At 38.1% G+C, this 288,358-nt stretch overlaps 15 protein-coding genes and 1 long non-coding RNA gene across 26 annotated transcripts in view; 7 read left to right on the forward strand and 9 right to left on the reverse strand.

The window, feature by feature from the left end:
- LOC125241546 overlaps positions 1 to 837 on the forward strand; it is a 6,526-nt gene extending 5,689 nt beyond the window's left edge. Inside the window, exon 3 of the mRNA XM_048150077.1 lies at positions 817 to 837. Coding sequence (XP_048006034.1) covers positions 817 to 837 — 21 coding nt within the window. The remainder of the gene's footprint in view (positions 1 to 816) is intronic.
- A 25,111-nt stretch (positions 838 to 25,948) lies between these two features.
- LOC125241948 lies at positions 25,949 to 27,634 on the reverse strand. Its single transcript, XM_048150665.1, has 2 exons — positions 27,612 to 27,634; positions 25,949 to 26,689 (listed from the first exon to the last, which is right to left on the reverse strand). Exon 2 carries the CDS (start codon positions 26,595 to 26,597, stop codon positions 25,992 to 25,994), a length of 606 nt encoding a protein of 201 aa, XP_048006622.1. The 5' UTR covers positions 26,598 to 26,689; positions 27,612 to 27,634; the 3' UTR covers positions 25,949 to 25,991.
- Positions 27,635 to 31,424: 3,790 nt separating this feature from the next.
- On the reverse strand, positions 31,425 to 33,784 carry LOC125240546. The gene is made up of 2 exons (XM_048148453.1): positions 33,739 to 33,784; positions 31,425 to 32,141 (listed from the first exon to the last, which is right to left on the reverse strand). Exons 1-2 carry the CDS (start codon positions 33,782 to 33,784, stop codon positions 31,477 to 31,479), a joined length of 711 nt encoding a protein of 236 aa, XP_048004410.1. The 3' UTR covers positions 31,425 to 31,476.
- A 3,946-nt stretch (positions 33,785 to 37,730) lies between these two features.
- On the reverse strand, positions 37,731 to 39,031 carry LOC125240543. Its single transcript, XM_048148446.1, has 2 exons — positions 38,953 to 39,031; positions 37,731 to 38,430 (listed from the first exon to the last, which is right to left on the reverse strand). Exons 1-2 carry the CDS (start codon positions 38,993 to 38,995, stop codon positions 37,757 to 37,759), a joined length of 717 nt encoding a protein of 238 aa, XP_048004403.1. The 5' UTR covers positions 38,996 to 39,031; the 3' UTR covers positions 37,731 to 37,756.
- Positions 39,032 to 42,866: 3,835 nt separating this feature from the next.
- LOC125241975 lies at positions 42,867 to 43,929 on the reverse strand. The gene is made up of 2 exons (XM_048150695.1): positions 43,836 to 43,929; positions 42,867 to 43,690 (listed from the first exon to the last, which is right to left on the reverse strand). Exons 1-2 carry the CDS (start codon positions 43,879 to 43,881, stop codon positions 43,014 to 43,016), a joined length of 723 nt encoding a protein of 240 aa, XP_048006652.1. The 5' UTR covers positions 43,882 to 43,929; the 3' UTR covers positions 42,867 to 43,013.
- Positions 43,930 to 48,347: 4,418 nt separating this feature from the next.
- Positions 48,348 to 63,453, forward strand: LOC125240966 (kynurenine aminotransferase). 2 transcript variants are annotated; one of them, XM_048149190.1, is made up of 10 exons: positions 48,348 to 48,597; positions 51,651 to 51,804; positions 57,175 to 57,301; positions 58,435 to 58,544; positions 60,364 to 60,604; positions 60,936 to 61,102; positions 61,666 to 61,852; positions 62,369 to 62,532; positions 63,034 to 63,113; positions 63,271 to 63,451. In XM_048149190.1, exons 1-9 carry the CDS (start codon positions 48,428 to 48,430, stop codon positions 63,094 to 63,096), a joined length of 1,383 nt encoding a protein of 460 aa, XP_048005147.1. In that variant the 5' UTR covers positions 48,348 to 48,427; the 3' UTR covers positions 63,097 to 63,113; positions 63,271 to 63,451. The 2 variants fall into 2 exon arrangements, with proteins under 2 accessions (XP_048005147.1, XP_048005145.1); XM_048149188.1 differs by having other exon boundaries at positions 63,034 to 63,453.
- Positions 63,454 to 64,690: 1,237 nt separating this feature from the next.
- LOC125241713 (UPF0605 protein GA14893-like) lies at positions 64,691 to 81,710 on the reverse strand. Its single transcript, XM_048150315.1, has 8 exons — positions 81,536 to 81,710; positions 75,083 to 75,221; positions 73,832 to 73,928; positions 72,880 to 73,055; positions 72,554 to 72,713; positions 71,999 to 72,137; positions 66,302 to 66,400; positions 64,691 to 64,845 (listed from the first exon to the last, which is right to left on the reverse strand). The coding sequence occupies exons 1-8, from the start codon at positions 81,583 to 81,585 to the stop codon at positions 64,776 to 64,778; spliced, it is 930 nt and encodes a 309-aa protein (XP_048006272.1). The 5' UTR covers positions 81,586 to 81,710; the 3' UTR covers positions 64,691 to 64,775.
- LOC125241712 (elongator complex protein 3) lies at positions 67,827 to 71,845 on the reverse strand. Its single transcript, XM_048150314.1, has 7 exons — positions 71,187 to 71,845; positions 70,647 to 70,811; positions 70,148 to 70,262; positions 69,122 to 69,372; positions 68,775 to 68,940; positions 68,351 to 68,563; positions 67,827 to 68,044 (listed from the first exon to the last, which is right to left on the reverse strand). Exons 1-7 carry the CDS (start codon positions 71,747 to 71,749, stop codon positions 67,853 to 67,855), a joined length of 1,665 nt encoding a protein of 554 aa, XP_048006271.1. The 5' UTR covers positions 71,750 to 71,845; the 3' UTR covers positions 67,827 to 67,852.
- Positions 81,711 to 82,400: 690 nt separating the features above from the next.
- On the forward strand, positions 82,401 to 151,240 carry LOC125241289 (putative uncharacterized protein DDB_G0277255). 3 transcript variants are annotated; one of them, XM_048149688.1, is made up of 3 exons: positions 82,401 to 82,764; positions 114,727 to 114,982; positions 148,014 to 151,240. In XM_048149688.1, the coding sequence occupies exons 2-3, from the start codon at positions 114,863 to 114,865 to the stop codon at positions 151,086 to 151,088; spliced, it is 3,195 nt and encodes a 1,064-aa protein (XP_048005645.1). In that variant the 5' UTR covers positions 82,401 to 82,764; positions 114,727 to 114,862; the 3' UTR covers positions 151,089 to 151,240. The 3 variants fall into 3 exon arrangements, with proteins under 3 accessions (XP_048005645.1, XP_048005647.1, XP_048005646.1); XM_048149690.1 differs by lacking the exons at positions 82,401 to 82,764; positions 114,727 to 114,982 and adding an exon at positions 143,642 to 143,659; XM_048149689.1 differs by lacking the exons at positions 82,401 to 82,764; positions 114,727 to 114,982 and adding an exon at positions 146,129 to 146,249.
- Positions 151,241 to 159,167: 7,927 nt separating this feature from the next.
- LOC125241570 (uncharacterized protein C1orf131) lies at positions 159,168 to 161,951 on the reverse strand. Its single transcript, XM_048150116.1, has 3 exons — positions 161,626 to 161,951; positions 160,725 to 160,909; positions 159,168 to 159,342 (listed from the first exon to the last, which is right to left on the reverse strand). The coding sequence occupies exons 1-3, from the start codon at positions 161,882 to 161,884 to the stop codon at positions 159,280 to 159,282; spliced, it is 507 nt and encodes a 168-aa protein (XP_048006073.1). The 5' UTR covers positions 161,885 to 161,951; the 3' UTR covers positions 159,168 to 159,279.
- Positions 161,952 to 162,402: 451 nt separating this feature from the next.
- LOC125241834 (histone-lysine N-methyltransferase SMYD3) lies at positions 162,403 to 181,831 on the forward strand. 5 transcript variants are annotated; one of them, XM_048150480.1, is made up of 11 exons: positions 162,734 to 162,857; positions 163,447 to 163,471; positions 165,627 to 165,711; positions 168,101 to 168,260; positions 171,006 to 171,133; positions 172,063 to 172,239; positions 173,166 to 173,265; positions 177,312 to 177,528; positions 177,834 to 177,943; positions 180,176 to 180,335; positions 181,454 to 181,831. In XM_048150480.1, exons 4-11 carry the CDS (start codon positions 168,158 to 168,160, stop codon positions 181,662 to 181,664), a joined length of 1,206 nt encoding a protein of 401 aa, XP_048006437.1. In that variant the 5' UTR covers positions 162,734 to 162,857; positions 163,447 to 163,471; positions 165,627 to 165,711; positions 168,101 to 168,157; the 3' UTR covers positions 181,665 to 181,831. The 5 variants fall into 5 exon arrangements, with proteins under 5 accessions (XP_048006436.1, XP_048006437.1, XP_048006440.1 ...); XM_048150479.1 differs by lacking the exon at positions 163,447 to 163,471 and having other exon boundaries at positions 162,403 to 162,857; XM_048150483.1 differs by lacking the exons at positions 162,734 to 162,857; positions 163,447 to 163,471; positions 165,627 to 165,711; positions 168,101 to 168,260 and adding an exon at positions 168,312 to 168,418.
- Positions 181,832 to 186,345: 4,514 nt separating this feature from the next.
- LOC125241776 (E3 ubiquitin-protein ligase BRE1-like) lies at positions 186,346 to 197,806 on the forward strand. 2 transcript variants are annotated; one of them, XM_048150393.1, is made up of 6 exons: positions 186,346 to 186,604; positions 188,032 to 188,193; positions 188,571 to 188,708; positions 190,304 to 190,372; positions 194,492 to 194,602; positions 194,840 to 197,806. In XM_048150393.1, the coding sequence occupies exons 1-6, from the start codon at positions 186,509 to 186,511 to the stop codon at positions 196,556 to 196,558; spliced, it is 2,295 nt and encodes a 764-aa protein (XP_048006350.1). In that variant the 5' UTR covers positions 186,346 to 186,508; the 3' UTR covers positions 196,559 to 197,806. The 2 variants fall into 2 exon arrangements, with proteins under 2 accessions (XP_048006350.1, XP_048006351.1); XM_048150394.1 differs by lacking the exon at positions 190,304 to 190,372.
- Positions 197,807 to 202,406: 4,600 nt separating this feature from the next.
- LOC125241221 lies at positions 202,407 to 205,168 on the reverse strand. Its single transcript, XM_048149587.1, has one exon. The coding sequence runs from the start codon at positions 204,985 to 204,987 to the stop codon at positions 204,391 to 204,393; it is 597 nt and encodes a 198-aa protein (XP_048005544.1). The 5' UTR covers positions 204,988 to 205,168; the 3' UTR covers positions 202,407 to 204,390.
- A 370-nt stretch (positions 205,169 to 205,538) lies between these two features.
- Positions 205,539 to 230,474, forward strand: LOC125241660. 3 transcript variants are annotated; one of them, XM_048150236.1, is made up of 16 exons: positions 205,539 to 205,842; positions 206,050 to 206,539; positions 207,075 to 207,234; positions 210,783 to 210,963; positions 211,295 to 211,348; positions 212,827 to 212,904; positions 213,939 to 214,311; positions 215,565 to 215,714; positions 216,273 to 216,313; positions 219,975 to 220,248; positions 221,625 to 221,796; positions 225,202 to 225,382; positions 228,020 to 228,094; positions 228,720 to 228,779; positions 229,252 to 229,311; positions 229,713 to 230,474. In XM_048150236.1, the coding sequence occupies exons 1-16, from the start codon at positions 205,791 to 205,793 to the stop codon at positions 229,898 to 229,900; spliced, it is 2,589 nt and encodes an 862-aa protein (XP_048006193.1). In that variant the 5' UTR covers positions 205,539 to 205,790; the 3' UTR covers positions 229,901 to 230,474. The 3 variants fall into 3 exon arrangements, with proteins under 3 accessions (XP_048006193.1, XP_048006194.1, XP_048006195.1); XM_048150237.1 differs by lacking the exon at positions 212,827 to 212,904; XM_048150238.1 differs by lacking the exons at positions 228,020 to 228,094; positions 228,720 to 228,779; positions 229,252 to 229,311; positions 229,713 to 230,474 and adding an exon at positions 225,461 to 226,056 and having other exon boundaries at positions 225,202 to 225,276.
- Positions 223,112 to 223,811, reverse strand: LOC125241661. Its single transcript, XR_007178755.1, has 2 exons — positions 223,747 to 223,811; positions 223,112 to 223,288 (listed from the first exon to the last, which is right to left on the reverse strand). It is a non-coding gene; the product is annotated as an uncharacterized LOC125241661 (long non-coding RNA).
- A 7,904-nt stretch (positions 230,475 to 238,378) lies between the features above and the next one.
- Positions 238,379 to 255,793, forward strand: LOC125241587 (protein obstructor-E-like). Its single transcript, XM_048150136.1, has 5 exons — positions 238,379 to 238,529; positions 250,237 to 250,431; positions 253,345 to 253,548; positions 254,940 to 255,153; positions 255,666 to 255,793. Exons 1-5 carry the CDS (start codon positions 238,487 to 238,489, stop codon positions 255,721 to 255,723), a joined length of 714 nt encoding a protein of 237 aa, XP_048006093.1. The 5' UTR covers positions 238,379 to 238,486; the 3' UTR covers positions 255,724 to 255,793.
- The last annotated feature ends 32,565 nt before the right edge of the window (positions 255,794 to 288,358 follow it).

A 288,358-nucleotide genomic window follows, 5' to 3' on the forward strand; every position in this document is an offset into this window, starting at 1 on the left:
TGGTACCAAATTTCAGCTTTCCAGTGACGGTTACTGAGATTATCCGCGGACGGACGGACGGACGGACGGACAGACAGACATGGCGAAACTATAAGGGTTCCTAGTTGACTACGGAACCCTAAAAATGGGGTTGAATCTGTTCTGAAGTTATTATGTGGTTATTAATTGTAGACAAATTATAATAAAAATATAACACAAAATATTTTGTTCGTTTTTATAGCCGATAGCTCATAGTTTACTAGCTCGCAGTAGTACCACGTGCCTTTTAGCCCCGTCCAAATGTTAAGGTCGATCTATAGAGACCAATTACTCTAATTTTCTCTATTTAACCTTGATATTTTTTAAATCCATTACCTTAATGAAGACACTGGTCTATAATTTGAAGATAATTAGGAGTGGAACATAATATTACCACATCTCGGACACTGGCGATCAAATATATGAAAGAGGCGCGTTCCTAGCACACATTCTAAGCTCGTGTAGGTGAACGCGTACCATGCTTGTGTGAGTGAGATATGACAGGTTGACTGTTCGCGTTTTTGACAGACGGTAACTGTGAGGTAACCGAGAGGAGGTGGGCGGCGCTTTCAGCGGGGAGCAGAAGTGGCCGTACTGTACGATAATACTCTTTATTATACTGTGATATTACTGACGAACCACTCAGCAAAAGTCCATAGATATTAAAGTTCTATGTTTTATAATATCTGTGGCATTCCATAGAGAAAGGACGATCATATGGGTTTTGACCAGTTGAATAGTTGTTTTGCAGATAGTGACTATGTCAATAGCAATTTTTGTATGTTTTTTATTTTTCAGAATTGCCTTTCTGCCCTTTAAGCCAAGTCACATACATATAAGAACAAAACATAGGGCCACAATGGCGCTATACTTATATTTACTTTTTCTTTTTTAACTGTTGCCTAATTCATTAAAAATACTAAGTATCTCAATTTCTGTAATAGTGAATCATATCTATTTTCAATTACCTACTTATACTTCACTGTTGATTTTCAATTTCCATTACATGTCCCCAATACAAATCAAGAACGGCTTACATCGAAATAAAAACATCAAATATGACATACTATTATTCATAAAAGGGGGAAGCAATCTTTAATAATAACGTAGGTACTTCGCCTAAGAAAATATTCATTTCTTCGCATAAAAATGATCTGTAGCATTTCATTTATTTCTGAGGAGGATTTGTTTGGTCGTTGGAAAACTTGTTATTATGAGCTTTTGTTTATACGTTCCGATAATAAACCTTTTCGAAATTACTTTTTTCTTCAGAAATAAGACTCGATATGACTTTAAATTGCACACCTAAATGGAATAAAGGTTAGGCTTAAGCTTACTCTTTAATAGTAAATTTCAAAAGAAAATAAATATTTACTAACTAGCATTTGCCCGCGGCTTCGCTCGCGTTAAATCCGAAAATTGCGAAATGCTTCATACAATCTACCACCCCCCATTTTAGTGAAGTGGGGAGTGGGATAGAGACAAAAAGTAGCTTATGTCACTCTCCATTCATTCAACTATCTCCACTTAAAAAATCAAGTCAATTCGTCACGAACACAAAGTGTGTGTTTATAACATTAATCCATACTAATATTATAAATGGGAAAGTGTGTGTGTCTGTTTGTTTGTCCGTCTTTCACGGCCAAACGGAGCGACGAATTGACGTGATTTTTCAAGTGGAGATAGTTGAAGAGATGGATAGTGACATAGACTAGGTACTTTTGGCCCTTTCTAACGCGTGCGAAGCCGCAGGCAAAAGCTAGTAATTCATAAAAATATTAATACAGTATGGAAGTATGGATTGCCACGCATAGGTGTTGATTAAGTAATTCCATTAATTATGAAATAAAACAGAACTCGTAAAAACTGATAATTAGTACGAAAGTTATCTACTGGATGACACGCTTGGTTGGATTTTGTTAGCAATGAATTATTCAATATTTTATATTTCGTACAAGCATTAAAGTTCTGTATACATATATTCGGATTTTGGCTGTATTCATAGCTTTATTGCTGACTGTACTTAGGTACACTATTTTGTGAAAACTCCGTTGTATAAGAGATGTTATTCTCTTGTTATTCTTGTAACGAGTACATACTAGATACACAGAGTATTCTCTCTAGTTCAATAATTAAGGAGTTATTTATTACTTTCATGTAGCTGCTGCACGTGCAGTCGCCTGGAAGAACAATAACCTCCCACTTTCACCCCCCATTGCGTACAAGTTACCAAGGAAGGGTATCGTTATAATTGCTTGCCTAACTTTTAGGTTAAAGTTTGTAGAACTAATAAATCGCTCTACCGTAACCGTAAGAGTCGTTGACGCTAGACGCCGATCGAAACGTAGTCTGGCTCTGTCGCGTCAATACGGAAGTTATACTACGATAACGATATTATCGTAAGTTACCCTGGAGTCTCTGGGTACCCGAATGCCGCAAACGCTCACGAAACGCTCACGAAACGAAACGCTCGTAGATATCTATCGCTCTTGCGTATTGGAGCGACAGAGCCAGACTACCTTTCGCGGCGTTTCGTTTTCGTTTCGCGTCGGAGAAATGCCATTCGGCTACGGGGCCAGGAGTGGCAAGCGTTCGAAGACTACGGAGACGAACTGTATACTTGTTTGCACAACCGTAGTACAAAAAAAACTGTTACACTGTACATCCGAGACCACGTCTCGCTTCGTGTATATATTGGCACGGGCAGGGAAGCAACCACCCACACTCCTTTCTATACTGCTATGTGAACAAACACCTATAGGTATAAAGAGATATTAATACGCGTTGTGTGATGTGAATAGATTTAAAAGAAGGGTCGTGAAAACGTGGAAAGACATAAAAGAACGTGTGGAATCTATATTTTGCGTAAGCTCGTACTCTGAGTCCACGGTAAGTTGGCAACGATTTTGAGCCCCGCCTGAGGTGCGTATAAACCTAACTTTCGAACCTAAATTGTATAAAATTCAAATATCATCATCATCATCGTCATGTCAGCCTTATCGCCCACTGCTGAGCATAGGCCTCTCTTCTAGTATGCCATGTATCCCGTACCTGAGCTAGTCTCATCCAGTTATGACCTGCAATTTTGCGGATGTCGTCCACCCAACGAGCTAACGGATGCCAAGCGCTTCTTACGTCTGTAAGCGGCCAAGTACAAATATACCCCTGTATAGAATAATCACATCACCCCATATAAACCTCACCGAGACATTAAATACCATTCATTAAGAGTATGTCGAAACGGAAACCTTTAAAAATATACGTCTTCCATTCCAAATAATAAATTTGATATTCCTCTCCTGATTGGTAAATATTGTTTTTTAAACCCGCTTGAAAGAAAAATCATTTCAATAAAAATACACGACCATTCAGGTACCAAACAAGCTACATTGGAAAACCTGCCAAGTGTGATGGGATTCGAGCAAATAGGGTTCGGCAAGGATGTTGTTGTTGTTGTTGTTGTTGTAGACCTAAGGCACCCCAGAGGTGCAAAGGACCTTCACAAGCTCGCGCCACGCCTTTCTATCTTCAGCGACCCTCGTGGCCTCGCTCCAGCTCAAACAAGCCGCTCGTAGCTTATTTTCGAGTTTTTCGACGGACCGCTTCCATGAGTGAAGAAGGCGCCCGGGGCCACGGCTTGCATTCTGCGGTTTCCAGTCGAAAGCAATGCTCGCATTATTTCTTCCCCCTCTCCGGAGACGGCAAGGATGACGTAATAAAAATACCAAAAATCGTTGTAGACGTCTACTAATCTTAAATAACATTGATTTTTATTTTAATGAAGAGATATAACACATTATAAGAACTGATTGTGCTGATTGAAGAGTGATTTTTTGCTGACAACCTTGATGACGTATTAAAGAAAGAGCAAAAACAAATGTTTCAGTTTCTAGACATTTACTCTCATAGTATAATTAATGTTTATTAAAATACTGACATCAAAACATTTTCAAATATCTACGTATTTATTAGCTATTTTCGTGGTCGCAATATAACAAACCTAATTATAACGTCATATCTACATAAATTAGAACAAATACATTTTAGTAACAGCAGATGTTGGTCACATAAACATTATTTTTTAAGTTCAATAAGGAACCCTAAAAGAATTCATATTTCGTTGGCTTCCACGACCACACGTGCAGTTTCTATCGTTTACTAAATGCGGGAAAGTTCATCCCACTGAAAATATGAGTGAAAATGCTAGAGAATATTCTGCAACCATGCGTTTTTGGGCCTATTCGGTAAAATATTCGATTCTATTTTTTTTTGTCATTTATTCGATATTTTTATTAACCGCCGCACCGAAATCTCAAGGAAGTTTTTTTTTATGTTTGTTCCTCGATATCTCCGTCGTTACTGGACCGATTTTGATTTTTTCTATCGAATGTATATGCATACAAATTGGTCCCGTTTTCATCAGAACTCAGTTCTGATGATGGGATCCTGGAGAAATCGAGGGAACTCCTCAAATCTGAAAGGCATATATATGGTGATTTTTGTGTTTTTATAAGAACAGCATGCATTTACGTACGGAACAGTGACATTTGGTGCAGTGAAACTGCTGATGATGGTCAGAACGGAACTCCTCAAATCTGAACGGCACGCTTATAGTGACTTTGGTATTTTTATAAGAACAGCATGCACTTACGCCCAGAACAGTGACATTTGGTGCAGTAGAACTGCTGATGAAGATCAGAACGGAACTCCTAAAATCTGAACGGCACGCTTATAATGACTTTGGTATTTTTATAAGAACAGCATGCACTTTCGTCCAGAACAGTGACATTTGGTGCAGTGGAACTGCTTATGAAGATCAGAACGGAACTCCTAAAATCTGAACGGCACGCTTATAGTGACTTTCGTATTTTTATAGTGACAGCATGCATTTAAGTTTAGAATGGTAACTCATGTACCAATAATTATTGTAATGTATTATTTTTATTATGACGTGTAAAATTATAGTTTTATCAATAAATATTGAATTGAATTGAATTGAATAGTGACATTTACTATTTGTTAGGATATTAGTTCTCTTTGTATTGCTTAAATATTGAGTTTTCAAGTCAAATTCTGTCAAGCTCGATTTCTTATATGTAATCGGATATCGGATTCATGAGGAATTGAGATATTACTTATATATACCTATTTCTTGTGCTTTGTCGCTAGGGAAATCCAACATGAGCAAATAAATGAAGAGTTTTCTTACTAGGCAACCTTGCTACCCGCAAATAGATTATGATCACACTCCCACAGTAAATGTGCAATGCACGCAGGCGGGGCGGGAGTTATAGAAAAATCGTTTTCATTCGCGTTGCTCAATGTACTATCAAGGATGATTTATACAATCTTCATACTAAGAATCATAACTCATTTTTTAGCGCCACCTATTAAATACTATCATTACACTGATGATGCCTACACATTTTTTTTACAAAATGTGTATTGACGTGATATCATGATGTTAAAATAAAGATATATGTTATTTGTTCTTATAAAAAACCAAAACAAGCGAAAATATTTGGAAAGAATATGATTATTGCAACATCCAGGCTGCGAAACAGCACCATCTAGTTTTATCCCTAAAATTCCCATACATTTCAGGGGTACACTTTTGTATGGGCTTTGTCAGTCCCGCTATAAATTTATCATCCTTGGTGACGCTACGACAGGTGATGTTTTATAGAATGAGGAAAGATACTGACATTTCTTACTTGTAATACATTTTTCAAAGATATATTTTCCGGCCTTGTAACATAAGAAATGTACAGGCAGAGCGGCTGCAATGGCGACATATATGCCATGTCATTTTTGTAGTGTTGAATTTTGAACTTTCTGTAATCCCAGTGTACGTCAAAATTCTAATTTATTTTGTTCTCTTTAAAGGAACTCAGGACTTACGATGTGCATTAGGATCTCAGTTTCACTTTCATTATTTTTGTATGTGGGGCTAAAAGATATGATATCAGTTGATTATGATGACTTAGGGCCAGTTGCCCCAACCACATTTGACAGACACATCATCGTCACGCAGCCGACGTCTATGGAACTTCCCATACAATAAAATTTAACGAACGTTTTAACGGTGACAGACGGTTTGATGCAACCGGCCCTTAAAGATATCACTGTCGCATTTGACAGATTTCTTAGTAAGTAATCGTTTGCACGTAGTCTTCATACAATATTTCGTAATGGGATAATCTAAATCGAGTATAAAGAAATGGTCAACTAGCCTCTTAAAGGACCCTCAGAGGACCATGAGATTACGATGCGTGGAATTGGACAACTTTCAAATTGCCCTCTCGGCGAGGTCTTCCTTTCTAAACTGGACCCGTAGACAAGTTGCCAGTCGCTAACGCTTCATAGCGATACGCAACTCTCTGTGTCACTATACGGGAGTGCGACGAGGGAGTTGCATAATTACTTATCGTTCGCCATGTATTTGAAGGATTATGAGCGTGGCAACTTGTCTACGTTAACCATTATTTGGTTTACAAAAACTTTAAGGTTGACGTACCTACATAATAGGTACTTTTGTCCATGTTAACTACGGCAAAAAAACAGGATAGGTATATTTTACAACGATGAACGGACCGCCGTTTTTATATTTCTCGCGCATTGCAGCGTTGCAATTTATCCTGAAAAAATGTGAAGTAGGGACTTACGTTGTTGAGTGGAAAATCCATGGATAAAGTTGTACGCAAAATACATGTTTTTTTCAGTGTGATTATACCTACCAAAAATATTGTCTGATACATGAAATACGAGTTTAAAACACTTATATTTTCAAACAATAAATATCGCTTGTTAAAAGTATCATGATATTCATGAAATATTTTTCACTGGGGATTAAATTTCGCTACTGATTTATGTTAATATTTGTACGTATTTTAATTTGGCATTGGTACATACATAGTTCCACAATAATGTTCTCTATATCATGCATGAGTTCCGAATGCGATACTCGATATCGAGAAACTCACGAAAAATGTACGTAATCTTCAGTTCTAAATACGAGTAGTAAGTAATCGATTGGGCTGTTAAATTCTCATACAATTTCCGTAAAGTTCTCGCCAAGAATTTATCCTAAAGTCACGGTAGATACATAAGATAGGTATACAGAGTGGGGCCTGTAACAAAGGCGAATAATTGAACTGTAGGCTATTCTCCTTATACTGATCAAGATTTGTTCAGTGACTTTTAAAAATTATGAAGTCTTTAAATTTTTAACTTTTCATACAAAATAAATATTAGCTTCAATGTACGCCATTATTGTTGTCATTGACGTTGTCTGTCACACTTTAGACTTAACAGAATTCGCAATACATTACCTCTTAGAAAAAACGTTCAAGGGTGATAAAAATCAAAATACAAGTTATTTTTAAAAGTCGCCGAACAAATGTTGATCAGTATAAGGAGAATAGCCTAGAGTTCAATTCTTCGCCTTTGTTACAGGCCCCACTCTGTATAAGCTGAAGTTTATATAAATGTGGGCTGTGTTTTCGGCTGCGCTGCAGCGACGGTTGCTTTGCAAGGTCGCAATATTGTGGATACTCTCCTGTGTGGTATATTTGTTGAACTGAAGCGAGCGACCTAAGATTATTAAGCTCACAGTCCGAGGCCTGGCAGGCACGGTTGCGTGAAATAAATAGTTATTTGTTATACAAGGGTGCAAAGTTGTATTTTAACGCCGAGTGTGGAATTGAAAAACGAGCAAGTGAAAGGATTCTATAGTTGAACCACGAGCGAAGCGAGTGGTTCGAGAATAGAATCCTGAACTTGCGAGTTTTTTAACACACGAGAAGTAAAATACATTTACACCCGAGTGTAACACAAAACTTTTCCCCTCACTATAGCGAGGAAACTACAACGCAAAAAATGCGTTTATCACTGCTTCCAGTAGTTCCACAGGTGGTAAATCATCTTTATTACTAGATTCACCTACTTTTATCAATTTTAAAACAGTTAATTTGACTTTATACAAGGTCGAATTACTTTACCCACTAGTGGATAAAATGCGTTTTTACGCGCTGGTATTGAAGGACAAAACACGTGTTTCCGAGCTAGTGAGGGGAAAACGATATTACATCAGGCTGTCCTTTTCGCACTATTTAGTGCGACAGGTACGCACCGATGCGATAAAATTTATCGAACAAACGACATGCTTCTTTACTTTAATATCATGATAATATATTATGTCAATACACATTTTGAAAAAAAAAATTTGTAGGCATCATCAGTGTAGTTATGATAGTATTTAATAGGTGGCGCTAAAAAATCGAGGTTCGATTCTTAGTATGAAGATTGTCAATCCTATATAAATAATCCTTGATATAAGTAAATAGTTCTACGGCTACTATGCATTTCAGATTTGGATCGGAAGTAGTGCGAAACCGCTCTAACGCTAAAAAGGTTAAATTACTCGTAGTTGTTATACTGAATAACCTTATCCCTTGTAAAATTTAAAATATCACGTTAATACACACGTTTGGCGACATGTCCGAGTCATAAATGGAGACTCGTCATCTAGTTCACACCAGCAAGTTATTGCTGCAAGTTTTGAGATTAAATTAAAAATAACCTAACCACAAAATTAAAATTTTGAAAAAACCCCCGACCGCGACATAGTGGACCGATTTTCATGAAACATGGCTAAGAACACTCCCGACTAACTCAGCTTTCAAACAAAAAAAACTAAATCGAAATCGGTTCACCCGTTCGGGAGCTACGGTGCCACAGACAGACACACACACAGACAAACAGACAGACAGGCAGACAGACAGACAGACAGACAGACAGACAGACAGACAGACACGTCAAACTTATAACACCCCGTCGTTTTTGCGTCGGGGGTTAAAAATATTTAAAAAAATATTAAATATTATAAGGACATTCTTACACAGATTGACCGAGTCCCACGGTAAGCTCAAGGCTTGTGTTGTGGGTATTCAGACAACGATATACATAATATAAAAATACTTATATACATAGAAAACATCCATGACTCAGGAACAAATATCTGTGCTCATCACACAAATAAATGCCCTTACCGGGATTCGAACCCGGGACCGCAGCGTAGCAGGCAGGGTCACTACGCGCTAAGCCAGACCGGTCGTCAAACGAGACGAGATGCAACAAGACAACAAGTTTTGAGAGTAAGTAAGAGTGAGTGGCAAATGCATCTCTTTCTTGCATATACCTCTGTTTCAAAACTTGCAGCAATAACTTGCAGGTGGAAACTCAGCTTATCCCTTGCGCCCATACCCACTTGAAAACAGCCAAACGTCTGTGAGTTTCCCACTATTGTGCTCAGGGCTATTGTGCATGGAAGGCTCCTTGGCCGACCGCTCAATGGGCGCCGAATGCATTGACTACGCGAAGGTTAAACCTGTTCACTAACAACTGGCCATCTAACACATTCTCTGGCCAATTCGTACAAACTGATGGCAAACCGATTAGAAGGAATTGTCAGAGTTAAGTTTTTGATGTTTTAAAGTAAAACTCGAGTGATAGCGTAAGGCACTGGTCCCACCAAGAGCGAGTAAGGCCCTGGTTCCATGGCGAGCTAGTAAGCTATGAGCTATCGGCTATAAAAACGAACAAAAGATAAGCACTCCTGTGCAAAAAGAGACACGGCGATTTTGATAGCGCACCGCTGGGCGAGTAACTAATAGTTACAATAGACACGTTTATAGTTACTAACTATAAACATCGCCGTGTCTCTTTAATTTACAAGGGAGTGATTATCTTTTGTTCGTTTTTATGGCCGGTAGCTCATAGTTTTCTATCTCGCGGTGGGACCAGTGCCTAAGCTATGAGCTATCTATCGGCTATAAAAACGAACAAAAGATAGTTGCTCCCGTTTTTTTTTTTTTTTTTTTTTTTTAATTTATTGAAAAAAGAAAAACCTTAAAGTCTAAAGTTACAACGCGCCAAACTGTATAACAGTTTGTTGGCGTAGCGCTCTTGTATATGTATCTATTATATTTCACTATAAGTATTATGCTATAGTATAAGTAAGAGTAAACACAATAGTTGCTCCCGTTTAAATAAAAGAGACGCGATGACAACGCGGACGAGTTATAGTTCGTAGCCGAGCTGTGAGCTACAAATCGCTATTACCTTAGTAAGTTCAACTAAGGATTGAATCAACCTATGTTACATAGTTATGCCTAACAAGTTAGTAATTGATTCAAGGTGTACAATGGTTAGGAATAACAAAACATCTAAGTAATTAGTTCAATCATACATTCCCTTGTTGTTTTTAGTAATCAGCTTTATTTGAATTATATAAGATCGTAATTGTAGTGATTAACTTAGGGGGCGTCCATTAATCGCGTCATACTGCATAGGGGGGGGAGGGGGTCATGAAAAAATCACCAAATATCACCATGGGGGGTGGGGGGGTTAGGAACATATCACGTGTATTTTTTTTGTTACACTAACGTAAAGAAAAAACATATTTCTGAGCTATTTTTATATCAACTTTTACAGTCAGAACTTGCGTTGTGCAGTGCAAAGAGAAAAGAATAGAATAGAATAGAATTTATTCGTGAACACAGTCAAGATTAATTACACATTACAACACAAACAGAAAGGAATGAAGTGCCACGAAATGGCCTCATCTCAGCGTGTTGCTGGTGACTTCCAGCGCTGATTTTCCGATGAGACCATCAAGTGAGAAAAAAAGAGCTGTGTGCAGTCGGTTATTTTTAATTCTCAAAGATTTTTTTAGTTTGCCCTCATCACGTGTACACGGACAGTCGGTTATAGACGGTCAACCTAATCATGGCACTGTAAAAAGGCGGCAAATTTGACAAATGTGAGCTCACCGGCCAACTGTCTTAAAAAAACGCATGCCTTCCTAAACCTTGACTTTGGCGGAATCATAGACGAGCCATAACACTTAAAAACCAGCTAAGTGTGAGTTGGACTCGTGTTGCAAGGGTTCCTTACATCACAAGAAGAGCTTAAGCGCCTTCTTATTTCCTTTACGAGCGATTATTTTCGAAAATATTATTATTATCAAAAAACGATTGTAGTAAACCCTTATTCATTTTTAAATACCTATCCAACAATATATCACATACAAAATGTATGAAAAAATGGTAACGGAATAGAGTAAAACCTTGGGACACTTTTTTACTCCTTAGGATTGAAAGAGCTCGCGATTCTGAGTGGAAAGCACATGAAAAAATCCAAATAAAAAAAAGTGGGGCCCAATTAACGCTCTTTCATTTGATATGTAACACGCTAAAAAACTATTTCAAAAAACTTTGATTTCTAATTTTCACTTTTACCCCCCAAAAGTGGCCCCTATAGTTGCTTTTTTATTTTATTTAAATTACATGCCCGTCTTTGGGTCACAATCACAAGTTTACATATGTGTGCCAAACAAGTTAATCGGTTCAGTTGTTTCGGTTCAGTGGTTTCCTTTTTGAGGTACGGAACCTTAAAAATGAGGGGGCAAAGGTTTAATTCTCATAGACAATTTGAATTTCGCGCCAAGATTTGGTTGATTCGTGGGTTGGAAAAAAGTCTACTTAAGGTGCCAAAAAATTACACGTCATATTGGCCAGGGGGGGAGGGGGTCCTGAAAATATCACCAAAGATCACCATGGGGGAGGGGGGGGGTCTAAAATAAGCCAAAAACGTATGACGCGATTAATGGACGCCCCCTTAACGTCAACTAAGAGAAAACTGCTCTTAGTTGGTCTTCATTTTTTAGAGTGTATCTTTTGTTCATTTTTATAGCCGATAGCTCATAGTTTACTCGCTTTTGGTGAGACCATGGTGGGACCAGTGACTAAACATCACGTCATGGCAAATGTTGATTTTTGTTTCTAGTACTAAGCCACCATTTTGGGGGCGCTGATAACGTTCTCCATACAATGAATGTTTTACACTGAGTAACGTATTTTAAAACGTTTAATAGAGCTGCTACTATGAGGTCTACCTCATAGTAGCAGCTCTATTTAAAATATTCCGTGATTTTTTTTTCTCACTTAATAATGCTGTCATAGGATGATCAGCGCTGGAAGTCACAACTCAGAAGCAACATGCTGATATGAGGCCCTTTCATGGCACATCATTAATTTCCTATTTGTTTTTAGTATAAAATGTAATTTGTCTTGTCTGTATTCAAAAATAAAAGATATATTCTATTCTAGACTCTTATACTTAATGTGTTAAATAAAAACACATCACGTGCACTTACCTAATAAATGTCTTTTTGCATACATATTTACATGAGAAGTTTATGTAAGGTACAGCGGAGCAAATCTCGACTAGGGGCCAATTGTAACTGATCCATTTTTTCCATTATTACACTATGATGTTGAGTTCTACATGTATCCACTGAACACGCCTACCAAATAACTCTATTTAATAATGCAAACATTGTAAAACATGGAAACAATGGACCAGTTACATTTGCCCCCCAGTCGAGATTTGCCCCGCTGTACCTTACCTGAGAGGTAAATACGAGAAGACGCCTAATTATACGGCAAGTCCAAGAAGCCTTAATTACTGATCATGTAGCGTATAAGCGTACAATCAAAGGGCCCTCACTAGCCACCCAATACTTTTCTCAAGTATTTGTAATCCAATATGTTTACCTAATTACAATCAGTAGCAACCCTTGCTTGCCGGCACTTTGTAACCAACTGTAACGCTTTTTCTGTTAGGTGCAGGTCTTTCCTTTGAACTATTTGGTAGGTCTTTGGGGAAAATTCCATTGTTTTGACGTGGCTTCGTGGCTGATATTACATTGCTATGAATAGTCTGCCGAAATATAGCCAGGTTATAGGCGAGCTGTTCCAAAATTAAAACGTTTACCTTAGCCACTATAGTTTCAGAGCTCAACGAGTCATGCTAGACGATGCCAGAGCCAGAGCGTTCCGTGCCAGAGCTCAACGAGGGTGCGGTGTGCTGATGATGGGGGGACCTACGGAACTTTTTTTTTATGGGATAGGAGGCAAACGAGCAGACAGGTCGCCTGATGGTAAGCGATCACCGCCGCCCATGGACACCCGAAACACCAGAGGTGTTGGAGGTGCGTGGCCGGCCTTTAAGATGGGTGTACGCTCTTTTCTTGAAGATTTGAAGGTCGTATCGGTCCGGAAATACCGCAGACGACAATTCATTCCACAGTTTAGATGTTTACTAAATTGTTCCGTCTATTGTCCTTTGAACCGTCGGCAACCCGAACCCTCCTTAGAACTTGTACACTCCTTTTTGCTGTGGATGGGGTGGACGACATCCGGAAAATTGCGGGTCACAACTGGATGAGACTAGCTCAGGACCGGGACAAGTGGCGTACCTACTAGAAGAGAGGCCTATGCTTAGCAGTGGGCCATAAAAAGCTGATACGATGATGATGATGATGATGATTTTGCTGTGTACTTAACACAGTAAAAGGGAGTGTGCAGGTTTATAATGGGTCGGCAACTCGCATGTGACACCAATTGAGTTGCAGGCGTCGAAAGGTTACGGTGGCCGCTTTCCATCAGGCGGACCGTATGCTTGTTTGCCACTGACGTAGAAGGTATAAAAAAAGTTATAAATTCTCTTGGTATGATACGTATGATATTTTTAATAAAAACTACAATATATAAGGGGGAGTTCAAAGGGTTGCAACGCTTGCGTTTACTTACCTATGTACGTAGTTTAGCGCCTGTGACTAATCTGATGGCAATTTTTCTTGTGCTTATGTAACTGCAGACAAACCTATAGATGGTCCGACACTGCAGGATCACGAACAGAGATTACAAACAAGATTAGAGTCCTGGGTACGTAGCCGAATAGCACAAACGCTCACGAAATTCTCACGAAACGAAACGCTCGTAGATATCTATCTCTACCGCTCTTGCGTATTGGCGCGACAGAGCAAGACTACCTTTCGCGGCGTTTCGTTTTCGTTTCGCGTCGCAGAAATGCCATTCGGCTACGGTACCAGGGGAGGATGTCTGGCAGCGCGGAGTGTCGACTGCAAGTTTAGGTGTACTCGATATGAAATGAAATACTATACAAAACTCTTAAAGCTGACTCAGTCGTCCCTTTCTTGCAGGAAGCTATCACCAGCTGGAAAACATCCTGCCCAAACGCAGACCTCCCATCATTCGCCATTCGCAGCACCAATGGGACGAGCCGCTCTGTCGGCTGGTACGGGATAATCTAATTGAAACGTCTACCAGCACCACAGAGCGCGCTCGTCTCCTTGCTGCTGCGAGCTGCGAGTTGGGAATCCGGCTCCTGGCTGCAAGCCCTGCCGTCTAAAAACCTAGGCACCCTGCTATCAACGAACACCTTTAGGATTTCATTATGTCTGCGTTTGGGTGTTGCTTGCGTGGTCCCTCACCAATGTCTCGCAGTTTGGTCTCCACGGGCTATCCTGTTCCAGGAGCGTCGGCCGTCTTTCACGTCACGCGAGTCTGAATGACATTCTCCGCCGAGCTCTCGTTACGGCGGGAGCGCCGGCGGTTCTAGAACCTCCTGGATTGGCTCGCGACGACGGAAAGAGGCCGGATGGCATGACCCTCGTACCTTGGAAGATGGGGCGCCCTTTAGTTTGGGATGCCACATGTGTGGATACCCTTGCGGCGTCCCATCTTCCAGGGACTTCAAACAGAGCTGGTGCTGCCGCCAACTCCGCTGAACACCTCAAACGGCGCAAATATGCAGCAATTGATTCCAGTTTCATGTTTGAGCCGTTTGGGGTGGAAACGCTTGGGCCGTGAGGTTCAGGTGCTCACAGCATTTTTAAAGAGCGATCAAAGCGCCTCGTAGATGCAACAGGAGACAAGAAGGCTGGCACTTACCTAGCGCAACGTATAGGTAGGCATTGCCATCCAACGCGGCAATGCCGCCAGCCTTCTTGGCACCTTGCCACAAGGTGCGGATTTAGAGCCTATTTTTTACTTATAGTTATTTAATTATTATTATTCGTTTATTGTAGTTTTTAAGGTAGTTTTATTATAACATGGTATTTTTTAGCATATATTGAAATTGTTAATTTATATTGTAGTAGTGCATTAGTTGTGGTCAAATAAACTTCAGAGGACCGGCGTGTTTATAAAAAAATTAAAAAATATATTTTTTCCTCACAAACTGGTAAAGCCTCTTCTTCTCTCTTGACACTTCAAAGACACCTCAAAAACCTGTTACTGCATTTTTATCTACAAGAGTGCAAAGTAATTTCATACAAATTTTAGCTTGATGACTAAAACTGGGTGGCAGAATTGACCTTTAAAACATGATTTTTCGCCATACCATCGGGTAAAGACTCTCTTTGTACCTACTTCAAAAATGGAAGAGAAAGTTACACTTTATCCACAAGAGTGCAAAGTAATTTCATACAAATGTTAACTTAATGTCCTACCCTGGCTGGTAGAATTGACCGGTAAATGTTGATTTTAAATTATAAATGTTTCTTTGTTGATGAATTTGATTTAATTAGTTTGTTATTTTCTTGTTCCTCGTGTTGGTGTGGTGAAAATATTCGTACTCGCTGACAATAGTTATTTATTTTACAAGGGGGCAAAGTTATTGTTTAACCGCACGTGCCAATATTGATACCCGAGTAAGCGAGAGATTCAAATATCGAAGCGAGCGTAGCGAGTGGTTCAAAAAGTGGAACCTTGAGCGTTGCGAGGGTTTCAAGGCACGAAGGTTAAACAAACTTTGCCAGCGATTGAAACACAACATTTTTCACCACACCAACACGAACAAAATACTGACTATAAAACATCAATCTAAATAAAATCCATCAATTTATTCAATATTTATGATTCAAAAAACCGGCCAAGAGCGTGTCGGGCCACGCTCAGTGTAGGGTTCCGTAGTTTTCCATATTTTTCTCAAAAACTACTGAACCTATCAAGTTCAAAACAATTTTCCTAGAAAGTCTTTATAAAGTTCTACTTTTGTAATTTTTTTCATAATTTTTAAACATATGGTTCAAAAGTTAGAGGGGGGGAACGCACTTTTTTTTTCCTTTAGGAGCGATTATTTCCGAAAATATTAACATTATTAGAAAACGATCTTAGTAAACCCTTATTCATTTTTAAATACCTATCCAACAATATATCACACGTTGAGGTTGGAATTAAAAAAAATATCAGCCCCTACTTTACATGTAGGGGGGGTACTCTAATAAAACATTTTTTTCCATTTTTTATTTATGCACTTTGTTGGCGTCATTGATATACATATTAGTACCAAATTTCAGCTTTCTAGTGCTTACGGTTACTGAGATTATCCGCGGACGGACGGACGGACGGACGGACGGACGGACGGACGGACAGACAGACATGGCGAAATTATAAAGGTTCCTAGTCGACTATGGAACCCTAAAAATGGTAACGGAATGGGAAAAAACTTGGGAGACTTTTTTTTCCTATTAGGAGTGAAAGAGCTCACGATTCTGAGTGGAAACCACATAAAAATTTCCAAATTCAAAAAAAGTCGGGTGGACGTACAACTTTGACAAAAATAAAAATGTCCCAGATAACAGTTCTAATCAACATTCTACAATTAAAATGATTTATTAATAATGAAGAACTAACACGATAAGGTAGGCAAGCACGAATTCAAATTTGTGATTTTTGTGTTTATTGCCATCGCGCAGTCGGGGGCGGTGCCGCTCGGTCGCATCAGAAGTCCGAAACTAGAGAAATATAGAGAGCGCTCGATCGCGAGTAGCTACTTGCGCCGGCGGCGGACGCGGTTGTGTGCGTGCGCCACGGCGCACGCAGGGCCTCTCTGTTGGTTCCACTTCCACCCCCGTCAGCGCGACGGCGATAAAGACCTAAAAATCTCAAATTTGAATTCGTGCTTCGGTAACGTATCCTCTTAAGGGTTAATTCGCCTTCTGAATTTGTTATGAAAGTGCGTGCATTAGTGACGAATCGCTTAGTGGACGCCAGGCTTCACATATTGTGAGCGTCAGAATGGCGGGTGTACATCAAGCAATCCTAGTGTGGTATACGTCAGGAGTTAGTGCTAGCAATGTGCCAAATGTGCGCCAAAATTCGAGCAATGTGCTTTTTGAACTCCAGAGATATTTAAGAAATTAATGACACCCGCCATTCTGACGTCAGGTTGGCGGGTGTACTTCCAGTTCTAGCTAATGGCTGCTTACTCGAGGCTGAAAATACTGCCTAAGGTTAGTGCTCGCAATGTGCGTCCACATGTATGAAACACACACTAATTCAGAGAGCCGTTGAAGAGTAATATGGGATTGAATAAATATATCTATAACGCCTGCTGAAATAAAATAGCAATGTTCATTGCCTGCAATGCAGCAATAACATGCAGGCGCTTTTCACAAAAAAGTGATACTTATAGATATATTTATTCAATCCTATATTACTCTTCAACGGCTCTCTGAATTAGTTTGTGTTTCATAGATGTGGAAGCACATTGCGAGCACTAACCTTAGGCAGTACTTTCACCCTTTAGTAGGCAGCCATTAGCTAGAACTGGAAGTACACCCGCGAACCTGACGTCAGAATGGCGGGTGTCATTATTTTCTTAAATATCTCTGGAGTTCAAAGAGCACATTGCTCGAATTTTGGCGCACATTTGGCACATTGCTAGCACTAACTCCTGACGTATACCACACCAGGATTGCTTGATGTACACCCGCCATTCTGACGATCACCACATATTGCTTTTCGTTTTACCAACAACGCCATTCATTCATAAGTTTCATTAACGATACCATGTGGTTACGGAGTGCACACGAGTTGAATACGGCTACGTAACCAGTCTAAAATGTGCCGTCCAGACGCGTAAGAAGATCATGGTTCCGGAGAGCGCCCTTACACTGGTTTTTTGAGCGTATGACTAGCCCGCACTCAAGTGGCTATTCTAATTATATCACGTACGTTATGCACAGTCACTCCATCTAGTGACGAGAGGTAATAATACTTAGACGACTCAATAACGTTCAATGCGAGTTTGCTGATGTTGTATTCAGTCGTGTAATAAATTTTAGATTCGAATTTTGAAAAATATTGCATTGAATTCGTGTTTGTGTGGATTTGTGTATTAAATTAATGATATTCTTAATGCATGAGACTAAAATAATACCTTTGAGACCTTTAAATTTATTGAATAAATAGGTCATAATGGCTAATCGTGGCACGTAGCGCCATCTATGATTTTGATTTGACATTAATTATACGATGTTCCGGATGAGACCCCATGACTGTATGACATTTTTTCATTTCATCATTAAGTAAATAGCATTCGTTATAAGTAAATAGTATACGTTAATTCGTCGCTCAGTTTTGCCGTGAAGGACGGACAAATAAATAGACACACACACACTTTCCCGTTTATAATATTAGTATGGATTAAAATAAACATTAAGTTAATAAAAACAAAATGCAGTATTATTGTGTGCTACTTAAAACTTTCCTTGTTAGTATAAAACCCGGAGTTCTTAAAAAAAAATAAGAAAGTAGAATCTTAGAAAGAAATAAGCAGGTAAATAAAATCAAATAATCCATACTGATTAAACTGGAAAGTGTGTGTGTGTCTGTTTGTTTGTCCGTCTTTCAAGAGAAGCCGCGGGCAAAAGCTAGTAGAACATATAAGAAAAAAAGTAAATAAAAATGCAAAAAGATTGCGTGAGCCGAGATTCGAACTCACGACACTCATGGCGCAAACGATTCCACCTAGAAGTCAAACCCGCTAGACCATTTGCACATTGTGAAAGACGGCGAATCTTCTGATTCTAATCACCAAATGTTAGTGCCGAAGTTTCGCGCGATGGATACGCGATGACCTTGAGCCATCGCCGTCGCATCGCGTCGCGTCGCCCGTCGCTCACGCAAGACAGAGCGTAAACTCATTGTTCCTGCCGGTGAGTAAGGCAGCCAGAGCTCAACGAGGAAGGACCTACGGAACTAATTAGGACAATATATTGTCCTTTGAGTCGTCGGCACCCAGGTCCCTTCTAAGTACCTACAGGTTTCAGTGTACAAGTTTCTAATGAGTCGGCAACGCACATGTGCCACGCCTTGAGTGGCAGGCGTCCATAGGTTACAGTGACCGCTTTCCATCAGGCAGACCGTATGCCTGTTTCCCATCTACGTGGTACAAAAAAAACTGTCGTCGAATTCACCTTAAACATTAAAAACTAAGTCAAAATCGATTGATTCGTTCGGGATCTATGATATCACAGACAGACATGTCAAGCGTCAAACCTTAAATTATTATAAAACACTCCGTCGTTTTTGCGTTGGTGGTTAAAAACAAGAAACTTCCTTCAAAACTATAACTATGAAAATTGGTCAAGTGCGAGTCGGATTTCGACATTTCCATACAAACAGGTCATGAGCGCCTGACGAAATGTAATGGCAACGTACATTAAATTTCGTACTTAGATTTCGCGTATATTTCGGAAACGATAAGAGATAGAGCAAAATGGACTTCTGATTTTGGTTGTCGATGGCACAATTTTTTTGTTTTCGTATATATACACCTTTTTTTGGACCTATGTGGGCAATATTATGGTCAGTGAAGTTCTAAACGGTCTTAAGCGCCTCTTTTTTAGTAGGAACTTAAGTCATTTTGGAAAAAGATTTTTTCTTTTTAACAATTTCTATAACAAACGAAACCGAAATTAATTTCTTTATACCTGTCCAACGCGATTACAACATTTTAAGACGTTTAGTAACTACTTGCAGCGGCAGTGAGTGAAATTCGTAATCTGAGTTTTTTTCTCTTAAGTCCGACTTACGCTTGACTGTAGATTTCTAATAGGTTTTCCTGTAATCTACAGGTAGAGGGCTATCCTGTGTATTTTTTTGAAAATTTTACGCTAAGTAATTTCGGAGATAAGGGGGGGGAATGGTCATTTTTTGCGTATTTTCTTAAATTACTTCTAAATTACCAAAATAAAAAAAATAAAAAAAATATACTTCAAATGCTTATAAAATGCTCTTTCATTTGATATGTAACACAATATAGTTTTAATAACTTTGATTTTTAATTTTCAATGTTACCCCCCAAAAGTGGCCCCTGTGATTAAAGGCCATGCCAGGATAAGCTAAGTGAATCTGCCCCCAGCGAGTTTTGGCTTGAATTTTTTTTTATTGATTCGTCTTTGTATTAGTATCGAGTATGCCAAATTTCAGCTCCCAAAACTTTATAGTTTAGTAATTAAAAAAAAAAAAAAACGAAATTTGAACTTTCTTCGATATTTTTTTTCTGGGCAGCCGATTTCGACGTGCGTCACGTATATTATGCATGTAAGTAGGACAATTATATGATATTAATTTTGTGTTATGTTTCCATACAAAAACTCAAAAAAAAAATTAAAAAAAAAAAAAAACATTTTTTTTTAAGTATTATCATGCAAGCGACACCTCCAGATTTTTCATCAAAGTAAGCCTCTTTAATAAGCTACCAAATGAATATAAATACTTAATTTTATCTGTGGTAGAACAAGGTGTTTTTTTTAATTGAATACATCACAATACATTTTACTCCCATACACGCTCGTTAAAATTGCTGACAAACTCCAGAGAAACGTGTACGTTGGTCATAAACACTGGCCACTAATAAAAATTAAAAAAAATATATATATATGAATGTTTTTTTATAAAAAAATTGCGAAAAAAAATTCTTATACAATTTCTATGAAAAAAAAAATTTTTTACATGGTGTTTTTCTGATGCTAATCGATTTCATTCCTATTCAGTATCAATAGTTTCTTAGGGCTCAACTTCCGGTAATGTACTAAAAGCCGAAAATTGTAGGAAACTTTCCACATTTACCCCATAGTGTGTATATGTAGATATCTACAAAAATGAAACTATTTTTTACAAACAGTTTTTTTGTTGCCAATCGATTCCATTCTTATCCAGTATCAATACTTGCTTTGCATTAAAAACCCACAAATCAATGGATACATTTTCCATACATTTTGTTATGGGGTAAATGTGGAAAAAGTTTTCTTCAATATGTGGCTCTTTAGTACATTACCGCAAGTTAAGCTCAAAGAAACTTTCGATACTGAATAGGAATGGAATCCATTGGCATCAGAAAAACACCATGTGAAAAAAAAAATGTTTTTCATAGAAATTGTATATGAAAAGTTTTTTGCAATTTGTGACTTTTTTTTTATAAAAAAAAACATATTCATATATATATTTTTTTAATTTTTATTAGTGGCCAGTGTTTATGACCAACGCGCACGTTTCTCTGGAGTTTGTCAGCGATTCGTTTTAACCTTTTAACGAGCGTGTATGGGAGTAAATGTATTGTGATGTATTCAATTAAAAAAAACACCTTGTTCTACCACAGATAAAATTAAGTATTTATATTCATTTGGTAGCTTATTAAAGAGGCTTACTTTGATGAAAAATCTGGAGGTGTCGCTTGCATGATAATACTTAAAAAAAAATGTTGTTTTTTTTTTAAATTTTTTTTTTGAGTTTTTGTATGGAAACATAACACAAAATTAATATCATATAATTGTCCTACTTACATGCATAATATACGTGACGCACGTCAAAATCGGCTGCCCAGAAAAAAAAATATCGAAGAAAGTTCAAATTTCGTTTTTTTTTTTAAATTACTAAACTATAAAGTTTTGGGAGCTGAAATTTGGCATACTCGATACTAATACAAAGACGAATCAATAAAAAAAAATTCAAGCCAAAACTCGCTGGGGGCAGATTCACTTAGCTTATCCTGGCATGGCCTTTCATTTAATTAAATTACATGTCCGTCTTTGGGCCACAGGTTTACATATGTGTGCCAAATTTCAAGTAAATCGGTCCAGTACTTTCGGAGAAATCGGCTGTGACAGAGGGACAGACAGACACGCGAGTGATCCTATAAGGGTTCCGTTTTTCCTCTTTGAGGTACGGAACCCTAAAAATCATCATTTATAGGTGAATTGTAGAATTTACCTGTAAATGATGCTGGTAGCGGCCAGTTTAAGACATCAAGTTAAAATTTGTATGGAATTACTTTGCACTCTTATGGATAAAATGCAATTTTGCTATCTGTTTTCGAATAGCAAAGAATACCAGTTGGTGTGATGAAAAATTTGTTTAACCTTCGTGCCATGAAGTCCTCGCAACACTCGCGATTAAATATTGGAATATCGTCACTACTTTTAAAAAAACTTGTATCTTCGTCTGTCAATGAAAAGAAAATTGTAGTAAATATGTATGGAATGCATATAGACTTACTGCGTTTTAACTTTGAGGAGCAGCGTGAGATAAGAGATTTTTTCAAAGTAGTGACGATATTTCGCTTGCTCGTGTATTACTGGCACGTGCGATTAAACAACGAGTGAATTTTTTCGTCACTTTTACCACTTGTCCATTTAACTAGAAATGTTTTTTTTTTATTATAGACTAGCTTTTGCCCGTGGCTTCGCTCGCGTTAAAAAGAGACAAAAAGTAGCCTATGTCACTCTCCATTCCTTCAACTATCTCCACTTAAAAAATCACCTCAATTCGTCGCTCCGTTTTGCCGTGAAAGACGGACAAACAAACAGACACACACACTCCCATTTATAATATTAGTACTTATGGATAGTCTATCTCCTCTGAACATCCTATGAAGTAATTTGGACCGTAATTGAGTTTCATGATTACAGCTGGATAGTTTACGTGATTTTTAACCCGTCCATGCCACCATGTAGGTACAAAGACGTGCACTGTTAACCCTCGTCCGCTGCCCCCCGCGTCGCTACACGGTTTCGCACTCACCAATATTGCTGGATATCTCGAACAACAGTTAGCACTCGCATTCTGTCCGAAAGCATAGAGGTTATTACATACATGCGGTTTTACACCAACACATTTATTTTCACCTCACTAGCTCGGAAAGGACTTTTTTATTCTTTAAAAACAGATAGCAAAATCGCATTTTATCCACAAGAGTGCAAAGAATATTTGAAATCCGAACGTGTCATTAGTTACTTTTTTTTAAATATGATTTCTTGTAAAGGCATGTCCCAGACAGGACAATTTTCTCCCTGTGCTTGAATTGTCTTAACAAATCATGTGATGCGAACGTAAAAATAATTTAATATCGAATTGTATCCGACTAAAAACATAAAATTCAAAGCAATTTTTCAAAGCAAAAAATAAGTTTTTATTAGAAATTGACCTTAATTGTATATACAACATATCCAAATTACAAAGAAATCGGATAAGTACTTTGGATAAAATAAAATATATTTTTTTCTCCTTTTTTTGCATTTTTTTTTTAAATCTAATACATTTGAGGCCTGATATTTGGTGAAAGCACTACATATACATAGGTATACAATCCAGTAAAAGGAAATCAGTTTTTTCGCTTAGGGCAATTTCACTATGGTTATCCGGCTATACCCTTTATATTTTGGTTTGTTACTCAATCACGAAAAAACGGCTGGGCAGATTTAGGTAAAATTGTATATACAGATAGACTATAAACTGGACCATTACATGAACTAAACGTTATTTCTATTTGGAACCTCGAATTCCACGCAAACAAAGTTGCAAGGCACTGTAAAAAGGCTAAAAACTTTAGGTGGTTGTTTCATGGACTCAGACGCGGTAAGCTGTAGCAGTGGAAGTTATTACTCTACCACCATCCATACTATATATTTTACCATACTATATATTTTATTTTTAACCGCCTCCCCAAAGCTCAAGGAAGAGGGTTCTCAGTTCGTCTGTATTTTTTTTTATGTTTGTTCCACGATATCTCCGTCGTTACTGGACCGATTTTTTTTTTAGGGTTCCGTAGTCAACTAGGAACCCTTATAGTTTCGCCATGTCTGTCTGTCCGTCCGTCCGTCCGTCCGTCCGTCCGTCCGTCCGCGGATAATCTCAGTAACCGTTAGCACTAGAAAGCTGAAATTTGGTACCTATATGTATATCAATCACGCCAACAAAGTGCAAAAATAAAAAATGGAAAAAAATGTTTTATTAGGGTACCCCCCCTACATGTAAAGTGGGGGCTGATATTTTTTTTCATTTCAACCCCAACGTGTGATATATTGTTGGATAGGTATTTAAAAATGAATAAGGGTTTACTAAGATCGTTTTTTGATAATATTAATATTTTCGGAAATAATCGCTCCTAAAGGAAAAAAAAGTGCGTCCCCCCCCTCTAACTTTTGAATCATAAGTTTAAAAAATATGAAAAAAATCACAAATGTAGAACTTTATAAAGACTTTCTAGGAAAATTGTTTTGAACTTGATAGGTTCAGTAGTTTTTGAGAAAAATACGGAAAACTACGTATATGTATACAGATTGGTCCCATTTTTATCAAAACCCAGTTCTGATGATGGGATCCTGAGAAAGGAGGTGACTTTTGTGTTTTTATAAGAACAGCATGCATTTACACACGAAACAGTGACATTTGGTACAGTGGAACTGCTGATGATGGTCGGAACGGAACTTCTTAAATCTGAACGGCATAGGTACTTATAGTGACTTTGGTATTTTTATAAGAAGAGCGTGCATTTAAGTTCAGAACATTGACATTTATTTGTTAGGAGATTTGTTCTCTTTGTTATGTAAAGTTAAGCATCTTGAGTTTTCAAGTCAAATTATGTCAAGCTCGATTTCTTATAATCGGATATCGGATTCATGAGGAATTGAGGAAACTCTTTAAACCTTAACGGTATTCATATATTCATTGTATTTCCATCAAGTAATCAAAGATTTACATTGAAATCAGTATTACAAAATACCTACACATTTCTACATAATCCAACATTCGCAAGTACTTTTCACCAAAACCCCAAAAGCGGGGTTTTTTTTTCTTTAAAATTATCCATACTAATATTATATTATAAATGGGAAAGTCTGTGTATCTGTTGGTTTGTCCGTCTTTCACGGCAAAACGGAGCGACGAATTGACATGATTTTTTAAGTGGAGATAGTTGAAGGGATGGAAAGTGACAACAGGCTACTTTTTGTCTCTTTCTAATGCGAGCGAAGCCGCGGGAAAAAGTATTAAGGTATTTTTTTAAACTGATTTTAATGTAAATCTTTGATTATTTGATGGAAACACAAATGAATATAATGTATACCGTTAAGGTTTAAAGAGTTTCCTCAATTCCTCATGAATCCGATATCCGATTATAAGAAATCGAGTTTAACATAATTTGAAAACTCAATATGTAAGCGTAACAAAGAGAACAAATCTAACAAATAAATGTGACTGTTCTGCACTTAAATGCATGCTGTTCCTATAAAAAAATATGAAAGTCATTACAAGTATGCCGTTCAGATTTGAGGAGTTCCCTCGATTTCTCCAGGATCCCATCATCAGAACTGGGTTCTGATAAAAATGGGACCAATCAGTATGCATTCGATCAAAATCAGTCCAGTAACGACGGAGATATCGCGGAACAAACATTTAAAAAAAACATAGGTACAGACGAATTGAGAACCACCTTGCTTGAGATTTGGGGCGGCGGTTAAAAAAGAAACAAGTGTGCCTCTTTTTACAATTTCATAATAAGTAGATGGCTGTTTTTTATTTAAATATTATTATTCTTTATTATTATTCTTATATTATATTGAGCATCATTCTGTAGGTCATTTATCGACGATCATTTAGTTCTTCAAGAGTAAACTCCTCAGACCTACTGTAAAAACTACATAAAACTAGAAAGAGAAAACTAGAAATAAAATGGGAGGGGGACATTGAAGCACATATATAAATGTTACATTCATGCCAAGTTTCATGCGTTCTTCCGGATGGGACTGTATTTTCAATTAAGGATCCCTACTAACAGGATAATAATGAGCATGTAACCTTAATTTTCAGAATTTTTGCAGGGATCATCCTCCTCATCCTCTCCTATACTGTATGTAGTTGTAATTTTAAGATCTATAGGTATCTAGTCAGCGCGATAGGTACTAAAATATGCGCTTCTCAAACAGAAGTAAAAGTGGACAACAAGTTAATTTTATTTTAAAATCCCCTTGTGCTGATCTAGTCTATAGTCCCAAGTTGCCAAACTTCTTGGGTGTAGTCCACGGTTTCGTATTTGCCAATTCTGCCTTTCCTGTGCAATTTCTTTAAAATCATATAATAATATTCGAAGTCCACATTCATCTTGGCCACCTTGTGGTGAAGAGATAGCGGTGCCGTCACTTTAGCCGGCCCGCTTCCCTTCCCCGATTGCCACTTAGACTTCCTCTGATAAATATTCAAGACTTCGAAAATCCTTACTGACTTCTTAAACAACATTCTGAGTTTCTTGCAAATGAAGCCCACCCTATATTCGATCGATGTCCTGTCTATATAATCGTACTTTTCAAACTGTTTGAAATAATGCCTCACCATGTACACCAGCTGCAACATAGTGTCTAAACATTTAGTCCTAAATTGCAAAGCACTTGCATTCTGAAAAAATTGGACGTTTCCTTTGTATTTCTTTACACGTCTACTTTCTGGGTTACGAACAGCATCTAGATCTCGTCTTACACGTTTATATTTACGTAATAACGCTTTGATGGACATATTGTTATCTATGTCTATTGCATTTTTATGGTTCCGTACCAAAAAGGTATTTAGTTGTTTAATTACTCTAAGCATGTGTGCGTTTTTTTCTTGTGCTTGGGAAATGGAGACATTGTCTTGAATGATTGAGTGTTTTTGTCGTGGTTCCGCTAAAGTCGCGTATATACCTAGAATTAAAAAGATGGTTTAATGAAGGATGAAAAACCTTATACGAAATACCTACTCCTATAAGACAACCACCTAGGATGAATGAGAAGCGATTAGTGCTGGAAACTAAAAACTAGTTTAACTAGTTAGCGAGGAGAGTGAAGCGACTATAGTTATTGTTAGAGTTTATATGTATAAACGGTTTTCATTAATTTAGAACTAATGGCGCCATACATCACTTGACATCGAGCAAAAATCCAACTAATGGCCTATAGCTGGTATGTTACTGAATGAATCCAATTCACAAATAAAAGAAAAAGAGAGGACACGTTTAACGTAAACAAATACTTCTCAAACATGGTACCTAAGTATGTTAAAGATTGCCTCGGGTAAAAATGGGTCACATTATGCCCTTGGACAAGAGGTCGATAATGGAAACCCATACATTTCTTGCAGGCGTAGGCCGGCAAAGTCCATTTTTTTCCAGTAACTGATATTTGTGACATAACATCTAGGTATTAAGCCATTTAAAAAAAACTATAGGGCGCTACAGACGTGCCGACTGCAACTGATACAAGGCCTCGGCAATATTAGACTTTTGGTGCGTTTTGTTAAAATTATTTTTTCCTATATTTTTTTTTATTTTCTGTTTTTTTACTGTTCTGTGCGGGTTTCCTAAAAGGGGAACGAAAATTTTATTGTTTTTGCGCTACGACGCACCGTTTAGAAGAATACAGCCATTCAACGTTTGAATTTTTTTCATACCATGTTTGAGAAAAGCACTCTACGTACCTCGGCGGGAAGTGAGGTTGGCCGCCTGAGATCTATCCGCACAGATTCCATAATGCTGGGATAACGCAAGGAAGTAGTAAGTAGTAAGTGTAGTAAATAATCGAAATACAATACTTAATACATTAAAATATGTGTTACACTGATACTCACATATTAAAAGTATGATGTTTGTAAAGCACCTCATAATAGTTTTCCTGTTAGTCGTAAAATACTTTATTACTGTATTAAAACAACTTTTTATCGGTTGCCTAAATTAGGCAGTTTAAATACCGGAACCAAATCTTAAATTGCGCTTAAATTTTTAATTTATCAGTCATATGTACTCAATAAAAACAATAAAATAAGTCCTTAAATAAACCTACAAATTAAAATTAAAATCTAAACTTATAAATACACTATAAATAGAAAAAAAGCCCTAAATCGCTGTCCGTTAGCAACGTCCCCAGAAGGCTGGCAGCATTGCCACGTTGCATGGAAATGCTGATCCGCTGTGCGAGATTTTTCAGCCCTCTTAAATAGGCTAGTTTCCTACTAGTCAAATCAGCTTCTTTTTATGAACTGTCAAAACGATTTGTTAATATGGAATTACTATGAAATACTGAGGAGTGACGTCACGATCAATTCATTTACTTTATATCTTTCTCTTTGATTTATTAAATATAAATTATGTTTAAAAATAACTACTATCCATATTTTTCTTCTAATTATGTGGTGCTTTATTTCGTGCACTGCATAAAATATTTTATTTTAAGTATAGGAAACTAGCCTATTGCCGCGCTTAAATTGTATACCTAAGCTTAATTAATATTTATTAAACAATAGTATATGTGACTCTAGCTTTCCTTTACAGAAGCATCCTTAATGTTTCAGGTGAAATGAGGTCCTCTCCGTTTTAAACGCCTACAAGGTGATCAATCACCACTTGAGTTTTATTTAATATAAAACAGTTCAAAAATGTCTCCTCCTACCACGTCATTAACTTCCGTTTAAGGTTTTCCCTACAGAAATTTCACCGAATTTTAACCATTAACAACATTTCGGTTTGCATACCTATACTTATCCGAACGATTCTTAACGAACGAACTGTAAAGTTATCAAGCCGATAATAGTTATTTGTTATACAAGGGGGCAAAGTTGTATTTTAACGCCGAGTGTGGAATTGAAAAGCGAGCAAGTGAAAGGATTCTATAGTTGAACCAAAAGCGAAGCGAGTGGTTCGAGAATAGAATCCTGAACTTGCGAGTTTTTCAACACACAAGAAGTAAAATACATTTGCACCCGAGTGTAACACAAAACTTTTCCCCTCACTATAGCGAGGAAACTACAACGCAAAAAAATGCGTTTATCACTGCTTCCAGTAGTTCCACAGGTGGTAAATCATCTTTATTACTAGATTCACCTACTTTTATCAATTTTAAAGCAGTTAATTTGACCTTATTCAAGGTCAAATTACTTTACCCACTAGTGGATAAAATGCGTTTTTACCCGCTGCTATTAAAGGACAAAACACGTGTTTCCGAGCTAGTGAGGGGAAAACGAACTTATAGGCTTGATATCTTTAAAGTACGTTAATCTGTAGGTAACCAACGATAAGTTTGCAACGATTGTCACAGCCTCGCCAGTGCAGATGTTATTTTAAACATAAAACTTTGATAAAATTATGACATACTTAACTCTTGCAGAGGCGGAGCTATTCAAATCTTTGCAGACTTATCGTGGAACGATTCTACTAACCTAACACACGCCCGACCTCCGCTATTACCTCGTTTTGTAGGATTTTTTATGTTACCCAAGGAAAAAAAAATTGCATCTGTATTTTATAAGAATTATCCCAGAAAAACCAACATAACTATACTGGTCGCGCAACTTACTTAAATACAAGAAATATGTCTTAGGTACTTATCAATTTTAGGCTCATGCGCCTTTAAAAATAAGAAAATATCAAAAAAAGCAAAACGGTCCGACACAGATAAAAATAATAATAAATGTGTTGAAAAAAATCACTGCTCTAGCTTCAAAAACCAGGGAGGATATAGTCGAGAGCGTTTGTATGAAGAACCCCTCCTGTTTTATTTTATTTTTATTTATTGTCACTTAGCAACTATCCTTACAGGTAACCCTAATACAACAGTGCCTATTCATAGTAATTCACTTAACCATCATCAAACCTTAAATAACAATTACATCGAATTATAAACACACTTTTACAAATTCGGACATTGGACAACTAAACTCGATTCATCGATTTTTTTGAGAAATGGAACCTGACTATTGTTTTCAGTGCCTGTATTTGATTTAGTAGTTTGCATTTTATGTGACCTCCTCGTATTGAGTAACGCGCGCCGCTTTCGTGGCTACGAGTATACCTAACTGACTTGGCTATTTTTTATACACAACCATTACCCTAAATAAACTTTACTTTTAGCAAAGAGGATCGTGTATTATGAGAGTTACTGTCGAAGTAAAATGTGTAATCAAATCACAGTGCATAGACTGCCATCTCTTGATGCGGGCTTAAAACTTTTGAACCTCAGTTTTGACAGATTGGCCCATATTCTTAGCTTGATATGTTTTAAAAAATATCAAATATGTACCCCAAAGGTGTAATGCCATCTAGGCCACCGTACCTTTTTCTGTATGGTATTGAGGTACGTTTTTTTTAATCGACTTCAAAAAAAGGAGGAGGTTCTCAATTCGACTGATTTTTTTTTTGTATGTATGTATGTTACTCGATATCTCCGAGAATCATAGACCGATTTTCAAATATTTTTTTTCAATCGATCAGGTATAACCCCGAGATGGTCCCATTGGCACCAAGTCGGGGTCTGATGATGGGATCTTGGAGAAATCGAGGGAACTCTTCATATGTTATAGGCACATGTAATGTTTTTTTTTAGTGTATTTTTCAAATGTACACCAGTATTTACGCCTGATGGTAATAATTTTATGCTTTGTCAGTCCAGGCGCCGTAGCCGAATGGCATTTCAGCGACGCGAAACGCGCGTGGGTACTCAGTATATATAATATATACATGGCATCCATGTCGCAAATATCTGTGCTCAATAAATGCCCTTAATTCGAACCCGGGACGATACTATCAACTGCGCCAGAGATCGAGATATTTATTAATTGCGTATAATAATTTATAAATTATTTAGCGACCTACTCTGAGCGTAGCAGTTACTGTTTGAGACGTCCTCGAGAGAACGTTTTTAACTACGTGCCATGAGTAAATCTACTGTCGAATATCTCCTACAGACTATTGGTGGAAATCTTAGACATACCACGCTCTTGATCCAAAACAACAGTTATTGAAATCGTTCCCAATATCACGTCTTGCTTGGTGTTTCAAAAATGTGTCTCGTTCTAACGATATTTTACTAGGCATCAGCAAATGGAAACTCACTTTCTGAAGATTTTATTGCAGCATCACATGTCAGGGTCGCAGGGATTATATTAAGTGTTTATTATTTATTTATACATACCGAATTGGTAATACAAAATTTCAGCGACGCGAAACGCGCGAAAGGTAGTCTGGCTCTGTCGCGCCAATACGCAAGAGCGATAGAGATAGATATTTACGAGCACGAGCGTTTCGTTTCGTGAGCGTTTGTGCCATTCGGCTACGTAATACCCAGTATTAAATCGTTCTTGCTTTTAGTAACGATATTTTGGCATCACTACAAGAAACGTCATTCAATATGTGACAAGACCCATGAATGGCCGGCTCTAATATAGGTAATTTGCCGAGAGATGACGCTGTATGCAAGTTTTTAGGACAAACTGCGATCTTTTTATCTTGTCAGATGAAGCAAAGCAAAGTAACAATAATTGAAACCATGAAACTATTGCAGAAATTTTCTTCTACGTTGTAGTTTTTGTCTTATCTTATTTTAGGATCCCATCAGTCAACACGACGTGCCACCTATAATTTAATATGCGGTAATTAAACAAGAACAGAAATGTGCCGTGGCAATGGTATTTATTTTAACACCAGTTCACTGTGTTTACTGGTCTAATCCACAGTCCCCAGTTGATAGATTTCTTGGTCGTACTCCACGAATTCGTACGGCCTACCCTTCTTGTGCAATTTCTTCAAGACTATATAGTAATACTCGAAGTCCACATTCATCTTCGCCACCTTGTGATGAAGAGTTAGCGGCGCCGTGATTTTCAACAGCGCTTTACCCTTTTCCCACTTCGATTTCCTCTGATAAATATTCAAGATTTCGAAAAGCTTCACTGATTTCTTAAACAACATTCTGAGCTTCTTGCAAATGAAACCAATCCTAAAATTTAACGATGTCCTGTCTATATAATCAAACTTTTCGAATTGTTTGAAATAATGCCGTACCATATACACCAGCTGCAACATAGTGTCTAAACATACTCCCCTGAATTGCAAAGCACTTGCATTCTGAAATACTTGGATTTGACCACCACCCTTAAATACCTGTACACGTCTTCCTGGGTTACGAACAGCTTCTAGATCTCGTTTTATACGTTTAAATTTACGTAATAACGCTTTGACAGGCATCTTTTTATCTATGTCTACTATTTTTTTTAGTTGTTTAATTAGTCTAGAGGTGTATGGGTTTATTTCTTGTTCTTGAAAAATAGAGACATTATCTTGAATGATTGAGTGTCTTTGCCTTGGTTCCACTAGAGACGTGTATATGCCTAAAAAATGGATATATTATCATGGTATACTGAAAAATAAAATACCTTATAGGAAACACCCCAAAGCAATGAAACCACCACCTATAATAGAAATGAGTTGGCGATGGGAGTGATTCAGACACTATAGTACCTGTTGTTGAGTGATTGGATATTAAATGAGTTTTGTAAATTTAATTTAATGGTGTCATACATTAAGTACCAGACATTACATGAAGCAAAACCACGTAATAATAATTTGATTACAATATTAAAAGTACGAGTATTTGCCTATACATACTTGTACGTAATTTAATTCAAATCGTAAAGAACGAATAGGACAGGAATATTAACGTTTTAAGTGAAATAATAAAAGGTACTCCAAATAAATTTTGTTTCAAGAACATAGTTGATAGTACCCGCCTGCTTAACTGATGAGTTGTTATTTCTCCAATTTGAATGTTGGTAAATATAAAAATATAAAAAAGCTAAAGTGAGAAGTAAGTGAGAAAATCAGACTAATTCCAGTAGAGCCAGCCAGTAGTTTACCCTCACGCCGTGGCTTGCGTGGGCGACGGTCGCGCGACGGTCGCGCGACGGCGATGCGACGCATACGAAATCAAACCTTATCGATATGGAAGTAGACGATGCGATGAGACGCGACGGCGACGGCGCAAGACACGGCGTCAGGACTAAATAAAAGATGGAAGTTCGGACACTGTGTCCCAACAAAAGCGAGTAAGCGATGAGATATTGATGAACATACAATATTTATAGGTACCTTTTATGACATCTTTCAATTCTTATCTTGTAATGTAATGTAATTTAATGATAAGAAATAATAATAATAATGTAATTTGATGATAATTTGATTTCTATGTAATGTAATGTATTTTTTTGTTTTTTATTTAAGTTGGTGTATATACAGGGTGGGGCCTGTAACAAAAGCAAAAAATTAAACCGTAGGCTATACTCCTTAAACTGACCAACATTTGTTCAGCGACTTTTAAAAATTAAGACGTCTTGAATTTTTTTAATTTTTCATACAAAATAAATATTAGCTTCAATGTACGCCATTATTGTTGTCATTGACGTTATCTGTCACGCTTTAGACTTAACAGAATTCGCAATACATTAACTCTTAGGAAAAACTTTCAAGAGTGATAAAAATCAAAATACACGTTGTTTTTAAAAGTTGCTGAACAAACGTTGGTCAGTATAAGGAGTATAGTCTACAGTTTAATTTTTTGCTTTTGTTACAGGGCCCACCCGGTATATAATTATGTTGCTATGCCCTCTCAGGGTTCATGTTGAGACTATATTATACTTAGCCTAAGATCATTATGTGTACACATGAATTGCAATAAAGCATTGAAATTGAAATTGAAATTGATATCGGTGGTAGAAACGAACAAAAGATAGTCGCTCCCGTGTAAATAAAAGAGAAAGCTAGTGATTTATTAATACATCGCGCTCGGTGACGAACTAAAACTCGCTCGTGCTATCATCGCTTATTGGCTTTGACCAGTGCCTAACGCAAGGAAAATGATGAAATTGATGAACTAGTAAATAATCAAAATACAGCATTACATTAACAAAATCATGTTACATTGGTACTCACATATCAAGAAAAATATATTTATAAAGCACCTCATAATAGTTTTCATGTTTCTCATAATATTACTTCATTGCTATGTTTAAAGCTATTTTAATGGGTTGCCTAAATGAAGTATTTTAAATACCGGAACCGAAATTAGATTGTATGAAACTAATATTATATTGTTATTCAAAAATAGTATACCTTCGTGGCTCTTGTGTTTTCAGTACAGAGGGAACCTTAGGGCCGGTTGCATCAAACACATTTGACAGACACACCATCGTCACGCAGCAGGCATCTATGGAACCTCCCATCTCCCATACTATAAAAATTTATCGAACACTTTAGCGGTGACAGACGATTTGATGCAACCGACCCTAAATGTTGCAAGTGAAAGAAAGGTCTTCTCCTCGTCCTCAATAGAAATGTTCATCATCATCACCATCATCATCCTCCTTGCGTTATCCCGGCATTTGCCACGGCTCATCAGGCTCATGGGAGCCTGGGGTCCGCCTTGACAACTAATTCCGTACCAAAAAGGTACAAAAGGAACCCTTATGGTGCGACTCTGTCCGTCTGTCACATTTCTAAATATCTCGAGTACTACTTATGCTATCGGCTTGAAATTTGGAATAGTTATGAACATTGTTTATTTATTTAATCGTATGGCATACACAAAAATCAGGCAGTTATATGAATGTCAGAGAATACACATTAAAATACAATTTAAACTAAATGTCAACATTCAGTGAGCTCAGCCACGCAACTGCGTCGGGTGTCGGGTGTTAGGCGCAGCAGGCGGTGGTCCCGAGTATAAGTTCAGAGGGCATCATGAACATTGTTAACCTCTACAAAATCTATTTTTTTATTTATTAATATTAACTATACATGTAAAATGGCCAATATGAAAGGGGGCAAATTATAATGTCAAGTAACTAGGTCAAGTGGGGTATCGTTAGAAAGAGCTCAAATTATACATATCAAAACAATTTTTTATATTTTTTTTGTTGTAGAAAAAAAAAGAATTATGAAGGGAAATGTAAAAAAATGCCGTCCCCCCCCCCTTATCTCCGAAGTTTACCAACATAAATTTACGAAATTTTCACCAAACATGGCTATTATAATGAATATTACAGGAAAAATAAAATCGTACACGTATGTTGAAAACTTTTTTTTTATTTATAAAAAAAACCTTTCAGATTTACATTTTCAATTTCAACACCCTTGCGGGTGTTTATTGTACTCGTACCTGTGTTTTTTAACAAAATAATTTTTAAGAAAAAATACCGCCGCCTTTGGGGTTCTGGTGAAAGCTACTTGCGAATGTTGGATTATGTTACCAAAGTCACTATAAGTGTGCCGTTTAGATTTGACAAGTTCGGTTCTGACCATCATCTGCAGTTCCACTGCACCAAATGTCACTATTTTGGACGTAAGTGCATGCTGTTCTTATAAAAATACCAAATTTCACTATAAGCGTGCCGTTCAGATTTGAGGAGTTCCGTTCTGACCATCATCAGGAGTTCCACTGCACCAAATGTCACTGTTCTGGACGTAAGTGCACGCTGTTCTTATAAAAATACCAAAGTCACTATAAGCGTGCCGTTTAGATTTGAGTTCCGTTCTGACCATCATCAGCAGTTCCACTGCACCAAATGTCACTGTTTCGTATGTAAATGCATGCTGTTCTTATAAAAACACAAGTGGCGGGGCGTGAAAATTTTCGATGGTAAAGCCGGAGGGGTTTTTGGCATCTGTTTTGTATGGACTTCTACAGATACTAGAGAATTTTAGGGAACCCGTTGGGAATCGAGTTGTATCGACGCTCCGCCACTGTCCGTAAGTAAATGCATGCTGTTCCTTTAAAAACACAAAAATCGCCATATGTATACCTTTCAGATTTGAGGAGTTCCCTCGATTTCTCCAGGATCCCATCATCAGAACTGGGTTCTGAGAAAAATGGGACCAATCTGTATGCATATACATTCAATCAAAAAAAAATTTTTCAAAATCGGTCCAGTAACGACGGAGATATCGAGGAACAAACATTAAAAAAAAAACAGACGAATAGAGAACCACCTTCTTTTGATAGATTTGAGGCGGCGGTTAATAACAATAAAATTATCTGCTTTCAAATAGAGGCAAAATGGTTAAAATCGGTTCACGCAATAATCAATTATTCCATAAAAATCATCTTCCATACTAGCTCGCGCACATTAGTTTACTCAATTTGCCGATAAATGTCGCTGTACGTTGAACGCTCATTTCATACATAGCGTTTTTCCTGATATAATGAGGTCGGTTTAGGAGCGTCCTTGCGACATGTCGTAAGTCGTAACTATTGAAGTCGAATAGTGTTGATTTTATTTGAATTTTGTCTAACAATAAAATTTTATATTAAAATATTACTTGTTATGTGGGAAATTGAGTCTTAGTTAAGTTCTATGAATAACATTTTGATGATTCAACTATTGAAAGTTTGTACGGAACCCTCGGTGAGCGAGTACGACTCGCACTTGACCGGTTTTTTTTTATAAGACTTGAGCGTGAGGTGAAAACGCAGAACACGTGTCTCTTATTTTTTTCATGTTCTCTAACATACAAAGATATGATTGAACAAATTTCCCTGTGAAATTAGAAGGTTTTGTCACTTTTCGGGACATTGAAGGATGAGTTTGGGCCGCTATAAAAAAGATACTTGGCTGTTATTTTATAACATATATAAAAATTAATCAAATCGGAGGGGGATTTTTTTTTTTAAAACTGACTTGGGCTCCTTGGCTGTCCGTAGGAGCTGTCGGGCTGTGTGTGGGGAAGGTAGCCGGGGGAAAATCCAGGACCCTTCTGCCGCGCACATGTTTTTGCTACGCTGGAATACTCCTAAAGAGTTATGCGCCCCAGCGCAGATCAGTTGAGCGGTCTCAACTTAATCTGAGTGTGTAGAGGGAATCGTACTAATGGGAGTTTTGTTACTGGTTCTTTATCTAGCCCAGCTGAGTAGACTCCAGTAAGAGACTCAGCTAGGCCCGGCCGTAGCCGGAGTGATGCTATCCGGTACACGGCGGTACCGGGTCGATAAGGGACTGAATGTGTCGATGTGGTCGCGTGGTGGGCGTCCCCGCCGGCGGGCAATCCTTTGTGTACGCGTTGTGTCCGCGGCGGACGCTGCACGCTCAGCGGCCCTTCTTTCGAAGTCCGCTGAGATTGCGTCGTCCGGATCCGTGATTGTGTGTCTGGGACGACGGACCGAGCGTCCCCTAACAAATGTGTTACGGGTTACTTCAGAGGGGGGGGGGAGGAGTGGGAACGTAGTCCGCAGCCTTCCTAACTAACGGATTGCTATGGTGGGGAGCGTTATCAAAATAACGCCGCGAAGTCTGCTTAAAGTAACCGCTAAGGGAGGGAAGCCCCGCACCTCGGTGCAAACTGAGATTCGTCTGGTACCACGGGGCACCAGTCGCCCTGCGGAGGAAACGATTTTGGATAACCTGAAGCGGCTTGAGACTTGGCATACCCACGTGTGAGAACACCACACTTGAATATGTCATGACGCACACAAGTCTTGTAAAGGGTCAGCTTATTTCTAAGTGACATTTTACTAAACTTGTTTAGCATCGGCCCGAGCCTTCCTAATATGAACAGCGCTCTGTTCCGTACCCTACGGATGTGGTTGCGGAAAGTCAGCTTACGATCGAGAGTGACGCCTAGGTATTTGACCTCGTTTACCCACGGAATGGGCTGGTCAAATAACCGTACCTCTTGCACCCTCCTAGATATCGGGCGATATTAGTCGGATGGAAGATGATCGCTGCGCTCTTATCCGGATTGACTTCGATACGCCAAAGACGAAACCATCGACCGAGGTTGAAGATTGCCTCTTGGAGGTATCTCGGAGGGGGACAGTAGGGTCCCTTTCCTTGTGAATCACAGAAAAAAAGAATTAGTTTACTAGAATACGCTTTTGGACGACCCTGGTTCCTTAATACAAAGGGGATATTAAAAATAAAATGCGTATATTTCACCACCAAAATTATATATTCCATCACCAAACCTGTGGACTATTCTTATGCGGCGGCTTCTCTCTAGGAAGTTTACTCAACTGCCTAATCTTATAGTGTAACCTCTTCAGTACTTCGTAGAAGTAAAGAAAGTCGACGTGAATCTTTGCCACCTTATGGTGCAATGTTAACGCAGGCGCAGTAGTTTCGTACTTAACCCACGTATCTTTCTTCTGCCTTATATTTAAGATTTCCAGAATCCTAATTGCTTTCTTGTACATCATCCGCAGTTTTCTAGCGATCACCCCGATGCGGTAAGCATTTGAAGTCTTATCGACATACTCTTTTCTTTCAAAAAGTTTCAAATAGTGCTTAGCCATGTATACGATCTGTAACATGCAGTCTAAGATTTTAGTTCGAACCTGCAGACCGGTCGCAGTGGCATAGGCACCGAATTTGTCTTTTTTAAAAACCATCACTCGTCTATTCAAAAGCGGTTCTCCTTCTAAAACTACTGGATCCTCCATGTTACCTCTGATCTGTTGCCTAAACAACATTACATTGCTTCTGAATTGTTCTATGTCTAAATAAGGTTTAATATTTTTGGCTATCCGGTTGATGAAATCTGTTTTTTCTTCTTCGGAAAAAGAAACTAAGTCTTGGATTTTTGGATACATCTTTTTCGTTTCCACCACACAAAATGAATGAATAAATAAACCTGAAATACGTACGTAATATTAAAAAAAAATTGAAGATTTTTTTAACTATTTTTCTTTTGACGAGACTGTGGAACCATGAATGAGAATGTAGAATTGAATTTATAAATATATAAATATTAGCATCATCAAAATAAGGTTTTAATGGTTTTAATAAAAATGGGACCAATCAACAAAATTTTAAACTCGTTCTTGAAATTAGGGAGATATCATATAAAATCGTATCGGATGTATCGAAAAAAAAACAAAAAAAATACAGACGATTGATAGTTGATAGGTAAAATTTGAAAGTCGGTTAAAAAATGTCTCGTACCAAAAACGCCGTTTGAATGTTTCTAAAAATTGTCATACCTACGAAGTTTGTTGCCTCAGCGGTATTCGATAAATTCTAGTGTACATACAGTAGGTATGCGAGAAAAATCTCTCGCATCGTTAAAAGCACCTTTGTGTGCGGTGCGTCCCTTAGCTCGGACAAGGGCAGTCCGCTAGGGTGTAAGGACTAAGATTATTATTATTATACTTACATATTGTAATAAATATTATTTTAAGTTTAACAAGTGCGCACATCGTGCGTGGTTTTTAGAACTCTCTAGAGCTCATAAATACTTTTTTTTATATTTTCTAATAAAAAAGACTGATAACATTAACTATTATTTTATGGTAATTACTACCTACCTGGCGAAAAAGAGTCGAAATGAAAATGTGGCAACGTTGTAATGTCGTCTCTTTCAAATCAATATGTGTGTGAAAACGGCACGACACTGCGATGTTGCCTTTTTTAAGCGCCGCCTCAAATCTCTCAAAAGGTGGTTCTCAATTCGTCTGTATTTTTTTAACCGCCTTTCAAATCTCAAAGGAAGGGGTTATCAAGTCGTCTGTATGTTTTTTTATTTTTTAACCCCCGACGCAAAAACGACGGGGTGTTATAAGTTTGACGTGTCTGTCTGTCTGTCTGTCTGTCTGTCTGTCTGTCTGTCTGTTTGTCTGTGTGTGTGTCTGTCTGTGGCACCGTAGCTCCCGAACGGGTGAACCGATTTCGATTTCGATTTAGTTTTTTTTGTTTGAAAGCTGAGTTAGTCGGGAGTGTTCTTAGCCATGTTTCATGAAAATCGGTCCACTATGTCGCGGTCGGGGGTTTTTTCAAAATTTTAATTTTGTGGTTAGTTATTATTTTTTTTTATGTTTGTTCCTCGATATCTGCGTCGTTACTAGACCGATTTTGAATTTTTTTTTTTGATTGAATTTATATACATACAGATTGGTCCCATTTTTCTCAGAACCCAGTTCTGATGATGGGATCCTGGAGAAATCGAGGGAACTCCTCAAATCTGAAAGGCATACATATGGTGATTTTTGTGTTTTTAAAGGAACAGCATGCATTTACGTACGGAACAGTGACATTTGGTGCAGTGGAACTCCTGATGATGGTCAGAATGGAACTCCTCAAATCTGAACGGCACACTTATAGTGACTTTGGTATTTTTATAAGAACAGCATGCACTTACGTCCAGAACAGTGATATTTGGTGCAGTGGAATTGCTGATGATGGTCAGAACGGAACTCCTCAAATCTGAACGGCACACTTATAGTGACTTTGGTATTTTTATAAGAACAGCATGCACTTACGTCCAGAACAGTGACATTTGGTGCAGTGGAACTGCTGATGAAGAGTGAGCCGCCCCTGGTTAGAGTTCCGTTCTGATAATCATTCTCATCTGTAAGTACTTCAGAATCATCCAGATTTCAAAATTGGTTCAGAAATGACGGAGATATCGAATAACAAACATTAAAAAATATACTTACAGACGAATTGATAACATAATCCAACATTTGAAAGTATTTATCACCAGAACCCCAAAGGAAGGCGGTTTTTTTTTTTCTTAAAAATTATTTTGTTTTTTTTTTCTTTTTTTTAATGTTTGTTCCTCGATATCTCCGTCGTTACTGGACAGATTTTGAAAAATTTTTTTTTGAATGTTTATGCATACAGATTGGTCACATTTTTCTCAGAACCCAGTTCTGGTAATGGGATCCTGGAGAAATCAAGGGAACTCCTCAAATCTGAAAGGCATACATATGGTGATTTTTGTATTTTTAAAGGAACAGCATAAATTTACGTACGGAACAGTGATATTTGGTGCAGTGGAAGTGCTGATGATGGTCAGAACGGAACTCTTCAAATCTGAACGGCACGTTTATAGTGACTTTGGTATTTTTTATAAGAACAGCATGCCCTTACGTCCAGAACAGTGACATTTGGTGCAATGGAACTCCTGATGATGGTCAGAACGGAACTTCTCAAATCTGAACGGCACGCTTATAGTGACTTTGGTATTTTTATAAGAACAGCATGCACTTACGTCCAGAACAGTGACATTTGGTGCAGTGGAAGTGCTGATGATGTTCAGAACCGAACTCCTCAAATCTGAACGGCACGTTTATAGTGACTTTGGTATTTTTATAAGAACAGCATGCACTTACGTCCAGAATAGTGACATTTGGTGCAGTGGAACTGTTGGTGATGGTCAGAACCGAAATACGTAATTCAACATTCGCAAGTAGCTTTCACCAGAACCCCAAAGGCGGCGGTTTTTTTTCTTAAAAATTATTACGTCTAGTCTTTTTCTCATTCACAAAATCGTGTTTAAGGGCATGGATCTATAGATCTAAACTACCAACTTACTTATTAATGATCTAAACGTAATTACAAAAACAAAACAAAGTGCGAAAAGGGTTTCCTTCGTATTTTTCCGGAAACGTTCGTTCCATCAATGTCAGTGCCTACATCTTGTACTGAGACTGACTGAAATAGCATGACACCTTCGTACATTTCCGTAACAATACGAAGGCAAATCTTTTCGCGCTACATTTGTACCAAGTTGATAGAGTCCGTGCGAAAAGACAAGAGCCGTTGTCGGTGAAGTCAGTCCAAGATAAGTTGTGAACGATTTTAACAGCCTCCGAAGCAATAGTACATAACATCAGAGGCCGGGAAAATGAGGATTTCCGGCCAAGTGGGTATATACGGTCGAGCGAGCGTGCGAGCGAAGCCGGATAGGGATACGAGGCCGGGAATCCGTTTTCACGCCGAGGCATGTATAGTGCTTTTCTCAAACATACAATGAAATAAAAAAAAATGCTCTAAAGGACAATATTTTATGAAAAAAGTTACTTTGCAGGCCTAGGCCTAAAAAATAATATGAAATCCCTTTACAGTCCTCTCGAGTTGTTGCGCCCAAAAAGCGATACTTCCCAGCCCATTTTAAGGAACGTAAAGACAATATTTCATTGCATGTTTGAGAAAATATTATTTTAAACGTTAAACCCTTGCAGACGCGGGGTTATCAAAATCGTATACTATTACTTCTATACTTACTTCTCTTTCTGCATAGATAGACCCGTATAGTGTTTGATTTTTTTTACATATTAATTTCTTAATCCAAATTTTAACTTTGTTAACGTAGATCCCCATTTGTACTGAAAAACGTCGTATGATACACGTGTGAAAAGGAAATTCGTAACTCGTGTCGGTTTAAAAAACTCCCTTCAGTCGTGTTTTAATTTATCGCCACTCGTTTCGAACTTCCTTTTTCCGCACTTGTATCGTAATGTACTATTGTGTTATTCAAGGTTTTAGTTTATATTCATTTACGTATGATTTTTATATAAAAAACATTCAATTCAAGGCCACGCCGGAAACATGCCGCTGCCGCCGATTTTTGGGAAACGCCGCAGCCGATCATTTTGAATTCGACGCACACGTCTACAGTATGAACGTGCGCACACGTGCACAGAACAAGCCAAAAATTAGGAATTATTTTCACGCCGATTTCATGCCGGTAAAATGATCGGCGGTGGCGGCGTGGCAAAAATTACCGGCGGCATACGCCACGCCGGTCGGCGCACACCTCTAGTAGGTATTGGCAAAGTTTGTAGGTATGGGTGTCTTTCTTCATTTAGAGAAAGGCTTTGTTGACACGGCTCACACGGCGTCGATTCCCATGCAGGGGATCGATTTTTGAATTTCGAACGCACAAATTCGCCGTTCTAAAGTCTGTGGAAAACGACGTAATGCTATTTTTGAAAAAGAACGCCTAGTAATTTTAAAACTAGTGGTAATGTCCACTCGTTTTCGATTCTGTTAGTAAAATTTAAATCGCTAGTAGTGGAGATATAATTGAACGAATTTCACGAAATCGAATGGCCGAGATTCAAAAATCGGCCAGCTGCTTAAAAAACTGAGAGCTGTTGGAATCCGTATGAAATAGTTGAATCGAATTAGTTTTCCAGCTACTTTACAGGTAGAAGCCTGAAGCCCGTGAAGCCGGCTTATAAGAATCAGTAATATCATTCTTCCGCCTGTCACAGAATTCAATTGATATAACATTTGGTTTACATCTGTACGTAATTTGATTAAAAAAAAAATAGAAAGGCCGGGTGAACCATGAAATTATATTTCATATGTTGTTCCCTCCAAATTTACAGGCTGTACGTAAATCAATGTTATTCGTGTTTGATGAATTGGACAGCTTAACTTCGTCTTCGAAGATTTAAAAACGATTACAAATTCAAATTGGATTATCGACTACTTGTCGGAGGTACTTGTCGGATAAGTTTCAGTGTAAGAGTGTATAGGTTTCCCTTCTATCACCGTAATTCTCTCATGTAATCTCATTTGTACGTAGAATAGGTGCATGAAATCTTGGTGCATCATAACAATCTTGTGATGTAAATTTAGAATCGATGTGCTCTCCGTATTCCATTTTCCTTCGTTTTGCTTCGATACCATGATCGTAAGATACCTACGAGCCTTATAGTGGTAAGTGTCCATTTTCCGTACGACCAAGCCCACACGGTACTCGGATGATTCCTTGTTGATAAATCCTTGCCTTTCAAAGCTTTGTATTTTCGATCGAGCCATGTAAACAAGTTGCAACATGACGTCTGCCATTTTCGTCCTGAATTGAATTTTGTAAGCCTGGACATATGTTTCAAGGTTAGTAAATTTCTGCACTCGTCTAGTGTCTATAGGCATCTCTTCGTCTTGTAGGAATAAATCACCTTGACCGCGCGTGAGTTGATTGCGAAACGCAGTATCATCTTGTTTTATTCGATGTATGTCCAATTTTTCGATGTCTATGGTAAGTTCGCTCCCTTCAGTTTCCTGTGTTGTCTGCTGGGGTGTTTTGAAAGAGACTACGTCTTGGATGGTTGGGTAGGACTCTCTGTCTCGAAAACAAGTTCCCGAAGAAAAAAAGAGGCCTGAAATTTGAACATGAAGTGACTATTCTACCATTTATTAATAATATGGATCCGCTTCATATCGCGGAGCCATTAGTTATCTACCCAACAGATTTCATAAGGATTTTAAAGTAAATGTTGATTTATGATTAAAAATGTAACTTACATGTCAAAAACAAATTGTTGTAAGCGAATAACAATAACGATTTCATCCTGTAACACTATTACTTACATAATTATAATTTCGTGCTTATACCGTGCATGTGCATTGTTAAATTATCGGGCCTGCTTATATCTTTGGCTATTAAAGTATAATTATTGCTTAGAGTAACGGCATGTAGGTATTTAGATAGTAAGTTAGGTATATCAAAGATTTTAAGAAGCGCTAATGGCCCAGCGGTAAGAGCTTGGGACTTTCTATCCGGAGATCGCGGGTTCGAACCCCGGCTTCGACCACTGAGTCGGAATTTATGTGCGAAATGTCATTTGATAATTTGCCAGTCGCTTTTCGGTGAAGGAAAACATCGTGAGGAAAACGGACTTATCCCAATTAGTAAGGCATATTAGTTACCCTTCGGGTTTGAAGTCTTTGAAGGCCAGATGGCAGTCGCTTTCGTAAAACTAGTGCCTACGCCAAATCTTGGAATTAGTTGTCAAAGCGAACCCCAGGCTCCCATGAGCCGTGGCAAATGGAGGGGTAACGCAAGGATGATGATTTGCATATGAAAAATTTTCTTCCACTCAAGGTTTAGTAGTTAGTAACTTATGTAAACATTATGTTGTGTTGGTAATTGGTAATCTAGGTATATTAGCAACGGTTAAATTTGAAATGGGGGACCATAATATTGTCTTCGGTTACCGCGATAGTTACTCATGAAATAAAACTATGGAACCATTTTTATGGGGGACCATTTCAAGGGAACTACCGCCTCAGGCAGGATTCTGCTAACCCGACGCTGATCGAATCAGGCGGATATCCTTCGACACCCACTGGGTGAAAAGTGTGAGGGGATGCGGTCCGCAGTGGTCATTTGGGTGAGTCTGTTCGCGTCCCATCGCCGTGGGATAGTCGTTAGTGTGAGGAAAACACATAAGGTTGAAAAGTGGTAAACCACTTTTTTGTTTGGCTGACTGTACTAAAAGTATTTGAAATAAATTTAATTAGGTTTTCACAGTGTTAGGTACATAAGTTTATTTTATACCAAAATAAATATAAACTGTTATATTCAATCGCAACGCCCTTATAACTAACGAATGAATCATGAGGACCATGTTTATTTATGCCCAAGAGCTGATAACTTACCGTAAAAAACTGCAACAAACTCCATGGGACTAGGTACTGTAGCCACATTGGCCGAACCGAAACACCTTATTTTGAATGCAGAGGATAAGCATATTAAGTATCTGTTTCTGTTACCTTAATACATATCCTCCTTTCACTCAGGACATTGCATTTTCATTTGTCATGAACATGAATAATAACTTCACACCACAACAACGGAAATATAAAATAAACTCGTATAAATAACCACGAGGATCTTAAATATCCTGATTATCTTTTTTACAACAACTTCCTTCTGTTCTCGTTCAGATTTAAAATTCGAATATTCCCACCATAGAGCAAACTTGCCATAAGCTTTACTGCGAATCACCTGCGAATAGCCAGAGACACAACTTTTTTAAAAACTAAGGTCAGACAGTCAGACAGTCTAATTTTCATAATCTTAAAAAATCATAATCTTATAAAATAAGATTGACTGCCTTGCCACACACATTCTTAGGCTTCCCACAGACAATCTTAAAAATTCATAATCTTAAAAAAAATGTGTATGCAATCTGACAGTTCAAACTGACACTGACAAGACACTGACAGATGTGTCAGTGTCAATTTGCATACAATTTTTTTTAAGATTATGAATTTTTAACACGTTCGCGGACGCGTATTCTATAGCATACGTTTTTGTACTCCTTCTGGTGACGCGTATGCTATAGAATACGTTATTTGGTTTGAATTTCTGCGTCTGTTTGCTTAGTAATCTTCTTGTTCACAGTATAATATTATTCACCAACATTTCCTCTACCATTCACTAGAATCATAGTATGCATACTGCAACATTACATAGTTTTATCGCAGTTAAAAAATATGCTGTGACGTTACAGATCGAGTTCACCTTTTTGTGACGCGTATGCTATAGAATACCTCTTTGTATGGAAATTTGCGCAGTAGCCCCGCGAGTGTCACCGGGAGTTGGCCCGTGAAATGTGGCCAAATTTCGAACGCAAACGCAATTTTACGGATTGTTTAAAAAATCATAAGTAATTATTTTTACAGTTTATATATATTTTTGTGTTGCGGTTTTGTTAACAAACATGTCCACTGCCGTTTTATAATAATACACCGTGATTTTGGTTACGATAAATTAAGAAAACCGAAGCATGTTTACACCTATTATTTGAGTAATTTCCTTCGTACTTAGTCATTGCTTTGCTCATATAATTGTGAATAAACCCTATTTCTGGTTGATACTGACTGTTTACGTTAAATTATATCTTTTTGAGTGAATTTTGTTGGTGTTTAACTACTTGAACTTGGTTTAGATGCTTGTAAAATAGCATATAAAGCTGGGCGAATCATCGCGTAGTGAGAGGTAGTGGATAAGTTCTACCCAGAAATCATCACACCAAATGAAGGCCTTTAGCACCTATACAATAGCAGGTTTGAACAAACATTATTCTAGTCTCAATGACGAAACGGGTGACTACAGTTCTGACGAAAGTTAGGTACTCCAAAAGAGTCTGTAGGAGATACACATTTAGACAATTCTTCTTGTACCAAAAAACTCTGTATTCGTGAACAAGCTTTATACTTTTATTTGTGGGCATCATCCCCGCAGCCAGAAACACTAAATGTTTTATTTGATATGATTCTACAGAATGAATCTGCTGTATCACCATCTATGGATCGTATGCTATAGCATACGGTGTCATATAAGATCACATTTTGACTCAGTATTGTGTCACGGTATGCTATAGCATCGTATGCTATAGCATACGGTGTCACATAAGATCACATTTTAACTCTGTATTTTGTCAGGTATGCTATAGCATCCGAATGCTATAGCGTTCCTCGTCACATAATAACCCTAATATAAGCTGTCTAAGGACAGGTATGCTATAGCAGTCGAAAAATTCCCATACAAAATATTGGTGTCCCAGAGGGGTGACTGAGCGTCCGCGAACGTGTTAAGACTGTCTGTGGGAATCCTAAAATTTCAAATTATTCGCAATCTGTCATATCAATCTGAAAAAAATCATAATCTTAAAAAATAAGACTGTGTGTGGACAGTTGCGAAATTGTATGGGAATCCGTGCACTCGATCTGATTTTATAAGATTATGATTTTTTAAGATTATGAAATTTAAGGCCGGCAACAGACAGTCTTAATTTTCATAATCTTAAAAAAAGATTTGTATGCAAACTGACAGTTCAAACTGACACTGACAGATCTGTCAATGTCAGTTTGCATACAAATCTTTTATGAAAATTAATCATCCGCTATGCTTGCTTTAACAAACTGTCATCCGCTTCCCGCTCTTTTTCACTAATGTTGGTACAGTGTCATATGTGTCATGTAATATGTTTTTCTCAAACATGCAATGAAATATTGTCTTTACGTTCCTTAAAATGGGCTGGGAAGTATCGCTTTTTGGGCGCAACAACTCGAGAGGACTGTAAAGGGATTTCATATTATTTTTTAGGCCTAGGCCTGCAAAGTAACTTTTTTTCATAAAATATTGTCCTTTAGAGCATTTTTTTTTATTTCATTGTATGTTTGAGAAAAGCACTATACATGCCTCGGCGTGAAAACGGATTCCCGGCCTCGTATCCCTATCCGGCCTCGCTCGCACGCTCGCTCGACCGTATATACCCACTTGGCCGGAAATCCTCATTTTCCCGGCCTCTGATGTAATGTACTATTGTTTTGTCTGTGTCGTCCATAACATTGTGTTTTATTTTTCGTTCTAGGTTTCCGACCTATCCTTCCAAAAATTAAATCAAAATCACCGAACACTCACGTATAAAATTAAAAAAAGTCAAAAGTCACCACGACATTGGCAGAATCCACCTGGCTCAAAATAGCAAGAAGTAAAAGCCATGATAGAAAGAAAAAAAAAGACTGTCTGTTGCCGGCCTAAGGCTCCCCACAGACAGTCTTAAAAATTCATAATCTTAAAAAAAACTTGTATGCAATCTGACAGTTCAGATCTGTCAGTGTCTTGTCAGTGTCAGTTTGAACTGTCAGATTGCATACAAGTTTTTTTTAAGATTATGAATTTTTAAGACTGTCTGTGGGGAGCCTTAGTATTTGAATTTGATTTGAATGCATCCACTAGTATGACTTTTGAACGTGCTTTAAGAACTGTCAAATATAATTCGGGTGTGTTCAGATACCTCGTGAAAGAGACAGGTTAACTCAGTGTAATACACTACAGCGGCAACAGTAACAACGTATATTTTTTTCATGCTTTATCATTCTTAAATAAATATAATGTTTATAATAACTCATGACCTGATTACACCATATCATAAAACGAAACGCCGTCTGTCCTACTAACTAATACATCTAGTAAACTCGTTACGGAACGGTCGCTCTATGACGTTTATTGATAATCGGTTCTTATACTTCTTATCTAGTAGGTAGGCAAATAGAAGGTAATTATAATGGTAAAACAAATAGCTATTACTGTGTACTAAATAATGTTACGCGGTTGTCACATCCTCACCGAAGGCATAAAGGTGCATTCTGCTCTCTGCCAAGCCAGTAACATTGCCAGTAAGACAAGTGCGGCCTCGTTAGTTACGTCCAGCAATATGAATAACAAGTTCAAATTACCAGCACGCTATGGCGCCGGGGAACAAAGCGTATGGTAAGTGCGAAATAATTAATACGTTACATAATATACTCTGTTCGGAAAGACATCGTATGAGGCATTTTGAGTTTTCATTCGGCGCAGATTCTACCGGTATAATTTTTGAAAACCTACTTACTTACATTTTTATCTTAATGTTTATACTATCATTATGAACATTAGAATAACATCATTAAAATTAAAAGCAATTAATAAGATTTAGTTGTTGAAATGTATTTATTTTCCATTGTAAACAGTAAGTTGTCAAAGTAAACACACAACTAACTTACACAAATGACACATCAACCTATCACTCCCAAACTAAGCAATTGGGCTTAAATATGAAAATGTGCTAAGAGAATATTTATTTTTCAAGATAATTATGAACGTACATACTTAATTTCATAGATACATGACTTGGTAAATTAACATGCATTAAATAATATCTCTGCTCATCACATTTTGAGTAAATAAATAGATAATATAGGACATTTACTTACACAACATAAAATATAAAATATTGACTGAGCCTGACACTAAGCTCAAGAATTGGCTTTTTGTTTTCTGGTTCGGTTTGTAAATGCAATAAGACAACAATATATATTAAGTAGTTCTTAACTACACAGATCAACCTAGTCCCAAACTAAGCAAAGCTTAAATATGGGTGCTAAGAGAAGATAATCATGTACATACTTAAATAGATACATGACTTGGTAACAAATATCTCTGCTCATCACATTTGAGTAAATAAATAGTATAGGACATTTTTACACAGATTGACTGAGCCTGACACTAAGCTCAAGAAGGCTTATGTTGTGGGTATGCAGACAACAATATATATAATACTTATATACACAGAAAATTCCTTCCTGTGTGGTGACGGGTTAAGAATTTCACCACCCCCTTTCTTCCCGAGGGTGTCGTAGAAGACGACTATGGGACATGGGTTAAATTATGGCGTAGGCGAGAGGCTGGCAACCTGTCACTGCAATGTCACAGTTTCGTTTTCTTTCAACCCCTTATTTGCCAAGAGTGGCACTGAAGCTTTAGTAGTTTCATGTGTTCTGCCTACCCCTTTATGGGATACAGGCGTGATTGTATGTTGTATATACACAGAAAATACCCAGATGTGTAGGGATGCCTGGCAAGAAACAGGCGCACTGGTGACATCATACCACCACAAAAACAGCACAAAATTATTAGTAAATAGCAGCCCTGTAGCATTAATAGTCCTGTAGTGTTCTATAGCATACAGCATATTACACATTAAAAGAATTCTTTGGTGACACAAACAGTGTAGATTCATATTCATATTTATTTATTGCATCCATGGTGTTACAAGATGTTACAAAGTAGGTATACATGCTCGTGGACCCTATTAGGGTGTGGCAACATATTTATATGCTATACTACATCAGCAATTCCCGAAAAGTTTGTACATTTGGATCACGTCTCCGATTTTGATGAAAATTGGTAGGCTGATAGAGTCCATGATGCTGAGCAAGATCCACTTGGTTTCCCAAAATGTCCTAGGCTGTTTGTATGAAACTTTCCTTTTTTGTTACCGAAAATGTATAGAAATCTGGTAACAAAAAAGGAAGGTTTTATACAAACTGCCTAGGACATTTTGGGAAACCTAGTGGATCTTGCTCAGCATCATGAACTCTATCAGCCTACCAATTTTTATCAAAATCGGAGAGGTGATCCAAATGTACAAACTTTTCGGGAATTGCTCTTATATACATTAAACACTAACACTATACACATTTTATTAGGTCACAGATAGTAGAAACTATTGTAGGTATACGATGCAAGAACAAAACTTAAGTATTAATGCTTCATATAAATAAATAAATAAAATAAGTTATTTAATTGTCCATGAACTCTTGGAGAGTATATGGGCATTCATTGACAAGATACGTTTTGAGCTTATTTACAAAGTTAACATATTTGTGTTAATTTTTGATATACTGGGGGATCTGGTTGTATATTCGGATGGACATGGAATGGGGGCCTCTATTGAACATGTGAAGGTTAGCTGGAACTGCTTGCGGATGCGTAAGTTATGATGTTGAGGTTCAGGATTATGAGGGCTGGCAAAAAAGTTTTCGTGTTTCCGTACAAATTAGATGAATAACTTACCGGCACAGATAGGCTTAAAAAACCCATACACCAATCCGTACAAATTGGCTTATGCCAGTGATGCATGTTATCTTATAAGTGTTAAGTAAGAAAATAATGCCCTTACAGGGTTCATGTGGAACTGTAATAATCAGAACTGTATATTAATTAATATGAGTGCAATAAACAAATTGAAACTTGATGGCTAAAGGGTTGTCAAAATATAATCAATTTGTCTTATTATAATCATTTATTTCAAGTAGTTTCCACACATATATTTATTAGAAAAATTTCAATGTTAAAATATTCAAATAAAATCTTGTGCACTTGAAGCATGATGAAGAGCCGCAATTGAAAAGTAACTAGTATAGTAACACTGATAGCTTATCTTATCAGGTAATCTAATCTTAAATTATAAATTTGTTCTAGCAAACTAATTAAAACTAGTAACTTTGCAACAATCTTAAGTGTTCCTTGTTGTGGTAATTAAATATCACGAGGCATTTTTTTGTTTTTGTTGACTTCAACTTACAAAAGTTGACGTCTGAAGCTGTGAGTAAAGACGGACAACTCAGTTGATTTGACTGAGTTCGTTTGACACGTTAAGTACGTTTGCTTGATCTACGAATGTGCTCGCGACGTGCCTCACTATGTGGACCCAGCTAATAACTTTTTTTTTTTTTTTCCTAGCCTATAATTGTGTCTCACTGCTGGGCAAAGGCCTCCCCTTTCTTCCGCCACTCATCCCGATTTGCCGCCTGCTCCGGCCAGTCGCCGCAAAATGCGTCGAGGTCATCCCGCCATCTTTTCTTTGGCCTACCTCTGCCCTGGCTAATCTGTGGTGTCCAGTCGGTAGCCAATTTGGCCCACCGATCTGGATGCATTCGGCAGACATGTCCTGCCCAATCCCACTTGAGCCTTGCTTAATAACTTAAATATTTTAATTGCAGGGTAGAGTACATTGAGCTGGTTGCCAAGTACAAGCCAGCGGTGAACTTAGGACAAGGCTTCCCGGACTATCACGCCCCCAAACATGTCACGCAGGCACTGGCTGAGATCACAACAGGCGACAATCCTCTGCTCAATCAGTATACTAGAGGATTCGTAAGTGTCAAGCTTTCTAGTGCTAAGTTGCTAACATAGAGGAATAAGTAAGGGAAGAGCTGTAACTCCATACATCAGTGTTGTTGTTGTTGTATGTCCTAAATCCTAAAGCACCCCATAGGTGCATAGGGCCTCCACAAGATCCTTCCACGCCTTTCTATCTTGAGCCACCACCTTGACCTCGTTCCAGCTCAGTCCATATTCCCTCAGCTCGTTCTCAACGCTCCGCCTCCAGGTGCCGGCTCCATACATCAGTAAATGCGGGTTATTCCTCTATGGTTGCTAACACATGATCGTACCGCACCGCACATGCTTTCCTTTACGCACGGGTCCCACCGCGAGCTAGTAAGCTATGAGCTATCGGCTATAAAAAAGAACAAAAGAGAATCACTCCCGTGTAAATAAAAAGAGACCATAACATCAGTTCTCGAAAAGTTTGTACAAAAATTAAGGAGCAAGTTAAATTTGTTTTTATTATTCCTATTTTGTTATTTCACAAACAAGATTTTTTTGATGAATTGAGTTTTTAGTAAGTTTTATTTCGTCATTAAGGTTCTCTAGTATCTACATTTTCTTAATTATAACAATTAACCTGTATATATCTTACGAAAGTCGACCTTATAATATTAGCTTATAAGGCTTATATTACTAAAGTCTAAATGTTGGTAACAAAATAGTATCAATTAACCCTTAAATGCATGAATTTTTCTTTTAACGAGATTTTAATATATGAGATAGACAATGGTTTTCTGACTCTGGGAAAAATAATAAAAAAAAAATTTAAGATCGATTTTTATACTAAATCAGTGTTAGAAGTTAAATAGGCCAAATCTTATTTATATTAAGTAAGGTAAGTATTATTTAAAAAAATACTACTATTAAAAAGGTACACTATTTGTGAAACCTTTATGATAAAATGTTTAAACATAAACTAATTACTAACTCCGAAAAAATCAGCCTAAATCACATACTAAAAATCGCCATCGTCCTGTTAACGGTCATCGTTAACGGTCATTTAAAGTCACTAACGACATTTATAAACTATAGCAGCAATGAGACATAGTTGTCATAGTTGATATATAAAACATAGTTTAATATGTATGAAATTTAAAATTTATTGCAATAACACGACAAAAAACTATAAGTTATCAATAAACATAAAAACTACAATTTTTCGTCTTCTGGTTCAACTTACATCGATGTATTGTTAAATTCTAAGGAATCAAAATACTCATAGCAGTCGCCAGAGATATCTGCAAAGTCGGATGATGCCTAAATTATTCAGCCAAAAAATCAGAAATAATATATTTTTCTTACAGTTAAGAGTATACATTGATAGTAGACATCATAATAAATGATTTTCTCTAAGGATATATAAACTGCATACCGTAGGAATCTGAGCGTAGCGAGGTCTGCAACGAAAAACAAAAAAACTAAGGGATGAATTTTTTATATCCTCAGAGAAAATCATTTATTGTGATGTCTACTATTAATGCATACTCTTAACTGTAAGAAAAATATATTATTTCTGACTTTTTGGCTGAATAATTTAAAAGCGACTATAGAGGTATAAACAAACTAAGCCAACTTTGGCAACTTGTATCTTAAAAACTACTGATCCGATTTTTATTCGGTTCTTACTCGTAGTTTATAATTATGAATTTATTTGTCTTTGATTTTAAAAATTCATACATCGACGTTGTACATCTTATCTATCGTCCTTTGCAGTTATTCAGCGTGATACGAAAACTAAAGTTTTTTTTTTAGATTTTTTTTTTATTACATAAAACAATACCTTATACGAATTTTTTTTTGGTTTTCGTAACAGTCCTCGCTACGCTCGTCCTCCTAAGGAATGAAATTATGATATCCTCGAGAAAAAAACTTTTATTTTGATGTGTGCTGTCACTGTGACTTTTATGACTAAGAAAAATATATTATTTCTGACTTTCTGGCAAAGGAATTTCAAAGTGACGATATAAACCAAACTTTTCCAACTTTGGCAACATGTACCTTAAAAACTACTGATCCGATTTCAATGCGGTTTTTAGTTTTCAATTATGAAAATTATCTGTCTTTGATTTAAAAAAAACTCATATATCGACATTGTACATTTTGTCTGTCATTCTTTGAAGTTGTTTAGTGCGATACGTAAATTTACTTTTTTTAATTATTTTGTTACTTTTTCTGAATAATATTTTTTTTTTCATTTGAGATACGATTTGTCAAAATCGGGCGATATGATAAAAAGATAGATTTTTTTTCATTTTCATAAAACACCTCGCTACGCTCGGCTTCTTAGGCGATGGAATTTCGATATCCTGCGAAAAAATCGTCAAATCCTCCATAACAAGTATGAGTCCTACATCTAGAGTATCTTTTAATGACTTGATATTTATTATATCTTTATATACATATAAGGTTAGGTGCGTGAGCAGCACAACCAAAGCAAGCTTATATTTGGGTGGACATTTTGAGAGATTTATAAATTACTAGTTTTTTCCCGCGGCTTCGCTCGCGTTAAAAAGAGACAAAAAGTAGCCTATGTCACTTTCCATGCCTTCAACTCAACTATCTCCACTTAAAAAATCATGTCAATTCGTTTCTCCGTTTTGCCGTGAAAGACGGACAAACAAACAGACACACACATTTTCCCATTTATAATATTAGTATGGATGTATATAATTATATTTCTTAAATTTACTTATCGAATAGCGGTCATAGGTTTCTTTGAAAAGTAACTTATACTATTAAAAAATAAATGTCCAATGTGACAATAAATGTCGAAAATGACCAGTCATCCATACTATTATACTATATACTATTATACTATAAACTATATATATACTATATACTATAAGTTATATTGCGAAAGTAACTCTGTCTGTCTGTCTGTTACGCTTTCCCGCTTAAACCACGCAGCCGATTGTGATGAAATTTGGAACAGACAATCTTTAGACCCTGAGACAAAACATAGGCTACTTTTTATTTCGAAAAAAGAAGGGATGAAGGGGTTGAAAGTTTGTATGGGATTTCTTAATTTTCAAAGATAAAACCATGAAACTTTATATTTTAGCACTTGATAAGAAATCATTAAACATATATTTAAAAAACAAATCACATAATTTCGAACGCGATTAATTAACATTATTTTTACCTTTGAAATAAACATGGTGGGAAATAAACATTAACTAAAAGCGGGTAGATTATATTTATTTGACATTATATAAATTAATATCGGGTAGTTTTGTGTTGTTTACATCTCCGGTGACATTTTGCTGGGACGTCAGTCTTCCGGACCACGGCCAGTGCAATGGCCGAAACGTTGGGAAAAAAGGTAAAAATAATGTTAATTAATCGCGTTCGACCTGTATGTGACTTTAAATATGTTACAAAGCGCGAGAACTTGGTTATGTCACAGAGAACCTCCTATAGAGTGGCAGTCTTTGGTTTGCGATACGAGTCACCAGTGTTTGGGGTGCGAGGAGGGGCGGGGAATGTGTTAAGCGATAGCTGTGATTGGCGATTTCAAGGACGGCGGGGTATCGTTATAATCGGTCGGCGGGTATAAGCACAATCAATGTGCTCTAAGACGATCGTCGCGCCTTTTTAGATGATGTTTAAGGTTTCCCCAGCGTATAGAATTACCTACGCTGTCCCGATGTGTAATATTTCTACAATCATTGCAAGCAAAAGTATTATGTGCAATCGAAATAATCGCAGATAAATATACCTACAGAGAAACCTAAGGATCCAAATGAAAATCTTAATGAATACTTTAATTACGCGGGCGAAGCCGCGGGTAAAAGCTAGTTTATCATAAACGACGGTCAGGTATTGAAAGTGACGGTCAGTTTACAACTCTATGTCTGACGTCACGCTCCGTTTAGGATGATCCCAAATAGTTTTATTGTAAATTATTAATCATTAGTCATCAATCATTTTAAGTTATGAATGTCTTTGCATGGTAATGAATGCAAAAGGATGGTGTGTTTTACGTTAGAGAGAAATTCTCTTTTCTACGTATTTTTAATGTGTGTTAACAATACTATTTAATTAAATTTATTTATAAAAACAAATCAAATAATTTTATTCGCTTTCACATTTCAAGTAGGTATTATTTATGCCACATGTAAATGGACTACTGATTTGAAGTAATTTGTATACGATTAAAATGATTGACGACTAATGATATAATTGCAATATACTATTTGTGATCATCCTATACGGCGTGACGTCAGACCGCGAGTCGTCTTGTACATCACCATCACCTTGCATTTAAGGGTTAAAATTTGCCGACGTGGCTATGTACAAAGTTGCCGGGAACTGCTCATAATAGGAAAAGGTACGGTGGCCTAGATGGCGTTACACCTTTGGGGGATAGGTGGCGCTAATATTAATATTTGACATTTTAACACATATCAAGCTGAGAATATGGGCCAAATTATCAAACCTGAGGTTTAAAAGCCTGTGTCGAGAGATGGCAGTCTATGCCTTGTGATTACATATTTTACTTTGACAGTAACTCTCTATACTTTATTCTCTTTGCTGAAACTACACATTAAGATAAAGTTTATTGACCCAAACATCCCATTCATTCTATGCTTGAATTGTACAATTATCGTAAAAAATGCGTCGACACAAGGAAACTTTACATCTTACCTCAAAGTGTCAAAGTCTAAAATGTATGTTGTTCGCTATCTGTACGTGCCCTCAGTGATATCTTAAATGAACCGGATAAGGTCAAAAGGTTAAGATTCATTTTCCTTTAAAGATATAAGTTGTTGCTTTGTAGTTGTGTTGATATGTCAATCTTATCATTTGTGACGTTATCGGGTAAAGGGACCTTATTGTCGATGGCGCTTACGGCATTATGAGCGTTGATCATATACAAATACGACGCCCAGATAACGGCACATTTAAGCTAATTACGATTTTTACTCATATTTTAAATTGAAACGAGGGTGCGATGCGAGTCAGGTCGCGAATATATACGACGACGTATGGGATATAGAATGACGAGCGAATTGTCAAATCTAGGTTTCAAAATTGTCGGCATCGCGCAAGAAGCTACTCTGGAGTTGCAAGCGTCCATAAGCTACAGTGACTGCTTACTATCAAGCGCGCCGTATGTTTTTTGCCACAATATGTTATAACCTTCAAATCAAGGGTGAACAGGCATCTTCTGTGCGAGCTCACTCCACGTCCACGTCTTTACCTTTGGCTAGTCTGTGGGCAAGAGTAAGCCCATTTATAATTATAAAAAAAAATCTAACAATGAAACATATAACTACTTAGCAATACGAACTTTACAGAGTCGAGTCGGCTTGGTAGACATGGTACTACATTTTTGTTTGTCTTCTTTTCCAGGGCCACCCCCGCCTCGTGCAAGCCATTTCAAAACTATACTCGCCTCTGATAGGCAGGGAAATCAACCCCCAAAATGAAGTTCTTGTTAGCAGCGGAGCCTATGAGGCACTGTATTCTGCCATTCTGGGTGAGCTTACTAAGCTGATTTTTGATCGCTTTACTTGCTAATGCGCCGTAAAAAACTTTCCGGAAATTTGAGAGGCTACATGGTAAAATTTCGAAAAAGTTCTCATATTTATCTACATATGGAGAAGCGCTGGTGGCCTAGCGGTAAGAGCGTGCGACTTTCAATCCGGAGGTCGCGGGTTCGAACCCCGGCTCTTACCGATGAGTTTTTCGGAACTTATGTGCGAAATGTCATTTGATATTTCGTCACTACTTTAAAAAAATCTCGTATCTCAAAGTTAAAACACAGTAAGTCTATATGCATTCCATACTTACTACCATTTTCTTTTCATTGACAGACGAAGATACAAGTTTTTTTAAAAGTAGTGACGATTTGCCAGTCGCTTTTCGGTGAAGGAAAACATCGTGAGGAAGTGGACTCCCACGTGGACTAATTCCAATAAGGCCTAGTTACCCTTCGGGTTGGAAGGTCAGATGGCAGTCGTTTTCGTAAAACTAGTGCCTACGCCAAATCTTGGGATTAGTTGTCAAAGCGGACCCCAGGCTCCCATGAGCCGTGGCAAATGCCGGGGTAACGCAAGGAGGATGATGATGATTTATCTACATATGAGCCAACCACGAGCGGACCCGAGCGTTGAAGTCTTGCCACCTCTATGGTTGCTCATGCAATGTTGGCGCAACTGCGCTCTGAAGCCATAACATTGACTAGCCGCTGACGTTCAAGAGAAGCTAAAATAACGACGAGTGGCAAATGGGAAAAAAAAAAAAAAAAAAATGTTTCCATTTCCAAAATGAAAGACTTTTGTTTCCTGCAAGAGTTTCCTTTGATTACCGCGATAGTTACTCATGAAATAAAACTATGGAAACGGATTAAATCGCGTATAATGAATTTACAATTCATCCCGACGTTTAGAACACTTTACAGCATTCGTGGTCAACGTGGTGACTGAGGAAAAATTACAATGTGCAAAAGCTACCCACACACAAGAACTATTAACGAACCATGACAATAAAATAAATAATATAGATTCATTATACGCGATTTAATCCGTTTCCATACTTTTATTTCATGAGTTTCCTTTGAGATAAATTTTCGAACTCTGGTCATTTTCTGTAACTATTTTTAATTTATAGGGCACGTTGATGCAGGCGATGAGGTGATTGTCATTGAGCCCTTCTTCGACTGCTACGATTTCATGATAAAGATGGCCGGCGGCATTCCTAAATTCATACCTTTGAAACCGGTAAGTTTCGTTTAATTTTCTCCGTTGCCTATGAGAGTTTTAATTTTATTCTTTTGTGTTCGGAATGGAGGAGCCCAAGCGACATGCTAATGCGAAGTTATTAAAATATGTTTGTGAGTGTGTTTAGTAAAACATCCCACTTTGGACTTTGTTTGTCTGAAATAAATGCATTTTATTTTATTTTATTATTTTTTTTTTTTGGGTACTTTGTCGCTTACCATAAAGAAGAGATGCTTGTATCTATGGACATATATCGACAAAGCGGCTTTATAGCAATCGACAGAGGGACGTTTTACTATGCAGGCTCACATTTTAAGTAGGTATGATTGCGTTGAATATATTCTATTCTATGTCAGTATTAGATGATCATTGCCAGCGAAATAACTTAATTCTAAATGCTGATAAATGCTACACTATATCCATTGGGGTATAAAGTACATATAGTAATTCAATGACTCCATCACGTTTTCCCGTAAACATAATAAGTTATGTATATAAATTGGCGTGCACTAGTGTCTCACGTGTTTTACTGATTCGTGAGCAATGTAGGTACATGTACGCTGTTTGTTTTTCTAAATAACCACAAAATTAAAATTTTGAAAAAACCCCCGACCGCGACATAGTTGTCCGATTTTCATGAAACATGGCTAAGAACACTCCCGACTAACTCAGCTTTCAGACAAACAGAAACTAAATCTAAATCGGTTCATCCGTTCGGGAGCTACGATGCCACAGTCAGACAGAAACGGCAAACATATAACACCCGTCATTTTTGCGTCAGGGAGTTTAAAAAAAAATCTGATTTATAAACTTTATATAAATAGAGATCAATATCTAAACAAAAGATTAGATACTCAACACGCTATAAAATTTCTGTTATTGTTGTGAAATGAATACAATAGGACATAAAATAACTTAAAAAGCAAAATAAAATAACCATTTTATTTCCTAACAGCCACTTGAATGAGATGAAGATTGTTATTAAAGATCATTAAGATTTAGATACCATAAATTGACTATCTTGGAAAAAGCCATTAAATCTTTAAAAAATAAGGAACAATAGATTATCCATATGGCCGCTGTACACATATGGCCAACGGTTCCACCAACCCCCTTGGCCAAGCGTGTAGAGGGCTACTTGGCCGTAAGTTGGCAGTTGGCGCTTGCGCTTGCCGGCCAACCGATTGGTGTCGGTTTTTTATCCACACATCAAAGGATCTTGGCGCCAATGGCCAACTGCGTTTACACGTTGGCGCTTCATTCAGTTGGTCGTCAGCCGTCAGAGAGGACAGTAGTGAAATATTTACGAAAATAATAAGTTTATCTATGCCAATAATAGTGTAGATTTTAGGAAATAAAATAACCTTGCAAATGTTTAAAGTATTTCCTAAAAAAGATAATGTTCTTATCAGAATATTCAAAAAATTGTTAATATTTCAAATAATTCAATTTTACTACGGGGTTATTATTTTTTAATCAAATTTTTCTGACAACGTCTATGACCTAGAATTTCCTAGACTTTTCCATTCCACGTCCATCTTTCATGAAGAGCCAATGCTAAGTGATTGGTTCGCCAATGTGTAAACAGCGGCTCTTATCTTGGCCAAGGGGTTTCACAAAGGGCTGGTGGAACCGTTGGCCATATGTGTACAGCGGCCAATACAATTGTATCCTCTTTTTCTTCTTTGGACGCCACTTAACTCATATCTTAACTTTACTATATACGTTTGTATGAAAAACCTATTTAGAAGCCGTCAATCCCTGTAGGTATATGCTTGGCCGTGACCGCGGTCAAAGATTAAAACCTGTAAAATTTCAGAAAAAATCCGGCGCCGCGACATCCTCAGACTGGGTCCTGGATGAGGCTGAGCTGACCGGCCTCTTCGGGCCCAAGACCAAGATGCTCATCCTCAACACCCCTCACAACCCGCTGGGCAAGGTGTTCTCACGCGCTGAGCTGGAACTTATAGCAAACTTGTGCAAGAAGCATAACGTTCTGTGTCTGTCGGATGAAGTGTATGAGTGGATTGTGTATAAGCCACATGAACATATGAGGATCGGTGAGTGTTACTGTTATTTATTGTCGAACTAGCCATCCTCAAAACCAAGATGCTCATCCTCAACACACCTCACAACCCGCTGGGCAAGGTGTTCTCACGCGCTGAGCTTGAACTTGTCCTTGTTCCGACGTATTAGTGTGATAGAAAGGGACAAACGAACTTTATCGGCTTGATAACTTTAGTGAACGTTTACGAAAAAGGGGGGTTAGAGTTTCAAGTTCAAAAAGTACAAAAGGGGTCAAAGGGTATTGATCCCCATGTGTTGCCGGAACGCGTCGCTAGTATTACATAATAAAAGCATTTAAAAAATAATCACTCTTTTACCCCTTAGCAACCCTCCCCGATATGTGGGAGCGCACGATCACCGTGGGCTCAGCGGGCAAGACGTTCTCAGTGACCGGCTGGAAGATCGGCTGGGCGTACGGGCCGGCGCCTCTCATGCGGAACCTACAAGTCGTCCACCAGAACTGCGTGTATACTTGCTGTACACCCGTACAGGTGATGTTTCCCATCATGGTTTTATTACAGCGAGACGTTCTCAGTGATCGGCTGGGCGTACGGTCCGGCTGTTCTCATGCGGAACCTTCAACTTGTTCACCAGAAAACAATTCTGTAATTTTCAAAAAGTGCTGACGCTACAGGACATATAATCCTGATCATCTTTTAAGACCTTGCTCTTATCAGTGGAGTAATTGCTTTCTTTCGGCACTGGTCCCACCGCTAGCTAGTAAACTATGAGCTATCCATCAGCTATAAAAACAAACAAAAGATAATCATTCCCGTGCAAACAAAAGGAGACACGATGTTTATAGTTACTCGCCCAGTGGTGAGCCATCAATATCGCCGTGTCTCTTTTATTTGCACGGGAGTGCTTATCTTTTGTTCGTTTTTATAGCCGATAGCTCATAGCTTACTAGCTCGCGGTGGGACCAGTGCCTTCCGGAGCCAGTCTTGTGACCTATTCGTACAATGCATTTTTGGCTCAAATGCAATTCTAGGCTTTCCTTGGCCTTTTTTTCCACAAAAATGCGTTATATATTATTTTCTGTATATTTTTCCAGGAAGCCGTGGCCCGCTCCCTCGAGTTCGAGATTGAGCGCTACAACTCCCCAGACTGTTACTTTTTCTCGCTGGCCCGAGAGTTGCTAGCCAAGAGGGAAGTGTTAGTAGACGCACTGAAGAGCAACGGGTTCAAACCCACCGTGCCTGATGGAGGTTACTTCGTGGTAGCTGACTGGACGGGGTTAGGTACGTCACTATAGACACTACTGCCTAAAGTTACTTCTCGCTGGCTCTATAGAGTAGCTTCTAGCCATAGTTACTGAAGTCTTCTAGCTGGATCGAGAGTTGCTAGCCAAGAGGGAAGTGTTAGTAGACACTTCTCGCTGGCTCTATAGAGTAGCACCATGAAGAGCAACGGGTTCAAACCCACCGTGCCTGATGGAGGTTACTTCGTGGTAGCAGACTGGACGGGGTTAGGTAGGTACAGACACTATTTGCCTGAAGTTACTGGGGTGTTACTTCTTGCCACTTCCTCGAGGGAGTCATCTACAGATTCTAAAGGGACGATGAAGGGTAACGGGTTAATGAAAAGTTCTACTAGACCATCGTTCTTAAGTACAATATTTCGGAGAAGTTCCTATTAGGTTTTTTGGCATGTACATGAAATCCTATTAAACACAGACTTGCGAGATCGCAAGTTGCACTCGAACGGCCTATCATTTTTTAACACTCATCATACATACTTTTTTTGCCTTTTCACAGCCGACAAGATAGACCTGTCATCTGAAACGGACAAGTACAAGGACTACCGTTTCACGAAGAAGTTCACGAAGGAGGCAGGAGTGCTCGCCATCCCTCCCAGCGCCTTCTACTCCGAGGCTAACAAGCATTTGGGAGAGAACTACGCGAGATTCTGCTTTATAAAGGTAAGATACTCTGTTGTGAAATGGCGCGACGTTGCCAGGTTGTGCTTGACATGGCTGGCAACAAGGAGTAGTTCACCAAGGGGGGCGTGCTGTCAATCCCGCCCAGCCCCTTCTACTCCAAGGCTATCAATCATTTGGGAAAGAAATACGCCAGGTTCTGTTTCATAAGGCAATTAACTAGGTAGAAAGAGCCCAGGGTGCGTAGCCGAATGGCACAAACGCTCATATTAGATATCTATCTCTATCGCTCGTGCGTATTGGCGCGACAGAGCCAGAGCCAGACTACCTTTCGCGGCGTTGCGTTTTCGTTTCGCGTCGCAGAAATACCATTCGGCTACGGCACCAGGGCCGCCAGATCTTCGAAAAATAATGTAGAGTTCGGAGAATATCGGAGATGGACCGCTATTATTAATAGCACTTCATTATGAATTAAGTATGATCTGTATTTTGTTTCCCCGTAAATTATTGCAGATCATTAAACAAATAAAATTTTGTTCACAGAAAGACGAAAATCTCATCTTGACAGAAAAACTGCTGAAGGAGTGGAACGCAAAGAAAAAGTGAAGTGTTATTGTGATAATCAGGGTGGCTAGCCGAATGGCACAAACGCTCACGAAACGCTCACGAAACGAAGCGCTAGTAGATATCTATCTCTATCGCGCTTGCGTATTGGCGCGACAGAGCCAGCGGCGTATCGCTTTCGTTTGGCGTCGGAGAAATGCCATTCGGCTACGGGGCCTGATACGATAATGTATATTACTTATATATATAATTATACTCATTTTGGTATATTTTTCTACGCTCGTAGCCAATAATTATTTTGTTATATTACTTATATATATAATTATACTCATTTTGGTATATTTTTCTACGCTCGTAGCCAATAATTATTTTGTTATATATGCACATAAAATGTTAAAAGTTGTTTTAATTCATCACATCACCTTGGCACCCGATTATTTCTTTAGGGTTTGAGCATTTCAGGGGTCCTAGCCAACGTCACAATTGCTTAAGCTGAAATCGTTACAGATGCAGTGCGAAAAGGGTTTTCTTCGTATTTTTCCGGAAACGTTTCGTGTTCATCATGCTAGTTCAATCAATGTCAGTACATCTTGTACTGAGACTGACTGAAATAGCAGGACACGTTCGTACGTTTCCGTGACAATACGAAGGCAAATCTTTTCGCACTACTTCTGTATCTTCCTGTCTCTATCGCTTTACTGGAGAGCTAGAGAGAGATACAGTCAGCATCGATGGTAGCGGATGAAAGAACGCACCAAAAATATCTGATATGATATCCTAAATAACTTTTCTAAATATATCTTAATCTGCGGAGATCATGGTCAGAAATGTCAGTTTCATTATTTTTTTCTATAATTATACAGACATACACCTCTTTGTTTAATGGTAATCTGGAGCGTTATTTGGTTCGCTACTTTTTTGATCTTGATCGTACCCTGGTACTTGAATGATCATTTGAGACAAACACATCTATACACCGTGTTTCACTTAACACTAAAAACCTGAAAACCGTTTGTTCAGAATCGAGAGTAGAATCGATTGAGCTATATCTTGATGGGGGTAATATTTTTTGTTTTAATTTGTATTATTAGTTATTGTTTACGTGCCCATTCTACAAATTCGTAATACAACATTGTGCATATCATATTGTTAGAGGTTGTATACCTTTTTCATACTGGCTGGTTACTTGGACGATTATTTTTTCCGCTATTATCATAAGTCATAACAAATTGAACTCGTACCTAATTACAACCTTGTCATTTTGAATGTTAGGTTTAAATTTGCTTACTGCGTCACCTGTCCAATTTGAAGTTTAACTGTGACACAGGTTAAAGTGCTTTACAGTGACATAGCTGTCTATTGGTACCTAAACCTTATGTCGTTGCAGTAACATACACAATTAAACAGTTTGAAGGTTTATGATGGTAGCTAGCAATTATTTTATTGAGTGTAGAGTTAAAAGCCGAGTAGAGCTGCACAGAAAATTAAAAATTCAATTTAAAAAAATAATAATCATCAGATTAAAAAATGAACATTGTAGATACGTTTAAAAAAATAAAAATCAGTTGGGGTGTCTGAGGTTTTGAGTGATACCGGAAACACGGTGTATAAAATAAGAAATGAAACACTCGCATTAAAAAAAAATCAGTATACTTATTAAAATTTCGTTCCAAAAACCAGCACATTCAATTTTCGACTTTGATTTCGCTTAAGCTTCATAATCAAGATTGGAAGTCGCCGCGGAGCCATCGTTTCGCATCGCGAGTGTCATTCCCGTACGTTTTGCCAAATCTAGAAAATAACATATAATTTTGATAAAATAGCTTTATAACACCACTTAAAATAGTACATATTAAATGAGGCCACTTTCTTCGGAACTGCCACGTTTTGAGGTAAAACTCTTTACCATTGCAACAATTTTGTATGGAAAGGTTATTTCCATTTTATTTCTACTATTTCATGTTAATAGACACATAAGTTAGTTAAGATTAGTCTGAAATTTATAGAATGTCAGCTCAACGAGAAAGCATAAATATAAGTCAATGCCTCATAAAAAGTTTGATAATCTTTTTTGAACTTTCAACAAAAAATATCGTACCATCACTATCGGTACGTCTGTCTCTCGTTTAGTGTGATATTTATTATACCTACAATCAAACAAATCTAAATTAAAAAGTGTAGTATATCCCTAATTAACAGTTTAACAGTAACTTAACGTTACTGTCTGCAACATACATGTGACACACGTATGTGAATAAAATTTTATGCACCTAAAGCAAAGTAATTTATTATATAAAGTATGTTTAGTTTTACTTGTTTCTCTCCTGTATTGATTATCGACAATACAACACACATCACCTATAATGACCAGTTTTACTTAACCTCCATTCAACCCTCCAACTTCATCATATCTCATGGCGACCTTGCCAGAATCTCAAAAGAGTAGGTATTTTTCAATACTATTATAAGGTTCAACGTAGGACGTGGCAAGTATAGGAACAAAATTTTATTCACCTAAAGATTGCGGCTGCAATATATTACAGACGTAGTGTTTCCGGAAACATTCGTATTTGTCATGCTAGTTCAGTCAATGTCAGTACATCTTGTACCGAGATTGACTGAAATATCATGACACGTTCGTACGTTTCCGAATCAATATGAAGGCAATTCTTTTCGCACTACATATGTAGTAGATTTGACCTATGACTAGCCAGTAACGAAAAAATATCTCAGATCACATGTAATTGACTGCCAAGACGTAGCTGACGTCAATAAACATGTGATGCCTTCTTATCTGTGAGTGTGCACGGGAAAACGTCCCACTTTGTCGATTGCTATAAAGCCGCTTTGTCAGTTTATTAATATAAAGATACAAGTAAATCTCGCCTTAATGGTAACCGACAAAGTGGGACGTTTTACTAAATACACTCACATGTATTGGCTAAGGTGTGTATGCCATTTTTTGTCCGAAGGAGCCTGGAAGCTAAAATCTTTCCGGCCGGGGGACAGAAAACTAATCTCTAGATATAAGGCAGGCAAAAACTACTTCATATCGTCACTACTTTTAAAAAATCTCGTATCTCACGCTGTTCCTCAAAGTTAAAACGCAGTAAGTCTATATGCATTCCATACATACTTGCTACAATTTTCTTTTCATTGACAGACGAAGATACAAGTTTTTTTTAAAGTAGTGACGATATGTAATTTTGCCTGCCTGGCTTAAACCTGCTAAAGTATTTGAGTTTACCTGAACAGGCACCCAGGCACGTGACCGGCGTAGTTGGGGATCATGCCGACGTGCTTGTGGTAGATCTCCGTGGGGTTGATGGAGAGGGGCGGGTCCGGTCTGGAGGGGTGGGATAGAAAGGTTAGGATAAGGTTTAGGATAGTTACCTTCTTCGTGATTAGGGCAGATTATACAACGATACGACTTGAGGCAGATAGCCGTTACTTATTCCAACATAAGATCAAGAATATTATAAAGAACATCAATCATCAATAAATTTAAGTTATTGCGTTAACGGCTCATTGATCTTGTTATAGTAAGTAATTATTTTTTCCCCTCACTAGCTCGGAAACACGTGTTTTGTCCTTTAATACCAGCGGGCAAAAACGCATTTTATCCACTAGTGGGTAAAGTAATTTGACCTTGAATAAAGCAAAATTAACTGCTTTAAAATTGATAAAAGTAGGTGAATCTAGTAATAAAGATGATTTACCACCTGCGGAACTACTGGAAGCAGTGATAAACGCATTTTTTGGGTTGTAGTTTCCTCGCTATAGTGAGGGGAAAAGTTTTGTGTTACACTCGGGTGCAAATGTATTTTACTTCTCGTGTGTTAAAAAACTCGCAAGTTCAGGATTCTATTCTCGAACAACTCGCTTCGCTCGTGGTTCAACTATAGAATCCTTTCATTTGCTCATTTTTCAATTCCACACTCGGCGTTAAAATACAACTTTGCCCCCTTGTATAACAAATAACTATTTCCCCTCACTAGCTCGGAAACACGTGTTTTGTCCTTTAATACCAGCGGGTAAAAACGCATTTTATCCACTAGTGGGTAAAGTAATTTGACCTTGAATAAAGTCAAATTAACTGCTTTAAAAATTGATAAAAGTAGGTGAATCTAGTAATAATGATAATTAACCACCAGGGAACTACTGGAAGCAGTGATAAACGCATTTTTTGCGTTGTAGTTTCCTCGCTATAGTGAGGGGAAAAGTTTTGTGTTACACTCGGGTGCAAATGTATTTTACTTCTCGTGTGTTAAAAAACTCGCAAGTTCAGGATTCTATTCTCGAACCACTCGCTTCGCTCGTGGTTCAACTATAGAATCCTTTCACTTGCTCGTTTTTCAATTCCACACTCGGCGTTAAAATACAACTTTGCCCCCTTGTATAACAAATAACTATTATTATAGCGCGCGCTGCAGTTATCACAATTCTCTTAATTACCTAAAAAATTCGCTATGCAAAGGAAAAACTGAAATAATTGCTTAAAAGGCCTAAAACACACAAATTCGTGCTACGCTACTACTACTAATTTACTAAGATACTAGGTACTGTCATTGTCAGATAAAATTGCACACATTTAGCTTACCATATGTTCGTTTTAGACGAGGAAAGTACCTCTCTACCCGTGCGCACGTCCAGTAGGACCGCCATCTTGTCTTACTACTTACGCATTCAAAATGGCGTCCAACAAATTAATTAATTCTTCTGAAATAATGATACCTTTCGCAAGGTGAACCTAAAAGAAAGAAAAATGAAACACGATTTATCAGTAGGTATATTTTATTCAAAGCATCTTGACCATGTAGGGTCCCTCGAGCCGGTACCCAATCTTGGCGTAATAGTTGCGCGTGCCGACGCCCGAAATGACCGCCATTTTGTCAGAGCCGTGCTCCTCGCGCGCGATGCGCTCTGCTTCCTCCATGAGGAGCATTCCAAAACCTTGGTGCTGGAATTTGGTTGGATCGCGGGCGTTTACCTGTAAAATAATAGTGTGTAATAAAATAAACAAGTGTTTACTAATATGTGTATTAATTATAAACCAAGGAATACTTAGACCAGTTAGACTAGATAGATTAAGAAGCTACTAGACTGTCTAAGCTATTAATTAAGTCAGGGAACACCACAATAAATGATATAATATTATCATAGAAATTACACATGAATAACAGCCTCATCATCAGCCTTACAAGAACGTCTCTGTTCCGCGTCCTCGTAAGGAACCGTTTCTCAGTCACTTTTTTTGTTCTTGTTTTTGTGAAAACCAATAAAATAAAGCACTTACCGGCACAACGCTACCATAGACATGCAACTCCCGAACCACACTGCACTGTTTAAAGTCCGCGCCGGGTCCAGGTTTGAGCTCGGGGCGGTAAGTGTCACTGGCGCATTTCCTGAGTCTCAGTAGCCCTACTAGGATGTCCTGGTCGGGGTCCTCGTATGCCAAGAACGTCTCCCAACCGCCGTTGGCTACGTAGTCGCGGCGAATAAGCTCCACCTAAAATATGGAGAATAATTTATTTCTCTAAACACCGGAGTAAGCGCAAGGCAATCCGTAATATTTAAGTAGCTATCACAATCGCAAAGTATAGCGAGACGCGTTGAACGATCCCAAAAAGTCATGAAACTCAACTCAAGCTGAGTGCCAAGCTCAAGAAAGAAACATTAACTTAAGCACCAGTTTTCATCCTAGGGCATTTTTTACACACCTCATAAGGTCGCACGCGGTTGTGAATCTCCTGTATGCCAACCTCCCTAGTGCGAACATCTCGGCAGTCCGTTCCCAAATCTGCCATGCGAGCGAGCGCCAGCTCTCTCAGATTACCATGTTCTACGCCGCTGGAGACCAGAGGCATTGGGATATCGCGCTGCACTCTGAAGACATGACAAACTGTTTTTTATACATATCAACTAGGTATAAGATGTGAACGCACAACATCAGCCGCGTTGAGCTACTTAAACGCAATACGAAAATATCAAGTACTTTTTCATACCAGATTTGTAAACAGAGAAAATAACTTAATATATCAAAAAGTACCTATTTTCAAGTTTTTACCTGTAAACTCTGGTCCACGGAGGCACCAACGCCAGAATCTTTGCAATCAGATCAACCAAAGTCGACGGCGGGTAACTCCTGTACCGGCCCGTCTTCCATAGCTCATACAAGCCTGTTCCTCTGATCACTAAGGTTGGATAGATCTTTAGACCATCGGCCCTGAAAGCGGGGTTCTCGAAGAATTCTATAAATTGTTCGACGTCTCGTTCGAAATCTACGTTAGGAAGGTCTGGCATCATATGGGCGACTATCTGTAAATGTAAGTTTGAAATACATGTCACAAATGCACGTCACGAGGCAATGTGCTCGTGCGGCAAACGTTTAACATATTTTATGTAGACCTTGCCTCGGCGTTTTGTTCGGCCGAGCCACAGAGCACGATTGCCGCGCGAGGAAATCTGCTTCGCGACGTGCTTCGCTTTGTGTGGACGGGGCTATTGACGCCAAAGCCCAAGACAAAAAAGGATTTCAAGAAAAATTTAGCTCACATTTTGTCGAGGTTTTCAAGAAAAAGTTAGCTTATATTTAGCCAATATAAAGTTTTTAAGGCTTGCTTGTGAACAGGAAACGAGACGCGGCGTGAAAGCTAGAGTAGCTAGACGTGCAAAAGTGCCTTACCAAAGGCATTGTGGCCACAGAACTAGATTTAGATAAGAAACAAGTTCATCTATTTGTATAGAGGCCGAGCATGTCAGATTTTGTAGTGAAGTTGATACTTGCCTGTGATTTTAAATATGTTTCAGGCCCGAAGTGTTCATAATTTTGTTGTTGTAATTAATTAAATATCACGTAAAGGGGCATTTTTAATGTTTTTGTTGACTTCAACTTACAAACATTGACGCCCGAAAGCTGCGATTAAAGACAGACAAGTCAGTGGATTTTACTGAGTTCATTTGACACACTAAGTAGATATGTTTGATGTATGGTATATGACATCTGTGATTGGGGCCTTGAGTTTGCCTTGTCTATCTTACACTCATAAACTCATGTTAATTCACTATATTGACTGATATTTAATAGACTTACCTTGTACCCAGCATCTTTAGCCAAGTTGAAATTCTCACAGACAGCCTTCACTGTGTGTCCCCTGTTGGTGTCTCTAGCTATGTCTTCATACACAGACTGCACACCTATTTCCAACCTGTTATACAATTCTTATAGTATACTGATTAAAGTGTGAATACTTGAAAAGGGCATTCTTGCAAACAATTTTCCTTATTCACCAAAAATAATATAAATAAGTAACATATACATCAACAATATTTTACCTATTGGCATGATTATATGAGTGAAAGCATTTTTATAGTGAGAAACTAGGATTCCCAGTTTAAATACTGTTTCTATCCAGAAAACCTTACACTGGTTGTATTCTAAAAGAAAAATATTGAACACAAAAATATTCTACAGCTGTAACTACCTTGCAGACTCTATAATAATCTGGATCATTTAGTCACTTGGGTTTTCTATTATTTAAGTTTAAATAAAAAGAATCTTAAAAAAATTTATATCAACAAGTTTATAGTACCTGGTGCACCCATAGTTAAGCATGTCACTCATATGCCTCTGCAAACAATAGTCCGGTCTAGTCTCAATAGTGATTCCGATGCACTTCGTCTTGGCCCTCTCTGAATATTTCACAGCCTCAGCAACACAACTTGATGTATGTCCGGAGAGGGCATCATGGAGATTCCTGAAATCAATTTTTTATTTGATAATAGCTTAAACATAACAGAATTCAAGCCATATGACAATAAAAAAATTAGCAACAGAAGATCAGCAAAAAGTTCTGCACCTATAAAACCTGACTTGACAACAGAGGAATACTTTAATACCTTCGCTGCGGCAATCAACCACACTTAGAGGTCTAAAGACGGTACTGCAGGGAACATGTTAAACTCAACTGGAGGATGACAATAAACTGCAAATCATTTATGTCAAACCAGGTTTACAATGGTGCAATTATCGGGAAAGATGGTCCTTTTTTACATTGCACTTTGCTTTTTTCACAAACCAAACTGTACTGTTTTCAGGCACAATGAACTGAATATTAAACAAGCAAACTTACCTAATAAAGTAGTCTCTGTAGTCCTCCGGCAAGCTCATAAATGTCCCACCCATAACAATGAACTCCACCTTATCCACACTGTGCCCCAGCTGCTTTAGCTGCTCCACCCGGTGGCGAGTCTGCAGGTACGGGTTGTAGCGCGCCCGGATCGCGCGCATCGACGTCGGCTCGTAGCCCGTGTAGCTCTGCGTAGAGTACTCGAAATCCGAGTCCGGACCGCCCGGGCAGTACACACAAATGTTCCCCGTGAAGTTTATGTGCGGACATCTGTGAGGCTTACACATCACCGCAACCACAGCGATTCCTGACGCCGTACGTATAGGCTTAGCCTTCAATTTGGGCACCAATATACTCTTTGAATCCGCCGGCACCGCCGCTATGATATCCACCAAACGAGGAGAAGTCCCTAGACCATATTTCGAAGAAATACGCGTCTTCATCTTGTTTAGGTTAACATCTTTCCCTTGGCGATGAGCGACCAACAACTCTTGTATGATCTCCGATATTACTATCACCATTTTCTCCTCTTTAGATAAATTTGGCAAAAGTTTCTTTTTAGCCATTTTGAATACTATTTAATATTGCACGGATAAAAGTTATTAAACTGCGCGTGTGAATTAAATAAAATTCGTCACTTTGACAATGACAGTCCAAAAATCTATACTCTATGGTCTACACGTAATCAACTTGCTACTGTAAAAAATTACAATATTGCTAGGGTACAAAACAAAGAACTTACAATCGGAATCGATTATTCTCCTATAATCGATACACGCTAATAAATAACTCTTGAAAATCTTATTGAAACTTACTTGACAACATTTACAGGCGCCCATTCAGTACTCTGTCTTCTCCTGTAGTTAGAAGAAAAGTCACACAGTGCAGAGTTGGTAAGTTTCTTCGAGCTTTCGCCAAATCGCTGGAATCCGTATGGGACATGACCCGCGAAACCTAAAAATATTGAGTCTCATTAATTTTATTTCGTAATGTAAACCGCAATCTGTTTACCCATATTACTTGTTGAGTAACTTGGCGCCTTGGCCGTGTCGTAACTTACGGGCTGACTGTGAAGGATTAAATCCCCATATTTGGGATCTTACAAAAGAAGAATGAATTTTAGAATAACTCATCGAAAAATACCAAAATATAGTTTTAACGGTTGCTAAAACTAAAATGACTTGCTAATAATAACAATGTCAAAATGACAAGACGAAAAAAATAAGTGGCCAGCCACTTTATTTTACTTTGAAGAGTTTTTATTACATTATACCGACTTGGAATAGATCCGTAATGTATTAAATCAATTTATACCCTCGTCGTTGAATGAGTGAACAAAAATGTTTTTTTTTTTGCAACCACAATTTTACCTTTCTTTACATATTTCTCCGGTCCATCTTCCATGAAATAAGGACTAGTAGAGTGTGATGGCGGTGATAATTTTGCTTCATCCATAGGTAAATTCCGTAGTATACCAGCACATTCTGGCCTCACTGCTACCAAAGGCAGTTTGAATTCAGCTGTCGCCGACTGAGAGAGAAAAAATAAACTTCATGTGTAAACTCTCGCGCACAAAAAATTGGTCATTAACTTTTCTTCATTCCATCCATTTCACGTCTTGCATGCTTCGTCTTCCATTCACTCTTTCTTCCGTCTTCACACATTTATCACCAGCATTCTGGTATTCTTGACTTACGAATCTGTCGACTAGGTTCCAGGGTGTTCCCTTGCCCGCCTGTAGGTCGAGGACTCTTTCGAGTTGGTTTGCTGCCGCGCGAGAGTTGAGCTGTTGGCGTTGAAACTCGGAGAGGGCCTCCGTTGCGAGCACGGTGTAACGTTGGCCGAAATGCGCATTTAACCGCGGTAGAAAGCCTGGTGGATTATATCATTTTATACCCCAATCCGACATAAAAGACAACGTAAAAGTTGTCGAATTATGTTGTTTTCTATTTAAAAACCAGTCGTATTTTGTTAATAATCACAGAAACTAAGCACTATTAGTCACTTTGCGTTGTTTGTATGATTCCCACATAGAGTCAGTTTATACAAATTTTATAAAAGATTGATTCCAAAAAAGTAAAGTATTTTTTTTGCACAATCAAACATAGTACATCATCGTATTCTTTTTCTTTATGCGTACTTGTACAGCTCGAATGCGCTATGACAGCGCATTAAATCCAACAATAGCGTAAACTTTAAGGAAACGTAATAGTGCATATTGGCCGTCCTATAGGTAAACGACCGTTCCGACCGGTCCAGATCCAGATGGTTGTGCTGACTCAGAACCAGCAATGAATCACTGCCCACTATTTATTTGCATGGTACAGTTTTACACAATGTCTCAGAAAGGCTTTACACATAGATCATTTACAAACTAGAAGGAACGTTTAATATGCTTTCTTATCTCAACTTTGCACCTACCTGTTAATATGAATCGCAATATTCGGGATTAAAGAAAAAATACACCAAGATTCTTGATTTTTAAAGTCGTCTTTGGCCATTTTTCATATTTTTGCGCTGCGAGGAACATACTAAGGCGACACAATTGGAATATTTCGCTCTCGAAGAAAATAAATGACAAGAAAGGCCTGTAATGTAATGTAATGGCGAAAATTGGTATGTGTAAATCATGCCAAAATGTCACTTACCTTCGTACCCTGGTATCATGGGATGTTTGTACACCGGATCACCATTTCGAAACCTCGCGTTTACGATATCCACGTCAGTCTGTGCTGGTCGGAATACCTGGTGACATTGTACGCTTTATTAGCAGACATGGTGACTATACTTATAAGTATACTAGGATCATAGGTACCTATACTTATGTGTACTTATAAATAGCCATTTTTAGGGTTCCGTAGTCAACTAGGAACCCTTATAGTTTCGCCATGTTTGTCTGTCCGTCCGTCCGTCCGTCCGCGGATAATCTCAGTAACCGTTAGCACTAGAAAGCTGAAATTTGGTACCAATATGTATATGAATCACGCCGACAAAGTGCAAAAATAAAAAATGGAAAAAAATGTTTTATTAGGGTACTCCCCCTACATGTAAAGTGGGGGCTGAAATTTTTTTTCATTCCAACCCTAACGTGTGATATATTGTTGGATAGGTATTTAAAAATGAATAAGGGTTTGCTAAGATCGTTTTTTGATATTATTTATAGTTTTCGAAATAATCGCTCCTAAAGGAAAAAAAAGTGCGTCCCCCCCCCTCTAACTTTTGAACCATATGTTTAAAAAATATGAAAAAAATCACAAAAGTAGAACTTTATAAAGACTTTCTAGGAAAATTGTTTTGAACTTGATAGGTTCAGTAGTTTTTGAGAAAAATACGGAAAACTACGGAACCCTACACTGAGCGTGGCCCGACACGCTCTTGGCCGGTTTTTTTCTACTAAAACTAAGGCCTGATTTAGACGGGGTGCGAACTCGCATGTGATTTTAGTTACATTGCGGGCTGTTGAGGTTACATACAATTTTGCACAGCCATTAATACCGCAATGTAATAAAACTCGTATGCGAGTTCTCGTACCGTCTAAATGGGCCCTAACTGTGTCGCTTAACTTCAAACCTGGGTAAATCCGTCTGCTTTAAGGTTGAATACATAAAAAAATATTAAATGATCTGAAAGATAATCAACCTAATAGCAGAATGGATTTACCCAGTTTTGAAGCTAAGCGTACACAATTTTCAATCTCAATTTATTCAGAAACCTAATCAAATTTGTGAATAACGGCACTGGCTGGGTCGCCATGTGATATTGGATGTACATAAAGACACACTATCTTAGGAGTATATGTTGGCTCTGTAATGCTGTTTATAACGACAAAGTGCTGCCACCTTGACCATTGTATTCCCTTTCCGGCGACTACGAGAAAAAGAGAGAGATATAATTCTCACTTGAAAGTCATCAGCGGTCCTGTCGGATAGCACGAGCCTCTCCGAGTGTTGTACACTCGGGTCCAGAAGGATCTTGTGTGTGGTGGAGCCATAGGTGTCACCGATGCGGTATTTGTATTCTGGACAGTGCCCTGTGTATCTGAGGAAAAGAGATTATTCGTAAGTAAGAAAGCAATGAAGAGGTAGGAATAGAATAGAATAACATTTATTCGTGAACACAGGCAAGACAAAATACACATAATAACAATAAGACAGAAAATAATGAAATGCCACGAAATGGCCTCATCTCAGCGTGTTGCTGGGGACTTCCAGCGCTGATCTTCCGCGCTTCTTCAGCGCTGGTAGGTAATATAGTTTCTACACAATTTGTAAACCTTATTGCAAAAACATCTAATGAAAAGCCCCTGCAAAAGTGGACATCTTAAAAGTCCTGACTGACTGTCTTTTTGGTATCAATAATTTACAGTTAAGAAATAAAAACCTATATTAAATATCAAATAATCTATATACTAGCCCCGATGCAGAAGAGTACGTCTAGTAAATACAGAAATATTTTGTTAAGCTTTTTCTACTTGGTCAAACAAAATATAAGAAAATGTCCAAAAGTGGTAATAATTGTACCGGTGAAGGCTCGTTTTCAAAAAATTGCCAAAAATAAATAATAGCAATTTATAATCACTAAGGCATATCAGCAATTTAAGTAAACGTTGAAGATTCATTAAATACAAACATTATTTCCATGTGATGAAGATTTTCAAAGAAATTGTCACTTAATTTTAGGTAATTTCTGAAAAAATTTGATTTCGACTTAGCCTCGTTTACTCTTTTTTAAAACCTTATAATAAAAATGTAGTCTGAGAAGATTGTAGTACAGGGTATACGAATTATAAATTTTACCAGTTTTAGTTATCAAAATTGTCCAAATTTTACAAATAAGATCGACTAATTCAGCTCTATGCGTGAATTTTTCTAAACGTGCTTTAGAGAAAAAATCATAATTAATTTAGTGACTTGGTTTTCAAAAATCCAGTCTTATAAAAATCAAGATAATAAGATGCTCTAACTGAAATTTGAATTAAATAAATCTATTGGATAACGGAAAGTGTAGTATTTCACCGACTAAAAATACCAATTTTACATTATTTTGACGTTTTTTTTTGAAAGCAGCCTTAAATCTAATAACGTTTACACATGTAGGTATATCACGACCCAGTAGTGAGAATTGTAAAAGTACTCTAATATAGTTTATTTTTATTGTACAATAAAGTTGCATGTGACTTATAAATTGTTATAAAAAATTACTTTAAAAAAAAACCGGCCAAGAGCGTGTCGGGCCGCGCTCAGTGTAGGGTTCCGTAGTTTTTCGTATTTTTCTCAAAAACTACTGAACCTATCAAATTCAAAACAATTTTCCTAGAAAGTCTTTATAAAGTTCTACTTTTGTGATTTTTTTCATATTTTTGAAACATATGGTTCAAAAGTTAGAGGGGGGGGGGGGACGCACTTTTTTTTCCTTTAGGAGCGATTATTTCCGAAAATATTAATATTATCAAAAAACGATCTTAGTAATCCAAAAATGGTGTCTTAATCACGTTCTCCTCTCCTATAGCAGTTCTGCATGCATAGGCTTTAAAATTTGTTTTTAGTTTATTAGCAGAACTTAAGTAGTTACTTTCCTTGATAAATCGATAACAGATAAAATAAAAATCGTCATTTTCTTCCTTTCAGTATCATTGATATTTCTTGTATTTAGATTTAGTTATTGTACAATACTGCCATGAAAAATAAACTAGATTAGTATTAGTATTCATCATTAATGATTTTTGAACAAAGACATTATTTTTATACAAAAAGGAGAACCTCAAAAAATGGTCTGACTAGACGAAAACATATGCATCGGGGCTAGTATGATAAAAGGGGACTGGGCAGGCCAAGTGCGATATGCATCTACAGAGGTGGGCTAAACCAGGCATGGAATAGACACCACCTGGGCGGGAAGTTGGTGGGACGACCTGGACGCATCGCATACCTACTGCCACAGTATAATAAAGAGTACTATCGTACAGTATGGCCACTTCCGCTCCCCGCTGAAAGTGGTGCCCATCCCGTTACCTCACGGTTACCGCCTGTCAAAAACGCGAACAGTCGACAAGTCATATTTCACTCATACAAGCATAGTTCACCTACACGAGCTTAGACTGTGTGCTAGGAACGCGCCTCTTTCATATATTTGATCGCCAGTATCCCAGGTGCGCTACTGCCCTGGAAGTGGAAGCACATCAACAGGAAGGTAGCCTTAGCACTAAAAAGGGAACGTTGAAATCCAACAAGAGAGGTCATTGCCCAGCAAGGGGACACTTAACAGACTAAAAAAATATTGTAGCTATTAGCCTTCAACTCATCAGGCCTCGGCACACTATGTTGTTACTACAGTAAAACCTTTCCTATCGTCTGCTCAAAAAACTGGCTTACGAAATACTTCAATTTTCAACGGGTCATATGTATTTGCTCTTTCCTACACAACAAAAACACGAGTTTATTTATGTTTTTATGCAAAATAGATCTACGTAATAACCGGAGCTGGAACTGGAGCATCCAAAAATTCATTTTGCTCGTGATATTGTAAAGAATAGACTGAATTGTGTTTGAGCGCCGTGAACGGTGCGACCAATCGTTAGGAACTGCGTTTGTTGTTGTAGACTTGTGAATAAGTAGGGTTGGCAATTTGCCAATCCGAACATAGCGCCAAAAATCGGTGTGTCATCGGAGTATTAATGTATCTCTACTTATCCCTTAAAAGCATGAATTTTTCTTTTAACGAGATATTAATATATGTGTATGTGATAGACAATGGTTTTCTGACTGTGGGAAAAATAATAAAAAAATGTTAAGATCGATTTTTATACTAAATCAGTGTTAGAAGTTAAATAGGCCAAATCTTATTTATATTAATATATCGTAATTGGTAAGTTTTATTTAAAAAAACCGGCCAAGAGCGTGTCGGGCCACGCTCAGTGTAGGGTTCCGTAGTTTTCCGTATTTTTCTCAAAAACTACTGAACCTATCAAGTTCAAAACAATTTTCCTAGAAAGTCATTATAAAGTTCTACTTTTGTGATTTTTTTCATATTTTTTAAACATATGGTTCAAAAGTTAGAGGGGGGGGGGGGGGGCGCACTTTTTTTCCTTTAGGAGCGATTATTTCCGAAAACATTAATATTATCAAAAAACGATCTTAGTAAACCCTTATTCATTTTTAAATACCTATCTAACAATATATCATACGTTGGGGTTGGAATGAAAAAAAATATCAGCTCCCACTTTACATGTAGGGGGGGGTACCCTAATAAAACATTTTTTTCCATTTTTTATTTTTGAACTTTGTTGGCGTGATTGATATACATACTGGTACCAAATTTCAACTTTCTAGTGCTAACGGTTACTGAGATTATCCGCGGACGGACGGACGGACGGACGGACGGACAGACAGATATGGCGAAACTATAAGGGTTCCTAGTTGACTACGGAACCCTAAAAAATGACTACTATTAAAAAGGTACAATTTGTGAAACCTCTATCAAGGGCGGCTCACTCCGCGATCCTATCGCCGCGCTACAGGTACATGCCGGCGGCCGCGAGTTCGCGGCCTACTCAGGGGTGGCGCGCATTCTCATGGAACGCACGTTCGCACATTCTAATTGTTACTTTACGTCGCGAGTTTTTTTTAAGTTTCATATGCGATGTCCGCGTGTGGAATGGCTAATAAAGCTTAGTTAAATAGACATCATGAATAAAATAGCACAATTTTACATAGATCTACTATTGATTGAGTCCCACGGAAAAGTTCAATAAGGCTTGTGATGTTGGGACAAACAAAAATATATAAATGCTGTATATATACCTAGAAAGTACCCAAGACATGAATATAATAGTATAACATTTTTTGCAAATATTAATTCGTTTTAATCTATAGGCAACCCTACCGTCCGACGCTGCGCACGTGCGGCTCGTTTCTTTGTTAGAATTTTGTAGGCATTTTAAAAAGCGGCATTTCGTGAACATCAAAGCAGTGGGCCTTCTGTACTTGTACTATTATATATTCTGTGCCTCTATGATAAAATGTTTAAACATAAACTAATTTCTAACTCCGAAAAATTCAGCCTAAATCACATACTAAAAATCGCCATGGTCCTGTTTTTTCACACTTTTCCGCCATTTCATCTTAATCCTTAAATAATAAATAGTAAATCATTATGTTATTTAATTTATTTAATTGTTTATTAAATAATAATGAATAATGAATATTAATTAAGCAATAAATGTGATTTTGGATAGCTACATATCGAGCCACTGGCCATCAAATATATGATGCATATATACATCACCATGCATTTAAGCATTTGCATTGCATTTAAACATTCAACTTCACCAGGTCAGCGGTTAAGCATGAGGTAACCTGTTTCTGCTTACAGACTGTAAGGAATAATAAAATTAAACCGAAACCTCGTTAAACCATTCATTACACATTACGGATTGTTAGCATTGCCGACGTAATAAATACAGATTAAATTGGCAGCCCTATTCTTAAACCTAAAAGCGATTACGGCTACAAATAAATAAAGTTACTCAATTCCGGGCCTCAGTTTGTGCACATAATACCATGCCACACCAAATTATTCTCCACAATCCCTTAACAACATATATAACTCTTCACACCGACAAAGTACTAACGCCTCTCGAACTTTGCAAGCTCTTGTTATAATTTATCGTTGTTGGATAAATGCTAATAGGTGCTTTGAAGTAAAGCAGAGTATAGATTGGCGGCTGGGTAAGAGGTTGCGAGAGATACGTTTAGTTTTAAATGGTACATCACCATAACGAGTACAAGTGAAGTATGGTAAGTAATCCGTTACGTCACTGGCGCCTCGCTTCTGTTTTGTTTACGAAAGCACAGTATAATAAAGAGTACTATCGTAGAGTATGGTCACTCCCGCTCCCCGCTAAAAGTAACCTCGTTACCTACGCCGCCTGTCAAAAACTCGAACAGTTGACCTGTCATATTTCACTCATACAAGCATAGTACGCGTTCACCTACACGAGTTTAGACTGTTCTTTCATATATTTGACCGCCAGTGTCCGAGGTGCGACGAAAGGTTGCAAACAAGCATCTGTCATTTCAAGCATGCGTCTGTTGCAAGACACCGTTGTAGTATAGGGACGCCTGGGTGGCTAGCCGAATGGCACAATCGCTCACGAAACGCTCACGAAACGAAGCGCTAGTAGATATCTATCTCTATCGCGCTTGCGTATTGGCGCGACAGAGCCAGCGGCGTATCGCTTTCGTTTGGCGTCGGAGAAATGCCATTCGGCTACGGGGCCTGGCCGGATACAGGCGGGCTGTCGATCGCTGATGCGTTCATTCAGCCATTTCAGCCCAAAGCAAGACACCGTTACTTACGCCGTGGCATTCAGCGCCATGCGAAGCAAACCTTATCGATATGGAAGTATGAGACACCGACGGTTCGCCCACGCAAGACACGGCGTTTTAGGCTGAAAGGTACACTATCACATGTTTATCAAAGAAATATGATCATAAGCAACTTGCCGACCTTTTTCTTCAGGTTGGAGTAAAAGGGAGGCATACAGACCTATAGTGGACTATCGGCCTTATGAATACTATTCTGTTGGTGAGTTGCAGCCAGACGGTAGAAGATCAAGAGAAATATACCTATCACTTAGAAACTGCGAATCTGAAGGCAGGGAACCTTTCTTCATACGAGGAGCTCTCTTCATGTCTTAAGACGGTACGAGAACTCGCATACGAGTTTTATTGCGGTATGTGATGGCTGTGCACAATTGTATGTGACCTCAACAGTCCGCAATCTTATACTATTAAACGAGCAATTCTTGTATATTTATTTATTTATTTATTTATTTATTTATATATTTATTTATATATACCGACGATCTCGGAAACCGCTCTAACGATTTCGCTGAAATTTGTTTTGTGGGGGTTTTCGGGGGTGAAAAATCGATCTAGCGTAGCCTTAGATCCCGGATGCGAGTTCGCGCAGATAGATCGTAGGTGTCAGGGTCCGCGAGTCTAAATCATGCGAGCGCACGCCGCGTCTAAATCAAGCCCTAATAGCATTATGATTATCCAAGCTTTTTTATGGGATAGAAGGCAAACGAGCAGACAGGTCGCCGGGTGGTAAGCGATCACTGCCGCCCTTGGACACCCGAAACACCAGAAGTGTTAGAGGTCTGTTGCCGGCCTTTAAGATGGGTATACGCTCTTTTCTTGAAGGTTTGAAGGTCGTATCGATCCAGAAATACCGCAGGCGACAATTCATTCCACAGTTTAACTGTGCGGGGCAGGAAGTTTCTGGAGAAACGCACAGTTGAGGACTGCCAGCCATCTGTTTTTATTGTAATCAATCAAGATAAAACTAACCCTGGGATGTAGTGGGGTTGCGCGATGCTCACTAAATCCAAGGCTGCCATTTCTACTTAGAATTTTACTGCAACCCCTGAAGACCTGAACTTAAACGAAAATCATGGGTAATTGAGACTTTAAAATATAAACTAGAATTTTGATGAAAATGCGATGATTAATTTTGAAGCCGTGATTTTTGACGCATATTGCTCATTTTTGACAGTTTTGACGGAAAATGTCCTTTATCCGAAACTACCAACTAAGGAGGTTTCATAAGTAGGTCGAATATTTTTCTGTAGTAAATCTCACTTAAAGTTTTATAAAATACTAGCATTTGCCCGCGGCTTCACTCGCGTTAAAAAGGGACAAAAAGTAGCCTATGTCACTTTCCATCCCTTCAACTAACTCCACTTAAGAAATCACGACAATTCGTCGCTTCGTTTTGCCGTCAAAGACGGACAGACAAACAGACACACACACTTTCCCATTTATAATATTAAGTATGGATGTACATTTTTCAATTGTATAGGTTTAATGTAGGGGTTAAATTGGGGCTGCAAAGAATTTTATGACGATCGATAGGTATTTACTTACTTAAAAAAACTACCCTTCTGTATAAGGAGGTTTTAAAACTAAAAAAAATGCAAAATCAACAGCTCTGTCGATAAATAAAACTATAGGTGACATTTTTCTTTGTACAGTATTAGTTTCCCTCTCTTGAACGATTTATTATAATTTTTTTTACTAACAATTTATTACTTGATTAAACGGTTGATCAACTCCAATCAAAACGTTGTTCAGAAGAATGAACGAAATCGTTCATTCGTTCGCTTTAAACGTTCCGTTCCATTCGGTCGCGCAACGGCCGCCATATTGCATTTGGTCGCCGGGCGGGCTGCGCGTCCAGGCGGTGTTGTGTCAAGTGACAGCCAGACCGATAAATACACATAAAACTGTAATAACTTTCGCGTACGGTGCGAATTTATTTAAAAAACTAAACAATCCAAGTGTTTCTATGCATAATCCCAGACAGTCTAGTTATCTTTGATCGTGCTTTGTAAAGTTGTATTGCATGCATTCCACGGAGACTGTTGAACTTTATTTTTTTTCATTCAGTGTTCTTTTTTCAAACTTCAATGTTTTTATTTATTTGAGTGCTACCAGTAGTTTATGAACGTTTTCGTTACATTTTTTTTGTGATTTGGACTTTTGTTTCAACTTCGAAGTATTTTGCCGAAACTATTACGGTAAGATTTTTGCATTGCGCATTGTGTTATGATTATTGTTTATTTTTTTATTATTTAAAATTGGAACAGTACTTTATTCCGATTTTAAATAACGATGCTGTGTTTATGTGTGGCGAGTAACTCGCTCCTGTACTCTACATCTACTAACCTCATTCAAGAAAATATGTTGTTTTGTTAGGTACTTATCCTATAACAAATAGCTACAGCGAATGTGAACTACGTAGATTTTATTTATGTTACGAGATTCTTTCAGTTGTTGATTGCTAGAATCATGTTAATAAAATACAAGTAACATATTTATGTAGTTCCTGTAACGAGTGACATGTCCCTATGTTACATTTTTGTAAGCTCATAGTGAATGCTGTTAGAAAGAGATTTGCTTATAAGTTATAAGCAAACCATGTTGCATTTTTCTAACCTTGAAACTGAGAGATCGGTCGTAGATTAGCGCGAGATGTTTATCTTGCGAAGATTCTGAGTTTACTTATATAAAGTTTTATTAACTCATGCTGAGCTCTGTGAAAAACTCCTCTTTTAATTCCCTCTAACTTCTAAAAGAGCAACTTATAACTTTCACTAATACCTTTATATTATTTATTTATCTAAAGGTTTCCTCCGAAAGAGGGACACCAAACAAAACACTGCTAGAAGTAAACTTGTTTCGTATGCCTACGAACTTACAATTTGAAGACAACGGCTTTCATACCAATGATATAAGATACCCATTCAAACATGCCTTGTTTCGAAGGAATCCTGTTCGGTTGCCGTTGAGAGAAAACAAAACCGAATCGCGGCTACGACTTTTAAGTCACATCAAGGAACACCTTTACGGCACCACCATTAGGGTTTGCAATGCTTTGAGATAGACTAACTTGATTAAGGATACTTCTATTAACTTCAATAGTTGACGGTCTTTAGTTTTGATTTACTATTCAGGATATGTATTAGATACCGAAATCTGTTAAAATACATAGGGTAATCGTAAATAGTTAACTTCGAAAGCGATACATTTCAACAAATTTAACGGAAGTTAAAGTTAATCGATAATCCGTTAATCGTGATAAAAAAATATTTTTACTGTAGTGTGCGTAAGTTTATATGTTACTGTAAAAGCCCGAAGTTCGCCAAAATCTCTTAAAAGATCCCAGCTGCCAATTGGTAAAAGCGAAATGTTAATAAAATAAATGTTCTCTATGGACTTACACCGACGTTGGTTCGGTACATCCTAGGTTTTAAATTGGTGACCTGTAGATATTGGGTCATTCATGCGGTCGTAGTCATGGTGCGTAGGTTCCTCGGATTGAGACACCTCTAATCAAAGTTGTGATCCACGGTAACTTGTTAGATAGCGCGGCCCGCCGAACCCTGGCTTGATGCGTCGGTTGCGCGATTTATGTACGCCTTGATGATTTACATTCTATTTCCCAGTTAGTGATGGGTGCAGTAGGACTAATAAACTTTAGCAGGTCTCCAACAAGTGATCCAAAAGGCACCAATTGGTCTGGACTCTGTAGACTGTGAATTTACGGGAAAATCCTAGGTTTCGCCGTACTCCGGCCTTTTACAGTAGCGGTCACAGCAAGTTTTACACGGCACGCGCGGAACTGGATTAACGATTAACGGACTCGAAAAAATTTAACGGAAGTTAACGAATCCGTTAACATTTTTTAAAGTTAACTTAAAAGTTAATCCGTTAACCAAAATGTTAACTTCGTTAATTAACGATTAACGGATTAACGAGTTAATGCCCAGCTATGCATAGGGATAGCTAATTAATACGATCATGATGTGATGTGATGTGTCTCAAATATTGACACACAAGCAGGTCTGTAAGTAGAAAATACTAATCATTTTACGCAATTTATGTAGATAATCCTAAACCTATTTATCATTTAACAAAAAGTAACTTCGTTTGCTACACCTTTCAAAAAAGCACGTGGATTTTCCCGAGAATTACTCATCGTAAGAAGTTGTGTACAAACCGCAATACTTACCATATTTGTCGCATCTTCCCAGAAACAAATTATCTCATTATAGGTAGTTGAATAGTCTTTATACTTTTCAATTTATTCAAGTGTGGCTACTAACCCAGCTAGTAGCTATAAATTAGACTTGAAATTGAGACCACAGATAAGGATAAATATCATATGTCACCGTATATAATTTTAAACCCATAAATCCTGTAATATCCAATCCATCTTCAACCTATTAGGTACAAAAAAGGTAGTTCCACTGTTCAATCGGATCGGATTATTTTAAGATTAGCATTATACACGTAAATGTCAAGTGATAAAAATGAACTGCAAGGTTCGTTGCAGATAATATTTTCCAATTTCAGTAACTTACTTAATAGTATATTATTCTAATAAATTAGTGTATTCCATAAGTTTTTGTCCTTTTATAATACGTTGCGTGATAACGTAAATTAAATATCACGGAAAATGATATTCATTGCATGGAGAAAGTGAACTTAGCCTCAAACGGTAAGCGGTTACCTACCTGAACCAAAAATGACGTAAATTATCCGTTAGCGTTACATGTACACCAAGAAACGTATTTTAAAATGTCAAAAACTAATCAAGCTCAGTAATAGTACTAATTGTCTACCTACTGTTGATGGAACCCTGGGTGAGCATAGCTCTGTAGTTAATCCTGGAAATTTTCGTTACCTTTGTTATGCTTGAATACGTCATGGACACACGATGTTGGCCTTGCCGAAGGTGTAAATAAAATATTATTAGCAATAGTTGTCGGTTTATAAAACCACATCCATATAATTTTAAGTAATGCTTATATAAGTTGGTTAATACGGCAACAGAACCTGAAGAGGTACCATATTAGCGTATCAAATCTAATTTCTCCTTGACTCGCATAATTTATTCCACAGCTGCATCCTGCCTTAATTATGGAACTTGAAATTTGAAACTGAAAGAACAACCTTTTAAATCTAATAATTTTTAAACACTTTCTTCGAAATAGAAATTCTCTCTACGTATAAAAAAAATATATTTTATACCTCTCCTATTTATTTAAATCTGCGCTGCCATATACGTTTAACTAAATCGCTTAGTTCTTTTGATCACGAGTATTCTTAGAGAACGTTTTCGTTGAAGGAAATGCGGACTTGGAACTTCGAAATTAAGCCTGTCAGGTAGACATATTTATCAGCCGAAATACCGGTTGCGTCGGTGTGAAAAAACTAAGGCATTGAACGTCATTATCAGGTTATGTTAACGACCGATTGTGGTTTTAAAGATTCGGTTTCTTGTGGTTTCTTTTCGCCGCTCATATGAGAACTATCAGACATAAATTCTATAGCAAATTAAAGGGTTTCAAAGAGTTTCGATAAACACAAAAACGAACGAAACTTACCTCTTTCTATCCCTCATCCGGTTGTCTTTTTCTTGCATCCTATTATAATAAATTCAGTCGTACGACCCAGTACCGTAAACTGATGAAATTTGACAGGCCGCTTACGAGGGGTCACCCCCTAAGATGTTCCATTACAAAATAAATAACAATGATGAATTAACGAAAAAAATAATCGTGTTATAACTGTTTAGCTGCATGATTCAAGTACTTGCGTGACCATTTGGTCATTCAAGTAATTGAACCGTTTGAACGAGGCTTAAAATAGGGGTAGTGCATCAATGCTACCATCAAGCGGAAGTCGCCATAGAGTCGGCGGGACCCTAAAACCGCGTTCAAGCCGTCCCAATTGTGGACCAGTCGTTTAAGTAGTACACTTTCTCCGATACGTGACGCGCCCAGACGCCATTTTCACTCGCGAATGTGTACAGGTGTACGATACTCGAACTCGTTTGTACGTTGGTGCGATTGCTATTCTTTTCGGCGTATGCAAGAGATGCACAAGGCGTTAGTGCGTTTTCACATTATCCGATCCGATATCGGATGTCGGACCGATATACATTACAGGCGCCATCTTGGATTTTTTCTATTGAAATCCTTCCGACTTCCGATATCGGATCGGATAGTGTGAAAACGGACAGGTTGTTACTCAGGTACCCGACCAGAGTTTTTCCTTTTTAACCCCCGACGCAAAAACGACGGGGTGTTATACCTAAGTTTGATGTGTCTGTCTGTTTGTCTATTTGTCTGTCTGTCTGTCTGTCTGTCCGTCCGTCTGTCTGTCTGTCTGTCTGTCTGTCTGTCTGTCTGTCTGTTTGTGGCATCGTAGCTTCCGAACAGATGAACCGATTTAGATTTAGTTGTTTTGTTTGAAAGCTGAGTTAGTCGGGAGTGTTCTTATAGCCATGTTTTATGAAAATCGGTCCACTAAATATGTCCCGGTCGGGGGTTTTTTCAAAATTTTAATTTTGTGGTTAGGTAATATTTCAAATCTTTTCAGACTTTGGAGGGCGTGGCTTGGATAAATTCAGGAAATTCTTAAAATCTGTGCAGACCAGACAGCTTTGTCTATCCATTCTATTTAAGAGGTTCTCGTCATCACTAGCAGAATAAATCGATTTGGTTTGTAAGACTCCTATCGTCTGATGAGACCTAAAACACGAACTTAAAAAATAGGCCAAGTTCTAGGAACGAATTTACGATCTCAAAGGTTGTCATAAATACAGTACGAAGTTGATAACTTGATATACATTGACTGAACTAAGAATAACTTATAATAAACCAGGTAGGCAAGTATAGTGCGCGATAAATGATAAAACATCTGACCGTCCCTATCGCACTATTTGTAAGTGCGAACTGCCAAACGACAAAAATTTCTCGCTTTGACATTTGTCCGCAAAAGAGCTCTATGTCGCGGCGTTTATCGCCTGTCGACTGTCGCGGCAATCATGTGCTAACCGTACAAAATTAATTTATCGCATTGTGAACCGTATGAACGTGATATTGAAAAAACATCCGCTATCAGGATTCATAATATATAAGCCGTGATATTACGTCGCTGATTAGATAGTGTTTAATTGAGGCATGCATAGGTTTAACCGAAAAACGTGGAACTAAATTTAATAAATAATAAAAGAACCCATCTTATTGGCCGGCAACGCACCTCCAACACTTCTGGTGTTTTAGGTGTCCATGGGCGGCAGTGATCGCTTACTATCAGGCGACCTGCCTACTCGATAGCCTCCTATCACATAAAAATAAGAAAAAACTACCGCAATTTCAAGAAAAGTAGAAAATGTAACGGAAACTAAAAACAATGAATAGCTATCTCTTGCTTACCAAAATAACAGGAGTTCCCATGCACGGCACGATATGCTCTGATCTAGCTCGTTATATTTTTTAAATACTTATACTTTTGTAAATATTTTCACGTAGCAAATTTAAATAGCAATACTACTAACTTATAATTCGAATTACAGACCTTATTTCTGTAGGTACATGATTATTTGCATTGTTTTCGTGACAGTTGTGTTTAGCTATCAGCAGACTCTAGTACATACACATCGTCAAGTTAAAATCATTGTCAATCCCTCTCCCATTGTACTACTTCCACCAGTGTGTCAGTTTTGCCTAGAAAGCGTAATATGTTGATTCTCAGAATATGTTTAAGTAGGTGTACCTACATTGGTCGGATGCATTCACATGCCGGCGTAGATTTCTCGAACGCATCATTTTGGAGGTCAATGTGTTGTGTGGCTTTCTTGCCCTGTGTGCGTAGCCGAATGCACAAACGCTCACGATAATATTATTATCTCTTTCGTAGCTATCTATCTCTATAGCTTTTGCGTATTGGCGCGACAGAGCCAGACTACATTTCTGCTGCGTTTCGGTGGCGTTTCGCGTTGTAGAAATGTCATTCGGTTACGGGGCCGGCGTGCTTGAGATGCTGTCTAGGGTTGCCGCAGGCATTGAATTTTGTTAAAACAAATTTGAATAGTAAAATCATTTTCCCCTCACTAGCTCGGAAACACGTGTTTTGTCCTTTAATACCAGCGGGTAAAAACGCATTTTATCCACTAGTGGGTAAAGTAATTTGACCTTGAATAAAGTTAAATTAACTGCTTTAAAATTTATAAAAGTAGGTGAATCTAGTAAAAAAGATGATTTACCACCTGTGGAACTACTGGAAGCAGTGATAAACGCATTTTTTGCGTTGTAGTTTCCTCGCTATAGTGATGGGAAAAGTTTTGTGTTACACTCGGGTGCAAATGTATTTTACTTCGTGTTTAAAAAACTCGCAAGTTCAGGATTCTATTCTCTGATCGCTTCGCTCGTGGTTCAACTATAGAATCCTTTCACTTGCTCGTTTCTCAATTCCACACTCGGCGTTAAAATACAACTTTGCCCCCTTGTATAACAAATAACTATTCTTCAATTCAATCTTTATTTGACGTTCATATGCGCATTGTAATATGCCTACTTGAAAAATAAATATTTCATTTTCAAATATTTCATTTTCATTTTCATTACAAAGTGTAGAACAACGTCGTTTCCCATGATGTTTCTATCCTTATTTGTGTGCTTCTTTAGTACTACTTAGATCTTTATTACTAGTATTACTACATAGTATAAAAGAAAGTCTCTCCCCGCAACCTGTCTGTCTCAATATAATATATGCTTAAGGTACATCGGGGCTAATCTCGACTGGGGGACAATTATAACTAATCCATTTTTTCCATTATTACACTATGATGTTGAGTTCTACATGTATCCACTGAATACGCCTACCATATGTATAACCGGTGGACTCTCTATTTAATAATGCAAACGTTGTAAAACATGGAAAAAATGGACCAGTTACATTGCCCCCCAGTCGAGATTTGCCCCGCTGTACCTTAGATCTTTAAAACTGGGCAACAGATTTTAATGAAGTATTTTTAATATATTAGTGATTCAAGAAAAAGATTCATGTATCCACGGCGGTTCGCTAGTATAGTACCTATTACATTATAATAATCAGCAGTTTATTGGTTGGTAGGTAATTATAATCGCTTGGAGAACTGTCGGATTTCATTACATTGGTTTTATGACTTTTATGTGTAATTTACGTTCGCCGATATTGAAAAGAAGTGCTTTTAACGAGTAAACGTAAACGGTCGGTAAACCTCCATTATTTTACAATTTGAACTCAAAGCCTGATGAAATAAAGCGCTAAAAATATTGAAAATTAATACTTATCTGTGGTGCTAATTAAACTTACTCATTGAGAATGCGGTTTTTAAAATGCTAATTGGTACACCCTATTAATTTAAATGGCAATCAAAACATTGTTATGACTTATGAGTCATAATTTACCGGTTTATTAATACAAGTAAGTGTATTAAAAAGTTTAAAAACTATACATGTAATAAAGTGCGCTTGCAGCTTAGCACCTTAAGGAAAGAAAATTATCTTTTCACCAACCTTAGAACGGCTTACTTTGCTATTCGAAAACAGATAGCAAAATTGCATTTTATCCACAAGAGTGCAAAGTAATTTCATTCAAATTTTAACTTGGTATCTTGAGCTGGCTGGTAGAAATTACCCATAAATGATGATTTTGAATTATAAATATTGAACAAATTGATAGATTTGATTTAGTTTGATGTTTTATAGTTAGTATTTTGTTCGTGTTGGTGTGGTGAAAAATGTTGTGTTTCACTCGGCGGCAAAGTTTGTTTAACCTTCGATTCGTGCCTTGAAACCCTCGCAACGCTCAAGATTCCACTTTTTGAACCACTCGCTATGCTCGCGGTTCAATATTGGAATCTTTCGCTTGCTCGGGCTTCAATATTTGCACGTGCGGTTAAACAACAACTTTGCCCCCTTGTAAAACAAATAACTATTTCAACACACCAAAGTGCTATAGACTAAGGTACAGTCGACAACACAGCTGTGAATGAATACAGACAAAGTGGACCTTTATGTGCAGTCAATAAAGTTCTGTATACATATTTTTGGCACTTTGTATATTCACAGCTATGTTGTTGACTGTACTTCAAAAACGAATGAAATGGGTATTTAAGAGTTTTACCAGTAATACGGGTATTAGGTTTTTCAAAAGCGACGTCTCATAGAGATCATCGAAATTATTCGACACGTCACGCTACATGTCATGTGTAGCAGTGTGCATGTCTTGTCGTATTTGCTCAAACTTGGCTGGACATACACCATGCCTCTATCTTCTTCTTCCTCCTACCCTTATCCCACGTTATGTGGGGTCGGTACAACACGTCTTCCTCTTCCATTCTCCTCTATCTTTCATCTCAACACACATCTTTCTTTCTCATATCCTCTTTCACACAATCCATCCAGCGTTGTTTGGGTTTACCCCTCCCTCACCATCCATCAACCTTCATCTCCAACATTCTTTTGCCTATATGACATTCATCCCTCCTCATTACATGACCGTACCACGCCAACCTGCCATCCTCCTCCTCCTCATCTTTTCCGTTACCACACCATGCCTCTATATTTAGCATTATTTTTACTTCTCACTGATTCATCCGTAGTTTATAAAATTCTCTATTAGTCCTTGGAACTGTGAATGTAACTTGGTTTTAACCACTTAGACAACAACAGTCTCACAAAAGTATTTTAATTTGCTCGTCATGCCTTCAGTCCACACAGCTGTAAATTTATATCACTTGACATCGCCGAATGTCGGAATTCTTTAAACACAATGCTACCTATCAATCATCTTTGAACATTCCAGTCTCGGAAAACTTTTAAACTATATAACTCTTATAATAATTATGATAAAGAGGAACTTGAAAAGTATTTGGTCTAAGATTATTATGTTGATTTTCTTTGAAGATGCTCTTTTGTCTTATTAGGAAAGTTCATTAACTTTGGACGCTTTAGTAAGTAGGTACTATTAGGTAGTGATTATGTTTCCTCATAAATTGTCAATTGCTAATTAATAAGTTTGTAAAGAGGTTACAAACTCATTAAAACCGATAAGTAGAGTGACAAGGATTTTAGGTTAAAATTTAAGACAAAATAAAAGTTATGATTAAAAAAACAAGTGTGTTTCTACTTACAACTTTAACGTAATCCCCATCGATTACTGAGATAGAAAAAAATGTTCATGTTCACCAGTCAACATGATGTATAAGCAGCTTATATGGGTGGGTGTTCAAATATTTTAATAATACCTTTATAGTTTTGACCAATATGGCCACTGCCATATTTTTATCTGATGATAACCTGACTAGGAGGGAGACATACAAGGTACAGGAAAGAACGGACCTAAATCACATTTAAATAAATAATTACAAATCTTTAACCCAAAATCAAATATCGATCGATACACCATTTGTTATACTGATTTAGTTCCTTGTTGCCTTACAGAAGGGCCCCCTCAAATGTCATTTTGCATCTTGGAATTGTGGACTCCATTCATAAGCAGTCCGGTCCAACCAAACCTGTATTACTGGCTTTCTTATTTGACGTTTAATGAAATGAAGAAAAACGAATACAGAAGTCCCAGAAACGAATACAAGTTGTAAATTATATTAACAAATTACTGTTACATTTTGTCTCATACTAGCAAACGGTCTTATTATATTGTGTAGTGTTGATTTATCTTTATGTACAAAATACGAGTATGTATAATTCCTCATATAAATATAGGAAACGATATGAAAATGTATGTCCCAGATATTTATAAATAGATTTTTGTCCCTCTAAAACGCTTGTGACATACAATAACGGTTTTTTTATGTCTCCTGTTTCATCCTGTATCTCGAAATCTACCACGTCTCTTCCTGTTCTTTATAAACTTGTATGACATTCAACGGTTACATGAATAACTTTAGATGCCCCATTGGAACCCTTTTTAAAATTAGAATCATTTCCTGTATTCGTGTTCTCTCTTAGGAAATTCGAACTACGTATTACCCGTTCGAAAACTACAAAGACAAGTTTAGTTTAATATCGAGGTTCCGTTGTAGAACTTGAAGATATAGAAACAGGTAAAAAGTACTATCGATCGCTGATTTATTGATATAAAAATCATTCCTCGATACGCTTAACTATCTAAAAAGTATTAAAATCGAGAAACGAGCATATCGTGATTACACCTTAGTTTTTGCGTATACGCAGCCATAATTGCCATAAATAATTCTTTCTACATTCAAATAGACTTCATGTCTATGGATATAAGATTCAAATTTCATATTTTCCTTACCATAAACTAAAGGGAAGTCAGACCATGAAACCCGAACGATTGTCAGCTTTTTCATTTGAATACCGATGTAATGGCCGGTCGTTTTTGCTTGGACAAAACAAAAAGTGATCAACTTTTGTAATTTACGTGTGCAACACGTGTCAGATGTTTGTTTCCTTCAAGTTATATGATACCTACTTGGAATGCAAGTACTGAATAAGGAATTATATTTCATAAGAGGGAGCGTAATGCCATGAAATTATATGAATGGGAATAAGAAATAGTAAAGTCGCACGGGTTCACAGAATTAGATTCACAGGTTTATTCGTTAAAATATATCTCTGGAAAATGTTCTTAACTATCTTACTTGTCTTTATATACCTACTTGTTTTTTTTTTAAATCATGTATGTTAACTGTGTCGTTACTATCGTTAGCGAAGTATTTTATACAAAAAATATTAGTGTTACCGTATTTATACCTACGGCTGAAATTAAGTCAAATCATGACAGTAGGTATGCGTCTGAAAAAATGTGTGAATGCAATATAAAATCTACAGTTTTGGTTCTCTAAATAGCTTTCCTTTATTTTATCCTCATCTTGGCCTTATCTCCAAAAGTGTGATTTACAAACGTGTGATATTTCTCCGCTCGCTATCAGTTGTCGATACCACGGACTACAATGCCTCTGATAACATTATTTTTGATGGTTGATAGCTGCGGCCGTTTGGCGTCTTTTGTGTATACGTTGTGCATAAAGTGACGCTTACAATATCGACTTTTTAAGCCCTCAACGGCCCCAACACCTACATTCCTACGGGTAACGGAATCGAAGGTGCAACTTACTTCCACATTTGTCTAGGAACAAAAGCAAGCATTTTTCTAGGAGGATGCTTAATTTTTGGCCAAAAACTTGGCATTAGATATTGCGTTACCGACAGAACTGAGATCCTATACCATAAGTCTTTAACGTTTTAGAATACCAGATAGCGTAAATATTTATTACAGAAAGGTTATGTAATTTTTGTTTAGGGACAGTCACCAGCATAAATAAGTAATGATTTCTGTACCTTGTCACTTTAACGTCGCGTCTGAAATGTCATACGAAATTGTCAAACTTTTTAAAGCAACAAGGTACAGCAATCGTCACTTATTTATGCATGCCGGTGATTGGACGCTGATCATTGTAACCATACAATGTCATATCAAATACTCATAGAGGCTGTGAATCAACCAATCCCAGTTCATCATTGATTCAATGCCATCGAGTTTTGTGAAGTTAAAAGTGAAATGCGAACTCCTGTCATAATGGTACCACTGTTGCCATCATGACAGGAGTAATCGAGGCAAAGTTTTATGAAAGTAACTGAATGAATACTGTATTATTTGAAAGAACAACGAATTTAGGCATCGATTGCCTCATAGCTTACATCATTAACAATACATTATACATCATAAATGATGTAAACTGTTACAAAACAAAAAAAAGTGAAGTAACGGCAAAACAATCGAGTTGGCTCGTTTATGTGGCTTCAGAGTGCGTTTTCCAAGGACCTTGGCCCAAGCAACTAGGCTAGGGTAAGCCAATTAGTATGGAAGCATGTCAAATGCTGCGCCGTCTGTAACTGTATTAGGACTAAGAACAATTGTACTGACGTGTCTACGCTGGCGTGAAATTATATGGAATCATCCTTTGCGTAGGGATGGATGGTATATTGCAAGCTAACATATGTTATGATTAAGTTTTCCTAAATTATACAACTTTTGAAGAGAGTAGCCAACAGCAGTAGAAATCAGTTTTAGGAATCGAACAAAAGATCCCACTAAATAATCTCAGTTGTTCCCAGTGATATTAAGTCATTATTAGTCGCTAACCAAGACTAAGTCCTAATTAATGGTAATTGTTGTGCTGTCAGACCAAAGCCCCTACCGAATGGATTTAACGAGGACCCGTAGAGTATAGTTTTATGTTACTATAAATGGGCTTACTTATGACCATTATTATTAATTATGAGCACTCGTATGTACAAGAAGCGCTTCGTCCGATTTGGTCAAGTACCAAGTGAGGGTGGAAACCCGCCGTGGGTCTAAAAGTCTGATGGTAGTATGGGCACGGCGGAATAAGCTCGTGTAGTTCTATCACTAGTCTATCAATTCCCGACTATTAAGGCACCCAAGTCTGGTAAATGATAGGGCCCGCTGCAGGCGAGTAACGGCGCGTCTTGTTCCCGTTCCGGATGTTAGCCATATTGGGCGAGTGGGTCATGCGTTGCGCACGCGCAACTTGAATAATATACACAAATTAAGGCTCTGACGTTGCGCCTTGGCTTTGGGTTAACGTTTAACTGTTATCAAATAAGTAAAGTTTCCACAATCAAAATCAAGATGTGAGATTCTAGAATGATGACTGTCGTTTTTGTCTACTTCGGGGGTAGAGTTGCAAAGAAACCATTCACGGCACGGAACAGGAAAAGAGAAAATTAATAATTCAAATATTTTAGGACTCTGTAAGACTAAGACTCCGTCGCTACTAATAATTAGTCAGAATAGAACGTTATTTGTAACTCTGCATGCCCGGCAGTGACCACTAGTTAAAATTGCTAAGAAAGCTAGATTCTTACTGAACCCTCCGCAGCACGTAAACGCTAATGAATTAACAGTTCCAATATTTTACGACTTTTTAACATCGCCGTAATCTAACGGTTGTCAGCTGAGAAACGAACGTTAGTTCCAATTTCGGCCACCGACACAATTAAGTTGGCGCTGCTCTGTTTACTTGCAAATCGCGTTTGCGCAGCTGTTGTGACGTCACTGCTCAATATGGCCGTTCTGTGTTCCCCCATGAGATTACTTCGAACTCCAATATCATAGGCGCATTCAAACTTAGAACTCGCTGAAGCATTTATAAAGCATATTTTAAAAGAGATGTGATACTGCCTTTTAGTACTGAAATGGTTTAAGGTTGGTTTCTATTGTGAAAGAGCACGCGACTCCGTTTGGGATCGCCTTCGCATTTATGTAAATATTTGTTTTTATGAAGGTGATGATAATGATAAGACATAATCGTTAACGTCATTTGACTGTACATGCGAATAAACATATTTTTGAAACTGAAATGGGGCGGATATTTTAACACTATACATATTTTAAGTACTATGTACATATATTATGTATTTGTATAGTAGTCAATGAATAATCATTATAATCAACAAGTAGGTTTTTTCAACTAATGAAGAGTGTTCTTCCCGACTATAGTCCTGTAACCTGTAACAAAAACTTCGATCAATGTAGGTATTAACTCAAGTACAGTACAAGTACAAAATATGTAGCTAGGTATATAATGGAGCACAGAATGCTGACCTTCTATGAACTTGTTTTATTATAATATACCTCTATACTGATTCTTAGACACATTATTTTAAGCCTCATATTCCCTTTACAAGTTAGCCGAGCGCCTTAACGGATTTAAGTTCATGTCATGATTCATTTCTGATAAGCACGTGGCTACAAGGATTTAAGTTTGAATTCTTGACCATAATACTTTTAATGGGGGTTCCTGTATTGGTTCCGTCAAATGCTGCCTAGCCTGCCGTAGTGCCGTAAATACTGATCGGCCGGCAAGCATGGTCTCGCGATAAATGATAAAACATCAGTAGGCCTAGCACATGATGGCCGCGGGAGTATGTCGCCGCGAGATAGACTACCCGTCCTATGTCATTAATACAGTTAGAAGAAGACGTGGCATCTATCTCGCGGCGACATACTCCCGCGGCCATCATGTGCTAGGCCTACTGGCCGTCCCTAATATTGAACTTACAAATAGTGCTTACAAGTATGGCAGGCTGCTGATCAGAGTACAGCATCTCAAAAGTCTTGTATCTACTATATATTGAGATACAAATGTTCATTGATTTTGGCGACCGGTCTCGCCTAGCGCGTAGTAAACCTGCCTGCTAAGCCGCGGTCCGGGGTTCGAATTCCGGTAAGGGCATTTATTTGTGATGAGCACAGATATTTGTTCCTGAGTCATGGATGTTTTCTATGTATATAAGTATGTTTATCTCTATAAGCATGTATATCGTCGCCTAGCACGCATAGCAAGCTTTGCTTAGTTTGGGCAGGGGTGGCTCACTCCGCGATTCTATCGCCTCGCTACAAGTACAAGCTGGCGGTCGCGAGTTCGCGGCCTAATCAGGGGTGACGCGCATTCTCACGGAACGCACGTTCGGACTTTCTATTGTTACTTTACGTCGCGAATATTTTTAAGGTTCATATGCGACGTCCGCGTGTGGAATGGCTAATAATGCTTAGTTTAATAAACATCATGAATAAAATAGGACAATCTTACACAGATTTACTATTGATTAAGTCCTACGGAAAAGCTCAATAAGGCTTGTGCTGTTGGGACTTAAACAAAAATATATAAATACTGTATATATACCTATAAAGTACCCAAGACTTGAATATAATAGTATGACATTTTATTTGAGTATTAATTCGTTTTAATCCATAGGCAACCCTATCGTCCGACGCTGCGCACATCAGCAATTCTCGAAAAGTTTGTACAAAAATTAAGGAAAAAGTTAAATTTGTTTTTATTAATTCCTATTTTGTTACCAAGATTTTGTTAATTAATTGAGATTTTATTAAGTTTTATTTCGTCATTAAGGTTCTCTAGAATCTATATTTTCTTAATTATAACAATTAACCTGTATATATCTTACGAAAGTAGACTTATCTTACTAAATGTTGGTAACAAAAAAGGATCAATTAAAATTTGCTGACGTGGCTATGTACAAAGTTGACGGGAACTGCTGACATGCGGCTCGTTTCTTTGTTAGACTTTTGTACATCAAAGCAGTGGGCCTTCTGTACTTGTACTATTATATATTCTATGGTTTGGGGCTAGGTTGATCTGTGTAAGGTGTCCCGCAATATTTATTTATTCAAAAAGCTCGAAGATTCACCCAAATTTGCAAGTTATTCGTTTTGGCTCGTAGTCCATTGTTTTTAAATTATCTAGGATTAAGAGTACCTGCTAATGCTAACCTCCTGGACTTATCACGTATCCTTAGCTTGTAAAGTCCCCGCGATGGTTGGCAAAGGTTACTTTCTATCCACATTTTAATAAGTACTTGTAAACCTTATTTCAAATACAATAAGGACAATCACCGGTTGGTTGAAAGTGTTTTATTTATATACCTGCTGAGGGAAAATGTCAGCGCCATTTTACCTGTACATTCTTTACGTAACTATTGAAAGGAGTTTTTGCGCGTAAAATTCTTTAGTACTTTTGATTACCGATATTATGACCGTCTCATGTCCTTTATTGGCCCCCGATTGTCTGCTTTGGAGCTCTGTTCCACTTGTATTCACGAGGGTTAGTGACATGACGCTTAGGTATAACCACGACTGACTGAATCTACATGGTTTGATTAATTGAACAGATAAAGTATGAAATAGAACACTATATTGATGAAAACTTACGGTTTGTTACTGTTCGTGGCTCCGCTCTCCAACGACAATTCACTGTACCACTTTCTTTGTTCTTTTTCATAATTCGGAGTAAACCAGCTTTAAACTACAGTCCGCTTATCATTTAACACCTCTGCAACACCTGAGCCCAGCGAAGATTTTTTATGTTTGAGAAAAATATATTAATTAGAGTAAATGCTGATGTGTAAGAAAATGATCCACTTTTTTTAGTCCTGTGTTTTCGTATGTTGTGTGTTGAAATCGACATCTGAGGATCTAAGAGTTTACACCATGTTTTAATACGAATATCGACATCAAAACCCTTGTGTGCATCTTGTCCACTTCCCGAACATTCATTAATAACATTCTACAGAAGATTGATAAGTCTATGCTATGCGAATCTCAATTTTATTATGATGCTGCCATGCTAATTAAAATATGCTTATAAATATTTACTTAAGAGCAATGGAAGAGCGGCAGAATGCCACTCGAAAGGGACTGCCTAAGATATGATATGACAGGACATAATAAATTGCATAGCCAAGATGAATGCACCACCGCATGATGCAACGTGGGTAACATTGAGTGCAGATTTAGAAACTTTAAGCATTTTAATAGTTAACTGGTGACATGAATTTTATTATATTTGATGAATTTTCAGTAGGGCTAGCACATGATTGTGGCAAGAGTACGCCATAACCTGGACGGGTAGTCTATCTCGCGGCGACATACTCTCGCCGTCTCGCGACAATCATGTGCTAACAACCGCTACAGCTAACAACGATAATTTAATGGTACGGATATATAAAATAATTAAGATAAGAACACGACGAAGTTAACAAAAACGTCCTTGCGTCCCTCAATCTTACTCATCACATCAAGTGACCATACCTCGTTACTTACAGGTACATCCATCAAAATCGAATGAATAGTCTAATTACACAACACACAACACGCAGGTACACGCGGGACCTTGGCTGGTGAAAGAAATCACATTCGAATCACTCGATCCGAGATCACGAACACACATTGTTACATTTAACAAATGCCTAGGTCGCGGCACGCACGATGGCTTAAGGTGAACTTTGAGATAAGGAACCGTTTGAAGGTGCTCGCTATTGACAGCAACCTTAATACGGAGAGATAAGCTAGACCAATGGTCAGTGATCAGGGTCCTGTCGATAAGGATATAGGTGGTTCACCGTGTGCACACGATTGGGTTTTTTGCGGTAAGACCTTGTCCAGTTGACGCTGGGCACCGAACAATGTCACGTTCTATTGTGGTTTTTGATGTCTTCCCATTAAATGCGTACGTAGATAACCGGACACAAAAATATAGGCGGTCGCGATTGTTTTTGGCACACCATCGCGCTATAATATCGCTACTGAATAGTGATAGTCTGTTCGGAAAAGTCATGAAATGTCCTCATCCTCCTTGCGTTATCCCGGCATTCGCCGCGGCTCGTGGGAGCAAATGCATGGGGTGCAAGGTGCAATACATTCCACGACCACGGCTCTTCTCTTTCCAAACAGACTCGGTGCTCGGTGCTACCTTCCTGAAGCGGCCCATAGATGACCAGTTCGCAAGGCGATATCAGACTATCAGTTATTCGCGCCGGTTAAGCTGACCATCTATCCGCCATCAGCCATCGTCCAGCAAACGAGTAATCTTTGAGTCGCTTAAAGCAAGTGGAGTTCAATTCGAGCTGAGTATTTACGAAATTTTCCTGATCGCTGCTGGTAAAAAGCCAAAAGGGTTAACTTTCAGTCTACCTATACAGTTGTTCATAGAACTGGTATACCTAGCAATCCTAGCACAAGCCATTGTCCTGCACACTCACGACTCTATCACCATATGGGGCCGGTCGTGACTGGACGTGTGCAGGTTCGTAAACATAACGTGACTACTAAGGGCACCATATCAGTTATAATTTTCTGGTGAATTTGTCAAAAGTTTCCAAGCAAAAATGCAGCTGGTCAAGACATGTTGTCAGGCAAAGTGATGGCCGGCAACCAAAATGATACAGCTAGTAAAAGCATGTCAGCAAGCAAAAAAAAAAAGCCTTTGTCCTGCCTCGGAGTGACTAAACTCACGACTTCATATGGAGCCGTCGGCTTTGTTATCGTGACTGGGTGACTGGACTGGACGTGTACAGGTTGGTAAACGTAATGTGACAGGTAAGGTTACCGGTTCAGCTTCTAGGGTGACAGTGACAAGTAGGTAATGTGCTGTTGTTCGATTATAAACAATCACATCTGTCAGGATTTTTTTGAATTTTTTTCAACCCCTTTTTGCCAAGAATGGCACTGAAACTTAGTAGTTCATGTGCTCTGCCTACCCCTTCATGAGATACAGGCGTGATTATATGTATGTATGTACATCTATAAGCATCGAGCGCATTTCATCTTGGGATCCTCTAAAAAGCTGTTGTTGATAAATACCTAAAAATTCTTGAGCGAATATTTTCCCCGTTCGATATCTCAAATATGCCTCAAACTCTATTAAGTATAAACATAATTCACATGTAACCATCGAAGGAATGCATCTAAGGAATGCACCAGTCATGTTCAACTCTACTAATCCAAAATGTCTTATCTGACTTCCTTACGTCTAAGCTCTTAAGACTTCTTGTGATTGGGCTATTAAATCTCGTTAGGAGACAATGTCGTATGTGGATAGGAAAGGTGTGTCGCTTAGGACTCTCTGGAGCGCGGTGCTTGAATACAGGTAGTCGGCCCTAAGACTTGCTCGTTTTTGAACTCGCTGTTAATTCCAAGCGATCCAATAGGTGTGTTGACGTTTTGCTATGCTCTAATTTGAAGTAAACCGCTTAAGGCCTGTACAGAGGGACTGCAATTTCCATATATGTATTAGGTACCTTTCAGTCGGGTGGTAATCCGTCTTCATCAACCCTAGGAGCCAGTTCCACTAAACTGACTCACTACAATTGGATTGTGTTGAAAAAGTCATCCCTCATACATTTTGCAATTGAATAAGATGACAATTGTTTGGGTTGAAAAAATAATGTGGGCTGACATTTTGTTAACACCATGCAATTGAGCAGTGAGCTTCATAACTTCCGAAAGTGTTCCATGAGGAAACCGAAGCTTGGACTGGCCATGCTGTTTTTCGGTTGAAATTTGCTGAAATTGGCTCTGAGACGGATGTTATCGGTTATGCATACATGACGTAGTCTCCTTCGATTATCAACATAGGATTACAGTATAGGTATAATAATAAGTTTTGCGCCAGTTTCATCCTGTTACTCTTTTTGTGTATCGCCTTAGTGCTACAGTAAAAATAGTGAATATACTTTAAGTATGACTACAGACTCTTAGATATTATTCATGCAATTGCTTCGAATGATTCTTTATTCGCTTCAGAACCCTAAAAATAAAGGTTGGCAGAGAGTTATTTTTATAGCAAAAAGCGATTGTTGTACATAAATATTGAGTTCGCAAAGATTTAGGAACATGTCTATCAAATTTCGCAAAAAAATTGACACAAGTCCCATTGTTCATGGCAAAAAATGTCGCAACAATACCACTGCCCGCTTATTTAAAATTTAATGTGCAACAGGGTGGACCACACACTATTATAGTAGAGAAAAACTGACCTTAAGATGCAAGTTTTATAAAATATAGATTAAGGAGAAGGTCCTACTCGCGTGATATCATTTTTAGGGTTCCGTACCTCAAAAGGAAAAAACGGAACCCTTATAGGATCACTTTGTTGTCCGTCTGTCCGTCCGTCCGTCCGTCTGTCAAGACCCTTTTTCTCAGGAACGCGTGGAGGTATGAAGCTGAAATTTATATCAATTACTCAGGTCTACTGTCCCTTGAAGCTGTGAAAAAATCAAACTTCTAAGCCAACGCAATCAAAAGATACAGCCGTTTATGCCGCAAATTTTCGACACTTGCAAGGGAATCAAAACCTACAGGGTGCTTCCCGTGAACTCAGAATCTTGAAATTTGGTACGAAGCAACGTCTTATAGCATAGATAAAGGAAAAATTACGAAAACCATAAATTTTTAGTTACATCACATAATATATTTTTTTTAATAATTTTAACCTTACTACCCATTTTTTTGCAATAAAAATACCATAGTTATGACTCGATTGTCGTAATGAACGAACTTTGTAAACCTTGCAGGTTTGTACGGAACCCTCGGTGCGCGAGTCCGACTCGCACTTGGCCGGTTTTTTTCATACTTCAAACCAAGCTTCAAACGTACATAGTCCGAATTTTCTTCTGCTGGCAGCATAAAATATATTTTGACACAATATGTTGTATACCATTTCCAGTTGTTTATGTTAAAGTAAGCAGCATTTAAAATTAAATATTGTATTGTCTAAGGCCTATAAAATGTTCTAGGTGTCTTTGGTCACATCTACCATTCACCTTTAGTCAAAATCTGATGCTAAAATAACGATTAACCTATAGACAATAAATCTAACCTATCTACCTTATCGTTCCACGATTAAAATAACAACCAACCGGCACGTTCGCGGGGCTTAACATGGAAACGCTTAAACAGTAAACTCTTATCAACGCGATAAGATGTCGCGATAATATGCTACTGAAAACGAGAACGACAAACACATGTGAGTAACAAGTGTGACATAAGTCGTTTTTTGTTTCGATAGACTCGGGGTTGCGTAGCGATAGTTTAGTTACCCGCTTCTGTTCGGCACTCGAGAACATTGAAAACTACATTTTGTGTTTACGTGTAAACGGAGTGGGGCGAGGACGCGTTTCGGTTGTTTTCACAAGCTTTTATTTAATGACTATTAACGGTTTTGTCTGATTTTAATTCTCTCTGACTGAATATTTTGATTAAATTTGGCTATTATAACTCTGTATCGTCTGTATTGATTTACTCCCTTTTGAGCCGTACACATGATCATTCTTGTAGTACTGTACTCAACCAAGAGGTTCAATGATCAGATGCAGAAAAAGTTTAAAAAGTATCATTTCCGCAACATCTAATTTGAATCATTAAATTAATTACCCACTGGAATGCTTTCAACGAACTGCTCGAAAATGTTTATTTCTCTCCGTTAATTATTTGATACGATATCGATTCGATGCTCCATAAAGTACGAATCCATTAAACATTTGCCTGAAACCTTGTCGCTTTTGGTAGCATTAACTTGCCTAATTACTACATAAGATATTTTGTTCGTACGGTATTGCAAAATGTGGGTACGTTACACTAAAGAAAATTATATTAAATCTCTAAAACATTTCTTACTTATTTGATTTATTTTCAGTTGAAATATCCTTAGATCGATCATTATACGATATAGGACCGATATCCTATACATTAAGGCGCCATCTTTGTTCTTTGACATCGTTCCTACATCCGATGTCGGATCGGATAGTGTGAAAACGGTTTTACCCTGAATATTTTCCCTCGCAAATACGTTTCCTTCCACTTTTGCCATTTAATTCACACCACAGACCAATACAACAAGACGGCCCTTACAGGGCGACTCGCGGTCACCAAGCATACGACAAATCGGGTGTATAAAAGTTTGAACGCGTGCGACACCGATCAGTAGCGCCCAAGTATACGACCCGCTAACAGTGTTCGTGTCCGCTCGGTAAAAAATCTTAAATAATTAAATTTGGCTGCAAACAATGGTCTCTTGCAGCATAAAGTGGTGTGGCAAGTCTTCTAACACTTCCACATAAAAAAGATGGAATAACATTCCACAGTTGAGTCAAATTAATTATTTTGTTGAATATTGTTTATTATCCGCGGAGTTCATTTATACTGGTCAATATGGTTGTATTGAGCGGCGCCGAGGCGCGTCCATCCCTTTTTGCCTAGTTAACAATGCGATTTGCTATCCCTTTCACGTACGACTAGGTAGATGGGGCCATGTTAGTTTATGTCTGTTGCGGGAACTTCGTACCATGTGCTACCATTTATTTATGAAATATAAAAAAAAAGCAGATTTGTAATTGTGAAATTTGTGAATAATTATCTAGAGTCTGTAGTGTTATTTAGTTGATTGATTTGTTTAGAATATTTAGTTGGTAATTTAACTTACATTAGGTTAGTATAGAGATGGGTAACTACCCAGGCAAATACCCGACGGTGGGTATTTACCGGGTAAATACCCGATATTTACCTACCCGCGGGTAAATACGCGGGTATTTTCATTTTTCATCCAAATTTGACGTTTTTAAATGGTGTTTGGGCTAAAATAGATTAATTTAAGTCAGTCTTTGTAATTGTACACATAATGTTTATTCAAATTGGGAACGAATAGGTAGCTATGAGATAAAATGTGATTTTAGTGTATCACTCCAACTATAAAAATCGTGTAATATCATTCTCTGACATACGGAAATAATTTCAAATGCTTTTAGTATAAATTATAAGTTCGACTGAACAGTAGAGATGGGCGGCGGGAAAATACCCGGGGTAGATATCGGGTATTTACCGGGTATTTACCCAATCTACCCGATATTTACCTTTTCTACCCTAATGGGTGGGTATAAATAAATATTGTAATAAAATGGGTCATAAATTGAATTTAATCGTGAAAAAATGTTTTCTTGGTATTGTATAATATATTTATATTTTATTAATATAGTTCTATAAACATATATCGAAGTATTTGTATTGAATAAGGAATTTGTTAAATATCATTGACATGCTTGTGTGTTTGTTACCTCCTCCTCCTAAACGGCTGAACCGATGGGGATGAAATTTTGTGTGCTTATTATAGTTCCTCTCAAGTAACAATTTCTGGTCCTATAGTGGTCGAGGACACCAAATTAAATCACACTAAATGGTCCTATAAATAGTCTATATTGGTACTGTAGAGCCGATTTGGCGCAATTATGCAGCCATTTAGTGATATAATAGGCCTATAGCAGTATCATCCGTGACGTTTAAGGTCTATAATGGTGATGTAATGATGACTATTGTGCTAATTTGTTGACATAGAGGACACAGTAACGCTATTATAGTATCAATGTATGCTATAGTAGCATTTGAGATTCCGTTATACAGGTTATTTTGTTCTATAATAGCAGTTGCCGTCCCTTTTAATGCGAAATTTCTAAAATAATTTAATGTGTGTAATATTTAACAAAAACTGTTCTAAACGAGGAACTTAACGAAAAGTGGCGTGTGAACTTGTGAAGTTTAGTGTCAATTAACATAATTTGGATTTCATATACTTCCATCATTACTGCAAAAAGGTATGCGATGGAAATTTTACCGTTAAAAGAATATTAGTTTAATGGAGTATTTTAAATGCGCCCTCGATTTATACATGTTTTGAATAAAATAAATAAATATAATTTAATACAATAAAATTATTGGCACCATAGTTTCTACTATGGATCCAAGAAGTAAAACATACGCTTTTATAGTTCGACTATATCACTTATCATACGCATTCACTGCCATAAGCCTGCCATTGTGGATTCAATTAGGGTTGCATGAGAATTTAACTATGATCCAGTTTAACTTATAAGTTCTTTATATAGAAAACAATACTTGTTTTCAATGTTTTACTATAGAAAGATCTTTTAAACAGTATTAATAAATGTTGTTTTCTTTTTAGTATGACAAATCTAAACTACAATTGGTCGCTATGTGTACCTATTTTTAAAGTTAATTTCTAGAAAAACACTGTACGGAACCAGATACCGCATCTTTGGCCTGATTTCATAATTACGATGTATAAACACCATAAAGCAGCCTTTTAAGGTCAAAATTGTCATTTAAAAGTAATCGTTTTCTACTCTTATATATCTGATTTGGTTTATAAAACATATAGTAAACTCAGCTATAACGCTATTGTGTTTTAAAAGAGATACCGAAATCATTATTCAACAGGTCTGTGATATTTAAAGAGTCATTGTGGCGTATACGGCGATGAGATATAAAAGGCATTAGAAAACGACTATAACCTTTTCAAAGCTATATAAACGTATCCTGAAAACTTCATTATAAAAATAGCTCTATAATGGTATTCATATCACTACTATACAGTGTTAAATACTATAGCAGTGTTTTCCAAAGCCACTATATCCCAAAATAGTGGTATAGTTAGGTTTTAAATCTGTTAAAACACAACTACTAAAAATACTATAAGCGGCTTGTTGGTAACCTTAATAGCGCAAATTGATTGCATAACAGTGATTTCTAACACCATTATACAGTAATATTGTTCTATAATAGTCATATTTGATCCTGTTATAGACCAGGCCTATAGCGGCTCTATAAAATGGTGATATAAACGTTTACATCACTTCCTAATAACACCTTTTAGCTGTATAACGCAACAACTATAGCGGCTTGTCGGGAACCTTAGTAGCGCAAATTGATTGCATAGCAGTGATTCCTAACACTATTATACAATAATATAGACCTATAGTAGTCATATTTGATCCTGTTATAGACCAGGCCTATAGCGGCTCTATAAAATGGTGATATAAACGTTTACATCACTTCCTAATAACACCTTTTAGCGGTACAAGCTTATATAGCTAAAAGGTGTTACTGGAGGCTTTTATACGACAGGCGGTCACGCGAAAACCTTTATACGACATCTATAGTAGCTTTTAGCGTCGAAAACCAGAATTATAGCACTAAAATGTTACTTGCTGTTTGTTTGGTAAAGCCTACTATCTAGCCGAAGTCACATAGAAGGCATTATTACAGTCCGAATTCAAAGCAAGTGTTAATTAAAATCACACATGGACGTGGCGCTTGTTTAACTAAGTACAAACTAAAGTATAAGTATCCCATAAATAAAAATAAAAAAAAGTAACTGACCGGTCAAGTGACTTATTGCACCCTTTAAATACGGATGCAACTACCTGGCGTTTTGCAAAGCTGTGACCTCATTGGCTAATGAATTTGAATTTGTCTGTCCACCGTGTTTAAGTTAAGTAAGTTATTTGAATACTTAGTGGGCCTAAAACATCTGGGGAATACAACTTTTTAATTGAATGTGGTAAATAACACATGATATATGGAATATTTGGAATCTCTGTTAACATTTTAATATTAGTTAGTCAAATATATATATTTATTTTAGTAGAAAAATATATTTCAGTCATGTAAATTAAGAATAATCTTTAATTTCATAGATTATTTTTTATACCCGCTCATTTGGGTAGATACGGGTAAATACCGGGTAGATTGGGTAGATATGGGTATTTTCCCGGTATTTACCCGTCAGCGCCCATCTCTAACCGCATAATATTGCATCGTCACGTGATTTACACAATTATGTGTGCAAAATTTCAGCTCAATCGGTTAAAAATATCTGCTTTAAAAGTCGCATGATTTCACCCGAATATAGGTACTAACATTGCAAGTTAAATAAAAGCTTGCAAAAACGCCTAACTTGCGCATTTCTTACCATTACTTGTAGAAATAATACTTTATAACTAAAGAAATATAAATAAGTTAGAAAAACTGCTATAATATTATAATTAGCTGCAAAACAAATTCACCACAGTACTGGTACCGGTACCATTGTCTATAATAGACATGTCCCATTCCCATCCCTACGGCAAAGCGTAAAGGCGCGCCATTATTTGAAACGACCAATGGCAGCACCGTGCGCTCCCGCCTCACCCCGCAAGGATTGGTGATTTGCGTCTCGAACAATATCGCTTGCAATAGGCTTCTAGTGGGGTGTTCTGTGATTCACACACACACACACACAGATACAGATACACATACATATATTTACAGATATTTGTTCCTGAGTCATGGATGTTTTCTATGTATTTGTATATTATTTATATCGTTGTCTGAGTACCTGCAACACAAGCCTTCTTGAGCTTACCGTGGGACTCAGTCAACCTGTGTAAGAATGTCCTATAAAATTTATTTAATTATTCTGATTCCAAAAAATCTCCGAGTTTTAAGAAGAATTAAAAGCAATCACCATTTTCAGTACAGTTACCTACTGCGAGGTTGTTTAGGGTCCCGTAGAAACAATGTTAAAAAACCCCGGTGACTGATATCCTTTCATAACCACAATTGTATTTTATTAATAAGGCACCATTAATTAATTAAAGAATAATAGTAACTAGTACCTACTGTAGCACAAGACCTTCAAATTAAAAGAAAAACAGGGAATAGTTATTTGTTTTACAAGGGGGCAAAGTTGTTGTTTAATCGCACGTGCCAATATTGATACCCGAGCAAGCGAAAGATTCCAATATTGAACCACGAGCATAGCGAGTGGTTCAAAAAGTGGAATCTTGAGCGTTGCGAGGGTTTCAAGGCACGTAGGTTAAACAAACTTTGCCACCGAGTGAAACACAAACATTTTCACCACACCAACACGAACAAAATACTGACTACAAAACATCAAAGTAAATCAAATCCAGCAATCTATTCAATATTTATGATTCAAAATAATGATTTGTAGGTAAATTCTAATAGCCACCTTAAGGCATCAAGTTAAAATTTGTATGAAATTACTTTGCACTCTTGTGGATAAAATACAATTTTGCTATCCGTTTTCGAATAGCAAAATTGATCTTTACTAGTTGGTGTGGTGAAAAAATACTTATTGCATGTTCTGCAACTTTTCATAAACAATTCATCCATAATAAACAGTTTTCGTGTCTTAACGTATTAATTTCTTGAGCCTTCTTAAACGAGAATAATTTATTGTCTATGATTAGTTGATTACATTGATTATCTACAACCGGTCTTAATTATTGATATCTTCCCATGCATCAAAAACAAAGAGAAGGGAATGATTTCCTCCTGTTCCATTATATTATAAGACGATCATGTCTTTTGACAATTAATCATTCAGTCTTATTATTTGTACGGGAACCTTCTACTAAAGATTCATGTATGCACTTGTCGATTTTAAAATTTCTTAGCGTGTCCAAAGACATTACAGAATTGCGTGCGTTACGGTCGATCGAGTCTACGCTTGGCCGGTCGCGGAAACACGTGGTAGTACAGTCACTGTCAGAAAGATCGGAGCGGCCAGTGTGCTCATAAATATCTAAACATGCCTGTATTGTTAGTGTGTGCTTAGACACTTTTGCGCACCTCAGTCGCTCAGATAGATTATGAAGGTGATTGTACATCAGAAGCTTCCACACACTGTGTCCTGTTGCGTCAAACACAACTCGTGGCTATTGTAATAAGATTCCACTTTCGTTAAACGCAAAATTAAGAAACGATCTTGCTGTACTAACTTTACCTTCTGCTTGATGCTGGTGAACAAAACGGCATATCTTATAACAGCGAATTAGTAATAGTCCACTGTATCAGGTAAATAATAAGGCCCGTAATGCATTGCAAATGGTGATAAAGTTAATGTTTTATAATTGCAAGCCTGTGATGTGTGACCATTGGTGACATATATCTGTGTAAATGGGGTCAAATCCGTCGTGTCTATGCAAATGCATACTCGATAATTAGCCGAGCGTTTCTGAGCGCAATTTATTTTACGAGTGAGAGATATCTTGTTGAGTAGTATAGCTTAACCGGAAACAAGCGGGCTGCATTTATTCAGCCCAGAAAAATCTTAGGTATTGCTGCATGCTAGTTCTAGAGGCATTCCTGAAGATTCGGACTACAGAGTTTATCTGTTCTCTCGAAGGAACTAATGTTTGTCTCTATGGTTCTCATACAAATATTTTGCCTAGCTGTGCATTTTCTATCACATCATGTACCCTATCGCTCGCTGCTTTCCTTTAGATCAAAATTCATGTTCACTACTTATTGTTGGCAGTCCTCTACTGTGCTTTTCTCCAGAAACTTCCTGCCTCGCACAACTAAAGTCTACTAAACCATTTATTTCTGGGGGCCTTATTCCGGATCGATACGACCTTCAAAACACACCCTTTCCTCGCCACTTTGGATATTGCGGAAAGACAGTTAGAGACCTAGTATTGGGTTGTAAGTGTCAATAAAATTAAATACAACTTTGTCGTTCTTTCTGCAAAGCTCATACCTCTTATTACATCTACACTGTTGCCAGTCACAGGAAACTCGGTCGGCCTCCCTACAAATGAGTCCGGCGACCGTGTAGATGTAACAACCGTTTGTGTTGGTGGTGAAAAGCGGAAACAAATTAATGACTTAATGAAGTTCTATTTTTTCTCCCTCAAAAGATAGTAGTGCGGTTTGTAAACGCATGTATAATTCGGCCACATAAACATCGCGTGCTGGCTGGTTTTCCTGAATGAAAAGTGGGACGTTAACATATATAATTACGTTTGAATATAGAACGCACAGTTTGGTTCAAGTTCGGGCGCGAATCGGACCATAGAGTACACGCATTTCTTTTTAATTTGGAGTCTTAGGCTTGAGAACTAGTGAATGTGATGTGATAATCATAATTTAATTAAGATGGCTGTTCTGATTTTAAGGGCTGCCGTGTTTGTGGTGTTTTTCATTTTCTGCTACGCTAGAAGTGTGTTTTGAGTTTTTTCGAGGCCATCTTTGCCGCTTCCGACATGATCAAGAATTCAAGAAATAACTACATTGGTATGTAGTGATATGTATATAAAATATATAAATCCATACGAATAAGTATTGCCTATTTTTAATTTAAGACACGCTCTTGCTGTTTTTTGTTATGCGTATACATATATTTACCAATTTAGGTACAATACGCACAGCAGTGGGATAGATTGGTGGCAAATAAATAATATTTTAAATCTCATTACATTTTTTTTTTGGAGACACGAAAACTTATCGCACACAGTTACAACATCAAAGCACTCAGTCGATCAGTAATTGTTTCGTTTCAAATATCGAACTTTTTAAAAGTAAAAACAGTCTATCACTAGTTGCTATTTACCCCTGACCTGAATTAAGACTATATCCGTACATAATTGTAGAAAACTTATTATTTGGATGTAGATAAAATTATGTATGCAACTGTAGATAATTAATTAGACATTATGCACCAATCACATAAATAACTATACCTACTCCACGTGTAAGTAAATAAACCCTATCGTCAAAATATCGCAACATGTGGTTTTTCCCACCAGCGAACGAATACCTTTGTACCTCGAATACCGTCTTTGTTAAAGCACACTTTCCTTTGTTACCCGAAGGCCGGCCGAGTAAAAAATACAATACAATTCTCGCGTTTATGAATGTGATATGAGCTTCTGCGCAGACAATTTATTCAGTGTTGCTAGATAGTAAAACATTTTTTTTTAATTTATTTATCGCCTGTGTGCGTGGTTTGGCCGCAAGTAACTTCAAATTCTGAAAATATTCAAAAGTATGGATATCATCATTATGCAGGTGTGTTTCAAATTGGTACCTTTATCTTATAGTGTAATTTGTATTTGTAGTATGGTCACACCATTTTTATTGTTTACATTGTTTACTCGCCAAAGTAGTTACATTAGTCTGCGAATTATCAATACACGTCCCTACATGAAAACATTATTCTCTAAGATAAGTAAATAAAGTCACATGATTCCTACGTTGTCTACGACGGCATCACACTAGCCTCCACTTTGTGTTCGAAAATCAAAATACTCTATCAATTTAGTTTCAAGCGAGCACAGAACAAAAGCACATCGAACTTCAATTTTGTTTTTCTTATAAATTATTTTCTTCTACTGTATTCGGCCAGTGCGATCTGCGAAGGGGTCATCGGCTGTTCACCATTACAAATCTCAGAAAAAAACACTGCCAATTGTATAACAGTTATCGCATGGCCACGTACATCAGATTACTACACAATAAAGCTTGGCACTCGAATAATATAGTTTTCCCCTCACTAGCTCGGAAACACGTGTTTTGTCCTTTAATACCGGCGGGTAAAAACGCATTTTATCCACTAGTGGGTAAAGTAATTTGACCTTGAATAAAGTCAAATTAACTGCTTTAAAATTGATAAAAGTGGGCGAATCTAGTAATAAAGATGATTTACCACCTGTGGAACTATTGGAAGCAGTGATAAACGCATTTTTTGCGTTGTAGTTTCCTCGCTATAGTGAGGGGAAAAGTTTTGTGTTACACTCGGGTGCAATGTATTTTACTAGTTTAAAAAACTTTCAGGATTCTATTCTCGAACCACTCGCTTCGCTCGTGGTTCAACTATAGAATCCTTTCACTTGCTCGTTTTTCAATTCCACACTCGGCGTTAAAATACAACTTTGCCCCCTTGTATAACAAATAACTATTAAAATTGCGTGCCGGTTGGTATCAGTAAGAATTTTCTCTCTCAAGGTAAACTTGGCTCTGACTCATTGCAAGCCTGCACGAGTTTTTTTAATTCGTTATTACGTCAGATATTTGTCTATTTATGGTACTTATTCAAGTTGAATACCTTTTTTAATTGTAGCCTTAATTTGTTCAAAACGGTAAGGTCAAGAATGAGTAACAAAAAGTATGTGGCCAATGATGTATATTACACGAGTTGAATTGGGTAGGTAAAGTTTTTTTGAAGATTGGCAAATAATATATTTTTCCCCTTACTAGCTCGGAAACGCGTGTTTTGTCCTTTAATACCAGCGGGTAAAACAGCATTTTATCCACTAGTGGGTAAAGTAATTTGACCTTGAATAAAGTCAAATTAACTGCTTTAAAATTGATAAAAGTAGGTGAATCTAGTAATAAAGATTTATTTACCACCTGTGGAACTACTGGAAGCAGTGATAAACGCATTTTTTGCGTTGTAGTTTCCTCGCTATAGTGAGGGGAAAAGTTTTGTGTTACACTCGAGTGCAAATGTATTTTACTTCTCGTGTGTTAAAAAACTCGCAAGTTCAGGATTCTATTCTCGAACCACTCGCTTCGCTCGTGGTTCAACTATGGAATCCTTTCACTTGCTCGTTTTTCAATTCCACACTCGGCGTTAAAATACAACTTTGCCCCCTTGTATAACAAATAACTATTTCTGATATAATGCATGATAACGATCACGGAAAGGTGGCTCTTTTATTTTTTATTTCGTATTATTTATTAATTATCTTTTATTAATTGCCCGAAATGACGTTTGTGAAATTTAATAATGGCAGATGAGGTGAAATGCCTTTCTTTGCGCGTAAAAGAGCCACATTTCCGTGATCGTTATAACGTACTCTATTAGAAAAAAATATTATTTGTCTATCTTCAATAGGAGATATTTCATTGGGAATACAAAACTTTATAGTCGGGCGTTGATTCGTTATTATTTCTTCACATTAGTACTCGTATGTCATGTTTAAAACATAATTTTCACCACACCAACTGGTAAAGGCTTTCTTTGCTATTCGAAAACAGATAGCAAAATTGCATTTTATCCACAAGGGGGCAAAGTAATTTCATACAAATTTTAACTCTATGTCTTAATCTGGCTGCTAGATTTTACCTATAAATGATGATTTTGAATCATAAATATTGAATAAATTGATGGATTTGATTTATTTTGATCTTTTATAGTCAGTATTTTGTTCGTGTTGGTGTGGTGAAAAATTTTGTGTTTCACTCGGTGGCAAAGTTTGTTTAACCTTCGTGCCTTGATACCCTCGCAACGCTCAAGATTCCACTTTTTGAACCACTCGCTACGCTCGCGGTTCAATATTGGAATCTTTCGCTTGCTCAGGTATCAATATTGGCACGTGCGGTTAAACAACTACTTTGCCCCCTTGTAAAACAAATAACTATAGTCGAACAATTTAGTAAGAATTCAGCCATTGATTATATGAATATATTAGAGTTTTCCTAGGCCCGGTTTCACAACGATATTTGCAACAACATTGATCCACTTTTTGTTTCGAAACCAAGGACTATACAATTATGATAGTGATATAGATTCTATGATAATGAGATCCATTAAGATATTGGCAATTGAATTTCCGTTGAAGAAAATTACGAGATGCTATTTCTTAACAATCGATCGAAAAAACGATAGAAGAAACAACTTGGTTGAGTCCATCTTAGCTTACTGATGGGCCAATTTGAAATAATAATTCTAGCTGTGTGGGAGACTGGGACTGCCCATAATGCAATTTTTGAGGTTCCGTACCTCAAAAAGGAAAACCGCAACCTTTATAGGATCGCTCGTGCGTTTGTCTGTCCGTCTGTCACAGCCAATTTTCTCCAAAACTACTGAACCGATTAACTTGAAATTTGGCACACATATGTTAACCTGTGACCCAAAGACGGACGTGTAATTCATATCAAATAAATGAAAGAGCTTTTTATTAGTATTTCAAAAATATTTTTTAAATTACTTGAAAAAAAATTGGACTAAACATTATTCAACGGCATTGGTAAAGTTTGGAAGCACACTTAAATAACAACAGCTATTTCAGTGTTCGAAAATATAGATACGAGTATACTTACTTCTTGCATAATCTGCGATATCACCTTTTACAAAGATCCTGATGTACACGATCTGACAGACACTCCGATAACCTAACTCTCCATTGTTCCAGGCTGACATATAGACTTCCGCGCTGACCACACACCGCCAACACCCTGACCGCACGCAGTCGGGCATTCTGTGCACCCAGGACCTGTGGGATGTGCCGGCCACACCGCAGCCGGGTGCAGGAGGTCACCTAATCCAAGATGAAGTTCTCAACGGGGTCGAGTTCGAGCAGCCTGGCCAGCGACTCGCTGTCCAGGAAGTCTACGCTATGCATATACACGGAGATAGACGCGCCGGCACCGCCGCCGCCGTGCGAGAGGGTGAGTTTTCTTTTTCCTATTCTTGTGTGTAAGAAACAAAAGAAGTTGCTAAACGGACGCGTCGTTGAAATTCCCTTTCGACAGTAAGGTCACAGCGGTGGAAATGAGAAGACGTGCGGGAATCAATCTTGCAATCCAGCGAAGCAGAGTCGATTCTATTGGTTGATGTTCATTCCCTGTCGGATCTGCACCTTTGTCAGACAGGCATCTCTCTTCTAGACGTTAGACTATTTATTCCTGATACTGTACCGTAGCCAGTCCAGTAGAAGTGCCCAAAAGATTGGCAAAAGTATTTTATGTTCATTACCACTTTTTTCACAATGTTCGTATTGATTATTATACCTCTTTTACCGATATCTACACTTGCATATTTACGATTTAACGATTGCCGATAAAAATTAACTGAACATGCAAATGCACAGGAAATCCGTTATACGAATTTTACTTAGTACTTTACGTTTAAGTACTAATTAAGACTACTAAATAAAAGAAGATACTTTTTGAGGTCAAGAAAGTATTTGTAAGAAAGGAAACAATAATTAGTAAAAAATTGCACTCGAGTTTTTATTGCTACTTTCAGAATGCGGTAGTTAATATTGTAGGTATTGTAAGTAGCTTATTATTTCGGGGTTCATTCTGGACATTTTGGTAATTTGAAATTATTAATGCAATTATTAAATAAAATTGCAAACAAATAACAATTTGGGAGACATGGCTTTCATTTTAAAAGGGGCTTAAACTTAGATTGCTACAAAAGGCAACTGTGTCAAAGGAACACTCTTACAAGGGTAGATTAAGCTTCTTTTCCTACAAAAGGATAGTAAAAGGAAGGTATTAATAGTTAACTTAGGTATTAGGATAACATTGATAGGGTAGAGTAATTTAGAAAACTACAAATATCGACTAAATACCTAAACTATGGTTTTCCATATCCAAATGAAACATGATGCTTTGGTATACCTTGCAGTAGCTTGAATTTTTCTGAGGTTTCATTCGGAATACTTACGCTGTTTTCATAGTTACGAGTAGGTACTCTATAATAAGTACTTGGGTACGTTGAGCACCTAATTATGCAGCTAAGGGATAAAACGTTCTTATTGCCAAGTCTGCAGGTTAACCTTAAACCTTAACCAAACTAGGAGCCATATTTTTTTATACGAAGAGTCCAGGAGATTAATATATTTTTCCTAAAGTCATCGTATATTTGTTACTTTTACTAAATGGTAAAGCCCAGTCCCTAATGAAGTGAGGGCGGCCCCACAAGCACATTTCATGCACGCAACATAACAGGCGGCCTAGCCGAATGACAATCGTTGACGCTAGACGCCGATCGAAACGCAGTCTGGCTCTGTCGCGCCACTACGCAAGTGCGATAGAGATAGATAGCTACGAACAGGTATTATCGTGAGTGTTTGTGCATTTGGCTACGTACCCAAGCGTGAAAGTGCATACGCCAAGTTCGTGCGCCGGTACAGCCTTGGCGCATGACGACAGGCTTGCGAAGCATCGCGCGAAATGTGGATCGACGGCAATACGTTTTTATGCGTTCAGTACTTTATCTGGTGTAATTATCGGTAATCTGCTTTATCTGAATGATTTAGGTTGGGTTTGCAAAATACCTGAAAGCTGAGGAACTATAAGGGTCTTCCCAAACCTAGAATCGGAGCCGATTCCGCGTCGATAGGTTTGGGGAAACCCTTAGGTTTTCAGTTGCTAGTGTATTGGAGCGTTGCTAAAATACATCTTTTTAAAACTGTAGGTATTTATGTATTAGATAAGGACGAATAGTTTTAACTCACAAGCGAGATAATGTCGGGGCACCTTCATGCTAGTAAGCTTAGAACTCTATAGATGCTCTTTCCTGTGATTGTGAGAAGCAAATTATAGACGAGGGTTAGACATTTTAATATCAGATCTTATCCTATTATTGGTCAAGCAGGCTGCACGCCTGTCAATAGTTTATAAAAAGTATTTTAGGATCTTTGTTTTCTCGGTTACTAATCTTAAACCATTAAACCAATCACTACAAAAACCTGTATTTTACTATGTCACATTTCGAATTAGACCACACTGAAACGATGTCATTGAAACAGCAAAGACAAAATTTGAGTTCAAAGGTCGATATTAAAATTTTAAATGACAGTTTACTCATCGGCTTCTAAATATTCAAGATACAAGCATCGGGCCGGCCACTTTCACCGACCCGACCCGGACTTTACATTGTTTCGGTGTGGTCTTCAATGGACCGCTGTGTAAGGCGTATGCAGTTGGTACGACCGTTCCGACTGTCCGTTTTATTTATTTGTTGTTATGGCATAATTGCTGTCTTTTATAAACACAGGGTGAAAAAAACGTGCAAATTTTCATAGTGACTTTTGAGGTCATAATGAACAACTTTTATAACGGGACCAATGCTGAAATCACGAAAAAATCATTAGCTGTTCCATAGAAATGAGCTGTATCATGAGTATCATGTATCAGTTGAAATGTATAAAACAGCCAATTTTGCGTTTTCATCATTAGTCTCTCAGAGCAAAAAATACTATTTTCTCAAACATGGTATGAAATATTGATGTTATGTGCCTTATAATTGGCAGCGAAGTTACGTTGCAGGTCCTAGGACGATTGATAGATAATGGAATTTCATAAACCTTGCAGGCCAAGGCCGGCAAAGTCCTCTTTTTTAATTTCTAATTGTGACATAACATCAAAGCCAATTAAAAAAAAACTATAAGGGGCTTTATAGACGTCCCGACTGCAACTGGTACGGGCCCTAGACAATATTTGATTTTGGGTGCGTTTTCATACAAAAAAAAATTTTTTCGTTTTTTTTTTCGTTTTTTTTTTAACTTTTTTTTTTTATAAGCAGGAGATAAGCCATCCAAAGTTACTATTTTCAGTAGACTTTATTTATTTCATACCATGAATTGTTCTTTTCTGTGATTAGTCCCATATTAGTAAATCTAGTTCATTATGCCCTCAAAAGTCACTATGCAAAGTTTGAATTGTTCTTTTTATTTCACCGTGTATGTTCTAAGGTTCTGGATCCATTGGATTACGGTTTATGGAGGGTGAACAAGTATGCAGGGTTTCCGTTGCATTTGCTAATAGGGCAGTCGACTATTCGTGAGCATAAAGAAGTGTTGTTTGATAACTATATTAAACTGCATTGGTATGTCTACCTATGTGATATCTACTGAATCGTCAGGCGTCCGGGATGTGTATTTGGAGGCAAATAACACACAATTGCAGTTTGAATATTGAATTTTTGCGTGTTATAATTTAGGATAAACGCTGTATGTGTTTTTAGGAAGAAACATTTCAAAACTATTATATTTGCTATTAATCCTCCATAGCACAAAGCTCTTTTACGAGCAATTTTAAGTAAAAAAATAGCTGAGATATATAACCAATTTTAAATACCTTATTAGATATTGACATACCTAATGTAAACCGGGTAAACCGCATGTGATAATGCTGCATGCTTATACATATTATAATGGTTGCATTAATTGTTGTTTATACTGTTCATTTATTATTATTACCTACATAAGTTACGTAGACGGTAAGTGAATATAGCATGAACATATTTTAAATATAAACATTTTTATAGCATGCTATGCGACTGGCCCAATGATGATCGTCTGGGTTAATTAATTAGAAAAATGTGTTTTTCTATAGCGAAAGGACCTTTTAGGTATAGGATACGACAAAGAATCAACTTATAGGCCGTGTTCGTGATTTAGTTATTTGATAATGCTTAATTTCCGACTTACATTTTCGTATGGTAGGTGCTAGGTAGCTATGGTTTTATTCCGATGTACAATCAGCCTTTATATCGATTTCGGACCGGATCGTAGGGTTAAACTTAACTTACATTAACCTCGATCTGATCCGACTCTAAAGCCGTTCAGTTTAAAATCAACTATAGCAGTTCATCTCAGTTCTCTCTTAATGAACGGCTTTAGAATCTTCAACTCCGGTCAACCGCATCTCAGTTCCTAATGTGAATCTTCAAGGTCGTGTAGTTGCGTCAGTTTTTGTGTACAAATTATGTCACGGCCAAAATCTTTGACTATATTGATGATCGGGCCGAATAGCCTGCGCCTTGGGCAATGCCCACGGTAACGCATAAACGCACACCGTGCTTTTCGGCCTTTGTGGGCGTAAGCTGACAGTAACTACTACACTATACTAATAGCCACACTACAACACATATTGCTATCCCTTTCATGGCTGGTCAGATCCGTCAGTATGGAAAGGGATGCATTACACAGTTACAACAACTGTATCTGTCCATCCAAATGGACTAAATCCCTTTCATGACAAGTTTTATACTAACGTTTATTCAGCTCGATTCCCGGTCGATATCTTGTAGAAAAATCTATAGATTCAATTTACTCGCAGAGCAGCTAAAATTGTCATGGCAACCGCAAGAAATACACATAAGCTTGAAACAATATTACTATTACAAATAATTAACCATTATATGCATAATTTTCCACAAGTCTAAACTAAGTTCCGAAATCTGAACTTAAACGTCAAAGATGGTCGTTGATCAAAGACTTAATTGTTACGACATGTTTGTTTTCAAAACATATTAGTGTTGTGAAGTTGTTATGTTTGTAAACACTGATTAATTCCGTATTGGTTTATATGCCATAGTCAAGAATAGCAAGGAGCGATTAAGAGAATCGCGGAGACTAGGCCAAACGTGGGTGTCAGCAATTATATGTTACAAAAACTCGATAGAACCTCGTCCATTATGTTCTTTAATAGATTTATTTAACAAAGAAAGCATTTTTTTTTAATAAATGGAAGGCTTGGTAGCAAAAGGCCTATTCTATCGAAGAACAACTTTATATGTCTTTATACGATTTTTGAATTTTTTTTAATGGTGTTTACAGTAAATTCCCGAATCGCTGCTCCACTACTGTATGCTACGTATAAGCAGCTACTGCACTTACAAAGAAGACTTACTTACAAAGATTTAATGTTCTCGTGAATTCGGTACAGCGGGCCGATTTTTGAGTCTCACGCGTTCGAATTCAGAAAATTGACACTGAAAATAATAAGCAAGTCACCGTTTTCAACCGGTATTTTAGTGACAAAATCCCGTATGCGAGATTCAAAAATCGCCCTCCAGGTCCGAGCGAGTGGGCCAGAGGCCTAGAGGTCTTGCCGCGTAAGCTGAAGACTCGGGTGCCGACCTTGGCCACTTAAAGGCTTCATCAGTTTTTCCTCAATGTAGGTAGTACAACTAACTCAGTTCATATAAGCCTCATTGCCACCAGCCCACCATTGGAGTAAGATAAACTACAATTACATACTCCTCCCACTCGTAGAAAAAGTAAGCCTTGCCTTGTTTTGATTGTTCGTCACGTCCGACAAATTCAATACCAACTGACTGACTTATCCACAAAACAAATAGTCGTCACGTTTACTTTCATCAAGTGCTCTCCTGCCTATTTATAATATCTATTATAGATTATCTAATGTAACTAAATCACTTTCGCCGATCGGCTCTCGGCCTATTGTTGAAGGCTAATGAACTTACCAAAATCGTGTTTCGCTCATTGACTTTTACAACTTTATTATTATTTAATAAGGTTCAATTTGAATGTGTTAGTATTTATTTGTTGTTACTCTTTGGTTGCGAAGGTGCGATATGAAAGTGCCTTATAATGATTCCATCTCGTTGTATACTGTCATTTTTTGTCATTGCGTGTTTTGTCAATCAATGATGAAAGCATGGAGAGTTTTGTCAGATCGCCGCGAGATGTCCTTATGTCATTAATACAGTTAGAAGAAGACGTGTCATCTGTCTCGCGGCGACATACTCTCGCGGCCATCATGTGCTAGGCTTCTGTAATATCGGCTTATGAAGTCGCTATAGACATACCGGAGCGACTGAAGTGCTCAAACTTATCTGACCACGCGCTGTGCCTTGATGATAGCTGATTCAGATATGTCTAAGCATCGTGTGGTATATTTGATGGCGACTATTGTCTGTATTTTCAACCCCCGACACAAAAACGACGACGGGGTGTTATAAGTTTGACGTGTCTGTCTGTCTGGCTGTTTGTGTGTGTCTGTCTGTGTCAATGGCCGTGGCGTAGCTCCCGATTTTGATTTAGGTTTTTTTTTGTTTGAAAGCGGAATTAATCGGGAGTTTTCTTAACCATGTTTCATGAAAATCGGTCCACTATGTCGCGGATGGATGTGGTTAGGTTAGTTAGATATTTAAATAAATACAGAATTGACCCTCTTTTGGCTCTTTAAGCCATTTTGTTTGTGTCATTGAGGGTAAATCCCTTCAATATAAATATAAATTTAAAATTAAGGTATTATGTTGCAATCAATCCTTGTGAATTGATTACACCTTTTTTAGTGTTTAACCTACAGTTTTCATTGATTTTGGCCCATAGAGCTTTTAATCAAAAATTAAAACCCATTGAAAATTCAACCCTCTCTTATCACGCACAAAATCATCTGAGGACATTAAAAATTAAAACGTATCTCAACTCAAGTATTGCTAGTTCAAACAATACGAGGACCAAAACACCTTTGTACTCCGGATAACGGGATACCCCCATTTGCCAGAATTTCATTTGCCATAATTTTATTTGCCATCCTATTCAACAATCATAATATTGTTTCTCATAACATCTTATGCCATAATCATTGTTTACTATATTAATCTAGTGCCAGAAACTTTGTTTCCCATAAAGTCAGTTTCCATAATGTCATTTGTCAGAATCATCGAAATCCGTAATTACCACATTCCATACCATCATTTGTCATACAAATTAGCATTCCAGAAAAGTCAATTTCCATAATGTGCTTTGGCAGAATCGAAAACTACTATAATAGGTACTAGAAGGACTAGAGAATGAAACTGCTATCAGAAAGTAGGTTAGGTTAGGTTAGAACTGTGACCCCTGGAAAATGAAACTGCTATCAGAAAGTAGGTTAGGTTAGGTTAGAACTGTGAACCTCTGGAAAAGGAAACTGCTTGAAAAGTAGGTTAGGCTAGGTTAGAACTGTGACCCCCCGGAAAATGAAAATACTATCAGACAGTAGGTTAGGTTAGGTTAGAACTGCGACCCCTGGAAAATGAAACTGCTATCAGAAAGTAGGTTAGGTTAGGTTAGAACTGTGACCCCCTGGAGAATGAAACTGCTGGAAAAGTAGGTTAGGTTAGAACTGTGACCCCTGGAAAATGAAACTGCTATCAGAAAGTAGGTTAGGTTAGGTAATAATATGGGCAACAATTAATATGGCAATAATTGCTTATGGCGTTTGAATGTTCTATGAAACCATATTATTGCACTTAATAATATGGCTAACAAATAGTATGGCATTGTATGATTATGGAAGGTAATATTCGGATAAACAACGAGTATGTCATATGATTTTTATGGTAAACAAATCATTCGGGCAAATGAAATTCAGGCAAGTTAGATTCGGGCAAATGAATATTATGTTAAATGACTGTCGGGCAAACAATAGACAACCTCAGAGGCGTCGGCGTTTAATCGATATGTCACGCCGCGAGATAATGCAATCGATTTATCGATATCGGTATCTTATCGCGCCTTTCATTAGATAATTCAACCAATATTGTCATTCGAGAAGATTCTTTTGCGTGTATGTAATGGTTCCAAATATTTTCAGTGCTGTCAAGTTGTTAACCTTTTTGAATGACTAGGAAACCTGATTTTACCTGTCCTCCGCTCCGTTATTACCAGAGATCGGACAGTAGGCGTCATTTGTTTTTTTTTCCTTTATTTTGGCACAAACAGTCAGTACAGAAGAGTTATGTATTTTTATGACGTTTTCGGAAAATTTAAAGTCTACATGTACATATATAAATTCAGGTTTCCTAATTGATTGATTCAACAACCAACACCGCTGAGCCGAAACTACGAAAGCTAGAAAGTCGAAATTTGTATAGATTGCATTAACAAAATTTCGAAGAGATAAGAATCGATTATGAAAATTTACACCCCTAGTAGAGGGAAAAAGGGGGTGAAAGTTTGTAGCGGGATCAATTTGTTTTTTTTTATTAGGAAAATTTTAGTTAGGAACTTGAAATTAGAGAATAGTTTAATAGTGATTTCTGTTTTTTAGGGTTCCGTAGTCAACTAGGAACTCTTATAGTTTCGCCATGTCTGTCTGTCCATCCATCCGTCCGTCCGTCCGTCCGTCCGTCCGTCCGTCCGTCCGTCCGTCCGCGGATAATCTCAGTAGCCGTAAGCACTAGAAAGCTGAAATTTAGTAACAATATGTATATCAATCACGTCAACAAAGTGCAAAAATAAAAAATGGAAAAAAATGTTTTATTAGGGTACCCCCTACATGTAAAGTGGGGGCTGTTGCAATTTTTTTTTTCATTCCAACCCCAACGTGTGATATATTTTTGGATAGGTATTTAAAAATGAATAAGGGTTTACTAAGAGTTTTGAATGATTCACGGTTATTTTCATTAGACTTATATTGACCGGGATATAGACCGTGATTACCTTTTTGATTTTTGTCGAGCTCCCGATATTTCGACGCAGTTGCATGCATCATGATCACGGAAAACTGACGAAGGCGGGTGGATGTTAAAGTTGTATAGACAGCGCGCGATCTACCCTCCTTCGCGCGCGTCGGCTGCGTTCACTTTCAGCGTTACCACTGGTCGCGTTCACACTCGATGGTCTGTCCAAACACACTACACTCACAGTGTCACTACGTTTGTTCAATTCTGACTTCACCGGTTTTTTACACAAACAAATCACTGGATTCCATACATTAGATAGTTTGAAGCCATCCTCACGATTGAAATTTTTATATTTGTGAATTTCAATGGCTTCTCTGAATGGCTTCTTTGGCCGGTGAAGTCAGAATTGAACAAACGTAGTGACACTGTGAGTGTAGTGTGTTTGGACAGACCATCGAGTGTGAACGCGACCAGTGGTAACGCTGAAAGTGAACGCAGCAAACGCGCGCGAAGGAGGGTAGATCGCGCGCTGTCTATACAACTTTAACATCCACCCGCCTTCGTCAGTTTTCCGTGATCATGATGCATGCAACTGCGTCGAAATATCGGGAGCTCGACAAAAATCAAAAAGGTAATCACGGTCTATATCCCGGTCAATATAAGTCTAAGGGTTTACTAAGATCGTTTTTTGATAATATTAATATTTTCGGAAATTATCACAGTTATAGTGACTTTCATATTTTTATAAGAACAGCATGCACTTACGTCCAGAACAGTGACATTTGGTGCATTGGAACTGCTCATGATGTGTCACTTTTTAACCGTCGCCTCAAATCTGAGAGATTTGAGGCGAGGTTCTCAATTCGTCTGTATGTTTATTTATTTTTTTAATTTTTTTATCTTTGTTCCTCGATATCTCCGTTGTTACTGGACCGATTAAAAAAAAATTATTGAATGTATATGAATACAGATAAAAAAAAGTAGTAGATAAAAAAAAAATATCTGTCCCCTCTTTACATGTAGGGGTACCCTAATAAAACATTTATTATTATTAACGACCTTCCACATATTTATAATGAGCCCAAACATGATGGGGTTATGATGAGGAGAATAGCAGTTCTGTTGACCACCTCCTGACTCCATCATGAGAACTTGGACCTCGTCTAGTTCGATGGTGCTCGTCAGCCCAAATCTAATGAGCCCGAACATGATGGGGTTATGATGAGGAGAATAGCAGTTCTGTTGGCCACCTCCTGACTCCATCATGAGACCCTGGACCTCATCTAGTTCGATGGTGCTCGTCAGCCCAAATCTAATGAGTCCAAACATGATGGGGTTATGATGAGGAGAATAGCAGTTCTGTTGACCACCTCCTGACTCCATCATGAGACCTTGGACCTCATCTAGTTCGATGGTGCTCGTCAGCCCAAATCTAATGAGCCCGAACATGATGGGGTTATGATGAGGAGAATAGCAGTTCTGTTGGCCACCTCCTGACCCCGTCATGAGACCTTGGACCTCATCTAGTTCGATGGTGCTCGTCAGCCCAAATCTAATGAGCCCAAACATGATGGGGTTATGATGAGGAGAATAGCAGTTCTGTTGACCACCTCCTGACTCCATCATGAGACCCTGGACCTCATCTAGTTCGATGGTGCTCGTCAGCCCAAATCTAATGAGCCCAAACATGATGGGGTTATGATGAGGAGAATAGCAGTTCTGTTGACCACCTCCTGACTCCATCATGAGACCTTGGACCTCATCTAGTTCGATGGTGCTCGTCAGCCCAAATCTAATGAGCCCGAACATGATGGGGTTATGATGAGGAGAATAGCAGTTCTGTTGGCCACCTCCTGACCCCGTCATGAGACCTTGGACCTCATCTAGTTCGATGGTGCTCGTCAGCCCAAATCTAATGAGCCCAAACATGATGGGGTTATGATGAGGAGAATAGCAGTTCTGTTGACCACCTCCTGACTCCATCATGAGACCTTGGACCTCATCTAGATCGATGGTGCTCATCAGCCCAAATCTAATGAGCCCAAACATGGTGGAGTTATGATAAGTAGAATAGCAGTTCTGTTGAACATCTCCTGCCTGACTCCATCATCATGAGAACCAGAACCTCATCCTGGTCCCAAAATATAATAATAATTCAAACTCTCAACAAACTTCACGTATAACTTAAAATCCAAAATCATATGAAAAGCATGTCGAATGCTAAAATTGCATAAGGTGTAAAAAGGATCAAGATTTGTTTAGTCGCAGTTTACGGCACTTCTCGGAACTATCGCGCTGCTTACGAAAGCTAGGTGCGCCGGACGATCAAACGCAGGTCCGTTGTCTTCGAGCGCTCGGCGCAGACTGAGCGGGCTCGCGTTAGCACAGTGTCTTTTATTCGAATTTTAGGTGTTTTACAAACATATCTATCGACAGAAAGGTATGTCTTATATGTATGATTTTTTTTTATAGGTCAATAAGAAGTTCTAGTTTAGGATAATATTATTTAAGAGTTACAAAAAATGCAGGAATCGCAGGAAAAATACATAATGTAAACCTCTTTTTATCGAAAAAATGGGGAGGATACGGAAGGTTATTTATCCACCATTTCAAGTAAATCTTAAAATGTCAAAGTATTAGCTAACTCGTACAGGATATAACAAATAGGATTGTGATCATTTATTACCCCAAATAACATTTTTAACAGCACAATCACGATTCTAAACGCGCTATTCCACTACGAAATTTGAAAACGTCTTCCGAAAAAACTGATTTTTCGGAAGTATAAAAAGACATATTTTAAAGTAGTACCAATTGACTTTCTAGCTTAAGATATGTACTTTTAGGAACATTATCATTTTTTTTATAATCATTTATAGTTTTAACCCAAAGTTGTTAGAATGACGCTCAGTTGTCCCATCTCTGGTTTTATAATATTAATTGTGAAAGGTCTTTGCTATCTTTGATTAGTTTATCATCCCCATAAAATACCAATTGTACCCCCAGAAACCGCTGATATAAATGGTCTTCTTAAATGTTTACGAGTCTGAGTTGCGAGTCCAAATTTAAACCAACATGTTTAGGGGCATTCTCAGAATTTGGGTCTCACCAATTAGCGTAAGTTGTTAACAAAAATTAACTCGCTGACAGTTTTGTGACGAAAATTCTGAAAATGCCCTTAGTCGCCATCAGATGTATCTCAGCGGCCGGGGGCGTGCAAAAATATCCGAACAAGCCTTATGGCCTTGCCAAAAGAGGCGTGCAGATATTTGTGAGTGCCTTGATCACTCTGATATGTCTGATAGCAACTGTTCATTGTTCTGTCAGTGTCAACACTCACACATTCTCATAACTTTCTTCGGCAGGATTGATGTGCCACTACGAACGAGATGCATAGGAAGTACCCAAGTTACGCACATTCCAGCAAATTATATGTTTTGTCAAACCCGTGGTTATGTTACTTGTCGGCAGCTGTTGCTATCTAATAATTACAAAAAATCAAACTCATACTTGAGTAGCATTTACACCTTACTAGTAATAGCTGATTCATGTTTTTTATTTAATCTTTATATCGATTGACTACCGAGTTAATTGAATATATGTAGCTCTTTATGCCTAGACTTTAGACGCTCGAAGATAATTAGATAATTCGCTCGAACGATATTACTTGCCTTTTTCGTTCACTACAGAGCAGATGTCAGTAGCCGATGTCGTTTAATTTTGAACTCTATTAAAGAGTGTTACTGTCTTTCTTGGACGTTTTACTCACAATTGGTCATACCGGGTTATTATTTTAATAAGTACAGAGCCGTTGCGTGAGTCCTTGGCTGCTCACGACTCGGATTTACCGCAATCGGGGTACCTAGCCAACGTCACAACCGCGTAAGACGATACAGGAGGGGTCAATTCTCCATACAAACGCTCTCGACTATTTCCTTCCTGGTTTTTGAAGAGAGCACTGATTTTTTCAACACAGATTATTATTATTTTTATCTGTGTTCGTTACGATTGATTAAGTTTTGAAGGAGGTAACGAGAGCGGAACCTCGATTTTAAAGAGTTTTTCGCAATATCTTTTGACTGAGTTGTTCTTCGTGTACAATTTTTTTTCGATAAATCTAGTTAATAACACTAGTATATTTAACTATATTGAAAGGAGCCCCCTTTTCCATTTTAGCATTCTCGCTCCTGTATCGTCTTAAGCTTTGTAAGCATGTCGTAGCTCTTTCTATCGCTCTTCTGTAGTGGCGCGACAGAGTCAGACTGCGTTTCGGTCGCCGCGTGGCGTCAACGATTGTCAATTTTTCACTTCGGCTAGGCAGGTTCGCATCTTGTGGTTGCTAGCCGCTGTTCCATACTACACCTTTTTGACAAAGGTTAGAGTAGTTTTAGCACTGAGAAGGTGTAGGTACACACAGACATGCCGCCTTTTCGTGGAAGAAGCCATTGTGCAGTTTTTCCAGGCACAATATCAGTTTTCCATCGGATTTCTTTTCTCAGGACAAGTGTTTAACAATGGTCCATGGAATTGGAACCTTAATAGGCCACTGTGTCATAGTGATGTTATTAATCAGATTGTAAGAAATCTCTTACTGCTTGTCATTTTGACATGGTTGTAGAGTGGCCTAGGGTTCCAATTGGTTGACTGTACTTGCTGTCTTGTTTGAATAAGCGTTAAAGGGCTGATGCGGGTGATGTGATAGGCAAATCCACCGTATGCGTCAGCATCAGTTGGTATTGTCATCCATTGCACAGTTCATACCTACTATCCGGTCCGTCAAGCTCGTACAACCGGGCCAGGATAGGGACACATCATTATATCAGATTAGTCTATGTAACTAAATGAAAAACATTATCATACCCGTTAAAAAATGCATATGTTAAAGACCAAAACAGTTGCAGTAGATTTATATTAAGTATACTTATAGGTATTAAGTTTAGGTACAGTCACCGGCATAAGTGATGATTTCTGTACCTTGTTGCTTTAAATTGTGTTCGCATGATATTTCAAACAAGACGTTAATGTGACAAGGTATAAAAATCATCACATATTTATGCCGGTGACTGTACCATAGATTTTACTTATCTCTCATATCTTTGTTTTGTATTCGCTGTGTTCTGGCAATAAACGAATCTTCTTTCTTTCTTCTTTATATCCACACTGAACAGCTGGAAACGACCATGAATTAGCGAAAATATTACTCGTATAATTTACTCTCTCAGACAATTTCATAGAAAAAAAAATTAAATTAAATTTTAAATATTATTATTTATTCAATAAAAGTATTATTTATTATTTATTCAATAAAAGTGAAACAGTTTTCACATAAAACTTTTCGCCAAACTGTAGAATAGGATTTGGAATTTGTCGACCAGGATCGTGACAATTCTTATAAGAGTCCTAAATCCCTAGTGAGTTATAACAGGATCACATCATCATCATAGATAATTTCAACTTTGCACATCAAAATGTATTCAAAAGCCAATTTTTTCCGTGACTTCCGGGTCCAACAGTAAAAAATGTTCAGTGTGACCTAAACGTTGACGGATTTTAGTGATGGCATTTTTTTTTTCAGCTACTCAGCTCAGAGTAGCTATATCAATGAATTTATCCCACTACAATTAACCACGCCCGTAAATCACCTGTCTCACCGACTACACTGTCATGATCCCGCAAATCACTAGATCCGCATCACTGAAGAGCAAACCTAACACATGCATACAGCATAGTCCTTAGCACTATTAAAGTATGGAACATATTCGCTGGATGGTTGCTTTCAGTGTGGTAGGAATCAGATGAAAGTATTGATAGCAGCGTTTGCTAACATTTTTCTACGTATGGGAGGATTCCTGCATGCGAATCTTTGCCGTTATAGTTTTTTATGCTTAGCGCCCAAAATACCTATCCTGCCATTATTAGTTCGAACTACAAATGTCCAAATCACCGTGATAGTTACACCATATAGTCATTTGATATTACTTCCTGGAATATCATACGAGTTGAAATACACCGCAGCAAATACGGGTGCGTATCGATCGATATAACTTTTTTTGATATATTTTTAGTCGTTATAACGATCATTTGATATAATTGTTGAATCATATAACAACAAATAATATACTAACAAATTGTATAATTCTCATTTGGTATAATGATCATTAAAAAGTTATACCAATCATTACACACCCGGCAAATACGATAGTACCTACTCTTTATTATACTGATGTGACCGCGGGGTGCACGGGTCACCTAAATCCTTTTTTCTACTCGTCGTCTGTAATCTGTCAATTAGGACACCACAGACTAAACTGTAAGTGCTAACTTTTCAGTGTTGGATACTCTATGGCAGTTCCAACTTAACTATAATATCTCATATAATTTCAAAAATAGAACTTCATACAATTTCTATACTAATTTGCGATACCTGGCCAATTTTTCTGCATCTGAAACACATTTTTCAAATCTCTCACAAATATCGGAACATGCCTCCATTGTGAAGACGTTCGTGTTCTTATATTTGTGAGAATTTCGGCAGAATCTGACAGCGACTGTATGTACTAGCGAATTGTACCAAATGCCCATATCACCGTGATAAACCGTGGTGAAACCATGGTCTTGTACCATGGGTTAATTATTCGACATAGATAGACCTGCTTGCGCCACGTTCACGGCGCGCGCACTTGAGATTCATGACGTTGCAACACCGTGTAACATGTGTCGACGTGCGGAATTGCCCAAGATCGCAAAACCACACTAATCAGGCCCTGTCCAATTAAATCTGGTTGGAGATTGATCAATGTGTCTTACTATGCTGGGCTAGGGCTCTTGGACTAATTTGGAAGAACTTAGGGTCCTTTTGGAAAAGAAAGAAATTGAAGGAAACTATATCATCTTTGTATCAAGATTTTTTTCTATAATTATCCTCTTATACTTACAGTTAATCAAAAATACTGTTACTGGGTCCTTTTGTCCTGGGCACGGGCATGAATCTATATGGTAGGTACTATTTTTAGAAGTATTTTTCATCAAATTCAGTTAATGCCCATGTGTTTCGTCCAGTCATCTCTATTCACTAGTATTCACCTCTTTCTACGTTACCATCACCTGAAAGTTTTGATACTCAAAAGTCCGTCTACATGTTAGGTACAAAAAAGACAACTACAACTTACAACTGCACAGTTACAAGAAATATTCTTCTACCCAATAGTATGATTGGTGAGGTAAAGTGCAAAACAATAAACGAGGACTCAAATGACTTTACAATTTTGAGTCTAGTAGAGTAACGGACTGGTACCTAATCATACCTTTAGTCATAGACATTAGACAATAATCGATTTCCCACATTACAGCACCCTCATACACGACGCAAAAACATGGCACGCGTTCACTACCACTTTAACGATAACATGTGCTCTGATGTAGTGCTTTTAGGTTTTACGCTGCTGCTGTGTACAGGGTGTTGTAAAATTTGCTATAATTCTTGGGTCGTCGTGGTGCAATTGATTTGAACCTGGAAAATTCTGTTTATGGTCAGGTGTTCAGTCAGCATAAAAAAGCGGCTCAATCAACTACAAGCTGATTGAAACAGCTTTATTACAGAAAGAAATGTCCAAAATAGACTATATAGACGATATGAATCAAAATAATTAATTGAATACTTAATTAAACTGCAACTGTTTCTACAAAGCCAAGTTAAGAGATAGCCCAAAAAAACAAACACACAGAGCACCGGGTACCTAGCCAACGTCACAATGTCTCTGTCGTTCTTCCAAATTGGGGCGATGGAAAGAGCTACGATGACGATATTAGCAAAAGCGACGGTGAGACTGTGACATTAGTACCAAGGTGCTTCCACTTCCAGTGCCTGTTTTAATTTCTATCTTTTCCCTATCAACCTGTACTAGCATTTAAAGGTTACCTCAGCCCTCATTGCAAACACTAATACAGGGCACGTGGCAATAACGAACAGCCCGCAGCGTTCCGTTCCATCACGGTCCGTCGCGTGCCCGCTGACCTTTTGTTTTTAGTTGGGGATCCAATTGGCATTCCAACGGCGTGGAGTGGAACGTTGTAGAACGTTGCTTTGCGGGCTAATAGGATTGGTTTGAAAAGGTCTGTCTTAAAATCGTGTGGCCCGATAGTGGTTGTACATGAAGAAAATATTGACGCTGATCACCCAGATAGTCATAAACTGATCACAAAAATGTCGCGCGACCAATTAACATGGTTTTCATCATCATTTCGAGTCATTATTTCGAGCCTAACTTGCGATTGTGTCCCACTGCTGGGCTAAAACCATCCGTCTTTACCATTCGTCCCTGATTGAGCTATTTACATCTGATGATCCGACGTGTCTCTCAAAAAGAGTCCCAACCCAAGGTTTAATCAAAGTATACTTACCAGGCTAGATTGCTCGGTTCATCCTTGTTAATGAAACAAAAGATGATGTTCCTTGTTTCAGAGTAAACACGCATCAAGACATTTCTCTCTGTACCTTATAAAACCAGCTTATCATCATCATCATTTTACACAACAGCTCAATTGTAATTATGTAACTAAGCATCATATCCAGTCATAATCCACGACAAAAACAGAGACGGAATTCCGTTTGGAATAAAGGTTGAAAGTCAGACAAATGCTCGGATTAAACTTATGTAAAGCGACTAATGTTTCTCATTCTTACACAATTGGGATTGGGTACGATACGAGTAGGTCCAGTTAAGTATAATGCAGATAATGCTCGATGCAAAAGGTTATCTGGAAACTCTCCGATTATTTTTAACGACCGACCACGCAAATTATAGAAGGTGCGTAAATGACGCAGCTAGCGTGCTGGGCCCATTGATTTTTGCAACAAATATGTGATTTCAATTCAACTTGCCTTGTTACTATGTTAGTTTCGGTCAAAACGTAGAAGCTAAATTTGACCCACTTCCCGGTTTCTGATTGATCTGAAATTTTGCACACATATGTAAATCACGTGACAATGAGATATTATGGTATCCTGGACCTGATCTGATGATGAAGCAGAAAGGTGGCCATTAGGAACCCTGTCATGCATGAAACGTCGTATCTCCATCGCGTAAGGGTTTTTTAGAAACGTCTCGGAGAGCAGTTAGATGACTGTTGAAGTAAAGGTACAGTCGGCTATAAAAGATTGTGCCAAAAATGAAATTTTTGCTAAAACTTATTACTTTTAATTGGTAAAGAAGCTTCGAAATGATTTCGCCATACGATTTTCCGCCAGAATTTCGCCCTGTGCGTTAAAGGTCATATTTAAGTTTCTTGTTTTTGTTATTTACTTGTTTACCCAGCAATTACCTTTCGCCATACAAAAACACCAAGAGACGCGACCCAAATACCGGTTTCCACTTAAATTTTCCCCGTGAAAGCTCGTGGGAGAACTAAGCTGATTGTACTTTATTGTGATGCAACTCGATGTCGCTGCACGAAATGTGGACATCAAAACTGTTTGTGATTAAGTCTGTTGAAAGTAAAATGGTGGTTCTTCCTAATCGCTTGTAATACTTAACTACAAACGGTGACTTTACCTGGACATAAGTTTACGTAGAGGTACATTTGCCTTGACGGTCTCGCTAGTTATCAAGTAACATATTCTCAAGTCATGATGTCTACCTAGACAGGTATTGGTACGTCCTTTTAGCGATCTAGGAGTTCTGTCTATCATCATTATCGTCAATTTATTTATCATAAAGTAGGAAGTACCTACCTAATAACTGCGTCGCCGCAATGAAATATACCTAAACTGTTTTGATGTCATCTCATAAATGCAGTTTATATTACCTACTCTCTTATTTATAAGTTTGAGGCATATTTATTTTGATAGGCACTAGCACTACTGCATGATGTGTTAAGTAAAAAAGCGACTAGAAAAAAATGGTGTGTTTGTAGGGAGAGCTTAGTACGGTAGACAAATAATTGAATGAAAACATAGGCTTATTGGATGCTAATCCAGTCTCTAAGTATCTGGTTAGATAAACTTAACGAATTCCAGATAAGCTATCTGAGTACGAGTGCCGTGATAGCAGCGTTACAAAATCGATCAGAAAAATGTGTGAAATGTGTCAATAGTACAAGATAGCTACATACGAAACTATGAAACTAACTAATCGTGTAGTAACGTTATTGTGCTGAAGCTGGGGCCCATTTCTCGAAGCTACAAGTTACAATTTGGTTGTCAATGTCTAATATGACAAGTTGGAAAAAGACATAGAGTGGTCAGAGTGGTCTAATTTACAAGCTTTAACATGATTGTATGTTCGAGTTATATCTTGCAAGTATTTTTTCATTATTTGATTATGTTTGAACTTCATATACAATCATACAGCTCTGATGAGATGGTAGACACAGGTAGGAATAGGAATTGTGTGATAAGTTGATAACACAATGCATCTAATTTTCTTTGAGTTACTTAAAAGTATGCCGATGAGTATTAGTATTGTTAGTTGCGTTTTGAACTATCAAAGTCGTCGTATAAATTGTTGTCCCGTCCTTATAATACTTAGAACCGCGCATTCGTAAACCCACATACAATATCTTGTGGATACTTGCTCGACTTCCATAGTACTGTCAATAAAATGCCTCATAAGTCATATGTTTTTGTACAGTCAACCAATTGGAACCCTAGACCAATCTTAACAACCATGTCAAACTGTCAGAGATTTCTTACAATCTGATTTATAACGTCACTATGACATGGTTCTACAGTGGCCTGGGGTTTCAATTGGTTGACTGTACTTATTAGTCAGAGGTGCTAAACGCTTCTAATAGTTTAGCTGAATGCACGTCGACATGTGTGGTCGCGCCAGTTCCCACAAACCTTGCTAGGCATGCAGCCCATGCAGGGATCGTCTGGAGATTTTTCCGAGTAGGCAGCATGCCCGATAGGCTCTCAATTGGCGCAAAAAACGTAAAAGCTCATTGAAGAAAGCTCAACCTTGAGCGCTTTCGCGTCGACCGGTTCCGCGCGTGCCTTTGCGCATTCCGCGACCAGGGTTGCCACAATAACAATATTACAATTTTGATTTCATTTCATTTCATATCTTGACTAATTGTATAAAATGTTGCTAACTCTGAAAAGTTGGAACTAGGAATTATACACGTACGCTGCAGCCATTAGTTAAACTAAGTATGTAAGTAGTTAATCATACTTTGTATCAATCCTTCAGCTTATCAGTGCCACAGTAAACGTGCTATATCTTTAAGCTTGGTTTGTTGTCTTTAAACTGGTTCATAAACCTAAATTATACTAATTTTAGCTCCATAGTGCCGTTTCATAATTATATACTGAAAAAAAATGATCCCAAAATGTTCCATTATTTTGCAACTTTCCACTTTGTAACCGCTGTACAAAGTGTTTGAAAGATGGTAACGAAGTGGTAAAATTAAATTTTTTACGCATTTTTTTACCTAGTAGGATCGAAAGGGCTCGTGATTCTGAGTAGGATAAACATTAAATTTACCTATTTTACAAAAAAAGTTTTTGAATCTTTTTTCGCGAAAATGGCCAATGATTATTTCGTCAAGGCGCTGGGATACTGTTGTCTTATACAGTGTGTCACCAACAAGTGGGCTTTTTTTAACCCTTAAATGCATAGTGATGTATATATGCATCATGTATTTTTGACATTGACAGCATGTCAAAATTCAAATTTGAATAAATCTTTGTCAATGTCATGCATTTGAGGGTTAAAGGGACGTAATCTTACATAGTTAATTTAACTTAACGATGCCCATAATTTAATTCATAATTTAAAAAAAATTAGTTATAAACTTTCTAACAGAATTTTATTGCCAGCGATGTAGGTACATCACAAACGCTTGTCAAGTGAGGGCAATGACAGCTCATAAGTATATGTGAGTAATGACAATTAAGAAGTGCACGCATTACATTGAATGTTGGGATTTCGGAAAATTATTTTTTCAGTAACGATACACGTGCGAAAAGGAAATTCGAAACTCGTGTCGATTTAAAACATCCTTTTTTACGCACTTGTATCGTAATGTACTATTTCAGCTAATTTAAATAAATATGATTTGCTGATATGCGCAAACGATTGCTAATTTACAGTATTATTCAATAATAAAACCAATAACCAACCAATGTTTAAAACCAATGTTTTAATAAATGCCCGGGTAGTGGTAACACACTGTACATATCTGAAATGTTAAGTGTAAGCCTTAAATAAGGCATAATTTTTCATGTCTTAAAAATGAAAGAGGCCACAGAGCAGCACTGTAGCACTTCTTTGCACTGTTTTTTTTTCCAAGTCACTACTAGAATCATTAGTGGCAAACGGACAACCCTACATTACATTGCATTCGCTCAAGATTGTAGAGCCAGCTAGAGTATGTCCAAGTGAGAAACAGTTTTTTATGCTTGTTCGCACTCAATGAAAATGCCTAGCACGTACTGTGGCACTCACAAGTAAGATTTATGTACATAGTTGAATTGGCAACTTTTTAAATTCTGCATAGTAACCGCATTTAAACCGCATAAGTATGATAATGGGTGGCCTGTGTGGTGACGGGTTAAGAATTTCACCACCCCCTTTCTTCCCGTGGGTGTCGTAGAATGTTTTATTATTGCTATACATTTGTAGTAAAAGATAAATCAGTTTTTCCATTCTTACCTTACAGACAGAGAATATTGTCTCTTCATTGGTTGAAAACTGAATGACTACTTAACCGAAAATTATTAACAGATTTGATTATCCTTTGTTGCTGTTTAGTTAAGGCAACCCATAGACCCACACTATCGTCTTTTGAATGTCGACTCAGCGTAAGGAAAAAGACGTCGCGTCGCTGTTCAGACGCGCCAACGTTGCATCGAGCAGCCTTCATATTATCATAGATTAAATATAACAAGATCATACCATCCCATACATTAAAATGCGACCGCCTAAGACCGCGCTTACACTCCACCACACATAGATGGCGCCACAAACAAAATGTCTTGTAGCTTTCATTATACTTGTAGATGGCGTTAAGTGTCACTTTTGACATAGATTTACGGCTCGGAATTGACACTTAATGCCAATCTACAAATAATCGGTGGCAACAAGGCATTTTTTTGTGGCGCCAACTATGTGTGGTGGAGTGTAAGCGCGTTCATAGGCGGTCGCATCTTAATGTATGGGATGGTATGATCTTGTTATATTTAATTTATGATATTATACATAGAGATGCTCTCTTCTCTCTTTAAATCTTGCTACCCTCTGCTCGGGTGTAGGACTCATATTCCTCCATTGATTCCGGTCTATAACCACCTCCCACCCCGCCCCTGACACCCTGAACTCTTGCTGTACAGACGCCAAGCCGATTCGAGGCCAAGCCGAGGTATATACACATACCAAAGACATATAAAACTCCGTATAGACAGATAGCGTCTAAGAAAAAAACGTACCTCAGTACCATATAGAAAAAGGTACAGTGGCCTAGATGGCGTTACACCTTTGGGGTAAGCTCAGCTAGATGGCGATAATATTAATATTTGACATTTTAACATATATCAAGAATATGGGCCAAATTGTCAAATGTGAGGTTCAAAAGTTTTAAGCCTGTGTCAAGAGATGGCAGTCTATGCACTGTGATTACACATTTTACTTCGACAGTAACTCTGTAATATTCGATCCTCTTTGCACATACTTGCATATATAAGTACTGCTAATACAGAAGCTAGACCGACGCTCAAAGACGCTAGAGTGTGGGGTGGACCACAGTACAATGTTATTACCAAATACTGTTTAACAACTATAACGGGGCCCGTTTCTCGAAAGGTACAAGCCTTGTATTACAAGTGCGCGAACTGTCAAATCGTATGGGTTGTCATGGAAACACACTTGTATTGTAATACAAGGCTTGTACCTTTCGAGAAACGGGCCACTGACTGTACGTGTAGTCGTGTACACCAACAATGTATAGGTATAAAGCATCGCACGCTCCGCCAGCCAGACGTTGAATATTCAGCGAATAGTGGTAGAGATAAGAAAGTATTGTTTATTGACTCTATGGTGTGGTGTACAGTCTCCATCAGATGTGCTGGAGCGGCCAGTCTTTAAAAATTGGACGACCGGTCTGGCTCAGTCGGTAGTGACCCTGCCTGCTAAGCCGCGGTCCTGGGTTCGCATTCATTTGTGTGATGAGCACAGATATTTGTTCCTGAGTCATGGATGTTTTCTATGTATATAAGTATGTATTTATCTATTTAAGTATGTATATCGTCGCTTAGCACCCGTAGTACAAGCCTTGCTTAGTTTGGGGCTAAGTTCTGTTGATCTGTGTAATGTGTCCCCAATATATTTATTTTTATTTTTTGAATGTCTAAGACTATATGTGAGGAAGTCGTTTATAGGATACTAGCGTTTGCCCGCGGCTTCGCTCGCGTTAGAAAGAGACAAAAAGTAGCCTGTGTCACTCTCCATCCCTTCAACTATCTCCACTTAAAAAATCACGTCAATTCGTTGCTCCGTTTTGCCGTGAAAGACAGACAAACAAACAGACACACACACTTTCCAATATTAGTATGGATTGGTTCAATTGTGTCGAGGGCGGTGGGCTAGAAACCTGTAATTGCAATATCACAATTTCGTTTACTTTTAATTTTAACCCCTTAAGTAATTGTTAAGTGGCACTAGAACTTGAGCATATTTTTAATAAGATATGACTTCATAGTCTGATCAATCTCAACAATATAATAGCGTGAGAGTGTTCAAATTTAAATATTGCATTAATCCTAGCGATTTGTCACCTTTTCAATCTTTACCTATGCACAAAAGTATTTTATTATATAACGGTAACGTTATGAAGGCTATAAAAGTTGAGTACCGCGGTTAGGTCACGAGGCTTGCCGAGTTCGTACGGTACCAAAATGACCTCGCTCCTGGTGTGTCCAAGAAGTATAATTCATATTATTCAATAACATTGGATGTTGCCATAAGGTTATCTTACATACCATGCAAAAACATTAAGGGCCACTTGCACCAACGAAAATGGTGGGTTAACCCATCATTTTATATGAGATTTGACATATGACAGCCCACTAACCCTGAGTTAAGTGGGCCTAAAGGAATAAAGTTTACTTACCCTTTGAGCCTACGTATACTACCCAAGTACTCATTAGGTAATTGCGAAACAATACCATAATTCAATTGTTAATATTATTACTCCTTTCTATAATTGCGAGACGTAAATCCGTTATTATATTAGTAAACATATCATCATCTAAACAATAAAACAATCATTCTATTGAACGTTTGGTCGAACGACTTACTCGTACGAATCTCCCAGTAGGTGAACCACGAACAATGACTTCAGAGGGCCTACCGCGAACCACATTCGACATATTGTCTCCCTGTCACACTTAATCACGAATTCACAAGTGCGACAGAGACGCAACAAGTCCAACGTGGTTCGCAATAGGCCCCAGATGTGGCGAATGATAAAAATACCTTAAGATTAGAAAATCACTTTCGATTTTATTACAATAAGCGTGGGTTTGTTTGTGTAACTTAGTTTTTGTACTCGCTTAAACGGTCGTGTTATGTAGGTGTCGACGAAAAAAGACTTAAACACGTCAAATAAAATACAAGTTAAGACGTTTCTAGCGGAACAGTAGTCAGTGACCTTTGGGTTCACTTTCTTTTACTCCAAAAATATGGCATCTGGTAACTAATGATGCTTAATAGATTTGAGATATAAGTAGTTCTAAAACAAGCAGTGAAAGTCAAGCGCGGATCCAGCTTCGTGTCCGGGGGGGGGTCACGTGGTAAATCCCCCCCCCCTCCCATGGGAGTCACGTGGTCTATTTGTATGGCCAACCTAGGCTCCAGGGTGATGCTCCATGACCCCCCCCCCCTGGATCCGCGCATGGTGAAAGTTTTTTTTTTCAGCTGTGCTTATATTATCGTCTTGACGCTGCTAAGCCATAATTTCTGAGCTTGGTGTTCAATCCCAACATAGGCCTTTTTTCACTAATTGAAGGAGCACGTTCAGTTTTCGTGCAAAATTCCCCTATTTACTAAGGCTTCACCGGATTCACAGAGACTGACCACATAAGGATAATATCTCATATATGTTTTAATTTTTTTAATCGTATGGCAATATATGTACAATACAGAGAATTAATAAATCTAGCTCCGATTATTAATCCACTTTATAGCTTCGTCTAAGTTCAATCAGGTCTTCCGGGGGGCCTCCAGTGTATCGAGTATATGGGCACTCTAGGAGAATATGTTTTAATTGAACGGTCTATTTCTTTACGCCAAATTATGGCTATGGCATAACTGGCCAAGTTTCAAGGCCCAACTTGGGCATCCGATTATTGAATGTAAATTAACGCATTGTAATTGAACTTCCCGCTTCTAAATTGAGCCTTGCTCGTAAGGATCGAATGTGGAAAGTCAAATACAAAGGACAGTCCTCATATATATAGATATCTTTATGTTCGTAAGTTCGTACTATCACTTTGTGCGCGTATCTCGGGTCGATGACCTTACTTCCGCAATGACATTCACACTTAAATGTACGGGGTTGTGCTTACTTGATAACAAGTATAACAACCTAATGTATTTACAGCCATATTTATGTTATCATCATCATCAATCATTTAAGACGATACAGGAGGGGTCAATTCTCCATACAAACGCTCTCGAGTCTCTCGACTATTTCCTCCCTGGTTTTTGAAGATAGAGCAATGATTTTTTCGACACAAATTATTATTATTTTTATCTGTGTCGGACCGTTTTGTTTTTTTTTATATTTTTATTTTTAAAGACGCCTAGAGCCAACGAAAAATTGCCAAAAACGGCCTTTTTCATTATGGCGCAAAAAAAGGTGTGATTCTCAAGATTTGTAACAATTAGCAAAAAAAACTAAACGGTCCGACACAGACTATTTGATTGTTATTCAGATTCTCAAATTTCGTTCCGATTAGGGATTGCAATCCGGTCCGGCGGATCCGGTAATCCGGCCGGATCCGGTGCTTTTTTCATGCTACCGGATCCGGTGAAATTCGCCGGATCCGGTACCGGATCCGGTAGTGTAACTTATTATGTTAAATTTGTGCAAGAAATTAAAATTTACGCCAACATGAACGTCGCTCAATAGGGGATTGCAATCCGGTCTGATTTCCAATCAAAAAAATAATTTAATACGTATGTTCTTTGAACTTATAGGCCGTTGGAAGTCAAATAATGTGCTCAAGTGACGCGTCAACATTTCCATCTTTGAATCCGTAGTGAAATCTGTGCAATTGTTTACTTGGATGCAAAATGTGGAGTACGTCTACGTAGTAGAGAGTGACAAAGCGCCATACGAAAAAACTTTTCGTTAACATGTCACTGAGGTCGATCCTTCGCGTTTTCTGGCCAAACACTATCCGAAATCAAGACCTAGATGTGGAGTATATGCCAGCAAACACCCATTCAAAGCACACAATTCAAAGAGTGGCACCCTGTAAACTCATGGAAGCGGTCCTTCGAGGATGAACTACGAGCGACCGGGTCGAGCTGGAGCGAGGCCACGAGGGTAGCTGAAGATCGTAAGGCGTGGTGTGAGCTCGTGAAGGCCCTTTGCACCTCTGTGGTGACATAGGACTCCAAGAACAACAACATGTTTTCAGCATAATATGAGAAGTATGAGGGCATATTGAGAATATAAGAAATATAACAAAAATTCAAAGCTTAAAGATGAACATTTTTAAATGGTATCCAGTAAGATTGTAAATTCAGCATTAGCAAATAATACTAAGGTCAATTACTGTTGCTGACTTCAATTAAGCTACTGTGGTTTTGTTAATCCGAGACTGGATATTTTTATACATACTGAGAAAAACTTAACGCACAAACACCGATCTCATGATGCATTTAGTTTAATATTATAATGTCCGTTCTTAATCGTATCTAAAAGCTCTATAGGTATTATTGTAAAACAATACAGTAAAAATAATTTTGTTATCCTATGAATTTTGATTCCCGGCTTCGCCACCAGTAGGCTTGATCGCTTTTTCTTTAGTGTATGGTATCTATTTCGGTTTATTATCAGTTTAAAAAGAACGAACGAATTTGAATTTCGACTGATTATTATAATAAAGTTTACTTGTTACCTGGTAAAAATGTTGATTTCTAAGCTTGCAACTGTTGGTTTATTAATCGTTAAGGAAAATACCATTATACTTCTCATATTATGCTGAAACATGTAAAAAAAATTACTATTTGGGCACTTTTAATCATCAAGGCCAATCCGGCCGGATCCGGCCGGATCCGCCGGATTGGGGGCAAAATCCGGCCGGATCCGGCCGGATTGGATATCAGACCGGATTGCAATCCCTAGTTCCGATTGATTTGTTTGTGAAGTTTTGAAGGAGGAAACAGTCGAGAGCGGAACCTCGATTTTAAAGATTTTTCGGAATATCTTTTAAATGAGTTGTTCTTAATGGACATTTTTTTCGATAAATCTAGTTAATAACTGGTATATTTAACTAAATTCCCAAATTGAAAGGAGGACTCCTCCTTTCCATTTTAGCATTTTGGCTCCTGTATCGTCTTAAGAGTTGGACTCTTGTCGGTGGAGCAACTTCCATGAGTGCCGGGCTTCTGCCTTCCTGACAAGACACGAGTGACACAACGTTGATTCTTTCCTTTTTTTGGGTCATATATACGCATACTTGTTTATGGAATTGTAAATTCACTCCCACTAGAAAGCTCGTAATATTGAGTTTAGTTCAACTTCCAAACAGTTCTGCCATCTTGTGGGCTACATTACGCTGATATCTGACGGTGCTGCCTCCTATAGTGCATGCACGTTTACATATGTAATTGACTGCCTACCTACATGCCCTACAATTACGAGTATGTAGTCTGGAGTTCCGATTACGGAATACCCTAGCCGCAAGCGTGTGCACCTTGAAGGCCGATACGTATCAAATCGCACCGTACTGCTGTTGCGGTGAAATCTAATTATTAATATACTACCTACTTATATCCCTTATAGGTAAAGTCTACACGTACGCTAAGATTCCCCCAATATTTATTTATTTATTTAAAGATGGCGCCTTTAAACATTTACATACAGAGTGGGGCCTGTAACAAAGGCGAATAATTGAACTCCAGGCTATTCTCCTTATACTGATCAACATTTGTTCGGCGACTTTTAAAAATAACTTGTATTTTGATTTTTATCACCCTTGAAAGTTTTTTCTAAGAGGTAATGTATTGCGAATTCTGTTAAGTCTAAAGTGTGACAGACAACGTCAATGACAACAATAATGGCGTACATTGAAGCTAATAATTATTTTGTATGAAAAATTAAAAATTTAAAGACTTCATAATTTTTAAAAGTCACTGAACAAATGTTGATCAGTATGGAGAATAGCCTACAGTTCAATTTTTCGCCTTTGTTACAGGCCCCACTCTGTATATTGATATCCTGTCCTGCGGACCGCTGGGGATCGATTTTTGAATTTCGAATGCACGAATTCGCCGTTCGAAAGTCTGTGGAAAACGACGTACTTAATGCTATTTTTGAAAAAGGACGGCTAGTAATTTTAAATTAGTGGTCATTACCACTCGTTTTCCATTTTGTTAGTAGAATTTAAATCGATGGATATTATTTAACGAATTTCACGAAATCGAATGGCCGAGATTCAAAATCGGCCTCGGATGCCCTGCGGACCACTAATCGGATGTAGGATCGATATCCTACAGCATTGTCGCTAATCATAAAGCCGCTCGAACAGGTAATTCGTATTATGCACGGGTGCATCTGTTCAATTCAAAGCTTAAGTAAGTTCTAATTTCCAGTAGGTAGGTACGAGTAATTAATGTGCAATAATTTCAAAATGACATTGTCATTATCTTATACAAGTCTGGACAAGTCTGAACTGTCTTGACTTGACTCATACACCACACTGCTTCGCATAATGATTTCGTCCATCGATCGTTTTCAGAAGTATTATGTGGGTTACATTAACTATTTACATACGCACGTGACGCGCCTACGTTTAAGTTTTATCCTTGACAAGGGTGGATGGTTGATTTCAAACTTTGTATTTTGGGGAACTCAAATCAAGTCAAATTCTAGTAACTAATTATTTTTCGCACAGGGAGTCCAGCGTCGTAAGATAGGCTCAGCTGAGGCTTCAAGAGCGCAAATAATAGAGCCATACCAAGGTAAGTTAGCAGTATAGCAGTAAATTTGCCAACCCCGCCGGTACACATGTTTAAAACGTCATACTTGTGACTTTAGCTTAATTCATGTTGGGGATATCAAAATCTTTGCCAACTAAACTTGATCTCACTCTATGTATATGGGACTTAAAAAGTTGATTACTTTAGTTACTCTTGTTTGTTTTTCATTAGTAGTAATGTATGACGTTAACCTTTTATATTTATGGAGCATAGTACCTAATGAACATCAACATGCAAAATTGATCGGTCACGCATTACGCAATCGTATTAAAGTAATGACCATGCGTATATATCTTGGTACAAATAGGTCGTTCGAAATAGTACATTTCGATACAAGTGCGAAAAAAAGGAAGTTCGAAACGAGTGGCGATAAATTAAAACACGACCCGAGTTACGAATTTTCTTCGTTAAACTTCGGAGTGCCATCTGTACTGAAAAACGTCGTACGATACACGTGCGAAAAGTTCGTAACTCGTGTCGATTTAAAACACTCCCTTCGGTCGTGTTTTAATTTATCGCCACTCGTTTCGAACTTCCTTTTTCACGCACTTGTATCGTAATGTACTATTTTCTACTCGTCGACTGTAATCTGTCAATTAGGACACCACAGACTAAACTATGTGCTAACTTTTCAGTGTTGGATACTCTATGGCAGTTCCGAATCAACTATAAAGTATATATATATATATATATATATATATATATATATATATATATATATATATATATATATCATTATAGTTGACTTTAGTTAACTGTAATAATTTCAAAAATATTGTAGAACTTCATAGAATTTCTATACTAATTTGCTATATGGCAAATTTTTCTGCATCTGAAACAGATTTTTTTTTATCTGCCGCGTTATCGGCCAATCAGAGACGTTTATTACAAAAAAATTGTTGCTAGGTAATTCGATGTTGATACAACGGTGAACGACGCTACTAACATTAATTTTAACTTGAATGATGATATTTCCGTCCATTGATGATGAAGATGATGACTCGTAGAAAAAGTATTGTATACAATAGTGATATAATTAAGCTTTTCACTCTCGTACCGTACTATTAGGCCACTCAGCAAGCTTCGTGGCCTAAACATGGTACTCGACTGAAAAGCTTTGTATTGTACCACGATTGCATAAAATACTAATCTAATCTAACCTCGGGAAAGGTACCAATAACATTAAATTACGCCGTGTCTTGCGTGGACGACTCATACTTCCGTATCGATAAGGTTTGATTTCGTATGCGTCGCATCGCTGTCGCGCGATCATCGCGCGACCGTCGCCCACGCAAGCCACGGCGTAACTTTACGTACAAGACTACCGTCATTTTGCACACCACTTTTTAGGGTTCCGTAGTCAACTAGGAACCCTTATAGTTTCGCCATGTCTGTCTGTCCGTCTGTCCGTCCGTCGGTCCGTCCGTCCGTCCGTCCGTCCGTCCGCGGATAATCTCAGTAACCGTTAGCACTAGAAAGCTGAAATTTGGTACCAATATGTATATCAATCACGCCAACAAAGTGCAACAATAAAAAATGGAAAAAAATGTTTTATTAGGGTACCCCCCCTACATGTAAAGTGGGGGCGGATTTTTTTTTTCATTCCAACCCCAACGTGTGATATATTGTTGGATAGGTATTTAAAAATGAATAAGGGTTTACTAAGATCGTTTTTTGATAATATTAATATTTTCGGAAATAATCGCTCCTAAAGGAAAAAAAGTGCGTCCCCCCCCTCTAACTTTTGAACCATAAGTTTAAAAAATATGAAAAAAATCACAAAAGTAGAACTTTATAAAGACTTTCTAGGAAAATTGTTTTGAACTTGATAGGTTTAGTAGTTTTTGAGAAAAATACGGAAAACTACGGAACCCTACACTGAGCGTGGCCCGACACGCTCTTGGCCGGTTTTTTTTAAATAGCTACGAATCAAGTGCCAGATAATTCAGATAAGAGAGGAACTTTTCAGATTATCGTGTCACACAACAAAACTGTCACTGCGACTAAGTTTTCTTAACAATTTCTAATTTTATCACTTTTTTGAGAAAACTCCCAGATATGTACCTAAGTATAATAGTTATAATGTCATATATTATTACTATTTCAAAAGGATATCATAACTTGGATTGTATGGAGGTGGCTTTTTGGCGGTTCTCGTGACACTTGAAGCAATCTTGCCATACCCGACTCACACTTGGCCTCCACATTTCAAGGTCGCTCGTTTGACACGGTCTGCAGTGATCTTGTGTTATCAGCAAATATTTCCGCTGACGATTTTTACGTTACTCTTTGACCGCCGGCATATATTGGTTGGACTTTGTTCTTTCATTATCTTGTAAACTCCGCAATACAGAAACAGTCGTACATGACTTGATTACAATATGAAAATAAGCCTTTTTGTACGTACAAAGCTATTATTCGTTACGAACGGGCCAAGACATGTGTTTATATTTGGAAGGCCTGAGGTTTAGTGTTAGACAGTATAGTAAACAGATAAGTGGTTGTTCGGGAACTATTAATAATGTTGATTGAAGGATTACGTCGACATCCCAAGAAGGGATCTATATCAATGGTGAGCATTTAGAAATTCATTCGTTAGACATCTGTTTATATTCAGGAGAATTCGTTTCACGGTATCTCGGGTTACGGCAGTTTATACTTTTCGGCACTAGCCCCACAAAAGCGAGTAAACTATGAGCTATCGGCTATAAAAATGAACAAAAGATAGTCGCTCCCGTGTAAATAAAAGAGAGAGCGAGCGATTTGTAGCTCACAGCTCGGCTACGAACTTTATCTAGCCAGCGTTGTCATCGCGTTTCTTCTTCAACAGGGGTCACCAGGGGTATTCGTTAAAAACCGATTTCCGTTTAAAGCATATTTTAGAATGACGTAATCATTCAATGTGTATACGCGTTTAAATAGTAGTCCTGATTTTTTCCCTCTTACTCTTAATTTGACTAGGTTGGCGACTTCCGAAGGACATCATTACATCAAAGAAGTGATAGTCACAACACAATCGTATTTCGTCTTCGACATGTAACTTGTATTCAAGTGCCAATAAAAAATCAATTTACCCTATTGCAGTAAGAATCATTATCAGATTTAAGCAAAGGATTTCCAATTATTTCCTCGTACAAAAGAAACGTTCGTACTTGACATTTTGTTCTCGCGGCCTGTTGAAATGCCTAGCTAAATGTCGATCTTGATCAGATGCTGTTTCTTTTGCGGTAATTTGCTTACGTCATTACGTGCATTTGACGTAGTGCGATTGACCGTGACGTAGTTGACTTAATAGTATTTTATGCAACAGGCGTTTAAAGGAGGTCAAAAAAGACGAGTGGCGTGGGTAACAATTTGAGGCGAAGCCGAAAATTGTTATTGAGACGACACGAGTATTTTTTGACCCAGTTAAACACCGTTGCATACAATACTTTTTCTACGACCATGCACTTAGTTTTTAATAGTTTTCTTGAATAACTTTCGTGAAATTCACACTGCTTCCTGTATTTTGACGCAAAGGTTTGCACTGTCAGCTCAGCTGCCCAAAGCCTTTCCGCGCACTCGCGCAGTGTCGTTATAAGGCGTTGCCATGGTTACAGAGCCAAACAATGCGTTTTCAGTTTTTTCGATACTGCGCGCATGCGCGGAAAGCCGGCGGACACTGGCTTTGGGGAATAGACCTTTATGTAGGGTTTTAAAGATCTATGCACGACCGTGTAAATGACGTATAACAGTTCGGGAGTAGAAAAATACTATTTAAATACGTTTGATGTGATTTTTTTTCATGTTTCCGTTTTTTGGGAGTGTGATTATTTTTCAGACAATATGTTTTTTAAACATTTTCATAGTACTTATTAGAAATAGGTATTATAAGTAAGTGGAAATGGTAAGATCCGAGACCGATAATAATAATTGCATCAATCATATAAACATAGTTAACGTAACCCATAATAATAATTTTGAAGTTCTGTTGCATATGACGTCAGTTCTTATATCATGACACGATACACGCATGTTCATGACGTAAGATTATTCGCGGTTTTATCAAATGTCGTAAAACTCATATAAGTCATAAAGTAAGAGGTTGTCAATTTCACTGTGGCTATATTTAGCTGTGGCTTGATTAAAGGAAGTTTGTAATGCTCACATTCTTCGATGTCTACACATAAATGCTACATCGAAATGACGGAATGTTACATAACAAAAAAGCAGCGCATAAGACTGACCACAGCACGGATCCGATGCGTTAGGTTCCAATACAATGAGACAGATCCTTATTCAACTGACATTTGAGTTGATTAAGTCAAAATAACATTAGCTTTTTCCTTGTTTCCAGATGGACAGCAGTTCCGAAGCGATGGAACTGCGTCGAGAGCTGGACGCGGTCCGCAACGCCCTCCAGCAGCAGTCTGAGTCCGTCCTCAAGCAGCGGCACCAGCTCGTCGAGGCCAGCCAGGCCCTCGCCGCCCGCAACAAGCGCGCCACCCAGGAGCGCCGCCTCCGCCAGGACCAGCTCGCTCTCGTCCTCCGCTCCCTAGTCCTCCTAGAGTCCCGCCTCACCAGAGAGCAGAAACAGGTCCAAATAGCTCTCCACCAGAAAGAGAAAATTATCAAATCCCAACAGGAGGAAATCGTCAAACTCAAAGCTCGAAAGGGATTCTGCAGTAACTGCCAACAGCTCCTCGGCTTCACGAGCGAGCAGACCAACATCGAGACCGATCCAGAATTCCAAAGTCTCGAAAGCACTGACTCCAGATTTCAAAACAACTTTGTCAGGAGTTCAAGTTACCGCGAACGGAATTCGCCACCTGTATTCCAGAAAAACACTAGGTTGAGTAAAAGCTTCCAGTTACCTAAAAACGATGTCACGTATGGCAACAGCAGTTCGAGCGAAGAAGGCAACAACGCCAGCACCGGCAGCAAAGGAACATTTATCAAAAACAAGCAAGCGTTCGTCAGGCGAGACGTTTTCAGGCGGTCAAGGAAATACTCTGGGAGAAAGAGTAACAAGTATTATGATAACTCGCAGAAGGGTTATAACCAAGCAAATAGCAGTAGCGCCGAGGAATGTGTCGGCATGAGCTACCAAGTCAACAACGAAAACGACTTAACAGCCAATCAAATTGCAAAAGACATAAGGAGGGCATCTATGAAAATAGATCAACTTATCGGCGAAGCTAAGAAAGATATCGATAATGCCAGTGAATCGGAGAAAACCTATTCCACAAAGATAGAAAGACTGCACGGAATAAAAAGACAAGCGTCCGATGAAATTAAGGCCAACAGACAAGTATTCTTAAATAACGTGCTCAATGAAGAGGCAAATGAGAAACCTTGGTACTGCAATGTCAGCGACCCTGAGCAAGATACCGACTGTATGGAGCAGCGGGGGGCGCTCAACAATAACAAGTCCAAATCCGCCGACGACTTGCTCGTAGCCGGCTTCAACAGTGGTATTCTCAACGCCGAAGTCATATCAGCTAAGAATGAAGTGTTGTGCAACAACATGATACAGGATAACGACCGATTCAATAACAGATTCGATGATAAGAATAATAACCTCCAATCGACTTTGACTAAAACTAACCCTAACGACCTCAACGACAACTGGTACGCCAGCACGAGCGACGCTGACGACAGCCCGACCAACGAAATATACAAGAACAACCCCGTGCTCGAGTGCGTCAATCAAATATTACTACAGAATTCTTTGGACGACAGCAGCAACGACAACTCCAAGTCCAGTGAAGCTCCGAGTCCTAAATCTTCGACTAAACGGGTCCAGTTTTCCACGCTCAATAGCATTTCGTATGAGGACAAAGTGCGAGCAAACAATCACACCCTGCCACGATCCGAGAAAAGAGCGAACAAAATCGTAAAGTTCAGCCTGGAGACGGCGTCTGAACATAGCTACGAGGTCCCCAACACCGCACAGGGATTTCAGTACGAGATACAGAGTATCTACAGCAACGAATACGAACCGATAGTCACTAAGGCTGCCGAACGAGTAGCGCCGCTGCCGCGTACCACTGCCGCGAAAGTTCCGGTGCCAAACATTAGAGGCTCTATAGTTAAGAATCTAGCTGCTAACATAGAACGTAACACTGAGAAGAAGGAGGCCGAATTGGGATCCATGAAGATTTTCAACAAGAGAAAAGTGCCGCGAACTCCCCCCGCCCTGCCGCCGAAACCAAAGAACCTGTCGGCCAAATTCAAAGCCGAAAAAATAGAACCGTCAGACTCTGAAGCCGTTGCGGCTAACCAACGGGTTGCAGAAGTTAAGAGGAGAGTGGGCCAAGTAGCAACAGTTAACGTAGAACCCGACTACTGCTCCATTTCAGAGATAAATGTTCCAGTAGTCAGCAATGGCAAAAGGGAGTTGCTACTCTCACAGCCAACGGTCGAGATTCACAACGAGCAGTACCCCGTGCACGTGAGTCAGCGGAACAACAGCGTGGCCAAGGTGGTGTCGCTTCCTCGCATCCAGAACAAGATAAGCGACAAGGACATACCCAAGCTGCCGCAGGTCACCGAGATCATCATCCCCGACGAGGATGAGAAACAAGAAGAAACTAGTTTCCCGCAAGACAGTTACTTACCCAACTTTAACATGCATCCTATGCAACCGAAAGTGGACCCCCGCGCTTCTATCCAAATGGGTAATACGGTGTCCTCTATCCTGTCTGAGATAAACAAGGGAGGGAAAAGCGGCGGTAAACACATCAATCTAACTGAATTGGATCACCAATTTAATCGTGGCCCCGAGAAAGCGGAACTACACAAGGCAGAGTACTTCGATGACATCGACAAGTTTGATTTGTCCCAAAATTTTGAAGAATTTAAAATAGATGACGAGCTAGGCAGCATCGTGGCAGAGGAGTACCGCATCAGCTCTGGCAGCAGCGACGGCTCCATGTCCGACGTCGTCACCGAACACATCTTACCCGTACCTGAAGACGACGCCAAGGACAAAATCGATACATTTCTCGAAGGAGACAATTTAAACAAGCAAAAAAACGCCAAGCTATCGAATAAACCCGATCTCCTGTCAAACATAGAGAACTTAGAGACTGAATCGGTGAGGAATTCTGATATCGAATCGAGCAATTCGTCTGGCAGCAACAGCGGGTCTTACAACACTGTGAAGTGTGAGCCGAGAATGATCGTGGCGAAGGCGGAGGTGGCCAAGACGAAAGGCACCTTCGACATATTCCTGGAGACGTCAGGGCTGAGCAGCAAGAGCATCGCCACCAACAGGCAGTTCCTGGCCGTGAGGCCCCCGAGCGCCAACCACAAAAACGTGCTCAAGCCCAAAGACATCAAAATGAGAGTCAAGAACCCCGCGACAACGAATAAAATCAACGAAAAACCTATGACTACTGCTATTAAATATTTTGAACCTTACGTGTAAATGTATTAACGTGTCTATATTTTTAGATTGAATATTATTTATTTTATAAATGAACTTGCCTTGCATAATATTACTATACTGTATTTATCGTGATGTACATACTATTAACTATAGTTAGCTATCTTTAATTATATGAATATTTTAACATTTTATATGTTGTTTTATTGGTACATAGTACCTACCATACCACATGCAAAGGAAAATCTATATGCGAGTCCTTATTTTTCGACTACCTCCTATATTTTCGCGAGGTCATTCTTTTTCGTAACAATATTTAGGGGTAGTTACTTTCTATGGGAAAACCTTAGGATAGGTTTTAATCAATCCAACTTAAAATTGCATCATTATCATTATATTTCACGTAGGAGTGACAAACGAATAAAACACTGCTGACGGTACTGGTACACTTCTTCAACATTATTAATGAAATTAGAAATGAAGTAGATAAACTGTTTCGGATGAGTTTGGGCTAGTCAATCATGATATCAAGTAACCTTGCACTTACAATATGCAGTCTTTCTAAAAGTGATAAGTTGATTTTAATTTTTTCCACGATGCTCTTTGAGCCACTTTGAGCTTTATACTGAAGTGACGATCAGTAGGCACAATTTTAGCTAGGTAGTACTTAAATGAATATTTTTCCTGTGATTCAGTCCGATATAAAACTGTAAATAAATACCCTTCAGGTCAATCCTACAGAATCATAACTTCCAACTACAAACCCTACAGAATCTTGTGGAGTTGTGTACGCTGCTTCAATTTATCAGATAGTTCAGAGTTCAGACATAAAGGTAAACAAATCGATACATTCTAGACTACAGCGCAGGCCTAGTGCATCTAACCAATAGCGATACCGCTCCAAACTCTCGAGACCTAAGTTGCTAATAACACTACTAAAATGCAACAGTTAATCAAATGCACAAGTGCGATATTGCAGCAAACCGCATTGATGTTTCGACCCTCTGGACTCATTAAGAGCTCTTGGCAGGTCATGTGCTCCTAGTGATAAAAAGCGGTAAAACCACTGCTGGAAGCCAAACGCTATTCGAGATTTATATATTACACGTCAGAAACTCAATCTAAAATGCATTTTCCATCGTTATAAATGGTAGCTTGAATATGATTCATAAAATGCATTGCGCAAGTCAAAATTAATTTACCAATGGGATTTAGCGTTGCAGCCTAGCTGAAAATCTATATAGGTCTCGCTCAAACATCCCTCTATCGAACTGCATCTAGTTTTACCCCTTAACACTTTCGCTACCAAGAACCCGACTGTCGGGCACACCGCTCGTAGAAGCGTAGCCGATTACATGGGTTTCCCCGTATGTAGCGAAAATGTCGTAGCGCCGCGTAGAGCCCGGTTTCGAAAGTGTTAATGCAGCATACCATCCTGGTACATGAAACTAAAATATCAGCGTTTCATGCTTGAACGTTTTATTCTGTTTAAAAACAACAGTGGTTCCCAATCACAAAGCAGCGCCACAGTATAATAAAGAGCAGCGCTTACTCAACAAGAGCTACCTTGCAACATATTATGGTCTACCGCGAACCATAAACATGCCGTTCGCGGTAGACCCTCATGCAACCCTCATGGTGTGAAAGTACCGCACTCTGGTAGCAGCAGAACATTGCCGCAATATTTTCTTTACTCTATCAACCAGTGGTTCCCAAAGTTGACTGCGCTTCAACCTGCTAATTTTGGGGCCACCTAGTTTTCAATTAATAATTTTTAAGAAAACGCCTTCCTTTGGGGTTCTGGTGATAAATACTTTCAAATGTTGGATTATGTTATCAATTCGTCTGTATATATTTTAATGTTTGTTATTCGACATCTCCGTCATTTCTGAACCAATTTTGAAATTTGGATGATTCTGAAGTACTTACAGATGAGAATGATTATCAGAACGGAACTCTAACCAGGGGCGGCTCACTCTTCATCAGCAGTTCCACTGCACCAAATGTCACTGTTCTGGACGTAAGTGCAAGCTGTTCTTATAAAAATACCAAAGTCACTATAAGTGTGCCGTTCAGATTTGAGGAGTTCCGTTCTGACCATCATTAGCAGTTCCACTGCACCAAATGTCACTGTTCTGGACGTAAGTGCATGCTGTTCTTATAAAAATACCAAAGTCACTATAAGTGTGCCGTTCAGATTTGAGGAGTTCCACTGCACCAAATGTCACTGTTCCGTACGTAAATGCATGCTGTTCCTTTAAAAACACAAAAATCACCATATGTATGCCTTTCAGATTTGAGGAGTTCCCTCGATTTCTCCAGGATCCCACCACCAGAACTGGGTTCTGAGAAAAATGGGACCAATATGTATGCATATACATTCAATCAAAAAAAAATTTCAAAATCGGTCCAGTAACGACGGAGATATTGAGGAACATTAAAAAAAAAGCGTGTTACAAAACACGGAGAAACTAAAAAGCCAAAAATAATAAACCTTTAAATTCAGATTTCTTATCGGATTGCAATAATCTAAACATCCAAATTATAAACAAATCAATTATTTTTGTAGTCGGTACCAGACCAGGGGGGTTACCATGACGTACTAAAGACGTTCAGTTTAGGTTGAGAGAAAGGGACACAGCTATAGCAGTTACATAGCTCCGTCCCTCTCTCTCAACCTAAACTGAACGGCTTTAGCACGTCATGGTAACCCCCCTGTTCGTCGCCTTGCTATTTCCTGTTTGCCCCACCCAACCATACGCAGGCTGGCCCCGACTCCAAAAATAATTGATTTGTTTATAATTTGGATGTTTAGATTATTGCAATCCGATAAGAAATCTGAATTTAAAGGTTTATTATTTTTGGCTTTTTAGCATCGATTTAAACTTCTCTAGATACACTATCACCTACAAATTCGGCACTCAAAAGTGTCCGATCGCTTAGTTGCAAATGTGTGCGTCCAGTTGACAAACGAAAACTTCGAAATGTAGTAAAAACTACTTTCATTTTTTTACAAAAACAACGTTATTTCTTAGTACTTAAAGTTCAATTTCAAATGCAAGCAATTGGCGGTTATGACATTAATGAATGTGATCATCGCGAAAGCCATAAAATTTTATTACTGCAGATCGCAGGTGTGCATATTTTTAAAAAAATCTACGTCTTATTGCAACCAACTTAAGTTTAATTTCGTTTGCGCTGCAACAATCTAAACGCCATTTTTACATTGGGAACGAGGATGGACAGAGGCATCATGGGAGTCGCGCTATGAGATGAAAGGCGAGAATGAGGAAATTTGCGGTATTTTTGCGAAAAACTGTTTTAAAAAATCCTATTAGATAGAAAATTTCTTAAGGAACAAAACGTTTGGTATAACATTTTTCGAGATGTTGCGTATTTTAAGCGAAAAAATGAGTTTTTACTGTACGATATTTTTATTGATATTATCTCAAACAAAAAAATATATAAGGTACGGCGGGACAATTTGGACTGGGGGACAATTGCAACTGAACTGATTAATATCTCCACGTTTTGCAATGTTTGCATTATTAAATAGAGTCAACTGAGGTATATATATATATATATATATATATATATATATATATATATATATATATATATATATATATATATATATATATATATATGTGTGTGTGTGTGTGTGTGTGCGTGTAGTGAGTGTATGTGTAGCGATTATGTGAAGGTAAACAGTTGAGGGATTGTATGTGGTGTGTGTGAGGGTGCACTTGGAGAATATGAATTAAGTAGCTATTAAAACAAAGAAGAATTGAACGATGACATTAATTTATTATTCTACGTATAATTTCTTTCAAAGCTTTGTTTGGGTAAATCTTCTCTCCGCTCCTCAGCTATAATCTTGCGCCATTTTTCCCTTTCAACGTCTTGTTTTGGGAATCTGGAATAAAAAGCTTTTTTATTACTTAAAAACGAATTTGCTATTCCCGGGTTGTTTCTTTTTATAATTAAAGTAATTTATAAGATATGTATTAATATTATTGAATTGAAATCATTTATTTCAGACTTATTGGTCCATAATAATAAATAAATACATACATTATTAATATGAAATAGGCTTCTTTTACAAAAAATATAAATTAGCGACTCCATCATTCCATTTTTAACTATGTTCCACTTCATCCATCTTTTGTCGCCGTCCGCTCATTACTAGTATAGCGCGAGAGAAAGAGACAAACTGCGTAAGACCAAATCAAGGAATTTACTTTAATTATTCTAGAAAATAAATGTTTTTTGTAAGTTAGGAAGCCATTTTGACCACAAATGCATAACATTATAAAATTATTAACAATTACTTACCGGAAATACGATACGTCATCCTTTTTCAACGTATATAAGGTGTTATTTTTGCACTTTTTTACGGAGCACTTAGGCATGTTGCCGACACGGCGGATGAAGCGCTACTGACCGCCCAATTGTGCTTAGAACATTTTCAAGCACAATTTGCTGCGGACACATTCTAAGCCGTGATGGTGCATCTAGGTAGTTTAGATCGATGCTTTTTAGTTTCTCCGTGTTTTGTAACACGCTTTTTTTTGAAGGCGGTTTTATTTTTAACCGCCTTCAAAAAAAGGAGGAGGTTCTCAATTCGACTGAATGTTTTTTTTTATTTATTTTTTGTTAAAAAGTTTATTTATTTGTTGATTTTTAGTGTTTCTTAGTGATATTATATATGTATCAATCCGAATATATGTACAGTAGTGAAAGAATTATCCTTTAACTCCTAACCATTGAGGAGTTGACCTTCCATCATCAGCTCAGCCACATAAAATTATTACCATCAGGCGTAAATACTGGTTTACCTTTGAAAAATACATTAAAAACATTACATGTGCCTATAACATTTGAAGAGTTCCCATGATTTCTCCAAGATCCCATCATCAGACCCCGACTTGGTGCCAATGGGACCATCTCGGGGTTATACCCGTTCGATCAAAAAAAAAATTTTGAAAATCGGTCTACGATTCTCGGAGATATCGAGTAACATACATACAAAAAAATAATAAAAAAAAAATCAGTCGAATTGAGAACCTCCTCCTTTTTTTGAAGTCGGTTAAAAATACAGACGAATTGAGAACCCCTTCCTTTGAGATTTAGAAGGCGGTTAAAAAGGGTACCAAATTGTCGCTTACCATAGTTGATATTTGTTCGTAAGTATCTTTAAACGAGCTTAAACGACAATGTGGTACTTGTTGCTAGATAACGGCACAAATATCGCTTAGCCTTCAAGTTCGTTTAAGGGCCTACTATACCTTCGCTCGCGACCTACCAATGTGTAGTGTACAGGAAATGCTGGTATGGTATAGAAAAAGGTAACTTGGACTTCATTTGCTAATCCTGGAACTTGGTGCCTAAAATTACAGAAATTGGTTTGAAATTTGAGACAGGAAACACATGGGATGGTTAATAGTATTTCAGTCATCATCATCATATCTACGTAGTAGACCAAAAGAAACTACAGTCAAACAATACTAGACATCCATACTAATATGGGAAAGTGTGTGCGTCTGTTTGTTTGTCCGTCTTTCACGGCAAAATGGAGCGACGAATTGACGTGATTTTATATGTGGAGATAATGAGGAGGCACACTGACATTTTATCCCGCCAGGCGGCGCCTGTGCACTTATCTAGGCATGTCACTGTCATTCATATGTGTGAGAGAAAAAACATATCATCTCGCTCTCACGAATGAACTAATAGGGTGGCGCCATCTGTCATAACCTTTGAGTGTGCCTCCTCATTGAAGGGATGGAGAGTGACATCAGGCTACTTTTTGTCTATTTCTAACGAGAGCGAAGCCGTATATGCTGAACTCATATATGCTCATATTGAGTTGTTCCTTCCTTAACCTTACTCATAGGTCGCAAGTGCTCTCTAGCAAACTACAGTAACTTATCTTTAGGTTGACTATATTATACTTGTTTGTCGCCAGCATACTATAGTAAAATTTGCATCTTACATGTCTAGAAAAACGCTTAAATTGCAAAGGGGGTTATCAGGAATATTAAAACTTGAATCATACTTCTTAAACATTTAATTTGCTTAGCATTTGGGATGGGTTAGTTAGGGCTGCAGTTGCAAACATCTGGCCTTGCACTTACAAGTACATCCTTAGAATTAGTTTAACATGTCTGTAATTCGTCCCTCCGCCGGCCCAGCACGGTCTCCTCATTCTTGCTAAAACTGATAAGTTGATTTTCATTCTTCCGCGTTGCTCAGAGCTTTACTGACGTGAGGTTGCACAATCATAACTTAATAAAATATCGTCTCGTACTTAGATTTCCGTTTCTTAATTTAACTGATTATGATCTTCTAGAGTAGACCCTTCAGGCATCTAAGTAATGATTGCTTCTGGAGTCGTATAGGTTCAAATCAATATCGTCTAGACTAAAGCGCAGGCCTAGTGCATCTAACCAATAGCGATACCGCTCTAAACTCTGAGACCTAACTTGCTAATAACACTACTAAAATGCAACAGTTTATCAGATGCGCAAGTTCGATATTGCAGCGAAACGCATTGAAGTTACAACCCTCTGGACTCGTTTAGAGCTCTTTGCGGGTTATGTTCTCCTAGTGATGAAAAGAGGTAAAACCACTGTTTGGGAGCCAAAAGCCATTCAAGACCTCTATATTAAACGTCAGAAAAACGTTTTCCATCGTCATTCATCGTGACTTGGATAATATTCATAACATGCATTGCGCAAGTCCAATTAATTTACCAATAGGCTCGGGCGGTGCAGTCTAGCTGAAAATCTACATAGGTCTCACTTAGATATTCTAGTCTCATCTCTATCTAGCTTTACCCCTTAATACAGTCATGCCATCCTGGTACATCAAACTAAAATATGAGCGTGTGAAACGCCAAGATTGAGCGTTTTATTCGCAACGTTTTTGCGAAAGGCCATGGGTCCTTAGACTAGCTAGACTGTTGATCTTCTGCGTAATATTTGCGTCTTCTGTATTATATCTTAACGAAACAGGAGGTAGTCCGTAGTGACTCTGTACTGTATAAACCAGAGGTTTCCAAAGTTGACTGTGCTCATCTGTGCTACCTTACAATATCTGCCAATTTTGGGCCAACGTTTTCAAGTAAAAGGTATCAAATCGTCGTTTGCCATAAGGACGAAAGCTCGCATTTTATATGAATTATTATGTTAGTGTCCTTATCTATCTACCTAGGAACTGGTCCACACAGATTAACACATTCACTGCAGTACCGGTCTTTAGACCTCTTACGAAGACAAGTGTGGTTAAGTTCGCTTACGCTCATTCCGTTATCGTAATCAGCTGACTCAGTCGCGCCAATACCGTAGAGCAACAGAGATATTACGATTTTATCGTAAACTGTTGTGACGTTGCCTAGCACTGGAGCCACTAAACATTCGCTTGCCTTCTACCAATGGGTAATTTAGGAAATGCTAGTGAACTAACGTAACAGATCCTTCACTTGCCCGCAAAGCGACAAATACCTACGCTTTATTTAACAAATACTAATAAGTTACTACGTAAAACTCAGAAGAATAGTAGGTACAGTCAACCAATTGGAACCCTAGGCCACTCTACAACCATGTCAAAATGACAAGTAGTAAGAGATTTCTTACAATCTGATTTATAACGTCACTATGACACAGTTCTAGTGGCCTAGGGTTCCAATTGGTTGACTGTACGTGCCACGCGACTACACAAACGGGCGTGTGGCGCCCCTCGACCACTTGTTCATTCGAATGAACGGCTAGCGTGTCCGTGTAGGTACTTAACGCGCGACTAGGGTACTATGGATATTCCCATACAAAAAATTTAGCAAACACTAACATTGGCAACAGATGGTTTGGTCCAACCAACCCTAGATTGCAGCACGCTTAGTTGCGGTACGTGGTGGAATGCTTATAGTGACCCTGCGACACTCCACCCAAGGCGGAGACGGAATTCGTTGATGGTTTTAGACGGTAGTCCTACACTGGTTAGTCCGTCATCGCCCCTGGTCCCCCGGACCGGATGGCATGTGTAAATGCATTTCCCCAACGTAAAAAAAAAAGCACTTAGTTGCAAAAGATGGTATTATTAGGAATATTAAAACTTAAATCATACTTCTTTAATATTTAATTTGCTTATGCAGCAAAAGCTTACAGGCAAAATTGTGTACACTACATAACTTAATACATCAGAAATAATTCCATACTTACTAAAAAGTAAATAATCACTTTTTTTTCTTCTTTTTGTTACTCGGTCCTTCTTTTTTCTTCAAATCCTTTTTCTGAACCTGTAATAATAAATTTGATTTAAACAATTATAATAATCATCACTAAATATCACTAGATTTATAAAAAACAAATCAATTATTTTTGTAGTCGGTACCAGACCTGTTCGTCGCCTTGCTATTGCCTGTTTGCCCCACCCAACCATACACAGGCTGGTACCGACTCCAAAAATAATTGATTTGTTTATAATTTGGATGTTTAGCTTATTGCAATACGATAAGAAATCTGAATTGAAAGGTTTATTATTTTTGGCTTTTTAGTTTCTCCGTGTTTTGTAACGCGCTTATTTTTGAAGGCGGTTTTATTTTTTGTTAAAAAGTTTATTTATTTGTTGATTTTTAGTGGTTCCTAGTGATATTATATGTATCAGTCCGAATACATGTACAGTAGTGAAAGAATTATCCTTTAACTCCTAACCATTGAGGAGTTGACCTTCCATCATCAGCTCAGTTGATTTTTAGTGGTTCCTAGTGATATTATATGTATCAGTCCGAATACATGTACAGTAGTGAAAGAATTATCCTTTAACTCCTAACCATTGAGGAGTTGACCTTCCATCATCAGCTCAGCCACTTAAAAAAATGTAAACAAAATCTACCCTCAAAAGGTTCTTTTTGCCAGTTGAGGGTAGATTAAAACATAACATGACCAATTAAGGTTAAAATCCATACTAATATTATAAATGGGAAAGTGTGTGTGTCTGTTTGTTTGTCCATCTTTCACGGCAAAATGGAGCAACAAATTGACATGATGTTTTAAGTGGAGATAGTTGAAGGGATGGAGGATGACATAGGCTACTTTTCGTCTCTTTCATACGCGAGCGAAGCCGCATGCAAAAGCTAGTTAATAATTATTATGCCTTGACTACCAGTAGCTTGGGCCCTGGCCCGCTGCTGGTGGCACCTTAGGTTAGGCTTTTGCATAATGTGCATACATGTTTTGAGTACAGATGGTGCTTTGTTTACACACTAGTGCGAGAAGTGGTTCATTCTTGTTAGGTCAAAACTTTGGAAGGCTATCAGTACTGAAAAACATCGTATGATACATGTGCTAAAGGAAATTTGTATTTGATATTCCTTTTTTTCACACTTGTAAATGTACTATTTTGTATTGTTTCGAAATTGTTTTAAATTTTATTCTTAACTGTTTGACCAAGTTCTTGTAAGTGTTTTGTATTTCTTCTGTCTTAATACCCTCCGTGAATCTTTCTAACTTGATGGTCTCATCGGAAGATCAGTGCTGGAAGTCACCAGCAACACGCTGAGATGAGGCCATTTCGTGGCAGTTCATTCCTTTCTGTCTTTGTTATTATGTGTATTTTGTCTTACATGTGTTCACAAATAAACGTTTATTCTATTCTATTCTAAATCCTAAGTAAACCTACCTTCCCATATGTATCTAACAAGTGCCCAACATCATTTCCAGTTTTTTTCTTTTTCTTTCCGCCACTCTGCAGTATACTCTTTGATCTCATCATCTGCTTCTCTTCTTGTTCCTTCTGTTTCTCTTGTTTTCTTTTCTGCATTAGTTCCTTGTAGTTGAGGTATTCCTTCTTGGGTGGTTTTGCTCCTGTAGGAGAGATGATGTTTGCTTATTGATCAGATTATTTTTATGTTAAGTAGTGGGGAGGGGGAGTTGAGAGGCGAGTGTTGAATCAAAGCCATGTTGAGCTCTTTAATTATTACTAAGACAATTGCAGTATAACCACAAAATTAGTAATATTAGGCACAACAGAAAGATTTATTTATTTATTTATTTAGACTTTATTGCACAACATAAAATTGTACAAATGGCGGACTTAATGCCTTAAGGCATTCTCTACCAGTCAACCATTGGATCAAACAGAAACCTTAGTTAGTGCAGGATTGTCAATATAGAGATGTGACAAGAAACAAAAATCAAATTACCCATGTATCCAATAAAAGAAAATATATATATGAGTGTATAACACATAAATATATGGCTTATAATATAAACTTACATACAAACTATAAATATATAACTAAATATATAATATATAATGTACCCAAGTATAAGCAATATGCAGATCATTTATCCTTGAGCTTGTTAGAGAGGTGTATACGTAACATGCGTTTAAAAGAAAATATGGTCTGTGCTTGCCTTAAGGGAAGAGGGAGATTATTCCAAAGACGAGCTGCCTGGAGGGTGAAAGATGCAAAAATGTTCGAATTTCTTATGTTGGGTGGTGTTGAAGACCAGTGTCTTAATCAGTAAAAAATATTAGAAAGAATGCTTGAAACATGGACATTGTATTTCCTGCTTACCTAAACTAACTGCAAGAGCAATCCTGGCTTCTTCTTTTTTAGACGGGTCGAACCCTGACATACCAAATTTCACTACTTCGTGTCTAATTTTCTTGAGATCTAGGTCTTTCTTTTGATTCAATTCTTTTTGAGAAAGGTTCACATCTTTGTCTACTTCTGCTTGCTTCTTTTTCGGTTTATGAGCTTCGAATTTGACAAATTGAAAATTATTCTCTGCGTTTTTGAGGGCTAAAGCAGCTTTCGTTAGTACTAGCGACATAATAGTAAAACTTTACGATATTCAATATATAAAACTTAACCAATATCGAACAAAAACGTGAACCAATTCAACGTGACAATATGGTGACAGTTGGACCAAAACAACCATAGACTAAACGAGTTTTTTTTTTATTAATTTGTTTGGCCTGTAGGTTTCAACGCTGCTTATAATAATACATTTTGAGGCACACTCAAAATAAGTTGCTTAAATAGTTTAGCTTTTTTTTATCTCACTGAGGCTTAAGATCATATTGTAATCTGCCGCGATATAATCGATTGATAAGAATATTACAAAATTTACTTATCAATTTAATAAAAATACAAACAAAACGTATTTATAATAGGAAATTAAAATAAATGAAGTGAATAATTGATATTTTGTGGATTTGTCTTGAATTATTCCATAACTTATCGATTACTAGTAACTCGATAGTTAGCTAAAGGAACAAATTACCAAAGTTTGACATTATGTCACTGCATGTCACTGTCACTGTCACTGAATGAAACCATGCCCGTGATGCTCGAACTGTTGCGTATAAATAAATATCGCTGAACATACAGGCGAGATAATTATGTGTATGTAAGCTATTAATAGGACGGTTTTTGTTTGTTTTTCGCTTTGATGTTTCTCGCGCCGGCAGCGGTCGTATCCACACTAAAAATAATGTAACCGATGTACGAATGAACTATATTTGAGGAGCAGGTAGTCGCCAGCTAATATTTTCGGCTTTAGTACGGTGCGCTGAAATATAACGTAACATTCCTTCAACATTCTCTTTCGACGGCTTACAGTCATTCACTGTCGTCTAGCTAGTTAAACTTGAGAGAAATATTTAATAAGTTAAAATGAAAAATAAATTTAGAAATACGGACTCGAATATTAAGGCGGGTGATCTTCTGTTAACCGAACAGCCGTTCGCGTTCGTGTTGATGTCCAAAGAAAAAGGCATACGCTGTGATAACTGCCTAGAAAAGTAAGTACCTACATTCAAATGGATTATTTATTCATCATTTGTCAGAGACTTCCAGAGATTGTCTTTTAAGTTTTTCAGTATAATATTGAAGTGTAGATTAGTTTATATAAAACTTACATAAATTGATATACATTGTCTGTGGTGTATTTGTTATTAATTACTTGTTTTTATTATCTATCTTTATGCCAAATAAATGATTTATATTCTATTATATCATGAAGTTGGCATAGGTGTCGAAATAATCAGCAAGAATGGATTTAAATATAATTTGAGGGTAGATACTCTCATTCTATAAGAATGTACCAGTTTTAATTGAACTTCAGCAAACTGGTTTTTGTTTTTTTTTAACTTGTAAGAAACTTTATTTATTTAGAAATAATTGCATACACAATTTCTAAACTATAAGTAAGTAAGTAAACTCTTTGTTATACCACTAGAACCAACATAAAATATACAAGATATCAAATAACTATAACTCTTATCCATTAGATATTTATTAAATTTATGGATATGGAGTAGAAATTTTCATGGCATAAACAAGTGAATAGGGTAATGCTTTTTGTTATGTTACATGTGATGATTCCGGAAGTTGATGACTGCAAAAATATTTATGGGTGCGTAATTAAAAAAAATTGCATTGCAATTGTGTTCTGAAATTTTTTATAACTTGTTTGTAACTTGAGTAACAATTAAATGGATAGTTACTTTCTCCTTTCAAAATATGATTGACATATTTTTTATTGGGGCATTTTCAGAATTTGGGACCCCCCAATTAGCGTAAGTTGTTAAGAAAAATTAACTCACTGTCAGTTTTGTGATGGTAGCTAAGCATGAAATTTCAATAAAAATATTGTTTTTGTATTTATTACGTAAACTTTAAGCGATAATCTACTTTCAGAATGTGAAAAAAGTAAATTTTTAGACAGATTTGATGCATAATTATCGTCACAAAACTGACAGCGAGTAAATTTTTGTTTACAACTTATGCTAATTGGGGGGATCCAAATTCTGAAAATGCCCATTGATTGAAATAAAATTTACCTAACCACTTGAACTATAAAGCTATTTTTTTCCATATTGAACATATTTAAATATCAGACTTATATTACTTCTTTTACTTAAGATTGTTGAGAATGGATAATTGGTTGGAGATACTCTTTCAAATCATTCGTGTATAATGTTTTTAAATCTATTGATAACCATGATTAATAAAATATCTATTTACTATTACTTTTTACTACTGCTCCTACAATTCAACAATCCCTAATTTTTCTCTTTTCTTCTTCATAATGTGAAATTTTATCATAGAACATTCTTCTAACAAGAGGTAAATTAAAGTTGGAGATTACACAACCTTTTTTTACTGTTCACATTTTTGCACACTTTTTATACTGTGTAGGATTATTACAAAACTTTTAGTACAATATCTGTATGGTAATAAAATACTTTTTCAGTACAGATGGTGTTTTTTTTACGCACTAGTGCGAGAAGTGGTTCATTATATGCCAGGTCGAAACTTCAGAGGCTCATCTGTTCTGAAAAATGTCGTACGATACACGCGCGAAAAGGAAATTCGTAACTCGTGTCGATTTAAAACACTCCCTTCGGTCGTGTTTTAATATATCGCCACTCGTTTCGAACTTCCTTTTTTACGCACTTGTATCGTAATGTACTATTTCAGTACAGATGGTCGTTTTTTTACGCACTAGTTCGAGAAGTGGTTCATTATATAACAGGTCGAAACTTCGGAGGCTCATCTGTACTGAAAAACGTCGTACGATACACGTGCAAAAAATTCGTAACTCGTGTCGATTTAAAACACTCCCATCGGTCGTGTTTTAATTTATCGCCACTCCTTTCGAACTTGTATCGTAATGTACTATATTGTTGCACACTTTAATATAAAATGTTAAGTCCCATATAAACAAAATTTGGCCCTACTGCTAAAAAGCTAAAAAGCCTGCCTACTATAAGAATACTAAGCAGCCTAACTTGATTGTTATGAATATCAATTTTATACATATTCCCAAAAGGGGTTCGCAGACCACATAAAACTGCTGTGTGCGTAGCCGAATGCACAAACGCTTCACAACACGCTCACGGATCGTGAAGCGTTTGGGCCGAATGGCTACGCACACAGGTTCCAGTATAAATTTTAGCAATGAAAGACAAATTGTGATTATTGTAATGGCAGGTTGTTAGCCTATTGCCCGCACCACAAATTGAACCCATATCCAACACTAGCATTCTACGCGACGAAAGAGGGTAGTTAAATTCTTAATCCATCACCACACAGGATAATGTTATGATATTTCATAACGGCATTTACTTTTTTTTTTTTTTTTTTTTTTAATAAATAAATCGTTTATTCTCAAAATAAACCCTTTTTTAATAACATTAAATCTTCTGCCAAACTGCAGGACAGTTTGTTGGCAGAGGGGACTCCCTTACATAATCTAAGTGGGTAGAACTATCTAAGTAAGTTTACGCTAGGTACAGTTTTGATGTATTGCTTACAGAAAGTTTTAACTTCAAATTATCTATGAAAATAACTATCTAAGTGGATAAATTCTAGGTACAGCTTTTATTTACATTTTACAGTAATTTCACTTTAGTTTTACAGTAATTTCACTTTGATCTATCTGTGAATCATGTACGCAAATGTAGACTAAAGGATCCTCAATTTAAGTGTACTTACGTGAATGCCCCTGGCATTGACAAACCACCGTATTGACACAGTACAGTACCCTTGTGTTCGTCTCGTTTCAGGGGCAAGGTGCTGAAATGTTCCGGATGCCAGTTCGTGCACTATTGCGGGCGTGCGTGCCAGAGGGATGCGTGGAACGACCACAAGGTATGGCGGGAATTCGGACGCTTGACATACGTCTTTTACACAACCCGAAGTATGCTTTAGTGGGCTTTAATAGGGATGACGATTACATAAAAAATGACATTCTGTTTAGTCCGTCAGTTAGATCGTCCAAAAATATTGAACACATTGTTCGCTTTTTCTAAAAATACAAAGATTTAGAGCATCAAAGTTCCGGAGTGGGGGCTTGTGACGTCACTTCTAAGTACAAATAGTACCTAGGCGTGACGTCACGCGAAACTTCAACACACTGCACCAGTTTACGAGAAAAAAGAAAAATACGTGTCTAAAATTCTTTGATAATCTAACTGACGGACTAATTAGTTTTTTTTAGTCGTCTCGCCTATTAAGTTGGATTAGGAGAGAATTTACTGTGGGAAAGATTGTACAGTCAATGGCAAAGATGTGGTATTATACACTTGGGTCGTCTACTCGTCTCGTTCCTACATTTGTCCGGTTCTGCTTTCGTCAGCCAATTCAACAGAAGTTTATAACTAATTCATATTATCCGAACGAAAACGTTTTTGTCCGGAACTGAAACCAAAACCCGAAGGTTTCTCCGAAACTGAACATTCCGTGTATGATTTTTATGTCGTGGCTCCGAAAAGCTCCGGCAGGTTTTTGACCATTATTAATTAAATTTTGATCAGACAATATTTAATAAAATAATAAGATGTAGCCCTGAAGCTTTAGTAGTTTCATGTGCTCTGCCTACCCCTTTATGGGATACAGGCGTGATTGTATGTATGTATGTATGTATGTATAATAAGATGTATGCAAGGATCATTGAATAACTTGTCAGCAATCAAAAGGGTAAAATGCAACAGTGTCGCTTTAAATCGTTTGACAAATTCGTATCATCACATATTTATGCCGGCGACTGTGACTTTTGGTAAGGTGAATTAGGGTAATTCCGAATCACAAATGCTCGGGTAATTTCGAAAGGGGAATCTTGATATGATGGAAATAATGGTGGTTTTTATACGACTATCGAAATTACCCTAATGCACCGTATTAGCCTTTTTCTTCAACACAAACTTAACAGTTGTGTTCTCATTCAACTTACAGTAAGCTGCAGAGGTTGATCCCCCTGGGGAAACTTAACTCTGCAGCGTACTATTTACTTCCTCAGTTGCTATTCCTGTTAGTGTTCGGTTATTGCAATTTGACTGCAGAACCCTAAAGAACCTTGGTGACCTAATATCAGTCGGAACTTATATCGAGTTCAACCGCAAAACTAGATCAGTGCATCATAAAAATAGCCGGGGGCGAGGAAATGGCACTGAGCCATGACTACCTGGTTGGGCAATCTATCTATTCACTTCACATTTTGTATGTAGCCCTAGTATATCTTGGCACCAGTTCTGATACAAACTATTGGAGACTAGAGCTCAATTTATAATGGATTTAATAGGGTGAATAAGTAGTCTTAGAATGACAAATGACGTGCGATACGACGTGGTAATATTAAAATGAATACAGCGTGTGTATTCCATACGGGCGAATATCTTAATAACGATTAGTATCGGACCTAAGGAGCCTAACTACATGTTTTTTAAATAATAGATGTGATATTTTTTTTCATACATAATAATTCAGCACGCAATGTATTATGTCCACATCAATTAGCGTATCTACCTAAACGTCATCATGACATGACGTTTATGTCTTGTAAAATTAAGTTGGACGGCGTACATTGCTGCTTGGTTAGATTAAAAAAAATAATTACTCTTAATTAATAACACGTTTTAACATAATGATTATCCTGTGCGTTTCGTATGATCAGATACTATAACTGGATAAATTATTCGCCTGTATGGAATCCACACGCTGTATAGTTTTTGAATGTTAACTTATGACTATGAGATTACGTCATTGGACTATTATGATGCCAAATAAATTTGTTTTTCTTTATTATCAATATTATCATTGAGTGAAGGTCAATGATAGAGATCTGAGCAACCAATTTGACCCCTCAATAAGTATGCACGCAGCGTATCGTTATAACAATGCGTTGCCATTGGTTACAGAGCCAAACAATGCGTTTTAAATTTTTTCGTTAGTACGCGCATGCGCGGAAAGCCGGCGGTCGCTGGCTTTGGGGAATAGACTTTTATGTTGGGTTTTAAAGATCTATGCACGACCCTGTGAATGACGAATAACAGTTCGGGAGTAGAAAAAAAGTTATGTCAGTTGGTCCCGTTTCACAAGAATCAGATTATGTAGCTTCCGATCCTCCAAAAGCCGGAACGAATTTATTTTTTATGTTAATCGATCACAGTGTTCATAACATTTCAGATATAGGTCAGGTCAGGAACGATATTTGGATAGCTATCAGATTTGTGTATTTTTATTTCGACTTGTCTATTTTCAGTGGGAATGCGCCAACCTGAAGCGTGTGGCGCCCAGAGTAGTTCCAGATGCCGCTCGAATGCTGGCCAAGATCATCAACCGTCTGACCAGGGGCGATGGGAACTCTCATAGGTCCTTCTACTCTGCCACTGGATTCAGGATGTGGAAAGATCTCATGTCGCGTAAGTTTAATCAACATACATAGTTTCGGCCAGAGTAGTCACGTGTGCCGCTCGAATGCTGGCCAAGATCATCAGCCTTCTGACCAGGGGCGATGGGAACTCTCATAGGTCCTTCTACTCTGCCACTGGATTCAGGATGTGGAAAGACCTCATGTCGCGTAAGTTTAATCAACATACATAGTTTCGGCCAGAGTAGTCGCGTGTGCCGCTCGAATGCTGGCCAAGATCATCAGCCTTCTGACCAGGGGCGATGGGAACTCTTATAGGTCCTTCTACTCTGCCACTGGATTCAGGATGTGGAAAGATCTCATGTCGCATAAGTTTAATCAACATACAAAGTTTCACCCAGAGTAGTCGCGTGTGCCGCTCAAATGCTGGCCAAGATCATCAGCCTTCTGACCAGGGGCGATGGGAACTCTTATAGGTCCTTCTACTCTGCCACTGGATTCAGGATGTGGAAAGACCTCATGTCGCGTAAGTTTAATCAACATACACAGTTTCGCCCAGAGTAGTCGCGTGTGCCGCTCAAATGCTGGCCAAGATCATCAGCCTTCTGACCAGGGGCGATGGGAACTCTCATAGGTCCTTCTACTCTGCCACTGGATTCAGGATGTGGAAAGACCTCATGTCGCGTAAGTTTAATCAACATACACAGTTTCGCCCAGAGTAGTCGCGTGTGCCGCTCGAATGCTGGCCAAGATCATCAGCCTTCTGACCAGGGGCGATGGGAACTCTTATAGGTCCTTCTACTCTGCCACTGGATTCAGGATGTGGAAAGATCTCATGTCGCGTAAGTTTAATCAACATACAAAGTTTCACCCAGAGTAGTCGCGTGTGCCGTGTGCCGCTCGAATGCTGGCCAAGATCATCAACCGTCTGACATGAGAGGTCCTTCTACTCTGCCCTTGGCTTCAGAATGTGGAAAGATCTCTTAAATATCGCGTAAGTTCCAAATCATACATACACCGTGTTTTTTTTGTTTTCCGTTAAATTCGACACGCAGTTAGGTTCATTATCAGGAACCACCCTGTATATCGCTTTTTATTAAATTCTAAAAAAATATTTTTTTTTTCGTTTCCATAAGAATAAGAAAGGACCATGGGCAGAAATGTCCCCACCCACCAACAGAAATGAAACATCTCATTTGATCTATTAAGCAACCTGATGTTTTTTTACTATGACGAGGATCGCCATATGTATGGGGTTTTCTTGGAAAACCGTGTTTTGTTTTTACATATTTTTTGCTCATTTCATTGAAAGTTTTTGTTTTTTTATTATACTAGTTGATTGATCAACAAGCATGCGGGGCTGCGTGATGGTAAACAGTTACCGGAGCCTATAGACGGATGTAACAACTCATTCTGTCCTAAATATATATTTGTGAAGTATTATTGTTAGTAACATAATATTTTTTCAACCTTCTCTTTGTAACTTTCAATGAGATGAGCAAAAAATATGTAAAAACAAAACACGGTTTTCCAAGAAAACCCCGTACATAGGGCGATTCTCGTCATACTAAAAAATCATCAGTTTGCCAAGATCTATTAAATGAGACATGTTTCATGTCTGTCGGTGGGTGTGGGTGGGGGACAGTGCCCATACAAATTTGCCCATGGTCCTTTATTTGCTAGAATACTTATAACTAAGGTACAGATGTTCGTGTAAGAAGACAAGTAAAAGTATTCAGTCATCGTCATGACGACATGCAAGTGTTTCTTAAAACTAAGTATTAAATTTATTAATTATACAAAATATATAACTAATATTAAAAAATTACAAAATTAAAATCTACACATTCAACAACAATAATAATTAACTTCATTCCATTGTTATATAAATAAAAAAAAAATGTATGTCAACGACTAAATATAATTAAAAGAGTTATTCTCACGTTAATCACAATTATTATTATTCAATGTTTCAATATGTTTTAAAATTACAATTAAAAAATTCAAATTGATTTATAAAATTCAATATATCATTACTAGGATGTAAAAATAAAAATTATAAAATAAAACAATATTCCATTCAGTCACTTCCGTTCAATCGTTCATGCTTCCTTCCCGTTCCACTACCATCCATCCCTCATTCATTCATTACAAATGGATTAATTAGTGTGAGAGGACCTTAATCATAACATTAAAGTGTTTGACAGCACATGTCAAATCAAATAACATTAGGAAGTGATAAGGGATGCCACACACGTGTTCAGTAATTAATTTTTTTTTAATAATTCGATAACAAGAGGCTAGTTTCTTAGATAAATCGATTGTATTTCAACTAAAGAATCTTCCCTTAAAGTTAACGGAATTCAATAAAAACAGGGTGTATTGTGCCTAGAGTGGCCTCAATGCTAGCCAAGATCATCAACCGCCTGATCAGGCTTTAGTAGATCCTTCTACTCTGCAACTGCCTTCAGAATGTGAAAAGATCTTATCTCGCACAGTCAACCAGTTTGAATCCTAGGCCACTGTAAAACCTTTTCACAGTCAACGTCAAAAGTGACTTCTATAGCCAATAATGCATGGTGTCAATAAGACAGAGTTCTAGAGAGGCCTATGATTCAAATTGGTTGACCGCAAGTCTCAAAATAAAACAGATTCGTTTTAAATACTTTCGATTGAACTCGAGAACTCTTGAGTTTCGGTATTTTGTGTTCATCTCTAATGAAGCTAAATTTCTTGGGTTCGATAAATTTCTCTATTCGCCGGTTAGTATAGTTAGTGATTTTCTATTGTATTTCAGATTACTCGGACCTGAAAGCGGATAAAAAGAGGATGGAGCACTTTTCCACACTTTGCGTAGTGTTGTTTGAGTTCCTGCGAGACATATCACTTCCGAACACCGTCGAGCTTATGGGAATATACGGAAGGGTGAGTTACACTGTACATACCTATTAGGTACTGATTTATAAATTCGAACCTTTCGAACAGAGTCTGTTCGGAAAGAGAAGAGCCGTGAAACTCGTGAAATGTAAACCTTTTAAAATCAGAATCAGAAATACTAAAGATAAAATTCTACCTATTTATTTAAGGGTTAACAGAACAAAAAAAGGTACAGAAACGGTCTGGAGTATGCGTCTTGGCAGTTTTGTTACTATGAGAACTATACTGCATTCGATAACTAGCATATTGCGATATAGTTTGTGAAGTTAAGGTCTGTAGACTTATAAACCTGGCTCTACGTTATATTCTAATACATTTTAACTCCCTTATTCATAAACAATCACTAAAGTTATCAACAAGTCAAGTTTAGTTAGTCAGTGCTCGGTATCAAGATACAAGATCGAGTAAGGAACACCAAAATCCGTCGTCGAACTAAGGTGCAAGACGTAGGTTTCGTTATTACCAAACTAAAATGGAGTTGGGCGTGACATGTTGCTAGGCAGAGTGATGGCAGGTGGACCAAAATGTTAACGGAATGGTGGCAGCTAACAAATGTAAGAAGTGCCTGGCACCCGTTGGCTCGTTGGGTCGACGACATCCGAAAAACTGTGGGTCACAACTGGATGAGATTAGCCCGGGACCGGGAGAAGTGGCGTACAAAAAGAGAGGCCTATGCTCAGCAGTGGGCGATAAAGGGCTGATATGATGATGATGAAAGTTATCAAGCCGATAAAGTTCGTTTGTCCTTTTCTATCACACCAATACGTCGGAACTTTATCGGCTTGATAACTTTAGAGTACGTCTATGAATAGAAACGGGTAAATATTTAACGCTAGTCTGGTTTGAGCAAAATTTATTTTAAACTTGTTTTTTACAGGATGTTTGTACTTGATATTAATTTATACTGTAATCCACAGATGGTGATAAACAGTTTCACGATCCTAGATACAGACATGAATTCAATCGGCACTGGCGTGTACCTGGCGTCTTCTATAGTAGACCACAGCTGCAATCCTAACGCCGTCGCCACTTTCGACGGCAAGACCATCAACTTAAGGGCACTCACTGACCTACCTTGCTTGGACTGGGACCAGGTAATACCATAGACTATTCTTACGTGGCAGAATTAGACATGGATATGAATTCTCGAAACTGGTGTGTGGCGTGTTCCTGGTGTCTTCTATAGTAGACCACAGCTGCAACCCCAACGCGGTCGCCACTTTCGACGGCAAGACCATCAACTTGAGGACACTCACTGATCTACCCTGCTTGGACTAGGACCAGGTAATACCATAGACTATTTATACATAGATGTTATAAGCTTTACCTTATGAGACCACTAGCTTTCCATCCCTTCAAGTATCTCCAATTAAAAAATCACGTTAATCTAGCGCTCCGTCCCGGCTTCGCAGGGAGAGTAAAGCATAAACATGGGGTATAGTGAGTGTTCCTTTAAAGATACGCCATTGCGGAGTTTTTTTGGACACACCGACGCACAGGTGTGATTTTTTTTTACAAAAATAAAATTAGTCTGTTATGCGATGCGGTCCTGTCGACGCTTACCTTTTCGAAACCCACCCGCTATTTTGTAGGTAATTACTAATTAGTATTTACATCATCATCCTCCTTGCGTTATCCCGGCATTTGCCACGGCTCATTGGAGCCTGGGGTCCGCTTTGACAACTAGTCCCATGATTTGGCGTAGCGACTGCCATCCGACCTTCCAACCTGAAGGGTAACTCTAGGCCTTATTATTGGAATTAGTCCGGTTTCCTCACGACATTTCGCACATAAGTTCCGCAAAACTCATTGGTACGAGCCGGCATTCGAACTTACCGCTAGGCCACCAGCGCTTTTTACTAATTAATAGTAATTATAATACACACCTGGAGGCGGAGCGTTGAGAACGAGCTGAGGCGTGGAAGGATCTTGTGGAGGACCTGTGCACCTATAGGGTGCCTTAGGACATTCAAGAACAACAGTAATTTTTATAATAATTAACTGAAACTTTTATTTCCAGATTCGCATTTCGTACATAGACCTAATGTACACGCCTTACGAGCGACAGACGGACCTACTGGAGAACTACTACTTCCTTTGCCAGTGTGAGAGGTGCTTGGGTAAATAGCTTTCTATGTGCTACTGTTACGCTGATAACTAGGATATACATATATAAATTATATAATATACCGTATTCCCTGCCGGCGGCTATATTTCCGAGCTCATATAACCCGGCAACCTTCAAATCAAGGGCTCAGTATAATAAAGAGTAGTATCGTACAGTATGGCCACTCCCACTCCCCGCTGAAAGTACCGCCCTCTCGGCTACCTCACAGTTACCGCTTGTCAAAAACGCGAACAGTCGACCTGTTATATCTCACTCAAACAAGCATGGTAGGCGTTCACCTATACGAGATTAGAATGTGTGCCAGGAACGCGCCTCTTTCATATATTTGATCGCCAGTGTCCGAGGTGTGTCAAGGGTGAACAGGCATCTTCTGGGTCACACACCATCGTCGGCCACGTCTTTTGCCTTTGGCTAGTCTGTGGCCAAGAGTAAGCCCATTTATAATTTAAAAAAAAATACAGGATGTTAAATTCGTCACCGACAATATTTCACTGGGAGAATATACAGGTCATGGTAAGCAACTTTAGTACGGGATGTACACTAAAATTGGTTAAAAAATTTAGGAAATCTTCTATAGATAGAAAATGTAAAGGTTAAAATTAAATGTCTAACACTTCAGACAGTTAAAACGTATGAAATTAGCATAGAGGAAATAAGTAAGGGAAGAGTTGTAACTCCATACATCAGTAAATGCGAGTTATTTGTAGTGACATCTATCGTCATTCACTCTTCAATCACGCGCCAGCTAGCGTAAATTATCAGTACTGCTACTTGTCAATAGACGTCACGACGAACAAAAAGTCTATTGCTCAACAATTTTTAGCTAATATTACAATAGTATTAATCAGTACTTTGCTTTCAATTACTTCAGCTTATAATATAAGGTGTAAACTGTTTTAATATTACATTTTTTCCAGACGCAATACTGTCGGCACCTAGTGTCGAGTAGCAGTACTGATAATTTACGCTAGTTGGCGCGTGATTGACGAGTGAATGATGATAGATGTCACTACAAATAACTCGCATTTACTGATGTATGGAGTTACAACTCTTCCCTTACTTATTCCTCTATGGAAATTAGCCAATATATTTTTTGCAATTTCAGTGTTGGTCCTATTCCTATGCCTAGTAAATGTTGCTAACTATGCCTGTATATTCACTCCGTGAATTATTGCTGGTGACTTTTTAACATTCTGTATTTGAGACATAAATTATTAGTTTTCTCTGAATAGTTTCTAAAATGCAGCATGTTGTTGTTTGCTTATATTATTATATCATAATTATTCAATTCAAAAAGTGTTTTGATTTATTTACCCAATGGCGGTAGTTTTATTGTGATTTTATGTAGGTAGTTAATTTTTCAACAATTTATAATATGTATAAAAAGAAAGCGGTTTCTATTCTAGCTAGTACAAGCTAACTAATTATTTTGTCAACGCATAAGGACCTTTCTATGAGAAAATGTTCGATAAGTGTAAACTAAATACATAGTCTAAAGTTTTATTTAAAGTTTAGCATGTAAACACCTGCTGTACTCGTAGCATAGCTTTCATCGCTATCTAGATCTTTATAAATCTTAGAGATAAACCATTTGAAACTGCGGTTCTTTTCCCAATTGGTGCTGCCCTCTTTTTGTTGTTTTCTGTCTTAAATCTTATTGGAAAATTGCTTGACAAAATGGCGCTGATTGTCATAAATACACGTCATCTTATTCCCATGAGGTGGCAGTTGGAAGAAAATTGACTCCATATAATTTAATATGAAAAAGCCGACAAAATGAGGTCAGTACCAGTCGTGCACTTAGCGACTAGAGTTAAATTAGTACCAAAGAGGATCAAGTATCATAGAGAGTTACTGTCAAAGAAAAATATGTAGTCACAGTGCATAGACTGCCATCTCAGCTTTGACAATTTGGCCCATATTCTTAGCTTGATATGTGTTAAAATGTCAGATATTAATATTAGCGCCATCTAGCCGAGCGTCCCCCAAAGGTGGCGTTACGCCATCTAGGTCACCGTACCTATTTCTATGTCGTTCTGAGGTACGTTTTTTTCTTACCCCCTTATTCATAAACGTACTCTAAAGTTATCAAGCCGATAAAGTTCGTTTGTCCTTTTCTATCACACCAATACGTCGGAAAGGGACAAACGAACTTTATCGGCTTGATAACTTTAGATTACGTTTATGAATGAGGGGCACAGACCAACCCCTATAGACATCCATTACAAGACGACTCGCGGTCGCCAGCCTTCCTAGTATTTGCACTGATATAAGCGCGGGCGCTCGCCGTGCCCGATCAGTATTAGAGATGTGCCAAACCGAAAATATCGCAAACCGGGCTGAACGGTTTGATTTTCTACGTAAACCGGTTTCAACCCGGTTTGACCAAACCGAGTTGCTACGACGGTCCTTAGCGTATTAATGTAGCGGTTAGGTTTGGCCCGTGTGAAGCGATTCGTCAAAATTGAACACGAATCAAGTCGGTCGGGTTGAGTCGAGTCAAGTTATGCCCGAAACACATGATATAAACGTGTGTTTTTTTATTTATTTAAAATTAAAGTTGTGTTTGAACGAGCTAAACTGAAACTAAATTAATGCAAATAAATATATTTCATTTCATTTCATCAAAATATTCGTAACGGAGACAGAATTCACAGAATATCGGCAAGGGCGGCAACGGCAGAATAGCGGGAGCATTTAATTACAGTTGTAAACTGTTATATTTCCCCATTTATTATTAGGAAAAAGAGCACCATCTGTTATAATTGATTTCAAACCAAAGCGAGCACGGTCGGGCGGACCGCGAGCGTGTTTCAGATTCTGGCCGTGGCGCCACTTCCGCGCGAAAGTACAGCTATCCTGCTTGCACTCGCTGGCTTGCAGTTCCGATACCGATATTGCCGGTTTCGTTATCAACATTTTCGAGTTGAGTCATGTGGGAGTGGGACCGATCGGTACGTTCGTTCGGCTGCGTTCCGTCTGCTCGTTGGAACCGGTTTGGTGAACTGTCAAACCGAGTCGGGCCGAGTTGAGCCTAACTCGGTTTGAACCGGGTTGGCAAACCGGGTTGACACATCTCTAATCAGTATCGACCAAGTAACAGACCCGAAAGCAGCGCGTGTTTTTCGCAATAAAAAATTGGAAAAGGGTATTTTGATGCCTTAAAGATGTCCACCTGTAGTGTGAAATGGTGTGGAAAGGTAACAAGAAGCTCAAATTTAAAAACAGACGGCATTACATTCCACAAATAAGTCATATTTATAATTTATTCAGAGCCGGCATAGGTCAACTTACATTGGCCACTTACGCGTCAGTAGAGGGACAGTCATACTTCTGTCCCTTTTCATCTGGCGCGACTGCCCGCCGTCCTTGAAACGGCCAATCACAGCGCGCTTAACACATTCCTCGCCCGCTCCTCGCACCCCAAACACTGGTGACTCGTATCGCGAACAAAATATACAAGATTTCTACTCTATAGGAGGTTCTCTGTGATGAGGGGGCTTAGACTGTAGCGGTCTATACGAAGTTACATATGTCTTTGATTAGTGCCAACCAACGGCTGCTACTAGCAATATTGTTCGCATAGTACGTGTATGTGTGACAAACAACACCAATCCTTTACGCACCAGGCAGGCAATCATGGTCGCGCGATAAATGATAAAACATCAGGCCGTCCTTATCGCACTTACAAACAGTGCAGATATTTTATCATTTATCGCGCGACCATACTTGCCTGCCAGGTCAATAAATACAAATCCAGCATCACACACAGAAATGTAAAATGTAAAAAAAATTAAAACCTATACAGTCATTTTCGTTTGTAAAAATATTAATGGTTTATCTCTAAATACTTCCCCCTTTATTCATAAACGTTCACTAAAGTTATCAAGCCGATAAAGTTCGTTTGTCCCTTTCCGACGTATTAGTATGTTAGAAAGGGACAAACGAACTTTATCGACTTGATAACTTTAGTTGACGTTTATGAATAAGGACTGAAAGATTAACTTCTAATCTAACTGTACTTTTTTTTTTTTTTAGATGAAACTCATATTCGTACGGTGCACGCGGCCAAGTGTCTCAACCTAGAATGCAAGAACACAGTAAACATTCCTTGGAAGGGCTACCCTTTAGTGAGAAAGGATAGTAAACATGAGAACGGGGGCAGTGTAAACGGGGATAGTGTAAACAGGGACGGTGTGAACGGGGATATAGTGAACGGTGAAAACGGGGTGGAAGACTTGGCTGATGACATAAGGTGAGTTTCACTTGTTTATTTTAGTTGCATAAATATGTAAACATGGAAATAGGTAAGCGTTTTTGTGAATGATAAAAATGTCTGCTTTATATGTGTTATCAAAGACATATATACCTAACTCCGTATAGACAGATAAAGTCTAAGAAAAACGTACCTCAGTACCATACAGATAAAGGTACGGTGGCCTAGATGGCATTACACTACACCCTTGGGGTACTCTCAGCTACATGGCGCTAATATAAATATTTGACCCCAGGATACAGCATTTGGCGTAGGCACTATAATAACATTGCGTTTTTTTCTAGGTGTGACGAATGTGGGACCAAATTCACAGAGAACCGCGTGAAAGACTTCCAACGTGCCATGGACATCACTGAGGTGCATCTGAAGGTCATGAAGGATGCTGCTGTGGCTTGTATCCTTTGCAAAATTTATTATATAATATCTAGGAGAAGAGTTCTGTTTTGAAAACAATATAAACTCAAAACTGCGCTAAATGACAAAGTCTCACACGTTATAATTGTTATAAGTATTTTTCCAAAATCTGTAAACGCGAATATTTATTAACCGATTCGTTGCGTGTTCCATTTTCGAAAACTTTACGCTGTGGTGGCTAACAACTTTTTCAAAACACGGTTACCGTGTCACACATGCGCCATACATACAATAAAGACACGGCTACCGTATCATCCGCACAGAAACGATTAATTTTAAGTCGAGGAAATGTCTCACTGAAGCATTATCAAAGTACATCTTGTTTTTTCATTTGAAATTCCATCTAATCCCTTTTCTACTGCTCTTTGGCGAAACTTTAATGATATGCTTGTGTACATTGTCTTATTTGTTAGGGTTAGGTTAGGAAGGTTGGACGAAATCCCTTAATGGGATAAGTTCTTTTGTACAACTGCACGGGTAGCATGGTCGCGCGATAGACGATAAAATATCAGGCCGTCCCTATCGCACTATTAGTAAGTGCGATAGGGACGGCCTGCTGTTTTATCATTTATCGCGCGACCATAATTGCCTGCCTGATGTGTGTGTTATTTTTATTTTTTCCTGTTAATCTGTTTTTATTTTTGTACCATAAAGTGTATTACTACTAACAGAGGTAACATTCTGTATCCATAAAAATAACAAAAAGAAGGTGTAAAAATGTTCTTAAAATTCCCAAAGTGTTACCCAGTGTATTGATTTAAACTAACACGATCTTCACTCATATTATTAAATTAAAACGGGACTTAATCGCGTAAAACTTACGTTTTATATTTAACCCGACGCAAGGGATTTCATCTTCGTGGAATCCAGTGATTAGCAAGTGTAAACGTGAGAAAACATCAACATAGCAAGAGAAACGTGAGACGGGAGTCTCATACCATCGGATGTCGTGAGTGTTGTATGTAGGCAGAGTGGCAACCCTAGCGTAAAAGTGACTGATGACAATCAAGTGCGGGTAGTTCGAAAAACTCGTACAGCTAGAAGATGTTGATACAACTCCCAGCCAGTCTACCCGTGACCACGGACGTAATGTCATGTCCGAAACGTCGGGTTAAATATAAAACGTAAGTTTTACGCGATTAAGTCCCGTTTTAATTTAATAATATGTTACCCAGTGCTCTCATTGCACTCTCAATCCATACTAATATTGTAAATGGGAAAGTTTGTGTGTCTGTTTGTTTGTCCGTCTTTCACGGCAAAACGGAGCGACGAATTGACGAGATTTTTTTAAGTGGAGATGGAGATAGTTCAAGGGATGGATAGTAACACACCAGGCTACTCTGTCTCTTTTTAACCCCCCACTTCCCTAAAACGGGGGGGGGGGGGGGGAGTTTGTACGGAGCATTTCGCAATTTTCGAATTTAACGCGAGCTAAGCCGCGCGCAAAAGCTAGTTGTTAAGGCTGCTTTAAAAAAAAACGTCAAAAGAATGCAAAATTGATAGTTTTAGTCGGTGAAATACTACACTTTCCGTTATCCAATAGATTTATTTAATTCAAGTTCCAGTTAGAGCATCTTATTATCTTGATTTTTATAAGACTGGATTTTTGAAAACTAACTCACTAAATTAATTATGATTTTTTCTCTAATGCACGTTTAGAAAAACGCACGTATAGAGCTGAATCAGTCGATCTTATTTGTAAAATTTGGACAATTTTGAATATTAAAACGGGTAAATTTATAATTCGTATATCCTGTACCACAATCATTTCAAACTAGATTTTTAATTTAAGTTTTTGAAAAAGAGTAAACTAGCCTAAGGCGAATTCAATTTTTTTCAGAAATTACCTAAAATTAAGTGACAATTTCTTTGAAAATCTACATCACATCGAAGTAAGTTTTGTACTAAATTAATCTGCAACGTTTACTTAAATTGCTGTTATGCCTTAGTGATTATAAATTGCTATTATTGATTTTTGCCAATTTTTTGAAAACGAGCCTTCACCGGTACAATTATTACCACTTTTGGACATTTTCTCATATTTTGTTAGACCAAGTAGAAAAAGTCCTATAATGTGATATATATTTATAAACTACTCGCAAAGCCCTTTAATTTGATACCACACACGGTATGATCGAGCGCTCGGTTGCGATTTCACTATTTTTAAAACGAAAGCCCTCTTAATATTTTCCATAACCGCCCGCCATACCAGACGTGGACATATGCCAATACTGTCTGTCGCGGCAAGGCGCGCTGCATCCACTGAACGTGCTGCGCGCGCAGACGCTCGACCACGCGTTCGACGCGCTCGTACTCGTGCGGCTGTGGGAGCGAGCGAGGGACATAGCCGAGCTGCTGCTGCCGTGCTTCCGGTACACACACACACACACACACACACACACACACACTCGTACTCGTGCGGCTGTGGGACACTCGACCACGCGTTCGACGCGCTCGTGCTCGTGCGGCTGTGGGAGCGAGCGAGGGACATAGCCGAGCTGCTGCTGCCGTGCTTCCGGTACACACACACAGACACTCGACCACGCGTTCGACGCGCTCAGACACCGAGCTGCGACCACACACACACAGACACTCGACCACGCGTTCGACGCGCTCGTGCTCGTGTGGCTGTGGGAGCGACGCGCTCGTGCTCGTGCGGCTGTGCTGGTGCGGCTGTGGGAGCGAGCGAGGGACATAGCCGAGCTGCTGCTGCCGTGCTTCCGGTACACACACACACACACACACAGACAAACACATGAACACTAGATGCATACATACAAACACACACACTTGCACACACTTCCCTCGGCCACAACCGCACAGTGGTCTGTCTGTAAAGAGACCATACATTAGACGTGATAGTGGTGAATGTCATCTACTCCATAATCCATATATTTGCTAATTAGTGACCACTAAAAGTCGTCCTAAAAGTTGACCAACCGACAGGTACGCGTCAAGCTAGGAACATACTACGCGGACGTCCGCGGTCGCGCGACCGATCAGTGTGCACGGTCTTCGGGACGTGGCTTCGGCTGACCAAAACATCCAGCGAGCCAGATTTCGATCGGACGCCCGTGCGCTCAAGGCCACGTCCACGACCGACGACCGATAGTTTGCACGGTTAAGTGTATATTTATTATCTAGATCCGCGTCCGCGGTCGCGCGACGGCAAACGTCCGCGTAGTATGTTACTAGCTTCATACACACACAGGTATGCCTTGCTTACTGTGAGAGTGTGAATGAATGAATGAAGAGTTGAAGTTCTTAAATTCCTACACCGTTACATGAGTATTAGTGTGTACTATTTAAGATAAATGTAATGCAAGTAAAATTGGTGTAAACCGTTCTTGAAAATAAATAAATTAAATAGAAAGTTTTTTACCAAAGAAATGTCTTCTTTTCCTAATCAAACAGCGACTCCGAATGTACCCATAAACGGAGCGCCACTTCTTTTACTATTACTTCTCGTTAAAATGACACACTTTCACAGATTCTACTACGGCGAGCGTCATCCCCTCTTAGGCATTCTCCACCTCAAGTACGGCAAGATCCTCCTTTACCAAATGGACATGCCGAAAGCCCTAGAACACTTCAAAAGCGCTGAGAAAATACTTAAAATCACCCACGGAGATAAGCATCCGCTGTATAGAGAGCAACTTATGCCTATTATGAGACAAGCTATGTTAGAATCAAGTTCTTAGATGTTCTTTTAATATATTAATAGTCAATTTCGATGCAACTGCGAAAGGTATAACCACAAAATTGAAATTTTGATAAAACCCCCGACCGCGACATAGTGGACCGATTTTCATGAAACATGGCTAAGAACACTCCCGACTAACTCAGCTTTCAAACAAAAAAAAAACTAAATCGAAATCGGTTCATCCGTTCGGGAGCTACGATGCCACAGACAGACACACACACAGACAGACAAAGAGACAGACAGACAGACAGACACGTCAAACTTATAACCCCGTCGTTTTTGCGTCGGGGGTTAAAAATGGTTAAAGAGTATTGAAAACACAAAGGGAGTGTTTTATTTAAGTTGAGTTGCGGATTACGTGTATTGTTCAATGTTTTACAGTACATAACTGGCTCTTCAAAGTTTTGAAGCAAGTAATAGTAATAGGACTGATTTCCGCGCTAGTGGTGCGAAAAAATGGCGCCATTATGTACTGTAAACTATTAAAATGATTAAGTTCTGGTTTGTATGTCAATTGAAGGTCACCTTATAATGTTTGGTTATCTAGAGGTATAGCCGGCATATTGAAAAATGTTGAACGTTTTGAGAAATTCCTTAAAATTTCTGAAATTTGGAAATTACGCATTCTAGTAGAGTTAAAGTTTATTAGGTAGATTCTTCGAAAAAAAGACCTACCGAAATTATTAATCCTAGAAAAAAAAACTAGATTTAATATGAATTTGGAAGTTAAATCTAGGTTTTTTTTTACGCTGAGAATATACTAACATTACCCTTGACACAACTATGTAACATATTTAATAATGTAAGGGTTGATTTCCACTTCCATGAATGTATGGACCACTCCATCAAAGAAAGGTCTTAGTATAGCACTTTATCCGTATGAAAAGGGCCTTACGCACTTATTGCATAAGATATATCTCGTTAGTCAATTACTTGTTTTTAATGATTATTACATAATTTTATCATAAGTGTCATAACGAATGATTGAGATTATTTGTCAAATGGTGAGCCCGTGGCGAATGCCGAGATAATGGTGCCTTTCAGAGATGTACTACGCTACATTGCTATGGATGCATCTGTTATCCACCAATCAGCTTAGTCGAACTTGTTACTACCAGCGCTAAGCTGATTGGTGGATATCAAACACATCTCTGGTGGAAAGGCACCCTAACGCAAGGAGAAAGTTGATTGTATCTTAACGTATTAAGTTTATGTATATCTGCACGGGTAGCATGGTCGCGCGATAGACGATAAAATATCAGGCCGTCCTTATCGCACTATTAGTAAGTGCGATAGGAACGGCCAGATGTTTTATCATTTATCGCGCGACCATACTTGCCTGCCTGAAGACAAAGGTATGCTAAGTAAAAGACAATAATAATATCTTGACTGTACATTACGGTGGGATCGAAGTATTCTTTTTCATTTGTTTCGTTTTTATATCTATTTAAGCCCGCCTTTACATCTGTGAGTTTTACTGCTTAGGCACTGGTCCTACCGCGAGCTAGTAAGCTATGAGCTATCGGCTATAAAAACTAACAAAAGATAAGCACTCCCGTGCAAATAAAAGAGACACGGTGATATTGATAGCTCACTGCTGGACGAGTAGCTATAAACATCGCCGTTTCTCTTTTATTGACGCGGGAGTGATTATCTTTTGTTTGTTTTTTATAGCCGATAGCTCATAGTTTACTAGCTCGCGGTGGGACCAGTGCCTTATGTGAGCGACTTATGCAAAACTTTCAAATATACCTAAATGGTTTTTGTAAGCAGCTTACGGTAAGTTTTGACTAGCTTCGTAATCTGAAAACTTGGTGTAAATGGGTACGAGTTTGCTTACGGAAGCGACTCACAGCTTATCTAAATAAATTAATAAGTTTTGGACTTACGAAAAGGTAACTAGGGCGGTAGTTCTTTTTTCTTTTCAACTTTGGTTGCTTGCAACAATGTAAACTACAGTAAGTTGAAAAACCACAAAACTTCCATAAGCAAAACTTACGATAAGTTTTTCATAAGTGTAAATGGAACCATAAGTTGCGTACGAAAGATTTACCTAAGTAACTTACAGGTGTAAAGGCGGCCTAATAGGTACTAGTTGGGCCAAGCTAACTCTGCAGCGAAATTTATTGCACAGATCGTGGAAGTGTTATCATAAACATTAAAGGTCAATGAAATTTATGCTGTCAGACATGCTGCAGAGTTAACGCAGACCGACTTAGAGTCTGCTCGTTAGTCGGTGCTGTTACACTGGCAACACAATGGCCAGCAATTCACATACCATTGCCGCGTTTTTTAATACCCACCTACTAACTACCCAACCAACTGCCAACAAACTGTTTTGGCGGTGTTTTGTAAACTGTAATATCAATATAACTATTGTGTCTGAAGAAAAAAAAAACTAAGGAGCAAACGCGGCAATGGTATGTAATAAATAGCTGGCTATTGTGTTGCTCTAGTAAGAGCACTTTAAATCTGTGCTATTCCTTCATAGGATGGAATTTTGCTGTTCTATACTGTCTTGTCATTCTTATCAAATATGTAAAATAAGCAATTTTGAAACTTGATCAATTATAGTATATAAGGATATCGTTTATAAGGTCATGAGGCTGTGTGCAAGGATAATTAAATTGTTGAAAGAATTATGTTGTTTTTTATTAATACATTTATAAGCTGTAGCAAGAACGATATAATATGGGACTGACAAAGCCCATACAAAAAAGCATACCCCTGGCCAAAACTAAACCTGCAGATGTTTCGCAGCCTGGAAGTTAGGGTGATTCATACTTTATGAATGTTAAAAAGTTCTATGTCTCACCCCTCAAATTGTTCTCTGGTACTAAAAAATAATTGTAATTTTTTTTCAGATTTTTTCGTTACATTTTAGGGGTCGCTACCACATTGAAAATTTTGATTCTTCATACAATTTTTTTTTTAATGATATTATGACGAATCATTAATTGTATTCGTGTACCTAAAATTTTATATAACATTACAGCTTAATTTTTTTTATGCATACTATTCGTGTTTTAGGTGTTTTAAACACTGATTTTAGTGGATTTTATTGACTTGTACCAACAGTACAGAAATAAAAATTATTAAAAATCAAACGAAATTATTCTTGTAATATCAAAATATCCTCAAAAATAGCTTTAAATACCTTAATGCATTGTTTTAGACAGAAAAAACGAAAAAATATATATAAAAATCATTTTGTATGAAAAATAAAAATTTTCATTGTGTGAACAATTCGAGGGGGTGAGATATAGAACTTTTATTTAACTTTGATAAAATATGCATGCTAACTGGAAGTTGCCTAAATCATAATTATTTTTTGAAAAAAAAAAAATTGTAGGCATCAATATAGTTCTGATAGTATTTAATAGGTGGCGCTAAAAAGTCGAGGTACCATTCTTAGTGTGAATTTGGTATGAACATTGTAAATCCTATAATTATGTATAAATAAATCATCCTTAGCTGTAGTGATATTTTTTTTTATACTACGTCGGCGGCAAACAATTTTATTCACGCCTGTTGTTTTTAAGCCTGTTTAAGCTCCGCTTAGTGCACGACACGACAGACTGGTGCTGCCCTCATTTTGTAGGCTTTTCTACTGATGGAGTCAAGACTACAACGGTCGCCGCTAGCATTAATGTTTGACTTTTTATAAGAATAATAATTGTTTTATACTGGATATCAAAAGTTATCCTGGAAAGGTGCTTATCTCAAAAATCTATTATAAAAAATAATAAAAAGATCCCTTAACCGACGGTCAACCGACCGCGGCACTAAAAATAGTGGCAAATTTGCACTCACCAGCCAAATTGTCTATAAAACGGGTGCCTTGCTTTCTTAAACCTTGAAGTTGGCGGAATCAATGTATGGCCGCCGCTCACCGCTGTCGCGCTTAGACCAATGTCGTGGCTGAGCCGTAATTAAGTGCCAATAGTGCCATAACATAACACTTAAATTATTGAAAACTAGCTTTTCCCGCCGGCTTCACTCGCTTTAGAAAGAGACAAAAAGTAGCCTATGTCACTCTCCATGCCTTCAACTATCTCCACCTAAAAAATCACGTCTATTTGTCGCTCTGTTTTGTCGTGAAAGGCGGACAAACAAACAGACACACGCACTTTCCCATTTGAAATATTAGTAAGTACTAGCTTTTGCCCGCGGCTTTGCTCGCGTTACAAAGAGACAAAAAGTAGCCTATGTCACTCTCCATCCCCACAACTATCTCCACTTAAAAAAATCACGACAATTCGTCGCTCCGTTTCGCCGTGAAAGACGGACAAACAAACAGACACATACACTTTCCTATTTATAATTAGTATGGATGGATGTAGGGCGAATTTTTAATTCCAAGAAAACATTTGAATTTTGTTCCATTTTTTTGTGCCAAGGTCGGTTGACCGTCTAATAAGCGGTTAAGGGTCGACCACAAGGAGCGACATTGCGGCAATCTTCATGCCGTTTTTTAAAATTTTCCTCTTTTAATAGTGGTCAAAATGGCTTGTCAGACTTTACCTGTGACAAAAGGTTTATTATACTCTTTGGTTGATTCTATTCGATTAGTAATCGATTGAGACCATAAACAATGTTTATTTTTGTTTTAAGTTTTATAACTTATCTGTGAAGAATCCTGAGACTCGTATGTCGTATCTGTGCTATGTCGTCGCGCAATAAAATAAGATTTTATTTATTTACAAATTTGCTCAAATAGTAAATAACACACTTCTTTGATCTAGCAGTATACTTTTAAATGTAGTTGTGATTTAGATCTCTGAATCCGGTACTAACCTTTAGGTTGCCGCTGCTTAAACAAAACATTTTTTTGTTCAAACCATGGCCCGAACGAAAATAAAACGGCGCACTTATAATCTTAATAAACAGCAAAATTCAGAAAATAAACTGAGAACAGCACAGAATACGGTAACAGAGGTAAGAATTGTCTACATATTCCTATTAATGTTATAGCTAATTACTGTGTTAATAGCCACATGTACATAAACTTTCTTACGCACTATCCATTCCTTATAGTATATTATAATACTGATTCTTTATCTTATTAATAATGCCATTAGTTTATTCTTAAACACTTGGTTCAATTATTATATTATCCAAAGTATTTGTACTGTGTTTGTTGAATTGTTTGGTTATTTGATTGCATGTGGTGTTTGTTTATTGCGGATAAGCTTAAAATATTTTCATTTCCATTGATGCAATGTTCCACAAGTAAAAAGTGTTCGAGTAACAATTGTTGCCTTTGAGTGGTCAAGCCAAAGCTGGTAGTTACCCTGACAATGAAAGCACTGGTCATGGGCTTGAATCCTTTTAAGGCCATTTATTTGTATGATTAATACAGATTATTTTTTCTTTCTTCTCGCTTCTTCGCATAGTACCCTGCAATCTTCGTGTAGCTTTGTGCAATGCATTTGTATATCTAGATGTTCTCGTTCAATCAATTCTCGTGACCAGTATCTGTGATTAAGTCAAATTTTCTTGTCCAAATTGGCTTCAGTCCAATTCCATTCAGCAGCAGGGAATTTTCCAAAATGGGAATTAAGTGTGTGGAGTTTAATGCCAATGATATTTGACTATGATAATCAGTGATCGGAACTATGGGAGCAAAACTTTAACAAAACCTTAGAGCTGACCTAAATAAAATAAAAAAACCAAGATTATTATTTTCAGATCACTATTAAATTTGATTCTATACCTGAATCCAAGATTTACAATACTTTACTACAGGGATATTAATATTTTCAGGGCTGTATTAAGCACTCTATAATGTCCACTTAGCAAGTTTTGTTAAAGTTTTGCTCCCATAGTTCTGATCACTGGTGATAATGACTTGTTTTACAAATGTTTACAGCTCAAAAAGCCACTAGTATTAATTTACTTACACCCTTATTCATAAACATACACTAAAGTTATCCAGCTGATAAAGTTCGTTTGTCCCTTTCTATCACACCAATACGTCGGAAAGGGACAAACAAACTTTATCGGCTTGGTAACTTTAGTGTACGTTTATGAATAACGGGGTTAGTCTCTACTGAGTTTTCTTTTGTCTTGAGTATTAGCTTTTGACTTTATTTCTTGGCGTTCCTTGTATTCGCTAAAGCGCTGCTATTTTTTTTATTGAGCTGTACACTGTACTGTAGCCTTGCCATTGTATTACATAAATATGATTGTGTTTCTGTATCTACTTGGTTGTGGAATACACAGCAACATATGGGTTTGTAACTAGACCCAGATTAGCTGAAATTGCAAATATATGGCACCTTAAAACAGTCTCAAACCGATAATAGATTCTCGGAATAGACAAAAAAATTTAAGCTGATGATATTTTCCGTCTATGGTTGTAGGAGCTACCACAAGAAGCATCAGTCAGTCCGCCACAAGAGTGCCCCATAATCCAGGCTAAACAACCAGAGGCGCCAGCAGGCGCTGCTCCGCTGGAAACATTGCCACTGCCGGCTGAAGAGTTAGAGGTGGAGAAGGAAACGCTGTCCAAGTCTATGTGTTTGGTAAGTTCTAGAACTAGTGGACAGAGCTCAAAATTGAGGCAGTACTCATGCGCGCACATTTGCCTCGCCCGAGCAAATTTGCTCAGCAGGATGGCGGCCCTCAGGTCAGCTGGTCAAAATAGTTCTGCACATATTTATTTCCGTGGCACGTAATTTCTTTTGAATATGGATTAAAAAGAGAAGTAAATCATTCACGATTCACGGTAACAAATATATTCTCTCGTGCATGCACTTGTCGTTCAAAAATAGAGTCGAAAAGTTTCTTGACTGACCGTACACCCAATAAGATATAGGTACCTATATCGATACTTAGTACAATGTCACTTTCACAGATGGCAGAATGGAAGAAGTTAGATTTTGAATGTATTTTTTTTCAGAGTGCATCAACTATTGAGAATCAGGAAGAGACTTCCAATATAAATGTAGAAGAGGCTGTTGCAGTTACTGAAGACACAAATACAACTGATAATAATCCACAAGAAAATTCCTTGAAGAATGACGATAGTATAGAATTGGTAAGTTTTACCAGTTACGAGTTGTTTTCTGCTATTTAATTTAACAATACGCTGTCAGGTGAAATCAAACTTCTGATTAGAATAAAATGAAACCTCTTACGCGGCATTACACATTACGTAGTTAATGATAACGTTGCGCGTGTAACATGATATAATTATACATGCAAGCGGAATCATGCCGCCCTAAGTCGTCTTGGCGTCGCTCGGTTCAGCAAGAACTCAGGGTGTTAGGGATGGGGTGGGAGGTTACCCAAACTGCCCAAGACCGGAGTAAATGGAAAAATATGATTCGAGCCCAAAACCACAGCAGAGGGTAACAGTAACAGGATGTAAAGAAGAAAATATGTAATATAACATTTCATAAAGTCAGGCTAAAATAGTTATCCTGGGCAGCGCCGGCCCGAGCTCTCAATTTGTTTACCTTTTTAGGGTTCCGTACCAAAAAGGTACAACAGGAACCCTTATGGTGCGACTCTGTCCGTCTGTCTGTCCGTCTGTCACATTCCTAAATATCTCGAGAACTACTAATGCTATCAACTTCAAATTTGGAATAGTTGTGAACATTGTGAACCTCTACGAATAGAAGGTATAATTTTTTTAAATCTATTAATTTTAATTGTAGAAAATGGCCAAAATGAAAGGGGGGCAAACTGTAAATTTCAAGTTACTAGGTCAAGTGGGGTATCGTTAGAAAGAGCTCAAATTGAACGTAAATAAACTATTTTTTATAATTTTTTTGTTGTGGAAAAAAAAAGAATTTTGAAGGAAAATGTAAAAAAAAATACCGTCCCCCCCCCTTATCTTCGAAGTTTACCAACGAAAAATTATGAAAATTTTAGGAAACATTGGTTTTATGCTAAATATTACAGGAAAAATATAATCGTGTTTGTATCTTGAAAACTTTTTTTTTAATTAACAAAAAACTTTTCAGATTTTTACTTTTAATTTACCCACCTTTGCGGATGTATATATATAGTACTTCAAATTAATACGAGATGTTACGTAAATCATCTTCTTTCCAATAAAGTAAAAATTGTTTAAATCGGTTAACATTATAAAGAATAATCCCTGAAAAACCAACATACTATGGTCGCGCAAATTAGTTAGCGAATTCACCGAGAGATGGCGCTATACACAATAATGCTCATTAGTACCTATACTTTTGTCTTCTAGTCAAGTCGTTAGAGTTATGTGAAAACATGAGATTATTTTAACTGGGGAGTTTGAAAGTTTGTACGGAACCCTCGGTGGGCGAGTCCGACTCGCACTTGACCGGTTTTTTTACTAAACTCGCAAAGGATGCTGTTTTTTGGGGGAGGGGAGGGGGGTTATCATTTGTCATTTTGGCGCCCCTCCTATGGTTTGTCCCATTGAGCGGCCGCTCCGATCCTGGGCGCTCCGAGCCGGGAGGACTTGAGGACGGACGCAACGCTATCTGCTCTCTCCAATTTTTGTTTCAGTTTTTTTTTAAATATTATTTTTGATTGTTCAAACATATTTTGTGACATTTTTTATTCCTGTAAAATAGATCATTCCTTATCATTAAATTTAACCTTTTTAATTACGTTTTATTTAATATTTTTCATAACCTTCAGAAATCGCCAATACTCGGGTGCAGTCGTAGATCAAGATCCTGCCGCGTACGACTTAAAAACAGTAACAACGTTAGTAATTATTCATGAAACATAAAGTAACTAACACAATATACACAAATATTACAGTTTTGCACCTTTCTGACTTAGAAAAAGTCAATGTGGCATTTATATTTGTAGAAAACTCTATGTCAACACATTCACTAACCAGACAAAAACTGGCGCACTACGTTAGAAACCGGTCGTAATTTAAAACCGCCCGCTTATATGGAGAAAACCCGCCCAGCGAGTTCTCCGGCATCCGGGCAAAGTTCACGAGTGCCCTCAAGGCGGGTTCTTGGTTGCGTAATAAGTGTTAAAAATGCGTAAAACTTGGCAAAAATCAGTTAAATTTTATCTCTTTCGAACGAATATAAATGTCAAAATGACTTCATATGGACAAACTATTAACACGACCAAGTAAACGTGTACAATTACCTACTAATAACATTACGCTATTCCTTTATTAACATTTTAGTTTTTCTTACGCTATTATTTCATTAACATTTTAGTTTTTCACTTGTAGCAGTAATATCGTGTGAAGAATATTTAAGTTAGCTTTGATTGTCGGCATCATGACGAGACTGCATTATACGAGGGCTGATTGAAAAGTTCGCGGCTTAAATATGAAATCAAAACCAAAGTTTTTTTATAATATTTTTATTTCTCTACGTAGTCCCCGTTAAGGTCTTTGCACTTATTCCATCTGGATTCCAAAGCCATTATACCACTTTTAAAAAAAAATTCCTCCAGGCCTTCAAAATAGGTATCCACTTCAGCTTGGACCTCGTCGTTGGTCAAAAATTTCTTACCACCCATGTGTTTTTTTAAGTTTGGAAATAAATGGAACTCCGATGGTGTCAAATCGGGTGAATAAGGCAGATGCGGCAATAATTCAAACCCGCAATTATGAATTTCTGCCATTGACTTTAGTGACGTATGCACGCGTGCATTGTCCTGGTGGAAAAGAACTTTCTTTGTCAGCACTCCAGGTCTTTTTACTTTCAAAGTCGACGTAAAAGTCGACGTAATCGACGTAAAAGTTCGCAATAATAGTCCGAGTTTATAGTCGTACCTTTTTGGAGATAGTCAACCATTATTACACCCTTTGCGTCCCAGAACACTGATGCCATAACTTTATTTGCCGACAAAATGGCCTTTGCCTTTTTGGGTGGCGGAGATCCAGCACGAACCCACTGTTTTGATTGCTGTTTAGTCTCGGGCGTATAGTGGTAGACCCATGTCTCATCCATAGTAACATATCTGTCCAAAAAGTCTTGAGGGTCAGCTTCATACAGGTCTAGACAGTCGCGTGAAATTGTTAGACGAGTGATTTTTTGTTCCACTGAAAGGAGCTTTGGAACCCATCTCGCCGACACCTTGGAAAACCCTAATTCGTTAACTATAATGTTTTGAGTTTTTTCATAGGAGATGCCTACGATGTCGGCTATTTCTCTCACTTTTAACCGTCGGTCTTGGATTATCATTTTGCATACAGTTGCCACATTATTTGGATTGGTCGCAGTAGTTGGCCTCCCGGAGCGAGGGTCATCTGCGATACTGACTCGTCCCCGCTTGAATTCAGCTGCCCACTTTTTTACCATCGTATATGATGGACCGGATTGCCCTAATGTACACTGCATATCTTCATAAATTTGTTTCGCAGTCAATCCTTTTTTATGAAGATATTTAATTACATCACGTTGCTCCAAATTGTCCATTGTGAAAAAACTGCTTACACGTATTTTTAAATGAGAGGAAAAGCTTATTTTAAAATATTGCATTTGATTAAAATTTCGCGGGATGACAACTAAATAATGACAGTTCAAAATGACGGCAGAAAAAAGAAACTAAGTTTTTTTTTTAATGGTCAGGCCGCGAACTTTCCAATCAGCCCTCGTAATTACAAATAAGTGATATATAGGAACAGGAGGTTCTTAGATTTGTTTATGCTTATCGTCTACTATATGGTATACGTCCATCGCACGCATCCTATTTAGTATTATTTTTATAGAAAATCACAGAAGTGCGTCCACTGATCCCCTCAGCAAGTCAGCACGTACGTCAATATCAGTAAACGAAATGCGATGCGATGCGTACGATACGGGCTTGTGGACGGCTAGCTTTAGTCCGAACGACAGCGGCGGTCGCATGAAAACAGATTCATTCACGTGTATCTATACTATAGGTATAGATACAATTTTGCTCGGACCGCTCGGTAGGTCGCGTGGCATGATAACCAAGGTTCGGAAAAACGCCGCTCATTTTGAACACAACCCTGGGTACGTAGCCGAATGGCACAAACGCTGACGAAACGAAACGCTCGTAGATATTTATAAGAATAAGAATAAGAATAAGAATCGTTTTATTTGCCAAAAACAGTATAGAATACAATATTAATAACTACTACAATACTATTATTTAAAATAAATTGCAGGCAACTATAACATAAAATAATACTAAAAACTAAAAGTAAAATTAAAAACCTGAGCGAGCAATGGCAAATGGGTTCCAGTTTCAGCATGTGCTAGGCTACCTGGTAGCCTGGCGCTGGTTTTCAAACTGGTCCCTGAGACTTGAGAGAGTGATCACTACAGAGGTATATGTAAGGCGAGAACAATATTTATAAAAAAACGTGATTCTGCGCGTGTGTGTGTGTGCGTGTGCGTGTGTGTGTGTGTGTGTGTGCGTGTGCGTGTGCGTGTGTGTGTGCGTGTGCGTGTGCGTGTGCGTGTGCGTGTGCGTGTGCGTGTGCGTGTGCGTGTGCGTGTGCGTGTGCGTGTGCGTGTGCGTGTGCGTGTGCGTGTGCGTGTGCGTGTGCGTGTGCGTGTGCGCGTGCGCGTGCGCGTGCGCGTGCGCGTGCGCGTGCGCGTGCGCGTGCGCGTGCGCGTGCGCGTGCGTGTGTGTGTGTGTGTGTACTACTTTTGGTTGTTTTTAATTTAAATTTTAATATGCAGGTGTACGTTAAATACATTTACTTAAGAGGGGGGTATTTGGCCTGGGTCTCTAGGAGGTATGCTTGCGTTAACTGTTTGAACTTTGCAAACGACATAGGCTCTCGCAAGGGAGGTGGTAAATCATTCCAAATTTTGGCAGCAGCGTATTTGAAACCCCCTCTGGAAAATGCAGTCCTGTGCTGTGGAATGATTAGTTTTGTGCATCTTCTGAGTAATTTTAGGCGAGTATCCTGAACCCATTTCAGTTTCTCAAAAAGATAACACGGTTTCTGGAACTCTATGATCTTCCGGACGGTAGAGACTAAGTGAAGACGCCTTCGATTGTCCATGTTCAGCATTTTTCTGTCATTAAGGTAAGGTGTTATATGGGCTCTTTTAGGGACGTCATAGCAGAAACGTATGCAGGCATTCTGTACCCGTTGTATGCATCGTTTGGTTATAGACAGCAGTCTACTAATGAACTAATGTTTCTCTGACCTGACTGACTAATGTTTCTCTGACCTTTTCTGACAGGTATTTCCGAATGTTGTATAGAACTTTTAATCTGTAAAATGCGTTCCTTATTTTTATATTTACGTGTTCTATGTATCTTAATTGTCCATCTAGTATCATACCAAGATTTTTAGCATTTTCAACTTCAGTTATCGGCTGGTTTCTAATAACGACTCTGGGTCTCTGCTCTTTTATCCTTATACGCTGCCATTTGTTATGCCATATTTATCTCTATCGCTCTTGCGTATTGACGTGACAGAGCCAGACTGCCTTTCGCGGCGTTTCGTTTTCGTGTCGCGTCGCAGAAATGCCATTCGGCTACGGCACCTGTTCAATAAATAATTCCTAATACCTTAAACGATAAAATAGCCTTAATGATGTCCATACATTTAACAAATATTTTAGACTCATAAATATTTAGGTCTTAAACATAGGTTTTATTTTTAAACTAACGGGCGTTTTCCCGAGTCTCATGTATGGGATAAAATAGACTCGTTTTAGACAACAGCGGGCCGCAAGCCGCGCCACGCCTAAAGAAGTACCTTATAAGAGTTATAAGTACAATGTGCTCGCGCGACAAACGTCCAATGCAGATGAGCCAACGTTCGACCGAGGAAAACTCGCGCGCTGAGGCTCTGAGGAGGTGCTCTAAGTCCCTCATCTGTATGGACCCGCTTATAAACATTGCCTCGCAAATTTTCAGGACTGGTCCATCCAAGCCACCCAAGGTGCCGCCGGCAATGGGCAGTCTGACACCAACGCCGATGAAGAAGTGCACAGTATATCACGGGACTCACCGTTAAATCTGGCATGGGTAAGATATTATACAATGAAAATGACAAGATTTCGCGAAACAGATATGTATTTCAAGTCAGAAATTGATCTAAATCTCGAACGGTAAAAGATTGTTTCCCACGATATCATTTTCTTATCATTGACGATATCATTAATGTACTTATTATTAGTTTTGAACATGCTGGCAATAATAAAGATGAAAACGTTCTCATTATATGTATTTGCAGTTTATTAGGAAAATGTCTTTACATTTCAGGACTCGTCCATGAAAGAGAACTGTCGTCAGCAAGCGAACGCTCCCAACTTCCGGCCCATTACGCCAGACAACCTGCTGGTGCCAGTAGACGAGATATTCTCCCCCACCACACAGAAACAAATCCGGACCACCATACGGGCCCTGTTCCCCAACGGGCCGCCGCCGCCGCCGCCCGTTCGGCCCATGAGGAGGCCCAAGAAAGGTGACGTCCCGTACATTGTCAACTGCACTAAGAGACCACGAGTCCCTTCCCCCAAGAGTCTCGACGTCTTCACAGGGGACAAATATGGCATCACCAGCACCACCAACTGTGACGAAAACGAAGAGCAGTGTACCCCAGAGAAGAAACCCCGGCGCGGCCCGTACGGCGGCCCCAGCATCTCCAAATCAACATTCAATCGACAAACCAATGAGATCGCTGAACGGCTTAAACTTTACGAAAAAATCGATAGGCTAGTCGGCAGAAGTCCCAAGGTGGAACCCGTCGGTTACATGAAGCGCGCGTTCAGCCCGCTGCCCAGCACCTCCACTGACAACGAAACGATCATGAAAAACGACAAACACTTTAGTGAAAGCTTGAACTGTGATAATTTTGATATAGACGAAGATGAGGAATTACCGGAAGTTATATGGGAAACGGATAATATTAAAAAGGAGAAAGATCAATTAGATCTTTCCTCACCTTTAAAAAATAGAGACATAGAAACTAATAAATATACTGATAGTATACTAACAGCAATGAATGAAGATATGAATAACAATAATGATGTTATTGCCATAGATGACGAGTTCTGTGAAATTCAATTTGATAAATTTATGCCAAAGGAGAAAATACTCGACTACTCTGACTGCGGACCCAAAAAAGAACCAGAGCTGCCCACGGTACCTTTTTCACTGATGCAGTCATCAAAACCTTCGACCGACATTTGTGCGACGACCTCCACTGACGTAATTTGTGTCGATAACACCTGCACCACACAAGCGCATTCTAACTCAGTCACTTCCCCTGTGCTGCGAGCGATTAATAAAAATGCAACCGCCACAGCAACGAAACAGTCTGATCTAGTCATTGAAGTGCCAGAAGCTTTAGAACCCATTAATATGTCACGACACGCCCCCATTAGAGCTCCGTCGTGGAACGAGGAAGTTCAGTTTGTCTCCGAAGAGAGGATAGAGGGACCAAACAACTCTACTGCAGAAGACCTCCCTGAAGTGCAGATCGTGTCCCAGACTCCCGCCGCCCCGGACACCAGCTCGAACGGAATATTTTCAACGGCCATCAACGAGCTACAGCAGTTCCTCACCTGCCTCCATGAGGCCTGTTCCTGGAAGAAAACGAAAAAGAAAAACACCAAAACGAAATCCAAAGAAAACTCGTGCGCTCCCTCCAACACCGAAAATGTTTTATCAATCAATGATGAGAACACGGCACCTGTGAATGTTGAAAACGTATCAAATGTTAACGGTGAAAATGCTACAGTGAGTCAAGTGCAGCCGGACACTAGCTTGAATGGCGTCGCCGAGTCATCACCCGGTAAGCAACTCGGTGAGTGCCCGATCTGCCTGGAAAATCTGCGGAGAGGCTCCATAGCTTCCACGACTTGTGGTCACGTCTTCTGCCTCGAGTGCATCAGAGAGTCGCTGAGGAGCAGCGGCAAGAGGTGTCCGACCTGCCGGAAGCAACTGCGAGGAGTCGGGTACCACCAGGTGTTTCTGTAATTTTAATGTCTTTATCGTAAGCATTCCATGTGATTTTATATTACCAGTTTACATGTACCTAAATGTGACATATCTGTACTGTATCTAAGACTGACTCAAGCTACAATTTAGGCTGTACCTAATTGCTAAAATTTTCGATTTTTCTGCATCTTGTACAGTAGTACATAATGCTACATGTGTATAGGGATGATTTTTGTAGCTTTGGGTCACCCAGACTTTAGTTGTAGTTAGATATTATTTAATTGGTGTACGTACGAAAGTTCATAAGTGTCAGACATTTGTGTACTTAGATAAAGTAAGGCGGTTATCATTCTACTTCCACTTATTGCCTTAGAAAGTTGGGCTGTGCCCGACCGTAGGGCCAAATACACTGCTAGATGTAAGGAGCGCTTGAATGTCTAGTTACACTCGATGATACAGGGTCAAGTTCACTGATGCATATACTGACTGGTCAAGTGCATAGCTGAATGGAAGAGGTACAGTCAGCCAAAAAAGTGATTTACCACTTTTCGACCTCATGTGTTTGACATAGAGTCGAAAAATGGTAAACCACTTTCTTGGCTGACTGTACGAGGTACTCAGATACTGAGCGGTAGGTCTTTACGCAACGAATAGCGGTGGTAGTGTGATATCCGCCAAAGGGCGTTAAGCATTAAAAAAAATCGGACAAGGTGATTGTCCCTATCTATCTATTGTACACTCGAAAAATGTTTGGAGCCGATGATGCCGTAATTTACCTACAGTTATGTGTATAAATAGACCGAAATGTTTATCCATCGTATTTTCTAGGAATTGCACGAAAGTACAGTGTTAGTCCGTTTTCACACTATCCGATCCGATATCGGAAGTCGGAAGGATTTCATAGGAAAAAATAATCAAAGATGGCGTCCTTATTGTGAAAACGCACTTACGCTGTTTCAGCCAGGCTCAGTACAACAGTGACTGATGATAAATAGGAAGTTTCAGAGAAAATACGATTAAAAAACTATTATGCACTATACATAAGTACAGTCAACCAATGGGAACCCTAGGCCCCTGTAGAACTATGTCATAGTGACGTTATAAATCAGATTGTAAGAAAAATCTTACTGTTTGTGATTTTGACATGGTTGTAGAGTGGCCTAGGGTTCCAATTGGTTGACAGTACATACGTGTGCATTAGAGATAGAAGATAGGTGTTCGATAGTTTTGTGCGTAACGCTCCTAATTAAACAGCAGAACAAGCACATTAGTAGGGGGAAATTAGCTAAAATTCTAAAACAATTGTAAAACGTAGTAAAAATTTTTACTAAATATCCACCATCTAATATTTTATATTCGTTGCCTGGTTTTAAAGATATTCAGACATAACTTTTCTCATACAAATGTATCAAGTAGGGTGACCACACTATGTCGGCTCCTGATTTTCCCCACCTTCCCATTGTCATATTGAGATTGGGGAGTTTCGTTCGTTCAATTTTGATAATATTAAACTAATACCATATTAATTCTCCATCTGCAAACTGTTTTTAGGTTATGTTCTTGGCCTAGTGATGATGTGTATTGTGTAATTTTTATCGACGTCAGGATAATAACCATATCGACATGCATGCATTAAAAAGGACATGAATGATAATTGGTAAGAAACAAAGAATATAATACTTCACTAGTAAGAAACCAGAACCTGGTAATCTAATCGCGCTAACAGATGAGCGTACCGGATTTGTAAGTGGGAGCGAGAAATAGTTATTCTTTTCTCGCTCCCACTTACAAATCCGGTAAACTATTATCAAAATTGAACGAAACTCCCCAATCTCAATATGACAATGGGAAGGTGGGGAAAATCAGGAGCCGACATAGTGTGGTCACCCTACTTGATACATTTGTATGAGAAAAGTTATGTCTGAATATCTTTAAAACCAGACAACGAATATAAAATATTAGATGGTGGATATTTAGTAAAAATTTTTACTAAATGTTGAAGTACTTTCGAGTGTCTTAGGTGCTACAAATCGTAAGATATTTACATTTTTAACTTTCTCAAAACGTGTGGACTGAGTGAGCACTTACAAAAATTTATTATAAAAAAACCTGACACGTTAGTGGTTCGTTTTGTATTTTACAAATTCCCATTTCACTTTTACTAAACTATACACATATAATAGCGGTCTAAATCTTATGTTTTTCATCAAAATTCGGCTTTTCAAAAGTGTGTGGATTGAGTGAGCATAAGAAACTATTTGTAAAAAATTTAATACGTCACTAGGTGATCTAATATTTATAGAGGTAGGTTGGTTTTCATTGGTGGTTTGTGAGAACTGAGTGAGCACATGTTAATGGCATAATTAATGGAAGGTTTTTTGATCAATTGAAATATGTAATTAATGGAAGGTTTTTTTAATTGTTATAGACCGAAGTTATTTTTCATCAACCCTCCCCACTCCTCCCTCCTCTGCGTCACCCCTCTACCCTCCCTTAAAGTGCCGAAAATGCGGTTTTTCTCGATTTCTGACAAAACTGTTGAAGATACAGAAAAAACGCGTAGGAACGAAGTAATCCTTAATAAATTTACTACAAATCATTCATTAACACTTTGATTCTAGCACTTATAGTTTACGCGTGATCCGTGACGAAAGTTGGTCTTTTGCTGCAATTTTCTTAAGTGAATGTTAAGTTTTCGCCCAAAATGCATACGAAATCTTCGAAATTTGTTTGATATAACTAAAATATTGTAACTCATGACTAAAATAAAATTAAGGGGGGAAAATCACTACCATGGGTGGAATTTCCAATATGTCTTGGAATTCCAGTAACTATTTAAAACGTAATATTTTCACGGTAGTAGTCGCTAGGAGTACCATTGATCTTTATAGTATATCTATGACTGGGGATAAGCTTTTGGTAGCTGTTGGTAGAGCCCTGGAGTATCAATCCAGTAGCCGTGAGTTCAAGTCCCACCCATGGTAGTGATTTTTCCCCCTGAAATTAATTTTCAGTTTATAATATTTTAGTAATATCAAACAGATTTCGTAAGCAATTTGGGAGAAAACTTAACATTAACTAAAGAAAATTGCAGCAAAGGACCAACTTTCGTGATGGATCACGCGAAACCTATAAGTGCTAGAACCAAAGTGTCAATGAACGATTTGTAGTAAATTTATCAAGGATTACTTTTTTCCTACACGCTTTTTCTGGATCTACAACGGTTTTGTCAGAATTCGCGAAAAACCGCATTTTCGGCTATTTAAGGGGGGAAGAGGGGTGACGCAGAGGGGGGAGGGTTGATGAAAAATAATTTCGGCCTGTAATGTACATATCCCAATCAAAAAAAATCTTCCATTAATTATGCCAACATTTTCATACATAACTTTCCAGAAGCAACGGACTACATGATATGGCAACATTTCTGACCCGTGAGATAGACAGATTACCTGTACCGTTCTAACTAATACAGTTAGAAAAGGACAGGGCTAGATCATGTGCTTGCCCTGCACAAACGCTATAAATAGCAGCATTTAACTTAAAGTTGATGTTAGATTTAATATTTTGAACGCCAATGGCCGTTGAGTACTGATTAGTTAGTAATAAAGGATTGAAGTGAGGTTTGTATAAGGGAAGTGATGAATGGAAAGTGTTGAAATGAGGAATCAAAAGGGTTTTGAATAAATTTATGCAGTATACAGTCATTGCTTACCGTGTCTAACATTGCCTTAAACTGTGGTAGCAAATGGCTAAGTAGTTCCATCTATTTCTCTCTTCTTCAGTCGTTCCCTCAATGCTGAGGATCGGGACATGTCATTCTGCTGAATATTAGGTCGCTCCATAGGCTTCTGTTCATCTATTTCAGCCGCCACACAATTTTATTAGACATTCGTTCAATTTGGATCAGTATTTGCTTTACATTGTTCGATTAAAAATCTTCTGAATCATTCCCCTTTGTCCCTCAAGATCGGAGCCAGGCAATGTTAGGTATGGTAGGCATAATGTACTTAAAGTCCTGTTATATTAATTATCTGTCCTTATAGGTCTAAACATACTATTTCAAATCAACAGGACACTCGAAACTTTTATATTGAAGCCTTATGTCACAGTATAAGACCAGTAGTAACTCTTCTAACAGTTCTAACGGATAAGCGGTTGTAAGCTCTCTTGTAAGCGGATGAGAAAGAAAGAAAGAAAAGACGTTTATTAGCAGAAATTACACATACTTATAACTAGCTTAATCTAATTGTACGTAACATAATAGTGGATTGCGCTAAAAGGTCATTACCCAGCTGGGTGTCTCGGCGTGAGTCACATGGCCCACTCCGCGACGCTGGCTTTCAGTAAGGACCAGGTGTTGGACTAGGTGCCACTCAGTAAATGAGCGTACACCCATCTTAAAGGCTAGCAACGGCAACTCACCTACTTCTGGTGTTTCGGGTGTCCATGGGCGGCAGTGATCGCCTACCATCAGGCGACCTGTCTGCTCGTTTGCCTCCTATCGCATAAAAATAAAGAATAACGACCATGAATCTTACTCATCTGCTTACTTGTTGCGTACGTACTAGGTTTATATCGTATGTCTTACGGTTCATTTTCTCATAGAAAATTTGCTTTTTTTAGTGACATGTCACATTTGCTTCACCGTCTATAAGTTAGCGCGTGCAATTGATATAGTATGTCAAGACTTTAAATGGTATTCTTATAATCAATACGCGATTTAAAATATGAATGGATGTAATTTTCAATGTAAATACATTTCAATACGTGTAATTCGCATGTATGTCAAGCTGTGTCCTATATGACTAGGAAATCTTTGTACGTGTAGTGTAAAACATTACAGTATTATTTGCGATATTAAAATCCGATAGACTAGAAGCACAAACCATAGGCTTTACTTTTAAAACTTAAGTTTTACTCGGCCAATGTGTCTAAAAAGATCTGAACATGTCCTCAAAATCTTGAACCAAGAAAGATGTTGCATTCTGTGACTTTGGCACGAGTTTGTGAAGCTGACATGCTCGTTAATGAGTGAATCGCCCGGTCCACACAGAACGAGCACGGAGAACGGCAAGCGTGCGATGTAGACGTGCCTCGGCCGAGTAACCTTCCTCAGCCGTCTACACTGGACGTTTCAAAAAACTTCCATACCAGTCTATCTCTAATAATCTAGCCAGAAGTTACATATTCATTTGTAATTATTTTAATTTTGTATATAAGTTATTTACGAATTTGGAATTTTTATTTAACATTAGGCAGCTGTCTGAGTGGTGGAAAAAATACTTGCCCCACTAAAATGCTCAATAGGTATTTTGTCGCCGCCGGTCGGATAGCTGCCTTCTGTATTACCTAAATATATTAGGTTTTAGTGTGGATAGTTTCCACTATTTTTTGGATTTATTTTTTGACAAAAGATTGAGCTCAAAGTAACGATTCATTTGTATAAGCTATAGGCAAAATAGTAGTATAAACGCTGTGGAAAAATAATTTTAGCGCCACAACACATGATTGGGACTCTAGACAATTCTACGGCTGCTGTTGGACGCAACGTTGTCGCAGAAGCGCTATTTTCCATAGTGTAGGGCCTGAGTGGACGCTCGGTCGAGCGTTCCGTTCGGCGACGCGTGCAGCGGAACGCGCTCGCCTTTGTGCACGCTATGCAGCGTCGACTCAAGACTCGTATGAGCTGCAACTGTTTGACATGCACGGTCGCACGCTCCCCGCTGCACGCCCAATATGAACGTGCACTCAGGCATCCATCTATCCTCCGCCTCTGAATTTGCTGAGAAAAGAAACCCTTGTATCCTTTAAGCTTGATCTTTATATCGGTGTTTATTTTCGTTCGTTGTTATAGTTTTTGTAAGAAAAATTCAAATGAAACCAAATATTTCGATGTTGATTAATATATTTATTACATGTTGTTATTGTTTAGTTTGAATTATCTAAGACTCGCATAAAAAACATACTGAAATATTGCTTAAAACTGCTATAGTGTATGTTATCAGCTGGGTCCACACAAGACGAGGCACGTCGCGAGGCAATGTGTTCGCGCGGCAAATGTTCAATATTGACGTTTTCCTCGGCCGAGGCACGTTTACACCAAACGTTTGCAGTGGCTGCCTCCCTCTGGGCGGACCCAGCTATCCACGAAGACGCTCACTCTTCTTTATAATTACTTTTATACTTATACAAATGTGTGATAATTTTTATAAACAATTACAACTGCTAAAAGCTTGCACCTTTCTATACCCGGCGGTCTAGCAAAAATGTTCATACTACAAGTCACGCTAGATGTATGGACTCGCATGAGTATGCATGCTGTGCTGAACCGACTCAGTGATTGCAAAGAAGAGTGGGACACATCTTGGCACAAAATATACTTATTAATTGTTTTCAGACTCTATTGTATGGTTGCCATATACATAATAAGCCATTGGATAACTCACAGGATAAGACACTCCATCTACAACACTAATAATTTAATGTTTCCCAAAGCAGAAGCAAGACATTTAATTACCGCTCAAAATAGTGTTGTTTTAAATACTTTCAAATTATTGAGTCACACAAATTTTGTATTTAGATCTATTCAAATCGTTATGGAGGCTGAGACAATTATCTATGGTGCTGGCTATATTTAGGATGCGTTATAACCATACATCGGGGTTTTGGGAGCGGGAATGATTTACACTAGCCCAAAAGTGGTGAAAACGATAAAAGATAAACATTACTTTAACATTTCTAGGTACATTTGGAGCCAGTTACATAGTTAAATATATATTTCAGTAATTCAAATGACTATAAACAGAGTTACAAATACACGAATTCATTCCCGCTCCCAAAATGGTTATAACCAGAGATCGGACAGTTGGGCGTCATTTGTATGACGTTTTCGGAATAATGAACCTTATTTTGTTAGAATGACGCCCAATTGTCCGATCTCTGGTTATAACTTGATTTGGAGAAATGAAACATGATTATTTCTGTATATTCAATAACATGGTAAAATACCGGACTATCTTTTTAGAACCCACCAGCGCTATGATTACATTGATTACTTATTAAGCTTTAATTTAAAACAATGTACAAGAACAAGATTTAAGAAAACCCACCAGTACCTAAGAGACCTAAGATATGTTTTATGTTATAATTACAAATCAAAAATATTATGGCGAGGCTTTGACTAGCAGGAACAGGCATGCAATTTTGTGTTACACTATCCACTGGAAAAGAGCAGAAATTAAAAACTGACAACATTGTTGTCACTTCATTTTCTCACACATGTTGATAAGAAGGGATGACACAGATGTAGAATGTCACTTTTTAATTCCTACTGTTTATTTGTCAAGTTGTAAGGTAGACTACATTCAAACAAAATTTCATTGCCATCTATAAGATAATGATGAGAATTGCATGTAAGTTCTTACTAAGTTACCTAGCTTTTACATTGATCACTTAAATACGTAATAAATGGGATTAAAAATACATATTTTTTATTCACTTCTCACCTAATTGAAAAGTGGTCATATTTAATCCACAAAAGTTATGCCAATTCTCACAAATCATTATACTGAACATTTGAACAAAAGGTTTCTTCAGACAATGGACCTCTTCTTCACCTTTGTTTAAGTCACTCTAGTAAACAAACTAATATCCATAGTTATAAATGTAACTGATGAATCTGATATTATAGTGGGTTATTTTTAGGACAAGAGCATCAATGGCAAAGTGATTTTATTGCTACCTATATACCAAAACACATAATGCTTGAATATAAAATGTAGTTACATGTTGTGTTATAACTCCTACAATTTATACATACAGTATTGATAATCCTACTATTTTCTACACCCCCTAACATTACTTCTTTATATTTATTTATTGCTACTAGTTGTACTAAAATTACCATCTGAATGCAGGTGCTCTATGGACGCTGAGAGCTGTTCTAAACTTTGGACCAATTGTGTCATCTTAAATCTAGAGGCAGATTTGTCAAAACTGTCCTCTGTTGGCTTCTCCACGTCGGCGCAGAGCCGGAAGTGGAGGCGCGCCAGGTGTTCCTGCTGGTCTCTGATGTTTATCATCTGCTCCATGCTGCAGCCAGCGCCGAATGCGCTCAATTTCCCTGAGTGGAAATCATCCAGCAAACCAAGAAGCGCTTTCTCCATATGTTTTACATCAGGTGCTTCCTTAGGTATATGTTTGGGCCTGTTACTGTAATTTGAGCGCATCAGGTCTCGATGGAGTCTCCTTTCGTTTACAATAGATAGCTTTGTTGAATCGTTGATGCTGTTTCCCGTGCTCGCGAACGCCTGGCCCGGGGTGCGCGACGCCAGGCTGGCGCCGCCGCTGGACATCTTGTTGCTGGTTACAGGCGATGTTGCGGACTGCGTGATCTTCGCCTCGTCTTCCTCGCCCTCATTCTGCATCAGTTGTTGCGTCTCGTTAGCTTCCTCGACATCAACACTCATGTAGACTACAGATTATACAGGTTTCGGCACTTGAGTAATTGGTTACCACTATAATCTAACCAGCTATATTAAAAAAATGATATATAAACTATGATTTACGACTACTAAATATATTTTCCTTTATTGCTTTTGTTATTGTAGAACGAAATAAAGTTTACCCTTTGACATTACGATGACGTAAAGTGCTAGTGTGTTCCAAAGTGTGTTCAAAAATGGTGCCGAACTGTTCCGAAAGATGCTTGGCATTATTAACATTTCACAGATTATTTTTACACTGATTTTTACGTAATCATTGATGTATGTTGTGAGGTTATAAACTGTTTTCAAGTCACTATAAAATAGAATGATTAATTTTGATTTTTTCTTTTAATCTCTTTTACGATAGAGACTTCATGAAGAAATTGGTTAAAGTTTTAAAATGACGAAAAATAACCAATGAAGTATTATTGTAATTTGGAACAAGCCTTCTTTGGGCCATTGACATTGACAATTGAGTTGACACAAATGGTTTCATTTCATTTCAGTTAAGTGTTTCCCGTGAGTGTTTCAGCCTCGTTTCATCATAACACAAGCCTAAAATAAAAAATATTTATTTATATTTAAAACATTTTAAAAGTATTCATTCGCAATACGTGTATCCATTGTGTGTGCTACCCGATTCAATATTATTTGTTTTCGTTTAGTCTGAAATGTCTCAGTCAAAAAAGGCCTTAAGATGACGTTGTGGTGAATTTAGTTATTTAAATCAATTAAAATAAAAAGGATTACAATAACTTTGTTTACAATTAAAAGATTCTGCTATTATGGATTACCCCACATTTCCCTGTCGGAGTTCCTTGACAACAACACAAATTGGTAAGAAAACAGCATGGTTATTTTATGATCTGAAAGCCTTGTTTACTATTTCATGCTCGTAATTCCACTGGAGTTGCAAGAGGGATGGATGGAAATGAATATACTGTGACGTGACCTTTTGTCACTAGCCAGGATGCATGGATGCTTGACATTACTATGGTGATCTCTACATTTATTTATATTTCTAACTTCAATTTTTGTTTACAGTGCCAAAAGTAATAAAAGTGGTTAATTTAAAAAGATTTATGCCAGAAGCTTCACTACAGGTACCAGCAAAATCAAAAAGGAGTTGGCTTCAGGCTGATTCAAAAATATCAAATACTGATGCACATCAGGATAAGTTTCATCAACAAAGCTGTACGGATAAAACAGTTACAGAAAGTCATCTTGCAATAGACAATAACGGTTTCAATCAAAAACAGGGTCTAAGCAATGACAGTAAAATCAAGTTTAGAAAATGCTCACATTCTGATGAAGAATTATCACAGCTTCACGAACACACGGATGACACATTAGTGAAACTTGGTGACGTGTTTGACTCTCGGGAATCCTTTAAGCAGTATTTAAACGATCATGCCAAGAGATGGCACTACTACTATGTGTGCCGGAATAGTAAGAAAAAAATTATTGAGTACAACTGCATTTGTATGGCGTATAATGTTAAAGAGAGAGAAGTGGTGATACGGAAACAGAAAAAGTAAATATTATATACTTGAGAGCGATAGAAATAATATATTGTAGTAGCCATCTGACGACTGGTTTGGCGTAGTTGGTAGTGACCGCGTGCCTGCTAAGCCACGGTCCCAGGTTTGAATCCCAGTAAGGGCATTTATTTGTGTGATGAGCACAGATATTTGTTCCTGAGTCATGGATGTTTTCTATGTATATAAGTATGTATTTATCTATATAAGTATGTATTTATCTATATAAGTATGTATATCGTCGCCTAGCACCCATAGTACAAGCTTTGCTTAGTTTGGGGCTAGGTTGATCTGTGTAAGGTGTCCCCCAATATTTATTTATTTTATTTACTTATTTTGGCGGCCATATAGTTCCTCTCCTCATATTTATTCTCGTGTGATTTGATTGCTACAATATATTTGATTCTGACTCCTAGATCTCAGTAATTCATATTATACTGGAGTACACTATGGCTAAAATCAAAATCACCTTATATTTTATTTGTAATATTTCATGGTCTTTCGTATGATCAAATAAATATATAATTGCAGGCGTACAACTGCCTGCCCTTGCAAATTACGACTGCTGATCAACGAAGCAAACAAACTGCTTGTTTACTATGTGTGCAATCACCACGATCACCCGACAACTGCCGGCGAGTTCCACAGCTACCCCCATGCTAAATACCTGCCCCAACATGTTAAAGATGAGGTGTGTATGTATAGCAAATCAAAACAATTTTTTTATCATATAGTCAGTAATAGGTTAAGTGCGTTTTCACATTTTCCAATCCAATATCCTGTATATTAAAGGTGCCACCTTTGATTTTTGCCTTTGATATTTTCCTACATCTGGATATTGGATCAGATTATGTGAAAACGCTCTAAAGAGAGAGAGTTTTATAGATAGTGACGCGCACATTTGCATATTGGACCTTTGATAGCCTGGCAATGTGAGAAAAAGCAAGCAGAATTGTACCTATAGACTGTTGTAAATAAATAGCTCTATAAAACTTAGCTCAATTAGACCATTTTATATTTGGATGGTTGTAAATCTGCCTTATGCATTAATTTGGCTGATATGGGATATTCTCAAACTCTTCTTCTTTAGTTGTTCCCTCAATGCTGAGGATCGTGACATCATGTCATTCTGTTGAAGACTAGGTCCCTCCATAGGCGTCTGTTCCTCGCCAAGCGCATGGCCTCGTGCAGTTTTAATTGCATGGGTGCAGTAATTTGAGCACACCATCTAGTAGGGGGAGGTGCCTGAGGTCTCGTGCCTTCAACTTTGTCATAATTATTCTCTCCAGGCTATCTGGCGGGCGACGTGAAATGTGACCGAAATAACTAAGAGTATGGTCCTGGCATATTGACAGTTGGCGAAGAGGTATTGAAAAGAAACCTACCATGATGAGGAGAGATTCTCGTAACTTTATTGTATGAACAACCTGTCAGTGTTCTTATGGCAACCTTTTACTTACATATCTCAATTATTTACTGCGCCACTCTAACAACAAAATACTTGTGGTTGTCTCTGACAATATAAGAAGTCCAGTGTTTAAACACTGGAATTCCATTCACATGGGCCAGAACAAAAATTGACACAGCACTGATCTAGTGCTATATTAAGTATTATTGATTTTATTTCAACCTCCTAAGGCCCAAGGCGAAATTCGGCCCCTAGTCATTGCGAACCACGGTACTATACCAGTAGTACTATTGTTTTATACTCATTCAGGCCCAAACATTAGGAACACATTTTTTAAATGTTATTGTACTTGTATGCCACCAACAGCTTTGGGGCATATTTATTATCAGTCTATGATGCCTTTTAGGATAATTTTATTTTAATTAAAAAAGTCCTACAGGAAGGACTATGGGCTTATAAAACGACGTAATTTATATTACGAAATTAAAAAAACTCACTCAAGATTTGTTTCTTTTTTAGTTTTATTGAATGAATACAATAAAATAATAGTCTTATTTAAATAATATAATGCACTAATCACTTTTAATCAGTCTTTAGTGGTTTACTAGATCCAAAAATTAAGACCTTAGGCTCTTCTTGGACGAACGTTACTCCACTGCGAGCGTGAGATCGTCCTCTTGTAGGCGCTTCTCGACGACGTCCTGCAGAAGCTGTACGGCGAAATATCGGGTCCTGCCGTGAATAGGCTTTGGAATTAGTTCTGACAGAGAAATATCGACATAGGAACTAGAGGAATCATACCGGGATCTTGTTTGTACAAAATTTGTTTCTATGAGTTTTATGTCGCAAAAGTCTGTTTCTTCATCTTCAGTTTCTATTTTTGATTCCCTAAGAGCGAATAATGTTTCTCTGTCATTTTATCCTACAACAATAAAAACAATATGTGTCAGTTTTTGCAACCACCACAAACATTATTAATAAATTATGTAGTCGTATAAACCCGAGGTACTACTCATAGGACTTAATATTTTTACATCCCGTATTTCGTAAAATATAAGCAAAATCAATGAAATTATTACTTAACTCCGTAAAATAACATATAAAAAAGAAAATAATTTAAAAATTACTCAAGATTACATGAATAAAATTGGATTTACTAACCTCCCCTTCACGGAATACCCATGTCGCCGTCTGTAACTTGTCAGTTTGACACTTTGTTTTTATTTTTCAAGCTTATGAGTGTTTTCACATTTAAACTAAAATACCTCTCTAGAAAATCGTATACGTCAGTTTAGATTGGCGCACAATTTGAAATCAAAATGATGGCTTTTATAATAAGTCCTACTGGTAGGACCGTGGTACGCTATGACTATACAGTCGTTGAAGAAGCTGGGTCTGAATGACCAACTTAATTATTACTATAGGAAGGACCTTGGGCCTTTAGGAGGTTAAATGTGTGGCACCCCTTTACAGTGTCAAGACACTTAATTTGACTTTTAATATAATTTAGTTTGGGTACATAATGCCTGAAATAAAAGCTTTTTTTTTGGGTTCCGTAGTCAACTAGGAACCCTTATAGTTTCGCCATGTCTGTCCGTCCGTCCGTCCGTCCGTCCGCAGATAATCTCAGTAACCGTTAGCACTAGAAAGCTGAAATTCTGTACCAATACGAGTATGTATAACACTTTAAGTTCTCGCGCTTTGTACACATATTTAAAGTCACACACAGGTCGAACGCGATTAATTAACATTATTTTTACCTTTTTTCCCAACGTTTCGGCCAGGTTGCACTGGCCGTGGTCGCGGAAGACTGACGTCCCAGCAAAGTGTCACCGGAGATGTAAACAACACAAAACCACCCGATATTAATTTATATAAATGTTCGGGGTAGACAAATAAATATAATCTACCCGCTTTTAGTTATTGTTTATTTCCCACCGCACGACACACACAGGACAGGATTGTGAGGGAGGCGATCGAAATTAAAAAATATCCTAAAAACTTTAACAGGGAAGACGGGTATAGATTATCGCTAACATGGGGACCAGTGATTCAAATGTTCAAACCAAAAGATCTATCTTCGGACCAGTGCGCGGATGTTGTGAGTGCTGTGTGTCGTGCGGTGGGAAATAAACAATAACTAAAAGCGGGTAGATTATATTTATTTGTCTACCCCGAACATTTATATAAATTAATATCGGGTGGTTTTGTGTTGTTTACATCTCCGGTGACACTTTGCTGGGACGTCAGTCTTCCGCGACCACGGCCAGTGCAACCTGGCCGAAACGTTGGGAAAAAAGGTAAAAATAATGTTAATTAATCGCGTTCGACCTGTGTGTGACTTTAAATACGAGTATGTATATCAATCACGCCAACAAAGTGCAAAAATAAAAAATGGAAAAAACATGTTTTATTAGGGTACCGGTACCCCCCCTACATGTAAAGTGGGGGCTGATTTTTTTTTCATTCCAACCCCAACATGTGATATATTGTTGGATAGGTATTTAAAAATGAATAAGGGTTTACTAAGATCGTTTCTTGATAATATTAATATTTTCGGAAATAATCGCTCCTAAAGGAAAAAAAAGTGCGTCCCCCCCCCTCTAACTTTTGAACCATATGTTTAAAAAATATGAAAAAATCACAAAAGTAGAACTTTATAAAGACTTTCTAGGAAAATTGTTTTGAACTTGATAGGTTCAGTAGTTTTTGAGAAAAATACGGAAAACTACGGAACCTACACTGTGCGTGGCCCGACACGCTCTTGGCCGGTTTTTTTTATTGCATGCATTAACCACATATTAACCTTGTTTCTTGGCTTTATTTTTCAGTTCCTAGACCTGACCTACCTCGGTTTGGACGTAGACCTGATACAGAAGTATATCCACTCAGTTGTTGGTATCACCATTAAGAAGAAAGACATCTGGTCCTACTCTTATAGGTTTAGAAGGAAAATATTCAGTAGAACTATAAGTGAGGACAGGCAGAAATACATTGAAGGTTTAATCGCAAGTAAGTATAATAACCTAACCACAAAATTAAAATTTTGAAATTTTGAAAAATGACGTAAATAGTGGACCGCGATTCATGAAACATGGCTAAGAACACTCCCAACTAACTCGGCTTTCAAATAAAACAAAACTAAATCTAAATTGGTTCATCCGTTCGGGAGCTATGATGCCACAGACATACACACACACAGACAGACAGACAGACAAACAGACGGACAGACAGAGAGACACGTCAAACTTATAACACCCCGTCGTTTTGGCGTCAGGGGTTAATTAAAATATTTAAACAAAAGAAACAATTTTAGTTACCATGTTGTTATTTTTTTTTCCAGAAATTCGAGGAACCTATGATCCACCATTAGAAGCTAAGGAAAACGAAGTGCCAAGTAAGTTGATCGTCATTTATTAGCTTGCCCTTATACCAGTCACTTCGGGTCGGCGCAGCATGTAATTCTCTTCCATACATATGATCTCATCATAGGCTACTAGACTCATATCTAATTTGGCACAATAAATTATTGTCTTCTGTAATATTTGACATAAGAAACCAATATTTAATGATTTTGGGTATTAAAGGTAAGTAAGTAAGTAAGTAAATATTCTTTATTGCACCATTTTACATGTTATATGTATACAGAATGTTTAGTGAGAGTATAACTAGGTAACAACAGGCGGTACAGACAAAGCGGTACAGGTAAAGGTGTACGATGACTACGTATTTTTAATTCAAAAATGTGAGTATTTTTTTTTAATTTTGGCTACCGAAAACGCTGTCGGCCGTGTAGTGACGTCATAGAATTCATGTCAAAATCAATCACTGACATAATGAGCTTTATGCATCGTACTTAAAGTGTCAGAAAGTGTTGTTTTCGCACTGAATTACTTCATTCACAGAAAATGTATAGTTGACACGGCTGATGTTGTTTTTTGTCTGATTACGTAAATATTCTTTAAAAATATTGTTTGCGGTTTATAAGTCATAATAAACTATAGTGATATTTTTTTCGGTTAATTGGACAGTAAGTAATAATATGAGACAAACTTTAAAAAGGGTCAAGTAGCCTATTCACTTGCTTTCCTTTCATATCATCTCTCACAAAGTAAGCATTGTAATTAAAAAAATATATGAAATTATCAAACGACCGAATCCGCAACTCTATGCTGCGCTCAAAAACAGGCATTGAATACCGATGTTGTGGTTAAGACCACCAAGCTTAAATGGGACTGGGTCGGTCATGTCTGTCGCAAGCACCTACAGCAGGGTTAGCATTAGCACATGATTGCCGCGAGATTACCCGTTTTATGGCATTAATACAGTTAAAAGAAGATGTGTGATCTATCTCGCGGCAATCATGTGCTAGGCCTACAGAGGTGGGCAAAAATTGCCACGATTTAGGTGCCGCAAGACGTGCGAGGATCTGGCAGACCCAGGCAGAGATAGCGGGATGAGACGCATAACTTAGCGACTGGCCAGAGATTGCTCAAGACCGTGACGGATGGAGATCTATGGGGGAGGCCTTTGCCCAGCAGTGCGACATTATGTTGGCTATTAACAATAACAACAACAATCAAAAGTTAATAAAATACATACATAGTAGCTTAAGGCACTGGTCCCACCGCGAGCTAGTAAGCTATGAACTATCGGCTATAAAAACGGAGAAAAGATAAGCACTCCCGTGCAAATAAAAGAGACACGGCGATATTGATAGCTCACCGCTGGGCGAGTAACTATAAACAGCAGACAGTTTCTTAGGATTAGGATATTAAATTTGCTCTTATTATTTTAAGCTCTTTATTACTTTTTTTTTTATATTAAAGGAAAAAATGGAAAAATTTATTCTTTATTACTTGTTTATTATTTTAGGCGAACATACTGAGGTGGTTCTTTCCATCAAAGAAGTTGATTTGAGGCAGAACAATACACTTATGATTAGGAAAACAGGTGAGTGAACCCTACATAATTGTATCATCATCCTCCTTGCGTTATTCCGGCATTTGCCACGGCTCATGGGAGCCTGACAACTAATCCCAAGATTTGGCTTAGGCACTAGTTTTACGAAAGCGACTGCCATCTGACCTTCCAACCCAAAGGGTAACTAGGCCTTATTGGAAATAGTCCGGTTTCCTCAGAAAAGGACAAAAGGTAGCCTATGTCACTCTCCATCTTTTCAACTATCTCCGTCTATAAATTCGTCGCTCCGTTTTGCCATGAAAGACGGACAAACAAACAGGCACATACACTTTCCCTTTTTAGGGTTCCGTAGTCAACTAGGAACCCTTATAGTTTCGCCATGTCTGTCTGTCCGTCCGTCCGTCCGTCCGTCCGTCCGTCCGTCCGTCCGTCCGTCCGTCCGTCCGTCCGTCCGTCCGTCCGCGGATAATCTCAGTAACCGTTAGCACTAGAAAGCTGAAATTTGGTACCAATATGTATATCAATCACGCCAATAAAGTGCAAAAATAAAAAATGGAAAAAAATGTTTTATTAGGGTACCCCCCCTACATGTAAAGTGGGGGCTGATTTTTTTTTTCATTCTAACCCTAACGTGTGATATATCGTTGGATAGGTATTTAAAAATGAATAAGGGTTTTCTAAGATCGTTTTTTGATATTATTAATATTTTCGGAAATAATCGCTCCTAAAGGAAAAAAAAGTGCGTCCCTCCCCCTCTAACTTTTGAACCATATGTTTAAAAAATATGAAAAAAATCACAAATGTAGAACTTTATAAAGACTTTCTAGGAAAATTATTTTGAACTTGATAGGTTCAGTAGTTTTTGAGAAAAATACGGAAAACTACGGAACCCTACACTGAGCGTGGCCCGACACGCTCTTGGCCGGTTTTTAATATTAGTATGGATGACATAAGGACGGGTAGTCTATCTCGCGACGACATACTCTCGCGGCAATCATGTGCTAACCCTGCTGTAGGTGGATTATTAATATTATTTTAATATACAATTTGAAGTATTATTTCAGCTCCCATACTAGAAACTCTGACCGCCGGTATAACCCTAAACTACAGCACAAATCTGCACCAAGCCCTCGAAGACACCACAGGCAACACAGAAGTAACAATCCAGTACATGAACGAAGATGGCATACTGTGCGACGAAAATGGCATACCAACTACCAACAGTTCTGCTGTCATGCATTTCATTAACAACTATGCTTATGTTGAAAATCTTCAAGGACCTGTGTTTGATAGTCAAGAGTCTTTCGATTTTGTGCCGGAGAGGGTCGAAAATGAATCTGTGGAGACGGAAAGGGTTTTGAATGAGGACAATGAGTTGGATGGCACGGAGAGTACGGAACGAAATGAGGCTGTGATATTCGAAAGTTATGAAAAGAGGTAATAATGATTAACGCATTCGACACCAAGAACTCGCTTGGTGGGCACTCGTGAACTTTGTTCAGATGCCGATGAACCCGCCCAGCGGGTTTGCGTCATACAAGCGGGCGGTTATAAATTACCGATTTCTGACGTAGTGCGCCGTTTTTTTTGTCTGATAGCGAATGTAATACACCCTATAAATATCATTGAAGTACGCTTTACCTTATGTCCGAGACATCCTATGAGCTGTGGTAGAAAACAAATGCTAGTCTACACAATCACCTGGCGGCCTAGTCGTGGTAACAATTGTTGTCGCTACGCGATCAAATGCAGTCTGGCTCTGTCACACGCCACTACAGAAGAGCGTTAGGAAGATATACCTACGCTTACGTAACGAAAACGATTGTGACGAACTTGATAACTTGGATGGTTTTTTTATTAGATGAGCATTTCTTTTTTTTTTTGCCTTTTTTTTATTTTGATTTTTTTAGGGAATTTTAGGTCAATTGTACTCAGAATCACGAGTACTTTCAATCTCACTGGGAGACAAAAAGTGTCCCAGAATGTCCATACATTTTTGTTACTTTCCTCTTTTGTTACCCCACACAACATGTACGGAAAATGGTAACAAAATAAGAAACAATCGTATGGGACAATTTTTTTAACTACTAGGATTGAAAAAGCTAGTGATTCTGAGTAGAAATTGAATAATTTTTTTCAAAAATGTCACATTTCATAAGTGGCAAAAAAAAAGAAATGCTCAGTTATTACTTATTACTTGTTCTAAATCTTATACCTTTAAACGAGCAATTCTTGTATATTTATTTGTACATATACCGACGATCTCGAAAACCGCTCTAACGATTTCGCTGAAATTTGTTATGTGGGGGTTATTTCGGGGGTGAAAAATCGATCTAGCTTAACCTTAGATCCGGGAAAACGCGAATTTCCTAGTTCTCATGCGTTTTTCTTTCGCGTTAGTAAACGCAAAGTATGGTCGTTAATTTGCATCGGCTGGGCGTAGCTCAGTCGTAGTCGTATCGTAGAGGTCGGTCTAATGTTCGCAAGCACATCGCTGGTGTCAGGGTTTCGAATCCCGGCCAGAAATAAAGCTTTTTTTTTTTTTATATTTATAAGAGTTTTTTTTATCTAAAGACGTGATATAATAAAATCCGAAGCTCGGTGCCCAGATATTATTCTAATAGTACATACAATTTTAATAGTAAGTTTGTAAAATAGATGTAAAATTACATAATTATTAATGTTTCCAGGTTGTCACCTACCCCGGACACTCCGGCGGTGTACGCAGAAATGGAGAATTTTAAGAAGTACTATTATGTTGACCATCGGTATAATATTCCTCGTGAAGATCAGAAAACGAAGGAAAAGAGTGTACTTCGACGTAAAAGGAATTGCCATAGGTATGTACTAATTTAAACTCCAGGTTTGTTTAGGTCAAAGAGGATCGAGTATTATAGGGAGTTACTGTCAAAGTAAAATGTGTAATCACAGTGCATAGACTGCCATCTCTTGACATAGGCTTAGAACTTTTGAACCTCAGTTTTGACAATTTGGCCCATATTCTTAGCTTGATATGTGTTAAAATGTCAAATATTAATATTAGCGCCATCTAGCTGAGCGTACCCCAAAGGTGTAATGCCATCTAGGCCACCGTACCTTTTTCCGTATGGTACTGAGGTACATTTTTTTATACTATCTGTCTATACGGAGTTATATATGTCTTTGGTTCAGGTACTGAATGATGGTACGACTACAGCTTGGCAAAAAAACTGTAGAAGTCAAAAAGTGGCAACATCGTACTGTCGTCCCTTTTCCTCAAACATATTGATTAGAAAGGGATGACGAATGTTGACACTTTTTAATTAGCACTCTTGTTCCCCAGACTGTAGCTTCCATACCATATTGTGGGAAGCCCTTGTAAAAAAAATAAGTACTAAAAACTATTTTTGTTTCACCAGTGTCACCAACACGACCGTGGTTCGAGAGGAATTCATAAAAGGTAAACCTTTTTTTTATTCGCTTAACTTGAGAAATTAGGATCAGCGTCTGGTAAAAGTTACGGCCGGCGGACCATTTGGTCAGGGAATGATCAATTTCTAACAGTATTTTCTAGTCGTGTATAAAAGTTGGAAATTGAGCGTTAAAAAAACCTTTTAGCAAATAAATGGCCGACGGGCCGAAATAGCTAACATGCAGACATCAAACGTCGATCCGAACTCTACAATCTTTACATTATCCCAAAGTTTCATCCTTGTTAATAAGAGGAAGGTCTGGTGGCTCTGGGCTCTGCTCTACTAATGGAGGTAATATTTATCAGAACTCACTATAATAAATCTGTTAGAAACAGGCACTACAAAATAACAGATAATATTACGAAACTCTTTCATAATAATGCAGACGATAAAAAGCCCTAGTATTTCGAGTGTTCAGGTCGCCTTCTATCTCATAAAGTCAGGTTTAGACGAGCAAGTTCTTGCTGCAAGTTTTGAAACAGAAGTATATGCAAGAAAGAGATGCAGATATTTGCCACTCGCTCTTACTTATAGTTGCGTCTCAAAACTTGCAGCAATAACTTGCAGGGGGGTTACCATGACGTACTAAAGCCGTTCAGTTTAGGTTGAGAGAAAGGGACACAGCTATAGCAGTTACATAGCTCCGTCCCTCTCTCAACCTAAACTGAACGGCTTTACCACCATGCAATCCGTCTTCAGGTCCTCTATCAGCTTTATTATAAAAATCTAAAAGTTCGGTAGAGAAAGAACCCATGGAAAGAACATTCACACTTGATTCATCCATCCATCCGTCTATCGCATTTAATTTACGTTCTGAATTAAAAACTCCACGCGACCTCTTGACATAAAAGACTCTGGCTGATATTGCCTATTTTGAAATTGACAACCGTTCAGAAAAAGAACAGCCCACTTCATTATAATCAGTCTGTCTTGTCATTTTATAATCCCGGTATAGAAACGCATGTTATTTTTATTTCATAAACCGTATACAAAATTATGAGTAGCCCTAGTGAAGTGCAAAGCGTGATGGGTTTCCAAACGACGGACGCGGAGTCGTCCGGCGGCGCCGCCGCGGGCCTGGTCAGTGACATAGAGAACCTGTGCGCGCCTACCGGCAAGGCACTGACCACATTTCTCCGGAGGAAGCGTAATGGTGCTAAACTAGAGGATATAATGTCGCATTTGAGGAAGAAAATCTGTAGTGCACACACGGACCAGTTGAGCCACCATGTGAATTCGTGCTTGGACGCGGGGACTGCTTACGGGTTTCTGGAGAGGAAAGGGTCTTCGTTTTGTGTGACACGTTCTATGGAGCAGGCTAGGGACGCGCCCAGGGACCAGGAAGCGAGGGACATGCAGTCGGAGCCGTCGGACCGCTGCCGGCGCCGCCGCGGCCGCCGACGCCGCCGCCGCCGCCGCCGCCGCTCCTGCTGCTGCCGCCGCCGCCGGTACCGCCGCCGTAGACGACGACGTCGCTAAACCAGTGATAATGTTTTTGTGATATTATTGTATTGTGTTGTCTTTGTACTGTGATGTTTTTGTATTGTGATGTTTTTGTCCTGTCATGTTTTTGTATTGTAGTGTTTTTGTTTTGTGGTATTTTTGTTGTAATAGTAAAATTTATGCCGAATAATTTGTTTTTATAACAAAAACCCTATCAAAACACCCCTGGTTATTAGACCTGTTCAATTTTGTATTTACGTCTCACATTTTGCTTAACCCTTTATCACATTAATAAAAAATATTTGTTGAACTAATACTTGGAATAGATTTCAAAAACTTTCGTTATAAATAGCTACGTCTGATGTCAAGGGTTAATGAGAGAGTGAGAAGCACATTTGATGATAGCGACATATATAGCTCTTGAAGATTTGATTCAGGGTGGAAAGTACACTTTAAACCTCCATAAATAATAATGAGCCGCTTTTAGTCAAAATAATACCATGTAAGGTCAACAGGCAATCTGGGGTAACAAAAACATAGTATTTTTCAGGACTAGATACTCGTAAACAGTGTAAGATAGTATTTTATACAATCGTGATATAATACAAAGCTTTTCAGTCGAGTACCATGTTTAGGCCACGAAGCTTTGCTGAGTGGCCTAATAGTACGGTACGAGAGTGAAAAGCTTAATTATATCACTATTGTATACAATACTTATTCTACGAGTCATCATCTTCTTCATCAATGGACGGAAATATCATTATTCATGCAAGTTAAAATTAATGTTAATAGCGTCGTTCACCGTTGTATCAACATCGAATTACCTAGCAACCAATTGTTTGTAATAACCGTTTCTGATTGATTCAATTCAATTCAATTCAAAATATCTTTATTCATGTAGGCCTAGTTACAAGCTCTTATGAATAGTTCATTACATATATATTATGATCTTAATCTAACCTAATTATCAGAGCAATTTATTGTTGTAATTATTGTTCATAATAATATTGAGTCTATAATATAAATACAATTTCATATAAAAATAATCGTTAAACAAAAAATATATAATTAGGTATATGTATATATAAAAATACATGTCTAGAATATTTCTAGGAAAAATCCAATGTCCAAAAAAATACAATATTAATTTCATCAACAATAATAATAATAAAAAACGTAAAAATAAAAAACGTAAAAATAAGAAGATTGGCCGATAACGCGATAGATAAAAAAAATATTTTTCTTGACCTAGTATGGTTCCTAATGCATCTGATCTAAGATCAGCCGGGATATGCATCTGGTGGGTTAAATGCGTCTTTTGAGGACACATTTTAAACCGAACTTTTTAAAACGAAATAATTAACTCTCTACGTTTGAAGTATGGTCACCAAACTTTAAATCTTAGCTTATAATACCTGGTTGACCTTGATTTGAGAGTGAAAGGTATTAGTATGGAAATGACGGCTGATAGAGAGGAATGGAGGAGGAATATCAGTTGTGCCGACCCCAGCAGGGTTAGCGTGAGATAGATCACACGTCTTCTTCTAATCGTACTAATGACATAAGGACGGGTTGTCTTATCTCGCACCAATCATGTGCTAACCGTGCAGGTAATGGAAGAAGCGCTAGTGAGTGATAATGGTGAATACCCGGTTGACCTTATCCACAGAACTAGATTTGGATAGAAGAAACAAGTTCATCTATTTGTATAGGAGCCGAGCGTGTCTGATTTTTTATTACTGAAGTTGTTACTTGCCTGTCATTTTAAATATGTCTCAGGCCCCTGAGTGTTCATAATTTTTGTGTTGTTGCAATCAAATATCACGTAAAGAGGCATTTTTAACGTTTTTGTTGACTTCAACTTACAAAAATTGACGCCGAAAGCCGCAAGCTGCGATTAAAGACGGACAATTCAGTGGATTTTACAGAGTTCATTTGACTCGCTAAGTAGATACGTTTGGTTGATCTATAGTATATAATAAACTAGCTTTTGCCCGCAGCTTCGCTCGCGTTAGAAAGAGACAAAAAGTAACCTATGTCACTCTCCATCCCTTCAACTATATCCACTTAAAAATCACGTTAATTCGTCGCTCCGTTTTGCCGTGAAAGACGGACAAATAGACACGCACACACTTTCCCATTTATAATATTAGTATGAATATGAATAATAATTATGACATGTGTGACCTTATCTATTATTTCCAGCGCCCGATTTCGTCTACCACCCAACGCCAATCCGCCACTGTTCCGGCCACGAGCACCTCACCCTTCTGATCGACGCTGACACGATCCTACCAGGCGCCCGCTTCCTCACCCACGACGTTTTCCTCACGTACATCAACGAGCGCGCTCACCGCTGGTTCTTCTACTACTCGCTGATGGAGAGCGGCAGGTCGCCCGAGCATTATGTCTATAAATGCGTGTACGGGAAGATTAAGGTGTCCAAGAATGCTTACCGTGCTAAAGGGTTGAGGAAAAGGTAACTGTAGTTATAATAGGCTACTTTCCTCCTAGTCAAATCAGCTTCTTTTTACGAACTGTCAAAACGATTTGGAACGACTTGCTAATATGGAATTAATATGAAATCGAATTGAGTGACGTCACGGTCAACTGATTTACTTTATATATTTCTATCTGATTTGTAAAATATAAATTGGAGTTAAAAATAACTTCTGTCCCTGTTTTTCTTATAATTATCTGATACTTTATTTCGTGCATGGTATAAAATATTTTATTTTAAGTACAGTCAAGTTGCCTATCATAAACGAGTGATTTAAACGCTTTTTCTATCTAAAGAGTAGGACAGCAGTTCTCAAAAAGTTTTTACATAGCCACGTCAGCAAATTTTTATTGATCCTATTTTGTTACCAACATTTAGTAATATAAGTCGACTTTCGTAAGATATATACAGGATAATTGTTATAATTAAGAAAATATAGATACTAGAGAACCTTAATGACGATATGAAACTTACTAAAATCTCAATTAATCAGAAATATCTTAGTAACTAAATAGGAATAAAAAAAAAAACAAATTTTACTTTTTCCTTAAGTTTTGAGAACTTTTTGAGAACTTCTGAGGAAGTCTGTAGAACACGACGTGTAAATGAGGAGTGTCTTTTCAAAAGTGTTCTTCATAACTTTGATAGAGAAACCCCCTTTTGAAAAGACCATAGTCTCGAAAAACTCTCATAGAAACTGGCTCCATCGTACCCGGTGCCCGAGGAAAACGTAACTGTATTTAGAAGTGAGCCTAGCGCTTTTTCTATCTAAAGAGTAGGAAGTCTAGAATATTACATGTAAATGAGGAGTGTCTTTTCAATAGTGTTTTTCTACGACTTTCATAGAGAAATCAACCTTTTTAAAAAGACTCCTCAAATGTGTGCATGGTCACAGTATAATAAAGAGTACTATCGTACAGTATGGCCACTCCCGCTCCCCGCTGAAAACGCTGCCCACCCCCTCTCGGCTACCTCACAGTTACCGCTTGTCAAAAACGCGAATAGTTAACCTGTCATATCTCACTCATACAAGCATGGTACGCGTTCACCTATACGAACTTAGAATGTGTGCTAGGAACGCGCCTCTTTAATATATTTGATCGCCAGTGTCCGAGATGTGGCATGGGACTATGAGAAGACGCTAGTCCCAAAAACCTCATAAGCGCCTCACCCTTGATTGAGGATTGAAAAAACGACAACCACAGTAAAGTTCCAGGGGATAGGGAAATCTCATTTTTCAATTACTGGCTAATGGAGTGCGATGTGGCTTTGGAGAATCATATAAGTCCGATAAAGAGAATCAAGAATTTTTGTGTAAAACCAAACTTATAATCTAACAAAGCGATATTTTTCAGAAACAAGTTGACCACGCAATGTCCCTGCCAAATCCGTCTCCGTCGTTTAGAATCGGACCCCACCTACCTCACCGTGTTATATTCGTGCAACCATCATGATCACGAGTTGAACTCAGCTCAGTTCACCGCACAACCCCACAGCCGTAGACTGCCCGCTGTCATTAAAGAAGAGGTAAGGTATCCTGACCTTCAGTAATAACTCTTACGACCTGGGGCCCGTTTCTCGAAAGGTACGAGCCTTGTATTACAAGTGCGCGAACTGTCAAATCGTATGGGTTGTCATGGAAACACACTTGTAATACAAGGCTTGTACCTTCGAGAAACGGGCCCCTGGGGCCCATTTCTCAAAACTGAAAGTTACAAGTTACAAGCGGAAGTCTCTTTCCAGCTTTTCATATTAGACATTGACAACCACTTGTAAATTGTAACTTGTAGCTTCGAGAAATGGGCCACTGGCCACGACATAGGTCTGAGAGCTGTGCTCTCAGACCGCTGTGTCTCCCTCCAATCTATGACCGCTGCCGCCTCAGACCAATGTCGTGGCTGGTTATGCTCATGCAACCATCACGACCACGAGTTGAACTCAGCTCAGTTCACCGCACAACCCCACAGTCGCAGACTGCCCGCTGTCATTAGAGAAAAGGTATTTTATATTTGTAACAACTCTCACGGCCTGGCCACGACATAGGTCTGAGGGAGCCATAGGTGCGAATGAGAAGTCCCATCGCTGTGTCTCGTTCCGATATATGGCCGCTGCCGCCTCAGACCAACGTCGTGGCTGGTTAGAAGCGTATCTCACCATGAACCGAACTTAGCAAAGTTTATTACTGCACAACCCCACAGTCGTAGACTGCCCTCTGTCATTAAAGAAGTTACCCGTATCTTGATCAGATACATCAGAATATCCATACTAATATTATAAATGGGAAAGTGTGTGTGTCTGTTTGTTTGTCCGTCTTTCACGGCAAAACGGAGCGACGAATTGACGTGATTTTTTAAGTGGAGATAGTTGAAGGGATGGAGAGTGACAAAGGCTACTTTTTGTCTCTTTCTAACGCGATCGAAGCCGCGGGAAAAAGCTAGTTTTAAATAAATGTTAAACGAATTGAAGGAAATAACAAGCTTCTTTGTCACTTTCCAACTCTGTATAAGGTGGATGTACCACTGCTCGACAGGTTAAGGGAAAATATTTATGTGTTTCGTGATATTACGATAATTTACCCATCTATACAAAACATATCCATCTTTTTTGGGAGATGTGACCTTTAACTTTGTTAAATGCAATTAGTTTCATACAGTGATAATATAAAAAAATCTCAAAATTAAATAAAACGTAAGTCAATACGCTTGTCCGAATAACTGACAGGTGCTTTTGCTGGCAGTCCTAATAGATAACATCTAAGTATGATTCAGGAAAAACAGTAAAAAACAAGTGTTTTGGGTTAAAATTTACTGCAAAATTAAATAATTTAATAAAAAAAAACGTATTCTGTTGATAACATTTACTTTTTACGTGTTACATTTATGTAATAAAATATGTAATTTACATTTATGTAATTTCTTTGCTGCCGAGGCGATGGACGAACCCCTTAACACATCTTCTATGGCCTTTTCTAAGTCTTCTTGAGAATATCTCTTCCACTGACCTTTATCAGGCGGCATTTCTGAAAATATACCCAAAGTTTTGTGAAAAATGACATGTCAAGCACTACCCAAAGAAATTATACAGATTTCACTACATTTAACGAGAAAACATATCAATAAAACCGTAAAAGATATACAAAAAACTGTCTATGTGCATGTAATTTGTTTTTTTCAGTAAAGTTAATGTGACTTACAGAAAAATATGCTGATAATATGAAACTGTAAACGATTCGTTTTGGCTACTTTAATCGTGATATCCTGAAAAAACGGCTCGACAAACATTGGGACTTGGAAAATAACGTAACAGTCCCAATAAATGCCAGCCGTGTCGAGTTTTAGACTTGCGACGGTTTTCAGTCCTAATAAATGACACGCTTGTTTATCACAGTAACAATGAACGAAATCGACATTTAATTACTTAAATATCTTCCCGCACATTCTAGCACCAACACAATTATAGAATATGTTCACAACTTACCGTGAAAGTATTTCAAATAAGTCAGCAAATACGAGCAAAGCTTTACCAAATCGCTAACAAAATTGAGAGATTGATTGCTCATGACAATGTCATCACATATATTTTTCATTAATTGAAAAAAGTTTCTATATTTTATAATATGGCGTATGAAATGTGAAGGCTAGAAACATTTCTCATCTAATAAATCTAATTGCGATGAATGTAACGGTAATCTTATCTTATTAATCGCTATTTAAACCATGGGTGACGAGTACTAGTACCGCGTCGAGCACTAGTACATCCACCTTACTCTTTACAATACGGTTTTTAACAACCGATAACACAAGTGGAGTTAAAACGAAGAACTAGGCGGTCTTACCTCATAGAAGATATTCACTGTTTATTACATTGACAAACACTTGTTCATCTCATCTTTGACGACCGGTCTGGCGCAGTTGGTAGTGACCCTGCCTGCTACGCCGCGGTCCCGGGTTCGAATCCCGGTAAGGGCATTTATTTGTGTGATGAGCACAGATATTTGTTCCTGAGTCATGGATGTTTTCTATGTATATAAGTATTTATCACTACATAGTATAAAACAAAGTCGCTTTCTCTGTCCCTATGTCCCTATGTATGCTTAAATCTTTAAAATTACGCAACGGATTTTGATGCGGTTTTTTTTAATAGATAGAGTGATTCTAGAGGAAGGTTTACAGGTATAGTACCCGTGCGAAGCCGGGGCGGGTCGCTAGTATTATATATATCGTTGTCTGAGTACCTGCAACACAAGCCTTCTTGAGCTTACCGTGGGACTCAGTCAATCTGTGTAACAATGTCCTATAATATTTATTTATTTATTATTATTTATCTCGGCGGCCTTCAATCACATGTTTACGATTGTTTAAATGAGAGTGTTGAATGATTCACGGTTATTTTAATTAGACTTATATTGACCGGGATATAGACCGTAATTACCTTTTTGATTTTTGTCGAGCTCCCGATATTTTGACGCGGTTGCATGCATCATGATCACGGAAAACATTATCCATGCAACCATGATCATGCAACTGCGTCGAAATATCGGGAGCTACTATCAAAAAAAAGGTAATCACGGTCTATATGCCGGTCAATATAAGCAAAAAGACATATGTAACTCCGTATAGACTAAGAAAAAAAACGCACCTCAAAGCCCTAGAGAAAAAGGTACGATGGCCTAGATGGTGTTACACTGGGGAACGCTCGGCTGGATGGCGCTAACATTAAAATTTGTCATTTTAACACATATCAAGCTAACAATATGGGCCAAATTGTCAAAACTGAGGTTCAAAAGTTTTAAGCTTGTGGCGAGAGATGGCAGTCTATGCACTGTGATTACACATTTTACTTTGACAGTAACTCTCTATAATACACGATCCTCTTTGATATAAGTCTATTGTTTAAATGCTTAAATGAAAACCTATTCTATTTCTGTACCAGGTGAAAGATCTGATAACCCTCGGTGTCAGTGCGGAAACTCTCCGCAAGTACGTGTTCGACGAGACCGGGGTACGGGTCTACGGGAAGTATTTCCACAACGTTCGCACCGGAATGCGAGCGCGCGGAGAACAGAGGCATTACAGCGAGGAGCGAATCGCGGCTCTTACTAAGAAGATCAGAGGTCAGTCTGCTGTCTCTCTCTTCTATTATACCTATTTCACTTTGCTAGGTATCTTGTGAGACTGGTATTTTAGTACGGGTCTACGGGAAGTACTTCCACAACGTTCGCACCGGAATGCGAGCGCGTGGAGAACAGAGGCATTACAGCGAGGAGCGAATCGCGGCGCTTACTAAGAAGATCAGAGGTCAGTCTCCTGTCTCTTTCTTCTATTATACCTATTTCACTTTGCTAGGTATCTTGTGAGACTGGTATAATAGTACTTGTCTATGGGAAGTACTTCCACAACGTTCGCACCGGAATGCGAGCGCGTGGAGAACAGCGGCATTACAGCGAGGAGCGAATCGCGGCGCTTACTAAGAAGATCAGAGGTCAGTCTGCTCTTTCTTCTATTATACCTATTTCACTTTGCTAGGTATCTTGTGAGACTGGTATAATAGTACTTGTCTATGGGAAGTACTTCCACAACGTTCGCACCGGAATGCGAGCGCGTGGAGAACAGAGGCATTACAGCGAGGAGCGAATCGCGGCGCTTACTAAGAAGATCAGAGGTCAGTCTGCTGTCTCTTTCTTCTATTATACCTATTTCACTTTGCTAGGTATCTTGTGAGACTGGTATTATACTACTTGTCTATGGGAAGTACTTCCACAACGTTCGCACCGGAATGCGAGTGCGTGGAGAACAGAGGCATTACAGCGAGGAGCGAATCGCGGCGCTTACTAAGAAGATCAGAGGTCAGTCTGCTGTCTCTTTCTTCTATTATACCTATTTCACTTTGCTAGGTATCTTGTGAGACTGGTATAATAGTACTTGTCTATGGGAAGTACTTCCTTAACGTTTGCACCGGAATGCGAGCGCGTGGAGAACAGAGGCATTACAGCGAGGAGCGAATCGCGGCGCTTACTAAAAAGATCAGAGGTCAGTCTGCTGTCTCTTCTATTATACCTATTTCACTTTGCTAGGTATCTTGTGAGACTGGTATAATAGTACTTGTCTATGGGAAGTACTTCCACAACGTTCGCACCGGAATGCGAGTGCGTGGAGAACAGAGGCATTACAGCGAGGAGCGAATCGCGGCGCTTACTAACAAGATCAGAGGTCAGTCTGCTGTCTCTCTTTTCTATTATACCTATTTCACTTTGCTAGGTATCTTGTGAGACTGGTATTTTAGTACGGGTCTACGGGAAGTACTTCCACAACGTTCGCACCGGAATGCGAGCGCGTGGAGAACAGAGGCATTACAGCGAGGAGCGAATCGCGGCGCTTACTAAGAAGATCAGAGGTCAGTCTGCTGTCTCTCTCTTCTATTATACCTATTTCACTTTGCTAGGTATCTTGTGAGACTGGTATGATAGTACGGGTCTACGGGAAGTACTTCCACAACGTTCGCACCGGAATGCGAGCGCGTGGAGAACAGAGGCATTACAGCGAGGAGCGAATCGCGGCGCTTACTAAGAAGATCAGAGGTCAGTCTGCTCTTTCTTCTATTATACCTATTTCACTTTGCTAGGTATCTTGTGAGACTGGTATAATAGTACTTGTCTATGGGAAGTACTTCCACAACGTTCGCACCGGAATGCGAGTGCGTGGAGAACAGAGGCATTACAGCGAGGAGCGAATCGCGGCGCTTACTAACAAGATCAGAGGTCAGTCTGCTGTCTCTCTCTTCTATTATACCTATTTCACTTTGCTAGGTATCTTGTGAGACTGGTATGATAGTACGGGTCTACGGGAAGTACTTCCACAACGTTCGCACCGGAATGCGAGCGCGTGGAGAACAGAGGCATTACAGCGAGGAGCGAATCGCGGCGCTTACTAACAAGATCAGAGGTCAGTCTGCTGTCTCTCTCTTCTATTATACCTATTTCACTTTGCTAGGTATCTTGTGAGACTGGTATGATAGTACGGGTCTACGGGAAGTACTTCCACAACGTTCGCACCGGAATGCGAGCGCGTGGAGAACAGAGGCATTACAGCGAGGAGCGAATCGCGGCGCTTACTAACAAGATCAGAGGTCAGTCTGCTGTCTCTCTCTTCTATTATACCTATTTCACTTTGCTAGGTATCTTGTGAGACTGGTATGATAGTACGGGTCTACGGGAAGTACTTCCACAACGTTCGCACCGGAATGCGAGCGCGTGGAGAACAGCAGCATTACAGCGAGGAGCGAATCGCGGCGCTTACTAACAAGATCAGAGGTCAGTCTGCTGTCTCTCTCTTTCTTCTTTCTCTTCTGCTATGTCTCTTTCGTTTTGCTATGTTGTGAGACTGGTAAGATAGTACGGGTCTACGGGAAGTACTTTCACAACGTCCGCACCGGAATGCGAACGCGTGGAGAACAGAGGCATTACATTGAGAAGCGAATCGCGGCACTTACTAAGAAGATTAGAGGTCAGTCTGCTGTCTCTCTCTTTCTTCTTTATCTTCTACTATGTCTCTTTCACTTTGCTAGATATCTTGAGACTTGTGACTAGTACAGGTGTATAGAAGCCAACGTCCAGTCGGGATTTAAACACTTTTTGATTATTTTGTAGCTTAGTTCATTCGCCGGCAATAATATCGCACAAAAAGAAGGCCGCATAAATATCTGTTACAATCTTATTTCTAGAGCAATTTATCATAAATTCTTCTATTTACAGATTTGGAAGCAATATATGGAAACGCAGCTAAAGTCAACATACAAGCGCAACACAGGAAACGTCCTAACATACTGAGTTAGTATAAATCTATAAGTTCTCGTAACCACAGAATATATAATAGTACAAGTACAGAGGGCTCACTCCTTTGATGTTCACAAAATGCCGCCATTCTTAATTCTTACTTACATTAACAAACGGACCGCACGCGAGCAGCAGACATTGAATTTTATTGCGCCGCCCGAGACCTTCGGCCGCCGAAGGTCGTCACCACAGAAGGGGCCGCGAACTCGCGGCCGCCGACGTGTACGTGTAGCGCGGCGAGAGAATCGCGGATTGAGCCGCCCCTGTCGTAAATAACAATCCATACTAATATTATAAATGGGAAAGTGTGTGTGTCTGTTTGTTTGTCCGTCTTTCACGGCAAAACGGAGCGACGAATTGACGTGATTTTTTAAGTGGAGATAGTTGAAGGGATGGAGAGTGAGTGACATAGGCTACTTTTTGTCTCTTTCTAACGCGACTGAAGCGGTCAAAAGCTAGTATTCTATAAATCCTTCGCCAGGGGACGATTGTAAAATAAAATAGTTTTTGTTTTTACACTATTAATTACTGATGATGTATGTAAATAAATAATTTACTTGTGTAATAAAATACTGGCCCCTGAATATTTTTTTAACAAATTATGTATTTTTATTACCAGGTCAAGAGCAACAATGCATCACGCCGGCGGGGCAGGATGAATATTTAACACAAACTCAAGGTAAACTAATTAAATTATGCACTGGGCGGCGATGACTGCTTTCCATCAGGCGGCTCCGCTGCTCGTTTGCTGCCTATATTATAAAGCAAAATAAAATAAACATAATCCGAGTATAAACTCCTGTAAAATAATCCATACTAATATTATAAATGGGAAAGTGTGTGTGTCTGTTTGTTTGTCCGTCCTTCACGGCAAAACGGAGCGACGAATTGTCGTGATTTTTTAAGTGGAGATAGTTGAAGGGATGGAGTGACATAGGCTATTTTTGTCTCTTTCTTACGCGAGCGAAGCCGCGGGCTAAAGCTAGTATTCATATAATATTCATCTGTGGATACAGTGTAGTCCCCCTTGGTTAAGTTAGGTTTATTATGAGTTTGATAGTAATATTGAAAAAATAATTTATGTAAGATGTATTTTGGTGTTCTAATTAAATGGATAAGTAATTCATAATAAGAACAATTGTTCTTTTCAGAATATTGTGAGCTTTCGGACCGAGATGATTTTGCCGAGGAAGTCTACATCATGCAAACTGGTACGTTTCTCTTTATTTTACCGTTCTCTATATAAGTATAAACACGTTTTTAAACACGTTCCATCAAATGGTAATGATTTCTAACATGTCCTATTTATTATACTTACATTGACCGGGATATAGACCGTGATTACCTTTTTGATTTTTGTCGAGCTCCCGATATTTCGACGCAGTTGCATGCATCATGATCACGGCAAACTGACGGAGGAGGGTAGACCGCGCCCTGTCTACGCAACTTTGACATCCACCCGCCTTCGTCAGTTTTCCGTGATCATGATGCATACAACTGCGTCGAAATATCGGGAGCTCGACAAAAATCAAAAAGGTAATCCCGGTCAATATAAGTCTAATGAAAATAACCGTGAATCATTCAAAACTCGTATGTCCTATTTATTTACCAGATACTCTACCAATAGAAGAGACGAAGCAGAGTAGGCTTGAGACGAGGCTGCAAACTCTTTCCTACCAGGATATCTTGGACACGGTCATAGGATTGCAAGAATCGGTGCGGTGTGATGTAAGGACTGTACGGAGCGACGCGCATGCTACGGACACGGCTGATTTGGTTAATATTGCCATAGAGAAATAAGCAATAGGTATATCTGTAGTAGACAGTAAAGCACAGCAGACAGAGTATGTCCTGCCAGGAGATCATGGACACGGTGATAGGATTGCAAGAATCGGTGCGGTGTGAAGTAAGGAGCGACGCGCATGCTACCGACGCGGCTGATTTGGTCAATATTGCCATAGAGAAATAAGTTAGATCTAGATCTTGAAGACAGTGGAGCAGAGCAGGCTCGCTGCGTAACTTTCGAGTATTCTTACCACGTACTCTTGGCTGCAGTTATGTAAGTAAAATATTGGTATAGAAGGCCAAATTGAAGTCGTAGCATTGAAAAATAAAATTTCTTATATATATCTCATTAAAATAATTCGTTACTGCTGCGAGCAGTCGACCGAAGGCACTTCGCGATGCCTGTATGTAATTGGTGTTTAAACTTCATAAATCTGCGTACACCTCTCTGTGCTCGTAATGGATAGTGTTATTCCGTCGTGTCTTTCCGGGAACATTCGTATTCGCTATGTTATTTCAGTCAGCCTCAGTACCTTTTATAAATAGTATTTATTTTTTTATAAATAAATTGTGATATTTTGTTACATGACATGTTTTTATTTTTTCATACCCTTGCAAAAGGATTCGAATATCTTAAAATATTGGTTGCCCCGAATGTCGATGTGGTGCCCGAAGCCACTGCTACTAATACTGATGGTAAGTCCTCATTTAGTTTACATATTTAAAAGCTCGGCCACACACGCGCGTTTTGATAGCGTAGGCGAAGCGGTAGCGGAGCGCAACGATAGCGGTGCGCCGGACGAACGCTGGCGTTGCGCCCAGCGGACGCCGGCGGGAACTAACGAGCGCGGATTGCGAGCGGAACGCCAGCGTTCCGCCGGCATACCGCTATCATTGCGCTCCGCTAACGCTACGCTATCAAAACGCTTTATGTGTGGCGGAGGCTTAAGGGTCATCAAGTGGCTATCAACGGGATACGTAGTGGTTTCCTAAAAGAATGCAGAGGTTTGTTTGCGGACTATCTACAAGTACATGTGCGGTAAGGTAACACTGCTTATTTTACTCTGGGCACGAACTACAGTATGCGGGTTGTCTGAGGTTCTGAAAGTTTTAATACTCTGTCGATAGATGGCAGTATATGTGTCGAGACGAGACCACAACATTTAATTTGAGATTAATCATCAACAATTTACTGGCGCGCGTGGCTAAAGCTTCAATATAAATTTTCCTAGATTACCAAAAGATTTGGTTTAGGCACAGATTCGTAGATGCACTGAGTAGGTATTTCGGGCGCCGTATTATCTAATTTTAACATATTATTCAATAGTTCGTATCATATCTTATCCGATCGCATACAGCCAAGATATTATATCAATTTTTGACCATTAACTAAAATCCGGTTTTTAATTCACTTTTTATCAACGAAAACATCTCATCTACAAACCATTCCATACATCACACCAGGAACAAAAACCGCTCGCAAAAACCGAAGTGATACGTCAATCTCAAAGTGAAAGTGACTTATCAGGCGGCATTGTCTGCGGTCCTTTCAAATATGAAGCCAGTTTCGCTTATGTTAATGTGCTGTGATGAAATTATTGAACCGTGTAATGAAAACTGTGACGAATACTTTCAGCTGGCTGGCATATTTAAGTGTCAAGGCGGTGCGTAATCTGGTTTATCTTACAATACGTCCATTAAGATATGTATCTTCTTCCTCGGTTCCTCATGGCTGAGGGTCGCGACCACATGAGGTTGTTATTTTGTGTACTAAAGCTCTCCATTTTGGTACGGTCTTCTGCAGGTCTAATAACAGGTGTCTGTGTTAATCCTTGACAGTGACAGGCCTTCTTTAATACTGTACACCATGGAGAATGTACACGCTGCGATATATCCATACTAATATTATAAATGGGAAAGTGTGTGTGTCTGTTTGTTTGTCCGCCTTTTACGGCAAAACCACACCTCGGACACTGGCGATCAAATATATGAAAGAGGCGCGTTCCTAGCACACAGTCTAAGCTCGAGTAGGTGAACGCGTACTATGCTTGTATGAGTGAGATATGACAGGTCGACTGTTCGCATTTTTGACAGGCGGTAACTGTGAGGTAACCGAGAGGGGGTGGGCGGCACTTTCAGCGGGGAGCGGGAGTGGCCATACTGTACGATAGTACTCTTTATTATACTGTGGCAAAACGGAGCGACGAATTGTCGTGATTTTTTAGTGGAGATAGTTGAATGGATGGAGAGTGACATAGGCTACTTTTTGTCTCTTTCTAACGCGAGCGAAGCTGCGGGCAAAAGCTAGTCTAGGTATAAAGGAAGTAAAATTATATTCCGCTCCCCTCATTTGATCGTTTTGTATATTAAATGATATCGCGGGCCAGTACGCATGTTATACTAGCAGGTCAACATGCGCGGATCCAGGGGGGGGGGGTCATGGAGGTCATGACCCCCCGGCTGAGGCCTTGTAATTGCTTAGGTTGGCCATACAAATAGACCACGTGACCCCCTCCTGGGGCCTGGGCCTTTACCACGTGACCCCCCCCTGGGCACGAAGCTGGATCCGCGCTTGCAGGTCAACTACTAAAGTCCAAAGTAAAGTCGCGCGCGATAACGTAGGTCTACGAGTTGCCGGTCAGTTGTCAGACTGAAGCACATTACCTCCTGTTCTACAGACCCTGAATCTAGGGGTCTAACGGAGAGGCCAATCTTACTTCGATAACGTTTATCAGCTAAACGAAAGGAAAGAATGAAAGAAAAAGTATCATCAAGAGAAGTATCAAGTGTCATTTGCGGAGGTCGGCCGGGGTGAGCTATTTTCCTATTAATTTGACATATCTCACGTCATATTAGTAGGAAAAGATCTTACCCCCGCCGACCTCTGGTCGTTTGACCTGATGGCGCGCAATTTTTTTTACGGCTAACCTACGTAGTCAAAGCACGCATCGTCATGAATCAAATCAACTATTGTCATCGTCAAGCTAGGCACTACTTCAAGCAACGCTGAGCCATTGCATTAACGACCTACACGATATAAACGAAAATTAACGATTGTTACACAGCTCTGTTATGTAATAGTTTTATTAGGTAAATATACGCACCTTTTCATTTCGCTGTTCCGGTTGCCTGTATTGCAAAGGTCAGCGGTTTTGCAACGATAGACCTAGGCTTTAGTGTTAGATATCTCATAAATCTCATAAAAGTTTTAGGATATTTGACTCTTCGGCAAACAACTTTTTCACATCACCCACTCGGAAAGGGTAATAGGTACTTTTATTCCCTGTTAGGAGGGAACAAAGTGGTATTTTACTGTTCAAGGACTTTATGTTGCCAGTATAAAATATTAACGCAACGAAAAGAGTTTGCACACAATATAATTTATAAAAAAATGTGTCGATTTATAAGTGCGTAATATTTTCATTTAGGTGATATGTAAAATAGTATGATGTCCTATGGTAGCAAAATTATTCCCAGAGGCCCTCGCTACACTCAGGATTCAATTATAGTCCTTCGCTTCGTTCAGCATCCAATTTACGACCGCGCTGTAATTATGTAGTTTTTCTCCATTGTAACACGACACAACATCTACATACTATTGAATCGTGGTATGGATTCTTGGTATGTTTTAGTTTTTCTAAAATTTTCATATTACACTCATAATTCCGTGTATACGTTAAGGTCATATAAGCTGTATTTAGTATGATTCATATATTCGGTAGCTTAGCGTTAGTGCGTTTTCACATTATCCGATCCGATATCGAATGTCGGAAGGATTTCAAAGGCAAAAATGTAAGATGGCGGCTTAGATGTATGGGGTACCGGTCCTACATCCGATATGGGATCATCGGATGATGTGAAAACGCACTTAGGTACCTACCTATATGTACCTCTACATGTTGATACATGTTATTAACCATAAAATGCCGTTCGCTAGTTTGCGGGTGGTACAGCGACATCTAGCGAAAAAATTGGACATCAAAAAATACTTATACATCTTACGACAACAAGTCATTACCCTGTTTGCGGGGGTAATAATGACATCTAGCGAACAACTTTCACTACGGCAAATAATTGTTTTTCACGCCCTCTATCGTTAATTTTCCTAAACATATCCTAAGTACATCGGAGTTACTATTTCTTTTGACTGAAAGCAGGGTTACCCTCATCTGGCAGAATATTTTTAGTCCGAAACACACTTAGCATAACATGTTTCGCAGAAACACTTTTGGTCGAATGGTAACTTTGCAGAAAACTTAGTTGGCATTATTACTACCACGCATAAGATACATTTGGCAGAATATTGTTTTACAGAACATTACTTTGGTCGACTTTGGTTTAGCATAATTTTATGTACCATAATAATCTTATAGCATAATATTACATTAGCAGAATTATTACTCGCTATCAGAAAAGAAAAACTGCCCCAGAGTCGCCGTGAGGTACGACGACGAGCGAAGCGAGGAGGAGTGTTAGGTATCTTGCATCCCCAATACATCCAATTCGTTATCTAATAGCAAATTACAACTTTATGCTGCCTAAATATTATGCACAAACATTATCTGCAAATGTATTGTTCGACTTCCTAGTCGAACTAGTTCGACTTCCTAGTGTTACCTATTATAATTTGCGAACTTTGAAATTTTATATGATTTTTCTTGAGTTGAATAATGACATGTAGGTAGGTTGGTATCTTAATTTTGAATGCTCCGTTGAAACAAAAATGCATTCTGCTAAGTTGCTAACTGCAGCTTGCAGCTTGCGTACTCTTATTGGAATTGGTTTCAGTTCCGTGACCTTAGATCTTTTCCTTATTCACATATCGCACTGCCTTTAATTAATAAGGAGGTATTATATTTTTTTGACGAGGAGACACACTCGTAGGTTATGAGTGTTATGACAGATGGCGCCACTTTATTAGTTCATTGCACAGATAAATAATTTCATACGTGAGAGCGAGAAGATATGATTGATCAATATCTTATTCATTAACCGCAGCTTTAACATTCGTATTAGCTAAAAAATCTGTCGATTTATAAACTCACTAGGGACCCGCCCCGGCGTCGACCGTGTTTCACAAAAGCTAAGTTACAATTTTTAGCATCATACCATTAATATAAGTGGATGCCCATTTATTATGTAAAAAACCCACCGACCATATTTTGTTTTAATTTGTAAATTTTGTATTATCGTTGTAAAATTGTCATATCGTAATATTGTCAGTTATTTGCATGTCGTGTTTCCGACTGAATACTGATACCTACCTATAAAAACCTGTTATCATCCTGTACCATACGTATTCTGGCAAATAAAGAAATTCTATTCTAGTACATCCAAACATTCATCAAGAACCGCTTCTTTAATAAGCGAAACCCTTATGAAAATTTATTCAGTAATTTTAGACTTTATTGCGAATATAAAAACAGAGGAGACCCCGGTCCTTTGTTTTATTTTTAATATTTATATGTAAAGATATTATGTCCTGCTCGATCACAATTATTATTCTTAGACCGCAGCATTTCCAACATTAGCGGGTCGCACGTTTTTGTAACACGTGTGCTTTTCCGTTATAAGACCTTCATTATTCAGTTTACATTATAGACGATTCCAATACAGCGAGCATTCGGGGAAAATTTATATTTGGTTAGATATGCCATAGAATACCTATGTATAATGTTAGTAAACAGAGAAAGGTCCGTAATTCATCAAATTGAATACTTAAGTAAAATAAATTTAAATGTTGTTAAAGTGTGTCAAGTCTAACCAGGGGATGTGAGTTTTAAGTTACACCACAGAATACATATTAAGTAGTGGTTACACCCAAGCCAAGATACTGTTTTACCACTTTAGATTTATATTTTTATACGAAAATTTAAGATTAGAAACATGACCACAATATCTTATTTTCATGTAGGTATCTAAGCTCTAAGTAATAGTTAGATCGATTTATTCAAATATTTGTCAGTTGAATGCAATATAATTACGTTTTTAATCGTGCACCAGCTAACATTTACACACTCTTATGCTACCGTGTTCAGAGTTACTCCAAATTGAAGCATTTACTTTACGAAATAGAATATTTTTTCTAAACGATATAGTTACGAGCTTTGAGTCCTTGGGCTTTAGGGCAATGACCTTTGGCGTATGTAAACCACAATAATACAAAATTGTCACGATGTCATTGTTCTGACGAAGTTGCAGACATAGATGGAATACTATATGGATAGCTTTTTCCATAGAAGGATTTGTTGGCATACTTACCTTCTATGCATAAATGAAATGAAATGAAATGAAATGAAATATTTATTTTCCAAGTAGGCATATTACAATGCGCTTATGAACGTCAAATAAAACTACGCCGGCTCTAACCCTACGCCTCAGCCTCGAGAAGATTTCAGTCCCCCCTCAGTTGGAGGAGGGTATCCACTATGGGACCGGCAAGAAACTCGGCGGGCCACTTCTTTTCAAAACATTACATCTTATATTTAACATGCATTAAAAAAAAAACAAGATACAATTTAATAAGCAAAAGTATTCATAAAAAAAATATTAACACAAGAAATTATACAAAGTACAAAGCTATTATGATTATTAATAAGAGATGTTAGAGATGTATAGAGTCTCTAAGTGTCAAAGTACACCGAACCGAATAACTAAAATAACTTTAGAGTTGTAAAAGACTCTTGTTGTCTTAAGCAAAGGAAAAAAAAATATATGTATACTTAATCTACTTTTTTCCTTGGAGATGTATATGGTCTCCAAGAGTCAGAAAGAAAAATAAACAAACAAGGACCGAACAGAGTGCCTCAACGTAAATATGAAGGAGGGCAGGTATGTAGATATAGTAATTCTGAGCTCGCAACTTATAACTGCCAAAAGGGATTTAGATGATGATGATTTCTAAAGTCGTTCCAGGGAAGGGTCTCATAGAGTCTCGACCAACACCTCTAGGGACTTGCTAGGTGACTGGATCAAAAATCTGATGTAAAAGGCGGTGATCTTAGACATGGCGCGATTAGTCCGGCTACTCTCCCTATGGTTCTTACCACTAGCAGTTTGGAACCTGCTAAGAAGCAGGGATCGAACCTCGAGACAAGTCTCACTGAGATTTTAATGCGACACGGACTGTGTGTGTAGCTTTTGAAGTTAGAAAATTATCGTTTGAATTGTTTGCAGGTTTAGTGAGATTTAAGGGACCCAAAGAAAGTTAGCCGGAATATATCAGTCTGTCAATAATTATTCGACACCTTGTGATTCTGACAAGGCTTATATCGTCCGGCGAACTTGTACCCTCAAAAATATTTAGTTTTTCTCTCTTTCTCGTGTTTTCAGGGGTGTGTGCTCGTCGTTGTCCTGATAATCGATCCTGTGTATTTAGAGCGCCGACTTTACTTCGATCAAAGACATAGATAGATAAAGTCTAAGAAAAAAACGTACCTCAGTATCATACAGAAAAAGGTACGGTGGCCTAGATGGCATTACACCTTTGGGGTACGCTCAGCTAGATGGCGCTAATATTAATATTTAACATTTAACACATATCAAGCTAAGAATATGGGCCAAATTGTCAAAACTGAGGTTCAAAAGTTTTAAGCCTGTGGCAAGAGATGGCAGTGTATGCACTGTGATTAAGTAGGTACATATTTTACTTCGACAGTAAGTCCGTTTTCACATTATCCGATCCGATATCGGATGTCGGAAGGATTTCAATGCAAAAAATCCAAGATGGCGCCTGTAATGTATGGGATATCGGCCCGACATCCGATATCGGATCGGATAATGTGAAAACGCACTTACTCTCTATAATACTCGATCCTCTTTGCTTCGATATAGCTCTGGTCCTTAACAAACCTAAGACCACAGTATAATAAAGAGTACTATCGTACAGTATGACCACTTCCGCTCCCCGCTGAAAGTGTCGCCCACCCCCTCTCGGTTACCTCACAGTTACCGCCTGTCAAAAACGCGAACAGTCGACCTGTCATATTTCACTCATACAAGCATAAGTAGTACGCGTTCACCTACACGAGCTTAGACTGTGTGCTAGGAACGCGCCTCTTTCATATATTTGATCGCCAGTGTCCGAGGTGTGGCTAGACTCTGATAAAAGAGGTACAAAACCCAAAGAAAGTATTTTAACATTACCACAATATAAATAAGTAGGTAGGCATGCAAAATACCGAAATTGCATCTCGTTATATCAAGAATCCTCCATTAGCCACAAATCTTTTACATTATCAACTAACAACGTCCAGTGATAAAACGACGGATTAGTTACCAAAGTGGCTTCACATATACCTTTTCTGTTACGTCTACCGAATGATGCAAATACTTAGTTAACGACCTCATCAACTGATTAAGACCGCAAATATTTTAAACTGTTTCGGCTCTGGCCGAGCACGATCGCAAACTATGCTTTACGCAGCAGGGGATAAGGTGTAGGGGCCTGCATTTGTGGGATGCAAGAAGTATACCGGTTTGCCGAGAAGGAAGAAAAGGCGCGCGCGGCTGCGAGGCTCGTCAGTTGCGCCAGCGCCGGCACACCCGTCGGTCAGGAATCTAGTCAATTTTTTAAAAATATATTTTTAATCAAAGGCCACCATGAAAGTGTTCATCGTTATGACGGCGGTCGCCGCTCTAGCCAGTAAGTTTAACCTTTTTATTGCATCGCGTGATTATAAAGCTGTTATTGCACCTAGCAATATTAAGCTTTATTGATCCATAAGCTTTCTTATGACATTGGCGAATTTTCTATTTCATGCACTTTGATATCGAACATGCAATTTTCTAGCAGGAAAAGACATCAACGCGCTCTGAAACTTTACAGTGATACATTTTAATTTTAAGATGAATTAATTGACTATTAGAATATTATAGGTAGCAAGATTGCACATAATAGACTTTTCAAAATGCATTCTAGTTTTCAGTCACTCAAACGATGTAATCACATTTCTCTACTTTTATCATTAATACTTACATTATAATTATAACTATGAAAATATTTGCAAGAATTCACATAGCAGAATTTTCAAAATGCATTAAAACTTTTTGCAAGTCAAATAAATATTTATCTCTATTTTGATCACGAATACTTTATTATTACTTGCCAAAATATAATATACACGGTGTAACATGAGGAAACCGAATAATTTTAACAGCGTATTATTCCTCATCATATTATAAGAGTAACATGTCATACTCATAAACTTTTCTGGATTTCGTCTACTTTCAGAGTTATAAGCATTTCAAAAAATAACAAATACTTATTATTTCTCAGAACAAAACGCTGTTTTGATGGCGATGATGCCGTTATCGGACATAATCGAACTATCCTCGTAGATAGATATCAAAAAACAACTAGTGACTCGTTGCAAAAAAATATAATTTGTAGAAAAAAAAATAATTTTTATTTTAAGTGCCAGTTTTACGAGTAACATTTACTTATGTGAAAATACATCCAAAGAAACGAAAAAAATTACACAAAAAAATTTTTTTTGGCGAAATTTGTTCGACGTCATGTAATAGGTATTTTATCTTTATTTTGCCCTCAGAAATGCGTAGTTAAAATCTTTCGGTTCCTTCATGTTACACCGTGTATGTAAGTCTGTTCCCCGTAGTAACATAAACTAGTTCTCTGACCTTTAAATCGAACGACAATATTGCGAAAAGATTATATAACCTGACCCCAATGGGCGACAACTAATATGATTACATAAATACGTGGAATTGGCTCGCACCGGCACCAGAACCAATAAAATCTGCATATAACAAGATAAATATAATATATTATATCAAATGTGAAATGTGATAGCATAACAATTATAAGTGGTTTTTAACCCCCGACGCAAAAACGACGGGGTGTTATAAGTTTGACGTGTCTGTCTGTCTGTCTGTCTCTCTGTCTGTCTGTCTGTCTGTCTGTCTGTCTGTTTGTCTGTGTGTGTGTCTGTCTGTGGCACCGTAGTTCCCGAACGGGTGAACCGATTTCGATTTAGTTTTTTTTGTTTGAAAGCTGAGTTAGTCGGGAGTGTTCTTAGCCATGTTTCATGAAAATCGGTCCACTATGTCGCGGTCGGGGGTTTTTTCAAAATTTTAATTTTGTGGTTAGGTTATAAATATAATATATTGTTGATAAAAGCTGCATTTTTAAAAATAACTCAGATCATGATGTAGATACCATACATGTCATTTGCTTACATATTGTTTCACAAAAATTATATCCGTTTTTGAATTTATGAAACAAATCCTAATCTGATTTTGTAAAATCTGAAAATGGAAAACTTTATACGAATTAGGGCCACTTGCCGAGGGTTAACCCACCATTTTATATGGAATTTGACAGATGACAGTCCACTAACCCTGAGTTAAGTGGTTGGTGCAAGTGGGCCTTACAGATATTATAATTATGCAATTTAGCAATCAGAATTCATTCACTGAAACCGTAAAATATTTGATCAAACATGTGCATAAAAAAATAGACCTCAGTAAGGTCACAGTATAATAAAGAGTACTATCGTACAGTATGGCCACTCCCGCTCCCCGCTGATAGCGCCGCCCACCCCCTCTCAGTTACCTCACAGTTACCGCCTGTCAAGAACCCGAACAGTCTACCTGTCATATCTCACTCATACAAGCATATTGCGCGTTCACCTACACGAGCTTAGACTGTGTGCTAGGAACGCACCTCTTTCATATATTTGATCGCCAGTGTCCGAGGTGTGGTAAGGTGTTTTAAATTCTATTATTACACCATTTGTATGCCGGTTAGCATCAAAATATAGAAGACATTATGAGGCAGCTGACCAACCATAAGTTACTAGCACGTGCTGTCAACACAACCAGGCCACGTACCTAGTGCAATGTAACATATCGTCAAAGTTCATTGAACCCGAAAAATGTAGTCGATGGTCGTACGCCTTAGCAATGACTTAGCACTAGGGTCTCTTCGGAAACAAGTTAATATCGAATAACCAGAAAGTTAAAATATTGAAACAACCTCCGATATAGCGGACCGATTTTCATGAAACATGGCTTAGAAAACTCCCGACTAACTCAGCTTTAAAAAAAAAACTAAATCTAAATTGGTTCATCCATTCATCAAAAAAATCAAAACGGTCCGACACTGATAAAAATAACTGTGTAAAAAAATGAAAATATACACGGTGCTCGTGAGCATTGCGAGAGACTTTAAGAACATATTCCTGATCCCAAAAATAATTTAATTAATTAAAAAAAATATTTCCTTTAGCCTCAGAAATGCGTGGATAAAATCTCTCGCAATGCTCTCACGAGCACCGTGTATAATACTTACCACACACTTAGTTATTATGAATAAAGGTAGCTTAACAAAAGGCACATTGCAGGGAAGATTTCTTTGGTTTTATATTAATAAAATAACCTAACCATATTTTTTTTTCATGAAACATGGCTAAGAGCACTCCCGACTAACTCAGCTTTCAAACAAAAAAAACTAGATTGAAATCGGTTCATCCGTTCGGAAGCTACGATGCCACAGACAGACACACACACAGACAGACAAACAGACGGACAGACACGTCAAACTTATAACACCCCGTCGTTTTTGCGTCGGGGGTTAAAAATAGTTGTCTAGACGATTAGTAGCACGATTAACTATGACTATTCTTATGACTCCACAACGGGTTCCCTCTATTTGGCATAACTTTAATTGTCCGAAACAATTTTCGCATAACAGACTTCGCATAATCGATTTTCGCCGAATGTTAATTTGGCAGAAAACTTATTTGTCATAATCGAAAATAATACGAATAACACATTGTCCGAAAATAAGTTCGCATAATTCTGTTTACGCCGATTGTTGTTATGAATAAGATTAATTCGCATAATTGTATTTGGCATATTTCTTAAAATCAGAATATCCACCCATACTAAATGCTGTTAAGAGAGTCGGTTTGGTTAGGTTAGAACTGCGACCTCAACAAATAAAACATTTTGTCAAGAATTTCGGTTAGGTTAGGTTAGAATTGCAACATTAATATAGTAGTATTACCTATGATAAAAATTCTGCGTAATAAATTTCCACTAAACCATGTTATGCAGAAATAATTTATGCATAAAAACCATTCGGCGAATAACCTTTATGCATGAAATATATTCGGACAAACAAAAATATGCCTAGACAAATATGCGTAACTATACTATGCCATAACAGATTATGCGAAAGGTGAATTATGCCAATATAGATTATGCCAAAAAGAATTCTCGATTGTAAAATTATGCCAAAACAAGGGGAACCCTCCACAACATAGGTTTTGAACCATAGAGACAGGCCACACAACGTGATGTTTTCGAGGTCACACGTGTCACAGGAAAGTGTCAACTCCATTTGATCCATTTATAGGGCAACGGACTCAAAAGCCCTCAAGTATTTCACCAGCTTTTCTTGCACAGATAATTGAAGGTACCATATTAATTTCTCCTGCGGTAGTAAGGTACATTAGGGTAATTCCGAAAGTCGCATAATAATCACCATATTAATGCACTTCACCATATTAACAAATGTTGTAGGTGCCACGATTACTCGTAGTACGAAAGCACAGATATAAATTATCGATAAAATCAAAGTATGTACTTATTAAATTCTAAAGTACCGATAACAAATTCGCAAGAATAAAAACAAAGTTTAGAAACCGATTAGAAAGTAAATATATAAAATAAAACCAACCAACTGAATGAATTGCATTTAAAAATAAAGCAACACCACCAAATTCACGATGCATTTCTAGCACATCTCATTTTGAACCTAGAGGCAAAGTCGTAAAGCGCAATATCATTGTGGTAAAGTAAAGGAAATTGTCTACTCCGACATTGACATTCACTTGCTGCAATTTCTATAGGTTACCACGAATTGGTCGCCAATGTCACTACTTTTTGTCGTCCATTTTGAGCTTTATTCGAAACATAATTCGTAGACTTCGTTTTTGCGTGCTTTTGTGTACAATAGTATTGCGGTAGAAGTTGGTGTCGACACCCGTATTTAAATTTACGCAAATATTGTTAGTTTGGCAATTCAAATTGTCGTTTCCCGACTCTAATAGGCTTCTGCAATACAACTTCACTGAGAGAAATTTGCATTGTGAATTTAACAAGTTCGACTTGTTGCGGTTTATCTGTTTGAATCAGCCAAACGTATGTTTAAAACAATATGTGTCAGGTTGTTTTTATAAAATCGACTTGTTGATTCAAATATATTGCCGATTCAAATGACAAGTAGCTTGTTGTTTGAACCAAAGAGCACGTAGGCGCTATTTTAACCAAAAAACTTGTTGAACGAACATGAAAACTGGTTGTATTTTCTTTCAGTGTTATGACATTAGCAATCAAATAATGACTATTAACATTTAATTGTCTAAATTAACAAATTTAGGCGTTGGTAGGTGATGATGCACACAAGCCGTAATGGTGCAAAGGTCTGGAAAATTTAATACGTGTTTTATACAATTTATTACAAATCGGCAAGCGATACTAATGAATCCAAGTGATTAAATGTACATAGTTTTTATATATTGTCCTGTTTTCTATATTTGTGTTACGTGGTATGTTACGTTCTCACCTTAACTTAGTACTCGTATTACCTACATCGATACTTTTAAAATCGACTATCAATCGGCAAAAACGTGATGATAATGAATTATTCAAATTATATGTATTTGATCTATTAAATAGTCTAATATTCTCAAAAAAATCACGGAACGTAGACATTTAATTTGAATAATTGATCAATATTAGCATAAAAGGACAATATTTTAAAACTTGGCTACTTTTATCGAAATGTTAAATCGTGTTCATGCTTTTTATAGAGTGCCAAATGTAACACACAATACAAAAAATACAAAAACATTTATTCAGCAAATAGGCCACGGGGGCACTTTTACATGTCAACATTACAGAGTATTCATTAAAGTTAAACAAATGAAATTAATAGAAATATTAACTAAAAATATTAATCATAAGCAAAGTAGCTATACACTGATATAGAATTAGAGATGTATAAAGTCTCTAAATGTCATATTATTACTAACTATAATCAATACATAAAAAAAGTGCAAACAGATACAAAGATAAAAGAAATCTATAATACTTCAATAGTTGTAAAAGACTGAATATTACAAGTAAAAATATTATACTTAATCAAATAATCCATGGAGATGTATAGCGTCTCCAAGAGTCAAATTTTATAAAATTAAAATATTTAAAAGTAAAAACCTTTGTCAAATAATACAAAAAAAAAAAAAAAAAAAATACAGAAAATGAACAGCTAAATTACACATTTCAAGAGATGTACAAGTCTCTAGTTGTCAATCATTAAAGAACAAATCAAGTTTACAAATAAGGGCCAATCAAGGTTACAAATTAAGTTTAAAAATATAATCAAAATCTCAGAGATGTATAAGGTCTCTAAGTGTCCAAAAAACTAACATTAACTTAATCAAACAATGTTAATTAATTATTATCTTATCTAAAAGCCTTTTCCCTCAGCATCCCCCTTTTTATAATGAATACCACTGAGGCGGTAATAAATAACCAATCTAAAAATATAAAAAGAAAAACAATAATGGTGAAAAACCTTTGGAATTTGAGATTCAAAATAATATTTGGACTATCTACTACTTATATACTGTACTAGCTTTTGCCCGCGGCTTCGCTCGCGTTAGAAAGAGACAAAAAGTAGCCTATGGCACTCTCCATCCCCTCAAATATCACCACTTAAAAAATCACGTCAATTCGTCGCTCCGTTTTCACACACACTTTCCCATTTATGATATTAGCACACCTCGGACACTGGCGATCAAATATATGAAAGAGGCGCGTTCCTAGCACACAGTCTAAGCTCGTGTAGGTGAACGCGTACTATGCTTGTATGAGTGACATATGACAGGTCGACTGTTCGCGTTTTTGACAGGCGGTAACTGTGAGGTAACCGAGAGGGGGTGGGCGGCACTTTCAGCGGGGAGCGGGAGTGGCCATACTGTACGATAGTACTCTTTATTATACTGTGATATTAGTATGGATAGGTACCTACATGTACCTTGCCCAGAAAGAAATTCATCACCTCTGGCTGACTGTCACATAGACATGTGACAGTCAACCAGACAAGGTCACACCCGAATTTAAAAAGTTAGTGAGGAGCTAGCCAAGGGTCAGTCCGTCGTCGGCTGCAAGCTGCATGTTGTAACGTTCACTTTCACTTAGTTGCGTCACTCGTTGCGATAGTCGATATAATCGTGTGTTAACAATGCATCTGCGTGTTAGGAAACTTAGTCGTTCCGGAGATCGCCTGAATCGTGACAGCTTCTTTCTATTCATCGAATGTAATCCGTCAATTAGGACACCACAGACTAAACTATAAGTGCTAACTTTTCAGTGTTGGATACTCTATGGCAGTTCCGACTCAACTATAATAATCCCATTATAGTTGACTTTAGTTAACTGTAATAATTTCAAAAATAGAACTTCATACAATTTCTATACTAATTTGCGATACCTGGCAAATTTTTCTGCACCTGAAACACATTTTTTTTTATCTGTCGCGTTATCGGCCAATGAGAGACAGTTGTTACAAACAATTGGTTCGATGCTGATACAACGGTGAACGACGCTATTAACATTAATTTTAACTTGAATGATGATATTTCCGTCCATTGATGATGAAGATGATGACTCGTAGAAAAAGTATTGTATACAATAGTGATATAATTAAGCTTTTCACTCTCGTACCGTACTATTAGACTATTAGGCCACTCAGCAAGCTTCGTGGCCTAAACATGGTACTCGACTGAAAAGCTTTGTATTATAGTTATCACGATTGTATAAAATACTATTGACGGAGCGGTACGGATATTAGGATTGTGTCGATTTGTAAGAGTAACGGGTCGATTCACACATTAGATGTTAGTTCTAGATAAGACAGTGACAAAAGTAACGAATTTGTTTTAAGAGATTATTTTTGACGCTGATATATCCGATCCATATGATACCTAATTTGGTATACGATACTGACATGCCATGTATGTATGACTGTATGTGTGTCTGCGGTTTCACCCGTAGTTACCATAAACCATAAATTAACCTTTACGTGACTTTTATGAACACGATGCCTCCACGCACAGGCACAGACATAAATCTTAAGAATGGCTAAGTTTTAACAATTTAAACTAATATAAATTAATCAGATCCCTTTTTAAACTTACCTTAAATAACCTTTGAAAAACGGCATTTATTTTGTTTCAGTGCGTTCTCAAAAAAACAAAATTCAACACAATAAATTATACAAAGAGGTTTCCAAATAAAAAGGTTAGGACCCAAACGGCCCGATTCGATATTTAAGAAGCTCGTGTAACTCATATATGTTATAAATATCCGATCCACATCGTATTTGGAGAGAATTTTTAAACTTTGAATAGAACCACTAAGAAACAAAATCCCGACTTGTCGGTAGGGATAAGTGGCTATTATCAACAGATTGGTAAGTGGTTAAGTGTTCAAATATTACATGTAGCACTCAACGCGATGCCTCGGTGATATAATAGCGTTGTGCAATTGGCTCTTAACGTGGTGAATAATAGCTACCGGTCACGAAACTATCAATCTGCTTATAAATTAGGTACTTTGGAAAACACTTAAAAGTAAACTTTCAATAAAAAAATTCGTTTCGGATTTAATAAATCGGAAAATATATAAACAAGAATAAAGATTAGTTGGATCCAATAACGTTATGTCAAATATTTCATAAAGATCTGATGGGCCGTGTACAACATTGGTAAATAATATGCAGCCTAAATATGTACCAAGTGTCCAGAGTCCTTATATTTCTATTTTGGGTCTGGTTCAGTACTAAAATTAGACGAACAATATTAGGTTACTTCTCTACTACTTTACTTAGTCTATCTTCACAGTCTTTCAGTGACCGAAACGGTAATTCTTTGCCATAAGTGCGATATAAAGCATTGGACATTAGAGTTTCGTTCGCTTCAGCAAAAACTATTGATATCCTCACTACCTCCTTTTTGATTAACCTAAGGATATTTATAAGTGGCCTCAACGTCTATTGCAGACGATTTATGGTGTAATATTCGAGGAGCACCTTTTCTGATCACTTATTAGACCGATGCGAGACCGACATAGTCTACCGAAGGACTGACAAGAGAAAAAAAAAATATATAGGACATTCTTACACAGATTGACTGAGGCCCATGGTAAGCTCAAGAAGGCTTGTGTACTTATATACGTAGAAAACATCCATGACTCAGGAACAAATATCTGTGCTCATCACTCAAATAAATGCCCTTACCGGGATTCGAACCCGGGACCGCGGCGCAGCAGGCAGGGTCACTACCGACTGCGCCAGAGCGGTCGTCAAAGAGAGAAGTTTGCGGAAATCGGCGCTGAAACATCCTGACGTCGCTTCTGTCTCTTATCAGTGAGTGCAGCAAACCACACCACAAGTACAAAACAATAACAAATTATGCCAACTTTCACTTGTTTTTTTCCAACATGTTCTTGGTTATTGCGCACAGTATAAGGATAAATCAGTAGTTAATCTCCGGCAGCGGCGACGCGGTCGTTACTACTGCGCAAGGTCACGCAGGGTTGTACCTGTGCTACTGTCCTACTCGTAGTAACTGTGTATGGCGCTATGCTAGTACCAACGCTCTTTCTACCTTTTTATCTAATAAAGATTCAAGTACGTGTTTCTTTCTTAAATACTGACGAAATCGTATTTACATAAAATGTTTGAATAGATGTTTGCACAATATTTAAGTAGGTACCAAACTTTCGAGCTAGATAGATCGCAGCATCTACCTAAATGTCGTTACAGATAAATCCTTATTGATTTTAATGTGTCATTCTAGCTTTAAATCTCACTTTTACGCCATTTACGTAAGCAATAATGTACTTAACACTGCAAAAATATAACAACCACTTACTTTTCTGGGTGTCTAGGAATTCTAAAGAACATTCTGACATTTCCGCATTTTGAGAACTGTTCTCCATACACCCATAAGCACTACAGTAACGAAAATATGTCTTCGGTGCTGACGTCATTTTCTCCCGAACTCAACACGTCAACACAGCGCGCGAACGCGGCCCCGACTGTCCAGCCCAATACTTACCAGTTTCGCATGTATTCGGTACATATGGAGAGTAGTTTTCGACACACCGCGCGGAGTGAAGTTTGTTAGAAGAGTTATTACTGCTTTATACTGTGTTATTGCGAAACTACTTGAGATGATTATACACGCGTCTACGTAAGGAGCAAGCTGAATACATATCGACCGGTTCTCGATGCAATGTTTACTACGAAACCTTTCATTCTACATGTAAATAAGTAATCCGTGTCATTCTAAAGATGGCAAATGTCCAATGTTGAAATTATGTCCGGGATTGTGCCGTGATGATGGCAAGAGGCCAGGCCCCGTAGCCGAATGGCATTTCTGCGACGCGAAACGAAATCGAAACGCCGCAGAAAGGTGGTCTGGCTTCTCGCACCAATATGCAAGAGCGATAGAGATAGACAGCTACGAAAGAGATATTATCGTGAGCGTTTGTGCATTCGGCTACGCACACAGATGGTCTTACGTTGGTTCCTTGGCAGAAAGGTCGGTGCCTCTTATGGGACACAACGTGCGTTAGCACCTTTGCTCCGTCCCATCTGATTCACACCATTAGTGCTGCTGGTGCGGCTGCCGAATATGCTGCGAAGCAGAAGCACTCAAAGTACTCTGTCTTGGAACCAACTTATGATTTTGTACCAGTTGCGGTGGCGACTGCGGGCCCTTGGGGTGCGGAGGCTAAGCAGTTTGTGTGGGAATTGGGTCGGCGACTTAGAGACAGGGGTGGCGATCCTCGTTCCGGATCGTACCTGGTCCAACAAGTTTCCCTGGCTGTTCAACGGGGCAACGCGGCCAGTGTAATGGGAACTTTTGGGCCAGCTGCGGTCCGGGGTGGCACCATACCCTAGGTTATTTAGCGTTTAGGTTTGACAAAGTCTGTTGCGGATTATTTCGTTTGTATATATTTGACAAAGCCTGTAGCTGATTTGTTTTATGTCCACTTGACGAAGCCTGCGCTGCTGATCACGATCTATTTTGTTTTTATTGTATGGGTTTTGGGTTTAGTTATGTTGAAATTTACAATTATGATAAGGGTACTTAATCGTTGTGGGGTAGGTCATATTGACTCTTTGTACTGGGTCAAAATGGCCTACAGCATCGGAAGCATGGTCGCGCGATAGACGATAAAATATCAGGCTGTCCCTATCGCACTTACAAATAGTGACGTCCTGCTATTTTATCGTCTATCGCTCGACCATGCTTCCCGTGTAGAAGTACTTAATGGCTACACTGAAGACGTTACAGAGGATAAAAGCTTAGTCACGGTCGTATTCTGTTGTATTTCATTACTCGCTCTAAGTTGCTCGTGTTGTCCTTTTGAATAAGTACGACGTACCTCTGTGACACACTTTGAGATAAGACTTAATAAACAAACCTTAAATTAGTTACAATGTTCATAGCTTATCATTATTAACAAATTATATTTGAAAACTTAGTTGTTAATATTCTTCTTCTTATCGTGTCGAGGTTGCTCTCTTGTTAATATTTTAGACGTAGGTGTATACTCGTAGGTAGGTACTTGACGGAGAATACAAATTGTAATTTGTGTCCTAAGCAGTTCATATTTCAAAATCTCACACTAATAAGAAAGTAGCAAACGAATCACTCCCAGCGCTGTCTGGCATAATCTATCTTAGTCATCTAGGAAATTTGACGCCCACACGGATTAAATTTTCTGGTTTCTATTGTTACGAAATTGTCTGGAGCCTACACAATTTCTAAAAGCACGCAGGCGTCTACGTCGGCGGCTTATACTTGAAGCAATATTATCTATACTAGACAGAGTATACTTAGTTATTTATAGAGTATCTATTTTTAGGTAGTTACAAAAGATGTTTTGTGGCAGCATTTTCTCCTGCCTATACTCAATAGGCTAGAATCAGTAGGAAAAAGCGGCAAATGTACAAATAAGAGTGAAGAGTTCTCGTCCCATATGATATTGAAAGATCACGCTGTTTCGTTTGACAAACTTGCTTACTGATTTATCTAGTATCTCTTTAGTAACAAGGGATGTTTTGTGGCAGCATTTTCATCTGTTCATACGGCTAGAGTCATTAGGAAAAGTCGGCAAAATGTAAACGATAGGCGTGAAGGCCCGTCCCATATAATATTGGAATTTCGCGCCGTTTCTCTTGACAAACTTGTTTGACAGACAATACTTTTTGATTGAAAACCTAACCTAAATTTTTCTTTTTCTAGGCGCCCAATTCAAATGCCCGGCGAAAGACGGCCAGTACGACGATGATCGGCAGTGCGACAAATTCTACGAGTGCGTCGACGGCGTGGCGACCACCAAACTGTGCCCGGACGGTCTCGTCTTCGACCCCACCATTAGGAAGATCAACAAATGCGACCAGCCCTTCAATGTAGACTGCGGTGACAGGACCGAGCTCCGTGAGTACCTTTATTATACTAAGTTACGTGCAACATTAAATAGTAACAGATGAAGTTACTGTCAAATCTATCAGCAACTTAGGATTACCTTTCACGAGAATGATGTACAATAGTTTGACGTCCAAAATTTTTTTCGTACATTAATTGTTCAACATGCTGGTGAGGCATATAGGTATTTTTTTGTCATTTCTTTTGATGCAAATTCGGGTGCGGGTAAATGTAGATACTTCTCTCGTGGGACTGATATTCTTTTTGATCCGTTTTAAGCTTTTCTAATACTGTATTTTAGAGTTGGAGTAAAAAAAGAAAGAATAGTTAGGACTTTTTCGAAATTACACTAAGAAGCGAATAAGTACCTAAATATTCAACTCATTGACAGGATTTCCTAGTAAACGCCGTGATTGTTTGAAAGGACAAGTTCATGAGAAAAACTGACGCTGACGAAGTAGACGAACGGAAAGCTTAACGTTCAGTCGACCGCATTTCCGCCTTTTTAATCAGACACTAACAACTAAGGTCATTCGGTATATATCTAGTAGTTTATAATCAGAGGGCGGAATTGCTCATGGCAAAAATCAAACGTCAATAGAGTTGGAACGTTAAATTCTATCGACTATCGATTACACTGAAATTATCAGTATATTGTTGAGTTGTTTTCGACGTAAGTATGACAAGGATACTTCTTTATCCATTTGTTGACTGTTTTTCGTTTTGGATTAACCATTTTTTTCAAACGTGAATTAGTTTCAAAAGGACTAGTGACAGAAATGGTAATTGTAATTATATGTCATACAATTTACTTTTAATCTAATCAAAGAGGTCAAAATCAAATGGTCGAATAGCTAATCAAAGAGGTTTAAAGTCAGAAATGTCAAAGGAGACTGAATTTATCGATAGCTGAAAATGTCGATAAAATTTAACATTCCAACTCTATTGACGTTTGATTTTTGCCATGAGCAATTCCGCCCTCTGTTTATAATATTACAAGAACTGATTGAGAATTTAAACTGTTGTGAGACATACTGACATTAAGATTTTACGGGTTAACATATGTGTTTAGTCTTACACGCAACTTGTTTCTTCAATAGTATTGGATAATGGAGAACTAACTTTTCGAAACACCTGGTATTAGTAATTTAGTCTTTCAGAGACATGAATATAAACACAATGTTTTTGACGGCTTATTTGGTCAAAGCTAAACTTTGACTCATATTTTTTTTCGCAACGAGTCATTCACAATCTAATCCAACAGAGAGGTGCAACAGGGTCATTGCTATGTACCTCGTGCCATATTAGCTAAGTAATTAGCATACGTATAAACTTTATGGACACTTGAGACTATGTACGCCGCCAGTCGGCCTAGAAAGGCAGCCGCGCGCGGCGACCTCTTGACAAAGGTAGACGGGACGCCTTCTCTTTACACGCATTGTATAGCCTTATACTGTTCCCTAAGCGCGACAGCGGTGAGCGGCGGCCATACATTGGCTTGGGATTTTCATTCGCACGTATGGCTGCCGCTCACCGCTGACGCGCTTAGACCAATGTCGTGGCTGGGCCGTTATACTGCTCCCTGTAGGCTTATTTATTATAAAGACATAATACTAGCGTATAGGTTAATTTAATACATAAAGGCTAAAATACTTATAAACGTAATTTGGTGACTGATGAAGTTCGTTTTGTAATTTATAGTTATTTTAGAATTTAGGTATTCGTAAAGGCTAAAATACCGGTTCATGTTTAGTCAAATGCGAATTTGAGATTGCATATATTTTACATTAATGACCAAAATTCTTTAACATTTTGTCACCTCGAGAATCCAAAGATTGTAAATGTCAACGCATAATTTATTTGCAACGTCGCATCAGGGTATGCAATCTGCTTGCGATTCCGTGAATTGAATATTTAAGCAATAGCCTCCAAATGCTAACTTTGTTTGCGTTTAGGAATGTCTTAGTTTCCTTTGATTTTGTTACTTATTTCTACTTTCGGTCATTTTCCTTAAGTAAAGTGATAAACAGAATTTCAACTTTCAAGAACTGAATCGTGAAAAGTGTATGCCAGAGAGTTACCTACATATGCTAGTTTCCTAAAATTAAATGTATTCGAATGACGAAAATTAGTTGTCAATTTTTGTATCTATCCACGACACCTTTGTATGTACACACAAATTTACTCAAAACCAGGCCTTGGCAAACGATTGACTGCATGTTTTTCTAGCACGTTGAACTTTCATTTATTTTCGACGACTGATGAAATTTCCTGCCCCGCGTTTTTGCTTTATACTATTTTCATTTGACCTTGCAGACTTACTATTAACCGTTTGCTTAAAATACTCGGTAAAAATACCAAGAAAGCGGTCGGAGCTGACGTAACAAGTATGCTGATTTCGAGTCGTAATCCAGTTTTTAAAAGTCAACCATTTACCTTGATCATGTTAAACTTTTGAAATTAATACACGTTTATTAATGATTTCGGCAAAATAATCTTTCGAGGCTGTTTCTGGTTGGTAACAGGATTTTTCTTCTTTTATTATTAATGGTCAACCTTTCATTAATCACGGTGACCGGTAATGTAACACGAATGTATGAAGTCATATGACTTAATTACCTATAGGGTTATATCTGGTTAAAGTAAATTGTTGAATAAGGGCAATCTAAGCAGATAATGATAGCTTTTAAGTTATTCAACTAATTTAACAAAATAGAATAGTTAGGCTTAGTATGAATACCATACTAAGCCTAACTATTATATTCCTCTCTCTCTGTTTTTGTATTGAAAACATTTGGCTCATCCCTAATTCTGACGATTCCGTCATGAACCTATATTGAGTTTACATCTGTAGTAGCAATGTATTCCCCTAGATATAAGTATACAATTTTTTACCATCGGGCTAACCTTACTGTGTTTCCACAGAGCCCCCCAAGCCGAACAGCCAGTGCCCGCGCCGCAACGGCTTCTTCGCCCACCCCGACCCGTCCGTCTGCAACGTGTTCTACAACTGCATCGAGGGGGAGCCCATCGAGGTCAAGTGCACCGCCGGTCTGCACTTCGACGAGTACTCTGGAACGTGTGTGTGGCCTGATGCGGCTGGCAGACAGGGCTGCAACGTTCAAGAGAGTAAGTAATTCTTATACTTAACCGTGTCTTCCCAGAGTCCCCCAACGGTCGTGAAATGTTCAAGAGAGTAAGTTATCTTAGTAACTTTTACAATCACGATCACCAAAAGGACGTATCCGATGATCCAGGGACACCTATAGGTGTTGTGGCGATCAAGAAAGGTGTTAATAGTCGAGCGTACAGCGCTAGGGACACCTATTGATATTGCAAACGTTGTTAAGGTAACATTGTCACTTCGATGGGTACTCTGGCACTTGTGTGTGACCCGATGCGGCTGGCTGTTAATAATTGAGCGTACAGCGCTAGGGATACCTATTGGTATTGCAGACGCTGTTAAAGTAACATAGGTACTTTCACGAGTAATCTAGCATGTGTGTGTGGCCTGATGCGGCTGGCAGACAAGGACGCAACGCTCAGGAGAGTAAGTTATCTTAGTGACCTTATATAAGCCATGTCAAGATCAACTTAGTCGAGCGTACACCTATTGGTGCTTATGCTACATACGTTGTTAAAGTAACTTTGACACTTTCACGAGTACGTGTGTAGGTACGTGAATGTGGCCTGTTGCGGCCGACAGACAGAATAAAATCTTCATAGACTTTAACTGTAAGACTGGCAGCGCAGCTATAGTGTAATGTTGACAGAAAGGTCAAGCAAAGTTTAGCAGCGACAGGTATCGCCAAGCCTTGTGTACATTCATAAATTCTATAACAATTGCTTTCGCGTAACTTTATAATGATGTTTTCGCTGTAATAAGTAGTTTCGATTTCCTGCATGAAATGTAAATATCATTATTTATTATGCGTCGGATATTAGTAATTAGCACACATAACAAATAAGGCGTTTTTAAATCAAGTAATCATTTACCTTGATCGAAACTAATGATCCGGTAAATAATAAATCAGTCAAGCTATGCGTGTTCGATATTTCGAAACATCTTACTATTAATATACAATACAATATTTCCACGAAAAAAAACTAGTAAGGTACAGCGGGGCAAATCTCGACTGGGGCAAATGTAACTGGTCCATATTTCTAAATTTCACAATGTTTGCATTATTAAATAGAGTGTCCACCGATTATATATGGTAGGCGTGTTCAATGGATACATGTAGAACTCAACATCATAGTGTAACAATGGAAAAAATGGATTAATTACAATTGCTCCGCTGTACCCTTATATTTGTTTATAAACTTGAATAAAAACATCACTCTTATAATCTTCGATCACTATAAATCAGGAATGGTCGCAGTGAAACATTAGGCGCTATGAAGCCTTACCTACATAACCCATAACATAAATTGAGGCCTACTCCACTATCACCTCAGTGATAGTCAGTACATATTCCCAATAAGCAGGCATTCATAACCAATCTATTCTTCACCTCCAGAGAAGACCAAGGACGGTTTCGAGTGCCCCAAGGACGTGCCAATAGACCCCCAAGGTCAGCCCGTGGCGCACCCCAAGTTCGCCCACCCCACCGACTGCCAGCGTTTCTACGTGTGCCTCAACGGTGTGGAGCCCAGAGACCTGGGCTGCCAGGTCGGAGAGGTCTACAACGAGGAGTCTCAGAAGTGTGACGCGCCTGAGAACGTGCGCGGATGGTCAGTATCTTAAACTTCACGACTTGAATTCCTTTTTTACGTTCCTCCTATGGACAAGACAGCACTTCCAGGTGTGCCGGAATGATGTGAAACCCCTACGGGTTCGGTTACCCTACATCGTACTACGGGCTGCCTTAGTGCGTTTTCACATTATTCGATCCGATATCGGACGTAGGAAGGATTTCAAAAGAAAAAAATCAAAGATGGCGGCTTAAATATATGGGATATTGGTCTGACACTGATCGGATAGTGTGAAAACGCAGTGGAGATCGATGAAATCTCCTCTGAGATTTTAACTAGTATAATATTTACCTAGCGTAACTTGCTGATCTCAAAAGAAGTTGACAGGAAGAAGTTATTCTTGAGTGTTAATCTGCTCTGATATTGAAAAATAAAGTGGTCCTTCGAGCCGGATACATTTTCGCTGATTGTTTAACCATAATTTATTTATGAATCGTTTTTCTTTAATGCCTTAGAAATAAATTACTCATATTTTCTTGTTTTGTTTACAGCGAGGACTGGTACAAGGACTCCGAGGAGGCGGCGCCGGGCCCCAAGGCGAGGTCCTAAACACTCATAGTGATATGCATAATATAGTTTCAATTTAAGACTTAATAAATGTTAAGTAAAATAAAAATTACACCCGTCTTTCATTTACGGAAAAGAAATCTTCACCTTCTTGTAGGTATGTATTATTTTTAAACGACTCCAAAATTATAAAAAGCTTAACGGAGATGCGAGAAAACTCACAGAAAGAAAGTGGAAATAGAAATACAATAGAAGATACCATTTATTCATGAAGGAATGAAGTACTAACCACACGAAATGGCTTCATCTCAGTGTGTTGCTGGTGACTTCCAGTGCTGATCTTCCAATGAGAACATCAAGTGACAAATCCATACTAATATTATAAATGGGAAAGTGTGTGTGTCTGTTTGTTTGTCCGTCTTTCACGGCAAAACGAAGCGACGAATTGACATGATTTTTTTTTAGTGGAGATAGTTGAAGGGATGGAGAGTGACATAGGCTACTTTTTGTCTCTTTCTAACGCGAGCGAAGCCGCGGGAAAAGCTAGTATTATCTATAATCGATATTACCTACAGCAGACATCATCTTTAAGGATTTAAACATGAATCTTATAGTATACTCGTATCTTAGAACAGCATAGAAAATGGGGTGAGAATGGATAAAGGAGAGGGGCAAATCTCGACTGGGGGACAAATGTAACTGGTCCATTTTTTCCACATTCCGTTTATATAATATGGTAAGCGTGTTCAGTGGATACATGTAGAACTCAACATCATAGTGAAATAATGGAAAAAATGGATCAGTTACAATTGCCCCCCAGTCGAGATTTGCCCCGCTGTACCTTATTCGAGAGAGTAATATAGCACATTCTTAATGATTTTGATGATGATGATTTCAATCATCATAATCATATAGGCAGGCAAGCATAATAGCGTGATCAACGATAAAACGTCAGGCCGTCCCTTTCCCACTATCTGTAAGTGCGATAGAGACGCGGTGTGTAGTAGGTATATTCATGTACACCAACAATCATACAAATGGCTTTAGGAAGTGTGTAGGAAAACTACGGTTAAAAAGCGAAACTACGAAATGACATAGCATAGTGAGTGGTTTTTAACCAAACAATTGTATAAGACCAGAAACGAGGCTAGTGTCAATACACTATCGCTATTCTATCGCCTATGCCGAGCTAGGGAGATGGTTTAATAATTCGAGCTCAATATAAATTTAATTAAGAGATTTTTGCGTAACCAGCCAAAGCCAAGCTAAGATAGGTATCGTAGGGGTTCCCTTTATCTTGCAGAATATCGATTGTCCGAAATACACTTGGCATAGCAGCTTTCGCAGAAACATTTTTACCCGAATGATACTTTTGCATAATTGTACAAATAGCATAACTGTCATATCGCATAATATATCATTCATTTGGCAGAATTCGGATAGCAGAATATTAATATTGTCGATTTTAATATAGCAGAATTATATATAGTATACATTATATTTCACCGAATTAGTAGTAGCATACTGCTAATATCGTCGACTTTAATATTGCAGCATTTTATGTCGCATAATACTCATGTTGCTGACCGTAATTTTGCACCGAATAGACGTTCCGCCGAATTTATTTTGTCATGTTGCCAGAAATAGAACCCCCACCATCCAGAAGACAAAGTAGCCGTATTTATTTGCTATTAGATTTTTTTCTTATAACAAGACATGGGCTTAATAAGGCACATAATAAGGTACACATTTTGTCCTAGTAGCTCGACGTAAAGCATATGGTTTAGACAGTATTGACTTAATCCTCCCGAGTACCAATTACGATTCCGGACAAATGCTACTAGAAAATTCACAAAGTGCGTAAAAGACGATACGATTGCGAAAAAAATTGTACGGTGCGAACCTCAACGACACATGATCCACAAAGCAGAATATCTGGACATAGTCTAGCCACTGTTATTTAAAAAAAATAAAGTTCAGGATCTGTGTATGGCGGCCATTTAGAGAATGTGGCATGGTGCTTACTCTAACTCCGACTTTGATGTCGAATTTGACTATCATACACTGTTTATATTGATCTGGTTTAGGCACTGTTCAAACACCATGAATGTCAATTAGACTTTGGCCTATGGCTAATTTTTTTATCTGTTTCTCTCATCCTGCTCGCATCAAAAATTTACGGCAATCCGGAACGTTGCCCAAAATTGCGTTTTATTAATTTATATAAATTTACCGCATTTATTCTACAAGTACCCAATTGGAAAACCATGAAGAGGACTCTTAAAGAATATATTTTGGCAGCATAAGTATTAACCTTTGTTTGTTGAAATCGTACAAAGAGTCATTGAAATATTCTCAAATTAAGCGAGATAGGGGTTGTCCGAAATTTATTTGCTAGACCTTAATGAAAGTACCATAAAGTCCCTAAAATAAAAAAAATATCAGACCTTCTTATATCAAATAGTGCTTACCAATACCTTCAGATCATACTCTCGGAACATAATAATACAAAATTATGCACATGTCAACATTTAGACGAGGTTTGTTGTGTCCCTAACGATACAGTCCTTACTCACACGACACAGAAATCGTATATGTCACAAAGTCGGTTTAGGTGCGACGACGAGCGAAGCGAGGAGGAGCGTGTTAGGTTGACAGTGTTATGTTATTAGCAGAGATCGGACGGATTTGCGACATTCTTAGTGACTTACGTCATTTTAATGACTTTTAGTATGAGATGACGCACAAAAATTCGATCTCTGGTTATTAGGTTGATAAGCAATCGCGCGTACTATTTAATGTAAAAAATAAATAAAACATAAGTGACATTATTCTGCGCATCAACATTATGCCAAGGTATTATTCTGCCTAAGACAATTGTGCGAAATGACAGAATGCCAAGTCAATAGAATGCGACACAATTTTCAACAAAACAATTAATCGATTATACGACTATTCTACAATTTACCATTATGCCATTGTATTACTCTGCTTTAAATAATTCTGCAAAATAACAGTATGCCAAGAAATTTATGCAAAAAGTCACTCTGCGAAAAGAGGATTCTGCCAAGCGTTGTTATGCGAAGGTAAAATATGACAAAAAAAATTATGCAAGATAATGGTAATCCGTATCGTAGATGAAGGGACGCAAAAGCGTATATATATTAGTCAAATATTTCAAATTAAGTTTATGATGAAACTAGCTTGTTTATGAAAACTTATGGAATTTGCCCGCAACTTCGCTCGCGTTAAAGTCGAAAATTGCGGAATTCTCCATACAAACTTCAACTCCCCCTTTTAGGGAAGTGGAGGGTCAGAAAGAGACAAGTAGCCTATGTCACTCTCCATCCCTTCAAATATCTCCACTTAAAAAATCGCGTCAATTCGTCGCTCCGTTTTGCCGTAAAAGACGGACAAACAAACAGACACACACACTTTCCCATTTATATTATTAGTGTGGATGTATAACCTAACCACAAAATTAAAATTTTGAAAAAAATCCCCGACATATTGGACCGATTTTCATGAAACATGGCTAAGAACACTCCCGATTAATTGACAACATTTCATATTTTTGAGTACTACTTTTTAGGGTTCCGTAGTCAACTAGGAACCCTTATAGTTCTGCCATGTCTGTCTGTCCGTCCGTCCGTCCGTCCGTCCGTCCGTCCGTCCGTCCGTCCGCGGATAATCTCAGTAACCGTTAGCACTAGAAAGCTGAAATTTGGTACCAATATGTATATGAATCACGCCGACAAAGTGCAAAAATAAAAAATGGAAAAAAATGTTTTATTAGGGTACCCCCCCTACATGTAAAGTGGGGGCTGAATTTTTTTTTCATTCCAACCCTAACGTGTGATATATTGTTGGATAGGTATTTAAAAATTAATAAGTGTTTGCTAAGATCGTTTTTTGATAATTTTTATATTTTCGGAAATAATCGCTCCTAAAGGAAAAACAAGTGCGTCCCCCCCCCTCTAACTTTTGAACCATATGTTTAAAAAATATGAAAAAAATCACAAAAGTAGAACTTTATAAAGACTTTCTAGGAAAATTGTTTTGAACTTGATAGGTTCCGTAGTTTTTGAGAAAAATACGGAAAACTACGGAACCCTACACTGAGCGTGGCCCGACACGCTCTTGGCCGGTTTTTATTGTTTGGTTTGAAAGAACTCAATACTAAAAGATACACGTATTTTTTTATTTTTCCAGAAACTGCTATTTTAATGAGAAAATCCCTTCTTATTACTACTTCGAGCAGAAGGAGCGTAGGTTACAAACGTCAAGACACAGCTTCGTGACGTCACATGTGTTGTTTCATACACCTAAGAAAACGACAAAATCATTTCTAAAAAAAGTTTTAACAGTCAGCTCAAACAGTCCGGTATGTCTGACTGTCAAGTGTCACTGTCAACCACCTGTCAACCAATAGTGAATGACTACGAAGCATAGACTAAGCCATGAAATTTTTAATATCTTTGCTACGAACTGTGATAAGTGTCACTGTCAAACTCAAGTGACATCCCAACTGGAAGATGTTTTTGGTATAGTGGCAGCTCTAAATCAGCTATTTGACGTCACTTCCTCTTTAAACTATTTTTAAGATTTTTTATACTAAAAATACGGAAAAAAAAATTGAAAAAATTATTTATGTGATCTATAAGCGTATATCTCGAAATGGTTTTCTATTTAGGGACATTGAAAATTTTGAAACGTTGTCAATTCAGCTTTTAAACAAAAAAACCAAATCGAAATCGATTCATCTACGATGCCATACAGTCACAGACAGACAGACAAGTCAAACTTATAACACCCCGTCGTTTTTGCGTTGGGGGTTAAAAAGAGGTATAAGGATCTGGGGGGTTACCATGAAGTACTAAAGACGTTCAGTTTAGGTTGAGAGAAAGGGACACAGCTATAGCAGTTACATAGCTCCGTCCCTCTCTCAACCCCCCTGGTCATTGATATCCTCATGTCTAATTATTAATTAAGTTATCTCATTAATAATCAGGGTGTTTTTACGTGACGAGGTTGTAGTCGTAACTACAAAACACTAAAATAATGGTAAAATTGCAGTGTTAAATGATTCAAAGAGAACAGTTAAATGTGTTTGTACCCGATTAAAATTATTTTCCTAAAATCATTTGTACAATTTCATTCGCACGACTATTTTATTGTATGCGTGTCCTTTATCTTCGGTGCAATACATAATACATGACCTACAAACAATTCTGACCTAGCTTCAGAAAAGTACGTAACGTGCCGTACCCTACTTTACAATTTACCTACTTTTATAACTTAATGATTGTGTAATATTTTTATTGGAACATTAACTTTTTACATAAGAAACGCCAAAATAAGTGTGCGAAATACGTTGCGTTATAGTAGATAATTGGTCTAAATACCCATTTAGGAGTGATAAATAAATATGTTGCGAAAAACCTAATATGTAAAAGTGTCTTGTTTCCCGTGTGGTAATGGGTTAAATATTATTAAGTTTATTCATTAAATCAGTACATCGTCAAATATTAGTAAGTAAGTTTATTCATAAAACCAGCATCTGTATAAAAACTGAACTTAAACTACTAAACTTAATCTATAACGTGATACATATCATATGTACCTACATTATAATAACAGCAGCAAGCTCGGCGCCTGATGGTAGGGTGCCCAGAAGGCTGGTAGCATTGCCGCGCTGGATCGGGATGTTTATCCGCTGCGCAAGAGAGGAACCAGCCCTGCCTTCTGTAGCATCCCATAGCTCCTTGAAAATAGAGTGTGCTCCGGGTACCTAGGGTTAATCATTTTCCCACCTTTTCTCCCGTAGATGTGACAGAAATAGAAGTAGACTGAAGCATTTGGGTTCGATTGTGGCGTGGAAGATGGTCTAGCAACTAATCACTGTAATATCTAATATCATAATTTCGTTTTCTGAGTGGCACTGAAAGTTGAGCAGTTTTATGTGCTTTACCTATTTTATAGCTAGCAGGGTGTTTTGTGGTTTTATTTTAATTCAGATTATTTTTTTATCCATGTTTTGGGATAAGACGTAATCACCTGTAATGCTAGTTTTATGGACGTCTTTTTATTATACCTAATTAATTACTTAATTAATTACCTGTATTACCTAATTAATTAATTTTTATTTCATTTTTATTTTAACTTCATTAAATACACCTATTTATAATAAACTGGCTTTTGTCCGCGGCTCCGCTCGCGTTAATTCGAAAACTGCGGAATGCTCCATACAAACTTCCACCCTCTGTTTTAAGGAAGTGGGGGGGGGGGGTTTTCCGTATTTTTCTCAAAAACTACTAAACCTATCAAGTTCATAACAATTTTCTTAGAAAGTCTTTGTAAAGTTCTACTTTTGAGATTTTTTTATATATTATTAAACATATGGTTCAAAAGTTAGAGGGGGACGCACTCAGAAAGAGACGAAAACTAGCCTACGTCACTGTCTATCCCTTCAAGTATTTCCACTTAAAAAAACACGTCAATTCGTCGCTCCGTTTTGCCGTGAAAAACAGACAAACAACCAGACACACACACGGTCCATTTATAATATTAAAGTATGGATTAACTCAGATAGTAGCCACTAAACGGAAAGTTTAATTTTGCAATATCGCAAATTGACGAATGATTAGTGTAAGTACCTCGTTAAGTAAATAGAATCACGATTGCACGAATATATGACAACATCTTCTGAAGCAAAAAAGGTTAGGGAACAGGAGATTGTTGATTTGAATGTGTTATTTATTAACATAATTAATTATAAACATTAAATAAATGTCATATACAAAGAAAAAATGACCAAAGCCTCCAGTGCTCCGAGCTGGAAACACAACAACAACAAGTTAAAATATTTTCTATGAAAGTAATTTAATTTGTTCTTAGTATAATTATGTTTATTTATATTTCATTAATGCTATGAATTTACACATACTTTCAACTAAAGTTATACGACATCTAGACCGCCAATTACACAAGACAAGCTATAGTTACGTTATTTATATGTTATTGGTCGCATCGCAATTCACAAGGTTATCACTTATAGGTTTTAATTTTATAATATCTGGGTGACCGAGCTTCGCTCGGTTCTATTTTAATATATCACGTCTTTAGATAAAACAAAACTCTTATAAATACAAAAACAAAAAAAAAGACAAAAACAAAAACTTAATTTCTGGCCGGGATTCGAAACCCTGACACCTACGATCTATCTGCGTACATTAGACCGACCTCGTACGACTGAGCTAAGCAGAATCGATGCGCTCGCGGCGAAATTAAGGACCATATTTTACGTTTATAAATGCGAAAGAAAAACTCATGAAAACTCGAAAATTCGCGTTTTCCGGGATCTAAGGCTACGCTAGATCGATTTTTCACCCCCGAAAACCCCCACAACAAATTATAGCGTAATCGTTAGAGCGGTTTCCGAGATCGTCGGTATATATAAATAAATAAATAAATATACAAGAATTGCTCGTTTAATAGTATAAGATTTACCACGCGATATGAATCAGCCTTTCGATTGAAGTTTCACTAGAATCGTGATATATAAGTATTTGTTAGGTACATACCTCACATATGGATCTCATACTATGATCAATGTCAAAAACGACGTTACATCACCAAACACAGACTAATCTTTCATGTAGGCCTATCCGCTCCACATCGTATCGAGACATGGCTCATATTAAAGTTTGAATCGGGCCTATAGTTCCCATACGCAGATATTAAAAATGTCATCTCTAGACCCTGTTACATTGACATTTCGGATCTTTCACGCTGCATGACATCTCATTATAATGCAACGGTGTCAAAGACTTTCAAAAGCATTGCTAACGAATAGTTCCTTCATCAGTACGACGTATCTCAAATAGATATGTTTGTCACTTAAGTCTTTTTGACGCTTTTGGCTGAATAGATCTAAGTCCTAAGTCTGTGTCGGATCGGCGCTTCATTGAACTAATGTTTTGAAAGGCCTTCAATTTCACAATGATTTAAAAGCTGACACTTTCATGCAAGTACGTACGTGTTGTAGGTGCTTATATCTGAAGTAACGCGGAAATAATAGGCACGGTGTTTTCAGTCAAAGGAAATAGTAACTCCGATGTACTTAGGATATGTTTAAGAAAATAAACGATAGAGGGCGTGAAAAACAATTATTTGCCGTAGTGCAAGTTGTTTGCTAGATGTCATTGTTACTCCCGCAAACTGGGTAATGACTTGCTGTCGTAAAATGTATAAGTATTTTTTGATGTCCAATTTTTTCGCTAGATGTCGCTGTACCACCCGCAAACTAGCGAACGGCATTCTATGGTTAATTACATGTATCAACATGTTTTAAAATTGTAAATTTTATTATTGTTATCTTTTTTGGCAACATTTTTTTTTTGGGAAATAAGTTGGAGTTGAAATATTTATTGTGACTGGTTGATGAATGACCTATTTAGAAATCCCGCCATAAATATGTGGCGTTCCATGTTTAAAGGGTCCACAAAAAGGATGCTTTTTTCTTTTGTCGGGGTCTGTCTAAAACGCAGTTTGACAAATTCGCGTTACGACAAAACTTTATTTGAAATTCGCTATTCGTCTAAATCGCTATTGACCTATTACTCATATAACCTATTTCGCAATGTGTCCAAAACGTAGTAAGCCTAAGTAGGTGTTTGTCCATTTCGCGATACGCCTAATTAGCAGTTAGGCTAAAACACGTTATGTCTATATCACAAATAATATACCTATTTCTCCATACGAACTCCTATCACACTTAACCTCTTCACTGGCCACTTGAAACTGAAGTATTGTTAATCAAGAACTGACAATATTTCTGACAGTTTAATAGACAGTAGGTACCCAGTGGGTACCCATATCCATTTTAATTATAAATCTGTAGATATAAAAACTTTTTTCAATTATGATTTGCTGATATGGAAATTAAATGAAAACGTGTCGACTGACATCACGGTCAACTCATATGATCATTATAAATTTCAATGAGACTTCTTAAATAGAAATTGGGTTTAAAAATATGGCAGATTATTTTTAAAGGCAATTTCTATTTAAGTTTTGCTTCGTCAATCTCCTTGCTCTCGTTATAGGTACAGTCGCCATCAGATATATAAGACCGCCCGAGGTACTCAAAAATATCTGAACACGCCTCTATTGCCTAGGCGTTAGAGGCGTGTTCAGATATTTTTGAGTACCTCGGGCGCTCTTATATATCTGATGGCGACTGTACCCATATCCATTTTAATTATAAATCTGTAGATATAAAAACTTTTTTCAATTATGACTTAAAATGCTCTCGTGTTTAATTCGCTTTTAGACCAATACGTAATAAGTCTAAGTCTCAATGTGCCAAGTTCGCTTTAGGACAAAATCGTAATACGACCGAGTCTCACTGTGCCAAGTTCGCTTTAGGACAAAAACTCATTCGGCCTAAGTCTTAGTACGACTATTTTTCGGTTGGTCTAGGCATAACGCCATCTAGTCAGACTGCGTTTTAGGCAGACCCCGACAAAAGGCTCTCAAAGAATATTTCTTATTAAGGCACAGAGAAAATTATGAAGTGCCGCAGAAATTAGTGAAAAATTTCAATCAAACGTTTACCTATTCATACTAAAAAAAAGAATGCAGGGGAAGGATATTATTTATTGCGACATTGCGTGTTTTGTCTACTATCTACTACTATTGCTAATATGTACATTGTACATATTTATTCGTTTATAAATGTTATTTTATTTCCTTATATTTTCTTTTCAAGTCAAACGCAAATACAATATCAGGGGGGTTACCATGACGTACTAAAGACGTTCAGTTTAGGTTGAGAGAAAGGGACACAGCTATAGCAGTTACATAGCTCCGTCCTCTCTCTCAACCTAAACTGAACGGTTTTAGCACGTCATGGTAACCCCTCAGTATGTTGTTGTTAGCACAAATAATCGTCTAGGAACAATGCCTCAAGAATTATCCAAGTAATCGTGATGTAAGAGATTTCTTTTGTAACTAATGTAAAGTCGATTAATTTGTGATTTAGTTTCACTCTCGTTCAAGATTATGATAGTTTATGATTGATTGAAAGCTTTAGGGTGCGATTCGACATTGTTTTGTAATATCTCGTGACATCGTAGACCGTTGATATTTTGGTTTACCTTGTTAGGTAGTTCATTCTTAACTAATAACTCTTAATGTCAGTTTTAGTAGTACGTAAAATAGACTTCTCTTTTGAACAAATATCTTTAATTTACAAGTAGGTAGATACAATAGGGCTACTTTTTTGTTTTGCATCCACATAATTTGTCCATCTTGAAGCGGCTCAAAAGTTACCTGAGTATTATATGGGACACACGCAGAGGCAACACCCGCCAGGGTGTAAGGACTATTTGAGAGTTAATGGAATCTAAAATGAACTGGTATTATTATGAGTTTAGTTGCTGCCATTGTTTCTAATACTGTGACAGAAATAAAATAACACACATAAGTATATTTCCATTATTCTATGTATATGACATGTGATGAGCTCTTATTATACCTAGTCGAATCAGTCCCCTGTCAAACATGAGTGAGAAATCACAGACATATTGTTATATCTAGTTATAACAATAATATCCCAGGGGCAAAAAGTTGAAAGTAAATCTTGCAGTGATGAATAATGATCTAGCTTTAAGAGGTTGAAATTACGTGAACACTGAATGATATAAAGGTAGTACCTATCTCTGAATGTTGATATTATAGTGTCTTTCACTCAATTTTTATTTGGTAGGTATAATAAGTTTTTGAGAGCGTTCTTGGGTCGACCGGCTGGTGGCGTCAGGTATCGCTGGGAGGACAGTGTGGCGGCGGGTCTGCGTCAGCTTCAAGTCAGTGACTGACAGGAGGCTGCGAAACGCAGCGCAAAAATATTTGATTTAATTTTTTTACATGTTTGGGTTAGCTTAAAAAGTTTTAAAATATTGTGTTATCCATACTAATATTATAAATGGGAAAGTATGTGTGTCTGTTTGTTTGTCCGTCTTTCACGGCAAAATGGAGCGACGAATTGACGTGATTTTTTAAGTGAAGATAGTTTAAGGGACGAAGAGTGACATAGGCTAATTTTTGTATTTTTCTAACGCGAACGAAGCCGCGGGCAAAAGATAGTATGTAATGTCCAGCGTGTACCTTGTCTCTCTTTACGGTGTGATAGGTATCTTTCACGTTATCGACAAACAGGCATGCATAATAGTATATTATATAACGGTAACGTTATGAAGGCTATAAAAGTTGAGTACCGTGGTTAGGTCACGAGGCTTGCCGAGTGGCCTAAGTAAGGTACGAGACTTTTATAGCCTTCATAATGTTACGATTGTATACTATACTTTTTCTACGACAGCCAAATACATACCTATTCGAGAATAATAAAATGGGTTACTTACCTACTTCATATAATGAATGAGAACATTTGTGTGGATCTTAGCATTGAGTATTCTGTCCATAATGTTGATGGCGAGAACTTGTTGCACAATTCTTCAAAATATGCCAACAACGCCGGTCAGAGAAAGTTGAAACATTTTTTTGCAATTTCCATGTCAAAACAATCATAACATTTTTGGTACGCTTTATCTGACTTTTCATGTAACAAATTGTCAGTCACTTTGAGCGCCCATAGCCTTGATTTCTTCGGAAGTGCATTTTTCCCCAGAATCACTCATAATTACTTAAGTTTCTGCACAATAACGTCGAATTAAAACAAACTACACACCACCGAAATAGTTCAAATATAGTTTCGTGAAAAGTTTACAAATGTCAAACATACCATAGACTAGAGAAATAGAAAATAAGCCGGTTTTCAATTACGAAAAATGTGGTTGCGTTCAAGAATATTTAAATGTCGAATGTAAAATTATTGGATAAGCTTATGATTTTTACCTTTGTTTTGCAATATCTAATATGTAAAACGCATTTAAGTTTATTTTTTCATCTTGATTTAAATTATGAACCTAAATATGATATTATTTATTAAAAGTTACTTATTACTGTAAATGAAAACATACCTGATAAATGGAAGTTGTGCTTTTAAAAAAAAATTAACAGAACTCCTATATTCATATGATTACTGCTAGCAGTAATCATATGAACCTATAGACAAATAGACTTTCTTATCGTTACTCAAATGAACTTAATTTGGATACCGCTGACAATAATCTAATTGACAGATTTAAGTGCTGGAGTAGAAAAAGAGATTATTCGGTCAACGGACTATCTCCAATTTGACGCTAGTTACTACCAGATAACGAAATTACTAGTTTTTAATCGTTACACCGTTCACAGCCAATGAAAGGTCGACGACCTCTATCAAGAACAACAAATTAATCTTTTTAATTTTGCCGACCACCATATGGGGTGTTATTCCAACGACTCAGAATAGGTACAAGACCAGAGTCATACTAAGCTAAGTTGGCACTGACAGCGATTTAACTCACCGGTGCAAATGTGTCGCTTAACTTCAAACTTGGGTAAGTAAATCCATTCTGCTAAGATAAGGTTGATTACGAGTATCTTTCAGATCAATATTATCCATAACTACTAAGAAGGGAAGGTGTGTGTGTCTGTTTGTTTGTTCTTTCACGGCAAAACGGAGCGACGAATTGACGTGATTTTTTAAGTGGAGATAGTTGAAGGGATAGAGAGTGACATAGGCTACTTTTTGTCTCTTTCTAACGCGAGCGAAGCTGCGGGCAAAAGCTAGTATTTTTAACACGCTTTTATTAGGTCGTCGTGTATGTAACTATGTAATGGAATCTAAGGAGGCTAATTTAACCATCTTCCAAGGATCGTAGCGTAATGAAATTTGGCAGCTATATGCAGTTCTGATGACAATACAATAATATGGTACTGTTGAACTGATCTGATGATGGAGCCGGAAGATATGAACTGGAACTACATGATGGAACATCGAATCATAGCTGTTTTTGGGATTCTTAGAAAAGTCTTGTAATGAATTTTGACTACGATTAGGTTTCAAGGTCTGATGATGGAGCCGGAAGATATGAACTGGAACTACATGATGGAAACACGTATCATAGCAGTTTTTAGGTTTCTTAGAAAAATCTTGTAATGAACTTTGACTACGATTAGGTTTCAAGGTCTGATGATGGAGCCGGAAGATATGAACTGAAACTACATGATGGAACATCGTATCATAGCTGTTTTTGGGTTTCTTAGAAAAGTCTTGTAATGAACTTTGACTACGATTAGGTTTCAAGGTCTGATGATGGAGCCGGAAGATATGAACTGAACTACATGATGGAACATCTTATCGATATGAACTGGAACTACATGATGGAACATCGTATCATAGCTGTTTTTGGGTTTCTTAGAAAAGTCTTGTAATGAACTTTGACTACGACTAGGTTTCAAGGTCTGATGATGAAGCCGAAAGATATGAACTGGAACTACATGATGGAACATCGTATCATAGCTGTTTTTGAGTTTCTTAGAAAAGTCTTGTAATGAACTTTGACTACGATTAGGTTTCAAGGTCTGATGATGAAGCCGGCAGATGTGAACTGAAACTACATGATTTAACATCGTATCATAGCTGTTTTTGGGTTTCTTAGGAAAGTCTTGTAATGAACTTTGACCACGATTAGGTTTCAAGGTCTGATAATGAAGCCCGAAGATAGGCACTGGCATTCCATGATAGCATATCGTCTCATAGTTGTGTTTGCGCTTGTGAGAAAGGCCACGTAATGAACTTTGAACGTTCCGTTTTCAACGTTATAACAAACCTATTGACCGAAGCGAAGCGGGGCCTACGTTAGGTTAGAGTTTTCTTGCGACCCTTAGAAGTAAAGACCGATTAAGTATCTAAAGTAAGTCAGTTAAGTGTCTTTTTTGTGACCCTTAAATATGCAACCCAGGTCGCGGGCTATCGTCCACACGCTTACAAAATAAAAATTGATAACAAAAGCAAAATTGGGGGCGGGGGCGAAGCCCGCCGCAAAAAAGAGAGATCAACGTAGTATTTAAAATAACTTGGGTTAGAGTTTTCTTGTGACCCTTAAGAGCAAAACTAAGGGGGGCTCGGGGGGCGAAGCCCCTCCACATAAAAGAAAGATCAACGTAGTATTTAGAATAAGTTCGGATAGGGTTTTCTTGTGACCCTTAAGAGCAAATAAAGGGGGCTCGGGGGGCGAAGCCCCCCGCATAAAAGAAAGATCAACGTAGTTTATAAAAAGGTGAGTGTGGGTTTTTTGTGCGACTCTTAAAAGGAAAATAAAGGGGGACTCGGGGGGCGAAGCCCCCCGCATAAAAGAAAGATCAACGTAGTATTTAAAATAAGTTGGGTTAGGGTTTTCTTGTGACCCTTAAGAGCAAAACTAAGGAGGGTTCGGGGGGCGAAGCCCCCTGCATAAAAGAAAAATCAACATAGTTTTTAAAATAAGTTGGGTTAGGGTTTTCTTGTGACCCTTAAAAGCAAAACTAAGGGGGATTTGGGGGGCGACGCCCCCCGCAAAAAAGAAAGATCAACGTAGTATTTAAAATAAGTTTGGTTAGGGTTTTCTTGTGACCCTTAAGAGCAAATAAGGGGGGGGGGGGCTCGGGGGCTAAGCCCCCCGCATAAAAGAAAGATCAACGTAGTATATAATAAAGGAGGGTGTGGGTTTTCTTGCGACCATTAAGAGCGAAAATAAGTTGGGGGGATGGAGGGGTGACTTTATCAACTAAAATTTTCACACCACGCCACTGCTAAGCATGTCGCAAAGGTCTACAGATCCCAGGGCCACTATCTTTTAGTTGCTTAGCAAAATGTCGCGTCCACGTTGCATAGCCAGGTTCAACCCCTCGTAAATATACTATAGTGCGACTGAGCAAATTCAACCCTTTGTCTCTTTCCTACTCTGGAAGATGAAATCCTTATGTTCTGTATTGTATTAATGTTCAAATTAGCGCACCACTATTAAAAAATTTCGCGCTCGCTACGCTCGCGATTTTTTCCCTACATGCCAAAATTTCTTCCCAAACCCGCCGAAACTCAAATTCGCTCAACCAACCCACACAACCCTAATCGATTGCACAGGCCGGCACTGGCCTCCTAGTGATTTCAAGTTTGGCATCTACCGTGCACAAGATGCAAGGCACTACGCAGTGGTTTACTTAGGGTCCCGTACCTTTGCGGTTAGACAGGCGCATGTGGCCCTGAGTAGAGTAAAATCACTTAGTGCTCTTGAGATAAAAGAGCTAGATTGTTCTAAGCTGACAGGTAAAACACCATACTATACCTACAGACACACTGGCGGAGAACAAGAGAGTGTGGGCTCAATAAAATATAAATTGAAATAAAAATAAAAATTCAATGAATCAATGAATGACTTTATTGCGATAAACTTGGTACCTATACATCAGGTGGTATTAATTATTATTAAGTAGCAATACGTGTTAAGCCACAAATGGCCTGCGAAATTTGCCTACTTGAAATAAATTTATGTTTAAATTCTAAAGATATTTCATTATTAACGACTAAAAAGTATAAAATAAATATATAGTTTAAAAAACACTAGAAAAACACGGTTTTATAAATGCACGTAAAAGCCAAAAATAAATTATGGATCGTTCAAGTTGTCTCTATTTCTGGGATGATGAGTAAACTATGTGCTTTTAATTATAATATTTGATTGTAAAAGCGTGGGGCGCTGTAACAGGAAAACCTTTTTGTATAACTTGCTGAGAAATCAAGTTAAGCAATGTTACGAGAAGCAGTTTACACAGATTGGCGCGCTAACTGGACTTGCAGCACGACAGCAGCAAATATTATAATTAAAAGCACATAGTTTACTCATCATCCCAGAAATAGAGACAACTTGAACGATCCATAATTTATTTTTGGCATTTACGTGCATATATAAAAGCGTGTTTTTCTAGTGTTTTTTAAACTATAAATTTATTTATATATTAAATGTCAAATTTCTAATACGAACGTTTACCTTGCGTAGACAAGGCTAACTCTTGTATGATTTGCATACACGGAAATGCAGACCGATTACTGCATTCCGAGCGCTGGATTTTGTGACTCAAATTGTGTAAAAACCCTGGACGACGCAGCTGTAAGCGCTATTATATTTTAATTTTTAAGCATAACTGACTAGGTTTCAATTAACATTACAAGGCATGGATGGATAAAATGCGTTCCGCGATAGCGTGTGTAGATTAACAAGCATCCAAGCAATCCAGAGGAAATTTGCTCGTTTCCTTTACAAGAGGAAGTTTGGGTTTTACCCTTATCTCTATCCTTCTTTGTTCGTCAGCGGCATGGTCGGGTTGGATACACTAGAGTTGCGGAGGAAAATGTTGCTCCTGGGGCATTTTTATAAGCTACTGTGCAACCAAGTATCTAACCCGACTGCGCTAGCACGGATAGGTTTGTCTGTGCCGCCCCTCGCCGGCTCGGAGTGGAAGGGGAGGGCGGGGCGGTGGTGTCGCGGCGGCGCCGGCGCCTGTTCGCGTGTCCGTCGACGCGCACGCGCTGGGCCGCAAACGCTCCTCTGCAAGAGCTATTGCTCTTTTAAATGACATGCATCTGCAGCTACCCGATGCCGATATTTTTTTTGATCCACCTTACCAAATTATGAAATGTATTAATGAATTTTTGAATAGAATGTAATGAATGTACCTATATATTAGTTTTAGTTTACTTTATGGATTAGTATGAATTTTTTTTTTTTTTTTTTTTTTTTGACATTACTTATTATTGATATTTTATTTGCTTGTTTGTTTATAATGTTTAATTGTTGTATGTTTCTAATGTATTGACATGTAATTTAGTATTGTATAAAGTGACTTGTTTGTATATAAATATTATTATGTAATAACCTAACTTTTAAGCGCTTGGTGTTAACTGTAAGCTTATCTGTGAATAAATAAATAAATTGAAATTGAAAGCAAGGACATCTTATGGACAAATTATAAATATTGGAAACGTATTCATTACCTCCTAAAAAATCTCGTCATACAATCAGTACTATATTGCTACCAGGCCCCGTAGCCGAATGGCATTTCTGCGACTCGAAACGCCGCAGAATCGCCGCAGAAATGTGGTCTGGCTCTCTCGCACCAATACTCAAGAGCGATAGGTAGGTATATTATCGTGAGCGTTTGTGCATTCGGCTACGCACACGGATAGGGATCAAATGGACAGAAAGAGTAACCAATGAAGCAGTCCTCAATAGAGTAAAGGAAAAGAGGACCTTATTGAATATTATTAAAAATAGGAGAGGAAAGATGATAGGCCACCTGCTACGACACGACCATTTCATCAGAAACATAATAGAAGGGAAATTAAATGGAAGGAGAGGAAGGGGAAGGCCAAGAAAGAGTTATATGAGCCAAGTAAAGGAACATGTAAGGGCCGTGTCGTACCAGGCCCCGTAGCCGAATGGCATTTCTCCGACGCCAAACGAAAACGAAACGTAGTCCGGCTCTGTCGCGCCAATACGCAAGAGCGATAGGGATAGATATCTACTAGCGTTTCGTTTCGTGAGCGTTTGTGCCATTCGGCTACGCACCCTGGACACTAAAATGCTGGCTACGGATCGACCAAAGTGGAGACAACTTCATCAAGCTGCACCGACAAGAGCCCCGCTCTTAAATTGAATTGAATTGACACGGTTAGCTTGGACCAACTCTGCCATGCGCTCGCTAATCCAATAGAATATGTTGCGTGCGGACTGGAAGACCTTAAAGACTGCTAGTTTTTTGTCACGAAAAGTATTCTTTTCGAACGTGTATCCCAAGACAATGAAAACAAGGCTCAAAATGAAATGGTTATTGAAATATACATACGGTGGTTATGTGATGTGTAAGCATACCTAATTAGATTAAGTAGGCTAGATGCTTTATATATGGAAACTGTATTACTCATAATGATCAGCTTATTCTATCTGTATTCTAATCGACATTACATATTGATGCCTTGGAGAGTCAACATGTGTTTCATTTATTAAACTCTACTACATCCCTACCGAATAGAACATGCACCAATAGCTTCGACCAATACATGGCGACCTTGCCAAAGCGTGTCAGCGTGTTGAGGAACTACGACCACTAAGGCTTCTCTGCAGCATTTCGTCGGTTTGCTATTTTCAAGATGGGGAAAACTGTGTCTAGAGTGGAGAAGGAAGAGGTCATCATAGCTCAGGCCGGTCAGGGCAATAGCGCCAGGACGAGTCAGGACATCAGCCACGCGGATGGGCAATCATACATAACGATGGCTATGGGAGTGATGATCACCGTTATCTTCGTCTATCTCGTCTGGAAAAGGATCCACAAGTGTCTGACGCAGAAGATCGAGCGCCAGGCGGCTGCTATGGTGATGCGCAGGCGTGCGTCCGTCTAAGGTGGCGGGCAGCGGCTGTCGTGGGGATTCCTGGAGCGCTGCGGATCGGCAAAGCAGTGTGAGTGTCCTACCACGAACTAAGTGACAAAGACTTTCATCGGACTACCGGAAAAATCATGTAAGTGTAGTGAAGTGACAAAGACTTTCATCGGCCTGCCGGGAAATCATGTAAGTGTAGTGAATTATTTTCCTATGGACTGTAGACCTTATCGTGTGGCGTTATATTAGCTTAAGGCTCGTTATAGTTATGCCAGATGTTTTAGAATTTTATAAGCGCATTAATTATTTTAAGGAATATTTGCTTAAGCTTGGGCCAGTTAGAAGAAGCGAGAAGTTAGGGCAGGAAAAATTTTCGGAAGCAAAGTCGGTTTATAACGAGTATAATGCCTATTTAGAGATCTATATTTCAAAGGTAGAAAAGGGGGAAGTGCCCCTCGACAATAAGGTACAACAGTATATTGCGGAAGTCGAAAGAGCATATGCTAAAATATTGCAACTGTTCATCGATCGACTCACTCGATCGATAACTATCGAGGGGGTATCGATTAACTGTGAAGAGAAAGGATTAAACAATGCATGTAAAGATAATAAGTGCAACGATATAAGGTTAGAGGTCAATTTTTTTTCTTGTCATTGTTCAACCCACGCACCCAATGGCGGACGTAATTAAAAATCGAGGGGGTGGGAAGTCACGATGTATGGTAATTGGGGATACCAGATTGCCGGCGATATTCAATGAAATGGGGTTGGAATTGGTGGAAAACGAGACAAAGATTATCACTGTCACGATATATGTATATGTCTAGGAATTTCATGAGTAACCTAATTTTACAATTAGCTATCGAAATAATACATTTATCACATAATAGGATCTACTATCCGGGAGTTACAATCTACCCTCATCCTCCTTGCGCTATCCCGGCATTTGCCACGGCTCATGCTGGGAGTCTGGGATCCGCAGTTACACCAGACATAACTTTTATCAAGTTATTGTTCCTAGCGCGTGGTGTGAAGTCAAATATAACATAAATACCTACGTTAGCAAGACAGTATACACATAACTTTCTAAAATAATATTCATTGTCCGTGATAAAAATCATAATCTTACCGCACTGAAATGCATTAAATCTAGTCTAAGAGAGAGCTGAGATGTATATCGCGTTTAAAAGGCTATTTATTCGCTAACAATGTTCTTGTTTAATTAGTATGTTGTTTTATTGTTCCGTTTTAATTCGCTAAAACACGAGATAGTAGCAGAGAAAGGTTGTACAACTGACGGCTAAATATTTACATGACAGAGGGTTCCTTTTCGAGGCAGAGTGATGGCAGATGCACCAAAATGTTGGACAGAATGATGGCCGCATTCAGATGTGAGAAGCCCCTGGCATCCGTTGGCTCGTTGGATGGACGACGTTCGCGCAGGGCACCTCTGGATGAGACTAGCTTAGGACCGGGATAAGAGGTGTCGGTACACGAAGGGTCCTGGCATCCTGTATACTCAACAGTGAGCGATTAACAGCTGAAATGACGATGATGATGACTAGTTTTTAACCGACTTCTTTGTCACGTTGCTTTTATCTCTGTCGCAATGTTTTTTTCCCCTCACTAGCTCGGAAACACATGTTTTGTCCTTTAATACCAGCGGGTAAAAACGCATTTTATCCACTAGGGGGTAAAGTAATTTGACCTTGAATAAAGTCAAATTAACTGCTTTAAAATTGATAAAAGTAGGTGAATCTAGTAATAAAGATCATTTACCACCTGTGGAACTACTGGAAGCAGTGATAAACGCATTTTTTGCGTTGTAGTTTCCTCGCTATAGTGAGGGGAAAAGTTTTGTGTTACACTCGGGTGCAAATGTATTTTACTTCTCGTGTGTTAAAAAACTCGCAAGTTCAGGATTCTATTCTTGAACCACCTTTCACTTGCTCGTTTTTCAATTCCACACTCGGCGTTAAAATACAACTTTGCCCCCTTGTATAACAAATAACTATTCTTGGTAAATTAGCCACTTCCCATTTGAATGACCTTTATAAAATATCGCAATAAGTTGGTCTAATGCCAATTATGGTACCATCAAGCTGATCTGCCGGTCTATCCGAAACGACATTGACGAGCTACGATATTATCGTAAGCGATCGTGCATTTGATTATGTACCATGGTATGGGCGCAGGAGGAGGTCAAAGGATTCGGTGTTAAACCTACTCAACTTAATTCTGTTTAGATTCCTTAAAATGATCTTATCGAGCATGGTTGTCTTGGGATCAAAATGGTGGAAATTGTTATATCTACGGAACGGAACCCTAAAAATTAAGTCGAAAGCGCTATTGTGGCAAATTACTAATAAACATATTAACTGGAATTCTGGCATTTGAGAGGCAAAATTTAAAACGAGCTATTCATGTCTTGTTCTCATGAAATGAAACAGTTACACGCGTACCACTTTACTGAACATCATGTAATTACAGCTCATAGAATTTGAACCTCTGTATCTTCTTTATAATTAAAAGAAAACAATGAAAAGTGAACATTCTGGAACAGCTCTAGTTACCAGAAACTCCTTACATAGTTGCATGTAGCAGCTATCGTTACTCAATACTGGTTGCCTAGCATGAACTAGCGGGTTGTGCATGAAACCACCGCCTTCGGTATTTTATCATGTACGTAGTATTCTTTCTGGGTACCTACAGGTACTCTAATCTTTTCCTAATAATAATAAAAAATTTAGATTCCATTAACTCTCAAATAGTCCTTATACCCTGGCGGGTGTTGCATCTGCGTGCGTCCCATGACACGGACAAGGGCAGCATTCGCTTGGTGTACCCCTTACATACTTATAATTAAAGTCTCAAAAGAGCCTCTACGTGTTGGCTTCGGCTCCGTGCACGTCTTCCAAAGGTCCAGAATACCCTATGGTTTCCGCGAGGGAAAGACATGAAAATGGAAATTCTTGGCTAAGAATTCAAATAACGTTTGACCGCACTACATACGAAACTAACTCAGAATCGAATGAGTGTGCACAGTGCAATTTTATTTTCCCCTCACTAGCTCGGAAACACGTATTTTGTCCTTTAATACCAGCGGGTAAAAACGCATTTTACCCACTAGTGGGTAAAGTAATTTGACCTTGAATAAAGTCAAATTAACTGCTTTAAAATTGATAAAAGTAGGTGAATCTAGTAATTAAGATGATTTACCACCTGTACCACCTGTGGAACTACTGGAAGCAGTGATAAACGCATTTTTTGCGTTGTAGTTTCCTCGCTATAGTGAGGGGAAAAGTTTTGTGTTACACTCGGGTGCAAATGTATTTTACTTCTCGTGTGTTAAAAAATTCGCAAGTTCAGGATTATATTCTAGAACCACTCGCTTCGCTCGTGGTTCAAGTATAGAATCCTTTCTCTTGCTCGTTTTTCAATTCCACACTCGGCGTTAAAATACAACTTTGCCCCCTTGTATAACAAATAACTATTTCAATTTATATGGTATAACCACTATCCTAGCCGGGAAACCGGCCAGAAGAGGCCTAGCCAGCCTTGGGGATCAAATACCCTCAAAAAGGAGCAAGTGCAGAAAGACTTGGGGCGCTACTGCATACCAAATGCCCTAAGAACACCACCTCGGACTTACAACAAAAACACAAACATGAACAGTACACCCAGCAGAAAGATTATGCCCAGCGATCCGGCTAGCGCCCGGCGTCGGGAGAATACCGGGTCTCCCGATGTAAAATTTGTAACCGGAGAAGAATATGCGATCACAGAAGCCATGCCATTATCAAGAAGAAAGAAGAATAAACCGCTACTAATAGGCACCTGGAATGTAAGGAGCCTTATCAAGACAGGAAAACTAGAGAACACCATTCAGGAAATGAAAAGACTCCAGTTGAGTATTCTGGGACTTAGTGAGATTAAATGGTCTGACAATGGCATAGTAAATAAGGATGACGTAACGCTATACTACTCTGGAAAGCCAGCAGCAGAAAAGAACCACCATTACGGTGTCGGAATGTTGATTAAGAAGGAAATGTCAAAGTTCGTAACCAATTTTGTTCCATACTCGGATAGATGGTAACCTATCGATGTTTCGAAAATCCTTTGTCCGATTATCACTTGTCCGAAAACGGTTGACAGAATTTTTATAATCCAAATACATTGTTTACCATATTTTTAAAATGTCGCTAGTTTGCTATGCCACATTATCGTTTTCCCGAAACTCTATAAACAGAAGAACGGTTGCCAACTTTATCATTTGACAACTAATTTGTTGACCACCTTTTCATAAATCCGATACTACGTGACATCGAAATGTCATATCCCCTAATATCATTTTATAGAAACTCAATAACCAGAAGAACGGTTGCCAATCTTATCATTTGACAACCGTTTCGTTAACCACCTTTTCATAAATCCGATGCTACGCGACATGCATCGACATGTCATTTTCCCTAATATAATTTTATAGAAACACATAAAAAAAATTGGTTAGGTTAGAAATGCGACCCCCACGGAAACAAACTTGCTAAGAAAAGTGGGTTAGGTTAGATTAGAACTGCGACCATACAGAAACAAACTCTTACCATAAGAGTGGGTTAGGTTAGGTTAGAACTGCGACCATACAGAAACAAACTTGTGCTAGAGAAGTGGGTTAGGTTAGGTTAGAATTGCGACCCTCACAAAAACAAACATTAGCAAGAAAAGTGGGTTAGATTAGGTTAGAACTGCGACCATTCAGACACAAACTTGTGCTAGAAAAGTGGGTTAGGTTAGGTTAGAACTGCGACCATACAGAAACAAACTTGTGCTAGAAAAGTGGGTTAGGTTCGGTTAGAACTGCGACCATACAGAAACAAACTTGTGCTAGAAAAGTGGGTTAGGTTAGGTTAGAACTGCGACCCTCACAGAAACAAACATTTGTAAGAAAGTGGGTTAGGTTAGGTTAGAACTGCGGCCCTACAGAAACAAACCTTTGCCACAAACTCTTATGGTAAGGACTCATAGGTCAAGTAAAAACTGCGACCGTGAGGGTCGGTCGAGAACAAACTTTTGTTAGAAAATTAAGGATTTATTGAACTTTTGATATAGCGGCTTAATAATATTTCGAATTATAAAACTATACGCCATACAAAGTTGCTGCCAAATGATACTTAGGAATTTTAATAAGTGTTAATTCGAATTTCGAACTTTTGATATAGCTGTTAAATAATATTTTGGAATAAAAATTTTACGCGACAAAAAGTAGTTGTCAATTGATTCTTAGGAATTTTAATAAGTGTTGATTCGAATCATAAGCGAAACAAATTTACAGCGAAATAAGAATCGGGAAAATAATAATAGGGGAAAAGTAGTTTCGGGCAAACAAAACTTAGGTCAATTAATAAAATGGGAAGCGTTTTCGGGCTACTAATAATCGACATTACAATTTTCGACTTTTTGATAGGTAACCGGATAGATGTATGCTGTTGCAGTTCAATGCTAAACCCTTTAATTTAAGTGTTCTTCAGGTATATGCGCCTACAGCTCGAAGCACAAATGACAAAATCGAATCATTTTATAAAGAAGTAGAAGAGCTAATACAGAGCATCAATTCCATAGCTGGGCATTAACTCGTTAATCCGTTAATCGTTAATTAACGAAGTTAACATTTTGGTTAACGGATTAACTTTTAAGTTAACTTTAAAAAATGTTAACGGATTCGTTAACTTCCGTTAAATTTCTTCGAGTCCGTTAATCGTTAATCTAGTTCCGCACGCGCCGAGTAAAACTTGTTCTGACCGCTACTGTAAAAGCCCGGAGTACGGCGAAACCTAGGATTTTCCCGAGAATTCACAGTCTACATATCAATTGGTTCCTTTGGATCACTTGTTCGAGACCTGCTAAAGTTCATTAGTCCTACTGCACCCATCACTAACTGCGAAAAATAATGTAAATCATCAGGCACGACGCATGGCACATAAATCGCGCAACCGACGCATCAAGCCAGAGTTCGGCGGGCCGCGCTATCTACCAAGTTACCGTGGATCACAACTTCGATTAGAGGTGTCTCAATCCAAGGAACCTACCCACCATGACTACGACCGCATGATCATGACCCAATACCTACGGGTCTAAGGTAAAACCTAGGACTTACCGAAACAACGTCGGTATAAGTCCAAAGAGAACAATATTTATTAATATTTCGCTTTTACCATTTTGCAGCTGGGATTTTTCAAGAGATTTTGGCGATCTTCGGTCTTTTACAGTAACATAATAAACTTACCCAAAAACTTAATAGTTGATAACTGATGCAACTGGCTACAGTAAAATTATTTTTTATCACGATTAACGGATTATCGATTAACTTTAACTTCCGTTAAATTTGTTGAAATGTATCGCTTTAACGATTAACGAGGTTAACTTTTTTAGTAACGGATTAGCGATTATCGAAGTTAACTATTTGATTAACGGTGCCTAGCTATGATCAATTCACAAGACATGATCATTATACTAGGCGATATGAATGCCAAGATTGGTAGAGGAGCCGTAGGAAAAACAGTAGGAGACTATGGGCTTGGCGAAAGAAACGAAAGGGGCGACAGATTACTACAATTCTGCGTCGAAAAGGACTTAATAATAACAAACACCTGGTATCAACACCCACCCAGACGATTATACACGTGGACATCTCCCCGAGACACAGCCGAACATGTTGTCAGAAATCAAATCGACTATATAATGATACAAGCACGCTATAGAAACTCAATAGTTAACGTGAAAACTTACCCTGGCGCTGATATTGGTTCGGACCATAATCTTCTAGTAGCAAAACTAAACCTAAAATTAAAATTACTAAGTAAACCAGAGAGGCACAAGAAAATTGATATTAGAAAATTAAAAAGTATGGATATAAGGATGGAAACTATAAATATGTTAAATAAAGAGATTCGAGCTACCACAGACAACATAAACGAAGAGAATATAGAAAGTAACTGGAATAAAATTAAAAAAGTAATAGTAACAACATCAGAAAAATGTCTGGGTTTCAAGAAAAGAGAGAAAAGATTAGAATGGATTAAAACCGAAATCCTTGATCTCGTGGAACAAAGAAGACAATTTAAAGGAATTGATAAAAATAAATATAAAGAAATAAATAATGTTATCCGAACTAAAATCAGAGAAACTAGGGATAGGTGTTTAAATGAAGATTGTGAGCAAATAGAAAAACTTCAAGAAAAAAGGGACAACTTCAACTTACACAAGAAAATAAAAGAACTTACCAAAACAAATAAGAAACAAATAATTGGTAAATTAACAAATTCTCATAACAAACTTGTAATCGATAACGAAAAACAATGTAAAACATGGGAACTGTATATTGAGCAACTGTTCGAAGATGATAGAGCAATTTAGATACAAACGCTGGGGAAGCTGAACTCAACGTGGAGGGACCACCAATACTCCAAATAGAAATTGAAAAAGCAATAAGAACTATGAAAGATGGAAAAGCTGTTGGCCCAGATGGAATATATGTAGAAATGTTAAAATTATTAGATGATGACAATTTAAAGTTATTAGTTAAAATGTATAACAAAATTTATGATAAAGGAATATTACCAGACGATTGGTTAAAATCCTCATTCCTTCCGCTGCCTAAAAAGGCAAATGCCAAGACATGCGGTGACCACAGGCTCATAAGCCTGATGAGTCACGCCCTTAAAGTATTTCTAAAAGTGATTCATATGAGAATTTATAATAAAATTGATAAAACTATATCAGACAACCAATTTGGATTCAGAAATGGTTTAGGAACACGAGAAGCCCTAGTAACAGTCCAAGTGCTAGTGCAGAACAGTCTAGAACATAACAATGAAGTGTATGCATGTTTTATAGATTTTGAGAAAGCATTCGACAACGTAAAACACGAAAAACTAATGCATATACTCAATAAGACCGAAATAGAAATGAAATGAAATGAAATGAAATGAAATGAAATGAAATGAAATGAAATGAAATATTTATTTTCCAAGTAGGCATATTACAAAATATTACAAAAATTACAAAAATAGACAGCAAAGACCAAAGAATTATCAGAAACCTGTACTGGAACCAGTCAGCACACATTAAAATCGGACCATATGGCACTGATGATATCAAAATACGTAAAGGAGTGAGACAGGGGTGTATCCTGTCACCACTATTATTTAATCTGTACTCTGAAACTATATTTCAAGAAGCTTTCGATGGCGTTGAAACTGGTATCAAAGTGAACGGTACAGTGGTTAATAACCTCCGATACGCCGATGATACCGTTATCTTAGCTCACTCCCTTCAAGAACTTCAACTTCTTTTAAACCGCTTAAATACTGTCGTGGAAGATTACGGCTTAAAAATGAACATAACGAAGACCAAGTATATGATAATGAGAAAGAACACAAGTTCATCAGAAGGTCCGACCACACTGTCTATCAACGGCCAACCACTTGAAAGAGTCAAACATTACAAATATTTAGGAAGCTATCTTAACGAAAACTGGGATCCACAGAAAGAGATACGTATAAGAATGGAGATGGCAAGAAGCACATTCATGAAAATGAACAAACTGTTCACCAACAAGGACATAAACCTGAAACTTCGATGGAGAATGGTTAAATGTTACGTGCTATCTGTATTTTTGTATGGGGTCGAAAGCTGGACTGAAATGCTTTTGAAATGTGGCTCTACCGAAGAATGCTGAAAATATCATGGAGAGATCGAATAACCAATGTAGAAGTTCTACAAAGAATGAAGAAAAAATTAGAACTTTTACAAACAGTAAAAAAATGAAAAATTTCTTATTTTGGACATATATACAGGAACAATAAATATCAATTTTTAAGGAAAATAATAGAAGGCAAAATAGAGGGCAAGAGAAGTAGAGGAGGAAGGAAGCTAGCCTGGATGAATAATATTAAAAGCTGGACCAGTAATGAGAACGCTGCCATTCTGAGCAGAATAGCACAGGACAGGAATAAGTTCCGAGAGATGGTGGCCGACGTCCGATGAGGACATGGCACAACAAGAAGAAGATTTCAATTTTAGAATAAATTTGTAGATTTTTGATCTTAAAGTTTAATGTTTTAGATTTATAATTGTTGGTAAGTGGTAAGACCCATTGCGTGAAAGCTGACACACGTATTTAAACCGTCTACTTTTCAATGAAATGAATTAGTTGGAGAGATAAGATTACGAATGAGGAGGTGTTACGAAGAGTAAATGAAAGATAAGCCATCCTGAAAACGATTGAAAATAGACGCGGGAAAATGATCGGACATTTGATGCGACACGACCACTTTTTTATTACTATTCTGGAGGGACGGATTGGACGTAAGAGAGGTCGAGGAAAGCCCAGAGGCAGCTACATGGACCAAATAAAAGAATAATTTTTAAGAAAAAAAAAACCGTCGCCTTTTGGGTTCTGGTGAAAGCTACTTGCGAATGTTGGATTATGTAGAAATGTGTAAGTATTTTTTAAAACTGCTTTTACCTAATGCTTTAATTATTAGATGGCAACACAAATGAATATACGTATAACGTTAAGGTTTGAGGAGTTTCCTCAATTCCTCATGAATCCGATTATATTATAAGAAATCGAAGCTTGACAAACATTGACTTCAAAACATATGCTTAACAAACATAACTAAATAAATGTCACTGTTCTGAACTTAAATGCATGTTTTTCTTACAAAAATACCAAAGTCACTATGAGTGTGCCGTTCAGGTTTGAGGAGTTTGGTTCTGACCATTATCAGCAGTTCCACTGCACCAAATGTCAGTGTTCTGGACGAAAGTGCATGCTGTTCTTATAAAAATACCAAAGTCACTATAAGCGTGCCGTTCAGATTTGAGGAGTTCGGTTCTGACCATCATCAGAAATTCCACTGCACCAAATGTCACTGTTCTGGACGAAAGTGCATGCTGTTCTTATAAAAATGGCAAAGTCACTATAAGCGTGCCGTTCAGATTTGAGGAGTTTGGTTCTGGCCATCATCAGCAGTTCCACTGCACCAAATGTCACTGTTCTGGACGAAAGTGCATGCTGTTCTTATAAAAATACCAAAGTCACTATAAGCGTGCCGTTCAGATTTGAGGAGTTCGGTTCTGACCATCATCAGAAATTCCACTGCACCAAATGTCACTGTTCTGTACGAAAGTGCATGCTGTTCGTATAAAAATACCCAAGTCACTATAAGCGTGCCGTTCAGATTTGAAGAGTTCCGTTCTGGCCATCATCAGCAGTTCCACTGCACCAAATGTCACTGTTCCGTACCTAAATGCATGCTGTTCCTTTAAAAATACAAAAATCACCATATGTATGCCTTTCAGATTTGAGGAGTTCCCTCGATTTCTCCAGGATCCCATCATCAGAACTGGGTTCTGAGAAAAATGGGACCAATCTGTATGCATATACATTCAATCAAAAAAAAAATTTTCAAAATCGGTCCAGTAACGACGGAGATATCGAGGAACAAACATAAAAAATAATAAAAAAAAAAAAAAAAAAAAAACATACAGACGACTTGATAACCGTCCTTCTTGAGATATGAGGCGACGGTTAAAAAGTAGGGGCCGTGTCGTATCAAAGTGTCAAAGAGCTGGCACAGGATAGAAAAAGCTGGAAAATACTCCACCGACAAGAGATTAACTCTTAAGTTTATGATGATGATGACTTTTCAATGAAGATAGACTGCGTTTCGATCTCCGCGTAGCGTCAATTGTCACCTTGGCTAGGCCGGCAGTGTAGTAGACAGATGAATATCTACATCATGCTAGCGCACCAAACCCTGACTCATAACGAGTTCTACATTGTCTGTTGCCTGACACACTCTTTGATTGTGATAAGGAGAAAATGTGCCGACCTCTGTGTGACACTTACATTGTGGTTGACACCTGGGTCCCGGATATAGATCAATTGCTGATATAGATATGTAATTGTAACTCGTGAGTCCAATGTTACCATGGCATTGATGTTTGGATTGTTAGGGTTGTTAGGGTAAGGTACAGTGCGGCAATTTTCAAGTACTCTTCCATGTTTTAATTTTTTGCATTATTAAATAGAATGTCTACTGGCCATATATGACACGCGTGTTCAGCGGACACATGGAGTTCAACTTAATATTGTAAATCATAGAAAAAAATCAATCAGTTGAAAATTGCTCCCCGGTGGTAATTGCCCCACTTTGTACCTTAATAAAATTTAAAATCCAAACAGTTTTCCAAAAACTTTCCAAGTTAATGTTTTAAAAATATGCTCGCAGTTTTCAGGATCGCAGACTTTTTGAATATTTAGTTTAACAATTCATATCAAGACCTCGGGTGCGTAGCCGAATGGCACAGCACAAACGCTCACGAAACGAAACGCTAGTAGATATCTATCTCTATCGCTCTTGCGTATTGGCGCGACAAAGCGAGACTACCTTTCGCGGCGTTTCGTTTTCGTTTCGCGTCGGAGAAATGCCATTAGGCTACGGAGCCAGGCCTTACGCGCATGCGCGTAGCCCGACGCTGAAAGTCGACCGGTTGCGCCGTGTGATGTCAATACACGGGTTTTGTCATCATCCTGTATCGTCCAACACTGAGTTTCAAGAATGCTGTGATCATCACCATTTTAACTCAACTCAAGAATGTTGTATACTTACTTAAATATTTTCATGGGTTCATTGCAGGCTAACTTAAAGTACTACGCTGGAGAAAAGATGTCTGAATTAGGACGATTAGTTTTATTTCTTATTCTACCTCAGCTATAATTTCTGGCTTATTATTTGCTTAGTTTTCATTATGGCCTTAAAATGTAAAAAAAATGTTATTTGTCTAATTTGTGTAATTATCTTATTTACGACTGCATTTGGCTGTACCATCACCAGCAATAAGTCTTGAATGATGCATTGAAAAGGTCTTAGAAATTTCATGAAAGATTCACAAGAAATTTAGTAAACTTATGAAAAAGTGTTCCAATCTCCATATATAAAAAAAGAAAGTTTCAAAATGTTTCCTATGTTAAAAATTTCGTAATTTCTGAAATTTTCTGTCGGTACAACGAAGAGTGAAGACAATAAAGTCTGACTCGATATTATTTGTAAAGCAAGATCGTGTCACTTAATATGTTTTCCGGCTTGGAAGAGTGACATGCAATTGCATCTGACTGTACGAATGAGCCACTTATCGCCGCTTAGGTCCGTTAATTGTCTCCTATCAGGCGTGTCATATCAGTACTGTAATGTTGCAGTGTCTATGCGACTTTGTAACAATGGCGAATTCTAAACGGGTTTCAGCTAATTTCAATTGCTATTGTCGAATACTCTCTACTTAGAGCCTATACAATGCGTTTTTGACGCTGTATCACTATAGAATCCATACTAATATTATAAATGGGAAACTGTGTGTCTGTTTGTATGTCCGTCTTTCACGGCAAAACGGAGCGACGAATCGACGTGATTTTGTAGGTGGAAATAGTTGAAGGGATGGAGAGTGACATAGGCTACTTTTTGTTTCTTTCTAACGCGAGCGTAGTAGCGGGCAAAAGTAAGTACGTCATATATTGTACGTTAATAGTTATTTGTTATACAAGGGGGCAAAGTTGTATTTTAACGCCGAGTGTGGAATTGAAAAACACTAGTTGAACCACGAGCGAAGCACGTGTCCTGAACTTGTTTTTTAAAACACGAGAAGTAAAATTTTACACCCGAGTGTAACAGCGAGGAATCTACAACGCAAAAAATGCGTTTATCATGCTTCCAGTAGTCCACAGGTGGTAAATCATCTTTATTACTAGATTCACCTACTTTTATCAACTTTAAAGCAGTTAATTTGACTTTATTCAAGGTCAAATAACTTTTCCAATTGGATAAAATGGTTTTTCCCGCTAGTAATAAAGATGATTTACACATGTTTCCGAACTACTGAGGGGAAAAGTGAAAACGCATTTTTGGCATAGAAAAAGTTTCCTAAATAGTGAGGGAAAACGTTTTTGTTACACTAGAATCAAATTTATGCCATTTTACTCTGTGGTATTCTAAACCGCAAAAATGTTCAGATTCTGATTTCAACCAGATAAATTCGATTAGCATGTGGTTCAACTTATTTGAATCCTTTCCCAGAGACGAAATTAGGCTCGTTTTGAATTCCACACTCGGCGTTAAAATACAACTATTATCATTAAGTCCGTAACAAATAACTATTGGGGGAATATGTACAGATGTTTATAAATATGTAAGTACTTTAACTATTATTATATTGTGCAACAAAACTTAAGTAAATAAGTAGTTAAATTATCAATTAGAATACGTATTATTTCCCGGCGTCATTAGTAAGCAGAATTTAAAGTCATTATTAAAAATCGTATCCATTTATACTTTCATAATAAGTACCCATTATCACTCGTTACTACTGTCATTTTCATAATGGCGACTATATAGGTACATAAGTATAATTTTTAAGAATAATTTTTAAGAAAAAAAAACCGTCGCCTTTCGGGTTCTGGTGAAAGCTACCTGCGAATGTTGGATTATGTAGCAATGTGTAGGTATTTTTTAAAACTGCTTTTAATGCTTTAATTATTAGATGGCAACACAAATGAATATACGTATAACGTTAAGGTTTGCGGAGTTTCCTCAATTCCTTCCATCGTAAGTGCATGCTGTTCTTATAAAAATGGCAAAGTCACTATAAGCGTGCCGTTCAGATTTGAGGAGTTTGGTTCTGGCCATCATCAGCAGTTCCACTGCACCAAATGTCACTGTTCTGGACGAAAGTGCATGCTGTTCTTATAGAAATACCAAAGTCACTATAAGCGTGCCGTTCAGATTTGAGGAGTTCGATTCTGACCATCATCAGCAGTTCCACTGCACCAAATGTCACTGTTCTGGACGAAAGTGCATGCTGTTCTTATAAAAATACCAAAGTCACTATAAGTGTGCCGTTCAGATTTGAAGAGTTCCGTTCTGGCCATCATCAGCAGTTCCACTGCACCAAATGTCACTGTTCCGTACCTAAATGCATCTGTTCCTTTAAAAACACAAAAATCACCATATGTATGCCTTTCAGATTCAAGGAGTTCCCTCAATTTTTCCAGGATCCCATCATCAGAACTGGGTTCTGAGAAAAATGGGACCAATCTGTACGCATATATATTCAATAAAAAAAAATTTTTTCAAAATCGGTCCAGTAACGACGGAGATATCGAGGAACAAACATAAAAAATAAAAAAAAAAACATACAGACGACTTGAGAACCGTCCTCCTTGAGAGATATGAGGCGACGGTTAAATAAAAAAAAACCCGC

The sequence above is a fragment of the Leguminivora glycinivorella genome, chromosome Z (assembly GCF_023078275.1).
Source record: "Leguminivora glycinivorella isolate SPB_JAAS2020 chromosome Z, LegGlyc_1.1, whole genome shotgun sequence".
Taxonomy (NCBI): Eukaryota; Metazoa; Arthropoda; class Insecta; order Lepidoptera; family Tortricidae; genus Leguminivora; species Leguminivora glycinivorella.

Excerpts from the sequence above, each read along its gene's own strand:
- LOC125241975 (XM_048150695.1), bottom strand. The coding sequence starts at position 43,881 with ATGAAATCGTTATTGTTATTCGCTTACAACAATTTGTTTTTGACAT. Across the intron at positions 43,691-43,835 it reads CAACAATTTGTTTTTGACAT|GCCTCTTTTTTTCTTCGGGA; the intron begins GTAAGTTACATT and ends TTCAAATTTCAG.
- LOC125240966 (XM_048149188.1), top strand. The coding sequence starts at position 48,428 with ATGTTACGCGGTTGTCACATCCTCACCGAAGGCATAAAGGTGCATTCT. Across the intron at positions 51,805-57,174 it reads ATCAGTATACTAGAGGATTC|GGCCACCCCCGCCTCGTGCA; the intron begins GTAAGTGTCAAG and ends CTTCTTTTCCAG. Across the intron at positions 58,545-60,363 it reads AATTCATACCTTTGAAACCG|AAAAAATCCGGCGCCGCGAC; the intron begins GTAAGTTTCGTT and ends GTAAAATTTCAG.
- LOC125240546 (XM_048148453.1), bottom strand. The coding sequence starts at position 33,784 with ATGAAAACTATTATGAGGTGCTTTATAAATATATTTTTCTTGATAT. Across the intron at positions 32,142-33,738 it reads AAATATATTTTTCTTGATAT|GCATATACACGTCTCTAGTG; the intron begins GTGAGTACCAAT and ends TCCATTTTTTAG.
- LOC125241948 (XM_048150665.1), bottom strand. The coding sequence starts at position 26,597 with ATGCTTAGAGTAATTAAACAACTAAATACCTTTTTGGTACGGAACCAT.
- LOC125241713 (XM_048150315.1), bottom strand. The coding sequence starts at position 81,585 with ATGGCAGCCTTGGATTTAGTGAGCATCGCGCAACCCCACTACATCCCA. Across the intron at positions 73,929-75,082 it reads GGACCGCTGATGACTTTCAA|GTATTCCGACCAGCACAGAC; the intron begins GTGAGAATTATA and ends CAATGTCACCAG. Across the intron at positions 73,056-73,831 it reads CATGATACCAGGGTACGAAG|GCTTTCTACCGCGGTTAAAT; the intron begins GTAAGTGACATT and ends ATAATCCACCAG.
- LOC125241570 (XM_048150116.1), bottom strand. The coding sequence starts at position 161,884 with ATGTCGCTAGTACTAACGAAAGCTGCTTTAGCCCTCAAAAACGCAGAG. Across the intron at positions 160,910-161,625 it reads TGCTCTTGCAGTTAGTTTAG|GAGCAAAACCACCCAAGAAG; the intron begins GTAAGCAGGAAA and ends TCTCTCCTACAG. Across the intron at positions 159,343-160,724 it reads TGTTAGATACATATGGGAAG|GTTCAGAAAAAGGATTTGAA; the intron begins GTAGGTTTACTT and ends TTATTATTACAG.
- LOC125241834 (XM_048150479.1), top strand. The coding sequence starts at position 162,730 with ATGAAAAATAAATTTAGAAATACGGACTCGAATATTAAGGCGGGTGAT. Across the intron at positions 162,858-165,626 it reads TGTGATAACTGCCTAGAAAA|GGGCAAGGTGCTGAAATGTT; the intron begins GTAAGTACCTAC and ends GTCTCGTTTCAG. Across the intron at positions 165,712-168,100 it reads ATGCGTGGAACGACCACAAG|TGGGAATGCGCCAACCTGAA; the intron begins GTATGGCGGGAA and ends GTCTATTTTCAG.
- LOC125241289 (XM_048149688.1), top strand. The coding sequence starts at position 114,863 with ATGAAGTTCTCAACGGGGTCGAGTTCGAGCAGCCTGGCCAGCGACTCG. Across the intron at positions 114,983-148,013 it reads CGCCGCCGCCGTGCGAGAGG|ATGGACAGCAGTTCCGAAGC; the intron begins GTGAGTTTTCTT and ends CCTTGTTTCCAG.
- LOC125241660 (XM_048150236.1), top strand. The coding sequence starts at position 205,791 with ATGGATTACCCCACATTTCCCTGTCGGAGTTCCTTGACAACAACACAA. Across the intron at positions 221,797-225,201 it reads CCGCTGTCATTAAAGAAGAG|GTGAAAGATCTGATAACCCT; the intron begins GTAAGGTATCCT and ends TTTCTGTACCAG. Across the intron at positions 229,312-229,712 it reads AGTCTACATCATGCAAACTG|ATACTCTACCAATAGAAGAG; the intron begins GTACGTTTCTCT and ends TTTATTTACCAG.
- LOC125241221 (XM_048149587.1), bottom strand. The coding sequence starts at position 204,987 with ATGAGTGTTGATGTCGAGGAAGCTAACGAGACGCAACAACTGATGCAG.
- LOC125241776 (XM_048150393.1), top strand. The coding sequence starts at position 186,509 with ATGGCCCGAACGAAAATAAAACGGCGCACTTATAATCTTAATAAACAG. Across the intron at positions 186,605-188,031 it reads CACAGAATACGGTAACAGAG|GAGCTACCACAAGAAGCATC; the intron begins GTAAGAATTGTC and ends CTATGGTTGTAG. Across the intron at positions 188,194-188,570 it reads TGTCCAAGTCTATGTGTTTG|AGTGCATCAACTATTGAGAA; the intron begins GTAAGTTCTAGA and ends ATTTTTTTTCAG.
- LOC125241712 (XM_048150314.1), bottom strand. The coding sequence starts at position 71,749 with ATGGCTAAAAAGAAACTTTTGCCAAATTTATCTAAAGAGGAGAAAATG. Across the intron at positions 70,812-71,186 it reads TACAGAGACTACTTTATTAG|GAATCTCCATGATGCCCTCT; the intron begins GTAAGTTTGCTT and ends AATTGATTTCAG. Across the intron at positions 68,941-69,121 it reads CCGTGGACCAGAGTTTACAG|AGTGCAGCGCGATATCCCAA; the intron begins GTAAAAACTTGA and ends TCATGTCTTCAG.
- LOC125241587 (XM_048150136.1), top strand. The coding sequence starts at position 238,487 with ATGAAAGTGTTCATCGTTATGACGGCGGTCGCCGCTCTAGCCA. Across the intron at positions 250,432-253,344 it reads CGGTGACAGGACCGAGCTCC|AGCCCCCCAAGCCGAACAGC; the intron begins GTGAGTACCTTT and ends GTGTTTCCACAG. Across the intron at positions 255,154-255,665 it reads CCTGAGAACGTGCGCGGATG|CGAGGACTGGTACAAGGACT; the intron begins GTCAGTATCTTA and ends TTTTGTTTACAG.
- LOC125240543 (XM_048148446.1), bottom strand. The coding sequence starts at position 38,995 with ATGTGCGCACTTGTTAAACTTAAAATAATATTTATTACAATAT. Across the intron at positions 38,431-38,952 it reads AATAATATTTATTACAATAT|GTTTATTTATTCATTCATTT; the intron begins GTAAGTATAATA and ends TACGTATTTCAG.